The sequence below is a fragment of the Sebastes fasciatus genome, chromosome 4, assembly GCF_043250625.1.
Source record: "Sebastes fasciatus isolate fSebFas1 chromosome 4, fSebFas1.pri, whole genome shotgun sequence".
NCBI lineage: Eukaryota > Metazoa > Chordata > Actinopteri > Perciformes > Sebastidae > Sebastes > Sebastes fasciatus.
In genome coordinates, this window is record NC_133798.1 from 22912430 (window position 1) to 23196185 (window position 283756).

Below are 283756 nucleotides of genomic sequence, written 5' to 3' on the forward strand. Positions count from 1 at the left end.
AGAGCTACCATGAGGTCATCAATAGAAAAGTTCATCTGAAAAATTCGAACATTACAGCTACTACAACAGTAGCAACAACAATTATTCGATATTCAACTTTCCAGAAGACATTATCTCACCCAAAGGTGCTAGGCTTATACAACATTATATTACAAGTTACAACAGTGGTTCTCAATCAAGTAACCAAGGGGTCCCCAGAAAAAATGGAGAATAGTTTATTTTCACTATTTAATTCACTATATAAGTGAGCCCAATGTGAGTAAGAGTCATAAGAGTGACTATTCTGAGTTTCACTTCCTCCACAGTTATCTCATCAACTGTAGTTGGTCTTAATCATATCTAACAATCAGAATCTGTTCAGACAAAGGGCCCTGAAGCGATATCTTATCAAAAGGGAGTCCCACTGAGTTACAATATATGTCATGTGCACATTTCTGTCAGGCATTGATCTTTACCGCTTTACTAACCAAACACTAGTTCAGTGTATGGAATATTGGGATAAAGAAAAGTCAAAGAAATAAATCATATTGTAAACACATTTATTTTATACTGGATGAACAATCTAGAGGCAGTCTATATTTAATGCTAAAATATTTTAATCGACAATTAAATTGTGCCATTAAGTTTTTGATTTGTTTCAAATAGCAAACTGTCTTTATCTAAATTAAATACAACAAAAAATGTAAAGCTTTCGTGCTGTATTGAGGACAATTGTGTTATGTTTTGAACATAAATGAGTATAGCCAAAGCAGTGTTGCTATCATCCTTATCAAACTCATAGCTAGATAAGATTACTTTTTTAAACGTTTTCTTACTGTTTCTATTATTCATCATAAAGGAGTAACTAAACTAGGCTCACACAACCTGTAACTTAGTATTACTACTGTACTGTGCATGGTCGCAGGTCCTTCCTTCCTGCAGCTGTCAAACTCCACAACCAGCACTGCTCCCAGTAGACCACTTACACACCAAAACACTGACAAGAACTGCACTTTGTTGTACATTTAACTGTCTATCAGTACTACTCAGGTTTAATTCATACTGTGCAATATCATTTTCCACTTGTGCAATTTTGTAAATAGTCTGTTAATTGTCAATACTTTTTTTTATACTTCCTTCTATTTAAATGGTTCATATTTTGTTTAGCTCTTTTTTACTGTGTTAGCTGATGCATCTTGTTTTTTGCACTATCTCCTTTGCTGCTGTACACTGCAAATGTCCCCACTGTGGGACTAATAAAGGAATATCTCATCTTATCTACACAGCATCAAGTCAGGTAGAATACACACTACTTCCCGTTTCAACCTTCAAAATAAAAGCTTACGTTATCGCGACGTAGTTATTATTCTTATCATTTTAGCGTTAAATCACGGCAGTTAAATGGGATAGCGTTAAGAAGCAACAACAAAGTATTTATGCTATATTAGTTAGTGGGAAAATAAACATCCAGCCAAGAAGAATGATACAAAAGCGATAGCAAACTAGTTAGGTTAGTCAGAACAGGACATGTATGTGGTTTAGCTAAATTATATATATATATATATATATATATATATTTATATTTATATTTATTATTATATTAAATTATAATATCTATATCTATATAGATAGATATAGATATATTACAATTAAATTATAATATATATATAGTATATTAAATTATATTAAATTATAATATATATTATATTAAATTATAATATATATATATATATATTATTATATTAAATTATAAAAACATAAAACGTTGCGTTAGACTAAAAGAAGCATTTAACATGAACTTCCGGTCACATTAAAACAGCTTGACTGTCAGCTAAGGTTAGCATGTTAGCATGTTAGCATGCTGCAGCTCTCCGGTTTAGTCTTCCCCGGTCATGTTAGAGACTCCTACTTTAAAAATAACTACATCGAATAATAGCTACAAACCAGTAGCATACTTTTCGGTTAAAAGCACTTTTTAGTATATAAGTTAAGTTAACTAACGTTTGGTTAGCATGGCTAACTGACAGCTAGCAGCTAACTAGCCTGTTAGCTAACAGTAGCTAGCACAAAGTTAATGTAGCTAGTTAGTTAAAGTTAAAGTTGAATTGTCACACATCTACCCCTATGACATTCTGCAGATGTTAACAGTGTAATGTGACTTACCATGCCAGCTCCATTACGTCACTATAGCCAGAGGAATGACAACATTGAGCTGCTGTAAGTATATATATCAGTTAGCAGCTAACAGCTAACAGGCGTTTGACACTTCTTCTTCTTCTGGTGGTAAAATGTTTGTTGACGTGAAGCGCTCTGCTGCCGCCCTCCGGACACTGACTGTAATACAGCTGCCTCCTATTGACTGTATTTGAACACAGGTCCCTGAAACAAGAACAGCCAAAGTTTAGTTTATTTATTTATTTTTATCTATTTATTTATTTTTCATTAATTAATTAATTTTATTTTTAATTTTTTTTCTCTCCATTTCGTTTTATCCATATTTCATTTTATTTTGTTATAAGAAAATAATATATATATATATATATATATATATATATATAAAACAAGTAAAAACAACAACAAAACAAAAAGAAAACCTCCTCAACTGGCCTCCGGACACTGACTATAATCGATCTGCCTATTGACTGTATTTGAACACAGGACCCTGAAACAAGAACAGCCAGCGTTTTCTTTATTTATTTTTATCTATCTATTTATTTTTCATTCATTTATTTATTTTATCCAGGTTTTTTTCTTTCCATTTTGTTTTATCCATATTTCATTTATTTTATTTTTGTTATAAGATAATAATAATAATAATAATAATAATAATAATAATAATAATAATAATAATAATAATAGTAATAATACAATATATATATATATATATATAGGCACAATATATAAAAGAAGTAAAAAAAACTAAAAGGAAAAAAAAAAGAAAATTTGTCATGTTTTAAGAGCACTTAGAACAACATTTCCCAGAGAACATTAGTCATCAACTCCGTTCTATCCCTTATGGTCACCTACTTCTACACTCCTCGATTAACTGTACAGCAGCCAAACCATAATTTGGATTTTTGGATGCTCTGGTTATAAAAAATGTCCTATAGAAACTGAATTTTCCAAACTGAATCTAAACAGACAGCCTAAATGCCAAATGTTCTGGTTTGGGTCTGAAGGTTGGGGTGATGTAAGGGAAGGAAAGCACCCGAAAACTGGACTGATGAACCTCTAACTGGTATTTATTAACCAATTGGAAGAAAAATAGGGATTCATGAGGCCTTTTTTCATCCCGGGGCCAGAGATGTGGGACATGGCAAAAAAAAGAAAAAGAAAATAATAATAATAATAATAATAAAAAATAATAATAATAAAAAAAATATATAAGATATATAGATATATAAAAGGAGTAAAAAAGATATAATTAAAATATAATGCTCCAGAAACAATAGCCTCATGAGAATTATCAGGACACAAATAGCTCAAAATCTCCCATTGGTCTTGCTTGAAATGGAAAGAACACCTTTTCTTTTGCATTAGGATTTAATTCTTATATCTTTGCAGATATTTTAAGGAGATGTAAAAGTGGAAAAAAATAGTGTGTTGATCTTTAATTCTTTTTCCACATCTTTATCATATTGCAGTTCATAACTCTTCATCAACATAGCCAAAGTATTACATAGGAAAATTACATAGAAAATGAATATTCCTTGCAGGGAAGTTGAGTAATTAATTGAAATAATAGACCTTTTTCTCCCCAAAAAGCTTAGAAACTACAGAACTGCAACCTGTTGCAAAGTATTTGCCAAGTTTGTGTCATGAATAGAGAAAAATGCTGAAAGTGATCCTTAAGAAATTCTCTGCATTTCCAATCACCAGCAGATTTTACATTTTGAAGTTAACACAGATTATTTTCATAATTAATATTTATTTATACATTTATTTCATAATTGGAGTGTTATTTGTTCATTGATCAACACATTTTGATTGATTAATCTTGTAACAAGAGCATTAATGTCTGAATCTAAATTTGTTATATGTCATGACAATTAAGTTCTCATATTGCTGAAATGGATTTGCAGCTTAATGTGTATATGGCCAGGGATGTATTCACACTGTTATTAGATAAAAATGTCTTTGACTGATATGTTTTCTTAATAATTTTTTAGTATGTAGTTTAAATATTGTCATACCTTTGTTCAGCTTTTCATTAGCAGTGCACAGATTTAGATGTAATTAATGAACTAATTTAATTATATTATTTGTTCATAGTTTCCATTGGAGTTAGGCGACCACCTCTGATTAAATATTGAAAGACCAGTATTGACGGTTCGGCCTGATAAAATTAGTGTGAATCAAAAATATGCAATTTGATCAATTTGGTTAAAAAGAGAGTGAGCTGAAGAGAGAGCAGACAACAGAGACGGATAAACAGTCAGGAAATAAAAGCCCATTACAAGCGGTAAATTTTATTATGGGATAACAGCACATAAAGCACATCTAAAATCGATGTGTCCAATGCACTTTTAATAAAGGTAATATTAAAGGTACAGTTTCTAAGTACAATATAACAACATTCATATTAGAATGAAAAGTATTTAAAAGACAACATTAAATTTCTTATTTTTCTTTACAGCTGTATTTACAAAATGAATCAAAATACTTATTTTCATATTTAAGAATCAGACAAGAAGGAGCAAAACTACGTTTGTGAATAGACTACCTGCTAAAGAGAGTTCAAAAGAGCTGGATAAAAAGGTACATGATCATCTGTCCCCATTTTAACATCAGTAGCAAACGTGTGACTTAGAAATTTGTGACAACCACACACTAGTTCGGCTTTCCCCCATAATTTGCACTGCTTTTTGCATGGAAAAAAGGAATCCACCCACCCTTCATGTTAAGTTACCCTAACTGACTGAGCGCACATTGAACACAGAACATTAAAGAGATCCAGATGTGTTGTATGCCTCCTTTACAAACTACTTGATTTACAATGCATTAGTAGATCTCAGTGAAATAAAAAAAGAAAAGTTGATATAAAACAAAAAGAAAGTGAAGAAATGTGGGTTGCCTGTTTTTGCCTGATCAAAAAAAGGTGAGCTTTTCTGAAATATTGTCTGCGAGCATTTATTTGACCCTTTGAGATCAACGTGAAACAAACTTCCCAGTTATGTTTCCCAAAAAACAAGGTGAGGGGTGACACTCTAAACGGACCATCTATACATCGAAACCCTTTAACAACCCATGTGAAAAATGATTAACATCACATAAAGAAAGAATCTGAAAAAACACTAGAAGCATGTGAGAGTTGAGAATTCATCCTCATGTACAAAATACATTGTCACTTCAGTACACTGTCTGGAAAACCACGAAACAAAAAGACAATCAAAACCATGTATGCATCTTGTTACACCGAGAGGCACTCAGTGTGATACGTTGTGTATTATTGCAAGCATATTCTCACTGATATTTGCTACAGAGTGGAGAGAGAAAAGGTCAACTTTGTCCTCAAATGGCAATTCTTTCATGTAAATAAATTTGTAACACTTCACGTGGTGCAAGAGGTTTTTACGCTAACTGGTCTGAAGGAACCAGTTTCAGGATAAAATGGGGAATAACAAAAGCATAACCGAGGCTCTGTTTAATAAAATCCAAGCACCACTTCCCTGCATCAGGTGAAGAACTATGCAGACACAAGAGAGGTAAATATTTAGTATCTTAAAACCTGACAAACTATAGCCTCAGTGAGTGGTTTTTACAATCAGACAAAGAAAAAAATAACACAATACTGCTGTTTCAGTTTGAATATTTTTCCACAAACCAGAAAAGCAACCTTAAATAGCTTGTTAATTAGCAGATACTAGCTTTGCTATAAGTCAGAAGGAAATAAGTGCCTTATCCCAAGACGAGCACACTGATACAGGTACTGGCTGGGTAATTTTACCATTTTATCATTTTCATTATTATTTATTGAGTCCTAATATCAATAATACATTAATATGCAGTGAAATGAATGGACTAATAGGGCGGCCAGGCTTAGGAATCAATACTTTGTTCACAAAATTAACTTACCTAGCACCACACATCAGGGCAACACAAAATAAATGTCAGCACACCCTATTCTCTATCAAACTAATCCTAAAGGAGGGAAGCAAACTAGAAACAGAGTTATCGTACAATATGGTGTCATCGATAAACAGATAAATAGTTTCACTGGGTAGGCCTTAGTAGCAGTATTTTCCTCTTACCTATACAGACAGAAATTACAAAGCTACCTTTATACATGTGATCAATAATAACATTAAATATGGTGAATAAACAGCCGAGAATGAGGGAGAGAGAAAGAAAATAAGATATACAGCATACAGGCCATGTCAAGTTCTTGGTTCTCCACCTGGGAACAGAACTGGTCAAATATACAGATGGAACATAAAAACATCCACGAAATCAACACAAAATAAAACCAAAAAAAGTGATAAATAAGAGGTGTATTTACATGCAGATGTTCAAAGACTATTATGCACAAAAGAATCAAAAATAATACACAGGACATATATTATTGCTTGACATTCGATTATGGCTAAAAGTTGCTTTTCTTTTTTTTTAAAACTATATTCTTAAACGTATTTTTAATCATAAATCCTTATCAGCTGTGCTTTGGAAAATGTTAAAATGTGACGACTGACTCATAATTCTGGGTAACACACCGACACTCCGGCACAACTTTAAGCGTGACATAACACTGATCTTCACAATTTACGGCCCGAGAAGACTCATTTTCACAATTTACACTCCAGAATTCATTTCAATTCAGCTCAGGCCGTGCATGGCCGCGCTGTTCGAACTGATAGCGAAGCATGTTTTCGCTGTGAAGCCATAGTCAATGTTGCCTCACAGCATTCTGCAGACCTGAATTGTTGAAGGCATTATTATGTCATGCTTTTAAAACCTACACCTATTATGGATGGATCAAGCTCAGCGTTTCCAAAACCTTATATTTTTTAAAAAAGTCAAAAATAAAAATCCTCGTCCACATAACCCTGTTCCTCTGTAATTATTAAAGCCTTGTCTGGGGTTTATTTTATTCACACACTGTGAGAACAAACACACACACACACACACACACACACACACACACGCACACACATACTATTGCTTTTTACAAACAGACAACAGAGCAGAGACAGAAGGACCAGCACATTTTACTGTATACTATACACTGATTGAATAGCACACTTAGCATCAATCCCTTGCTTAAAGCGGGATATCTCAAAGTGAGAATATACAGAAGGACATCACTTTACAGGCCTGTGTGAAGGCTTAGACACAAGTATCCATGTGTTTGATGACCATTTTTCTGCTATCCTGCCAATATTGCAAACATACCACATAAGAAGATGAAAACAGAGTGATGGGGCTTTTTTTGTTCTTTAGACTGAGAGTCATCAGTTTGAGACAGCTGAGTGAATAAAAGGATGATGACTGCACTGTAGAGACCCGTAATTGTAACACAAGGCATATTGCTTGTTTTATATTTGTAGAACACATTACATGCCACTTGAATGAAAAAACAAATTTTCACTTTATGAGAGAGAGAGAGAGAACCGTTTTGGTGGTAGACCTCAGCTGATTTGTTTTATGAGACCATCAAGTAAAACAGAATCATTTTTCAAGAAACAAACCAATTTTTGCAAATAAATAACAGGATATCAGCCAAACCTCCATCTCTTAATAATTGTCTGAACTGCATGTTCAGTGTGCTACGCCACCTCCTCTCATCAATAGAGTGCTTTGAAGAGGTTTTTTAATAAAGACCTCATAGATTCACATAATCAAATGCTCTGCAACTGTCCAGAGGAAAGCGAGCTGCGTCTCCTTCGGTCTACCTGTTACCTCCCTGAGCGTTCACACCTCATCCTCTCTCGCTGCTCTCGCCGGGCCACTGGGCCTCTCAACCTGGATTGTCTAGCAGTGTTCCAGACTGGGTTTCTTTTGCTGGGAGACTGAGGTTTACTAGTCGTAGAGGGCTTGTGCATATCCAAAATAGCATTGGATCATAACAGAGATTATTATTACTTATAGTACAGCATATCTACTACAACCCAAACACAACAGATTTAGTATTGCATAAGAATATTTGGTTTTTCTAACAAAGAGGGTTATCATTTTTAAAGACCCTGATGACACCGTTTTTTTTTTGTGTGTGACTGGAATATGCTGATAAAACTGCGGTTTGTAAAAGTGATGGGGTTGTTGTGTTTTTTTTTTTTTTACAAATGAGATTTTCTTGAACTTGACCGTAGGGGCGTGGTGGTCATTGAGTGGCTAGGGGGCCCCTTAAGGACATCAATAATGTCTGATGAAATGTTAAATCTCAACCACTTCTCATGGAACATCCCTGACAATAAAACACACAAACTAATGAGTACAAACAAACGTCCTCTCAAACAGAAAAGCGCAAAAGAAACTCTTCCCTGAGGGGTGACAGCACAAGGCGTTAACGCCTCGTACAAATTGCACGGCAGAGGAATGATAGTGTGCAAACAGAAAACAAAAGACAAACAACTGGATTCTATGTTACGGTTGGTGACAGATGTATCAACATGCTTTGTTGGGTTTCTAAAGGGATATCATTTTTTTCTTTTTCTTTTTCTTGCTCTTTTTTTTTCTCTTTTTCTAGAAGCCGCTACTGAGATTGCTGGAATGTCTTAGGAATCCATTCTACGTTATAGACAAGTAGACTGGAAAGCGGAAGCAACGACTACTGTTTGGCACATCCAGGGTTTTTTCTACCACTTTTTACTACCACACTGACAAGAAAAGACACACTTAACAAAACAGAAGCACAACAACAAAGCATTCTGAAAATAGCACTTGTCCTACCATTTTTGTTTCTCCCCTAATCATACAAACAACAGCTAGTCTAATTATTGCAGGAATATAGTTAAGTGCTACCTGACATCTTTTTTCTCTCCCTCGTTCTCTGTCGTGAGTTTATTAACCAAAACATGTTACAAAAATAGAAGCTTTACTACCAGACAAGGCTTTGAATATTCACTTTCCCTTCACTGTTTCTTCTGTGTCCTGTTGTGGCGTTTGCTGAGGCCGAGGCTGCGGCGAGAAGGCAGATAAAGTCACTCAAAAACAACGGAAAACATTTTGTCAGAGGCTCATGAATGTGCTTTAAGGTTAGACCGTGTTTCTTTGTCATTAGGCTGTCAGCTTGCTTGCTGTATCTTTACCTTCCACTAGATGGAACAATTGGATTACAGTCTATGTGTGGATCTTCACGGCTATTCAGTGTAGATTTGTAAGTCCTTGCTGGGATGTTTCCTTGTGGCCTTCTTTACACAATACGTGAGGTTTATCAAAGTAAAATTAGTACCAACTATGTTGAAGAATATGAACGCCAGTGTACATCCTGATTTGACTGTTATCAGACCATTAAATAGGCGTTATCAGTCGCTAAGCACCATAGATGTGGGTCAGTAGGGGCCTACTATGTTGTAAAAGTGAAAGTGAAACTTAAAAGCAACATGTTCTAACATGTTGTAAAACTGAATGAAACGTCAAGTTTTGAACACAAACAAAAAGGCTTCTTTAGGTTTAGGCAACAAAACTACAACTTAGGTTTAGGCAAAAAAAAAAAGCACTTAGTTATATTTAGGGAAAAACACAGTGTTTTGGGTTGAAATAACTACAAACACAAAGACAACTACATATTGTTGGTTTCGCACGGGATACGAAATCCAGTCTCCTGGGTGGAAACCCTGTTTATACTACGGCGCCTGATTTCCGCTTCTGCTCCTGTCATTATTATTACTATAATTTCTACGGTCGCTAGAGGTCGCTGCCGTGTTCTTTTACACCTTCTTTCGGTGATCTACCAGGTGAATAGATGATAAAAACCTACTAGCAGGTGTAGTAGGCCCCTACTGACCCACATCTATAGGGTTTATAGCGACTGATAACATCTATTTAATAGCCTGACAACAGTTTAATCGGCTGGTGTTACAATACCGCAGTATTCTTGTACTTTAAAAAAGGTTTAATGGGGACCTATTATGCTTATTTTCAGGTTTTGTATTTTGGGTTTCTACTAGAACATGTTTAAATGCTTTAATGTTAAAAAAACGCTTTATTTCTCTCATACAGGCTGTGCTTCTGCACCTCTTTTCACCCTCTGTCTGAAACACTCTGTTTGAGCTCCTGCCCCGCCCTCTGATTGGTCAGCTGGCCCACTCTGTTGTGATTGGTCAACCGAACCAAACTCTTCGGACTCCGCTCCAACTCCACTCAAACTAGCTTTGTTTGAGGACGTGCCAAAACTAGCCGCTAGGCAGATATTATTCAAATGTGTTACTTGGTGACATCACCACGTTATGGAAGAAAAGGCGGGACTTCAATCAAGGCGTTTCAGGCAGTTCAGGAGCAGTAACTCCCTTTGGCCTGATCTTTGGGCTTTGTAACTTTGCCGAATTTTTAGGTGCACAAAAAAACCGTATATAACACATTAAAGAAAAGAGAAAAAGCACAAAAGCATAATAGGTCCTCTTTAAACGAATGCTGTTCAATCCAGGTCTGTTCATAACAAAGATCTAGAAATCCACGAGACTGTAACGTCACTACAAGGTTTGTTGGCTGTTATTGTATGTGTGCATTCTCGCTAAATGGAGTATCAGAGCTACACTTTGTCAGGTGTCAGGCAGGCGGTTATTGTTGAGGTAACAGGTGATGGAGCTCCTCTAACCTGCCTTCTCATCCGTGCCTCTTTGTTCACCAACCAGCAGCCTCGCCAGCAACCCTACCAGACAGCCCTTAACACTTCCAGACCAGTATCATCTGCAGCTCCAATGGACTAGCCTCCGTGACCATGGTTCAACTTGTATTTCTTGTGCACATGCAACACATCACTAGGTAAATATACAAGTCTTAAATTAAAGAAAGGTGTAAATAAAAGTGCCTTATCAATTCAACAATTAAGAATGGTCTAACTACTAATATCATACATGTTATTTAAAATAGATTCTATAAACATTACTTTTTTTCTGTATAGTAAGTACTTATGACCATATACCCTGTAGTACATTATAAAACAGGTGGAATGGACCCTTTTCATTGTGTTGGTGCCCCGTGCTTCTCCAGGGCACCTGTCCAGAGAAGGATTAATAGCAGATGGCCTTACATGATTTCACTATGCAACAATGGTGGATGGAGTCTTTGACAGCTAAAATCATTGCGTTTTTCATTAGAATTACCAGAATTCTATGTTTCTTTTTTTTCTTTTTTAAACGATTGTCCACAGAGAGGTGTCGATTGCATCACCATGCCGACGGACCCTCCCTCAAAGTCGCTGTGAGTTTTCATTCCAAGAACCGCGTCCAAAAGATACGACTGAACACAAAGAGGAAAAAAGGGGCTGAACTTGACCAAAATGTGCGCATTTGTCAGCAGTTCATTTCGGAGATAGGGATAAGACTATTTGAATGTGGAAATACTTAAAACTGTTTTGGGAATGTAATCTCAAAAATAATACTGATGCAGATGTATCTTCTAATTGAAGACATCTTCAGCTATTTTAATTCCAAAAGTGACTAAATTGTTTATACTGTTACAAATCAGATGCATAAAATCATAATAATAGCGATGCAATAAATACTGCTGAAAATGAGTGAATGAAAATGAATCGTGATAGAAAAATGCGCAAAAGAGGGTCAAGTTCAACCAGACAGAAATTATTTGTCCCTATCTCCTCTTCGCGTCCCATGGGGTGTCGGGTCCCACAAGTCTTCCAAAGAGAACTAAATTCAATAAAGTAAACCTTGAGAATCAACTCCCTAAGCCCTCCCCCTCCGATGTAAAAGAAGAACAGCGTGCCATCTGTCCGCTCCGGTTTGTGCAGGGCACCAATAAAGTGTCTCAGATTCCTCCTCCACATTCCCCTACGGTGGGCACACTGGCACCTGGCAGGGCTGCTACCCGTCAACGGGCATGGACTGCTCAAAGTCTGATCCGAACAGCTCCTTGTATAAGGGGGGGAAGTGGGCACGCACAATGTCTGGGTATATTGCTTTGAAAGCTGTGAGCTTCTCTGTATGCCTACTGCACAGCGCTCGCAGTGTCGACACTTTGCATATCAACTGTGGAGAGAGAGGAGACAGGCTGTTTAGATTCACAGGGAGGCAAGGACACAGAGCAATGGTAGTGAAAAACATTCCTCCCTACAGTGTATTCCCGCTCACACGGGGGCAAACAGACTTGTAAATATTGAGACAAGCGCTCAGGCACGAGGAAAACTTGACACTTCATATTATGGAGCTGGTACAATTGATAAATTGCCACTTCTTTACTGATAAAAAGGCATTTCATGTAACATTATGAATGCTTCCCCTTAATCTAATGCACTAAAGATGGTTGATGGCCTGTGGATAAAGATCCTAAACAGTGGGAGATTACTCTGCTACACGGGGAGAGCACACTTAGCAGACAGGGATAATGGATGGAGTGTGCAGCGCATCGCACTGTACCTTTGTAAGTATACCATCCTCTCTGTGGTTCTTCTGCAGGACGTGCTGGAGGGCCAGTTGGATCTTCTGCTGGAGTTTCTCCACCTTCACCTTCTCCTGGAGCCAAGACCGGTCTGCAAGGTAAATTATCACAACTTGTTAATGTAAAAAACACGTAGGCTCCTTAGCACATGTAAAAAGGAAATGACTAAGGCTGACCCAAATGCTTCGAAGCTTTGATTTTTACCATGGTAATCGACCTCCAAATCACTATTCGAATGCTTTGTTGTTGTTTTTTTATATATAAGTATGTAATAATAACTATAAATCCCCAAATAGCCCATGAAATAAGGAATAATGTTATAATAATGTTTGTTGTGTGTAGAGTAGTGTGTGTGTACAATAGTGTGGCAACGGCACCGAACCGAAGCTTCGAATACCTTGTGATATTTCTCACCGAAGCTTCGAAGACCAAAAAATGGTATTCGGGACAGCCCTAGAAATGACTCAGCTCCGCTAATATAAGACACTAATTGACAGAGAAAAACAGGAGGGCAACAGCGCTCCTTGTCGCGGTGAATGTGCGTCTACCTTTTTTTTTTTTCTCTTTGCACTGTGAGTGACACCTACCAGCAGACATCAACACAAAGGCGGAGAACAGGGCGATCTCATCCTCAGACAGGTGCATAGAACACAAGTTTTTCCCAAACTCGAAGACGGAGCTGATCAAGTCGTCACAGCCTGCCACAGCAAAGGACACAGAGAGAGGGCTCAGGATGAGGAAGACCAAAGAACAACATTCACTCTTGATCTTTATTGGGAGAGAGGCACACGGGGCGGGGAGAGGAAGGGGGAAGGAATGAAAAAGAGCGGCATGCTGACAGCACATGGGAGCGTCTTAAGCAGAACAGGCAATGCTTTTACTGAGTTTTGCCTCCCAGACGAGTCACTTTTGGCAGTTGGGTGGTGTTATGCAAGCCAAAATGAGGTCACTATTGAGGCTTTTAGTTAAATCAATTATCGAGAATACAGAGAGACAGGCGGATGCCACCGCGGCTCGGGAAGCCCATCACTCTGCCTACCCCGCCGCGGACCCCTCTGTACACAACACACAGGACACTCTCAAAGCTGGGACAGATACACATGCTCACTCGCATACACACACAAACAGGGAGTTACAAGGAATGGCAAACTTACACCAAGAAACAGAATTCAGCATTTTTACTGCCACCGTGGGACACATTTACATTTTTTTTTCCCCGTCAAAAGGCAGTCGGAAATGTGAGAAAATGCACGGTGGAGAGCCTCACTAATGTCATGGCAGTCAAACACGAATGCTATTTGCTTTCGCCTGAGATGTTTTATATCAGACTATCATTGATGGTTTTGATAGCGCTCTCCCTACAGACACTCCGTCTGGCTTTATTTATTCCACAGTTACAGGAGCCATAAGCAGCAGAGCCTCACTAACATCTCTGTTCTACCATAAATAACCATTGCAGAGACAGCAATGCCAGGTGAGGCAGGGATGAGTGCTCCGTGTTTGCTTCCAGGCCCTCAGTACTGTGTAGAACAGAGCAGCAGACTCTAATTTTGGCTATTACACCACGGGAAGGAGTAAGAAACACACGGCAGCACACAAATACACACATGCAAACTCATTCAAACGTGCACCCACACACACATACACACCCACTCCACTTACCTAATGACTTGAACACATCAGGTCCAGCATACTTTCCATCAAAATACACGGTGTTGTTTTGCGAGTCAAAGGCACGGCACATTCTGACAAACACAACTTCCAAAGAGCCTGCGGAGACAGACAGGAACAAGATGCTGAATCTGAGCGTTGTTTCTCCCCCCCCCCCCCAACAGTTACACTTCAGTAAAGGATGCAAAACACATGATTGTGCTTTGTGCTATTCCTCTACAATATGAATAACACAACCACTTTGAAATAAAGCAGCCTGCCGTCAGAGGGAGAAGAAAAAAACACCTCTGCAGATGATAATATCATAGACGGAAGGCTATTCTTCCATAATGACATGCCAGATAAAAAATTGCGGTTCATTCAGTAGTGACAGTGTTTATTCATTCAACCTTTATTTAGCAAGATAGGTGGGGAATTTATTCCATCCTGCAATTTTGTACCACTCTGTGGGAGTTGATAAGAGGATCAAGAAAATGTAACAGGAGCCATTACTGCCTCTGAGGGAGATGCTACTGTTTTAAAATGTCATGTCTGACAAGGGATCTCAGTCTTTATTTCATTATTCATATTGGCTGTGCTAATGTAAATAATACTCAAGGAAAGACCCAGGAGAGGTGTTTGTTTGCCGCATGTGCTGGGTGTTTGAGCATCTGTATTTATGCGTAAATATAGGTGACAGTGTGCACAGAGCCATAGCCGTGTTTAATATTCTGTGAGTATGTCTTCATGAGAGCAGTTTGAATAAGCAGACATCGTCGGTGTCTGAGGAAAGAGAGGGGGAATGGCAGCCGTCATGATAGGTATTATCTGAGCTCAGGAACACGTTGCTTATCTAACGCTGTGTCCATCCCTGCTCTGTACGTAAAGAAAATAGAGAGCGACAGAGACGGAGAGAGGAAACAGGCAGGGTGGGGTCTCCTCTCTGTGACACTGTCTGTGCGTGTAAAGAAGAGGGCTTTGTGCAGTCAGGTCAGCTACGCCCTTGTGACAATGCCAGAGGGTGGTGGTGGTGGTGGTGGGTGAGCTTGACGGCAGCGGGCCATGTTGACAGGCTGTCATACCTGCTTTCAGCAGCACTATCTGATCGTTCTGACACAGCTCCATGAAGCCGTCGATGCGCTTGGCGAACTCCACCACATACTGAATGGCCTCTGTTATTTTGATAGCACACAGCTGCCACATGACTTCCCGGGGCTAAGAACAGATAGGACAGAGAATGGGTTATCGGCTTTAAAACAATGGATTTGATTACTGTAACTTCGGCAGAGGCCAGCAAAGGAATCGGCTGCGGTGGAGGTACCTTGCTCTGGTAGCTCTCGACCTCCTCCTGCAGGAAGGCCTGCCAGGTCATCTGCTGCAGCTCCTCCCTCAAGTACTGACATGTCTCCATGTGTGACTTGGAGATGTTCTGGGCCAGGTGCTCTGAGAAACAAGAAGATCACAGTTAAGATCTGAACGTTACCCACAAGGCTATGTGAAAGTGAAGACCTCACTGATGAAATATGCCACAGGAAAAGAAGATTTATTTACTGAGCTTTCAAAAAGGAGGAGAGGCGGATGCGCGTGGGCTTTTTTTGACTGGGAAAAGGCTTGTTGACATTTCCTTTTACCGCCTGCAGGAAGCTCATAACTTAAGGTTGAGGCAAAGCCAATCTAGTTATGACACAAATGCATGGAGAGGAGGAGGGGTGCTACGTTACTCACTCAAACAAAGGTCACATTTTTCTCGGAGAGAAATATTGAGTATAAGAATTTAAATGGTTTTGAAAACACATCTGTTAAAAGGAGTTCCTAGGCACAGGGGAGCCTAAAAAAATGATTTCCCCAGACGCCTGCCCTGCTGGATCCTGATTGGCCCTAATTAATGGAAACTAATTACAAAAAAGAGGCTCTTTTAATGAGTGTTGGAGATGAGTCTCCAACCTCCTGCTATTTTAAGCAACCTTTGTGTCGTTTGCCCCACGGTTGAGTTGTTCTCCCCCCTCCTCCATTTTGCCGTCTCTCCTCTCGTCTCCCCCTGCCTCTCTCCTGCTCCTCACCTAGTTCAGCCATGGACACGGTGGGGGAGGTTTCTCCGTTGGTGAAGGAGCAGTAAGGGAAGAAGCCAGAGCCGGGGGCAAAGTCGCAGATGGGCTCCGGCTTGATGCCGTTGATGTCCAGGCCTGACTGGTCAGGAGACGGCTGGATGTCCAGGTAGAAGCTGCTGACCGCCGAGTCTGGTTTGCTGCCATCAGGGGTGTGACCGTCCATGTAGCCGCTGAGGTCATCATGGAGCTCTGTGAGGCCATTGGCTGACAGGCCATAGCTAGGTGTGAGCGGCTCCGCCTCTCCCGGCTGTTGTTGGTGTTCACGCTGCGCCTGCTGCAGCCGGTGCTTCTGGACCTCAGCGTACAGGCTGTCTCGCTGCTTCTTCGACATGCGGCCAAACTTCACCGCTGCGATTAGCAGGAAAAAACACAAGTTAGACTTGAGTGAAACATCACAATCAACCAAACAGAAATATGTGTTAATAACTTGTACTCAAAATAATATGAAAGTGGATGTGTAACTGTTTAAAATGATACATACTTTTCAATGCGATTGCCATTTTGTAAATTAAATTATTGAGTCTTAACATTTTACTCTCCAGTAAGTAAAATAATCTTACCAGTTGGGTGGATTTACCAACACAAATAGACTTATTTCAATGATTTTCTAGATACTAACAAACTGACAGTCATGTCTATAAAATGCCTGAAACAGTGGAATTGCTCTGAAATCATATTAAATTCTGACTCCTTTAACAAAAACAAAATCATGACTTGTTTAGACATGAGAAAAGGATTGAATTTTTTGGAAAATTGTTTTTTTGGCACATTAATTCCTTACTTGCTATTAGGGCTGGGCAATATGATGATATATACCGTCAAAACGATATTAAAAATGTCTTTCGTATATATTTTTCTATATAGTTTATATCGCGATACAGGCTAGGCCTATATCCATCTCTTCTTTTCTCTATAATTTCACTGTTCACTGTCAACTGTTTTGTTCATTTTGCACTCAAGTTCTGAAAATGAGAAAATACTCACTACTTTTCATTTGTCAAGTAATTAATTAACACAGTAGTATACAAAAATAGGCTTTACCATGTGGTTATTTCATAAAGTGTGGACAACGTTCAGAGATCATCTGTCAGTTTGTGCATCAGCATCATACTCCACTACAGTATATTGATGTACAGTACCGTAAGAGTGATCTACTCTTTTAACAGTTAACACTGATGACAAAAAAAAAGCAAATCTCCATATTTCAGGAGGGATCAGCAATGACAGAGATTATTACGAAGATGAACAGCTTCATAAGTACAGAGGCAGTTAGTGGGAAGTGACTAACAGCTTACCAGCCACTCAAACATGAGACAGGCTAAGTTGCTGCCTCCTGTTTCAAGGTTTCCAGACTAAACAGTGGTGCTGAGAATGAGACTCCTTGGCCAGAGTTCTGGGGGCCTGGCAGTGTGTCAGCCGGTCACTGTGTGTGTGTGTGTGTGTGTGTACGTGTGTCGGTGTGTGTGTGTGTCTACGCACAGTGGAGAGCGAGTGGAGCGGCGAGGAGGAGAGTGCGGGCAGATGGGCTCTGGTGTGTTGAGTGAAGGCAAGAGTCACCTTCGTCTGTCCTGAGTGTGTGTGTATATGTGTGCGTGAGTATGTGTGTGTGTGTGTGTCTGGCTACGCAAAGGCACTCATAAGTGCTAATGTACTTCTGTGTTCATTCACATTCATGAATATGTATGGCACGTGAGTGTAACTGAATTTAAGCAAAGTAGTGTGCATAAAGATAGGCTAGCCTCTGTGCATGTATGTTAAGCTTTTCTCTTCTTTGTGTGGATTCCTGTTTTATAAAAACATCATATATCTGCTTTGTTCTGACATAACCCTCCTCAGCTCAGCCCAGTCTGGACCGGCCCAGTCTGGACCAGTCTGGCACAGCAGGAGCCCTCCAGCAGCACACATCCCCACCTGTGTGCTCCCATTACAGCATCTCAGCTGCAGCAGCACTAATGACAACCTCTAACAACCTCCTATTTCATCAAACCTAGTTTCTATCACAGCAGCAAATTAGTCCCACAGACAAAGCACTCACCTGCTACTGGCAGACAACGAACACAGACTGACGTCTTAGCATGTGTTCATGTCACGATTTTCTTGGGATGTGTCTGTTGTGTCTCTTTGAGAATAATGGCGGTCATTATCTGTGTGTGTGTGTGTGTGTGTGTGTGTGTGTGTGTGTGTGTTCTTTGTCTCTAAACCAAAATATCAGTATTTGCAGTTCCACATCAATACAGGGCCATGAATGAACAACCAAATAACAATAATGATAAACAGAAAGTAAAATGCACAGCTGTTAAAGGCTACTTAAAGTCCCAGCGAAATGGAAGTTGGAGCGTCTTTAGCGACGTATTCCCCAGTGAAACAAAATATTTGAGTGTTGTACAGTTACAAGAGGGATTTAGTTAAAACCTGTCTCATTTGATTGGACCGCTAAAAAGAGGGCGGGCTTATAATGTCACTAATAGTTGCAGATTGACTGAAGGATGGATTTCATGATATCATTGGTTGAAATTGGTCGGTACTAGCTTACGTAAGCACATGTCCTATTTTGTTTTACAGGAAAAAAAGATGATTGGATTTTAATATAAAAATATAAAGAAACAGATTTTTGGTAATTCTTTTTGCATACATTGTTAAATGGAGGCACAGTATGACCAGGGATGTGATCTAAAAATGCATTTCTCGTTTCATCTCGCTATAGAGTAATAGTGTTGTTTTTCTGAGTCTTTCAGGAAGTATACCTCAGACTCATCGTTTTTAATGATTCGAAATGAAAATACCCAGATTTCTACCCGGGAGCAAAGACAGTTTTTGTCCCCACATACCAAAAAGTTGCATTTCCTGCCGCAAGAAGATGCCGACTAGAAGTTTAAAGTAAACAATGTCCTCTATTTTTTTTATCCAATCTTCACGCAGATAAATTCCATGATTGTTTTTTGTAATAAAAAATGAACCCTAAATATACACTTGGTTTGTTTAACGCCCTACAAAAGACCTACAGTGGTTGAAACATGTTTTTTTTTTTAATGATTTAGCCACTATAATAAAGGCTTTTTGATATATTTCCTTCCTCGTTTGCCACTTGTTTTAATATTGTGGAGTGCTTTCCTGACCATACACTACCAATAACTTCTAAAATTGATATTTCGATCCCCTGAGGCGATTCTTTCCTCTCTTGCCCGCCTTCACAGGAAGGTCAGAGTCCACATCAGCATCCCTGCAGCGCTGGTTCAAAGACACTTCAGCAGAGCAGATTCTTGCCCACACAGGGGCTCTTCACCTCCCCCGACTCACCGTGCCACCCTGCTGTATCTGCCCACCTCTCCCATCAAGCACTTACCATCTCGTGACATGCCCACTGCCAGGCACTTCTGCAGCCGGCAGTGCTGGCAGCGGTTGCGGCTGGTGCGGTCGATCAGGCAGTTCTTCTGACGGGGGCAGGAGTAGGCCGCATTGCTCTGCTGACTCCTCCTGAAGAAGCCCTGCACGGGAAAAGGAAACTCTCTGGGTTACTGGATGAACCACCGTGGGTGGAAAAAAATGTTCTGGGACTGAACGATCAATTCATCGTGTTTTAGTGCTGACAAACTTCATTACTGATTGATAGTGATTTACTGTATTCCTAATGGTGATATGTTTTATTCTACTGCTGCCAAACAGATTAGATAATACTGTGATGGTATTTTCCTGGCTGTAATATCTGGCATTCAACGAGCGCTTTATTTCACCAGTGTGTACAGCATGAGGGGTGGTGTGTTTGGGTAGGAATGATAACAGTGGACGGTATTTTTCTTCAGCGGGGTCATTAGTGTTGATTAACGCAGCACTGGCATGTGCAGCGCTTAAGGATTGCGAGTGCACACCGACTGGATTCCTCATCCTTTGACTTAATGAATTGATTCCAGCACATCATTAACATGCCCCACTCTACTGCTCCATACACATATGTCTTAATTAGCTGCTCATTGGCTGTTTAATTACAAGAAAACAGCTGACAGCTGCCAAGTTGCTTTATAATGGAAGCCATTATGGAAACAGGCTATAACTGCCAGTGACAAGCAGCACTCTTTAATAATGCTATGATTTATGGTCCAAACTTTTGTACTCGCACATATCATTAAAGGCCTCTCTTGCCTTGGACTAATTAGCAATCATTAAAGATAGATTTCAGCAGTTTATTCTTTAGTGTTTTGTTCCTTCTGGCTCCTGTGTGTGAGGGAGAGGAGCGCTGGGATGAACAGGAAGCTCTCTCTCTCTCTCTCTCTCTCTCTCCTGCACACACACACACACACACACACACACACACACACACGCACACACACATGCAGGAGCAAACAGCAAAGGTGCAGGCTGGCTGAGGAATGCTAATGATGTGCCTGGTGACAAGCACTGGGACAAGAATACACTCTAAGCACAAAATTCCCCTCACTGTGAATGGCTGGTGCATTTGAAACAGTACAAAAGGCGGCTTCAATGGAAGCAACACTGTAGCAAACAGCCAACAATCTGCTATAATTCAAAGCACTCTCCTTTTGATCATTTTATTTCAAGAAGAGCAGGCTGCAGCAGAAGCAAAAAAAAAAAAAGCTGTGAAAAGACATGTCCCTGGGAGGGAAAAGGCAGAGCAAGGCGGAGGGATGACTTTGTCCTACTAATTGTGGTTTTCTGTGATGTCCTCTGTGGTGCTTGACCACTTTAATGATCACGTTCTGTGTGTTTACACTTCGCAGTCGCCTTTCCAAATCATTGCAAAACTTCAGCAACATTTTCAAACGTTTTTTTCCTGGCAAGCAACTTTCTTTACCTCCTCAATTTCCCCTCCCGTCTTTCCCCCCTCTCAGCTCTCCTGTCCCTCTCACAAACACTACTTCCCATGATGACACAAACAGATCCGGTCTCTTGATGCTTACCTTACAGCCTTCACATGTTATCACGCCGTAATGGATGCCTGATGATTTGTCTCCACAGATCTTGCAGGGAATTATTTCGATTTGAGCTGCGGAGAAGAAAAGGAAATGAAAGAAATAATTTTTTTTTGCTGTCACAAGTCACTGTACAACACCCTCACCATGGATCCATGTTGGTACATGAAAGAGCACTGTGCTTCTAAAAACATCTCATCCGGTGGCTTTTGAATCCTCACTTCCACAGAGCATTAGCTGAATATTTACAGAGTTGGATGTGTGTGTGTGTGTGTGTGTGTGTGTGTGTGAAGGGAAGGAGGACATTTTAAGTCCTCACAAGCAGCCAATGTAAACATGGTGACAACTTGCATCCTAAACACAACTTGCATAAGGAGAGCTCCCCACAAACCCAAATACAGCACAGTAGTATTAAAGTGGCAGGAAGCAGAATATTTTGGCATCATTGGGCAAAAATTCCATAATAACCTTTTAGCATTTTGTAATTCAAGTGCTCTGAGGGAAAACTAGACTTCTGCGCCTCCTCATGGCTAAGTTTTCAGGCTTTAAAAAATCTAGACAAGAGACTTTAGCCAATCACAGGTCATTTCAGAGAGAGAGCGTTCCTATTGACTCGCAAACTTTGATCAAATGGTCAAACTAGGTAGACCTGATCAAATATGAATTCATATTATGTTACGTTAATGCCTATTTCTCACCTCAAATGTTTTCAGAAACATCTTGTAGTGTACTGTTTAGCTGTAAAATGAGAAAGTTTGCTCCGGCTGGTGGGCGGTGTTTCCTCAACTGATCTCAACACGGCTACCGCGTTACAAACTTTCTCATTTTATAGCGAAACAGTACACTACGAGATGTTTCTGAAAACATTTGAGGTGAGAAATAGGCATTACAGTAACATAATATTGATTCATATTTGATCAGAGTTTGTGATTAATTGACAGCTGCTCAGAGACGGCAGGCTCCAACTCGGCTCTGATTGGATGTTTTCCTCCGGTCTGTGAAATCTTACAGATGCTGTTAGGAGCACTGGAGGACACAGAGGCATTTTTTTCAGATTACCTGTCTCATGCACTGCTGTCAGGATATATTGACCGTTTTTTTAAAAATAACTTTTTTTTAATCATATTTCCTCCATTTCTACCCACTGCAGCTTTAATACTAGCCTTGTGCGATGACCAAGTCTCATTTAGCCACATGAGGAGACATATTCGCTGTTGGAAAACTTGACTTCACGAAGCCTCTTAAACTTCAAAACCATAAAAACCTCAGGAGTAAATCCACTGAGGCCACTAAGGCTCATAACATGCCCACTGTGCTGGACGGAGCGGTGGCAGCGACTGCGTACGTCTGTATAAAAAGTGTTCGGTGGCTGTGGTGTTGTGCTGTTGACAGGCCTGTGATTCACCCGGCACAGAGGACAAAAGCACAGAGAGGACAGGCCTCATCCATCGTTGGCCTTCTCTTCAGGAGCGGACCACAGGGCAACACAACAGAACACACAGACATCAGAGACAGCGAACTCCCAGCTCGTCCCACCGCTCTCAGCTTTATCATTGCAGCCACTGATGCTACATCCCCTCTCCACCTCCACCTCACCCCCTCTCTCTCTCTCTCTCTCTCTCCCTCCAGAGATCTCTATCTCACAGCCCTCCTCCACATCTCCAACATCTCAGTCCCACCATCCCAACAGTGCACTGCAGCCAGCGCCAGACGAACGCCGCTATCTGATCTAAATCGAGGAAAGATCACCGCGGGATATTTCCTCACGACGTAATGGTTTTTCTCCAAACCAGCCACCCGGCCAACCAATCAGAGCACGTGGAGCTGTTGCAACACAAGTCTATACCAATTAGGGAAGGAATATTAGGATTTTGCCTTAATAAGATGCAATAAAACTGATAATAATTAAGAAAAAAGTGGTGGTACATTCACTATGTCAAAGCGTTACATCAGCTTCTCGCCTCTAGCCAGGCCTATCTGTCTCTTCCCAAGACTGGAAGCTTCAGATATCCCTCGTACACCTTAACAACCAACCTCTTTAAACTAGTTTGATCACATCAAAAGTGCTTCTGCTAAAGTTCAATCCGGAGATCCCTGCCCATTTTAATCATCTGCCGAGGAGCTTGTAATGTGTCATGTGGATAATGTCCTTGTCCCTGAGGCATGCCCGGGAGAGGCCCTTAACACAGAGCCTCTAATCCACTAACCCCGGAGCCACACTCTATTCATTCAGGAATCTGTGTCTGTTCTCCTCGCGCTGCTGGAGTCAACAAGACCGGCCATGTTTACATGGAATTAGCCCACATTTTAGTAAAATGAACAAAAGGGAGTGGTGGAACACGCACAATTAATTCTCCTCCAGACAACACCTCCTGCGATTTGTGATTCTCACATACAATAGAGGGCACCGCACCTCGTCGGCCCGGATTAGAGTGAAATCCAGGCAGGAGGCGGGCTTTGACAACCTAACTGAGAGGGTTAATTTATAATTAATCTTTTCCTTACTGTGCACAGTTGCTTGTTATTTCGGTTAGGTCTATCTCTGTATGAGTGCACTCTATTGTTTGTTTTTGTGTTCTCCCTGCATGAGCATTAGCGGTGCAGTGTGTTTCGACTCCTTTAGCGTTTTCAGCCTCATTACTTACATAATTTGTTCTGACATGCACTCACAACAACTGAAGCGTGCTGTAATTATGACTAGCCGTGGTTATAGTGAGCTAAAGGTTGCAGTGACAGGCCCCGGCCATTGGGTGGCAGTGCAGGGCTGTAGCTACGGTTGTCTCGCCAAGTTAAGCCAAGCTTTCCACCCACCCTATCCAGCCCACAGGCTTTTGGCTCTGAGCTCCAGCCTCTGATAGCTCCAGGCTTAGGCTGCTGCTAGCTTCCCCCACCCCCACAGCATAGCTGTGAGATGCCTTCATCTCTCCTGAAGAAGCGGAGCTGGCTAGGGCGCTCGCTCAGGCCTGACAGAGGCTGTGCCACATCAGGTGAAAGCAGTGGGAGTAGAGACGCGGGGGTGCCAGGCCGGGCAGGGCATACACATGCCTCACAAAGCCCTATCTGCAGCAGGAAGGCCCTGAGTGCACACAGCCTCACCAGCTAACACCCTCTCACTCCACCGCTGCACAAGCCCCTGGATGCTCAGTGCACTCAGCAGTAAAAAGGGTTTGTCTCTGGACCGGCTGAGGCAGGCTCTGTAGTTTCTTCTTGTATGAGAAAAGTCGGAACATATAGTCATTTCCACAGTAGGATAAGCTGCTTTCAAAAAAGATGTGGAGAGGGAGGTCAAGGAGAATAAATACCCAGCAATGACACAATGGAGATCAAATACACCATGAAGTCACACAATCAGTCAATATTTGTATATGACTGTGCAAGTTGTGCTCTTGTGTGACTGGTCATGGGGCCCCCGAGCTACACTTTAGATACTGAGGATGATTTAGGAGATTTCAGTCAAACAAAAAAAGCCTGCGCGCTTATAAGCACTCCCAATCTGGCAGTCAATATCTATTGACATGAGCTGCGGTGTTAACTGCCTCTTGGTGTGAAACAGGCAGCTGCTGGCTCGCTTGAGCTTGACCAGCACAGTGCCACTGATCCCATTCACCGCGCCTGCCTGCCTGCCTGCCTGCCTCCCTGCCTGCCCGCTTCCCTGCCAGCCGGCTCTGCCTGCACTGTTTACGACATCAAAGCCAGGCACAGTTAGAGGGGCAGCCATGCTAAAGCCCATCCCAGCAGTCTGACGCTCCTCGCAGCACTGTGAGATGGCCTCTGCGCGCAGGCCACTTCAAAGACACCTGCTGAGACGCCAAGATTGTGTGCGAATCACGCTGCAGCACAATCGCACCGCGCGCATAACCGTGAGGGCCGGACCAGAGCGGCTCCAAGACTGATTTCCTGTGTGCAGCATTGCAGCCTGGCGTGGGCGTCGTGGACAATGGGCAATGGCAGAGAGAGGAGACAGTCAAGCCGAATGCTAAAGCTCGTTCTTTGTCTGTCTGTGTGGTTGAGCAGTTCAAGGACACTGATTCACCACACTAGCAGGCCCTTTGAGGGGATGACGTGTCACTCAGAGAGCACATGTACAATAGGGCAGCGAGGCCTCCGCATGTTCACCCAGTGCCCTTCACTGTCTTCACCACAGCCCTGAGATCAACCTACTACTAACTACACTCCACTATCAAGGAGCTGCAAACTGACAGTCAAATGTGAACACCCGGAACAATTTGCCAAAAGTGCACTAACAGCTTACAGGGGCCCTGTCACAGTTTATATTGTTATAAGCGTCGCTGTCAGACAGAACACTTCCGCCCTATACACTGCAAATTCTTCATTCAAGGAAATAAAGAGCCATTCACAAGACATAATGAAATCGTGAAGCTGAGAAATATATTGAAAAAGTGGTGAAATATTTAGAAATGCTGGTCACTATGCAGCGTAAATTCTTGATGAAAAACAAAAATTAAGTGGAGCTGCTATTTGTACCTGCTAAAGTATAGAGTGGTGCAGGAATGAGTCCGAAAACCAAGAAATGAGTTTGCATTTTAGCACTTCTGGTTCCCTCGTCTGGAAGTCAATGGGTTTTAAGTTAGATGCCTGAAATAAGATCTGTGGTTAAGAGCTTAACAGAATTTAACGTTTTGTTCTACGACATAAAATACGTCAGTAAGTATCCCAGCTTTAATATGTCTTTAAAAAGGCGGTTGCTAACAATTGGCTAAATGAAACTACTAAACGTCATCACGCCGACTCGTCCACCTTTACAGCCTCATTGTGTATACTCACGCGACCGTGGTGTAGTTCGTCTATGGCCTAACGTTAGCTTTTTACTTCTGGTGATTGCATTTAGTCTTCAAAAATCATAAAAGTGGTGTTCATTTATGAAGATTATTTTACGGAACAAAACGTGTAAGTATCATAAACGTTTGTTTGCCACAGAGTTTATATTCTGCAATAATCCAAAACCAAAATGAGCCCCTAGCCCCATAAACCGCAACGCACATCAGACATCCCAATGGTTTATTAACATTTTTATTTTCATAAATAACTGTATTTATTATAATATAAATGAAAAATTGGTCCCTGATATTGTTGGTTTTAAAGTGTTTAGTCAGGTTCACTATAATTTACACTTTTATTAACAAATGTGGCCAAGCCGGTGATAAAGTGTGAGAGTTACAGGGGTGAAAAGTGTATTTCTTTCTATATTTATTCATTTGTTCATTTGTTACCTCGATGCAGAAAATGAGGAAGGGCGCCCACCAGCATTTCTTTTTTTTTAATTATTATTATTATCATTTTTTTTTTTACAGGGCGACCAGCGCCCCCAACGAAGGTGGCTCCCTAGGCGACCGTCTGTATGGCTTATGCCTTAAGCCGGCCATAGTCACTCTATAGAGGACTATATTCTCATCAAATATAAACATCCACACAAATATGTAACATATTATTTAGTTGCCTGATTTTATTCATTAATTTGTTTTCCATACCTTTTTAGAAATATATTGTTAAAATGTTCAACATGCAATGCATGCTGGTAACACAAAATAAAAAAAATAAAAAAATGAAAATCCTACGGGCTTGTGCAAACATGGAAAATCACTAGTCAAAATCTCCTGGCTGTTCCCACTGAACCCTTGGACTACTGACATAACGCTGAAGGATTAAGATTATCCCTTACATTACAGACCCATGCCCAGGCCACCATCATAATGCTGAGAGCTTAACCCATTACTCGATTGGACCATTAAATCATTTTCTCATGGCCTGGTGATTCATGATAGATGTGCGCAATAAATGAGGTCTGAAACTGAGGCTTCTATATACTGTTCTGTCTGGGCAGCAGAGCCGGTTTATTTTTTTCATTGGGCTCATTTACAAACGCACGTCATTCTGAAAGAAAGCATGTGAAGCAGTTGGAGGAAAAAACCATTTTGCTTCTCTGTGCGTGGTGGTGTGTGTGAGCAAGTGTGTGTGTTGTGTTGACAGCTGTCAATGGCAGAGTGACGCAAGCCAGCGGGCTCATGTCAGACATTATGTAAGTAACTGGACGGGGCACAACATTATGAGCAGATTAACAATTCTTTTCCCATCAGACAAACTGTGTTATTACATCCTCCATTTAGAATAATTTTGCAACAAAACCAAACAAAAGCTTATGAGGATCACATGACTTCTCTCAGGGACGGTTATACAGAAAATGTACACATGGTCAACAACATGCTTCTCCATCATTATGTGCAGCTATTAATTTTTTTGCTACATGAACTTCCCATTTTGGCGTTGGGAGATCAGCTGTCGTCTTCTCTAAACAGATACCCACGACAGTCAGATCTAGCTGTAGAGAGACGACAGCCTAACAAGAGCTGGAATCACAATTCTGCCTCTTTTCATCTGCCGGGGCTCTCTGCCGTCATGTGAAGTCGCACAACACAATACTTTTTTATTCCCATTTATGCAGCAGAAGAAAGGTTATTTGAATGTCAGCGGCAAAGGACAGTCGTGGCACGCAACACAGGCTGAATAGTATAAATGTGTTATTTGTTTAGGGATCGGAGGCTGCTGGCGCATTACCATAGAGCTGTTCTAATGGCATTTGCTGGTTTGTAGCACAAAGAAAAACACACGGCGCTGTACAGAAATTCACCTGCGGACCAAAACTCTGTATCATCACTTTAAAACAGCTTCCATTCAACCTAAAAACACGCTGAAGTCATCAAAAAAAAAAAAGTCTGACCAGAGGGATTAGAGCAAGGAAAGACATAATTGACACATTTTGATGTCTCTATGCTGCGTTTTACTAATTCCCCCCCCAATCATTTAGCTGCCTAAGCTGTGATCCCCCTTCACTGGAGACCGGCTACATTTGAAGAGATATTTCCGTTTCAAAAGATGGGCTCTTTAAGCCTCTCCCTATTATTCCTTCATAGCAGTGCAGTGACTTTGCTGAAGCTCAGGTCTGGACCATCGCCCTTGGCTGCTTTTTGGATGAACTCATGCGTACATCGCTGTGTTTGTTTGTGTGTGAGGCCTATTAATATTTCAACACTGCCCAACTTCAGATGCCTGTACAACACAGCAGTGCGTCTCTCTTCATGTCTCTCCCTGTATTTACTTGACTGTTTTATTGAAGTGCATTCTGACACCCTCCATGGAGGGGGGGGAAAGATGTATTCCCAAACCGCAGCGCAAGACATCTCTCTCCGTGTCTCTTTCTCCACCGGCGTAACAGTAATTTGGGCACTAATTTATGTGCTGTTGTGGCAAAGATTGACGAGCTTCCTGACTGGGAGTCGGCGCGCCTGCACTCTGGGGGGAACAACAAAAGCCCAGGTTTACCGAGCAGACGAGCACCATGAAGGGTAGCATGTGTGCGGCGCTCCTCTCCCCTCCCCTGTCTGCCCCACCGGAGCTCAAATATCTCTCCCCATCACTCCTCACCATCTCCCCCCACCTATCCCCTTCTTGTCTGTGACTGCGGTGACAAGCGAAGTTGTGCCCGGGTGGGTGCTGGGGACCGGAGGGCACGCCCCCCTCCGTGTGTGCGCGAGCGTGTGCGTGCCAGGAGGGAGAAAGGCTCACACTGTTTACTCTGATGGCAAAATGCAATCTGTAGACAAGTAGCTCACTTATGCATACCACTTAGTTAGTCATAGAGAGCTGAATAAAAATATATATGTTGCAAATATTTACATGCTTTGTCTAACTATTTAGATCATTTGGTTTGGGCCCTTTATAAATTCAAATGTGATATTATAATTTATGAAGGGAAACAGAAGTTTTTTTAAAAGTCTGAGTCAGAGTTGTTTGCGCATTGTTTGCTTTACTCATGCATTGTGCAGCAGCAAGGCATTGGGATGCACCAAAACTCCAAAATCACTGAGGCTGAAATCACACAGGACCGACTGATTGACTGGTGCGAGAGCCGCCGTTTGAATTCTAAGATTTAGCGGAGGATCATGTGATGCTTCCAATCCTTCAGTCTGACCACTTGAACTAAGCAGGCGACGGTTAAAGCTTCGACTGTGGTGCCGCGACTTAGTTAAGCACCTCTCAGCTCCCCGTCTCCCTGCAGGGACAGCAGCCTCGCAGGCTCCTTTAGAAAAACACAGGAATATATAAATAATGAATCCCTCAAAACATCCACTGCAATTACACGCAGAAACCTTTACATAACAACAAAGAGCCTTGTTCCATTGCACCAGGGAATTTGCTACTGCCACACTGTACAACTTCCTTCCTCCTATAATTGCTGTATTAGTATGCATTTCTGTAAGACAACCAGGATTCTGCTGTGGGTTTTTGAATAGGATTGTTCTACTGTTTCGCACAAAGAAATCAAAACTTACATCCATACAACTTCCTGCATGGTCTTTTTTTTGCCAAAGGGGTGACAGAGTATAGGAGCATTTTATGTATTTAAATCTATGTTTTGGTGCTTCAGTCATGGTAGATATTGGGGATGTGAGGGGGGGGGGAAGAGGAGGGAGGCTGGAGGTCCCATCTCATGCTGCTGCTCGAGGTCAGTGGGTCAGCGGCACGCAGCCAGAACACACATGGAGAGCAGGCTGAATAGTTCAGCTGACAGTAATTGTCCCTCTGTGGTCTCCTTAGGAAAACATGTTTCCAGACAACGCAGACCGGCTGCACGGGCCAGATAGTAATCATGATCTTGATTTGCTCCATCGAAGAGGGAAGCTAAGCATAAGCCTGCAGTTATGGGCGCGAGTCAGTATTTCCATCGGAGCTGACATCAGCCGGAGCCAGCTCTGCGCGGGGACGCAGCACATGCGTTAATAGATCAAGTGATGAGCTTTATTCCAAAACATTTGAAATCAATTTGTGGGGGGAGAAAAAAAAAAACCCACCATGACGGCAATTTCATCATCTCTACAAATAAGAAAATAAGGAGGAGCTGCAGTGTAAAAGTGTGAGTCAATAAACAATTATCCTTTAAAAGATGTGCTACTTTAATATTTCCAATACAGGAACTACTGCAGGTACCATTATAACAATACAGATGCCTTAAAGGTACAGTGTGTAGGATTTGGCGGCATCTAGTGGTGTGGTTGCAGATTGCAACCAACTGAGTACCCCTCCGCTCACTGTTCCCTTTTCAAGACTGCGGTTACGTGAGCCGCTGAGTGCAAAACCATGGTAACACCGTTCACCTCGCTCGGAGGCCATCCTTACCATAATAACTCTTTAGGATTAGCACTTTAGGAGCAACGGAAGTCAGACGGCGGCTGGCGGTATCACGGTTTTTCGCTCTGCGGCTCACGTTACCACAGTTTCACAAGCGTGTCAGAGAACTACGGTGGCCTTCAGGTAAAAACGTGAATGCTCTCTATAGAGCCAGTGTTTGATTTGTCCGTTCTGGGCTACTGTAGAAACATGGCGGAGCAACATGGCATACTCCATGGAGAGGACTCCCTATGTAGATATGAAGCGCTCATTCTAAGCTAAAAAAAACACAACTATTCTTAGTTTCAGGTGATTATACACTAATAAAAAAACACAGTTATGTATATATAATATATTCCATTTCTGCAAATAGATCCCCCGAAATGTTACACACTGTTCCTTTAAGCTTCGTCTTCAGTTAGCTCCTGCTTCACACTATATCAGTGCACGTCACCCTGAATTGTTCATTATAATAATGAACATGGAGGAAATTTTAAATTCACGAAAGCTTTAAATCATATGGACATGTACCTTATTATTTGTATGCATTTTAATCTAAAAATTAGAAAGTCAGTCGCCAAAACATGAGCAGGTCTGTCTGCCTTTAATGGAATTTGGAAAGTTATTGTCTTCGAGTTTTTATGAACGCCGCACACAGCAACGCCGCTGTTACTCGACAGTTTTTACGGCTGGGCTGATGACCACTTTTTACAGCACCTCTGACATTCTGCTTGAAGGTCTTGTGTTTTTCATCAGCTGAAAAAGAGCAGGCAAGGACAGGGAAGATGAATGACATCAATGGCCAGCCGATACTACCAGGGACATGTGATTGAGACAAATGAGCCTTGTTACATTAGCTGGTGATACTGAATCCTGCTGCTCACAGATCCAGAGCTTGATAGAGCTGAAACTAGAGGCACCCAACCTTTCCACAGATCACCGGTGTCATGGGGCCCCAGAAGAAGAGCTTTCTCAAAGAGTCTGCTTCACTGGGCTCGCTCTGACTGTTTCTACCTGGACCACTTTTGTTTTGTCCTCATGTGAGGACACACACACTCCCACACACATTACACACACACTCAGCGCTACTATTTGGCCTTCAAAGATTTTCTAGGCCCTCTCTTCCAGGTGCAGACGAGAGAAAATTAAAGTGAGACAGAGCAATTATCTAATCCATACACAGAGCCCGTGGCTATTAGTGTCTTAATAAGTGACTGTGAATACTTCCATCGTGCATCATTTATCCTCAACGCTACTAAATGTTCAAAATGATTAAACTGAAATGTTATGATCGCAAACCATGTAAAATATTTACTTGTGATGAAATTTGCAAGGCATTTTAAAAAAAATCAATCTGTTTATTTCCTTTTGCTCCTGGCAGTATCAGTAGACCGAGGCGATGAATGTCAATGGCTTGCTCAAGTGTCAGCACACTGCAATGTCACTTAATCAGTAACATGTACGGAAGTGGGCATCAAGTGATATTTCATGGGCTTGCAGCAAATTTCACGTTTATATATTATATCGTTTTATCAGGCGGCAACCTCCGGGTCTGAAAAGTGAAGCCAATGTGGAAGTGCCTTAAACTTGAATTCTTTCTAATAGCCAGCAGGGGGCGACTCCTCTGGTTGCAAAAAGAAGTCAGATTGTATAGATGTCTATGAGAAAATGACCCTACTTCTCACTTGATTTATTACCTCAGTAAACATTGTAAACAAGTTATTGTTATTGTTTAATTAAGAATGTATGGCCTCAATCGCTAGTTTCAAGTCTTCTTCAATACAGCATGATTTTTATTTCGTAAATTATGGTCCCATTTAGACTAAAATAGACCATAACGCAGAGCTGTGCAATTAATCAAATTTCAATTTCAATTACGACTTTGGCTTCCAATGATTATGAATAATGATTAAGATAATCAACAAATATATTATTGTTTCACTATGACTCTTGAAACACAGACTGGGTGTCGTCAATATTGACCAAAATAATCACGATTAGGATTTTTGCCATAATTGAGCAGTCCTACATACATACATTATGCTTTACGGCGTGGCTACCTTGTGATTGACAGGTCACCACGGCGTTGTCCAATCTGGGAGTTGTTCGTGTTTTCATTTTACAACTTTAACCCTTTCACAGTGTGTTTTCAGTTCATGAAAGCTAATTGTAACCTTTTTGGTAGTCTGAAAATGCCTTATTCTGTGTTTGGCTATACTTAGCTCCACCCTCTCGTGTCACTTCTGGTTCCAAAAAAACAAGTAGACGACGGACAAATGCCAAGATGGCGACGGCCAAAATGCCGAACTCAAGGCTTCAAAACGGCAGTCCATAAACCAATGGGTGACGTCACGGTGACTACGTTCACTTCTCATATACAGTCTATGAATTATATCTATGTATTGCTGTGCAGTGAAAACAGTGTAAATAGTTTGGTGGTAGCACCATTTTTAAGTAAATTGAAGGATTACCTGTTCCTTTATGCTCCTTCTCCTTGGGGTTATAATACCCTTTTTAAAAATGCAATGTCACCAAACTTAAAACGAGGCCACCTATATTAGTTTCTAAAACGTTGCCTGTTTTCACAAATTTACACTGAATACAAAAATAACTGCAATCTGCTCTCGCCGTGGAGGAGCTGCTGAGCGACTCCACTGTCGTCCTCGCTCTCCTCCAGTTGTAGCAGACCGTATGAAAGGCATTCCTAGACGACAGGGGTGCACGAGGAGTGTCTACTGCCACACAGAGTTCACAGACTGCTTACAGCGTGTGAGGCACATTCCCTCTGCACTGCTGTTTTCATAGTCCTACAAACACTGGCCTGGTTTTGTTTAACATGGCAGGATTAAGCAGCCATGCGCAAAGCATGCTTCCCTCCTTGCACGCTTTCGCTTACAGTGGAAGGCCCGAGCTCTCGCTGCTAACCTTTTGGTGCACCGGCTTCCCTGAGCGCCGGTGAATGCGCCATGGTGCTCTAATCCCAGGCAAATAAACAAGTGCCAAGATTAATGATTGCATAAACACATCCCAAAAGCCCTGGAATAACAATCAGCTCTTCAGCCCTTTCTGCTGCCATTGCAAAGGCTCTTGGAGTCAGCTGACAGTCGGTATATCCCTCTCTCCTTTCCTGCTGCCTCACAACAGCCAGGAATTGTCTGTGCTTTGTTGCTTCATTAACGACAGGAAGCTGTCAATATTTTCCACATGAGAGTGGGTATTTGCAGCGCTGCACTAGGAGGGAACTTCTAAGCCAGAGTGGGACATAAGGTCCTCTACAACTCTTCTCTTCTTCCTGCTAACCAAGGCTACTACAGCATGTGCGCATATCATAACGCACATGTCTGTCTGAGGCCATAATGAAGCAGTACGATTGGAAGTGGACATCTCAATGCAGTTCTGATTAATTCCTCATTATGAGTTCTAAAACAATAGCATCTTTGACTTGTGAAAAAAAGAAAGTCAAGTAGACCTCTAGGAGGACATTAGAAGTGTGTGTATAGCAATAAATCACAACCACAACAGACCGAACAAGGCCATTAAAATAACATTAGGAGCACGGACCGTCCTCTCATCCCTGTCATCCCTGGTCTGCGACTATAAGACGAGCTGCTTTGTGGTGAGGGGGAAGTAGTGGAGACAGGGAGAGAAAAGAGAGAGAGAGAGAGAGGGAGAGGGAGTGCAGTCCACTGGTCCAGGGCAGGGGAGCGTGGGACGTTCAGATGAAGTGGGAGGCCCCTCTCCAGGAGGTTGCTCCTCAGCATGAAGGCAGAGGCAGCACCCCGCCTAATGAGGGGTGAAGTGGAGCCCCCTGTGGGACCCCCTCAGGCACATTCATTAGGAGATGAAAAAGTGTTTCCTGCGGCAGAGCAAGTGCCTGCCTCGGCTCGGACATGTTTAATTTAGGGCCATGTGAAAACACAAGGCCACACTGGCCAGGTCCGCTAGCGTGGGTCAGGGGACTCGACAACACGCCGGGCCAGCGAGCCAGAGCTTGACTAAACGACTGCGTGCGGAATTGAATTATGTTTTCTTGGAAAGGTTTAGGGTGTGATACCCCCCCTTACAACATTCAGATTATTAAAAAGGTCAAGTGCGCTGATACTTCCAACTATGAGTAAAAAGTCTGTTGTAGACAGGCTATTATAGAGAAAATGTGCGGCTTATCACAAGTTTCATTCCCTTCAATGCATTGCATTTTGTTGCATCTTTTCGGCTGCAGGCAAAAATAATAGATTCATTTAGCCAGTGGTGGTTTGTGGAAGGGAACCAAGGATTATGGTAATGCGGCACTGAACGCTGCGAGCGAAATACAGTAAAAGAGAAGTTGCTGCAGTAAGAGACACAGGGAGAATATCCGAGAGGTTAATTTATATGATTGCACAAATCTGCATTCACAAATGCATCTTGAAAATCTCATATCGCACAAGGTGTGCTGTTTGTAAAAGACAATAGAAGAGACAGTGCTTCTTTCCTTTCAGTGTTATGAAGAAGGGCATCACGGGGTATCAATCTATGATTCAAATACACGTCCGCTTATCACAGCCGCTTATCCTTGTTCCTGATGAATCCTCACATTTATTAAGGCTGTCTTCTTGCCTTGTTAGATATGTATAACCAATCTCCTGTAATTAGCAACTGCTAACCTTTGGGGTGCTAATCCTCCATGAATTGTGGATTTGTACATCAAAGCCCGCACTCTCCCATATAGCCGGTGCTTGAAATTACACTCGATTTGAAACCTGCAATTATTTGTATAGCATGGATGCAAACAGTCTCCTCTTTTATGTCTCTGAGAATCCCGTGGGTTTGCAGTAAAGAATCCTTAATCCACTCCAGTGGAATCCAAATATAGAGTTAACACTAGCTCCCGAAAAATGTAGATGCACAGCCAAGTGGGTGCTGTGTGTGCACGTAAAGTGGAGAAAGCTTCCTTCTCTCTTATTTAGATTTCTTTACTGGCTTAGATGCATCATATAAGAAGCAAAAGGGGGATTGCCCCGGGGGTATAACACACAAGCATGCTTCGACAACGCAGCTACGCTTGCAGTTGTGATCTTTTCACAAGCAATAATTGAAAGTTAATTAAATAATCAATGGTCTTGCCCCTTTGTTCAATGTAATCACATGTCCAGGGCTCTGTCGACAGGGTGAATGCCCAGCTGTTTAGAGTCAGCTGCAATTTGTACTCTCCCTCCCATTCAAGGCCGGGCTAAATCCATTGTGCAAGGAGGGAGAGATTATAGAGAGGGAAAACAACTGAGATAGCTTCCCACACATACACACACACACACACACACACACACACACACACACACACACACACACACACACACACACACACATACACACGCACAAACTTGATGCTTTTGCAGGGAGGATGCCTGAAGCATTTATTTTCTTTAATGAGAGACAAGAGTCTCACATGTGTCAGTGATGCACAGCATGGGAACAATAGGGTGGGCTTTAATTCCATCAATCTACTGCATTTATCCTTGTATCACATCAATACCTGTCAGTTAAGCAGGATGAGATAAATCATGTCAAGCAGACTGAGTCAGGGCCACACTGAGCTCACTCGGTAAATATGCAGACTTAAAACTCATCTTAAAACTCAGGAGGGGGTGAATGCGGTTCCACGCAGTCGGTGACAAATTTGGAGCGTGGGTCTTAAGCAAGGAAATACAAGAGATTACCTTGTGAGACAACATGACACAAAGATCATCCTTCCTGCACTCACTCTGGTAAGTGATTAAATAGCTATGAATTAACAATGATGTTGTTAGGTATTTAGAGGGAACGCTACACCCCGGTTGTCACCTAAGCCTCCCATGGAAATCTCTTTACTTACCTTACTGTAACAAGGATCCCACAGTTACACTTCTTTCACCATCTTAAATGGGAACCGACACCCCACCTTCCGACACCTGACATAAAATGCATGCATAAGGTGCGATTGAATGACACGGAAAACTTGACTGTGACAAGCGGAATCGAGATTCATATACAGTAACTCATCCTTGTGTGTTTATATGTTGCAAAAGCATGTATGAATCTGAGAAATACCAGGCAACGGGATCTTGAAACGTCCTCCCCACGTATGTGCAATAACATCAGATTTATCGTCAGATAAAAAACATATAAAACACTTGGAGGATTGGCTTTGAGCGATAGCAATAACCCTGCAGGCGGCCAAATTATGATTTATGTCCTTTGGCTTGAGAGTGCACGGGGCAGTAATGTACATGTCTATGGTAGCTGGGCTCCTCGCTGCAGCATAGGAGCGACTCAGAGAGAATACATTTGGTGTAAAATTGCTTCATCTGTTTACAATTCCATTTGGAGTTTATGAGAAAGACAGGCAAACACAGCCTGATGTATTGCCCCCGTGTCACGGCATGGCAGGAGCATCCACACAAAGATTCATCTCTCACTTAGAAGCCAAATGATACGTCTAATTTGCTGCGAGCACAGTTATTTTTAACCTCTCCAGCTGTCAGATAATGGAGCTTGACTGTCAGCGCCGGTGTGTGCGAGTGTGTTAAAAGGTTGCAAACTCTTTTCAATTTACCATTCCCTTTGAGTGAATTACAAAATGCACATTCCCATTAGTTCACCTGATTGACATTGCTTTTTCTTTTATCGCAACCAAAGGGGGGGGGGGAGATTTAAAAAAAAAAGAAGGGTTGACTGAATTAAGATGGAGACTTCCAACGGCAATCTAAATCTGGTTTTCACATTTTTTCGATGCCTTGAAAACATCTCAGAAATCACACGGGAGTGAAGGTTGTTTTCGCGGTTATTAATTGGACAATGTGATGTCTCTTTTTGACTTTTCCTGAATGATGGAGTCCTTTTGTGCTACAGCACCATCATGTACAAATGTGCTACATCGCCTATCCCCCCACAATTGTTCCTACATTATTCAATCCCCATTTAGGAAGGTGAGTCATTTAGTGTTTAATATTGGCAGCTTTTATTTCATTTAGGCATTTCTCTCTTGACAAGAGAACAATCTCGCTGTGTTCTACAATGGCCCTTCTCGCCACTAACAGGAGAGCAGCACCAGTATTAGCCTAATGCAGAGGGCCGGTTACATAAGGCCATTGGAAACAGTTCTTAATCAATGAGCTGGCAGTGGACTGCAGGCTGGTGTCAGTGGTTTGCCTGATGTAATTTAGATGGACACTAATGGATTCCCCAGCCGCTCTTCATCAAACATAGCTGTGAATCATTGCACCGTCATTGTTAGGGGACGTTAGACGTTTCTAACATGATATGGTAATAGGAAAACATCATGTCCTCAAGGCTAGAAAGATCCACTGAACATAACAAAGGGATGGGTGTGGGCAGCGGCACAGAGACATGGACGTCAGTCCAGTTTTACTTTACATTCAACACACACACTAGCTTGAGATTTTCCAGAATTGTATGGAATATGAGCCAAATAACAAATATTCTTTTTTATTTTTCAACTTTTAACAGGAGGAAAACCAATGTTTGCCTCACACAGCTATCTCGTTTTTTCTACTGTAAATAGAGCTCCAGTGAATGACTACATGTCCACTGTTCCAATGACCAGCTGACCTCTAATGTTTGCTAACTCCAGCTTAACAGCGTGTTATGTAAGAGCAGCGAAGAGGACATGTGGGGTCTGAGCTCAGTTTACTTCCACCGGGCCGGCTGAGGCAGCCGCCTGCCTGCTTTCCTGCCTGCCTTTGTGCATCACGGTGCTCTTACAGTACAAAAGGTATAGCATGCTCTCAGTGGGCAATAACACTTCACATTGACCAGGTCTGACTTCAGCTCTGAGGTAACTCAAAATACAAACCACGCTCGTGGCGCAGCCCCAGCTGCTCTCAGCCCTGTGCTTACATGACCAGACCGGAGCTCAAGTGAACTGTTATAGAATAGTTCCTGACCTCGGTGTTAAACTATAATCTGCGGTTGTTATTGCCTTTAAAGCTCCCTGCGAGGTGTTGTATCACAGCTGAAAACTGCTACAGTATGAGACAATAAAAAAAGAAGAGAAAAGAAATATTGTGTGGCAAAATATCTGGTTTAAAACTCTTCATATGAGCATGCTATTTTAAATCTAAGGTTCACTTCATTTAGTGTGAAATGACAACTTTATGCTATAGTTGAACAGTTGTTATTTTGAGACAGAAATTAAAGAATCATGTGCTGTGCTTGGAAGTTAATGTGCTCCAAAATAAAAAGGGGCATCATCTTTTTTTTTTTTTCCTTTCAAAAGATGCATGCTTATCAAAACAGAATTTTTGCAAATAGGCTGATGCAGTACAATGCTGCTGCTCTTGCTCAAAAAACCTGCTGAAAAAGCCTTTATGTATTCTAACCAAGCACTCACACTTCATGCTGTATAGCAAGTGAGCAGCCACTGTATTGTTAATAATATGCTTCCATATTGGCAGTGTCTCCTGCTTCACTTCACAGGCAGCTAAGCTTCATACTCAGGTGCCAACAGTAGTGCTCTTTAAAGGGTTACATAAGTAGCAGCTAATGGTGCTGGGTCAGTATTTGGGATCTAATCCTCAGAGGCAATATGAGCCACAACAACAACTTTCTACATAGTACAGCATGGCCCGGCAGGAAACACAACACTCTTTATGAATTGAAACAAATTGTGGTGACTAGAAGGAAGAATGATTCCTCTCTCTCTTCCTCTCTCTGCCTTCTTGACACACTAGATCCATTTCTCTGCCTTTTCAGTTGGCACGAACATCGCCCCGTTACAAAAGAACACAAGGCTCGGGGAATTTTCAAGAAAACCCGTTGCAGTTCTCCTCCATGCTAGTTAAATTACAGAAGAGGTCACAGCGGGGGGACTTCGGAACACAGCTACCAATCAACTGCAGCAATTCTCCTGGTGTGTTTGTCAACATCGCTGCCTGGGCGTAATTGGCGTAATTGTCAGGTTAGAGCTCGGCACAAACCGGGGCGTCCTCTTGGTGAGCACGGGCCGTGTCATTAAAGGGACATGTTTCTGGAGGCGCTCCCGGGGACACATAACACGCTAGCATGTTGGAGCGACAGCTCGCCTGATAAAATGGCTGCCTCTTATCTCTGCTATGCATATGAAAGGCTTATGCCTTCTCCATGACAGATTCTACGCCTCATCACCACGGGATTTGCCCAGATACACCAGAACAGAGGCTGGGAGAAAAAACAATGTATCACATGTACAGCCTCATCTTAACACTGGCAACTGATGTTTGTGTGTATATGTGTGTGTTTATATGCTCACTTAAGGAAAACAGAGTGAACATGAACTCACCAAACCGAGTCAGTGATGTGTGTTTCTCTCCTGCACAGTAATTCCCAGTTTATTGGCAGCACAGTGAACTTGGCAATCCTGGAGCAAGCTCCAATTATCTTGATAATCTGTGGTGAACACTTGATATAATAATGATATAGTATCTATAATTACCATGATGTGGTGGGGTAGAGTGTGCTGAAAAATAATCGTTTGTATCATCACCGCTGGGTAGCATCATTATTAATCTGACAGCACTCATAAAGCGCTTTGTTTGTTTTCTCTGATTGCTCTTTTACTACCAAAATAAACAACTCTGCTCCTTTGAGTTACAGCGCTGTAATTTGCTGGAACAGCAAAGGCATTTATCTATAAATTTATTTTCAATTTGAGGTAAGCTGCAGTCATGAAAGCTAAATCACTACCAGGGAGAAGATTATTCTAATTACTAACCAGCTGTCGCGCATGCTGCATGAGCACAGGATGTGTCAGAACACAGAGCAACCAGTAATCAGTTTCACAGAATCATTTGAGCACACATTTTACATCTCGCACTAAATGTTGAACATGAAATTGTCTTCATTTGTATGGTAATGCTGTAAAACTAAAAGAAGCATATGCCGTAACGCGGCGTGACTGAATTTAGAAACACAAATTTTATGGTCAATTTGTGATGCGATCTTAAAAGCTGAGTGTTTATTTGCAGCTGAAATAAGCCTGATGGTATTTTAGTTTCAACTGCAGATTATCCTGAAGGATATGTTGACCAACTGACGGCATGCTGTAGGAACGTACGTTAACTCATGTGGGTGATATTTAAATTTTAAAAAGGGAAAAGTGAGTCTAATATACTGATTCAGCCACACAGTAAGCTAAGAAGGCAAAGTAGAAGAATTTTCTCATGTCTTTTCCGAGCTATATCTGACTTAGACCATACTGCTAGCACGCCTTGGTCCCTGGGGTTTTCTTTGCCATTTGGACTGCTAGCGCTGCAATCCCCCTGACAGGCCTGTTTACGACTGCTCTGCTATCAGAGGGCTGAGCAGAGCCAGGGACGAGCCTTCATTAGAGATTAAAGTGACCGTCACAAAGTCCAAAATCATCACTGCTTCCCACAGCAAGGCGAGGGGGAGACACTGAATGGGATTTAAGCTCATGCATCAACAACAACTCCGTATCAGACGGATCCACTGCTTTAACACACAAGTTCCTTTTAAATTTCAATACGTGAATGACATTTAAAGACGTTTTTTTAAATTGGCTACAATCAATCTCTTCGCTGGCACAAATTGGCTTCGTTGCCGTAAAACAGAGATGCATTTTTGGCGAATACCATGCATGACATTACCTTCTAAAAACAGCAATATTTGAAGCAGGAATATGTGCTTCAGACATTTAAATGATAAAAATAAGGACATACTGCATCATATCAACATCAGATGCAGTTTCGTGCTTGTTAGAGCCATCATATATGATTTCTACTGAGTGGTATCCATCTCCTGATCCAGGGCCGCTGGACATTATTACTGGTAGGAATGAATAAAATGAGACAGAATATGTGCAGCTGGATAGGATTCCTGGCTTTCTGACCATATCCACTCAAGATGTCTTCCCCTCGCAGGCATTGTATGCCATGTACTCATCCGTCTCTCTCCCAAAACCCTCACAGGATCCACACAGAGGAAGATGCTACTCTATTATAACGATGATAGTTTTTCCATGGGGAAAAACTCAACTGATGAGTTTAAATTCGGGAAGTTCTTTCACACCTACACTGTAGGTAACAAAGAGCGATGTAACGCATAACAATACTGCCCGGAAATAATGGCAGACGGAGGTTAAACAAAGCAACAAAGCCTTTATACACATTACGCACTCCTTCCATCAAAATTCTTCCTGTAACTCTAGAACAAAGCAGCTATTCTCAGAGGAACATGAAAGACAGACACCTGTCAATCATGGCTGCTGTGACTCTATATTTCCTGTGTCAGGGGCTGCAGGATGGAGAAATGTGCAATATTCTGATAATATTTCATGCAAACTAATGCAAGTCAGAACACTTCCCTGCTGGCCAGAAGGAGGGGAAATGAGAACAGGTAATTATCGGATTGCCTCAAGGCAAGAAATGATAGAGATTGCAGAGAACGGGGATATTTAGCCCGGCTAATGAAGGCCCATGTTGTGGGAGCACCGGGATGGGGGAGCAGAGGGAAAGCTAGGCTGCGGCTCAGCAGGAGGTAGAGCCCGATAAGACCGTCTTACATAATGGCCACATCCAGGCCTGGCTCGCTGTTTGGACTGAGGCTCCCTGTCCCTCACGTTCTCTCCCATCCACTCAGCATGTCCGGCCAAGGGAGCGTAACATTGCCTGGGTATTGCATTTCCCTAAACATGACCATTTAATATATTAATCCACAACAAGTAGTACTTTTACAGTGTTGAGGACTGGGGGCTGGGTGCACGGATGCAGTAGAGTAACGGTTGCAATGTAAACGACGACTGCGGCATGTTAAATACAGCTCTTTATGTTAAGTATATCAATACTAATTATATTCACAGAAGAGAGACAAAGAATTGAGTGAAGGATCACCCCCATTTAACCCTATTGAAGGGTTTAGGTTCGCCCATCTCGACAGCCTTACTTAAAGTGCTGAAAAATAAAAAGAGATTGCTTATTTTGTATATGCAGCACTTCCCCCGGACGGATATGAAAGTTTAATCATGGCATTAGGATTCACAGGCATTCCCTTGCCAGACCTGCTTGCAGACATCAGAATTGCTAATTTGCTGGTTTGCCCAGGAAGAGCTGGCTGGTGGGTGAGGAGGGGATGAATGGAAACAGGAGTCTGATTTGTCCAGATAACCTTGAACCCCAAACGCTCAGCTTCCTGTGGATGTACGGAGCTCAATCAGTCCCTCTTTATCATGTTGATCTGAGCCGCTGTCCGGCGCGGCGGCCGGCACAGCGCCGCACTCGCTCTTACCTGACTACTTTGAGAGCGTGTCATTAGCCAAAATCATTTCCTGCTCTCTCTCTTTCCTGCCCGTTTCTGACACAGCCATTAACTTGCACTGAAATGTCATGAATGAATAAATACAGCGAAAAATAATCCCTTTCAAAAGGCAATCTTTTTTTTTTTCTCATGCAGTAAATGTCCCAATCAGATATTAACATTACATCAAAACAAAGCCCTTTGACAAAAATCACAGTAATCGTGGCTCGGTTTCTAATCTGAATAATTAATTCCTATTACTTGTGATGAGAAGTTCACCGGAGATGCAGACATGATAAAGAAGAAAGGTCCTGACAGGGTTATGAGTCAGCAGAGATGTGAAATTCAAATTGGCCAGGCTAAGCAGTTCAGAGATGATGGTGATTTGAGCGGACTCACTGGTCAGCCCTACAGTACAGTACAAGAGCCCAGGGCTGGAAGATGGTGGTTACTCATGGGCACAGGTGCTTTATCAGCAGACCACATGTGAGGGGTGAAGCAGTAAAAATTGTTATCGAATGATACGCTGTACTCTCCATGTTACAGTAAATTATGAAATATCTTCATACAAACTAAGCTTTCCATCCCTTTTTTTTTCTCCAAACAAACCAAACACATCTTTATGATTAGCGTCATCTGAGTGATAAAGTGAGAGGAATCGAGAGCCCCAGGGATGATGTATTTTTGTAGGCCAACCAGAAAGTTAGCATCGCCCCGGTTCCCTCGACAAAAAGCCAATGGGATTGTTCCATTGGGTTTTGGATTAATGCAGAAACTAAGCTCTGTGGCAAACACACGTTTATTATACTTACACGTTTTGCTCAGCAATATAATCTTCGCAAATGAACACCACTTTTATGATTTTTGAAGTGTAAATGCAATCGCCAGAAGTAAAAACCTAATGGTAGGCTATAAAGGAACTACACCACGATCGCATGAGTGAGCAACGAGGCTGTAAAGGCGGACGAGTCGGCGTGATGACATTTAGTAGTCTCATTTAGCCACTTATTAGCAACCGCAAAGACTTCAAAATTCACGAGTGGGGTATTTATTGATGTATTTTATATCGTAGAACAAAACTTTAAAATCTCTTAAGCTTGTGTTAACCACAGACCTTATTTCAGACATCTAACTAAAAACCCCTTCAAAAAACCCATTGACTTCCAGACGAGGGAACCGTAAGTCCTAAAATGCTAACTCATTTCCGGGTTTTAGGACTCATTCCTGCAGCCCTCTATAGCTGCTCGTATGCTGCTCCGAGTCCGCGCCGTGTGAGCGCTGGATGGACTCGTGCTATTAACCAAATTAAAGTGGAGATCTATCATTGGCAGGGGAAGATGAAGCAGCAGGAGCAGAGCTCTCACTGTTTTCTGTCACAGCCTCAGCTGTGTGCACACACTCTCCTCACACACTGCCATCTTTCACTCAGCCAGCCACTTGCCTCCTCGCCCACTGCGCCCACCAGGCCCGGGCAGCACACGCCACCGCCAAACATCCATTTACTCCCCGCAGGACTCCCGCGGATCTGAAGTGGGCCTGTCATTGAGACCCGTTTAGATTGTTACTGCGCTGCGTGCACAGGTGAATACTGTATGTGTTATTTGGTCAGCGACACACGCAAACACACACAATGCACGTAATTAAATGATTCGTTTAAAATCAGCTTTGACAATTTCTCCGGTAACACCTTGTCAAGCTGACCGGCCAGACTCGACGGAGGGTGGTAATTGCATCCCTGTAGAGAGGCATAATAGTTACTGTACCACACATGTCCACCGGATTCAGCCAGTGAAAGCTGAAAAACATGGCAGTAATACACAGCAAGTGAGCATCCACAAGCCTTTGTTTGACTATGTGCTCATAGGGTCAAGCTGTGTGAGCAAACATACAAACATTAATTGGCTAATATATGAGCAGCGTGACCCGACGACCAGAGATGTGTTCTCTCAACAAAGAGTCCCACCTCCAACATCTTAGCCCGGAGGCAGGTTTAATGCTTACCTGCAGACGCTGCCTTTGTCTTTGAAGTGGAGCGATGGATGCGGCAGAACAGATGGAGATGTTGGATGCTTTCAGGAATTATTAATGGCACGCTATGATCCCAAATGACCTTCAGCAAATAGTCTCCCAGCACTGGAGTACACAGGCAGCCCTGCACATCCATATTGTATTTAGACAACACACCTGGGTCAATGGAGAAACACCGAGCCATCATTACTGTACAAGGAGCTCTAATCCAGACGGGAAACTTTGCTTCCTGTTTCACTCAAAAGGCAACGCATCCAATCATATTAAAACACAATCGTATGTTTCAGGAATAGATTTGAGATTTATGCAGCAAACACACTAATTCCGTAAAGCCCAATTTGTTTCTCCCACAATGGGAACCATACACTGGAATTAATCTGCAGAAAGCCTTTCCTGTAGTTTTAAAAATAAACCCGTCATCATTGAAGGCTTTTGTGGTTGCTCAAGGGATACGCTATTGTGACATCGAATCTATCTCGCGAACGTACGTCAGTAACAGCCATAAAATATCTGTTGCCTATGGATAACATTCAGTTTACAGTACGAACTGAACAGTCTCTGGATTGCCTTGAAGAGAAACTGAGCTGCTGAAATAAAAAACACCTCTGCTTTTCCCTTTTGTGCGGTAGAACTGACGTCAGAAACTAAACTTGTTTATGTTAATGTATGTATATAGGAAAATAAAAAGGCTGGGAGCTTATGATATTCTGGACCAAAAGAAACACACAGATCTGTATCGAATTTGATCTAATTTAAGAATGTTAAGAAGACATGTTGGATGGTTTGCTGTTCTATACCTCTACATGAAATACCACATTTTTTGTTAGGATCTACAATAAACACATGTTAATAATATGTTTTACAGAGACTTTACGTCCTCTAAAATTGCGCCTTTCGGGACGTTCATTTAATTTGTGCTTGCAAATGCGTGCAGTTAGCATGTGATTTACAGGGCGGCCACTAATTATTCAATCAGAGGCTGAGACTGCCCTCCAGGCACATTCATGTAGTAACAAAATTCATTTACATTGGTTGCAATTAAAGCCTGAAGCTATCTACATATGATCACTGGCAGAATTGTTACCCGCCAGATTGAGCCGTTGTTTTACTTTAGAGAAAAACAATATGCTGGACTTTATTGCAGCACTACTTTGGGTGTCGCATACCATTCACAGCATATGTTACACCCCAGCGCTGCATTTGAAATAGCTAAAAGTGATCTTGGGTAAGTCACTGAACATAAGATTGCTCCCAATTGTCAGGTAAGCACCTTGCATGGTAAAGCTCACTGCTACCTGTGTTGATGAGACAGCACGGTCACAGGAAAAGGTGTGTGAATGCCATTCTTGCTTTTAGGCGTGTCATTTACCATGCCAGTAAATAAAAAAGGAGAGAGACCACTAATGGCAGGCAGGAGGGGGAGGTGGATGAGTCCAACAAACACAGAACTTTCAACCAGGAGACCGCTGTTTTGTTTGTCAGTGAGTTGTAGTGACGTTTGTCACATGTATTCCGTAGTGATGTGACGTTGTTTGCGTATGTATTTCACTTACTTACACTTATTTATTTTAAGGCCAACCATGATGTTTTTCCTAAACCTAGCTAAGTGTTTTTTTCCCAAACCTAAGTGAGTGGTTTTGTTGTCCCCTGCTGTTACTGCACGTTAATACACGGGTGTAATATTCACACCTCGGCGAGGCAAAACGTGACTCTGACGCGCTATCAGCTAGTGGACAGGCGGGACTGTTACACGCTTTGGCGTGATATCGGGTTGGAATGAGAGGCGAACTGTAAAGCGTTTTGGCCTTTCTAATGGAAAAGCAAATATACTTCTTGAAATTATCACATCAGCTGGCAGTACCAGATATTATTTTCATTTTTTTACGGCACACACAACGGGGCACTTTGTATTTAATGGTTATCATTACGATTTCGTTACATGTTGTAATAGTGCAACTTTCCACCATTTCCATTTTTTATCTTCCCTTTAACAAATTTGCCCCCATTTTTACAATGCAAAACTGACCTCCCAAAATCCTGTTATTTGCACGATCATGTTTAAATGCATATACATAAAAGAAAGAGACGTGTGTGTTTTTTCTGCTTTCATGATGTCGTGCCTTAGGTGCCTGGAAACAGAACATTATAAATTATCTGCATATCTCAAGGCACAGAATAGCACAAGGAAGACACACAGAGCTGGCCCTCTATGCTTTAAGCGCAATCACCATGGTCTTTTTTTTGTCAACAGTAAACTGTAATCTCTGAACCCAACTGAAGCTGCAGCGCTGCAACGGGAATGTTTTACACCTGTATGTGTTTAATGGAGGTTATACAGTTCTTATATTTAGGGGGAATTGTGGGCAATTAGGATAAGGCAACAATGCCCTGCAATGTTTGTACAGTAGTGTAAATGCAAGGTCTGCAGCCTTCAGCTTCTGGAGAATAAATACTGTGGTGGTGCTCTCATAAGACACTGCATGTCTTCAAAGAGCTACATCTAAGGGAGGAATTGATCAGACACTTTTTCTCACACTCGGTAAGAGTAGAAAGGAATAAATTATTTGAACGGTGTCTATCTCCTTATATACACCACGGCCTCTGATTAATTACCTTAGGGCTCGCTAATGAGAATGTGTAAATGAATACAATGTTAATCTACTATGTATACCGTGTTTACTCAAGTTTGCTGAGGCTCAAGAAAAAAAAAAAAAAATCCCTTATGTATAAATTATAATAATCCCACATCAAGAGAAAGAAAAAAAAAATCCATGCTGAGATCAAAGCAGAACGGCCCGATGCAATCATGTGTCAAAAGATAAAAAAACCCCGACTTCCTTACCCACTCAAGTGGGAAAGGTGTGTCAAACGTACAGTAGTTTGACTCTGATCATCCTCAATTTGAGGAAAATCTGCTTTACCTATCTCCCATCATGCCTTTGCTTGTTTCAACTCTTACCTTCAGTGTATCCACGGTGACAGCTAATATGATCCACAACAATGAGGCTGATACAGTTCAGAAATATTAAGAGAATGAGTTCTTTATGTAACAAAGAAATTAAAATCTAAGCATGATGATCCTGAGATTTAGCAATTTATTCCCTAAAAAAAATTATGATACTTAAACATAGAGTGGTGCAGGAATGAGTCCTAAAACCTGTAAATGAGTTAGCATTTTATCACTTCAGGTTCCCTCGTCTCAAAGTCAATGTTTTTTGAATGGGTTTTTAGTTAGATACTTGAAATAAGGTCTGTGGTTAACACAAGCTTTAAAGATTTTAACGTTTTGTTCTACAATATAAAATACATCAGTTAATATCTCACTCCTGAACTTGGAAGCTTCTATGCATCTTTAACAAGGCGGTTCCTAACAAGTGACTAAATGAGACTACTAAACGACATCACTCCGACTCGTCCTCCTTTACAGCCTCGTGGTGTATACTAGCACTCATGCAACCGTGGTGTAGTTCATTTATAGCCTAACTTTAGCTTTTTACTTCTGGCGATTACATTCCACTACAAATATCATGACATTGGTGAAGATTATCTTGCTGAACAAAATGAGTAAGTATCATAAACGTTTGTTTGCCACAGAGCTTCTTTTCCTGCAATAATCCAAAACGGAAAAATCCCATTGGCTTTTTGTCGAGGGAACCGGGGCGATGCTAACTTCCTGGTTGGCTTACAAAAATACTAAGGATGCACAATCCGACTTTTTCAGTCCTGATACCGATAGCCATACCTGGGCTTTGGGTATCGGCCGATACCGAGTACCGATCCGATACCAGTGTTTAATTAATAAGCTGTATGCCTCACTGTGTGGAAGTGACTGGGATCATTCTTTTATGTGTAAGGAAACATCAGCCTGATTTAAACAGTGCTTCCCTAAATTTGTAAAACAAAATGTAACAAATAAATACATAGATACAAATTTAGTGAATTGTTATTAATTATTAAAATAATAAATCTAACAACTAAAAATCTTCAAAATTAACAGGAATTACTATTCAGGTGTAAACCTTTTTTAATGCAGCAACAAATTGGTCAAAACTTAAACAGAAATTAAAATTCCAGTATGTAATGTACGTATATAGTATATAAACATAGAATTGTTCTTTGGATAGATCGGCCTCATTGTCACCGATATTTGATTCAGCTATTTGAATCAGTATTGGCCCCGAAATCCGATCTGGTATCGGTGCATCCCTAAAAAATACGTCATCCCTGCAGCACTCTATACTGTTGCATGCAATAAATATTTGCATAAATGTGTAAAATACATACAAATAAAACAATTTCATTTTATATACACGTAATAAAAGACTTGCTTCATAAAAACAAATACCCTCCAACAAACACACACAGTCTGGGAGGACCTTCCCACCCATCACTTCTCAGACACTCTGGTGTCTTTCATCATCACAGCAGCGTAACACCTAAAAACATTTCATTTACACAAGGAAGCAGAGCTCAGACAATAGCCATTTGTTAACTGGGACTGATGGTGTCACATCTGGAACTCCGTTAGCTTTACTGTTGACTGCAGAACCCGGCACGCTAACAGCCTTCAGTTCAAATATAAGAGCACACGAGCAAATGACAGTTTTCTTCTTCAGTTTATTAGACTGTGTGTATCTGTATAAAATCGCTGGTAATATTTTTGTCTTAAGTGGACAGTGTGCAGTATAGTCACTGTATTTTCCATGGGTAACAAAGCATTTAAGCAGTAAAGCTGTGGGTGATTCGTCTGACAGCAGGACGTCATTAGCAGTGGGCTGTACAGCTTTGATAGTAATTGAGAATGCTCTGTTTGGGCAGATTCCTCCCCTGTTGCCCCAAGTCACACATTAAAGAGATTAAAACAGCCATCAGCGCAGTAGGAACAGGACTGTCTTCCTCTCCCCTCCAACTATTGACAAAAACAAAACTTAGAGACGACAGCTGCTGATTTGTAACTAAGCGACAGATCGCTGCAAGCAAATAAAGCAGTCGTGCCAGTCTCTTTGCTAGAAAAACTCCATTTGTTTCCCTGTGACAGAAATCCATTGAACGCCACACAAACCCTTAAAAGTTTACACGAGGACACATTTCTTGAGGAGCTATTTCTTTCAATTTATGTGACGCCTTTGTCCCATGTATTGGATTCTGGGAGCTGTGAAAATGAGCAAAGGGAGAGCTTTTTTACATCAGGGATGAAGATTTTTTTTTTGCCCAAATTAGGCTCCTGTAAGAGGGTGATCATAAGCACATCCGGAGACTTTGAGCGAGGGTCTTTGCTGACGCTGCCGTTGTGGAGGCTGGACTAGGCTGAGCTGAGCAGCCAGGTTGACAAGGACCTGTGCTCAGCACTAGGAAAGCTCTCATCCAGAAACAAGGAGCCCAGGGGAACAAAGACAACAATATGCCAAAACACCCACTTGAAAACAACAAAACAACCCAAAAAGAGTCAGCGGTGGGTGATTGCCAGCTGCACTCCAGATTACCGTGCTCTCTGAGAGTCTTTCAGCAATCGCTGAGAGCTGGAGCATCATCTCCAGCTCCTTAATCAGTTCAGCTGGGGAGGGACGGATCCTGACATGCAAAAGGCTCAGCGCGATGGGGAATAAACTCATAATCAGCAATCAGATATTCCACATTGCTAGAGGGGGCGGGGAGCTCATCTCAGATAGGTCAAGGATCTCTCCACAGCCAGTTAACCCCTTTTGCTCCAGCTGAGAAACAAGCACACTCTCATTGTCTGGGACACACATTGTTTAGTTGGCTCTGCCGCCTGACTCGCTGAATTACGATGTTGAGCCTTTTTCTCTTGTATATAACTGTGTAAATACAGTTTCAATTTTATTCTCTGAGTCCATAAATGGGGGGTTTCATTAAAGCACCATGTCCCTGAATTAAGCCATGTGCTGCGCCTTTAAACAAAGTTCATTGCCTTGCACATTCCACTTCCTTTCATCTTTGTAATTAGCACTGAAACAGCGTTTCTTTTATTTCAAATGAATGCATGTGCATAAAAATCAATCTTAAGCAGACTGTTCTAGCAAGGCTGTTTTTCTTTGTTATTTATGATGATAATGATTTCTTTTTGCATCTTCATTGGGGGTGAGGAGGGCCTAACGCTGCTAACCTTGAGAGGTATAGTTTTCACTCCGGTCTGCACAGAGAGTCGAACATGCTCCGTTACACTCTGCTGCAGCAGTGACGGTGAAGTTAGGAGACTTGTAGCAACTTTGAAAATCTGCAGTACAGATTATTCATATCATTAGTCTTTCCTGAAGAGCACCCCCTAGTGCTCAGGAGGATTCACAATCTTTGTTTTTTCATCAGATGAGTGTAAATGATGCCATCCTACAAGTGGAACCCCTAATGGCCTCTGCTGGGACATGTAATCAAACGCCTCACACACTTCTCTCCCTTTTTATAATCAAGCTGCGGAGCGCATGTTGTGACGATCTTTGTTATAACGCTGCCTGCTCCCTCATCTCATCAAAATTCCACGCACCTCTCATTTTTCATCCCTTTGTTCCCTGCCAGCGTCCCTACAGACGTCGCAGTCGTTCTCCATGGAGCGGCGGGGAGTGTGACTTAGTATGCTGTGACCTCCGACCTCTGACTCTACAGCATACTTCTGCTGCAATTCTGCCAATGCCATCACTATTTACAGTCTCTTAATACAAATTCCACAGACCTCCATACGTGCAACCTAGGAAATCACTTTCAGTAGAGTTCACAGAACATACGTCCAAGTTGCTGAGTAAGGCATAATAGTGACAGCTCCTATCAGTGCTGTCACCGAGAGCTCCTTTTTAGTCACCCGAGGTCACATTAACACCAGAAAAGTACTCCACTCTCATCTCACCTGTGCTGGGCTGACACAGGAGGAGGATAAAGGTGATAAACCGCACAAACAATACTCCTCTTCTTGCCTGCTGCCGGCGTGCTCGCCTAGCAGGGAGATCTGATTACAACTGAGAAGAGAGCAGCTTGGTGTTTCATGGAAAAGCAGGTCAACTGGAGAGTGCTGTCAGAGCTCGGGAGTCACCGGCCTGATGGAGGAGGAGAAGGAGGAGGAGGAAAAAAAGCTATCGCGCACGGCGGGGAAGAGACGGAGGTTTGTCTCCAGCCGTACAGTAATGGGCTTTATTTACTCTGCCATTAAAAACAGAGAGGAGAGGAGACGTGATGGAAGCGAGAGGGCTGAGCATACGACGACTCCAGGGAGAGATGCATTAGTGTTGTCTGGTGTTCCTCCTCACCTTCTACCTCTTTTTCGGTTTCTCCCCCGTCTCCCTCTGGCTCGCACACAAGAGACGGAGCTGCCCCATTGCCAACACCTCACTCCTGATGTGTTTTTCTGTCCTCGGTGTTTGAGTCAGACAAAACGCAAAATCAATAATGCTTTTTCTCCCCCATTTCCTCTTTGATGCAACTTCAAAAAGCCAATGGACAGCCCTCCAGAGGCCCACAGAGGGAAAAAGCCAATGGTACGAAACACGCTCAGAATGAAAGTACAGGGGGAAAAAAACTTCACCCTTCACTCTCTTAAAACACTGTTAACTTCTGAGCCCCAAGTGGCAAAGCCTATGAGGGTAAAACAGGGCACGTGAGGCTGAAGAAATGGTATTTATTTTTTACTATTAAGAGAGAGTATGCACATGAGTACTTTAAATAATACTTATTAGAATGTAAAGCGAAGGGTTTCTGTGAAATATATCCAATCCCTACTCTCTGTACATATTCTACAGTGGAAGAAAGAGGAAAAAAAAGAAAGTAAAAATGTTCTTTAACTTCATTGGCTGTGGTATATGATTATCTAAGGAGTGCTGACAGAGGGAGTATTCTATCAGCAGCTAAATGCTGCATGACAGAGAGACACTTCAAAGGATCTATAAGTGACTCCTGAAATACTGAGTGAAAGTAAAGTAGGAAATTACCCTTAAGTTAGAGGCATTTGACTAAGCCCAGCTCACTGTTTTACCTGACTGGGGAGTCAAATGGAGAACCCTGACTGACTGAACTGAACTCGGCGTGAACGTTTCAGAAGGAACAAAAATCATCTCGTGTAGCAGCGATGGTTATCTTGAGCCGCTGCTGTTTGTTGTACCCCGCTGTGTGATTGGGCGTAGGACAGCAGAGTCATTTAACCTCGCCTGTGATTGGACTAATCTGTCAAAGCCACGAGGTGTGACTGACAAGACACGGTGACTGACAGAGCTGTCTGGCACCCTGGCAATGGTAGATTAATGTTTGTACAGTATGAAAAAACTATGGCTACAGAAAGACTGTATTCATTTTTAAAAAGTCTTATAGTCTCCTCTATATGTACTGTAGAGGAAAATCAATTCCACAGTAATCAATACTTCTATGCTGAGTAGCTATTCATTTTGTATCAATATCTTTTTAAGTATGGTTAGTAATTCAGCACTTCTGTAAAATGATGTACTTTTTTATATATATATTATGCATTTTAAAAAGTTATTACTCATATTATTTTGTTAGTATTAGAGATGCAACGATTAGTCGACTCACCGATTAGTCAATTGACAGAAAGATAATTGCCAACTATTTTGATAAATTGGATCAATTAAAAAATTCTTGTGCAAAAAAGTCAGAAAATGCTGTTTGCAGCCTCTCAAATTTGAAAGATTATCTGCTTTTCTCTGTTTCATATCATATTAAAGTGAATATCTTTGGGTTTGGTAGTAATAAAACAAGACATTTAAAGACATCACCTTGGACTTTGAGAAATTGGGATGGACATTTTTACTATTTGACATTTTATAGACCAAACGATTAATCGATTAATCAAAAAGAATAATCGTCAGATTGATCGATAATGAAAATAATCGTTAGTTGCAGCCCTAGATAGTATTTATATTTATTTTATGATATAATTCTTGTTGTATCCACCATAAACATGATTGATCATGATAATCTATTATGTGATTTATGTTATTAAGAACAGGCTGGCAGCAGGAAGAATTACTAGAATTATCAATAAACAAATCATTACATCATAAAAAATACTAACTATTGGTAACTCAAAACAAAAAAAAATATTAAATTCAGAAATGAGAGCCCATCTCTCCTCTCCTCTCCAGAGTGCAGCTCCCTCTCCTCCCAACTTCCATAGAGCCAAATCAAAAATCCATGCTCTCGATGGGCAGTCAATATCTCATTAACCAGTCCCTCCACACACAGCCAGGCAGCCAGGATGCTCGTCTCAGTGTGCACAGCACAGACTGGCACACCTCACACACTTTAATAACCTGTGGGGACGCCATTCCACTTCCTCAGCCAGCCGAGAGGCGAGAGACAGAGAGGGGGTTAAAGCACGCCACGCCACGCCACGCCACGCCACGCCACGCACCCTCCGTCTGTCTGTCAGAGTCACTCCTGTTTGTCTTCCTTCTGCTCAGATATCATCTTCTCAATGTGACTGTAACATGTAAATGATCCATTGAAGAAGGTGAAATGAAATCACAACCTATTTCAGAAATGTCAATTTTATCATCCCATCACATCATTTTAGTGTATTTAATTCAATATGGGTATTGGAATTATGTTCATATTAAAACTCAAATTATTTTAATCGCAGACTAAAATAAATGTGAACACTTCTTCTTAAAATACTCTCTTTGTAATTAGGGCTTTTATTTTAAATCCTTGACTTGTGCTATATTTGCCTTCACCTTAATCTGTGGCCATTTTTCCTTCAGCTCTTCATGTCCTCAGTCCCTAACTGGATAATAGCCAATCTTGTTAACCTCTGCTTTAATGTGTGAGAGCCTGCAGCTCTGGCTAGTAGTGAGCACCTCAATCGGCCACTGATGGAAAGAGACAAAGAGTACCAAATCTAACCAAATATTTACAGCCTTGTTAACATCGCCTTAAAGCGCCTATCACAAGATATTTGGCTTCACCTTCTCTACGGCCCCAGAACATTTTTTACAGTCTAGTACACACTCGTGTTAAATCACATATTTATGTGCAGTCTGCATGCACTGTAGTGGGCCTTGCTTTCGACAATTTTAAAACATTACATGCTACAGTATGCAGTGGTGGAAGAAGTATTTAGATTCTTAACTAAAAGTACCAACGCTACACTGTAAAAAATACTCTGTTACAAGTAAAAGCACTGCATTGAAAGTGTTACTTAAGTATAAGTACATAAGTATTATCTGGAAAATAAAAGTACCCAATGCAGAGAAATAGCCCCTGTGGGTGCATACTGTATATGTGTTGTATTTTATCATTAGACAATCATTACTATTACTTAATATTATTTTATAGAGGGCTGCAACTAATAATTATGTTTAATATGGATTAATCTGCTGGTTATTTTCTTGATCAATCAGTTTTGAAATGACACCTTCAAATGTCTAGTTTTTTCCCCACAAACCAGTCCAAACTTCAAAATTATTCAATTTACTGTAATTTAATGCAAGGGTTGATTGACTAATCGTTTAAACTTTTACATACTGTTGGGTAGGTACAATTTTTACAACACATTATATTTTTTTCTTCATATGTTTTGCATGTAAAATCTTAATTTTAATGTAACTAGTAACTATAAATGTCAGATAAATGTAGTGCAGTGAAAAGTATAATCTGGGGTACAAGTATAAAATTTCATGAAATGGAAATACTCAAGTAAAGTAGTTGAGTACTTGGATACATTCCACCACCGCTGCTGCAGTACGTATAGATCGCCACAACGATGCTCTCTTTGAAGGGTTAATTATATGTACTGTGTGGATTAGACGCACGTTTTTACCTTCTCTGTCAATCTACACATCAAACAACTTTCTTTAATTATGTAATTGGAATTTTCAGCCTAATTGTGCTGAGTAGGCTGGCTAATTTGCATGGGGTAATGAGAGGGATGTTTCCATTACAGGTAATTAGGTACTTGAGAGGCAGTGGTGTGGTAGAGAGGCAGAACAGAGAGGGAGAGGAGGGTAGAGGAGGGGTGCAGGGTAGAGACAAAGCCACAGAGACACAGAGATGTTTGGTATAATATATTAGCATTATTTTGTGGTGCACAGTATGAAAAACTATTTCTTTTAAAAATCACTAAAAAGGCACGTGCAGTTTATTAGCACAACAATAAAGAAGTGCATAGCAAGGCAGCCAGTCTGTTCATCCATTTCACTGACCATTTTCAGGAAGAAATTACTACTGCCGTTTAAATTAGTTTCCAATTATACAGCTTGTTCACATTTTAATTTAATTTCTGACATTCTCACAGTGTCCTATCATGACGCCAGCAGCTCCTATCAAAGTGAAAGTACCAATAAGCTAAAAGAAGATATAAAGACTGGCAGATAAACAGGCAGAAACTGGATGTTTACTGCTGATAACAAACGCAGAAAATGTCGGTATGGCTCATCTCTAATCATATTACTGAATAAAATGAACTTATGAAAAAAGAAAGAAACACTCTAAGTCAAGTGAAGAATAAAAATACACATTCAAATGTTGTATATATGCCATACTTTATAGAAAAGCTCCACAGCACTCGATTCTGTCCAAAAAAAATTTGATTTCATGAAGCCCTTCACTATAAATTGCATATAAAGGACATCAGGTCAAAGGGCATTTTTCATATGCGTCTCTTTGAAAATGAGATACAGGAGTGCTCTTCCTCTCAATTTCACACAATTTCACAACTGACTGTGAGCCTCACTTCATAAATGAATTCTCACACACTGTGATCGATAGAAAAAAGAAAAAGAAATTAATGCTGTGGTCAGATTTGCCAGTCTCACACAAAGAGCACTTAACTGCATCTAGATGGCAAACTAACACGTCTAAACATCAACTGAAATTAGGATAAGCTGTAAGGGTTACTAAGAATATTTCTAATATTGATAGTAATATATACATTTGATAAAAGCACATTTTTTCATTATAATAATAATAATAAATTGGATTTAAATAGCGCCTTTCAAGAAACCCAAGGGCGCTTGTAGTGTGTATGTATATATTAATATGTGTACACATATACATAATTTGAATATGCTCCACTGCTTTTTTGTCTTGACAATAAATATGATAAAAAAGCACAAGCACATTTATTTCTGGACAGATGGGAAGACAAGTATGAAATGAAATGATCATTACTGACATTTCTCATTCAACACACAATGACAGCTGCCTGTGCCTCATCGAGGGTTATTGCATTTGACTGTATCATGAGTGCATACGAGCATATTTGTTTGGATATGGTTGTTCACATTTCTCTATATGGAAGAATGAGTGTATTCATGTGTGAAAAAGCATGATTATGTGCGCGTGTGCAAGCATGCGTGAGCAGAGAAGTGTGTGCTGTACTGTATGTCTGCCTGCACTTTCGGCGTCTGTCTGCGCGGACGTGTGTGTGCGCATGTATGCCTGTATGATGGAGGGGGTGGAAGAGCTGGGATTAAGCATGCTAGATCAACATCACAGCGACTGGGAGGACCCAGTCCTTGCTCTCATGGCCACACATGTAAACCCGACTACCCCAAAAAATAGGTCAGTGGAGCACAACACACTCTCACACACACATGCACCAGTATCAACTCAAAGAATCACAGTCTGCCAGTCGCGCCAGTGCCTCGTCGCCCGTCTGCGACCCACGTTTCAACACTGCCACGCACATCTTCCCCGCGGAACAGACACTTCCTCTGGACTGGAACAACAGGATTAAGAGCGGGGCAGAAAGGAATAGCGACAAGAACCCACCCGCCCCCTCTCTCCGACCCTTTGCCCCCTTCTCTCTGCATGCTACCTCACATCTATGCCAAAAAAACTTTGAAGCTCAGGAGCTGCTCTTGTCAGAGACGTGCAAAGATGTGGTTTCCACAGCACCCACACAACAGTAGCAGCGAGAAAACACACACACAGAATAATACAAAAAAAAAAAAAATCAAGGTAAAATATCTTTACAGATTTTTAGAAGTTAAATCATTCTGAATAAAATTTTTTTTTAAAAATGTTCATGCATGAAAAGAAATATTAGAAAAGCTTAAATCACTTGCATTCACAAGCACTGTATTACTGTATCCCTCCCTCCCTCCCTCTCACTCTCTCTCTCTGTCACACTCATGCCTTGCAAATGAAATGCAAAGAGTTGGCAGGCTATGAATAGCAGAGCCGTACTTCCCTACTTGTTACTCAGGCTGCAGGATCAGCATGCGTTTTGCTCTTACCTTTCATAGCTGAAATCACAAAATACATCATTAAGCTTCGAGTCCATAAGAGAACAACTATCACCAGCGCAAAGCCCTCCACTGCTGTCTCAGCAGCAGCTGGCCAGCACAGCTCTGTCTCTCAGCCTCCGAGCATGACCACACCAGAATCCATGTGACTGTGACATCAGTGTTCATGTCTGACTGCTCCCCACCCACTAGCCTTTGATTGGCACAGCGTGCAGCCAGTAGGGGCGCTGAGAGCTCAGGCAGGGAAGCTGGCCCTCTTCCCACTGATTGCAGTCAGAGCCTTGTATGCCGGCTTGCTAGACACAGCACACTCTCGCTATCTCCTCTGGCTTATCTTTTCTAGTGCAAGGATAAAGTCAGAACCAGGTCTATAGCAGCTTGTTCTGTCCCTTTTACTCTCTTGTTTTTTTTTTTTGGTATTTTTTCTTTAAATGGTGCAATGTCAAGGATGAGAAAAAAAAGTCAAAGAGGGGATAAAAGGCTAGACAGGGATGAGAGAGAGGTGAAGGAGAAAAATAGGAAACAACAGAGAGAGGAAGTTATTAAAAAAAGGAGTGGAGAGGATGGATAAGAGGGGGATGTGTAATTTCTCTGTGGCTCAAAGATGGAAGCGCACCGCTCCTCTCCTCCTCCCTGTCTGTAGATATGAGTGATCAGTGTGAGGCCAGATGTCTGCGAGCAGCGGTGGGCCAGGCACAGAGAGAAGACGAGTGGAGCCTCAGCTTCTTCCCCTGACCTCTCAGAGGACCCGCATGCCCCCTCTCTCTCTCTCACACTCTTTCTGACAGGTGAAGAAGGGGAGATAGTGACGGAAGGGTTTGGATGATCCCTTCCACCCCACAGCGACCGGGCGATGAGTTTCTCGCTATCATTTCTCCTCCTCTCCCTCCTGTGCCCCCTCGCTCTCGCCCCCTGCTTCCCATTCCAGTCCCTACCTCTCTCTCTCTTCGTCTCTCTCTCCTCCCCCTCTCCTCGCTCATCCTCTCTCATATGATAATCTGTTCTGACTCCTAACCAGCTGCCTCTCTCTGATACAATATTCTGGTTTTAGTGCAATCCAGCCTTGGCCAATAACCACGTTGCATTTGGCATTTCCTATGAATAAGCTGGCGCTCATATCATCTCGTCTCAAGACAAACATCATGCAGCTTCGTTTTCAGGCGCTGCAGCATTTTGAAATCTAAAAATTACAGGAAAAAGTTGTTTTTTACACCACCGATGTTTCAAATTTGGAGGTATTAATAACACTACAGCAGGGTTGTATCTTTGCCAAAGAATTATGACGCTTCCACAGGACAAGAATTTCATATAAGAATTTTCAGTGACATTATGATTATTTATTTATTCTAAATATCTATATTCATTTGATGCCTTCTATTGTGTTCTGCTCATTGAGTAAAAGTACTTCTAACCACATATAAAATGGAAATGAGGACTCAGCAGCTTGCAACATAAATCTTCCCATGACAATGTTTCATTAGGACCTCTATGATCCATTAGAGACACTAAACACATTAACTCACGTTGTGTCAACACTGGTCTCTTATTGCACACCGTCTAATGAACAAAATATCATTCAGAGGCTGATAGCATCAAATGGAGCGTGCTCGGGATACAAACTACACGTAGACAGGCCCTGGCAAACTATTCAGAACAACGTGATGTCAGAGACAGAGCAGTTCGATGTTGTCGTCTCCCCACAAGATGTTCAAAGTTCACCAGATGAGTCAGGGCCGAGGCCCACGCAGGAACATGTTTAACTGCCACTATCTGTGGTCGTCTCTCACAAACCCGGCTGCTCTATCAGTCTAGAGCCAGCCGTGGCTCGACACACTGTGGCTTAACACTGAGCTAAAAACAAAACATGGTACTGTAGGAGGGCTGGTTATCCAAGAACATCTGAGAGGAGGATAACATCCATATTACCGTCTGAGCGTCACGAAAGAGCTGGAAGGAGCGCTTGTTTTGTCTGCTTACAATCTATGTGGTGAAGAAGTGGCGATCTCAGAGAAACCCCTACAGGTTAGTAGAATTATGAAACAACCAACACTACAAAGTACTTTTTAACAGTGAAAAAGTAAAACCTATAAAATGTTGCATCAAAATCAATGTGGCACACAGAAACAATGTCTACTCGACTTGGCTTTTGCATCTAAAGACTTTTCAGTGAAATAACTGGTCTAACAAGATGTCCATCGTCCCCTAACTTGTCTTCTCTATCCATCCACTTTCATGTTTAAAGCATAGATTGTGTATAAGAAGTGGACGTATAGTCACTGTGACTTCACCCATTGGTTTGTGGACTGCAGTTTTGAAGCCTCGAGTTTGGAATTTTGTCCGTTACCAAACCAGAAGTGACATGAGAGGGTGGAGCTAAGTACAACCGAACGCTGAATGAGACATTTTCAGGCGACCAAAATATTACAATTGGAGTGAAAGTGAAAGGGCTCTAAGACGAAAACACGGACAACTCTCAGACCGGACAACGACGTGGTAGCGACCTGTCAATCACAACATGGCCACGCCCTAAAGCATAACCTGCTTTTTGAACATCATGCTGTATTGAAGAAGACCTGAAACTATGATTGAGACCATAAACTCATGTTTACAATGTTTACTGAGGTAATAAATCAAGTGAGAAGTAGGGTCACTTTCTCATAGACTTCTATGCAATCAGACTTCTTTTTTGCAACCAGAGGAGTCGCCCCCTGCTGGCTGTTAGAAAGAATGCAAGTTAAAGGCACTCTGTATTACTTATATACTAAAACTGATTATACAGAGTTACTAGGACACTTTCTGTGGACAGAGAATTTTTCAAATGTCATTTAATTGGGGCAGTCCGATGGCTCAGGGGTTAAGACACTGACCAAAAAACACAATGTCTGTGGTCCAAATCTGGCCGGGGATCTTTGTCGCACACCATTTCCCATCCCTCTGTCTCCTCACTTCCTGTCATCTGTATACTGTTGCTATATAATAAAGGAATAAGATGCCGAAAAAAAAAAAAAGTTTTCCAATACTGTGAGCGCTACGTACACAATTCTATTCACCTCCATTGTACCACAATCATCAATTTTGGTGAACCGAACCTTTAAGGAAAACATAATACTAATAAACCAATCTTGATGTTGTTCTCCGCTTTCAGCTCCACAACAAATATAGTGCCTCCAACTGTATGTAATTGTGCTTAAAAGCCCAGGCCTCCCCAAGGAGAGATGTTTCCAGCAAAGCTGCTTCATTTGCTCTTGATCACACTCTCCCTTGACTGCTCCACATTACCAGTGACATCATGCCAATACCCTGCTGATACTTGTTCATTAGGGCATCGATTAGGCCACAAAGGCTCCTGACGGTCAAACGTCTGTGGGTATTAATGTGGCGATCACTGACGTGTAGTCATCAATAGAATCATTTTCAGTCAATCATTTCTTTATAGAAATCATGATCGTGAAGTTCCTCTGACTCCCGGAGGTTTCAACAGACACAAGGCCGGCCCAATCATGTGTCTCACGCTCCTCTTGGACTAATTCAAGTAAATGTATTTACTGTAAACAAGCCCGGCGGACTGGAATTCAATTGAGATGAGGTGCCGAGCATCCACTGGTGCCCCTGGAGGAGAGGAGAGGACCGGAGCTGATAATGGCCTCATTAGCAGTCTGTCAGTAGCCATTCCACGCACAGACTCTCCATGCAGCTGATCCACGTTAACTCTTACAGCACTGGACCGGCCTCAAAAACCGTAGTCTGTGTGCTGTTGCACTCTGCGACCTTTGACCCCCACCGGATAAACAGTTATGGACTTCCTCCACAATCTCATCGGGAGAGTATTTCAGAGAGTTGAGGCTTATATTCCACCACGAGAGCCACCTGGGTGTTTGCAACCACAACACCAGCCCGAAGCAGCGGTAGAATTAACAAGCTTCAACAGGCACTCCATGAAAACAATACAGATCAATTTAATATAGATGCCAAGGAGAGGAGGGCATAATATTAGAACCATAACAGCACCGGCCCACACCACACAATCATAAACCAATTTAGGGCCATTCCAGGCAATTTCCTGGGGGCTTCCACTTGTGGGAAGACTTCAATAAATCACACAGACAACAAAGGGAATATCTATTTCAGTGAGAATAGAGGACACTATTGGGTTATGTCCAGAGGACTGCGGAGGGTTGCATTCAAAGACAAGTTTAAATAAGAGTTTAAAAACATGCTACATGCCACTGCTGTGCCTGGGTTTTACGTTATAATGTGTAGCTACAGGAGATGCTGTTACCTCATTACGGCTAATGGATTTTCCACGGAGCAAAGCGGTGTGTCTAGGTAGCAGCTGCAGGTAAGTCTTTTACAATCTTTACAGTTACATGACTCTATATTAGTGACTGTATACACTGCCCTTCATCCTTTATATACACAGCAACCCCGGGGCCAGCTCAGCACTATTCTCTCCCTTTCTATCTGTCACTCAATATACACACACACAAGCACAATATTTATAGAACAGCAGGGTCAAAAGGAAGAAATATGAAAGCATATCATTCCTACATAGGTGAAATGTACACCCGTCAACTGTCATGTAATCTGAATCAACAACACAGTACTTATAGTGAATGGTTGACAAGGCTATAGCCTTTTGTTTTACTGCCACGGTTATTTATAGAGCGGGATTTAAATCTTTTTTTTGAACAAACACACAAATAAGAGTCTCTGGTATTTCCAAATCAATTCAGTCAGATGATTTTGTCAGAGAAGACAAAAAAAAATACAGTGTCACCGTGGTAGCAAAGCCAATTTGTCCTCCATGGACTGACCACGCTTCACGTCATTTAAGGCACGCCCGCTCCACATTAAATGACCCCTCGCAGGTACGAGTGAGGTGGTGACAAGAGGCTGCGAACAATATAACAAGCACTGCACTTCAATGAAAAATATCAAACGCTCTCAGCTGCTTTTTAGTCCCTGTTTTGTTTAGTTGCTGCTGTTCTTTCTCTGCTAGATTTAAACTAAGTGAAATGCCAGGCCGTTTCTGTGTGTCTTTGGGCACTTCCGCAGCAACAAAAGTGTTTCTGCCCACTGGAACTGGATGTTCAATTGATTGATACACAGCCTTGGAAAAAAAAAATATGCGGCGCCTCGTAACACTCAACAAAGGTTGTCATTTAAGTGACTGGAATAAATCAGTTTATTTATTTTCTTTATCAGATGAAAAGGCAGTGGTAAGGAGGGATCATCAGGCGCTGCTGGAGAGCTATCATATATCTCACGGAGCAATTTTTCAATAGATCAATAGAAATCAGATTTAACAATGAATTGCACTGCATCTCCTTTGTGCGAAACTGCCCTTGGGGACAGAAAGGGAAAGGGATAGGAGGATAGAGAGAGAGAAGGGAACGAGGAGGGGAGATTATCGCAGGCATGGCAGTCTGTGTGAGAGGCTTAGCCTGGCTAGGCAGGGAGGTGGAACCCTGTGAATTCTAATGAACTGGCAAGACTCCCCCAAAACCAGCTCCATCTCCGCGGCATGAGGACGACAGGAGGGAAGGAGGAGGTGATTAGGAAGGTGCAGCCCACTCCACGGCAAACCAAACAGAGCAGGTCATTTTCCCTGTGATAATTATGGCTATAACCAGGCATGAGGGATTGGTAATGGACCTGCTTATTCTTCATGCCCTGCGAAGGCAACCACTGAGCCTGTCAAGGGGAAAAGCATGATGATGTGTTTTTTTTTTTTCCTTCGGTTGGTCGGGTGACTGTGGTAAGAGTTGCGATAGCTGTTGAAAAGGGCAGCGGGGGAACTTGGCCTTTGAGGGAGAAGTTAACGAATGAACTTCATTATTGAGGAGCATACCAGGGAGACCCCCCGGTGTGTGTGATGTATCACCCAGCGTCAAACTTACACACTCCCCCAACATCACCAATATAGCCCGACATCAGCTCTGGGGGGAGGTAGGCGTGTAAACTAAAATAGTTAACCTTCTGGCTTAAGGCTATACAAGAAAAACAGAGAAACAAACTGTGATGTACAATATTTTTGCGCTAATAAAGTTGTTTTCAATAAAACTAAAAATCTATTTTAAAACTCAATATTTCCTCTGCTTTTAAGGCTGAACAATTCCACCATTATTCTCTCTATTGAAACACCAACGTGAGTAATGAGGCAGAGCCTTTTCCTGAGCGCAGAAACCCTCCGAAGAAAACTGTTTTAGCTTAAACTAACACATATTTAATGTTCTCTCTGTGACTTCAGGTAATGCAGTTGGTCCGGTGAGGCAGTCCAGATCAACGCGACGTAGATTACTCTCATTTATTAAAAACAGCAGCTCTGTTCAAGCATGAAAGTTACTTTTCCTAAGTTGTATGAGCTTTATAAAAACAAGCGACCCACTGGAGGGACTAATGTTTTCCTCAAGATTGAGGGAGATCTTCAGGCTATGCACCACTTAGCCTTCCCCCCCTTCCCCTCTTCCTCCGGGCCTGGATGGAGTTTCTCTACGGTGGACGACGGGACGAAGGAGCTCTTTTACTGTGCGCACTCTCAACACTTTTACTCTTGACTTATGAGGATGCCATGGGTGCAGGGGAGTGATTCATCACTGGGTGTGCTCCTTTCGCACCCTCACACATTAGTAATGTGGTCCGCTGAGGAGGAGTCCTGTCATCAGTCTGTACCTGGACCCTCTGAACAAGGTAGGTCAACAGGAGGCAGCAGCGGCTGGCCCACTTTTAGTCTTTCACAGCACCTTTAAGTTTCCTCCAGCTCTGCCACAGCTGAGCCTGACAGTCACACTGAGACCAGCCTGGTCAAGGGGAGACACTGGAACTGGTGTACTCGCTATATCTGGTGACTCAGTGAAGCTTGTCCTCACAGTACAGCAGGCCGAGTGAAACTTGGTGAGAGGTTAAAGCAAAAGGGGGGGGGGTAGTATCTTCATTCAAAATATTACAGAGTGTAAAAGCAAAAAGGAAAACAAACAAATGACACATAGTTTGGATGAAAAGTTCCCAGACTTCTCCATCTGAAACCGCCTGGGGAAATTTCATCACAAGACTCCCTCGTCTTCTGTAACACAGCCGCAACAAAATAAGTGGCAAACACATGATCGTCTGTTCTTTCACAAAACGTAGAGCCACTTTAAGTCAGCGTAAGCCTTTGACCTTAACATCGCAGGTAATGCACATTTAAATACCTACCTCAGTATTCATGTTTGTCATTTTTACTTGTGAAGATTAGGTGTAAAAAGGCTATTTGAAACCAAAACACAGGATTAAGGGATAATGCTGCTCTGTGTCTTGTGAGTCGACCTTGATTCTGTAATCCAGCACAATACTGGAGAACAGCACATTTCTCTCTCTTGTACGTTCAATACTCTCAGTGTAGAACAGCTCACGCTGATGTAATGGCAAAAGCATAATGGCACCACGCTGGAAGAGAACGTAATCTGAATTAAGGGGGAACTTCATTGTAATATCTGTGTAACAGAACTGGAAATAGTATTATAAGATTTGTACAAATACTATTGACAACACCTTTACATTGATTAGATATAAAAGGAGGCCACATGAAAGTATGAGCTGTAAGAGAGGGGGAAAAAAATACAGACAGTAAAAGTAGGTGAATTGATTTGAATTACGCAGACCTGCACTTTAATGACCACGGTGAGAAATGAACTTGATCTTTAAAGTGAACCAACCTGCAGTCAGCCACGGAGTTATTAAGGACCGTGCCACTTAATCAGAGAGGACGCCAATTTAGCAAGGAGCTAACTATGCAGGAGGGACCCTCTGTGGCAGCAAACACATTACAGAGCATCGTGTCACCTGACTGGCGCAGGTACGTATACATACTCCCCTCTTTTCTCCCCAATCTGCCTTATTTTCCTGACTCCATGTCTCCTTTTTCTTCTTCTTCTGCGGCAGACACAGTAGAATGAAAACCTGCCTTTGATGTCTGGGATCCCATAATGCTGAGCAGTAGAAATCCGCATGCCTGTTATCTGTAGAATCTTAATGATGACGGCTAACTTCACAATGGGTTAACCACATCTCTCTGTTCTCGCGCTGCACACCCACAGAAACACAAATTAATAGCAACGGGGGAAAAAAAAAAAAAACAGCATTTCTCTAATAAAGCAGATTCAACAAAATGTGCACAATAGCGATCAGCACAAATGTCAATGTATAATATCACCGAACGCTTTTGTGAGCACTTCTGCTTTCTTCTCGGTCGATGTAACTTTTTTTTTTTCTACTTTAGTTTCTGAGCAGAATGACATTATTTGTCACAAAGATGTGATCCTCGCTTCAAATGTATTGAATAAAGTTTCAATAAACATTTGTCGCAACCCGTCTATTTTGTTGTGTTTTGTGTATTTCTTTTTCTTTAATGCTCTGTGACACTTATTATTGATCTTGAAATGGTGCGCTTACATGATATTTCAAAATCATTTTATTATAGGGGACGTACTTACTCGTTGCATGGTTTATTCAACAACATTCTTCTGAATAATTCAGGAATGAAATTATAAATGTTAATTTTATCCGCCTTTATTCATGCATGATATTGCATCAGAATTTTCACATCCTAAAAAATCCATAATGGGATATTTCTGACAATACTTTTTTTTTTTTTTTGCTCCACTTCAGTTTAGTATAATTTGTCTCAAAGTGCACTTCAGACCATCAATACCAGATACATGCTGGTCTGAGAGATAAGCTCTCTGTCTGTGTGTACGGCTGCGACCGACGAACTTGATGATGGCACAAGGACATTTAATTATGGCCCCCATCTTAAAGCTTCCCCATCAGCATCAGTCAGGATCATATCTGGAGGAGCTCCGTGACCTCCGCCTCTGTCGCCCTCCATGAATCAAACCTTTCATTACATGCTGACACTCTTGTCCTGCGCTGAATGTGTGTGTACACCACAGGAAAGTGATGAGGCACCGGAAACCTGATGAGTGACGGATAACCTGCGCTCGTGCGAAAGGCTGGCCGACTGTGCGCCGCCGCGAGCGCGAGGCCGGCCGTGCCCTCCCGTCCGTGCCAACTGCTTCGCCTGGCAGACGCCGCCATCTCGGCACAGCCCTCTCGGTCTCTGGCCCCTCTCACCTGAGGTGGCAGACAGCCGGCAGAAGAGAAATCGCCGGCAGCAGATGGGGGCCACTTACTTTGGCTGGCCCAGCCAAGCATTGTGTCCTTGTCACATGTCACTTACTCTTGTTTTCTGGTCTGACAACACTTCAAGACAGGGCCTTTCAGTTCTCAGCGAGACACAAAAGGGAAAAGGGGTGAGGAAAAGCTGACGAGGCCTCTCTCCGCTCCGGCTCAAATTCTCTGAAAGAGCCGGCACCAAGAGAAGAACCAGATTAAGAGCCAACAAAAGCAGAGCTCCCCCACAAAAAGCCGCCGTGCACCCCTACAGTTCCCCTCACCATTCTCCTCCTTATAAAACACCCCGGGCCCCCAGGAGGTGATAAAAAGAAGCGTCCCACACCCACAGAAAAACGTATGCAAAGAAAGTGCATGTACAAAGGCCATTTGCAATTTTACAAAATGGCAGACATAATGCTTTTACTGAAAAATGATGACCTGCCACATTGTGTTGGAGAGGAAGAAAGTATGGCAGCGGAGGAAAAATGGAGAAAAATCATGCTGGCCTGGTTTACGACAAATAGATAGCTCTATTGATTTCCCTTTTACAGTGACTGTCCATCCCTCACTGTTGTGATTACACTGACCTATTTCAGAAAAGAAAAAAAAAATAGCCGTCTATTATAGATTATACCAAAATGTCCAAAAAGAATACTCTTTTCTGTGGAACAAACAAATAGAGTAAGATGAAACACAACCTACAGTACAGCGGGAGGAAAAGATTGTGTCAATTTAAGCGTTCAATGTTGCTCTGGGAGAAGAGGAAACAACGAGTTCTAGCACCACGCTGAGAATCAAATAACGTTCAACACACTGTCCTTAGCGGGGCCCTGCATTGTCAATTTCAATCCTATAACAAAAAGGCAACAACATTAAAATGATTGCAATATTGCTCAACGGCCGTTTAAACATAATAATGCCAATTTTACAAACTTGGAATAATGTTTAGTAAGAACAACAGAGTATAACGGATAATAATGTACTGCATGCGCTACTGTTTTTAATACACTACAGCACAGGTGAGTGTTGTATGCTTTGTGCTGATGATTCCTCTGCGTCTGTGTGTATTGCTGCGTGTGCTAGTCCTGCTCCACTATGTCTGCGGTGCGCCGTGTCTCACTAGACTATCTCTCTCTCTCTCTCTCCGTGTAGCTCAGGGGACTCTGGCTGGCTGATCTTCATTATCAGCCCGAGCTTAACGATGTACTGGATGCACTTCCCACATGAGTGCAACTAACAAATCCCCACAGAGCTGAATCAAGGCAACAATGTGATGAAATACCTTCAAACAGCCACTGAGCATGGAACACTGAGCTATGCAGAGACAACTCACACCGCCCCGGGCGATTCCACAGGAGTGCGCCTGTTGCCAAGCAAAATTAGACAGCAACTGGGACATATTATTCTCCTAAATTGGCAATGTACAGCACTATTAAGCACCATAAATCTCATGTTTGATTAACTAAAAACACCTCAACTCACAGAGCCGATGCATTAGCATTCTACCACTCAGAAATCCAAGCGGGGTTTGATGACACTTAAGGGTAAAGCAGATGCTTTTAAAGCTGTCATATGTGAACACACAGAGCATTATTGGGATTAATAATGCTGTTCGCATATTAATCCAAAACATATACCAAACTACTTTTAGGAGAGGAATCTCAAATGCACAAAGGCATGAAATCTACTGGCTTTTATAACTTTGAGTTGAGTCTGATATCATTTCACTGTAACTCTGCACTCTTGTTTTTCTAAGACGGCGCTGAAGAATCTAAATCATCTGGCTCCTTTAAAACAGATCGGCTGTGCTATTACTGTGTGAGTGCAGATCTCTGACGAGAGAAACTCGATACAAGCTGCTAGCAAATAAATGGAGATGCAAGAGCGAGGCCATGTTTCTCAATCAGTGTAAGGAGTCTGTCACCGCAATGGAGACAAATATAGGGAGAAAAAACTGGCACTCTCTACGACGTATCTGTAAGACTGAAGAGAGGAAGCCTCGTCTGTCTCCTTTTCTCTTTTCCCGGAGTTACATTTGTACTACTGCCTCCCTCTGGCCACTCTATTCCCAATCTAAACTCAGACACACACTACATATGGTGCACATTCATTGGCAGAATAACACCTGTGAAATATAATGAAATCAAATACAATAATAATGCATGAATAATGCTTGAATAAAAGTTAAAAGTGGTTTTGTGATGATTACATTTTTTAAAAGCTTTTTAAGACTGCAAATTTAGCTCTACAGTGATTTCTGAGGACATTCTTTTGGATTTTATTATAATATTAGGTGTTTCTGTTATATGGACATTAGGGGTGGGAAAAAGATATCGATTCACCTATGTATTACGTTTTTTTTAGTTTTTTACGATTTTGAAATTGATTTTTAATGCCAAAATTGATATATTTGCTTGATTTGATTTTATGCAGAGGTATAAGGAAGTTACCGCTTTTATTGTTGTAGTAGGAGTAACGTGAAGTCATATCTGTTCCGTATCCGCTAATCAAAACAAACCGCAGTCGGCCGAAACGAAAAGTAGAAAACGGCGGAGGTTTCACGTGGATACGACCTGCACCCTCACATTTTAAATCCAATGTGGTAAACACTACACGTACAGTAAAGTATGGAAAAACTTTGGGTTTCACACATTGCAGGAAAAGCAGAGCTAGACATCACAATTCTTGTAGTATTGCAATACTTAAAAATTGCAAAACATATCGAATCGGCAATCAAGTATCGTGATAGTATCGAATCGGGAGATGGGTGTATCGTCCCAGCCCTAATGGACATATTAGCAGAGTATCAATTTATCTTATAGGTTTTGTCTAATCTTTTACAAAGCAATCTGTATTAACTGTCTTTGTCTTGTTGTGTATCATAGTCTGTACAGCCAGTCAGACATCAGCATATTGTACATCTACAGCTGCAAGAGAGAGAGAGTGAGGGAGAGGATTAGCTCGAGGTAATCAGGAGATCTGCTCTGTTCGAGGAAGAGCATCCTGGATACACGACCTGTGTGTGTGTGTATGTACGTGTGTGTGTGAGTTAGTTAGCTCTCTGCTATTCGAGCTGTGAGCCCCAGACTGCTGCTGATGGTAGATTAGAGGTGAGACGTCTAATCTCAGCGTAATCAGCTGCTGCATCTGATCCTCCGCTTCCACACCATCTCTCTCAACAGGTCCAAACAGAAACTCATCTAACGGCAACGCAGCCTCGCTGAGGTAGGAGAAGGTGACGGCGTGTGTATCTGGTGTCCGGCATCAGAGTAAGAAAAGAAAAAAAACTACAATATGAAATTTAAGCCCTTGATCTTTTGCTGCCACATCTGTCAGGCAGTTGTAGGGATAAATCAACTGCTGCTAAAAGTCAATATAACAGAGCATATGTAAACCTGTCAGGGAAATGTACAGGAAAACCACAGCTGACTTCTTGCTGAGAATTATAGCCTTGTGGTTAAAGGAAGTGCTTGCGAGGGGCCGCCCCTTATGGGGAACGAAGAAAGAAAGAAGAGGAGTCGGTGAGAGAAAAGAGAGGGTGCTGCCTCGCTCAGTAAATCTACTTATAACAGCCAGAATGGAGAGAGGACATCACAGTGATCGGCACAATGATATAAGCATCTGTTTTCATCTAGAATACTTCAACTTCTGATGGCTCCATGATTAGTCCAGGAGAGGAGAGGAGAGGAGAGGAGAGGAGAGGAGAGGAGAGGAGAGGAGAGGAGGAGAGGAGACGGTAGGGGAGGACAGAGAATGAGAGGAAAGGGGAGAGGAGAGGAGAGGAGAGGAGAGGCGAGGAGAGGGGAGGAGAGGAGAGGAGAGGAGAGGAGAGGAGAGGAGAGGAGAGGAGAGGAGAGGAGAGGAGAGGAGAGGCGAGGAGAGGGGAGGAGAGAGAATGAGAGCAGAGGAGAGGAGAGGAGAGGAGAGGAGAGGAGAGGGGAGGAGAGAGGAGAGGAGAGAGGATGAGAGGAAAGGGGAGAGGAGAGGAGAGGAGAGGAGAGGAGAGGAGAGGAGAGGAGAGGAGAGGAGAGGAGAGGAGAGGATGGGACAGGAGATTAGAGGAGAGGAGAGAGGATGAGAGGAAAGGGGAGAGGAGAGAGGATGAGAGGAAACGGAAGGAGAAGAGAGGATGAGATGAAGGCAAGGCAAGGAGAGGAGAGGAGAAAGGATGAGAGGATGAGAGGATGAGAGGAAAGGGGAGAGGAGAGGAGAGGCGAGGAGAGGAGAGGAGAGGAAAGGGGAGAGGAGAGGAGAGGCGAGGAGAGGAGAGGAGAGTAGAGGAAAGGAAAGGAAAGGAAATGAAAGGAAAGGAAAGGAAAGGAAAGGAAAGGAAAGGAAAGGAAAGGAAAGGAAAGGAAAGGAAAGGAAAGGAAAGGAAAAGAAAGGAAAGTGGAGAGAGGAGTCTGCCAGTGAACAGCTGCCCCTGTAATTTATATTGATGAGGGGACTGGCATGGCGGGGAGCTTCCAGCAGTTTGATCACTCAGGCAGAGTGGGGAGTTAGTCAGAGACACGGCCCATCCCTGTGGTCTGGGTTGGACTAGGAAGACCTCCTTAAACACACACACTTGCACACACACATACAAGCAAGACTGCCAAGCTCACATTTCGAGTGGCGGTGTGGACCGGCGTAGCGGGGAAGCCAATGTTTTCACTACGGGAACAAAAATAGATCTACAGCCCAACTATAACCATGTAGGGCAGAGCGATCTCCCTCATTATTACTCCACCATATAATCACCAGGCGCCTCTGAGAGAGACCTTCCCTCTGTATTTTCAATGACCATTAACCGGCCCTTGAACGTCTTCTTGTGCACACAGCTCCGACGAGGATCTACGAGCCGCTTCCTGTCTGCGAGGCACAGCAATCAACTACTTGTTAAGGGGCTTTACTTTGATTTCCTCACATGGACACGATTTGAATATTTCTCACTGATATGAGACGGCGTAGTCCAGTCTCTGCCCAGGGCTTTGAACCCAAGACTCCTAAATCATGCTCTTTGATTTGAGCCCCCTTCCGGTGTAGAGGTGCTTAGCGCCGCACTAATTAAGATAGCGGGGCGGTGGATGGTGGGTCAAAGCGTTTCTGTTCTACCTTGAAGATATCCTGACACAAACACGCACACATCAAAAAAGAAATACCATAGCCCCCCCCCATTTCCTCCCCTCCAGACAAGCAAATAGCTTAACACACAATCGTGCTGCTGTTTTGACGGGGCTGTTTGAGTAAGGTAGAGCTGTCTAGCGTCGAAGATCATATCCTTTTGCCCTGCTGTCTGATGTAAGAAAGAGCCGAGGTGTTTTACAGGGCGAGATGCAGCCGCTCACAATCTGAAACACTCCGACCGCTCTTACAGAAAAGCCCTCTGGCCTTCCCTCTCCACAAGTTTCATCAGAGTGATCAGAGGGAAAGGATAGCCTTCAGGGCTCGTTTCTTCCGTTCACACAGTGGGGTATGAACACACACACGCACAGATGTACACACATGCACAGACACACTGCAGTACACCGCACAAAAGCGTTTCTACATGCCTTTTCGATTGCACTTCACACGTGTCAAAATAGAGTACAAATCTCTTGGAAATCATTGATTTCTACAGGTTTGACTGTTCATCAATTCTTCATGAGCAGACTGAAATTGAAAAGGCAGTGGTGGTTAGACAAGGCAGAGCCTGTGTACTATTGTTGTAGTGCACAAAGAAGCCTCGCATCTCACATTGTGAGACGTGTCACACACTGAGTCTGTATCTTTCAATTGCAGTGATATGATCTGTACTTGAAGAATACAAACTCTTGGTAGTTAACGCAGCCTCAGAGGTGACAAACCACCACACAACACCACATCCGCGTTGCTCGGCTGCAAGGCCTTGCAGAAAACAAAGAAGTGCTTCAGCACGCTGTTTACTTCAGCTGTGCGTGATTATCAAACAGTCATATGACTGCGTAGCATTTTAATTTCCTCTCTGGGGTTATCATCATATTCTCTCCAGGACGGAGGAATATGAAATATTGAAAGTGGATGGCACTGATCTAATTGAAGGTATTGATTTATTACAATACGAGTCAGGCAACAATATGCATATGGGCACTGATGAAAGAAGAGTCAACAGAGATAGAAACAAGATGATCTTATCATCTCTACTGTATATGAGGCACGGAAAATTTGTTTTTCCCCACATTAAGTCTGCGTAGAATTTGTCTGAAAATTAAATTACATTTTTACAGCAAAAAAAGTAACAATAAAAATCTTTGTACTCACAGGTATGTGTCTTCTTTGTTACTGAGATACCTGCAAAGAGAAAACAAACAAACCATGAAAAAACATTAAAAACTGTAATATACACAGCATAAACATATTTGACTCTACTTATAGCTAACTGATGGTGATGAAGAGGTAGACCCTGTGGTCCAACAGACTGTCACTGTCCAAGGTCACTGAGGTTTCAGGCCCAGGGCCGTTCTGTGTGTAGGCTGGTGTCTGACCTGCGGCCATGCTACATCAACATCCACGACACGGTGGTTGAAACTCTACCGTCTGCGGGCAACGAATGAAAAATTATACTAAAACAAACAACATTAGGAATGCTAATGTGTTGAACTGCCACACTGATTGGGCCGGAGCACATGACTAAGCCTGTGGCCCAGAGCGGGGATGGAGGCACTTTGACCTCAATGTTAGTTAGTTAATCCTCTATTTAAACAGGTACTCTCATTGAGATTGGGACAAAGAACATATATGAAAGCACAAGACAAAAGAATAAATCTAAGCACAAATTATTGTACGCAACACCAATTAAATCAGAATATGAAGAAAACAATTTAATTTAACATTTCAAAGGGTGTTGGATACCAATGCAACGCAAATCAGAGATCTTGAAATAGTGTACACCTTTTTTTATTTATTATCATTTTTACAAGCTAGTGGTTGATGAGAGAATAAAAAACATCAAATAAAATCAAAATAATACAAAAGGTTAAGTTTCTGGTGTCATGTAAAATCATATAAATGTGCATTACAATGTAGAGTGGACCAGATTATATATATATAAATCATAGTGATTTCGATATGAAAATTAAAAACTTTGGAGCTTTTTGAGATTAGAGTTGTTGTTTTGATACACAAATATGTTTTATATTGATTTTTATATATTATTTTATGTATGATTATAATTATTACTGATGCATTATTGTGTTCATCGCTTTAATGTTGCAGCTGGTAAATGAGGAGCTAATTTTAATTTATTTATATATATTTTATATATTATTTTGCATACTGCTGGGTAGCTTGTGGATTTCCCCCTGGGGACAAATAAAAACCTTATTGATATAATAATATTATCATTTAATTATTGATTATATTCTGTATTGTTAATCTGAATCTGCAAAGTTACGTCAGATAAATGTAGTGAAGTAAAAAGTACAATATTTGTATCTTAGATGTAGTAGAGTAGAAGAAGTAGCAGAAAATAGAAATACTCAAGCTAAGTACAAGCACCTCAAATTTGAACTTAAGTACAGTACTTGTGTAAATATACTTAGTTACTTTCCACCATAACTTGGTTGAGGATCGCCTTGAAGTTAGCAAATGCTAGTTTAGCTAACAATATGCCTATACATCAGGAAGGTGACTTTAAACAGTCCGCAATGTTATTTACGTTGCATTTGTTCTGTGGCTACTGTGCTGTTACTGGCACTTTATTTTCTGGATCTACACGATTCACGTGAACGTCCGGGGTTGACGCTAAAAACGGCGATTGCTGCTGAAAGGCGACGAGTTTGCAGGTATGAAAAGAGGCCCCAAAACAGACCCCTGTGGGACACCTTTACTAACTTTAATAGCATTTTAATTTTGCACCATTACAAACAACAGCTTAATTATTTCGAAACAGACCAGTTAATTGAAAACATTTTCAAGAAAATGCCACCATCCACATTGATCTCAAATGCTTTGATAAGTGGATCAAAAGCACAGCGCTGACATGATGGTTTAACCTGATATTGCTGTAATATTACTTGTCTCCAGAAGGCCTGTGGTTGAGTATTATACATTGGGCTTTTTTAGCCAAGCAGGTAGTTTTGAATGTGTACGGTAATTATTTTAATCAGTGAGACACTTCCATACGTGTGGATTTATACTGGATATAAAAGTAAGGTCAAACATATTAGCTAGCGCTGCAGCAATTAAGTGAGCACTGAGGCGTAGAAGATGAAGGATCTAAATTATTCTCATCATTAGACTTCCTGCAATTTACCAGTTTATTGTACACCTCATGCTGAGAGTGAGATCTGAGAGAAAACGTATGGTGGTAAAGGTAGAAAAGATTTTAACCATATAGATGAGATGTGTGTAGTTGCAAACTGCTTATCAAACAAGTGGCCAGGCCGACTAGTGTGAGTCAGACCTGGCTGAGGCTGAGGTGGAGCTGGGCTGCGACTGCTCATGCTGCCCTTCCTCGCCCCTTCGGGTGTCAACTCATCGAGTGAGCCACTCCGGTTCCTGCTGTCTGCAACATTGGACTAATGCCCCAGGAGCCTGACGCGGACGAGCGCACAGACGGCCGTGGTCCCCAGCGGCCTGCCGGATGCTCATGCTTTGCGGGCCGATAGCACACTAATAGATCCCACTTGTCATGCGGAAGCAATGGCTAATTTTTCTACAGCTTGCATTTGAAACTCGGGGGACGGCGAGCTGACATGATTCAATAACTCTCTGTGAAAAAGGCGTCTGGCCGGAGATAACAATGTTTCAGACACGTTTGAGGAGAAACGAGTCAAAGAGCAACGAGGGGGAAAACAAATAAGCCCTTCAGCCTCCTATAGACAGACACACAGAAACACATAACTAATATCAAGTCCACTGAGCAGAAAGAGGGAAAACAGTCACCTAGGGGCCAGCAGTCTGTGATGGAGCTCTAGCATTGTTCCAGTGCTCAGGGCCAAAAGCTTCTGTTCTGTCCAACTGTGACATTACGCAAGGAGAAAATAAACAGTAATCCAGTCTTAATTCTACACTTCAATCAAATGACATGGAAGCCAGCGAGAGCTGATGGTCCATTAAAGAGCAGCGGTCTCAAGGTGCTGCAACACAAGGCAGCTGTAAAAGCCTTTATTAAGCAGTTAACTGGCTCTTTGTTTTGATGGGGAAGACAACCTCTTAGACCATGTAAGGAACATAGCTGGTGTGCGTAGTGGAAACTGTATTAGAGCGAAATGCCAAATAAGCAGCCTTTTTCCTGGCTTTTAGTCAAACCGTACACTACAGTTACAGACACACAAAGCAGACATTCTCAGACTATTTAAAGGGAGTCTGGTGACCATTAAAAAAGGGATATTATTTAATCTAAAGACACTTTATGTCATATAAAATGTCTATAGCGTACATACAGGGTTTCTCGTGCATTTTTGGTGCACCCTAAAGTGGTTTTAGCCAGCGCCAAAGTGATAAGAACCGTGGACTACCTCTGGGTCTGAAAAGTGAAGCCAATGTGGAAGTGCCTTCAACTTGCATTCTTTCTGATAGCCAGCAGGGGGCGACTCCTCTGGTTGCAAGAAGAAGTCAGATTGTATAGAAGTCTATGAGAAAATGACTCTACTTCTCACTTGATTTATTACCTCCCTCAGTAAACATTGTAAACATGAATTTATGGTCTCAATCGGTAGTTTCAAGTCTTCTTCATTACAGCATGATGTTCATTTAGTAAATTATGGTCCCATTTAGAGTCAAATAGACCATAAAGCAGGGTATGCTTTAGGGGTGTGGCCACCTTGTGATTGACAGGTCGCTACCTCGCCGCTGTCCGATCTGGGAGTTGCCCTTATTTTCGTCTTAGAACTTAAACTTAACTCTTTCACAGTGTGTTTTCAGTTCATGGAAGTTAATTGTAACATTTTGGTTGCCTAAAAATGTCTTATTCGGCTTTTGATTGTACTTAGCTCCAACCTCTCGTGTTACTTCTGGTTGCAAAAACACCAAGATGGCGTCAGCCAAAATGCCGAACTCAAGGCTTCAAAACCGCATTCCCCAAGCCAATGTGTGATGTCACGGTGACTACGTCCACTTCTTATGTACAGTCTATGGATAAGAATTGAGGAAAAAAAAGGCATTTCCAATACTCTCCAAATGTGTTTTAAGAAATGTAACCGTCACTTCACTAATAGTTCAAACTATAAACCACCACAAAAATTACAATGACCAACATAAGCCACCATGTCCTGAACAGACACATTAAATATTACAACGGTGAAAAACGTGAGAGACTTCAAAATAGCAGAACGTGTTTGTCTCCAGACTGACCACAGATCTCTAAGTTGTAAACAACCATTTGCTCTGCAAAATGTTTACGACAGAGGAAGTGAGAGCGTATGCGTGTGCATTCGCCCAACGTTAGCCACACAGACCACACTGATAATACTCAGGAGCTGTTCTGCTGTCACTGGCTCCAAGACGTTTATCTGCAGGCTCATCATGTTTCTAATCCTCAGATGTTGAACTCTACACCAAAGATGCAGAAATGAATGATCATTATTCTGTAATCACTACATTTCTTATTTAATAAACTTTAATAAACCTACCATGAATTTCAGTTGATGAATATTTTTTTATGATACTGTAATTCTGATACTAAAAGTAAACTTAAAGCCACACTGTAGTAAACAAGCTAAACCTGAATGCTCTTTGGACTTTTCTCACTACAAAGTATTGCGCGTATCCTTGGGGTATAAAAAATTGACTACCCCATGAAAATTAGCAAATCTGTTTTGCATTTTTTAAATCATCCAGCTGTCGCCTTCTTCCTCTCTTTTTTGTCCACATTGCTACCTGTTGTTAGTGGCACCAGCTGTCAATATGCAATACCCTCTGCACTCAGCATAAACGTGTACCACATCACCACTGTGCTTGTGGCGTGCAAGTGTGTTCTCATGCTACAGGAAACGGATACACAAATACTTTCTCTATAGTGCCCCGAGTGGTCAAAAACTCCACTGAGTACATTTAGCAAAAGTCAATAAAACCAGATGTACAGAAAAAGATAAGATATACCATATGTAAATCGTACATTTCCAGAGCTGTGTGCTGTGATTGTTTGTGTCTAATACGTTGCCCCGACAACTACTGTCCATCTCCCACCCACCACATCCCAAACACATAATAACATGCAAACTATTCTCTTCATTAATTTGTTTTAAGGTACAGATAGAAAACCAATTCTGTCTGTTAAACGCCAAAGGCTTATCTGGCCTGTTGCTATGCAGGTTAGAGGAAGCAGGCGGGGTGGTAAGTGGGCCCACTTCCTCCTCTGTGTGTCATTCAGAGCCCTGTGATTGGAGGTGGCAAGGAGAAGGGGCCATAAAGCCAATGAATGAGTCAGGCGGTGAGAAAGAAGGAGCTAGCTCCGGGCACTGACATTGGCAATGCCTGCCAGCTCATGTCTTCTCCACTGGATGGCAGGTTCAGAGGTCAGTGTGGAGGTGAAGCTCTCCTTGGCTGACAAACAGGCTGCTATAAACACGCTTACAACTTGAGGATCGCCTTTGTGGGGATTATTTATTACAAGTAATAACAGATATTGAAGTTAAAAGGCAAGCCTGTATGAGCAGCTGAATTCTAATTTCAACATTACCATTTTGTCACGATGGAAGGAGGGACAGTTGTCACCGTGTGGCCTTTGATCAGTCATATTTTCACCTGCATTGGTAAACAATTCAGCACAGGTTCTCATGAGACTTCGCCTATGCTGGAGAGGAACTGTGCAGGCGACTGGAGGTTAACCTCCACCACATCTATCTGCGGGGGGGGCACACATCCTGTAAACATGCCACTTAGACAGGAGGAGAGTGAGTCTGGGTTCTGGCAGCCACAGTGCTGCAGCCGGCTGTGGAGCGCCGTGCCATCGCGGGGCGACTCAAAGTGACAGCGCTGTAATGAAGTCTGAGGCGCATGGCAGGCTGTACGTCATAATTTCAGGTTCCTTAAAGCCTGACAGGGAATGATTATCATGGATGGTTATTGTCACCCTGCCTCCCTGGGAGACGAGGCGTGCTCTGGGGTTGTTGCACCGTGACATTCAAAGTTACAGTCTCCTTCATATAATGGAGCTGTCCTCTCAGCGCGCTAATGGGAGCGATCCATTTAACCTGTGCCAGAAACACACAGACGAGGAAGTTCCTAATGCGAGGCCTCTCCCGTGGGGACGTCACACTCCCCCCCTGGCTGCTCCCTTCCTGCTGCTTGATTCATTGACTGGCGCTCCTCACTTATCCTCATTCACTGTTCAGTCTGGGGAGACAGGGAGGCTCGCTTCCTGCCGCCTGCTCCACATGCCACTGCTGCACGCCCGCCGCACACAAGGACACGGCCAGCGCAACAGACCCAGCTGCTGGAGGAGCCAGTGAGGGCCCAGCGAGGGCCCAGCGAGGGACGGGCTGGACACCTACTGGAATAACGGGTCAATAGCACAGGCCTTGGGACTGCTAGCAGTACACACTCTGTACAGTTAATAAGGCCTCTCAGATAGAAAAAAACATCAGCCCATAATGAGGAGGTTTGGTTATTGTCCTGTCTTAATGATGGCAGTTGTATGGGACTGTTAATTTTAGGCTACTCCTGAGGTTGCTGGTTAATGACGGTGCCTGAGCCATGGTCATCTTAAGAATGATAGATGTGGCCACACTCAGTAGTCCATCTTTTGAGTGCTGCCGCCTGCCCAACTGACAAATTGCTGCTACATTCCTGAGAGAAAATAATTAGAAACAATTAATGTGTTTCTCTCCTTAGCCATCACAACGCTCCAAAAACATGTTGTGCTGTGATTTATGGTGCTGCAAATTTAAGAAATTTAACATAGTACAAATTGAAGGAAACTGGAAAAATCAGCAGGTGACATGTTTACAGTATATAGTCTGCTTAGGCCAGTGGTTCCAAACCTATTTTCCTTGAAGCCATCCCTATTTATATCTAAGAAAAGCTGATCCCCGCCGACGTCCTCACCCTAAACAATTTTACAACTCCTCGAATAAATTCCTCAGTTTCAGTAAAGTGATTCAGTGTATTAAATGAGTTACTTTTTTATCAAATGAACTTTCTTTAATGAATATTACTTGTTGGTTTCGTCAACATAAATAAAATGATGACGTCTTGACGGATTCGTCAAATGAATGCAGATCATAATATGACTTAATTAATTTACTATAATAGTGTTAGAGCCGAAATAGATTTTTTGTTACTGTGGTTAAATACATGTAATTTATGGTGCTGTTAAATTACTGTTAGACTGCCCTATTAATACAGGCTGTGTGCAGCAAGCTGGAGGTTTTTTTTCAGTGAAAATATTGTTTTTGAAAGGCTAAACGCCAACAAATGTGGACAAAGCATGAAAGCAGAATATTTAGTTAGATTTTACTACTAAGTAGCAAAAACACAAGTTTTTAAGTACTTTTATATTCAGACTTTTGCATAAATTATCCAGTAAGTGTGTTATTATGATTTTAGTTATATATGTGCACAATCCTGGTGCATTCCCCTTGATCTTTTGCGCCCCCCTAAGGGAGCCCGGACCCCTGGTTGGGAACCACTGGCTTAGGCAACTCATTTATTTAAAACAATCTCTTAAAGTAATGTAGCAGGTCAGCCAGTGTATAGTGCAGCTGAAGTACAAAGATATGATGCAAGGTTATTCTTGCATTCTCATCTCATCAAAAGTCACACAATAAGATGGATGAGCTGATTCAAGGATCTCTGTGCTGTTCTAACTTTGCCAGTCTTTGTGAAGGCCAAGTTTCATACACAAAGTCATTTAAACAATCCTCCCATTTGCAGTGACACACTTAGCCTTATTAGCTATTAGAACTGCTATAAACTATACATGCAAAAATGTAATGATTAAAAGAGCACAATGATTCTAATCAGCTGCCCCCTAATATACTAAAACACTTAATCCATGGAGAGGCCAACTCTCTGGGGAGGCTCAAGAGAAAAATGACTTCTCTGTCTCCAGGCGCTGTTATTTCTGGTCATTTCTAATTGGTTTTAACTAAAAGCAACCACTCCGAGACTCCACAGGTTACTCCAATGCATCGCTATGGAATTGTCTGCAAATAGAAGATATACATCCAAATTAGTTTTAGAGGACACCACAATTGTCTTTCAGAAGACGAAAGGAGAAAGGGCAGAAAAAAATAAAAGCATACATGCCTTACTGAGAAAGGCAAGAAGTTGAAAGATCCCGACGGAGAGGCGATGTTATCAGGGTGACCCTGAGATCATAGAAGCTCTGGCTGACTTGAGGTACCGTGTCACACGCACCTCGCCCCCTACAAATGTCTCCCAGGCTTCATGTACAACGTCCCCTCCCCCTCCCCCCATGCAGTTCTGCATTGCTGGGCCTGCGAGTCTCCAGGTGAGTCCTCAGTGCTGTTTGGTGGCTCGTGAATTATACATTGCAGCAGAGGAATTGACGTGGCCCAGGAGGGCCGAGAAACAGCAGGCATGGCTGGGAGGCAGATTGAAGACTCTGACGGAATTTTAATTGTACCGCAGGGAACGCTGCGATAAGTGCTATTGTTATTGGTAAGAGACTGCTGCACAGGTTCACTTAGCTGAGCGCTTACAAAAAATGACAAGATCCAAAAAACGACTCTGTTGTACAACGTCCAAGGCTCTAACATGCCCTCAACACCCCTATTGTTAATGACTATTCTGTGGAGTATGTGGTTCATATCACTGTTATATTTATCCACTATGCTCAGTATTTATCTGCAACATGCTCAGAGGACCAGTGAAGGTCAGCAACGGCGAAGGAAGAAGAATTCAGGAAACATCTACAAACTAAAAAAGGAGCCGCTCAACCAGAAACTACAGAGGTGTTCCGTTCAGTTGTTTTGTTGTGCGATTCAGTACAGTACTGCAGGTGAAAAGCCAACATGTTAGGGCTTCTGCTGCTCAGATGTTGTTCACTCTGATCCTGGCTCTAGCTGTACTACACAGTAATTCTCCTCCGAGTGCGAACCGGTCCCGGGGGGCCTGACGGATGCAGGAAGGCCCAGGGCACTGGTCAAAGTGAGGCCAGGGGCACAGGCAGGCCTCTGTGTACTCTCTGCGCCGGCGGTTCCCAGCCCAGCGGTAATCTCCCAATGATCCAGCCTCAACCACACATGAAACCCAATAGCCTTTCAGCCCGCACCATAAATAAAGACAAACCACATTCAGCAGACCACCCTGGCTTACTTTACTGTTACTGAGCTTCACTGAACAGCAGCTTGATAGGCCACCACTGGGTGTGTTTACACACTTATATAGAAAGGCTTTAACTACAGATGTAGATATGTTGTCAGAGGGCCGTTTATTTCAAGTGGTGTATTTACATAAAACCATCATCGAGGCCTTTCAGTATTTCCTTATTTACAGAAAAATACACCATTATTACAATACAGAGGTTAGAGGTTGCTCTGCCTCTCTAATAGTCAACAGCAACGCTCCCCAGAGACAAACACTTGTGAATTTCTACTCACATTATAATATATTACCTTACTCTACGTAAGTTAAAATCTAAAGGGGAATACAATTACCTACAGCTCCTGAGGCACACACTCCAGTTATGCACAATAATAGGTTGTAAGAGTATTACAATCGGCTGATAGAGATGAGCCCCTTTGGGCTAACCTATTCAGAATATGCAGCACATTGCAGTTAAATAAAGAGAACGTGAGATCTACAGTTTGCTATAGGGTCGGGTAATATGGAGATGACGTATTTTTGTAGGCCAATGAGGAAGTTAGCATCGCCCTGGTTCCCTCGACAAAAAGCCAATGGGATCTTTCCATTTTTCAGAATGATAATCTCCACAAATGAACACCACTTTTATCATTTTTTAAAGTGTGAATGCAATCGCCAGAAGCTCTGAGTGGAGGCGGATGCGAAAAAATGCAGAAAATCAAAACTGTTCCAAAAGTTTTACTAATAGACGAAAGTTTCGGATCTGGTGTGTAAACATGATCGACACGTCAGGTCATATTTATTTTTAAACCTGTGACAATTTTGGATGAAAAATATGGACTTGGTGTGCAAAGGCCTTTCGTTTGCTTGAAATTGCTTGTTTTCACTTTTCATTTCTGTCTGTGTTCTGTTTCTATGTATGGTTGCAAAGGATGATTCACAGGCCATCTACTTCAGGAAACCACAGCGGTAGGCAGCTTTTTGCCAAAGGTAAATGTCATTGTAACAGATGAAGTGTTGTGTTTATTCAACTCCCCTGTCCGAGCTCGGTGTGCATTTCATATCATCTCAAGAGTAGCGGTTATAAAAGATGGGATTAGAACCGGTGAGTTGATATGTGCTCTGACAGTTAGTGACAATCTGTTACCAGGTCTGTCAATAGACTGTACACACACACATGCCTGCTTGTATAATCACCTGGAGGGGGGAGAAGACTGGAGCTCTGATGACAAACTAATGTCAGCTAATATCAGCTCTATAAAGGCTGACTCAGAAACATATTGGAACCCTTTCATTACCATCACTCATTCAGTCTCAATTCTCATCCAATAAAGTACAGTACAGCAGGCACTTGTCTAATGAACAAGGGTCTGTGGGGAAGGATCACTTCGCGCGAGTGTGTTGGAAGTCGAGGTCCCACAACAGTGGACTCGTGGCTCTGCTGATAAGGACTTGGCTGTAATTGCTCAAAAGGGAGGGAGCTGCAGCCCCATTAGGTCTGGTCTTAGCACTTGCCAATAAGCCAAACTGCCCCTCTGAAGCCTCCCATGTAATGAAAACTTCCTCTGAGATGAATTACATGTCTGTCAATCCACTAATTAATATCATGGTCTTGTCTTTTTGGCTTCTCCGCAGTAACGAACGGAGTCGGAGAGAGAGAGACGGGGATTGAGGTATTTCTGAGCACTGGAAGACATAAAGGAAGGAAAAGCAGAGGCAAACTAGCGAGCGCGCTGCTACTGTGATTCACTGCAGTCATGGTCGGCACTTAGTGCAGCATCTATTTTTCATGTATTTCATAATTAAAACCTGCGAGTTCTGTAAGCCCTCCATGCTCCACGCAGATCAAAGGTAGTCCTATTAGCAGGGAGTTCATCAGTGGAGCCACTCTTCCATTTCCAGGCAGCAGAGCATGCTTAAAGCACAAATACCCTGTAATTACACACATGTGTGATAACGGGACAGCCACAGAGCTGGACTATGATTAATAGAACACAGATCACAGTTTCCTCCTCCTTTTTTCAAAGCTAACACAACAGAGGACTTTACACGTGAGGATAACCCGCGCGTAGCAGATAAAGAGGTTGATGAAAGACTGAATACATATTTCACACATCGCCTCTTGTGGTGCAGGTGGAGTATGATTCAGTTTGTTGCCTTCTCCCTCCCCGCTGCATTCTCTATGTAAATGTAATCGGAGGATAACACTGGATAAAGCTCTGCAGAGTGAAGACATGATAACTCGCTTCTGCTTGGATGGAGAGGGACAAACCTACCTCACTGTGAGCTGTGTTACGTTATTTATTTGTCCCAGGGACTCTTGGGTAACTTGATGCCACAAGGCGCCCTGTCTGGATTCCCAGGCTGTGAGGGATTCTCTCCACCAACACTGTAACTAGAAAGCTGATAAACACTGTCCTTTATATTGAAATAAAATATATATCAGGGGTTCCCAACCTTTTTTTTGGTCTGCTTGCAACACCTCTTCACAGGTTGCATTTCTTTAGCGGTCGTTATCAGCTCATTCCAAGAGTGATCTTTTTTTTTTTCTCTTGTTTTATTTGAATATTTTTTTTTTAAGTTAAATCTTCTACAGTATTAATCTCACAGGGAAAATTTCAAGATTAAAGTCTGAAAAATGAAAGAATTTTGCAAAAAAAAAAAGAAGAAGCAAAAAGCAAAAATATGTTTTCCTGCTTTCCTGTCCTCTTAATCAGCTGGCAATCCCTCAGATTTGTCTTGCGACCCCTTGTGGGCGTCCTGACCCCCAGGTTAGGACCCACGGATACATATGATGGTTACCCTTAATAGTACAATCTAGCAAGGCTTATACCCTATTGAGCATTACCATGATTCTTTTTTGTGTCCTGTGAATTGTAAGTATATGTTTTGCAGTGGTAGAGGAAATATTCAGATTCTTTACTTAAGTATAAGTAGCAATACCACAGTGTAAAAAATACTACATTACATTAAAATATGACTCAAGTAAAAGCATCTTTTAACATTTTAATGCAACTACTTCTACTAAATCTTAAAGGTAAAGTGTGTAGGATGTGGCAGCATCTAGTGGTGTGGTTGCAGATTGCAACCAACTGAGCACCCCTCCTCTCACTCCTCCCTTTCCAAGACTGCGGTAACGTGACCTGCCGAGTGCAAAACTGTGGTAACGCTGTTCGCCTCGCTCAGAGGCCATCCTTACCATAATAACTCTACTTGAGGAGCAACAGAAGTCACATGGCAGCTGGCGGTACCACGGTTTTACTCTCTGTGACTCACGTTACCAGTTACCAAGCAGAGAACTACAGTGGGCTTCAGGTAATGTAAAAACGTGAAAGGCTCTCTCTAGAGCCAGTGTTTGGTTTGTCCATTCTGGGCTACTGTAGAAACATAGCGGAGTAACATGGCGGACTCCGTGAAGAGGACCTCTACCTATGATATGAAGGGCTCATTCTAAGCTAACGAAAACACAACAATTCTTAGTTTCAGGTGATTATACACTAAAGAAAACATAGTTAATAGACCCCTCTAAATGTTACACACTGTTCCTTTAAATACCACTGGGTGGTGTAGTTTTATTGTTAGATTTCTCTCTGAATTGTATCGGAGTACAAGTATAAAGTATCATTGAATTGAAATATTCACGTGAAGTACCTCAGAATGGTGCTTTAAAACAGTACTAGCCTACATCACCACCCACGATGGATATCGATCAACCTCATACAGTGATTTAAAATGTATTAATTTGAGTCTAAAAACTCTGCCGACTGTATCTTGCCGCTACAAAGCTTCCTGCTGTCGATCGGGTTATTCTAATGCCATTGCGTAACAATGTCAGAGGAAGAACTTGGGGTGAAGTCATATGAAAGAGGAACTATAATTAGCCATACTTGCATTTGCACACTCATAGGCATTGCAGTCGAGCTGTTTATGCTTTCTTACCGAAAGCATAACAACTCCCCACTCCAGAGCCAAGTTAACGGCAGGGAGCGAACCGCTGAGCTTCCTCCAGGCTCATGAGGTCAGTTACAGTTCACGGTTACATTTGCCCTACACTAACAACTGGACAAGGTAACAGGAAGGGCTAGTGGTTTATCAAGTAGGAAGATGACAATCCTAATATACGCTCCTAATGTCACACATGAAAATAAAAGTAGGGCATTTGTCCAGGAGGCACAGCAAGATAACACATCCTACAGCCAGGCCAGGTTACAGAGAGGACAGACAGAGGGCAGGAGTTTTGCACTTTACACGAGGGAAACATCCAATCAGCGATCACAATGCTGGCCTACAACAAAGGCAGTTGTAACCTTCCCTGTGGTGTTCAGGAAGGCTCTGTGGCACACTGCCCATTCTATTTAATGTATCTACACTACATTATCTTTAATGCAGCTATCAACACTGTGACGGCCAGACACATAGTATGAAGAGCATGCAGAATACACACAAATGGCCGAACACGCATTATCCGCAACATATGCACAGACAGCCCACTGACACTCAAATGCAATCGTCGAGTCAAGAGGGGTCTGAGGTTGAGAGCGCGTCTATACTGCAACCACAGCCATACATCCTCAGCAATATGAAAGCTTGCAGCCGTGGCCAGCAGTAATAATTAATAGCATAGTCTATAAGCATTCCATTAGGTGCAAGCAGCTGTCATAAACATCTTAATTAATTTACAAAGCAAGCAACTGGGGAATTATGGCGACGTAAAAATCTGCTTCCCTCTGCCGCTCCATAGCACTGGAACAGATCGGGCTTTTAAATTTTTAAACATGCCTTTCATGTTCTCTAGAGCACTAAAAAGCCTTTGAACAGTCAGCTTGTTAGGAGATGCACCTAGCAGCCCAATACCTACGGGTCGTCTTGCTATTCTTTTCATACAGTGACAAGAGGTTTTGGGCTGCTCTTTGCTGCAGCTTGACTCAAGGAATCTCTCTCTTCCTGTACGCCATCTACCCTCCCTCATATTCCCTTTGTCACAGTGACATAACTGCACTGTGGTTTTCTGTCAAACACTCCATCTGAACTCGCCGTCCAGCTTTCTCAGTTTGTTTCTATGATTTTGGTTTTTTTAGGGGGGATTAAGAGGACGAACATTTACAGTGAATCTACTGATTAGATAAACACCTACAATTTCCTTAAAGGTGTAGTGTATAGGATATGGCGACATCTAGCGGTGAGGTTGCAGACTGCAACCAATTTAAATTTCTACGAACTACAGTGGACGACACAAAAACGTGAAAGCGTGAATGGCCCTATCTAGAGCCAGTGTTTAGTTTGTCCATTCTGGGCTACTGAAGAAACATGGCGGCCGGCTCCATGAAGAGGACCTACTCCGTACGTAGATATAAACGGCTCATTCTAACACTGTGTCCTAACTGGATGTGACACGAGCGAGCGTCAGCGACAAAATCAGATCGATTAAATTGTTTTCTACTGGAGTGTCCTATCTGTCCGCGAGTCCGAGCTGAACTTTTGTCGGACGCCCTGTTCCTATTTTTCCTGTCGCTCGCGTTGAGAGCGCTGCAACATGGATGAAGAATGGCTGATCAGTTTAGATAAAATGAGCTGTCAGCGCCGCCGACAGTGGGAGAAAACCGTGTCCTGGATGTAGATGAGGATATTAACTTGATTATTGCCACTTTGAGCACAAGCACTGACGCTCAGTTATATGCGTTCACCAGAGAAAAATTATTACGAGCTACCTGGTGTCAAGAAATGTAACAGCAACCTCTATGATGGTTCAAATAAAACACAAACACACAGTACAAAAGTGACAACCAAAGGAAACTATGGGAAATATGAACCGTCAATACAGTATTTCAGTAGGAGGCTTCGTTTTGATCCGCTTTTGTTTGCTGCTCAATAGAAAAACAATGAGAGAAAGTAGGCCTACAAATCGGGTGCATTAAAACGCAAGGATCAAGAGAGTAACAAAAGCATCATGTTTTCCTCTTCCATCCTACTTTTTCTACCTGTTCAGATTATTTTGTTCAGTAGTGTGGAATACTAATGTTACACTGTGCAGCAGGCTGAGCAGGGACAACAAGTGATGAGTGAAACATCCACAATTAGTCATATTAACTTAAATTGTGGTTATGAAGAAAGCAGTCAGGATGTTAGATTAATCTGCTGTTTCTGTTTATCGTATCTCAGCATCTGTCTGTGTCACTACCTGTGGTGATGTCGCATCTTGTTCTTGCAAACGAGCAAGTTGCACGGCGGGTTATATTGTATGTTGCTATGCGATGCGATAGTCGGACGCTCGCATAGTTAAGACACGGTGTAAGGTAAGAAAAACAAGAATAAAGGAAACTTTCTTATTAATATTATATTCCATTTCTGCCAATAGATCCCTCTAAATGTTACACACTGTTCTTTTAAATCACAGTTACAGATTTAAATCTGAAATATAACAGCAGAAGCATCAACAAAGCTTTCAGATCCAAAAAAAAACCTCCCACAGTGTGTGCCTTATGTAAGAGGGACATCCTCCTGAGGATACTGGATGGTGCAGCTGACAGTGGCAAAAGAACGAGGATGCCACTCTTGCACTGCACTGTAATCTGGACAGCATAGTGCCACAGCGAGGGTCAGAGTGTTGTGGTAAAAACTCTCTTCCTTACCTGCTCTCACTCAGAGAGGGCAAGATTAGACCGGCCACTCCATTATAGGAGAAAGGCTTAAGAGCATTTCCACTTTCAGAGCTAGGATATCAGCAGCTTCTGACACTAAGCAGGGCTGACCCATCATTTTGGAGGGAGTTGGGGAGCGGGTATCGGCTGTCTGCCATGCAGCAATACAGTCTGGGCTAAAAATCTTTTTTTTCCTAACCACTACAGTTTAAAAGGAAGAAATAAACTCAACAGTATATGATTATTCTATTAAGAAACACCTCCTCATGTCATTAATATACATATTCACCATCTGCAATTATGAATCAATTTAACTATGCATAACATCTACAGTATGCCATTTACCAAGCGGACATTGAATTTTAATGTGCCCATTACTCTCTGATGATAGCCAGGCGTCACATATCCCCCCTTTTTTCCCCTCACTCCCAGTCTAACCTGTCTCTTCCCCCCCATCTCTCTCCCCATTCCAGCCCGTGCCGTATTTGCTTAACCCAGCCAGTGTGACAGCACTCAATGCTAAAGCACTCCCAAGGCAGATGATCAAAGTCAGCAGTCAATTCACATTACAATGCATTGATTTGATGTTTCCTAACCTCCCAGGCCTTTCTCTAATGCTGCCAAGGACCTTGAGGATATTTCACAGTGTACCTCCTCTCCCAGCTTTTTTCCCGCTCTCCCTCTCTCTCTCTCTGAAAATATGGTTGACAGAGATGTTTCTCTGGTCATGTTTGCATATGATTTGATATTCCGTCTAGTTTTAAAATAACAGGCCCGATTCAAAGCCCAGCAGTAATTCATACGAGGCCCGACCACTTCACAATGTAATTATTGCCCTCCATTCACCTGCTGTTTCAAATATTGTTTTAGAGTAAATCACCCCCTTGTTCTCATATGCCACACTTCGTTTGCTTCTCATCACTTATTCATTTGCAATTCTTTATTGAGTTGGCTTCTATGCTTTAGTGACTGCCATTTCCCTCTGAGGGGATGTTCGGAGCACTTCCATGTTTTATTCAATTATGAAAACCTAATATGGTGGAAAGGTGTGCACGGCGCTCACTCATAACCATGCATTATTGCACACATATTTATTCTGCCTCTCTGTTGTTGGGGGACAGAGACTTGAAGACTAAACATCAGATACATGCTCTTTTGTTCCTCGGCCCGTGTGCAGGGTTAATAAGGGCCACACACAGAGATATCCATGTAGAACAACTGAATCTATTGCATCTGTGTTGCTTTTGGGGGGAAGAGAGTTACTTCTGCCTCTCTCTCTCTCTCTCTCTCTCTCTCCACTCAGAGGTTGTCAAAATGCATAAGCATCATGGCCATGGCACAGTGACACACTGACCTACAAGCACAAAGGAGAACTTTGTCTGCCTTGATAAACACAAACACAGAAAGAGCAAGAGAGAAGAGGAGGAGAGAGAGAGAGAGAGTGTGTGTGAAAGAGGGAAAGGAGGAGAGAGAAATGAGAACTATTGATTTATGTAAGAGAGGCATTCCTTAAACGGCATTAGTCATCATGGTTGTGTGAAGCAAGCTGGCTCTTTAATTATTCCTCAGGAGCCAGACAAACTCAGCGCGGCGTGAAGAGCGCCTATTGATTTCTGCTTGGCAGATGGGACACACTTACTTATAGCAATTCACAGAGCGTGTGGATGATCAGAAAGACAGAGATGGCACTTACCTCCTATTCAATCTACAGAGCAACAACAGAGCAACTGTTAAAGACTGGCCATTAGACAGGTGAGTGCATCAGGTCAGACTACCAGAAGAGAAGAGAACCTGTTGTTTTGAGGCGACTGCGTCCGACAGGTGAGTGGCACCTGTTGTGGCGCATCACAGCTAGAGGTCCCGCCAACAGAGTGCAAGAGGATTGAGCAACATGTTATTAAGTGTAAAGAGTGGGTTAAAAGAGAGGATGTTGATGGGATAGATGAGTTATATTGCTTGTGTTTTGTGTTCTGATGTATTCGGTGGGGCTGCAACTAACTAATTGTTTTCATTGATTCATGATTGTCTGAAAATGTCAAATGATAACGTCCCAAGATAACGTCTTCAAATTTCTTATATTGTCCCACCGACAGACAAAAACCTATATATATTACATTTTCTATAATAACATGAAAGAAGATAAGCAGCAAATCACATTTCAGAAGCTGGAACCAGATATTTGTTATCATTGCTTGATAATGATAAATAGTTAACTGAATTCTTCATTCATTTTCTGTCATTCAGATAATTGTACAATCTAGGGCTGCAACGAACAATTATTTTCATTGTCGATTATTTTCTTGATTAATCGGTCAGTTGTTTTGTCTATAAAATGTCAGAAAAAGCCCAAGATGATGTTCTCAAATGTCTTTTTTTGCCCACAACTCAAAAATATTCTGTTTACTGTCACAGAGGAGTAAAGAAACCAGAAAATATTCACATTTAAGAAGCTGGAATCTGAGAATTTAGACTTTTTTTCTTAAAAAAATAATCAAACTGATTAATAGATTATTAAAATAGCTGGCGATTTACATTTCTAATATTGTCTGGCCAACAGACACAAATCAAAATATATTAAAGTAAATATTTGCTATCATTGCTTCATAAATTTGAAATTGATTATCACAATTCTACATTTATTTTTTTTATTTATTATCTGTAATTCGGATAATTGTACAATCGACTGATTGTTTCATCACTACTGCAAAGTCTGAGTTTGGCTAGGCTCCCTTATGTGTGTGTGTGTGTGTGTGTGTGTGTGTGTGCGTGTGTGTGTGTGTGTGTGTGTGTATGCATGGATGAGAGAGAAAGAAAGAAAGACAGACAGTATGCCGTTTCTACTCAACACAGTTACATACGGTAAGTTCTTTGCCCAGAAGACCAGCTTTGAAGAACAAGAAGGACGAGTTAGAGGACATAATCAAAAAGAACAGATATTTAACACTGTGGCGTTGGCTCCTTGATACGCTAAAAATCTGCTGTAGGATATTAAACATGTTCTAATTAAGTATCAAATAATCCATAACAAATACCAAAAAACACAGACAGCTTTAGTATAAAAGTCCATCTGTCTTGCTAGCATGCCTTTTTTGGAGCCGACTGCTCATCTTCTGTGAGGTCTGCGTTTTAAAGTGCCACTCTATTGTTATTTTATGAAAGGGGGGCTGAACACAGAGCCAGAGCCTCGTCTGAGCTGTGGAGAAAGAGAGAACGAGAGGGAGAATTCCCCTGCATGGCTACACAATACACAGACAGCACATTTAAAGATGTCAGCCCCTTAACTAGAGAACAGTCAGCGAGGTGAACCCACTAACCCCATGTCTTCACCACGTCTAGCCGGGCTGCTCTGGAAAACCCCGATTTAAAAATGCATTTGGTGTAGCTGATGCGGCGGGCGGACCATGCTCGGGCATGGCAGGCGGGCTAGTGGCGCTCACATGTGCTGCTCACAAGCCTGGTTAGTGAAATGCCACTACTGTATGCCTCATCACCGCTGCTTCGCCTGCACTTACATAATTTACACAAGCAAAGGGAGGGGGAGGACAGCAGTAAGGGGGGGGGGGGGGGGGGGGGGGAGGCTGAGCTACGGGGGAGCTCACGTCCAATTGCGTTTGGCCATGTGGAGAGACAAACACGGCGGTACGAGGGGAGCTCATGCCACAGCGGGCTTTGATGACTACACGCTGAGACGCCCCCTACGACACGCTGATAGACAGCAGAAAAAGACCCCACCCCTCCTCTACGTTTACGAAGCCGAGCGGAATATAGACGCAACAGGAACAAGGCAGAGAGTCTGAGCACATTAGAGGTGCACTGATCCACGACCATGGCATGGTTATTTATTAATCAGCTGAGCTTAGCTAACTGCCTGCTCAGATGAACAGCACAAGCTCGTGGTACATTGCAGCATCAGCCCCCGAGACAGCAAAACTGTTGACATAATGCAACTTAAAATACATGACGCGTTAACTCCAGAGAAAGCTGTGAGGTAGTTGCGTTTCCTTATATTTTCATGTATTGCTTTTCCATTAGTGATCACAGTCAGAGAGTGTGGAAATAATACAATCTAACATGTGGAACAAACAATCTAAAGCTCAGCACTGTAAATCCATTTGTGCTTATTTGGCTGCAAAACAAAACGTTACTATGTGATCCAAAGCAAATACTGTCAGAGTGTACAGCAAACAAAGAATGTTTGCCCATTTGCACATTATTCATCTCCTAGGGTGAAGTCAGTGATGAGTAACAGCATGGCGATGTTGTCAGTAAAATGCACTCTAACATACACAACCCCCTCCTTTTCATGTTGTACTTTTGGAGTTCACTGGCACCACAACACCGTGCGCTAACAATGTTTTTTGCCAATTTCAACACCTCACAGTTGGGGTGTCAGCACATTGAAATGGTGTTGAGAAACATAGCCTTTTAACTGAGAAGAAACATCCCTTGGAGGAAAAAGAAGAGACAAGAAAAACAGAATGGGATGCAATTCTCCAGAGTGTATCCCCCTCATGTCTCTTGCACTGTTTTTTTTTTTTTGGCAGGCCGGGTAATACACAGGAAAGCACTGGCACACAACACTCCTTCTACCTGAACACAAAGGGAAACATCTCAGACTGGAGTTTGGGCTTCAGAGACTAATAGGAGGCTTGCACATCACCACAGGGAAAATGAGTGTTAGGCCCTCCATTGGCTTGTAGTGTTGATGCAAGCTTCATACACTGAAGTGTTTTTGCTAAGTCCTTCATTAGTTCAGCAGCCATTTGAGGAGGTGCCATGAAGGAGTGATGGAGGCTTCTGAAAACAGCGAACAGGAGAGGTAGAAAGTAAATGTGGTCATTACTAGACACTTCCTTTCATCATTTCTGAGACTACCTCACACACTCTTCTCATTCTCCCAGACTTCTGCGGCGCTGAGCTGAGAGAGCCTAAGCCTCTTGGACAGTTCATTTAGGATAATACAATGATGAGAAATGGGGATGGGGGGGGGGGGAGTTGTGCTCGTATGTGTGTGCCATATCACGTCTGATGAATGTATCTTTTCAAAATGTCTCCTCTGACTCAAACGCATTTCGAGCGAGATGCAAAAACACGTCAGCAAAAGACAAGAGTGATTATTTTCATAACCTGCTGAAACATAGAAAGGCAATCTACAGTGCAGACGTATAATTATTTCATGAATTCAAACAACACAAAAAGGATATTTCAAAGAAATTTTCACATAAAAAAAGATGGAACAGAAATTATCTAGGGGCTTTTTCCCCCCCTTTCTTCAGACTTCAGAAAAGAGAAATTTATTTCTGCCTTCATCTCTAAATTGGATGCAATTTATTGCCTCTCCAAAGCTCATTTTTCACTGGCTTGCAGGATCCATGGGCCATGGCAGGCAATGCGTATCTGCCCGCCTCCCCTGGCCTCGGGTGCTAATATGTGGAAACTGGCCTGGGGATATGGAGCCCAACCAATGGAAGAGGAGGCAGAGGGACAGAGGAGAGAATCAATCCCTAATCGCTGAGGAGTAGGGAGTAGGAGGGGTGAAGAGGAAGTGAAAAGAAGAAAAAGAAAAAAAATCAGGAGAGAGAAAAGACAGAAAGCAGTGTGTTTACCAGCAGACATTTGGGTGCTGTCAGCTGACTGCAAGAGCTCTGGGATGTCTGAGAGACAGAAAAGGGAGTTATATAACCAGGCTGTTAAAGCAGGGGGAGAGAGTGAGACAGACAGACAGAGACGGAGACAGAGAGGGACCGGGAAAAAAACTAAAACGCTGCCATTTAAAGTGACAGGGACAACATTATCAAAGCAAAACCAAACACGGTACACGGTGCTGCCTGCACAGACACCACACGGAGGCAGCTGAGTGTCCGACGTCTCTTGTGAGTAGTTAAAAATGCAAGATGGGAACACAGGTCAGAGGTTATTACATCCATCATGTATGCATTATCTTGGCGCAGGGTCTCGTGTAAGCAACGCTTGCGTGCCCCTAGAGCCACATGGTTGCCTGGTTACCTCTGTGCCTTTTTGGGCTTCATCCAGCTCTACAGAAAGGAATCTCAGATAGTCCACAAGCCTATACCCACTAAGGCTACTAATAGCCTCTGAAAGTCCACTCAACCCTGCAGAGCCCACCCATCGACTACCATTAGCTTTGCACTTGAGCTGGACTCCATCAGCAGTTTGGTATGTGGCTGACTGTAACATAATAAATAATCTAATAGTCTCATTTGTGGAGGATGCAAAATATAATGTGAGAAGAATCAGTTCCTGTCGGACGCCGCACACACGCCGCGCAGCGACACACGCGAGCATTAAGTACAGTTAGCTCAAGGTGCATTCTGTCCTGTGACCTTGCTGTTGCACTTGCGCAGAGCAATGAATAACTATCGCATTTCTTTGGCTGACAGCTGACACCAAGAGGCCCAGGTGATATACGAGACATGACAAGTGATTCTAATTAAATGTAGAGCTTGTGGATGTAAAGTGGCAGGAAGGGAACAAATCCTGTCCAGGCAGCGAGCGGCAAAGCGGCATGCCTTGCTCCAAACGAGATGAGCCGGGCTGTCAGGGCTGCCTCAGCTGTCCTGTAAACCTGGGCCCAGCTCCCCAGGGGGGACTGACAGGTTTCAGCTGGAGGGGAGAAGGCACACCGCGAGCCTCCTACTCCCCCTAACCCCCCCCCCCACAACAACAAACACATGACACACAAACAGGCAGTTCTGATGCAAAGCAAAAGCCATGCGGACCATGTGCATTTGTCACACGACGGTGTACTAACAAGGTACAAAGCGTGGTCGTCTGTATCCTGAGCCTAGATGAAGGCTGTCATCCAGGTTCCGGTGTGATTCGGTGACTAAATAAAAAAACAGGCTACAATCACAAAGAATCAATAGATACAGGAAGCAAAGACACCTCTGTTGATGCTGCATCCCGCTTGTGTTTTCACCATGACTGAATTCATCCAGCTCAGGTTGAGAACAAAGGACTAGACACACAGAGTTTTTTCACAGACAGCATGTTTTTTTTTTTCAGGACACGGCAGAGAGGACCCAATGGTACTCAAGGCAAACATGAGTGTGTCAGTGTGTGACACAGGACTGCACTTTGCAGAGGACACTCACAGGGCCGTCAGCTTCCCAATCAGACCCCCGGAGACAAGCCTCACCAAATCAGTTAACCTTTGACCCCTCTGGAACGACTCGGGGCCCAAGAGTCACGGTCAGCCCGCTGAAAGACAATGTGCATCACGCTCCTTTCGACCGACAGGAGCAGTCATGTTGGTTGGCGTCTGTCCACTCCGTAAAATGAAGAAACAGCAGTCTATCATGAGCCCATCTAATGCCGGCCAAGACATATTTCTTTGATAATACAAAGTCATGGCTCAGTGCTTCCTCTTCTCTCCAGCCTGACTTGATACATCTGGCTTACAACCTGTCGATTTTTCCACAACGGCAGTGTAATGTTATGTCTTCGTCATAACACTGAAAATGATTTATACACATTGTGCATTCAAATATGTGCACTTTTTAGGTGTTGGTTGCTGAAATGTGTTTTCCATTTCAGTGTTTCCAGAAAAATATGCTTCTTAAGCCTGGGAATCTCTCCTGCAGGATGTTCACTGTAATGATTGTCATGGACTGAATTTGGCTAATTATCTGCACTGAAGGAGACTGGGAAATATTTAATATAGATTTTAATTTGAGGCAATCATCAAACTCATCAGTCATCAATACTTTAATTTACTAAGTGTAGAATTCTATGTGATTATAATATCACTATCATTATTAACATCATTCTGATGGAATTTGTTTGTACAAAAAATTAAACAGCCCTTTGTAAAGGTTGTTCGAGGTCCCTGAGTCAGGTCTGGGGACAAATCCCTAACTGTGGAGGGAGCACCGGAGGACACCGGAGGACACGAGGACACGAGGACACCGGAGGACACAGAGGCACATGATTTTTCAGCTTTAAAGTGACGTAACTCTCACAACCCCCCCATCTGTGCTTCTACATGGACTGCTCCATGGCAGCTCAATATACAGTTTTCCTCAGGATTAAGTAACTGTCTGCTAATAAGGTTCAGAATGCAATATGTTTGACTGAAAAAACAAAACCCCTTAAATTAAATTTAAATACATCTAATTTGTTTCTTGTTTGTTGAATCCAATTCTAATCTGTTTTTGTGCAGTCTAGTTAGTTCCCCCTTTCATTTGCGACATCTGTCTCTTTCAGACGCTTGCTGCCGGGCCCCAGTCCATTTACTTTCTTTGGCCTTAAGCAACCCAGACCCTTCAGTTTGCCCCGCCTCCTGTCCGGCCCACAATCCCTCTATTTTGGGTGTCTCACAAAGCCACTGATGTGATTAGAGAGGATGATGATTACAGTTACATAACAGAATCAAATTAATTTGTGGCCTGAACACAGCAGTGGCAGCAGGAAATCACTCAAGCTCTCAGATCTCCCTTTCTCTTGGTTGCTCCTGTGTTCCCTATCTCCACTCAACAACCCCCGCTGCCCCCCCTCCTACAACACACAGACACACCCCTCTCTCCTCCCTGCCCCTCCCTCTAGTCAATTAAAGTCACATCGAGGGATTAAAAGGAAGTAGGTCAGTGGAGCATTGCTGGGGGAAAAAAATGCAACAAACCACGTCAGAAGTCACTGTATCGACCTTGTGAAACACAGACCAAACTAGTGGCGGCGTGTGATCTCATCCTGTCTCGACCAATGCCCGGCGCTCCTCACAGCAAGGCAGGTTCAAATCCCACAGACCGAGCTTTGCCCTCAACTTGATTTCTCTGCAGCTCACAGGAAACCCCCCTGGAGGGCAGCCTAGGGAGCTGGGCTTTGGTGGCGGACACTTGATACCCTCTACAGAACGCTTTGTCTCCAGTCCCCCGAACAGATCCTCTTCAAATGCAGGATTATAGCAGTGCTACAGGCAATGAGAGCCCCATAGCTCCACTGTGAGCAGACAATGCCAATAGCCACCATGCAAGGCAGAAACTGTACACATACTGTGACACTTTTATATCCCTTTCATATACAGTATGTGCACGTACAGTGACTGAATGTACGTTTAGACTGCCATTGACCCATTCATCTTGTACAAGACTGCTGTGACAAGTTAATCTCTTGCCTTTACCGTTTACAGTCTCAAATCTGCAACTGTATTTGCATATGTATTACCAATAAATAAAAGCTTAACAGTGACTATGTTTACATGCACACTCATATTCTACTGTTATATTATATTATATCATGTAAACAGCATATTCCATTTGGATATTCTGAATTAGACCTTAATCTGAATGGAGCAACATGTGGGATATGCCGATATTATTCAGGTTTTAGTTTCAGTTGGTGTTTTTAACGGCAGCGTGCGACACACTGCCTCTTGTCTGTTTACGGCCAGCTCTGTGCGTTGGACACAAACCAACTAGCCGACAGTTTGCAAAGATGCATGCCCAAAAGAAAAGCCCATATTTCTGGTCCGAAGGAGAAACACACCTACTTTAAAGCATTATGAAAGACTTGGATATCAACAGGTTTTTCGATGTGCGCAAATGTCGCAAAATCTGAATATTTCGTGCATGTAAACATAGTCGATTACTTACATCACATACTGTAAGTGGTAAATGAAGTTAGAGGACAATAACACTGCGTTTGCAACTTTTAGCTTTGTAACTACAAATTACGTTGATGGACACCAATGGGTGCCTGAAATGGTAGAAAAAGTACATTAAAAGACAGCAGGATGATTGTAAAATGATGACTTTTGATTTTATTAGTAGGAAATGGACTAAAACATGAAAAAACACCGGTATGGTAATTTTCTTTCTTTCATCATGCTTGATCTCTTTCATACAGGTTGTGCACTCTGTCTCTCTCCGTCTTCTTAAAACTCTCTATAAGTGGTTAAATTGGTTAAATATTGTTTAAACATAAATAACATTCATTATAAATGCCAACGTGGGTTTAACCTGCCCAACTGTTGGACTGAAGGTATAGTGTTAGAAGTGGTGTGTGATGAAAACTCAGCAGGGGAGGTGAGCGGGAAACGGCCTCGCTTGTTCAGTGCAGTGACAGAGTGCTGCTGCTGTCAACATATTGTACCCCATTTGTCCAACTTAATCAGCCTCATATTCACCACACACTATAGGGGAGTGAATAATAATGGGAAACAAAGTAACAAGCTTGTCAGCGCTGCACATTAACAAGTGAAAATCATCTTGGCTAGTTCTGCACTCGCCAGCTGTGAACGACTTGACAAATAATGTAAAAAGGTGTTTTCTGTGACAGTCACAGAGACGAGGCGACGCGTCTAATCGCCTCATAGCATTGTGTGTTGTGATGACAGAGAGTTTGAAGTAAAGGGACGCTGCAATAATTTGTTTACTTTCTTGAAAACGGCAGAACGACAAGACTAATAGGCTGGACACTGAGGACAACAGAAAGATGATAACACAATTTATAACGCATTTCAAATGCAATATCGTAAATCAGGTTAATGAAATAATGTATGAATAAAAAGTAGGGCTGGGCGATATGGCCAAAATCTTCTATCTTGGTATAGTTATTCAATTTAGATCATGATGTAGCATGTTTTCTGATAATTCAATAAATAGTCTATATGGAATAACCACATGGTAAAGCCTATTTTCTGTTATATTTCTAGGTGAATTAAATACTTGACAAATGAGTATAGAGTATTTTTTAATTTAATTAACAACAGTTTCAAGTGAAATTATAGAGAAAAAATAAATAAATATTTCCATATATTCCATATGTCCTGTGATAATCTTGCATTGGTTGAATTGTTTTTTTTCATTTTAAAATAAAAATTGTAACTTGCACACTTTGCTAATGTATATAGTATGCTGTTCTATGTTTATATTTCCTATGTTAGTTGTAGTAGTCTGGTATATTTATAGTGTATTGTAATATATTTATTATATTGTGTATTTTATAGATATTTATCTCTAGTATTGATATGTACAGTTTATTTACTGTTCCTGTGCATTGCCTGGGTACTGCTGCTACTGTAACACAATCATTTCCCAATTTATGATCAATAAAGAACATCCATCCATCTATGAACTGAGTGGTAATGTAAAGTGTGATGTAAAAAGAAAAGCGCAATCTTCAAATTATAATCCCTTAAAATATGAGAAATTTCAGTAGTATGTGCTTGTTAGCAATTTAGACGACATAACCGTGTATCATGATATCTCGATATATGATTTAATCCCGATATTATTCCATTGAAGGATGATAAATGATCATATTGAATTATCGCCCAGCCCTATAAAGTATGTTTGAGCATCAAACATTTACGTGGGTCATCTATTGATTGCAGGCAGTAATTTGGAATGTCATTTATTAATACAGTTCATGTGAATAAATTAATTTAATGACTGCATTGATTTATTTCATTTTACTATTTTTCATAAAGTCATCGTGTGTTGAATCAAGTCTACGAGTCGCCGATCCCCACCACAGCCACTCAGTCTGAGAACTCTCTCCCCAACTTTGGTGTGTGTTGTTCCATGAGAAAATGAGAAAGGCTTACTTCATATACATACTGTACATTACGTCATTCAAACTTACTTTTTATATAACATGGGCACACCCATCATATCCTGAACATACATATATTTTAGACCAATGCAGTTTAGCCAGATAACATATTACAACAGTCTCACTAGTCCTGAATATTTGTTATAAAGTACTTTTTACATTGATGTGCAAGAGTTACATTATGTTCATGAGGGAAACCACGCTGTTATATTATGTAAACGTGATAGAATGTAAATATTATGACCGTTTTAATACAGAGCTGCTGAACAGACAAATCCCATTACCACTAAGAGTGATGTATAGATATATAAAGTAAACTCAACATACGTGTACAAACAGATAAAACAGTTCTCGTCATCGATCTGCAGAGCTGATTTAGATCCATGCTGAGATCGACAGAGTTGATTTAAGGTGCGGGCATCAAAAAACAAAGCTGCAGCCGCACCAAAGTCGGAGGGATTTGCAGTGGCACGTGTAATGCTCCCTGATGACCACTAAAGGGCCTCGATGGAGGAAATGAAATAATTCCTTTTGACATCAGATAGTCCGAAAGACTTTCCCAAGCTGAGCTCATAATGCAGCTCCCTTACTGCCCATCCAACTCTTTCCAACATACATCTGCAGTGCTGCAGTACAACTAAACTACTACTACTAAGTATTGCTTAAAACACTATGATAAGTGCTTCAGCGACAGTCATACCTCCTGTTAGAAATTGTTTGAATTGTATTGGGTTTTTATCACTAAAGTCATATTTTACAGTGATGTTTCTGCTTTATCTAACGCTGAGTAACTGGCGCAGTGTTGTGTAATTATCTGTGATGATGAGGCATGAAGGAATCAATGCTTCCTGTGACAACCTGGTTTGAGTAAACAGCAGTGTTTTATTATCATTTCATAATGTGGATACTTGAGGCCTGTTCAATCACTCCCTCTACAGCCGTTAGCATTTCATTATACTATAGAGAGGATAGGTTAATGTAGTCTAGTGTTACACACTGAGTGCTGGAACATATATTAAAAAAATAATAGTACACTTTCACACATTATTTTCTAGAAGGTAAATGTCATAACGTTGGCTAAATAGGCGACTAAGAATTGCATTAGGAATTTGAATTAAGTAATCTTGATGAAGTATGCAATTAAAGTACTTACAGTATGTAAGGATGATTCTTTGATAACTGAATACACACCATAGACTGTATATAAAGATGGACAACATGACATTTCCTCAAAAGTGAAGCCAAAACATCATAATCGCCCCCTGGTGGCTGGCTGCAGTATAGATCATAAATCCCGCCTCCTCCATGTTAGCGGATGGACCAAATTAAAAGTCAAATTACACTCCAAATACATTTTTTTCCCAAAGATGTTTTTTGTCATTTTAGGTAGTTCTTTTCACGCTGATGTATGTTCAAGTGTTAATTTTTCTGATAAGTTTGGTTTTAATTAGTTATTTGATGCTATAAAAAGGGGATAAGACATCATGATTGGCAGCTGTGAGTCTCTCTTACTGACAAGCTGCGTCCGTGTTCGGCTCGCAATTGGTTAGGGCGGGTGACCTCGATAACGCGGCTCCACCGCCCGATCACTAATGCGCAGACTTTGGCTTCCAAATGAAGTCAAAATCTCAAGATAGCAGCTCCCGTATCCGGGATATTTTGGCTTCCCTTCTGTACAGTGGGAAGAAGTGGAGACGTGTCGTCTATCTTTGTATACAGTCTATGATACACACTTACAGTTCAACAGCTGAACAACTGTTAGTCTGGAGATACATTTAACAATGTTATAGGGAAGAATACTGAATTAGCAGAAAAGGTAGAAATCAGAAATAAACATGCTAATTAGAATCCCTATTGTATTATTTAAAATTGTTCTTGACAATGTTACATCTATTGTAGCTGAGCTTTTGATGGTTACAAATGAAAACTTTTTGATTTACATTTAAATAGCTTGCTGATGTAAATTAAAAGTGTAACTGAAAAGCCCCTATGTGAGTCTAAATACATTCAAATGAAACAATTTTGACCTTTTAATCACCAGGTCAGTGGTGATTAAAAAGATATGATTTCTTCTGTTTCGGAAAAAATTCCATAATTTGAAGATCCAGACTTAATGAATGACAATAGGATGACCCTGAGGATCCAATGTACTATAACAACCCACTTGTTAATGGTGCTTAACAGGGCTGTATCTCAGCACAAAGCTTTCATTAAGGCATCAAAATAAAAAGCGAATCGCTCCCCTCCCAAACAGCGGCACACTGGGAACAATGTTGTTGCTGGATGATGATAGGCTAATCAGCTTCAGATGCGACTGGAGACACTCGCACGCTGACTCAACTTCTCCTCTGTCTATGTGTTGTAAGATGAAATACTATCACTGCTGGAGACATTGATTTATGATTAAAAAAAAAGTGGTCAAGCCTGCCACATCAACACTACATCAAGGCGAAGCCCTGGCAGGGATGTTGGCTCGAGTCCATCTCCTCCGACTTCCTCCATAATGAGCATGTTATCGCATCCTGATTTCAATTATAGCAGGACACACATCTAGACAGCCGCATGTTAAAGTGTCTGCACCTCAGGATTCCCCGCCGTTATCAGATGAGGAGATGACGGAGACAAACCTGATTGGTTCCGTGACAAATTGCCGCGGGTCACGGTTTAAAACTGACTTGAGAATCCATTTGTTGCGCCTATCACACGGAGAAATCACTAGATTTGATGATATGAGAATTTTGATTAGATAAACGTTGTCGAGGATAACACGAAACTAATGTCTAGAGTTCTCGCATCTCGCTGTATGTGAGGAAAGGCCCAGCCTGCATAAAGTGGATGCATTCAAAGCTTTAGTTGAAAGAATCATTGTTGATACAAACTCACAAAAGGGATTTGATGCATATAAAAAGAAATAAGACTTACTATGCATCTGTACATAATAGAGCTGGGCAATTAAATGAACTCAATTACAATTATGGAAACAAGATAATCAACACAAAATGATTATTGTGCCGCATTTTGTTTTGCAGTGTCTTGTTTTGTCTTGTTATAAATCCAGTGCGGGGATCCCCATGTGGGAACTCTCCCCGGCGCTGGCTGGCCCAAGCCGGGCGCATTTCCTCCACGGTGGCGCTTTACAACACCCCTTGTCCGGACCTCGCCGCTTAGTGCTCACTATGCCTTCTCTCGTTGCTTCCAGCGCGACTGTCCTCAGTGCGGCAATGTCGGCCACCCACTTGACCCATCTTGAAACACGGACCCCGACTTTTTTGCCGTGTCATCACCATTCGTGTCTATACAACCAATGTGTTTATGATTAACTTAGATCTAGCCTCTTAATTTTGCTCTCAAAAGTGCACCAAATTGATGCATTTAACTTTAATATGTAGGCTACAAATTGCTCTTTCGAAATGCATGATTCAATAGTCAATAAGTAATTGTGTTAAATAATCGTGATCTCAATATCGACCAAAATAATGATTTTTGCCATAATGGAGCAGCCCCTAGTACATAAAACATTTGCATCTGCTATTTTATCAAAGCATCTTCAATGAAAATTCACATATATTTTTAGAGGTAAAAAAGAATGAAGATAGCAATACTGCTAGCAAGATTAGCCCCTCTGACCCTTTGTAGAAATGGCTGTGACAGTGTGAAATTCCACCGACTCGTCACTGTGAGGATGAAAGTCTAAGAAAAGCAAGGGATGAAATCTGCATCCCCGAAAGAGCCTGCTGCTCTAATCTTTGCATTGTGAAGGCTAAAAGACGAGTGAGTCAGATTTACGTCACTATTTGTTTGCTCCTTTTTTCCACCCACAAATGCCTCTTCCTGCTTCCTCTTTCAGACTTGCCTTTAGGAGATGAATCGTTTTACAGTTTAGCTACTCATTTAAATGAAGTGGGCGGGATGTGGGGAGGGTATTTTAATCACTTATATAAATATTTGCATTCACATGGGCTGACCCTTGGAATAGTCTATTACTTCATCTCTTTCACCCGCCGGCCCCCACCTCTCATCCAGACACGCTTATTTACCTCTTCTGCTCACCCATTCAATAAGACTCCAACCAGCCTAGAGACATTAGCATAGCCACACAGTTCCACAGAGCAGACGGCTATGCAGCTTTGTTCTCCGCTTTGTTCTGAAGGGACAAATAAAGCCTGCTATGTGAGACTGGGAGCAGAGGAGGAAAGGAGGGGTTGGACCACTGGGGAGACTGGCAAGTCCTCTGTTTCTACCCTCTAATGCTTTGACAGCGAGTAATAAATTGATCATAGCGTTGGGCATGATGCCGACCTTGAGATTTTCTCTTAAAGTAGTAGCCGGGCAGCGGGAAAGAGATAGGTGGTCATCACCAGACTACAATGTGCGTGTGACTGGGAAGACTCGACGATAGTGATCTGGGATGGATCTCAGAAGAGACAGGGCTCCTGCATCTTTAATTGTTCAGAGGAACAGAGCCTCATCACAATTATAGAGCATTCAGGAAGCCTCCAAACTCATTTAGCTCTCCTCATCTGGGAACAGGAATCCACTAAACACAAATTCCTCTTCTGCAGCCTGCGGCAAAAAAGCCGTCTCTTTTTTTTTTTTTAAAGATTAATAAGATAAGAGATTTAAGAATATCCAAAAGACAGAGGGAAAGACTCATTGTTGAAAATGAAACATCCCAACGTGTCAGCATGTGCAGAGGGGAAGAAAGATGCACAAAAAATCTTGACAATGCTCTTATTGTCCGTTTCGTTACTTTAATTAAAACTTCAGTAAGCTCTAAAAAAAAATACACATATTTTGGTCTTTCAGCATTGTCTGTAGCGATCGCACAGGGACGGCGAGTGAAACGTTAGCTCATGAGAGAAAAACATGCACAAGGCAATACAACTAACATTCATTATAAACCTTCTCATCTCTCTGTGCACTCATAATCTACTTCCCCTTCCAGTGCACAAGGTAAATTACAACTATAATTGAAACATTGCACATGTTTAGCAAATGTGAGCTCGCTCATCCATGAGGAGACGGAGGCAGGAGATGATGCACTAAAACAAATAAACTAATCAAGTCAGTGCTGCGCGACACACATTCAATAAACACACCAACAATTTGCACTAGGGCTGGGACGATACATCTATCTCCTGATTCAATACTATCCCGATACTTGGGTGCCGGTTCGATATGTATTGCGATTTTTAAGTATTGTGATTCGATATTACGATTTATTGCAATTTTTGTTAATTTTTTTAACACTAGACCATGGGAAAAAGTTGAATCATACACTTCTAGGGACTTTTACTTTGAAAAATGTTTGATTTTCAGCAGGTATGTAGTCAGAGATGTCCTGAAGTCAAATATATCAGTAATTATTAATTCAATTTTTTTTTGCAGCAACCCAAAAATCAAAGAATAAAGATATTTCCCTCACAAATTAGTGGTATTTTCAATTTAATTTATAAGGGACATGTAATGTTTTATACTTCTGGTGAATATAATCCAATCAATCTTATTTCCATTTATGTATTTTGTATATACAGTTCCCTTTGTTAACACCTTATTATGAAAACCAGATGTAGTCACACATGTATACTTCCGCCAACTTTGCCAAGCCCTACCGTTAGCTCCGTTCTCTTTATACATCCATGTCAGCTCCATCAGGGACATTTGAATGCATTTAACATAAATGTCAGTATATGGGTGCTCTACAGTTGTAGCGTCGGACGATTTGACCACGGAGATGAGAGTGACGGCTGGCTTGACCGCACGATACCGCAATACGATAACGTTTCCTGTCCCTGACAGAGTTAACATGCAGCTTTAGCCGTGATATCTAACTCTGCTTTTCCTGCAATGTGTGAAACCCAAAGTGTTTCCATACTTTACTGTATGTGTAATGTTTACCACGTTGGATTTAAAATGTGAGGGTGCAGGTTGTATCCACGTGGAACCTCTGCCGTTTTCTGCTCTGTTGCATCTGCTGGTTTCCGCTCGCTATGGCCGGGCCGGCTGCGGTTTGTTTTGGTTGACGGATACGGAACAGATATGACGTCACGTTACTCTAACTACAACAATAAAAGTGGTAACTTCCTTCTACCTCCATATAGACTCAAATGAAGTAAATATATTGATTCTGGTAATAAAAAATCAATTTCAAAATCGTAAAAAAAAAAAAAATGTGATACATAGATGAATTATTTTTTTCCCACCTCTAATTTGCACCAGTGCTGCATGTCAATATAGGCAGGTTATGTTGCAAGAATAGCTATGGGCCTCTTTAGAGCCATATTCTTTCTCATCTTAATGGATATATGGCTGTATACATCGTAGCCATTGTGATGGATGTCCCAAGGCCCCGGCAGTAAGTGCACTCTGGTTCCTTGCATGGCCCCCGCAGTGAGATGCAGCATCACAGGATGAAGCCCAGAGTGATAGAAAGGTGTGACCAGGTATCTCTCCATCTCTCTCTTACACACACACAACTCTATATTTTATCCCTCCAAGCAATCCACGTTGAAGCTTTCAAGGGCCATGGGAGGGAATAAATATTTGAGGTAAAGTAAGCAAGTTGTTCCTTTACCTTTGACAGTGTACATTTTTAATGCCGACCACTTTATCGGTCCTTTTCAGGGTGAACAATGTTTACAAGGAACTCCTAACTCACTGATATTTAGCTGCATATGACTATAAGCACTGAAGACTTCATTGTGTCACTGTAAATCATAGCAGGTTTTTCTAATTAAGACAAGAGCCGTGCATATTTTTTGCTCCGATTTAAGTCAGGAGAAAGAATGTCACCAACATGCACCTGTAGAGGGCATTGTGATGCATGTAAGGAACGGCGCCCCTGCTATGTGCCTCGTGAAGCAGCTAAAGAAAAAAAAAAAAACAGACACAGCACAACTGTCACCACAGTGCTGAGTCTCCCTCTGCGTAATCACATCACCCTGATCACGGCTCTTTAGTCATCACGGTCACATGAGAGAGCGGGGAGGAAAAAGAAGTGACATAATTTCCTCCGTTTCAGCACATCTGTTCCACATCTGACAGCCATCCAGACAGATCTGGTGAGGTTTTCTGCCCCTGCTGTGGAGATTGTAAACAGGCCATTCAGCTTGTGTTGTTAACTCAAACAAGATGTGAGGCCCCGGGCCAAGTCTGCGTTCAACCTGGGGGCCTTCTGATTACGCTGGACTCGGGACAGATTCGGCCCCCCTTTGCCGAGTGTCAGCCTAAGCCACAACACCTGGTCTGAGATCAGCGAGGGAGCGCAGAGAAAGCACTCTGAGAAGACGGGGTTTGTCCATGCTGTAAGCGACTGGGCAGATAACTCGGTTGCGTAACACTGGCCACTTCAACACTCGCCTTAATGAGGAGAGAGCCTTTCAATTCGCCTCACAATGACGACCTGTAACGGAGAGAGTGAGAGAAGAAAAAGCACGGGGCTGCAGGAATCCCATTTGTATTTTCAAGATGAGCTCTCTCAGACAAAAGGTGTCGCTCGTAAGTATCACTGTGTAATGTGGCTAATCTCACAGCGAAGATATTGTAAATGACTGCTTAAGACCTCTCATTCATCTGCTGCACTGCATCCATTTGATGAGCATCATTTAGCACGTAAACATGCTGCCGGTGACAGGTATCAGAGCTGCCTCTCTAATCATACACATACCTCAGCACTGTGGCATGTCCTCATCTATCTCCCTCTCCTCAGAGGCAGCGCAGCCTCCCAATCAGAATGGATAATACCCTGTGGACCAACTACCACGGTCCGCACAGACACGGAAACACTCGGCAGCTGAAAAGAGAAGACAGCCCAGGCCCATTTAGCATCGGCGTGTTGACACTAATGGACACACGGACTACACCCTCATGTTTGAGAATAAGGATATTATGCAGACACCCAGCTATCCCTTCGCTCTCCTCCCTAAAGCATAAGGTGGCGGGGGAACAATTGGTTTCATGGGTGCTGTGGGGTATCATTTGGTAAGGTCTCCCTGTCTCTGCCTCTACTTTGTGAGCTGGAGCTGGTGGAGTTTAAGAGGAAGGGGGTATTATCTCAGACTCTTGCCAGCCCAGTGCACTCTTTGGGATAATGTTCTTATTGGGCGTGATCCTCCAACTGCAGAAGTCATGCTGTCTTTACTCGGAAAAGCAGAGGGGGGACTGGAGGTGGGTGGCTGGCTTCGCCCCAACAGATTTAAAAAATAAAAAAAATGAAATAAAGTTTCCGTTACACTTGCTTGAACCCACATGTTTGCAGAAAATTAGAGAATTAGTAATAACAAGAAAGGGGATTCATACTGCCATAATTGCTCTTATAATCGCATGAGAAATGCAAGAAAAGACACCTATTTATTTGATCTCACTAGTAAAAAACAAACTAAAATTTAGGGTTTATTCTTATATTTTACAGAAATGAAACATTTTAAATTAGATTTTGCTTTAAGAGGAGACAACCCAGGCAAAAATATTGTTTTTCATGTACGAGTCACTTTCGAGATTTTGGGCTATTCTGCTTCCATAACGTGTCTTCTTTCAGACTAGTGGAAAGAAAACACAAAATACATTTTAAGTGTTTATTTTACTTCTTTGTCAATTTTCATCTGTAGATTCACGAAAAGTTAGCATTAGATTATGCCTCATTTGTATATTTCAAAATTACATTTCAGAAAACTTGCAATACAATAACATGTAAGTAATCAACTGGGGAAGTTCCATGGTGATATAAAAACCTTTGACTCTAATGTGGCAACAAAATGTACCGGGGAAGTTTCATCGTGTTATTTAGTTAATTTATTTTACCCTATTCACCTGGGGTTTCTCCCCTTAAAAACCCAGTTTCAGTTTAACTTTGCTAGATATTTTGTGGTAAAAGATTTCTTCATCTTTTGTGCACCTGTTTGACTGCTCTCGCTAAACAAACAAATCACTCAGGAGGTCATGTGGACCAAAGGGAGAACACTTCATCTACTCTCTAAACGGAAAACTTTGAAGGTTTTTTCTCCGGTTGTAACTATAAGCTATGTCAATATTTGAGTCAGAAGCTGACAGGATGTTCGGGGGGAGAAGCCAGAGGGATATACTGTACAGTTCCATAAGTATATTATAACACAGGAATGCAATAACAGTGTCTAATAACGCTGTATGGGCATACTGTAGAGACCGGTACAACCTCAGCAGATCAGAACAGGATCATAGGTCGGTGCCATGATTGTCTCTGGGCTCACAGAATTAAACATAGCATTATGTTAGCGTCTCCCCTCCAGTGTCACATCAGAGAGTCTTTTGAAGAATAAATAAACAATCTACGAGGCTTCAGGTGACAACGTGGCGTGCTGGCAGCTCCTCAGCATCTGATAAGGTCCATCTCCTTGCCCGTGGCTCACAATCGGAGAGATCAATTTCAATCTGGAGACGTGATAAAGAGAGATGACAATGCGCCCCTGCAGCTGTAAATACACAATGTCATGTCTGAAAATAACTGATGAGAAATGATCCGAGCTCAAAATGTGCATTGATTTCATCGCCTCGCCTCCATCCCTTTCCAATAATTTCAGTTCGGTGCAACTCCTAAAAAATGGTAAAAAATCAACAGCAGAGCCCTCAAATGCATAAAAAGATGACCCTTCCTGCTAACATATGAATAAAAGATATTGCATTACAGTAGTTCGTTTTCTTCCACTGTGGTTTCCCAGTTAGCTAATCAAAATGATACAGTGTCATTTCATACAACAAATGTGCTCTTTATTAACCAGCAGACATTCTAGTCAGACTGTGTTGCTCGCCAGACGGAGGTGATTGTGTTATCTGCGAGGCCGGCTGTGCAACTCTCCGCTGGGCTCCTGCAGCTCGAGGATTGTCCCTTACCTCTCCACTACCCCAAGCACTGCTTCTCCCCTGCACTCTAATTGCCTCCATTACTGTATCTGCAGTCAGATAAAATGCTAATTTCACAGCACATTAATTTCTCCAGGCTGAACAATAAGCAACACAAAGCCCAGGCCGCCTGTCTTTGCCTGGGCAAGCACGTCTGCAGCGCTGGGCTCCTTCCCAATGGTAGAGGAGTGAGAGCACCATTATGCACAGGTCAATGAAATGAAGGAAAAATCCATCGATTCTACATTTGAAAAGAAAACACAGGAGAAGGGCCGGGGCAGGGTGATTTATCAGTCTCAGACGGAGTCTGGCAGTCAGGGCTGGAAAATGCTGAGGAGAAATGCTCCATCCTCATTGGCCTGCTTTGGCCAAGCCATAATACAGCAACATCTGTCTATGAATAGATATAGCTCTTCAACCTTCACCTGGAACATGAAAGACTTTCTGAAATGGGATCGGAGTTGTAGAGATAAAACTGTAGGTTAACTAAAAATGATCTGTTGTTGCCATTTTGTGCTTTTTTAGCACAGCTATATCTCTGATCTACTAAAGCTTTATGGGGTGATTTCGCTAATTTTATATCCATCGTTTTTTTTCTCCTTCTTGAGTTCATCGATCATCCCCATTCCTCTTGCTCAGAAGCACCCGTCTGTGTACATCAACCTAATGTTCTCATATTATATGCATGGCTTGATTCCTCCCTCCAGCATCCCCAACTGTCTCTGGATTAGCAAGTCCACACCCCACTTCACAAATCAAACCGTTTAACATAATAGCTCCCATCCTCTAATGGCTACACAACACACTTCATTTATTCAGCCACAGCTTTTAATAAGTCATTATCAAATTCTGCTTAATTCTACTCAGCCCTCCAGGATAGCGAGAACAGTGCTCTTAACCCTATGCAAAATTTGCGTTTTTTGTTTGTGTGTTTGCCAGGAGCAGAGTGAATCCTGACCCAGGGACAGTCTCTCTTCCTGGGAGAGGCAGATTTCCGCCTTGGAGTGGGGCTGGCCTCATCGCTCACTGATAAGCCCTTCACATGAGGAGCACTGGAGGGCTCGCTACACTGTGCACCAACATAAACAAGTCACATCGAGTCACAATTCAGCTCAGTGATTATACAGAATATCAACAAAGGCCGTTGGAATTGTAAGATGTTACAGGTTGTTTGGTGATGAACAACCAGGCTGGGTCAAATGAGGCCCAGGTGTTCCTCCATGAGGCATGTATGCTGCATAACAGATGTGAGAATGTTAAAAGGTAGATGGGAGATATTTGGGCACTTGGTTTTAAACACAATGTGAAACGTATTTCCGAATCACCCAACAGCTGGCCTGATGTGTCAGGGCCTTAACGCCAGCAAGGATTCTTTGCCTGATGACAGCCAATTGATTAAAACTTCTTCAAATTAGTTATAAACATTTTGCTGGTTAGATTTGTTTACCCATTGGCTATTCAAAGTACACCACATGATTTAAATGGTAAATGGTAAATGGACTTGCATTTATATGGCACTTTTCTAGTCTTCTTACCACTCAAAGCGTTTTATACTACAGTACATGCCAACATTCGCCCATTCACACACTGATGGCAGAGGCTGCCATGCAAGATGCCAACCTGTCCATCAGAATCTAATCTAAATACTCATTCACACACCGATGGCACAACCTTCTGGAGGAATTTGGGGTTCAATATCTTGCCCAAGAACACTTCAACATGCGGACTGGAGGAGCCAGAATCGAACCGACGATTTGACCTACGATTAGTGGACGACCTGCTCTACCTCCTGAGCCACAGCTGTAAATTAGTACATTGGATACTCAGCACTTAAGTCATTTTTTCGACCACTAAATTGGCTAATTTACAGCAGCTAGGATGCTCTGCCAAAACAGCAGATACAATCAAATTTCATACCGAGCAAACTGATAGGAATATGATGGTAAGACAAGGTTTTATCTTTATCTAGCACTACTAAGAATGAAGGGTGTAAGCAAAATATCAATGCACTTGAGTATCACAATATTATGTTTTGAGATACTGTATCGATTCTCAAAGACACTGCATTGATTTTAAATTAATGATTTACATGCAAAAGAATTTTAAATATTCAATTGATAGACCAGTGATCTGGCTAGTTAGAAACATGGTGGACCATTGCACCAAGTCATACCTGTTTGAATAAACAGAAGATGGCAAAACAAAAAATAAACCACTTTTCATCATGATGGTCTTATTTTTTAAGGAATTTTACTGCACTATTACAATAAATTTTAGAATATTCAACACACGGGGAGTTTAAAAACATAGATTAAGTTAAACTATTTGGAAATATAAACCATCTAATAATTCTTCTGCATACAGTGTGTGCAGCTTGGTGGTTTAGACCACTGAAATACAAATGAAGGTTCACGTTTCTTTATATAATAACAGAAATCCCTCAACGTCCAACGTAAACCTGCGCAGTGTTACGAGTGTAAACATTATTACTTAACAATTTGCAAAATGTTTACCGTCCGCACAACTGGAATGGAACTGAATATCTATTAAAACACAGCCGGCTAGTGAAAGGCTTAAGTGTGGCAGAGCGAGTTACATCATACTCTAGCTGGTATTAACCCCCTGCTTTCTGAGGCCTGTTCTGGCAAGTCTGCATGGTTTCCTCCTGTTTCCATTCAAACACTGTGAGTGCTGTGGAAGTGTTGACAGACTGAGCACGCCCGCACTGGCTGGCTGGCTGGCTGGCTATAGGGACTGGGTGGGGTGGAGAGAGAGAGAGAGAGAGAGGGAGAGAGAGAGAGAGAGAGAGAGAGAGAGCCTGCTGGAGGAAAAGGAAAAAGGATAGGAGGCTGGGGCCACAAGCTGCACCAGGGACAATGAACAGACAAGCTCTGTTAACTCTGCATCTCAGTATGCATCAGCAGGCACAATGCTAACAGCTTAAAAAGATATCAATCGGATAGTGTTCATCAAAGAGTGTGGAGGACTGCTGGTAGATTGAGAGGTGTCTCTGGTGGAGAAATCACTGGGTGAATGTTTGAGAAGTGATGGCAGGTGGGATGTCATGATGCCTCCTGCCTCCCCTCCCCTAATTAAACCATTACTGCAGGGCGTGGAGACTTGGAGGGGATTACATAATGCACTCCAACGTGCTGGAATGGGCCAGTCCCAGTGGGCAGCAGGCAGTGAGAAAGACAGACAGAGAAAGAGTAGAGGAGAGAGGCATTTGAGGCATTTGAGATTAAGTCCCTTTCATCTTCAACCAGACTCATATTTCCTAAAGTTAAGTACTAGATGAAGACTGTGCGATTACTCTCTACCTCGCCGTCTCTCTCTCTCTTTCATTCTCTCTTTCACACACACACACACACTCGCTTTCTCTTGGTCTCTCTCTCTCTCTTTTTGCCTTTAGTGGAGGACTCACGAAATGTGCATTCAAATGCCTGTGGAAGACTCAGGCTCCCAATCCCCAGTGCTAAATACAGGAATTTCTAAGAATCACGGTTCAAAAAGGAGACACTTCTTCTACACTATCTGCTCTCACATTTCACAAGAGAACCAGAGTCAATGGCTTGGCTAGGACGCGTACAGTAGATGCTTCAACATGGAGTGGATTATCTCTAATGTTTCAGCGACTGCTACAGTGCTGTCTAACCACACAATGAGGGTTCGGTGCAGCAATCCTCATTGTTACTTTCTGGAATTAAAGGGGTCCTATTATGCTTTTGTGCCTTTCCCCTTCCCTTTAGTGTGTTAAATAGCTTATTGTGCATGTAAAAGGTCTGCAAAGTTACAAAGCCCAAAAGTCCACGCCAAAGGGAGTAACCTACAGAAACACTGCTCCTGAACTGCCTGAAACGCCTTGCTTGACGTCCTGCCTTTTCTTCTGTAATGTGGTGATGTCATCAAGTAACACATTTACATAACAGCTAGTTTGGCACGCCTTCAAACAAAGTTACTTAAGGCCCAGACACACCAACCCGACATCAAAGAAAGAACTAGCGGCGACGAAGGCTGCCTGCTGAGTCGCCTCACGTCGTCTTTGTCTTGGCCAAAAAGTTGCACTCGAACACACCGCAAAGACTACAGCCGACGGCAACAACCATGTACGTTCTGCGCCTGCGTGAGATGAAATAACTTTCCAGACCAGCAGGTAGTCTGTATTTGACTGTATTTGATGTGTTCATGAAATAAAGCGCTCTCTGCCGACCATTTTCACACCACTCTCACTCACCGCTTAGCTTCATTTCAGATGTTCGTGTCGTCGCGCTTCTGTGTGACTTTACTCATTGGCTTGCTTTCCTCACTTCCATTTCTCTTCTCGTGCACTAATTTGTTTAAGCTGAACTGCAAATCAGAAGGATTTCTCTCACCGACAGGCGGCGCCGGCGATTCAACATGCTGAATCGGCAGAAAAAACTCAGACACGGGCAGACTAGAGCCGACGGCACACACCGAAAAAACAAGGCCGACGGACGCTCACCGACGGCCCCAAACTGTCTGACAGCCGACCGGCTTGGTGTGTCAGGACCCTTAGAGTGGAGCTGAAGCACAGTCCAAAATGTTAGGTTTGGCTGACCAATCACAACAGTGGGCCAGCTGACCAATCAGAGCCAGACTGGGCTCAAACAGAGCGTTTCAGACAGAGGGTGAAAAGAGGTGCTGCGTCACAGCCGGTATGAGAAACGTAAAATGTTTTTTTGAACATTAAAGCATGATAAACATGTTCTAGTAGAAAAAACCCAAATACAAGTATGCACCTGAAAACAAGCCTAATAGGTCCTCTTTAAAACAGACACATGGAAATAAAGTGTTTGAGCAAGTGAAATCTGGTGTCCACTGAGAAACTACTCTCACTAATGCAATCAAAAGGGGAGGAAAAAAAGACCTGATGGAAAAAACGTGTTGTGGCGAGAGGAAACACAGGCATGTGCTTGCATTTAAGGAACCCATTTTTCTGATTTGCACAGAGCAGATGCACATTACACTTACACAGTCTTTTAAACATTCTTCATGGTGAGCAAACACTTTTTGTTTCCACCCACGCGGGTCATAAGTCACGTTGTAGGGTTACACCTAAAGAGAGGCTCCTTGCAAAAACTTCCCTGAGCAGCTTTGTGTGCCGCTTTCTGCCTGTACTTGTGAGCGAATGGCGATCCCTCCACATCACCGTGCACATCACTAAAACACAGAGATACGCTCTGATAGGAACTCGTAAAACAAACGGCGAAGCTCAGACAGGTCACATGTGCGCGAGCGGATGGATATATTATTCTAAATCTCACGTGTGATGGAATTGTTTCAGAAAGATACGAGGCAGGAGAGTAAATCACTATGATTGCTCACAAACAGCCGGATTCAGCCGAGATACGCTCAGGTTGGGGAGCTATCACTCAAGCCCCGAGAGACAGAACACTCAAATCCGCTCTCTCTGAGCCCTCTCCATGTCAAGTGGATGGGGGGGGGGAGGGGGGGGGATATCATGACATGAAAAATGTCTATTCTCTGGCTCCAATCACACAGGGCCCTCATATGGTTAAGACATTGCGGCAATCAAGCAAATTCCTGGTTGTGTGTTTGTGTGAGAGCTCCACCAGGGCAGGGCTTCTCCACTCAGCAGTGTTTGCTGAAATAAATCCTGCATCTCCAGCGGTGCCAGACAGCAGACGCTGTCTTTGCCAGCTGTCTGCCATGCCGCTCTGCTCCGTTCTACTCGCCGTTTGCTGCCGTGACTGCTGTCCGAAGCTCAGCACTCAGCCCCCTTGTTTTCATAACAGTTCCGGCACGGACGGCTGGCACAGCTGTTCTGTGGGTCCCCACGGCCTTTTAAAAAAGGCAATAAATCAATCTAGGCACTCAATACAGGCGGGAAATTGACCAATTAGAGTGGCCCAAGATGCTTATGTTCAGGCGGACGATTTTACAAATTGGCTATCTATTTATACCAACACAGGCACTCCGCAAGAAAAATTCACTGGCTGCAGTCAGTGCATTAATGTTTTCTTTTTTTCTTCTCAGGCAATAGACACCACGTCTTAGTATTCTGAAGCCCTGCTGCTTAATCACACACCCCTCATTCAACACAGCCTTTGTATAGCTACTACATTCTTTACAACTCCCACGGTTTCTGTTAGCAACACAAAGAAAAGGTCTGATCAAACATCGCATGGTGTAATTTTGTGTTTGTTTTAATACTTAATGTGCACAAATAAAACTGGTCTCGTGCAGACCTTTTAGTAATGAGGTCTTATTAGCATGTAAACTCACTGGCTTTGACAGAGCCTAATGAGGAGAGGCTGCCCACACTAGTACTTAAGTGCTACTAAGCAATTGCTTGACTAGCAATCATTCATAAATACACAGGGGCACATAATGCAGTAGTATAGTATGACATTAAAAAGTGATGCCACTTAATGGATATTATGAAAATTAAATTTGGTTACTTGCTGCTTCTTTTACAGAATATTCAGTAATTAGGGCTGTCAAAGTTAACGCGATAATAACGTGATAATAACGCGTTAACGCAAATCCGTTTTGAAGCCACTGATTTCTTGGATACATTAAGGTAACTTGCGATTTTTAGGTTGTTGTGGACTCAGAGTGAAGATCCTGGTATCATATGAAACTAGAAAACCTAAGGAATCCATCGGTGCCAACCATGTCGTACTAGCTTGTCGTGGAGGAGGCTAAATAACGCTCTAAACTTACGCTAAATTTTGGCCAGGAAAAACTGGCGTGGCCATTTTCAAAGGGGTCCCTTGACCTCTGACCTCAAGATATGTGAATGAAAATGTGTTCTATGGGTACCCACGAGTCTCCCCTTTACAGACATGCCCACTTTATGATAATCACATGCAGTTTTGGGGCAAGTCATAGTCAAGTCAGCACACTGACACACTGACAGCTGTTGTTGCATGTTGGTCTTAATTTTGCCATGTTATGATTTGAGCATATTTTTCTATGCTAAATGCAGTACCTGTGAGGGTTTCTGGACAATTGTCATTGTTTTGTGTTGTTAATTGATTTCCAATAATAAATATATATATATATATATACATTTTCATAAAGCATGTATATTTGCCCACTCCCATGATGATAAGAGTATTAAATACTTGACAAATCTCCCTTTAAGGTATATTTTGAACAGATAAAAAAATGTGTGATTAATGTGTGATTAATAGAGCTGCAACGATTAATCAATTAGTTGTCAACTATTATATTAATCGCTATTTTGATGATCGATTAATTGGTTTGAATATTTTTTTTAGAAAAAAAGTAAATATTCTCTGATTCCAGCTTCTTAAATGTGAATATTTTTTGGTTTCTTTACTCTTCTATGACAGTAAACTGAATATATTTGAGTTGTGGACACAACAAGACATTTGAGGACGTCATCTTGGGCTTTGGGAAACAGTAATCAACTTTTTTCACCATTTTATGACATTTTATAGACCGAACTAAAGAAAATAATCGACAGATTAATCGACAATTAAAATAATTGTTAGTTGCAGCCCTAATGATGTGCCTATGTGCACATGCATCTTGTTTATGATCACAATAAGCTTTCGTCTTTTGCTTGAACACCAATATTATTGTCTCATTTTTTGAACTAAAGGCCTGTTGCCTGTCTAACACCTCTCTTCCCCCATAAACACAAAATGAACTCGATTAGGAGCTACAGGTGCGCTGGCATCTGTTAGCAATCTGTCTGTGTACTAGCACTTTTTTTTTATGCTCCATCTAAAAAGATCCAGACTGAACATCATCCTGATACCTTTGTTGTGTGATTATCAATCTCTAGGTAACAATCAAATAACAGGCTGCTCGCACCTGCACGGCGGTATATCTCCATATGCTCCTCTCATAGCAGGTAACAGTAGAAGAAGTTAGCATTCATCCCCACAGTCACAACTGGCTGATGCAACGCTCGGGCTAAATCATGCACAAGATCCAGAAAGGAGCCACAATGGTGGTTTTTGTAGAGCCGCTGGCTAAACGTGGTGGTAAAGCCTAATTAGTGCTGCTCTGTAACAAAGTCCACTGACTACGTTGTAGAGAATGCCATGAGCACAAGCAGTGGTCCCTTATGTTATGCTAAGTAGAACTCCTGAGCATCATTATCATTCACAGTCTACTTGCCTGCAGACTCATTTATGCTTACATGTCACTTTCCCTCCATACAGTCTAATCAGCTGATTAACACACACACAGATGCACTCACACACACAGTGAAGACCTTAAAGGTTACTGTCCTTTTCTGAGTACTTAATCTACATAACCCTGTGTAGCAGCGTATATTAAAATAAACAGGAAATGGAAACAAATAGGCTTGTGTTGTTTTTCTCTCCTTATTCTGTCTCCAGAAAAGGTTGGCCTGTGGCTCTTTCGCTGCAGCAAGAAGAGAAAAACACGCTGCTTATGCTATGACTCAATCTCCTCCGCTTGGCACGACTCATCAGCCAGTCATTTGTGTCTTTCATGCTCGTCTGTGACCGTGTAACAACTGGGTTCAAGGGTTAGATTTGTACTTTAAAAAAAAAGGAAGGATTGGTTTTAGCTGCATTTTTAGCACATATTGTAGCAGCGGTTCAAACACTTCCAGTTTGATGCTATCAATTACCCTCTTTATTCCTCAATTCCAACCCCTTAAATATTAATATGATTCCATAATGAGGCTGAGTGGTCGGAATCACTCACTGTCCCTCAAGGCGGCTTCGCAGTGGACGAGTGCACAGACCTCGCTTGATGAATAAAACCATCCCATTAGGCTACACTTCACCACTCATACATGCCTCTGTGGAAATTTGGTCTTCCTCTTTTGTCACAGGAACAAAATAAAAAGGCTCCATGCTCGGTCTGCAGGTGCCTCCTCTAATAACTACATCCTTCATGTGGTGTCTTAGAGCCGCACGCTGCCAAGTTAGATTTAATAAATCCTAATGGGTTTATGTGTGTGCATATGTGTGCTATATGTATGTATGTGTATTTCTTTATGTGTTTTGTACGGCTGTCCTCGACCAAAGAAATTCTTAGTCAACTAACACTCATATACAATTTTGTTGACTTGTCGACTAATCGACAGATCTTGTAAATCTGAGTCTCTCAATAAATAATCACAGACAAGCACCACTTTAATTCTTGTGTTCACCAGAGATGTGCTCATAAGTTTCTTGGAAATAAGTAATTCAGCATGAAAAAAGCATGAAAAAGACTCATTGACTTAAGAAGTCTTAGTCGACTAAGACCAAAACGGCCGATTAGTCGACTAATCGACTAAAAGGGGGCAACCTTAGTGTTTTGTGGTCTGTGCTACTCAACTGTGCAACGCGAGGACTCAAGTAATAATACGTAAACAGAAACTCACCAGCATCTTAAACAATCATCCACATGATATTTCTTCATTTCTTTTTCGAGCCTCCCGACGGGTTTGAAAAACTGTTTTTTATGCTTCCAAATGAACTGCATGATGAATCCTATAGGGTCAGTGGTTTACAGGCAAAGGGGGACCTTTCAATTACTGCCTGATGAGGCCTGAACAGAGACAGTCCTCAATGGAGTGCACAGAATGAGAAATGAGACGCTTAAGATCACTGAAATTGTTACATTTCAAAAAGCAATTTCCTTAAATTGCTGAACAAGTTACTAAAATCAGACACCCAATTAGGATCTGATTTTTAAGAGTGGAATTAAAGGAGTGGCTCGACTATCAGCGCCGTCTGGGGTACGAGCAACCGTTGCTCATCTCCACAGCGAGGCTTTTATGTGTGGGACCCCATATCACGCAACTCACACAATCTAATTAGCTCCTCTCGAATGGAAGAAGAACGCTCATTTTTTGAAATGCAGCTAAAAAAAAAACGACATACAAGATAACTTGGGCTTCTGTTATTGTCGCATTTATCGACAGATCCTCCCTTTCATGTGTCACGTGACGCCGACGGGCCGTGCTACTGAATCATCACTATTTAGACAGTCGGCTAATACACTGTGAAATGAGCACCACTTCACCATCACAGAGCAAAATAAATCACGCTCTGAATAGAGCTTCTGACAAGAGCGTTTTATTATTTCTATAATACGAGCAGCTTGATACGTCTTGTAATAGTGCATTAGGAAATGATCCTCTTTTGGAACTGCACTGACCTTTCACTGAGCAACTTAACATAATATCCTTCAGAGAAACCAAGTGACAGCAGAATCGGCTCCTCAAATAGTTACATAAACCACTTCCTTATGCGGAATACATGCACATACATATATATATGTACACTCAGAGGCATACAGACAAAGTGAAACATGTGCGGATACACACACACACACACACGAGGGGAGACGAGGCAACCAGTGAACCACGAAACATCTTCATCCATCTCTGTTCCCATGGCAACAAGTGAAATCATATTCCTTTTACAACTTTGTTCTCGAATCAAAAAATGTAACCATCTGCTAAAAACATATAGTCACACAAGAAAAGTTATGTGATGAATATTTTAGGGGGCTTTGCTAGCGGCTGCAGGCATTATGGTCCCTGGCCAACGTCTTCCTTCGAGGCAGAAAACCGCCACATCCTCCCCCCACTATGGATGATGCTGAGGGGGGACGTCCTTCTTCAGGAGAGCCCAGGCTGCTCGCTCGCGCTCCCGTACGACTATAATTCTTCCACCAGAACGCCACAGAATTATAGCTGACCTGTCTTTTTTGTTCTCATTTTTAAGCCAAACACAATTTGTATCGCGGTGTATATACAGTTAATAGTGTCAGGTTTATCTTTCTATGGGGTGAGTTGTGTTCCCACATACAACTCTGTATGTATTCTGATCACTGAAATTTTAAAATGAATTATTACACATGAACTTCTATCTACTTTTTGGAAATTCAGATTTGCAAAAGTAGGTTATAATTGAGCGAAAGGCTTCAGATTATCACTTAAAACAAAATACTGCTTTGTAATTTCAAACTGTAGTCAACATTTCAGCCTCGACTCTTTTAAAGTTTTAAAAACTGTAACAATATTCAAGGGATTTTTTTGATCGTGTGTTTAGTGTGTGTGTGTGTAAGACAGGGTTTTTTTGGTGGGTTTATAGTTTGATTTGTTTGTTTTTTTTCTCTAGTGTTTAACAAATATATATTGACTTACTAACAGGTGAAAAAAATCACAGAAAAAAACATCTTCACTAAAACATTTCCCCCCATGTGGTAATGCAATATATTTACTACGTTTACTCAGCGTTAACAGTTTTCAAAGCTGATTAACAATCATGCCACCAGGCTGTGAATAAGCCCGACGATAACAGCATTTCTACACCTGAACAGTCTTGATGATGCATATTTCACAGAAGCATAATCAAAGAAAAAAAAAGTGTCTTTTTTCACTCTCTTAATAGCATCTGCATTGGTACTAATTGAAAGCACCGAGTTACTCTCAGTCATCCTCTGAACCATGAAATTATCTATTCTCTGCTGTTAGAGACAACGATTTCATAATGTTTTTTTAGATCCTTTACAGCAGATGTTATAAGCATTGTTCTGTGGACCACAATAGACTGTCAAACACAGTAATTTAGAGCATACTTGATTTCCCTCCACTCTGTTATCCACCAGTTTCCTTGTAAAATGTAACTTCTAAGAAAGAATTAAGCCTATTATTTGTTAATGAAGTCATCATGGTGAGCCTCACCAGTAGCATTAAAACAGAAACGTAGTGCTACTTGTGGTCAATGTAATACTACTAGGCAGTTGCCTAAAGTTAGCATGTAATGTTAATAACTATTGGATATTAATATACTGCCGTTTGACATTAAAGGGATAGTTTGGGTGTTTTGAAGTGGGGCTTCATGAGGTACTTATCCATAGTAGTAGTTACAGTAAATGACAGTCGGCAAGCCCCAAGCATCGAGAAACAGACAGGAGTACCGACACCGGAGCAAAGCAACAGTGCGGTGGACGGCAGCAAAACACGTTTTAGCCACCTAAAAGAAAGGCTCACATAAAAAAATTTATAACCATTTAAGTGCGAGCTATGTTTACAATATTTTCTGACGACAAACTGAACTGAAAGTGAAATTTATCTAGACTGTTTACTATATACTTTGGAGAGAGCATAGATAAGTTTCACTTTCAGTTCAGTTCCCCGTCGGAATGGGCTGACTGACGGCAAGATTAAGCAGTGAAACTACTCTGAATATAGAGTACATTTTTTTAGGTAAGCTTTTCTTTAGGTGGCTAAAAAACGTTTTTTTGCCTTCCCCGCCGTCCACTGTAGTGCTTTGCTCCGGTGCTCCTGACTGTTTCTCAATGCTGGGGGCGTGCCGACCAACATCTACTGTAACTAATACACTGGCTATGGATAAGTACCTCATACAACCCCACTTCAAAACACCCAAACTATCCCTTTAACTTGCTAATGTTGAGCATGATTGTATGATAACTTACATATGCTAAGCACAGTGATAAATAATATTTGAAACATTTAGGAGAAAATCACACTTACGCTATTTCATCTACCTATTTTAATTGAATCCAATGTTGCAAATGTCACAAATATCACATATTACCTTCTTCAGGATAAAAAACACAAGTCATTTATCTTCAGTGTATAGAAAAAGTGTTTCAAAAATTTATGAACTCAAACAGCATTAACTTGAATTACAAAATAATCACAAATCACAACCACAAATAGGCATTTCTTCTTAAAATGGAACAACAATCTGCCCCTTAAAGTCAAATTTGTTTGTTATTTAATTTCTCAAAATTGTATTTGATATTTTTTTAAATAAGCTAGTTTTTTTTTTGACAATTGAAATAGATCCCAAAGTGTAACGCCACCTTAAAAGGAGCCCTATTGATGGCAATGCTACACAGCCGAGAACACGCTCCAGACAACACAGCTCAGACGCTCTCACTCCCAGTCTGGACCAGTGCCAGAGAGCTTCACATGGGTTGAAACCCCATTGTGTACCAGTGGGTTCGCTCCTCGTTGCAATACATCACGGGCGGACAGGACACTGCCGAGGAATAAAAGGGACAACTGAACCGGTATATTAAGTACAACAGCATCCAATCCATAAAAGTCAGCATTAATGGCCGGGCTGGCCATTTAATATTTCATCTACAATGAGGCCAATTTAGAGGAGTTGAAATGAGCTGTTGGAAAGATGCCCATTTTTTAGCACCGTGTCACGAGACACCGCCGCATTATTTATTCCCCCCTCTGCCCCCTTCACCTGCCAGAATTAATGGCTCACAAAAAGCTAATTATCCGGTTTAATCTGGATTATAATGTATGTTCTCCTGACCAACAGCAACAGTTTGTGAAGCATATGTAGCCAGTCTGCGGTGTTCTGCTGACCTCGTGTCGAACATTACTCTGGAGGACTGACACTCTACGCACCAGATGGGGGAGGACCGAGCTCCCTGTGTTCAGGAGAGTAAAGAGACATGGCTAAAACAACTCGCATTAACACCACAGCCAACACATCTGGTTCATCCTGCGGCTACACTTGAATTCCGCTCATTTTTATCCTGACACTTTCTGGTTGTGTGGGAGCAACTTTCACCACGACTGACCAGGACCGAGAAGTCGTCCAGAGGAAATGTTCGCCTTATTTTCTTTCGCTGTAATGACAAGTTCATGTTTAACCACGTATATTGTGAGTTCCTGAGGCTCTTTTTTTTCTTTCTTTATCTGTATTTTGGAGAGTTGGAATTTGCATTCTCCCCCCGAGATTCTCTAAAAACACCGTAACCAAACATAAACTCACACCCTTTTAAAAACCCAATCCAGCTGACTAAAATAAAACGCAAAAATAACAGAGCTTTGTCTGGTGATTTCACAAAATCACGACAGAGCTTCTTCTGGAGATGCACAGAGATGCACTACAGAGCGCCACAGGAAGTCATTCCTGCCTGTGGCCATCAAACTTTACAACTCCTCCCTCTGAGTGTCAGACACTGGACTTGGACTTATTTCACCTGTCAGCTGCTTTATACAATACTGACTTAACTCAACTTGACAATACTCTACCATTGATACTGCATTTATACTGTACATTTCAAGAAATATTCTCATTTAATTCTTATTTATACCATTCTGGTATTTATATCTAACACACTTAATAGATTCCACTTCTCAGCATTTAGTATTTACTTATTTGCACTGTGGTTATATGTTATATATCGCACGTCCTAATGCAAATATTTGTCCATATTTCTTATATTTTCAATTCATATTTTGAATTGTATTACTTACTTATATTTCTTTACATATATTGTGTTTATATTGTAGCATTATGTACAATATTTACATGTTACATACTCCTATATTTCTATTTTCTTACATTTCTTTATGCAACTGTAACGCCTCAATTTCTCCCCGGGGATCAATAAAGTAATTCTGAATTGTAAAGGAAAAGTCTGCCAGTGTTTTTGGCAGAAAAATTAGTTATAAAACAAGTTAATTCACCTGTTTTGGGTGCAACATCAGTGCCACCTGTTGATGAACTACATTTGGAGCTGTTGCCCAAAACAATTAATAACATTTGTAAGGTGTAAGACATTACAGTGCTCTAGAGAGTTGTCTCCCTGTGTGTTTTAACAGTGACATATTGCGTCTCTAGTAGTAACACTGACACCTGCTGGGAGAGGAGTGACTCCTGGCTGGATTTAGGGACAGGTAGAGGAGCCACCTGTACCTGAGAGGAGCCTTTACTTTGTCTTAAACGTGTCTAAACTAATGGCATTTATGCAAACCCACCGACGCACACTCTGTAGACAACAAACTGCGGTGGGATGGGGGTTGTGGTAAGTGGTGGGCGCAGGATTTTAGCTTAAATACAAATACTATATCTATCCTTCCCTTGTTGACTGCATCCCCAGGCTTAGAGACAACTTAAAGTAAATCTTACCCCTTCCCTCCACCCCTCTACCACCGCTCTGGAGAGTGGAGGTGGCAGTGGGGGGAGGAATAAATCATTTGGCACTTGAGGCCCCATGAGGAGACCAACTTTGCCTGTAAAATAATCACAAATACAAGTGAAAATGTTCCATTTTGAACAGCATGCCTCCTAATGTAAAAGTGGCAGGTGGCATATTTCAAGTGGGCTTTGATTGATCCCCAGCTGTTTGTAAAATTGTCTGTCGTCACAGAATTCAGGTCAGAGTGATAAGCATTGTGGGCACTCCCTCTGGGACTGCTGTTCACATGTTCTCATTCAGACGTCTGTGTGGTACGCTGCGCCGCTGTGGCGGTGGCAGGTCGGCGCTACGGTATACTGAACAGAGCCGAAACTGGAGAAAAATAAGTTTAAAAGAAAAAACAAATCATATTTCAGATATGTAACATGGACTAACCCTAAAATGTTTAAGATTATACATTATGGGAAATATTTTTGCTCTTTATTATTAAACAATCTGCGTCCTCTCCAGCGATCAATCTAAAAAAAAGCAACATATAACGTGTGTAACTTTAAAATAATCCAGCAATACCTGTACATTTATATGAAAAAATATCCTTTCCAAAATGAAAGTGAGTTTTCTATAGAGATAACCTGAGGAAAAAGAGCTACTGCCATGAAAAGCATTTTAAAACAAAGTAATATTAGAAAAGATGGCAGCTGTAATTTTTTTCTCTCCACCACTTCTTTTTATTTTTTTCTGCCAACCTGGCGAATAATCAAAGCTTCCAACAAAAGAAGGGGGGGGGACAGAAAAATGAAATAAAAACTACATGAGCAGTCATACATTTCTAATGGGACTCTTTTAATCTTGCAAGGGAGACTTTCAATAGTGAATTAGTCTTTTTTTGTATTCCTTTAATGCTTCCAAGAGAAATATATGCAAATCTCTGGCTAATGCTAACAGCAGTGACAAAGGAGCCAGCTCTTCCCTGCTACACTGCGTTACCCAGCCGGCAGTGCAGCAGTGGCCGGCATAATGCCTCCACATTTCAACAAGGCCCGCTGGATCAAAACCAGTAATGAATACATGCTAGAGAGATTTCTATCTGCTGCCAGACAGCACCTTGGTCAAGGCTCGCTGTGTGTTTTTAAGCCTCACTAGGATATGATTTTAACCACTAGTGCTTTTGGACAGAGACGACATCTCCATCTTCTTTTTTTACCACTTTAAAAAGATCATTTCTAGGGATGTACCGATCCAACTTTTACAGTCCCGATAGCGATACCTGGGCTTTGGGTACCGATCTGATACCAGTGTTTAATTAATAAGCTGTATGCCTCACTCTGTGGAAGTGACTGGGATCATTCTTTTATGTGTAAGGCAACATCAGCCTAACTTAAACATTACTTTCCTAACTTTGTAAAACAAAATGTAACCAATAAATATATAGATATACATTTAATGAATTGTTATATATTATTAAAATAATAAATTGTACACCAGCAGCTTGGCAAAAAAATCTTCAAAATTAAAATGAATTTCAATTCAGGTGTAAACCTTTTTAATGCACAAACAAATTAGTCAAAACTTAAATAGGAATTAAAATTTCAGTATATTAGGTATATAGTATATAAACATAGAATTAAATTTAATAGATCAGCCCCATTGTCACCGATATCCAATCCAGCTAGTTGAGTCAGTATCGGCCCGATATTTGATCCGGCATCGGTGCATCCCTAATAATTTCACATCTTTGGAGTGGCGAAAAGTCATTGTGCCTCAATTACAGGAAAAATACATTGTCAAGAGAGTGACAGGCGGCTTATCTTTAAAAAATATATAGAGCAAATGTCAATTTTTGAGAGTTAAAATTCAAATAATGTTAAATAAAAATGCCACAATAAAAAAAAACATATTCAGCTGCAAAATGTAAAGTTAACTAAACTCTTGTTTTTACTCTGCTATTATAATTATTGATAAATCAATAAATGCATTGCTACACGATACTTGATGACACACAATCAAAACGCATTGATGTAGGCATTTGAAATCCATCTATTTTCATTTTGAGGGCCTGCCTGGCAAAGTCTAAACGTGGTTAACTAGTCGAGGCAGAGTTAATCCTTTTATCTAGATCCCTGCTGCAGGGGATCCCAAACACACTCTGATTAAAAAAGGAAACGTGGGCAATGAACAGTTTAAGAATCATGGGCCCTAAACAGATAAAGGCGGAACATCTTGTTGCTATGGCAGTGCATATGGAATGACTGGCGACAGTTTCTCTCTCTACCCCGTCTAATATATTCACATTATTTATGAAATATTTTATAAGTAGCATAGCAAATGCTAAATATAAATCCCAAGGAGATGCTCTGTGCCTTTCCAGCTGGAGTTGTGGAATGCCAGTGCCCGTGTTACACAGCTTCTTCTTCTTCTTTGGAAAAGGCTGGGTGTTTGTTCACAAGACACACTGCTTTTGATTCCCCCCCCCCCCATCCTCCTATTCTTCAATAAGTTAAAAAAAAAAAAAAAAAAGAAAAGAGAAGAAAAAAAGAAACCTCGATCTTTTTTACATTGGCAGATAGAAACCACGAACAAAAGAGACAATTTGATCTGCTCATGTGGGAAATCAGATTCCCGTCTGAGATTTATCCAATGCACTCCAGGATACAAGTAAAGAACGGCCAAAAAGAAAAGAAATTATAATATCATATAGAGTAGCTTGCATAAGAAACAGTCCATACAGTTATTATTCTAATAAAAAAATCATGAGAAGCAGAGAATAGATTGACTATAGATACACTCTGTATGAGACAGATGTGAACTAGACATCCAGAGTATAGGACACGCTTCCCCCCCCCTCCTCCTCCTCTTCTTCCTCTATATGCTGTGACAGAGCAGGACAACTGCACCGCTATTTCTCCTGTCAATACTCTCCCAGCATCCATTTTCACCTGGCTGACACCTTTTACTGGTCAAGGGATGAATAAATCACACTTAGTGTACTCCCCTGGTAGTTTGACTAAAAAAAGGATATCAACATGAAGGAGGACTGCAGTGTTTTCCTGTCATCGCTGCCCCTGAGGTACGGTGAAAAATTACCGCTGATAAAATATCATTTTTCAAAGAGCCTTATTGCTCTTTTAATCTATCCGCCACAATGGATGGCTTCTGGGATGTGTTTCATTTCATCTGAACACAAACAATCTTTCAAAGGGCTTAATAACAGTTACACAAATGAGAGTCATTAATTACCTGCTAATGGAATAATAGATGTGCCATCTAGTGCAGGAAAGGTGTGGAGGAAAAAAAAAAAAAAAAAAAAAATTATCTAGGACTCCACTTGTCTTTGAGCTTCATTAGTGCCCCCCAACACAAGCACCATAATGCAAATACAGGCACAAAAATATGCTGATCATATTCTCTCTGATTCTGGTGATCTGTTTACATAATGATAGAAAAATCCACGAGTGGGAATCATTTCAGCTGCGTAGAAAAGGGCAAAGAAACAATGCAGAATGTGCTGTGCTCTGAATTTCACTGCGTAGATTCCTAAGAAATGTTTTATGGTTATTTTTGTTTTTTTCCTCCATATTAATGTGGAATCCATGCCATAAGATTTAATTGCAGTTTAAAGGAATTAATCTAAATAAATTAGTCTAAAAAAAAAAAAAGGATAGCAACCGTGTGCCACTTCAAGACGACAACAAACTCTACGACCGCGGGAAGAATCTCGCTCGGATTATCAAATCAGATCTGACTGATGTGACACACTTGCAGTCAAAAATCGCATTAATCTTCCTGCAGAATCAAAAAACTAACGCACGGGTATTTTTCATCCTAACCTTAGTGATAAAACTAACAAATAGAGATGGATTTGGGGGGAGAGAAAAGAGTAGTTAATGAATGATGAATTAGAGACGAGGGGAAACATCATAAATTCTGACACGGCGCTGTTGTCTGCTGGATGATAAACAGCGCCGCTGGATGGAATCTGCCTCTCTGTGTATCTCTCAGACGCCGGCTGCCACTTTATCTCCTCCATCCTGCTAGATTACACCTCCAGGGTTCAGGTGGGAATCAATCATTGCTATTATTACCTGAAGTCACAAGATGCATCTATCACCACTAAGGTTACCATAACCTCAATATTAACAGAGGAAAAGCCCCCTCTAATAAACAGCAGAAAGGATGGGCTGGCTGGTGGGATTTCATCTTCCTTTCACTTTTAATAAGGCACTCAGAGGAATAAAGATTACAGGCCATATTTAGCATGCAGAACAAATCAGGCTCTTCCAGGCTCTTCCTCTCCTCCACTTCTCATTCTGGTTAGTCATTAAGACTGAGGAGGAGGAGGAGGGGGGTTATAGCGTGGAGAGGCGTTCCCTGGTTTCGTGCTCTGTGTTCTCCTACTGCCTCCAGCTGCTGTCAATAAGACTCTTCTAAGGCCCAATACGTGTAAACTTAGTCCTACATGTCTCCACAAGCTGGGCTAGACTACTGGCCTCTGTAGTGCACTAGCAGACAGAACCAGTGGTTAAAGTCCCGGGGACACAACCCTGCTAATGTTCTCTTATAAGCCACCATTACACAATGGTGTCTCTGTAAAACAAGATGCAGAAAAGAGAGTGAGCATCAGGGCAAAACTGGCTAAGCTTCTTTGAGGATTAATGGAATTTAGTCAAGTAGGAGTCTGCGAGTGCATTAGAGCAGCTGACACGGGGTCATGTCACCGCCGAGTGTTTTCACACGCCACCCCTGACATGAATCATTCATCGCCCATTCAAATGAATATCATCAGCCGAATGAAAATATCATTAACCGCCGCTAAGGCCATCCCGCAATAATAATATACCTCCAATTAAACTATGATCAGAGCATCACGCCTGATAATAGATTCATACCAATTAAGTTAGAAATATATTCAAAGGACTTTTCACTTTGAAACCGGTCTTGTTATTCCCCTCGACATCCAACAACAGCACTCATTACAGTGGCTCCAGAGCTAGAAATGGAGAGAGAGACCATGTAAATATTTAAAACCCTCACAAATATATAAATATTCATTCCAGAATGATTTGATGCGCTAAATAAATAATCCCTTGTTAAATAAATGACACCCTAAATAAAACTTTAAAAACAGGATCTGGGGAAATGAAGATGAGATGAATCAGAGGGGAGGATTCTGGAAAGAGAGGGGGGGGGGGGAATGTCAGCTATCACTCCACCCTGTTTGAATTCCTAATGGCAGCCATGCAAACGAGCCGGGCTAATTAAAGCCCGGCAACCAATTAGGCGAGCTTTAGCTGAACCTTTTGGGGAGGTACTGAGGCTGAGCCACAGAGGGGGGATGTCTGTTTGGGAGGTGGAGGAGAAATAACTTCTCCACTTTTTATTCTGCAACATGCTAAAACACAGGTTTTTTATTTCTCTCCAGCCTCTTAGATCAATATACTGTAGGGCTTTTTCTGTGTGTGCCAAGTGCATCATGCAGGATGTGCAGGAAGGAGGTAGGTGGGGAAGGGGACATAAATAAACCAAAATGTTTCGCATTTTCACTCCGATACTTATCAACCTTTGATAAAGAGCCCATTGTGAATAAGCTGTAATATCTCATGAAATGATCATGATGTTCTATAACGTCACACACGTCCTCTGTTACACAACTGTTATCGTTTAACTTTTCCTTGTTCTCATCATATGAAATTATTACTGTTCTATTGCTTCCGCCCCGAGCCTGACCTCCTCTGATGGATGTCTGGTCCTACAGGCCTGCGTTCTCCCCTGCACGACGGAGGAGACATAATCTTGGGTGTCTCCTGGCCTATTCTGTTTCCCATTTGACTGCCTCTTCCAGCCTCCTGGCTCTCTGGAGGGCCAGGCCTTTATGCTGCCGGAGCCTGTCCTATCACACACTGGGCTGCAGGAACAGCCCTTTTGTGATGGCTGTGATTAGTCTTTTGTGTTCCCAGGTAGAATTAAGATGAAATTCTACAGGCAGTCATTGTGTTCCTATCTTCAGGACACTCAAAGAAATATGTTGGGTTTTGAAGGGGTGAAATGAAGCCCGCGGGGCCTTGGCAGACCTTGCTCTGTGGGGAAATACACAGTGGAAACACAATGGGAACAATCTTGTCCTTCAGTTTCCTTTTGTGCTCTGCTGAACCTTACTCAGTGCTGCCCATTTGCTGCAGCCTCTTTTTAACAGAGCAGTATTGTCTCACTCCAGTCTGCCTTTTCCCTTTTTCGCAAGCTTCTGAGAAAGACCCAAAGGCTGATGAGATGACAGCCGCGACTTTGCCAGAGTCTGGGAGACCCTCAGGGTTTATTACCCACATTCCTCCAAGTGTTGGGTATGCAAATAAAGTTTGGGATGGCGGCTTTCAGATGTGATAATTATGGATTTATTTGTAAGCTGTCACTTCCCTTAATGCTCAGGGACATCAAAATAAGTTCAAATGCAACCATCAGAGAGGATCACATTTGCTAGTGTACCAGAGATTCAAACAACATGTGATTCTCACGACACCAAAGGTCTGTCAATAACCACTCATTTAGACAGCAGTGTGCTTTGGAGACCTTCGCGGCATGCAGTCCCGCTCAAAATGTCTGCGAGAAAATATTTACATTTTCTCATTCGGTTAGATATTCAAACATCAAGGCGCTTTTATCAGCGAGTAACACACAAACAAAGACAGAGAGCAAATTTTTATTGCCACCTCATCCCCTGAAACAGACTGGAGCTGTGTACAACGGTTTCAATCAAGCCTCTGATTAAAAACACAAGGAGCTTTTTAGATTCAGACGCTGCAGATCGAGCCAGTTGGCTTACTGTTACAACAGTCCTCAATAAATACCCTTACCCTTTCACATCTGGAGGTTACATCAGCCGGTTTATTGACGGGAGGACGTAAATGAACAAACAGGAAAAAGGATCAAAACTCTAAAATGAGAGTCCTGCCAGATGTCTGAGAGAGACAACAAAGTGCCTCACAATGAATTGCACATCTATTGTCTTGCGTGAAGTGTTGCCTAATGGGGCGAGAGTAGGTGAGGTTTTCCAGCTGCTGTTTCAGCAGGAGTGGAGAGGCAAGGCAGAGCGCTGAGCGCCGTTCCTACCTGAGAAAACAGCCTCGCTGCCAGCCAGGGCTGCCTCACATCACAGACTCTCTGATGGGAGAAAATGGCTGGGCCCGGAGAGCGCTATCTCCTACCAGCTCAATTCTCAAACATTGGTCTGTCGGCCTCTGGGAGAGTTCTCTGTCACTGTATAAGTGCACATTAAGGCCTGATAAAAACTATGGAATCCAGCCATCCGTCTTGATTTGCTGGTGTTAGTGAGCGGAGAGTATGAGCACTGAATACCTGCCACTCAGTGGAAGAATACTGCAACTGTAGGTGGTTCGCTTTAGACAAAGACTCACACCTACCTACATGTATACTACTATTTATAAACCAGTTAAAGGGTAACTTGTGTATTTTTTCAACGTGGATCCTATTTTCCCATGTTTTCGTGTCTAACTGACTAATATGGACAACAATTTCTGAAATTGATCCAGTATTGAGAAAGAGCGCTGTAGATGGCAGCCTCTCAGGGGCTGTAAAGTGGTGCTATTGGGGCAACCTGGCATCGTCATTTACGTCCACTAAAAGTGCTTGTTTTTGCCATGACAAGCTCTGATTGTTATTATAAGTGTCTGACAACATTATGGAAAGAGTCTCACTCAAGGAGAAGTCTCGTTCTGAAATCTGGCGAGATGACGTGTCGCCAGAAGACATCGGTGGAAGAGTGAAATACATCCATGGTGGAAACGCGAGCGCCAGCTCAACAGTTTGAAAAACAGGCACTTATAGTGAACCTAAGGTTACATTGACGCTGCTCACTTGCCCTCACAGCTCGTTTCACGACTGCCGGTTACAGCGTTATCCCTCAATACTGGACCAATTTCAAAAATGTTGTCCCCATTAGTTACTTAAACATGAAAACATGGAAAAATATGGTCCAGATTGAAAAATACTGAACTTATCCTTTAATGGGAAAAAATATTATTGTCTTTTTAATGATTATTGCCTGTTATATAAAGACTAATTTTGAGAAGATGTGCAGGGATAAAACTGATGGTCAACATCTACAGTAACCCCCTTTCCACGCGCAGAAGTTTTTCTCAGGCCCACAAAAATGAATATATCTATGAATATATGTATGAATGACTACATGTCAGATTAAGCATGTAATTTATATAAGAACAGGACAAAGATGGATTTTTATTTCTGAAAATGTAATTACACTGGTTGTTGCTTCCCTTATGGTGATCACTAACTTTGGGTTAAGGACATTTCAAGGTGTTGTGATCATGTTGCAGGACAGCTGTCCACTTACCTTGTTTGTCTTTGTCTTTAGAGGACAGGGAATACATTTCAGGTTTAAAATAAACGGTATTGAAACCGGTCGGCTACAGCTAAAACAAGACAAATACATCAACCATCACAGTGCAAACACGTGCAAAAAACTGTCCTGTTGTTGCACACTGTGTAGCTGATGTATTTCAAAAAGCAGCAGTTTAATGTGTGGTTTGGTAACAGCACTTACCTTTAAAATGTGTTGATGATCAGGTGAAGACAGGAAGGACGCAGCACCGAAAAGAGAAACAGACAATTCATATGTTTATACATCTTTTCAGGACAGCTGACAGCTTACATTAAAAAAGATCATTTTCAAATGATATGTTAAATAAATCAGAAATTTCTGTATGGGAACATAATATTCTGAGTGGCATTGAAATTGCACTTTAACAGCACAGCTCACAGATTGCAATAAATCATGCGAGAGCTCACGGAGGACAAGCGGTTGCCTTGTAGACAAAGGCCTTAAAACACGTCTGTATTAGCCCTCTGCTGGTTACTATCAGGAATTCAGATGATAAACGATGCACAATATTCATCCTCTTATTACAGCACGGTCTGTTCATTTCAAACTAAATGAAATGTAATGATAAGAATCAGCGCAATGACAAACCGAGGTTAAATACTGTACCCTACTGGCAAATACGTGTGTTATACTGATAAATAGAGCTAGTTCCCAGAGTCTGTGTCTCTGTCGGTCTGTTGGTCTCTCTGTTCCTCCAGCTCGCTCCGTCTCTCTTTTACACACACACACTCACACACACACGGATACAGCAACACACATAGACAAACACAGATAGATAGAACTCACACACATGATGCACACACGCTGAGACGGTGGCTCTCCAGGGGCTGTTTCACAGTGGTGCCTCAGAGCACATTCTATCACCAGCGCCAGATAGCATCTGATGACTTGTGCGATGTAATTGAAGTGTAGATTACTATCTTTCATGTGCTTGCCAGATCAAAATAATAAAAATGCAGGGAGGGAGAGATAGAGAGTGGAACGTGAGCGGGCTACTCCGCTGTGGCAGAGTCGTACATGCCTCTCCACTGCTGGAGACAGAGTGAAACCTCGCTATACTTCTCAGGAGGACGATATGCCACTTAGAAAATTGAATCCCTCCCGCCCCCCTCCTAAACTGCGCTCTGGATGAGTGTATGACAGGCCAGGGCTTGTTCCCCTCATACAGAGTGAGGCGGAAGCCGGGGTGTTGGAAGATGGAAGTGTTGGGAGGACATGGGCGTCACTGAGAGCTGACTGACAGCTGTGACAGCGCCGAGATGTCAGACGTGGGCTTTACAGGAGTCGAACCTGGACTAACAGTTCAAGGACACCAAATAGCTTGGCAACTTCCAGACACATGATTACTGATTCGGTGCCTGGTCATCTTTATAGTCTGGGGCAGGCTGAACTCATACATCGTTCATAGCGATACCTACTGTACAAAAAGTAATGCACTGTAATTCGCATATATGCCACTAAATCAATTTGTATGTTATCAACATAAATGTTAAATCAGCAAGTATAAAGGGTGACATGCGCTGCGTATAGGGAGGAGGTCGGAGTGGATGGGTGGGTCAAAAAAACACCATACTTTCACCCAGGGGACCGCTGTTCATACCCCGTGTGAAACCAGATGGATTCATTTGTCACGTAATTTCCGAACTTAAGTTTAGGGCTGAACGATTTTGAAAAAAATATCTAATTGTGATTATTTTGACTGATATTGCAATTGCGATATGATTTGCGATATTAGAGGGAATGATAATTTTTACATCACTATTATCGTTTTCATTGAAAAACATATTAAATGATTATGGTGTGATCTTTGCGGGATTCTTTACCAAACAAAGATGTTTTCTCAAGTCTGTATGATTTGATGTGTAGACCAGAACATCTCTGTAGCACCACAATAATCAATTTAAAATGGTATTTTGACATACATTTCACCTTTAACAAATATTGCGATTTCCTCCACATCCTGCGATTTGAAAATTGCAGTAGGCTTTATTGCGATTTCAATAAAATGATGATTAATTGTGCAGCCCTACTTAAGTTACGCCACTTCCGGTGTTATTTTAACCAAAACCACCATCTTTTCCTAAACCTAACTAAGTAGTTTCCTGTGAACACAGATGTTTATTTTGAAAAGACTGGAGCGGAAATTCGTAGGAAAACACATGAAAAATAAGGAATAACTTTTTGTAAAAGATCATACGGACCGTTGTGTGAGAATATGTTGTTTGGGGACATGTAGACAGAAGAACATAAATGTTAAGAGGGTAAATAATTAAAGATAAATCGCAGCTATGTGATAACCTAGTGCACGACCGAGGAAGAATCTCACATCTCAACTCAGCTGAAATAAAGAGTGGATCAATGAGAGGAAATCTGAGGGGAGAGATGGAGAAGGTGGAAGGAGATGAGAGACGGAAAGAGAGAGAAAAAAGAGTGCTGAGAGAGGAAGCCGGAGAAACAGAGAGAGGCAGAGAGCAGGAGACGGAAAGCAGCGAGCGCAGGCAAAAATGAGAAAATGATCAGGTTCACATGAAGCTAGGCCACCAAATTTGTCGTTGCGTAGAAGAACCCCTCATTACTGCACCTCATGGGCACTCGGCGTGGCCTTTGAAGTGCTTTGAGGTACATCATCCCATGAAACGAGCATAGTTAATCCACTTGTTAATCAAGTGTGCTCATGAGCTTATGTCTGAAGTGGCTCTTTCTCCTCGGAAGACTCGAAGCGTTCAAAGGAAAATTGCGGCGGGGTGAAAAGACGACGAGGTATCGGAAATTTTCAGACAAAATCCGAGTGCAGCTGTGTCAAAACATACACAATATCCCACATGTGTTGCACAATTCGGCTCTGCAACAAGCCCCGACTTCTAAACGGCTGGTGAAGTTACATTTCTTAAAACCAAATCTTAAAATCGCCCTCAACTCTGTTAAATATAAACCAATTTTCTTACTGTCTATTTAAGATGAGCATCTCTCATTTATAACAACAAACAAGCGTTTTCTCTCCTTCGGTTTATTGTATGCAAACCGAACTGTTAAAGAGGTGACTGGGAAGGGTGGCTTCTCATGCTTGTCTTCCTCTTTCACTCCCCATCCATTCCTGATGAATGGCTTGTCTCCCTTTCTCTCCACAGCAAACAGGAAACAGACAGAAGTGAGAGAGGGATGGCTGCCTCCCTCTCCCTCTCCCTCTCTCTCTCTCTCTCCTAAAGCCTGTGGGTCGCTCTGAGGCACAGCCACGGAGGCCTAGCGCTGCCTCCCCCTGCTGCGCCAACAAGTCTCCTTTTCACTTCAATTAATGAGCCATAAATAACCCAATGAAGGTGTCAACAAAGAGCACCATTTATCATGGCTTTCACCAACTCCACTTCGTGTGACGAGGAGAGCTCATTCCCAGCCTACAGCTCGCCCAAACAAAGACAATGCAAAAAGAGAGAGATTTATTCCTGGACGTAACGCTCCCAACCTAGAATTCATCTTGCGCGGGGACTCTCACAGGTGCAGTGATTTGACAAATACACCGGGAACAGTGGGCCCGTGCCTTTGTTAGATTTCCACAGTCAGACTAGCAATAAATTTGGTTAAGAGTGGGGGGACAACACTCTCACAGAGCTCCCAAGAGGCTGCCAGGGAGCCCATGTTAAAGACACTTCTTTCTGTCTCAGTCTACTTCGGGGCTGTGGATCACAAAAAGGCAGCCTGGGTCTCCCAGAAAAAAAAAAGTGAATACAAATGAATGAGAAAATCTGTTGAAAATACCGGCCCGGTCTGAGCAGCAGGAAGAATTGCTTTATCAGGGTGTCCCATAAATGTCACTTTGAGTCAACAATGAGGGAAAAAAATACACAGCAGTGAATCATAGACCCTCCTCTGAACTGCACGGCTCCTAGAATCATGCAGCAAGCGGAGGTACAGTACTATAGCGAAGTGCTTCGGAGAAAAAAGACGAAAACTCCCTGAATAATATATGACAGCTTGGGTTTTGAATCCGACATTAAAAGTGATGACGTGAGTACAAACTCAGCTCTGCTTCATCTTGGATCCACAAATCAAAAAAACCTAAAAGGCATAAAAGTAAATAGTCCATCTTCACAGCGTTTAAAATAAAATAATAACAACGAGCAGGAGCTTTTGAATACAAGCGTTTTTCTGCCTCGCAGCCAAGCCGGAACTAGTGTCTATATGATCCTGCTAAACCAATTAATGGTTCCTGTTAACCCACTCATCTTTGGGGAGGATTGTCTTTCTAAATAATACAACGAGATGTCCCCTATCCACCACGCAGCCCACACACACACACACATGACAAAGACTTGCAGATTGTCACTTGAATCTGGGGCTCCTCTCACACCACAAACAACTCATAGATTCAGCACAATACGGTGGAAGTCTTTGTCTGGGTGTGAGGAGTGAATCCCCGATCTAAACGCCTCCACACGCCAGACACTTTGATGGTGTCTGATACACGCTTCGTAAAATAAACTAGCAAGTACAGCACATGATGTTGAGACTATTCAGACAAGGGAGAAGAAGAAGGTAAGGGAACAAAATCAAATCCATTACGGCAAAAGGGATATTAAGTGCCGTTATCACAGAAAAACATAGCATTTGTACAATTTTCCGAGCCACCCCCAGTGATATAAATGTCCAGCAACCATAATCAGTCTGGGTTACAGACACGGCCAGAAAGCCGCGATAAATGACATTTCCCAAAATCACGCTGACATTTTCTCTTATCAAGCAGCAGGCACTGGCATGGTGAGAGCAGGCTTGTCAGTCAGAGGCAGACAGGCCTCACACCTTATCACAAGGGCACTCAGCCTCTCTGGAGCTAATGCTGAGGCTGGGGATGGAGTTTAGAGATGGGGCTAAGGGGCAAAGAGCAACGCTAAAGCCCAATCTGGAGCCAGTATAGTTACACCAGGTTTTTGGATCTTTGGGTGTTTGGAAACAGTAGGTCGTAAACTGGACTTGAGATGGAGCCGATGTGGAAAAACACTGCTACACTTCTGCTTTGGTTGGAGCCGACTTTAAAGCAGCGGATGCAGATAAGGCTGACGCTACAGCACGACTCTTTCCATCCTCTTCTTCCCCCTCCTCCCCCTCGCCGCCGCTGCTGCTGCTGCTCCTCCAGTCAGCCTCCCTCGGAAGCAGACACAGAGCGGAAAATTAAATATTTAAGGTTGATAATGACGCTCTTCATTAACATGTGATTCCGAATAAAAAGTGGAATACATAAATAAAGAAATAATAGAATGCCTATAAGCGGACATGTTGAATGAATTTCGGTGGCGATAAAAGGGGAGCGAGCGAGAGGGATTTCTTGGTTGGGGAGAAAAATGATTGAGGCAAAAGGGGAAGAGATCAAAAAGAAATGGCAGTCTGGGGGGAAGAAATTGAACATATAGTGTGCATTACTGATTGTCATGGTTTTTCTGTTAACTCCATATAGATTATTTTGCCTCCGTATTTATTTTTTAGCTTATTGTGGCCTCGCCGTTTTATATTTTTTCTCTTATTATCATATATTCCTTCATTTTCAGAGCCCAGATGGCACATTTCTCACTGTCAAAAAACTACGACTGGACTTCCAACTTTTGTTAAAGCAGCTGGCTCAGCTTCACAACGTTAACAACCGTCACCGAGACACCTCTCTCCTGACAACACGCAGTTACCTAACGCAACGCAACGTGGGAGAGAGAGAGAGAGAGAAACCCAAGACGTTCTTCCCGGAAAATTCACCGAGGTGCTCGGATAGCGGTGTGATTGGCCTGTGTTCGTGAGGCAACAGATTCAAGGGACAAGTTATGTTTTCTGTGTGACGATGGGATTCGGTTGGAGATGGCTGTCTGAGGCAGCATTGTGGCAGCGAGACAATAAAAGTGGGGGAGAAAGCCTCTATCCCTGGCAGCACATGTTTGAGTCAGAGCAGTAGATCCTGCTAAGCCTCGGTGACTCACAGCACAGCTCGCAGTGCAAATCATCAGCTGTGTTTCTCTGGTGTGTAGGAGCTTTTTCAAAGTCAAAAGCATTACTTCAGGAATGCAGGGTTAAAATCTGCATGAAATGAAGGGCTGAGCAAACAAACACTAGTGTTTATGAGAAGAGAGCATACAAAACACATGATGTTATGAAGACAATTTCTTTTATACAGTACAAACGAGTGCCATTTAGTTTTTTTTTTCTCCCCCTGTAGCCGAACAGCACTCGGATCTTGTGGTTAACTGTACGCAGGGAGGTGATGGATGGGTTAACAGGGTATCAATTATATAACAGCAGGTAAACGCAATGCACTCATTAGATTCCAATGCTTTATTTTCCCCAGGAGTAGCTGCAGTAATTGATGTCTCGCTCTTCTGTCGGTTTGTCTTACCCCGACAGAATCAGTGAGATAATTCACACTCGACTGCAACACTGGCACTAAATACAAAGCAACAGTGTTTTTCTGGACTGCGTGGAATAAAAGGCGACTATGGAGAGAAGTCGTTTTGGGATATGATGATGGAGCACGCACTCGAAGAAAATAGAGGTCAAACTGGGGGATATTTAAGCTATAAAAATATTCAGTGACATTGACCACATGGATTTACCACTACATCAGTGCATATGGTAAAATATATAACGTGACAATTGTTAAATTTTGTGCACAGGGTGTAAAAATAAAGCCTTTTATGCAGCCACTGTAGATTGAAGACACAAAAACAAACACAACTGAGTGACTTCCTGCCTGAAATCCCCAGCTGAACAGGTCACGCAGGAGTCACCCACAGAGTCCACATCATGTAATGAATCCAGATTCCAGCGGATTGAATTTCTGTAATGACCTACTGTGCTGCAGCTAAAGACCCAGTTATGGTAGAGCATACACACAGGAACATAATTATTTGTTTACTCCTGCCCGTCTCTGGAGTCTGCGAGTTATCTTGGTGTTTATGCTCCCTTTGTGCAACAGTGACTTCACTGCTGTTGTCATCTCTTACAGAGAGACACACAGTGTTATGAATAATTTCTTCTTGTGTGAGTGTCCATGGCCAGCCTCTGCTCTTCTGAGAAGAAACACACATTATATGTAGGATTGTGGTTACCATTGTCCTCTCCTAAAAACCGTCTACGACAACATGGCTTAAAGCTACGGTAGGTAATGTATTGTATTCTATTTTTTTTTTGTTGAAAACATGCCATTAATAAATAAAATGCTCTGATAAAAAAAGAAAACAATTCTGTTATCTGTGGCTGTCGTAGGACTGTAATAAGCCTGTGTAGTCATTTCATTTGGTCTGGATGGGCTACCTGCGTGTCTACCTGCATATCTGTCATGGATGTATAATAAGACCTGTATACGGTGCTGCCGCTCAGCCTAGCTCCCAATTTTTCCAGTGGCCACTCGCGGTATTGCAGCAAAAAAACTCCCTTTGGCCCAAAAAGCATTTTCCTCATAGACCACCATTGTAAAAGAGACCTTTATAAAACGGTTGGTAGGATACCTCGAACTGCAAACAAAGTTGGTTATGACTCTTTCTACTCTGATTTTTTGATCCATGGAGGTTTTATATTTGTAAAACCTTCCTCGAGCTGAGACAAGAGATTTAAAATGTGTTGCGGAACTGGCGACTTTCTTGCTAGATTTAGGGACTTTTGGAGTGATACGATATCATCACGTTACTTAACTCAGAATAGGATCTTATTGCGATTTTAAACATTTTGTGATATGGTGAGAATTGCGATAAGATATATTGCGATTTATTACCTTTTTTCAACTACAAATGATGCAGTTTGTCAACATCTGTTTTATCTTATAAGATAGTTTTCAGTCTGTTCATCTCAACGTCAGTCAACAGACTAACCAACACTGTCATAAAACATAAATGTCAAGCACCTGACAAACTGAACTGTTTGTATTACAGTCTACATACAGTCCAATTTAAAGGATAACTTCTGTATTTTTCAACCTGGATGCATAGTGCAATTTTTATGACAGTGTTGGTTTGTCTGTCTGCTTGACAATCCCTTTTTGTCAAAAATGATTAAAGTGAGATGAAGGGACTGCATCATTTGTTTTGTAAAAGTTGCATCGTTTAAAAACCTGTAATGGTACAGTAGTCCAGTTAACACAAGGTTGCATTCAGTAAAGGACAACTTTGGTATTTTTCAACCTCAACCCTATTTTCCCATGTCTTTGTGTCTAAGTGACTAATGGGGAACACTTTTTGAAATTGGTCCAGTATTGAGGGAGAACACTGCAGCCGCCAGCCGCTAAACGAGCTGCAATGTAATCATTTGGGGCAACCTGGCACCGTCAGTTTACGTCCACTAAAAGTGCTTGTTTTTGCCACTGCCACTGTTTTAAAGCCTCGAAACAACAGAAATGTCTAATTTGGTTGCATTTTACTGATCCAACATTTCAGCAATGGTCAAATATTTATCACAATAAAGAGAACTGAATTAAAAATTAAACAACGCTCTTAGTTTTAATGCATAGCAAGAGAACGCTCGTTGTTTTATGTCAATAAATCTTCCAGCACAGCTCCCGTTGATTTTTGTTTTCCCATCGGTGGTCTTTAATTCACTCTCCTCAGTGAAGTCATCATCTCAGACAGACACAACATGACAACACAACAACAGAAAGGAGTTCTTCATATTGTTTCGGAGCATATGGGCTGCCTCTTTATAATCTTCATGAAAGTTCTCTCTAGCAGTCTATTACGGAGACGGGGCTACTCAGAAACCCCAGCCTCTACGCGGCGAAGCTGCTCGGGACATTGGTCCTATTTGACATTGTTTCTTCATTGTATAGTGTGCTGTGCCTCCAGCCAGTCAGCCGGCTCCCTGTCCACTCTCTCAAGTCTCCAAATGGGACAGCACTATTGAGAAGATTTTGAAAAACAACATTATTGGGACCCTACTGAAGAGTGGGAAAAGACATAAACAAGGCTGATCATAAATGATCACGTCAAAGAGATGAAATTATAGTCAGAGAATCACTACCAAAAAAAAAGTAGACATTTTCTATTAAGAGCGCACAAAACACATGGTTATGACGTTCGCCTCTTTAATAGAAAAAAAAAATAAAATAAAAAAGTACTGATGCTTACCATTTGACATTCATTTTTCAGGGAAGATATCTGACGCCCAGCACACTAGCTGTGATCAATATCTAATCTGGAGAAATAAATTGCCCCTGTTTGTCTTTCATCTTTGAGGAAATGTATAAGCATTCTGACAACACCGTGGAAGCATTAATCAAATAATGAAATAATGATTTGGGGAGGAGGGAGGGAAAAAAAGCAGCATACTGTAGCCTGCTCTGATATTCACTGCGACCCGGCGCTGTTGACATCCTTGCATCTTGTATCACATCTTGTTACTTCAGTGCAGTCGGGGGGGACTTCAGCGGAGATCATCTCCTCTCTTTGTCACAAAGCAAAGCGATGAATTGGATATCTAAGAAAAGGTATCGGTCCCCTGTGTACACTGTGAATAATACACTGTAACATGCATGGATGTCATACACTTGTGCTTCTGACCTTCCTCTATCTGACAGTAAAGAACTCCTTTTTTTCCCATTTATTCTCAGCCCTTGTCTTTGCAATTACCATGTTCCAATCTCGCCTTGTCCCCACAGTCACCCGCAATACCCAGAAGGATCGGCAGTCTTTCTTCTGGTGCAGCAATTACCGCCCCTATCTCTTTGAAACAAAAAGTTTGGTGTAGGATATTAGAAAATGTCAAATTCAGGTTATATTTCACTTAAGTCCAAAGGCGATGCGGTGTGCTCTCAGGAAACACTATTTTCACAGCCTCTGCATTATGCATGAACCTGGAGGTCCATCATTATTTTCTTGAGGAGGCGAAAGAGTGCTGTTTGCTATCATGTAGAGTTCATGACTAAAACAAACAAATAGGTATTGACATTCATAGAAGCATGTCTTAGCAGCTCAATTAGCAACTAAAAAGGGGATCGACTTGTGTTTGACTTTTTTAGCAAGTCTTTATTAAGTATCACTTTCTGAGAGTGGAGTCAAATAGTTCCTCCTTCGCTGATATGCATGAACTGTGGCCTCTTATCACAATCCTGCAGGACGGACTAATCACATTCCAGTCTTTCACCTGCATGCCTGACATGCTTTGCTAGAGCTCATGATGAACCTTCTCAGGCAGGCATGACACCACTCTGTCACTGACGGTGCCAGACTTTCATCTGCAGGAGAAAATACTGCCACTGCTAGTTCTACTTCTACCACTACTGGTACTACCGGTAATAATAACTCTGATAATGAGAACTTTCCCACCACTAGATATATATAAATATGTTGTTTGGCTGTCACACCATGTCCTTAAATTATTTTCTCTATGAAAATACTTGACAAATATAACACTGAGTAAATAGGGACAGCAAGTGTTTCAACAGAAATGTGACATTTTAAGCATATCACTGAAACCACTTGCAGCTCTGATAAAAAAACGGTGTAACTGAAGGGTGCATTTGCTATTCCTAAACTGGATTTTGTATCTGTTGTCCCTTGTCTGTTTGTAACATGTACTTCTGACATGCTTTATTTTATTATTATTACATTGTAATGGGGTGCTATGTTGACCAGGTCTCCTCGAAAAAGAGATTTTAATATCAAGGGACATCCTGGTTAAATAAAGGTTAAAAATACATGAATAAATAAAAAAACATATCGTTAAAACCACTTACAGTCTCTGTGGCAAAGCATTTTTAATCAGTAAGTTAACTAGATAATTTCTACATGTTCTAATGATCTGAAAGCAAGAAGAGTGGCTCAACAAACCTAATAAGTGGTGTTTGTCTGTGTGCTCAGATACACTAAATCACTTTTTTTGTCACCAACCATTTTCAATGCTTTTATCTAATACTCTCCTTGCCTCCCTGTAATTTCTGTAATTATCTAAGTGTAATATTGTGCACCAGACTAGTAATTTGCCTTAATAGAAACAGCCGCTGGACTGATCTGGTTTCATTTTGGATCTTTTTCTCATAGTATTATGTCAGCTCTTTTAACTGTCTAAATTGCTGTGTTGTTTGTGACTGGGAAGACAGAATCACGGTGGTAAAGATGCTTGTATGTCCTGATACTTTCTCTGTAAATATGAAGCATTTTGTCCCAAACAAAATATTTACAAAAAAAAAAGATGGATGGGATAATAAAAACAATTATTAGATTATTCTTTACGCAGATATAAATTTACTGAATTGTTATTTCATATTAAAATAATAAGTCGCGCACCAGCAACTTTGTACTGTATATAGTATATAAACATGAAATTTAACTGAATAGATCAGCCCTATTGTCACCAATATCCTATCCAGCTATTTGTGTCAGTATCGATATGATATCTGATCTGGTATCAGTGCATCCCTCTGCTATTAGTTATAATACAATATATGGTAATTAACTTTCTCTTATAGTGTCTGTGTTATCTAATAGTAGCTCAGTGTCTAGCACTGTCACATCACAGCAGGAGATTGGGTGGTTTACATCTGGATAGCTCAGTTTTCATCCTATACGTGCAGGCCAGATGGATTTCAGATTCTACACACACACAAAACCTATCTACCTATATAATGCATACATGCAAGTATGAGGAATATATAATTTTTAATGAATTTCTGAATATGATGACTTTGCTCCGGGCTTTTTTTCATATTTCTCACCTTGTGGAAAAAAAAAAATTTGTTTAAGCCAAATGTCAACTAAAAGTTTAAGCCAAACTTCTGTTAACGTTTCAGACCAAAATCCTGCGTCTGCTCAGTGACAGAGAGTTTCACTGTGGTGGAGTATGTGTGGCCTGATGGAAAAGTGGAAAAGTGTGGTGATGTAACACCCTCTGAGGCTGAACGCTCCACGCCCTGTTCCTGTCTCTGCTGCCACTGCGACCCTCCATGAGACTTCTTTTCCTCCCGGTTATATCGTTGTGTTTGCAAACACTGACAAAGCAGAAACAGAGCATCGCAGATTTTTGACAAAGTATTCATTGGCAGCATGTGCAGTGTGTGTTATCTAATTAAAGAGCCTCCCTGATGAGGTCACTCCTCGCAGTGAAATCTGAACCAGCTTGGAAAGAAATTGCTCATTGAGTGTTATGAAAAGGAATAAAGCTGTGTAACAAAAATGACTTTGGAGAGGATCTGGCAAACAGTCCACGGACATCTGTTTTCTACTCGTTTAGCAACTTTATACTTGTTCAGGCTCGGTAAGGCCAAGTTAAGAGCTGCAGTTGCTATAGAAACAAAACAGGATGGACAGTATTGTCGGCGCTGTGGTTGAAGGTCTGGGATGAATAGACTTTCATTGTGTCTGGTTGGCGATTTGAGGGAGTTTTAACTAAAAGAAAAAACAGTAATATCCTGTTTTGGCGGTAGCAGAGCTTGTTTAACCTTTAACCCATCACGTAATTTGTCAAGAGGAAAATGAACAATATCCCACCAGCCCACTCCCAGTTCGGGACAGCGCAGATGAACCTGAAAACAGAAAAGGGTCCTGGCCCAGAAAAATGTACTCCAAAGTCAAGGTGGACAGATGGTGGAGCTCCAGTTTGAGCCTCATCATTTTAAGTGAAATCATGCAAAAGAAACAACAGCATTCCCTCAAAGGAGCTCTGTTAAAAACACGAGAGAGACAGGTTGCTCATTTTCTCCAGGTTAGTACAGGAAGGGTTTAAACTAGGGCCGTCAATCGATTAACATATTCATACACAATTAATCGCATGATTGTCCATAATTAATCGGGACTAATCACACATTTTTTATTGGTTCAGAATGTACATTAAAGGGATATTTGTCAAGTATTTAATACTCTTATCAACATGGGAGTGGGCAAATATGCTTGCTTTATGCAAATGTATGTAGTAGGGCTGACCCGAATGCTTCAAAGCTTGGACCGTTGCCATGGTATTCAACCTCCAAATCACTTCTCAAATGCTTAGTTTTATTTATTTATTTATTTTTATAGATAAGTGTGAAATAATAATGTATAAATCCCCAAATAGTCCATGAAATACAGAATAACAACATTATTGATTATTATTAGTTCTACTCAGACAGATATCGCTGTTTGTTGTGTGTAGAGGTGTTTGTGTGTACAGTAGTGCGGCAGCGGCACTGAAACGGGGGGAATTGAAACAGACAGACAGAAGAACATGTCAGCATGCCGCGTCGCGCTGCTCCGTGAAGCTTCGAATATTTCTCACCGAATCTTCAAAGCCCAAAAAATGGTATTCGGGACAGCCTTAGTATGTATATATTTATTATTGGAAATCAATTAAGAACACAAAACAATGACAAATATTGTCCAGAAACCCTCACAGGTACTGCATTTAACATAAAAAATATGCTCAAATCATAACATGACAAACTGCAGCCTAACAGGCAACAACAGCTGTCAGTGTGTCAGTGCGCTGACTTGACTATGACTTACCCAAAACTGCATGTGATTATCATAAAGTGGGCATGTCTGTAAAGGGGAGGCTCGTGGGTACCCATAGAACCCATTTATATTCACATATCTTGAGGTCAGAGGTCAAGGGACCCCTTTGAAAATGGCCATGCCAGTTTTTCCTCGCCAAAATTTAGCTTAAATTTAGACCATTATTTACCCTCCGTTGTGACAAGCTACTATGACACGGTTGGTACTAATGGATTCTTTAGGTTTTTCAGTTTCATGTGATGTCAGTATCTTCACTTTAGCTTTAAAACTGAGCCCGCTACAACCTAAAAATTGCAAGTTGCAACTTTGACAGCCCTTTAAACACAATAAGAATGTCCACAAAGTCATCCAGAGATAGCAACTCATCTGAAAAAACAAAGCCTCCTTATTACTTGACCTCCGAGATGAGCCGTATTCTCCACCACTAGTGAACGCACATTCAATTACACAGGCTGGAAACAGCTCCAGGGTGCCAAATGGGTGAAGAGAGCCAGACAAGACAGAAATTAAGCTTGTTATAGACTGATTTTCAACTTCACTTAATTCAGCTTCTCTTTACGGATCCCTCCCATACCCTACCCCCACCCGCCGCTCCTCAACGTGGAAGCAGGATTTACATATTGCAGGTAAACTGGGGAATAAAGAATGCAGATCCAATTAAACCTCTAGGGAGCTAATTAGTTACAATTAAGTTTCTGCTTCACTTGTTGTGTGGGATTATTTGGTAAACACCTACAGACTGTTGAAAGAATCTTGGCCTTTTCCCTGAACTTGAGAAGCGCTCTATTCATCTAGTGGAAACATATCCTTTTTTTTTTATCGCATTAATTAATCTGTGAGGATCCTGTGGTGAGTTATTGACATCAAAGCTGACAGAGACATGGTGAAGGAGCAGAGCATTCACTCCGTGGCTTTTCAAGAGGTCTAAGAGGTAAACGAGGTGCATAATCCGACACTGTGAACATAAAGAGTGGCCAGTGTTAGTATCAAAGAGGGTGAAGGAGTCATTGCACAACCAGCGCCTGCTTTGAGCTAATTGCATGCTGACTTCATTAACCTTGATGTTCGGTATTAAGCACCACTTCCACCCTCATTATGCCTAAACCGCATCTTACAGAGAGAAATCACAAGCTAACAAATAACAAAGATAACAGAAGCTTTTGTATGCGGCTCGCTGCTCAGTTGAACTGTTAGCAAAGAGCAAAGAGCAGTGTCACATAACATTAAACAACGATGGCTAAGGCATTTCACCTGCCTCTGCACACTAGCCTGCAGCCAGTCATAGGTGTGTTCCGTGGCTTTGTCCTGTCATCACATATCACCGTTCATTTGTGCATTACAAGGTTCCACACGACACGTCCCTTTCTGTTACACTGCCCACTAAGTGACAGACAGAGTTTCAGCGGGCCTGTCAAAGAGTCCCATATGTATCGGAGGTAAAACAGCAGCAGAGCCGTGCATTAAAACAACGCAGGGGGCTTCACGTATTCACGCAGGGCTACTGTTGGTCTCTACGCCGCCTTAGTGCTCGTCCTGCATTACAGGCTATAGCTGGTGTTTGCCATCTCTCTTTCATGGGTGAAGATGTGGAGTAATTTACAGAGTGCTAAAATCGCAGATGGTGCAAAGCAACGGCTATCAACGTCCATCCACATCTGGTTTACTGCCTGCACAGGCCGTTGAAAGTGAACTGAAATTCTGAGCTATTAGTTTAGTGCCTGACAGCACAGACACAACTACCAGTCTGAACCAAATATTTAAATTCAGTTCAACTTGACAAGATTTGGCTGTACTTACTTATTATTGTAATTCTGTCTCCCCATATGATATTAGATAAATATACCAGATATAAAAAAACAAGGAGATGAAGAAAACTGTTAAAAGTGAATATAGTGCAGAAGAGACTGTTAAAAATGAGTATAGTGCATTATTATCTGTCCTGCAGACCGTCCTCCTTTGTCAAAGGAGTATTACCACTGTTGCTACTAATACTAATAATAATAATAATAATAATACATTTATTTTATATAGCGCTTTAAAAAGTGCTCAAAGGCATGTTAAAAACAGCAACAGAAATGGTAAAAGCAATATAAATATTTTAAAAAACAATTGCATTAGAACAGTATAAAGACAATTACATTGAAGATTTAAATAGGTGGGTTTTGAGTGCAGCTTTGAAGGAGGGGAGCAAGGGAGAATGTGTGATGTATTGGGGGGGGGAGAGATCCAGAGGGAGGGGGCAGCAATGGAGAAGGCCCTGTTTATCCAGGTCCAGCGCTTGGACCGGGTGAGAGGGGTGAAGAGGGTGGCGTCTGCGGATCTGAGGTTGCGGGTGGGAGTATGTGCAGGTGCAGGAGGTCAGAAAGGTAGGAGGGGGCGAGGTCGTGGCGGGCTTTGTGGGTGATGAGGAGAATTTTGAACTGGATACTTTGCTGTCTACTCTGTTTATATCACACATACTGGATGTTTTTCTGTCCTGGAAGATGACTCCCTCCTTTTGTTGTTCATCCAGAGGTTTCCCCAATCATTTTTAAGAGCTAAAGATCTTTTTTATATAAATTGATTTCAGTAACAGAATTTGGTGATCAAATTATATATAAAAAAATAGTTCAATAAACAGCTAAGTATCTTTTCAGAATCAGAGTCCCTGTTTCTTTGGAAAATCCCAACATGATGTTAACTGTTTTCATTGGGACTACTTTCTTCCAAAGAAAAAGTCCCAGTGATAACAGCAAGGTCTGGGGATTTTCCAGAGGAACTGGGATTTTTTTTTCTTTTCTGTAATGCAGCAACATGAATAAAATTGTACTCACCTCTAGGGCTACAAGATTATTACCAAAATTATAATCACAATTATTTTTGATCAATATTGAGCTCAAATGCAGCAGAGTTTTTTTATGAACGGAGCACACATTTTAAATGCTAATATTGCGGAGGATGGGTACCGAGGCTCAACCTTATACCACAGCGATCTGGGGTTAGAATCCAACCTATGGCCCTTTGCTGCATGTCATCCCCTCTCTCTCATAACCATCACTGCCACTATCAAATAAAGGCAAAAAGCTAAAAATAAAATAATCTTTTAAAACAAGTAGATCATGGTCATTTAATTGTGGGAAGCCAAAATCGTGATTAATATTTGATTAATTGTGCAGCACTACTCACCTCCATTGAATTGGGATGGAGACAGAAATCTAAAAGACAAACTCATATATAAAACCAAAAGTCTCCATAGCTGGATACCACTAAAGGTGAGTGAGAAAATACGTTTTTTTTTGGAATTTGGGTGAGCCAACCTTTAAGATTCAAGCACTAATAGAGTTTAAAACATCACCTTAATGCCAACTGAGCTTAACAAGCAGCACATTACTGATCCTTTTTTTCCAGGTGGTGCCGGAGGTGTTTAAAGAGGAGGTCTGTGAGCTACATGCCTAAGTTGACATTGGCATTCAGCGCGCTAGCAATGCAAAGTGTTTCATATTATGGCAGAGAGGGAAATGGCACCTGCTGGGCAAACACGCCATATATTGTAATGTAGCTTAGCAGCACTTGCCCAGCTCCTTGCACTACAAAGCAGTCCATCAAAGTGAGATCTGAGAGCGAGAGAGAAGAAGATCATGACTCTTTTCACACCTTGTCAGACTGACTCGCCTCTGCCAGCTCCAGACCGGTCAGTGGTTTTCCTCTGCACTACTAGAGGCTGTGCTGCAGCCAAAAAGTAAACTACAGACAGTAGGATAGTTATAATCAGAGCAGGGGAGGCTTGTGTGACTGGAGTCGGAGATGGGTGTCTATTTCTAACTCAACCAAAATCAACACTAATGCATGCGGTGCTTTTTTCTATGGCAAAACATTTTTAATCTATAATACCAATGCTTTGTTTAATTAATAATCACGTAATTTCAGGTGTGCTTTGCATGTTTTTTTATGTTTATTGCATTAGTGTATGTGTGTGTGCTGTGTTTAAGTTTGGTAGAGGGAGGTAGACGTTATAATACTTAAGTAAAATGGGAATATTTGAATTTACACCTCAGTGATATTTAACAGGATGGAAGGCACAAACATGTATTCTGATTTCATCCTGTGCATGAATTTATATTTTAATTAGAGCTGTAAATCGATTAAAATATTGCGATTAATCGCACATTTTTTATCTGTTCCAAATGTACCTTAAAGGGAGATTTGTCAAGTATTTAATACTCTTATCAACATGGGAGTGAGCAAATATGCTTGCTTTATGCAATGTATGTATCTCTGTATGTAGACTCGTGGGTACCCATAGAACCCATTTTCAATCACATATCTTGAGGTCAGAGGTCATTCGCTACAAGTTACTTTGACATGGCTGGTACCCATGGATTCCTTAGGTTTTCTAGTTTCATATGATACCAGTATCTTCCCTCTAGCTTTAAATCTGAGCCCGCTACAACCTAAAAATCACAAGCTGAGTTAAATAAATTAGTGGCGTTAAAAGAAATTTGCGTAAACGTGTTATTATCGCGTTAACTTTGACAGCCCTAATTTTAGTGAACTGATTTTACAAAGGAGAATAAAAATCTACCCAGTAAACTGAGATATCATTTACACACGTCAGTGTAAACCTACAGTGACATTTGGCTTTTCACTGGGCCTGGAAAGGGTTTGCAATAAAGCCAAAGGAGGGTAATTTCCATATTAATGACCTGTTTGATGAGGCTCATTTAAATGATAAAAAATGCTGTGGAAAACCCCTCTCATTTCCTCTTAATGAACTAAGTGGGGTTGTTCATATAGTTTGGGGCCATTTTCAAAAAGCATTGTGTCACTGTATCCTATGTCTTGATAGAAATGGTATACTAGTTATAAGTTATATTTTACTGCTGTTAAAATATTCTGATAGTACTGGAAATACAATGTAGGTATAATGCAATCTAATACATAGCCCTGTAATAAATATTAACTTTGCAAAACTTGATAATGTGTCAGAGGGGTTTTTATTTTCTCTCTAAGGTGATTCTTGATGCTGTATTTTGTAGTATAGTGTTTTTGTACTGGACTGCACTATATTGCAGGTATTCCTATTATTTTGTCCACTGCTGTGCGTGGATCTTTCCTCAACTCCTTCCATTATGATTTTGACATTAGTCATCCATACAGTATGAATTGTTTTTTATGAGTTAAAACATCAAACTGTGCCACTGGAGAAAACTCACATACAATGTTAAATATCCTCCGCAACAGGCAGATTACAAGCCATACTGAGCACTCCCGCTGTGCAGGGGCCTCGTAAATGTCACAGGAAAAGCTTTGCCACATGCCAAAGGCACTCGTCTCCATTAACACTGCGCCAGGGGAGACTTACTTAGACTGACAGGCGGCAACAATACTGAAAACTCTCCCAACTGTGAGAAGAGAGACACAAAATGAAGAGAAGTGAGAAAAATGAGTTTGGAACTTTCATTGTCCTACGCCTTGCCTCCGCACAGATGCGCAGCTGAGCCGGTGCAGCTGGCCGACTGACAAATGGGAAAAAATAGTCCAATTTGAGCCGGTCGTTAGCAGTCGGAGCGCGGCATTCCAGATAAATGAGCGGCTGCCTCAGGTATGGCAGGAGATCTTCCTGAAGCATTCCTGGGAGACCGGTCCGTACCACTGCAACCCCTTAGCCATGCCTTCGATCCGACAGGCCCGACACCACAGCAGAGGTGACCTTGCAGTGCCGCTCCTGCCGGGCTTCTTATTTTTACACTCCCCCCTCACAGCCCCCTCTTCTCCCTTGGCCTGCACTCCTCTTTTTTTTTCTAATCCCCACTTAAAGAGACAGTGTGGTGGTTTTTATATCATTAAGTTCCCCTTCCCACTACTTTTTTTTTGTCTACAGACAGAGGCAACGATGGAGAGAGAGGTGGTGGTGGCGTTCCATCTGGGCTGGATCCAGACTGAAGGGTGGAGGCAGAGCCAACTCCATTAAAAGTGTCTGTGAGGGGTTGAGCTGAGTCAAACACTTACTACGGATGTTTGGACTCAGACTCCCCCCTTGTTGACGATATGCAAGTCCGCCTCTGTCGCTGCGTGTGTTTGTGTGTGTCGTTGTGCGCCAGCGTACGCCACTGTGCCTAAGTATATATGTTTCAGTGCCAGCTGCCAGAGCGAGGCCACTTTCTTCTGCACACCCACTGTGGCCTGTGGGACCGTAATCTTTGTCAATGCCACGCTGGTTAAGTTTCGCAAGAACCCTGAACGTAGTGGGCCAAACAAACACAGACATGGTTGATTCCGCTTGTTTTTCACTCTATTTTCAGGACACAGCTAGTGAAACCCTGATCCAAAGGCAGTATTTAGACATTACCAGATTAGAAATGAAATCAGGAGCCAATTTAGAAAGTGGTTGAGCGCCCTCAACGAACCGTCTGCAGAAGCGACAGTGAAAACAATGAGACGTGTGCTCACTGTCAAAGGAAATTTTGCCTTTTCACTTACTAGCACTTGATCTTCAAAATATGTTTATATCAGAAGACAATTTACGTCCTGATACGCCTGATATGCCATCAATTATCTGTTCTGATGTACGCCATCTCATTCTGTGCGCTAAAACAAAGTGTGACACATCTTGTGATTGTAATTATCTGTTCGTATTCATTGTTTTTTTTCTGGAAATTTGTACCGTTCCTCACAGCATCGATGCCTGACTTGACAATGATTGCATGAATAAAGGCTTCGGTGAGAATTTCAACCAAATAGTATCATTGTGTCATGCCTATCAACAGAGACGTATTGTAAAGCTCATTTTCTTTTAAGAAACATAAGAGAAGCAATGCAATTATCTCTTTATTAAAAATAAATTGCTAAATCTTCAATTTTGTGTGTAATACTAAGTCAGCCTCTACAAAGTGCACAGAAAATGTTGAAATTGAGAAATAATTTTAATTCTACTAAACACCTCTACACTTCTGTATTAGTGCACAAGATAAATATGTTTTTTTGGGGGGAGGGCTTTTTTCCTTTTTTGATAGTGAGAGTGATAGTTAAGAAAGGGGAGAGAGCGGGGATGACGACAAATATGCTTTTAACATATTTCTGCACACTTTGCAATGTTGATCTGCAAAGAGAAGAGGAGAGGAGGAGAAAGGAGAGGAGAGGAGAGGAGAGGAGAGGAGAGGAGAGGAGAGGAGAGGAGAGGAGAGGAGAGGAGAGGCTCCAAACGTCACAATTTGGAGAGAGGATCCCAGAGACGAGCTGCGCTATGGGACTTGTTCCATCACCTCGGTGCTACAGTGAGTATGTAGATACCGTCAGCCATCCGTAGGAGTCCCTGGTCATCCCAGCCAGTCCCTCCCCTCGCCAACAAATGAGCCACCACCACTCTGTCGGACAGGCAGGCTCATTATAAATGAGGATGTGGAGGGAAATAAGGGAGAACCTAGGCAGGAACACCAGGACTTTCCTCCCACTCTGTCCATCCCTCTCTCTCTCTCGTTCCCTCTTGTGGAAAGCTGAAGACCAGTAGAGGAGGGTGAAAGCATCTGGATCATGACCTTTCCTCAGGCGCGCTGAGACAAATTAAAGCCAGACATCTGATGAGAGGAGACTGAGGAGACCTTCCGAGCTGCTCCAAGAGCAGCCTCGACGCTTCCACACTTTCAAGTCACTGCACATGGAACAGGTTACATTGTCTATTTTAATAACAAAGCTGGGGGGGGCTGCGTTGCATCTCACCATTTTTCAACAGATCGTGTGGATTTCTGGGGGAGATCACAACTACATTTTATGATTTTTTTAATAAATAAAAAGCAGGGTCTTTGAATTCACAATGTCGGAAACACAAGAAGCAAACGTTTAACTCTAAGAAAGTGCATCCTTTCTGCTATAGCTCCCAATGACACAGCAAAAGCCTGAGACTCTGAGGCAGGATCCAGCCACACAACAGACTACCTCAGCTATGGAACTAATTGTTTCCATTTCAAAGCCGATTAGCAGCCTCGGGGAAACTCTGACAGTTGGACACCACAGAACCAAACATCCAGGAAGAGGAGCTGTGGCTGAGGCTCAAGCCGATCACCCAGCACATCTGCTTCTCTGCACTCTGGCAAAGACAGGAGACTCACTTAGCATCATGGTCCATCTCAGTCAAGACCAACAGAAGCATTACAGACGGGCTAGACTAAATAAAGCGTTCTCCCTGAGCTTTAAATGGAAAAAGACTCTTGGAAAGTCCTTTTTTTGCACCATCTTAATTGCTGAGGAAAACCAAGAGACAGAGAGGCTATTGCTTAACACGTCAGAAACAAGTGCTGAGATTGGCTTGACGTCGACGTAATTAACCGTGGATTCAGAGCCGGCGAGAGGAGCTGCTATGCGCAGTAACAGAGCATGCAGATTTCCATTTAACATGCAATTTTCAGCGGAATATGACTGAAGTAATTGAGCTCAGCGCAAAATGAATTAGGCTGATGAAACATCCAGGGAAAGTTTTAGAAATGTGTTAATGTTATTGTGATGGATCGAATTAAAGCTCATGCTCTTTGAAGCCCTTTATTTCATTATGGACCGCTCATGATGTCACATCTTCCAACTTTATGTTTCATTTCATTTGTATGAAATTTGTATAAAAGGAAGAAAAGACACTGTATATGCATTTGGGGATGGAAATGTAGCCACAAACTTATGCAATAACCAGATTCTCGCTATATTGCTTAAAAGGTGCTAAATGTGAGACGGAAGCATTTCTATTGCCTCCGCACGGCTCTCAACAGGCGACAACTGAGCCGGCAGCTCGCAGGTAAAGGTGCTATCAGCTGTAACCACCGTATGAGAGCAGTGCAGAGTGGCAGCCGTGAGCTAGGGATGTCACGGCGTGGTATTTTCCCATCGGTCAATAAACTCTTTTTTAAGCTAAATCCACTATTTGATTTCATATAATTATTATCTCTTTTATTTACTATTTATTAACTTTTTTTAAATAATTTTATTGTATTACTATTATTTTGTTTCTTCTTTTTTTTCTCTTTTTTATTTTTTTTTAAAATGTATTTATTTTTTTTCCCCTTTTGTGTGACCAAGACCAACATGGGGTGGGGTGGGGAGAAGGGGTGGTTCTTTTTCTGCTTTTACTTCATGTCACGGACACTGAGTTATGTTCTACATTTGATAAAATGACCGTTGCCATGTCTACAAAAACCTAATAAAAAAAAAAGATTTTGAAAAAAAAAAGATGATGCTCAATATATGAAAAAAGCCTACTTTGATCTTTACCGTCGGATGGCTGTGTGTCTTGCCTCTCCGGTCGAGCTTTCGCTGCTGGGCCGCAGGTTTCCCCCCCCAGCTCCGCTACGCCGTACTAACCAGCTGTGACCACTGCTTTCTCCGCACGGCGATTGCCTCATATCGTTATGGTTCCCTGATAACATTGGGTTTAATTCAAAAATATTGCCAAATAGGCGCTTTTGCTTTTGACCCCAAATCCTCCACCATCGTCTTGTCTGTCAACTCTCTCTCGTCCCATATGTGAAATCTAACTCCTTCCACTGAGACTCCGTATTGAGCAGACACTTTCACTTTCAGTTTGTAGCATCCGTCGTCCAACTATGTACTGATAACACAGCGTTATTATGTGAATGTGGAATGCAGGTTTTATTTCTATTAAAAAAAAGCTTAACGATAGTGGGTGGGCAAGTAATGTAATTGGTGTAAGAAACACTGTGTAATACCGGTAACACCGACTACTGTGGCAAGACTACCGTGAGCTGGCCAGGCGGGCATGCTCATATGCAAGAGCATGCACTAAAAACATGCAACAACGCATGGAGAAACTTACAACACACACAGAGGGAAAGTGACTTCACTCTCTTCTCAGGTAGACATTACTCCTCTATATCTTTAAATAGCAAATAGTTGTTTGCTGCTATAACAATGCTCTGGATATCGTATAGAGATCCAAAGAGAGGACAAAATTAAAAGCTGAAAAATTAAACTATTAACTGGAATTATTTTGGACACAGTGACCTTTGCCAAGCTTGGTCTCTTAGAGAGTATACAACTGAATGTTTAGTTACATTTCATTAGTTTGTGGATAGACAAAGGATTGAATAAAAACACTTTCTTACCTGAGGTTCAGAAGGAAGAGACCACCATCAATGGGACAGCAACATGGGGAAAGAAAAGAGAACATTTTTAATTAGGAGGGGAGCTGTGGTCTATTTTTTTCTATTAAACGCTGTATATGGTCGTCTTTGATCAGACAGCACGGAGAAAATGTATGGAACAATGAGATGTAAACAATCTTCCAAGAAACTAAATCTGTTACAGATTGTGTGGCATCCACCAGAATGTGTTTTGACCGAATACAGATAAGTGCTCCCATAAGATGAAACCTTCATGATCCCCGGGGGAAAGATGGTAAACACGTTTCATAATTTTTTTGATGCGTGTATAATGTAAAAACGGCACCACAATCGATATTGAAAAAAGGTACAAAACACCAAGGGAATTGAAGGATGACAAAGAAAAAAACAAAAACACAATGAACCAACAGAACCCCCCACCCGTAACAAATATATATATATAAAATGAATAGATAAATACCTTAAAATATATATATATAATAATGAAATATTATAATAACAAATAAAAATGCAAATAAAATACATTTGAACTTTTATTAAATAATAATAAGTAATAATAGTAATCTTTTTTTTAAATAAATAAAAAATATAAATACATAAACCCAAGTGACCATAAGGACTTTGTAAGATCACCAAACTTTACATACTTTTGTGATAGATTCCCAAAGTTATATGTCATACGTTCATAACCGATATTAGACAATTTAGGTCCTAATCTGGTGGGGTTACAGACAAGTTCTGAAAATAAATCAAAAACATGGGATGGGAAACATTTAAACTTTCATATGTCTGGACTACATAGGCCCTATACTGTATAGATAATGTCTCATCTCCTTGACAAGCTTGTAAGACACAAACACTCTCCTGGAAGTCTCTTCGCCTCCCTCTGACTACCATATCCATAAATCTTTACAGACAATCAAAGTGGCACGTTAACACCTTGGAGTAAAAGTCAATGTAGGGGAAAACACTATTGTTTGAAGTAGAGATTATGCAGCGAGAGCAGTTGTTACACTAAAGTCAGGTTTGTAAAGCTGTAATGGAGGGGACGTCTCTGCAGGAGAGCCTTCATCCGGGCCTGAATACTGATGCATCTGACTGATTGCCACGTCTGTGGGATCTAATTTGAAAGGTGGACAGTGATGAATGTCTTTCCTCCACTTACTGGCCGTCTGATGTATTATGCATCCCCATCTGATCAGAGAGGCTGATGAGGCGCGGGGAGATGAGGGGTGTCCATGTCCGACGCACCCTGACATTGGTTATATAAATGACTGCACCTCCACGCCTCTCATTTCCCAGCTCACAGGTCACGGGAGGAGCTAATAGGGCCATCGTTAATAGGGGATGACTGACTTCAGCTGGGGCCGCCCGTGCATTTTGATGGGCTACACATTTGACAAAGTCTCTTAACACAGTGGCTGAACCGTGCTCCCTTGTCAGCCCGGAGTCTAATTGTCAGAGACACAAACGTGGGCAGCAGCAGCCGGAGGATAGTGCTATCGGCTGCCCAACCGCCACTGTGATCATCTGTCTGTGTACATCTTGGCTCTGCATGAGAAAAGGTGTGCTTACTTCAGTTGTTTGGCAGACAGACGTGGAAGGAAAAAGGACCCTTATTGTTACAGCCTGTCAACGCCAAAACCCATGATTTAAGACTATTGCTTTGATCCGTGGCTACCGGATAGCGTATTGTACTGCTGACACCAGCTGTATAACTGAAGGAGTGAAACCCTTCTATTAGCCTGTAGGAAAAAAGCCTGAGCGCCGCACCATGTTTTGTTCTCTCCCCAGGAAAAACAGCATTGGTAATTGTGCCTCTGCTGAGGGAGTGGAGTCGGCTCATTCTTTGTTTAAGTGTCCACCAGGAGAGCACTCTCTGACACAACCCGGGCTCCTGAGCGCCCATCAACCGCACATTTTAATGTGCTGAAGCAATATTAACCGCAGCGGCAAATAAAAAAAGCTCCTGGCCCAGGCGGGCACGACGTGGGCCCTAACGAGTTTATGGCTGCCCTAATTGAGCCATTTTCACATCAGCTGCTGTTTTTTTGTCAGATCAGGAACTAGTCTCCCACTCCCAGCTGTGATTTTCTCTCCGACAGTCAGCTCACGGCCCCCGTATCAACCCGGCACAACGGAAGGTCGCCCGTTGGTGCAGATAAACCCCATTCACAGAGGCCCACACACTGCCACACCCTGAGAAGGATTTGTAGTCGAGTAAACATCTCCTGGAAATATAAAACAGGATGTATGATCGCTCCTAACGCCTGATAAGACGGAGCACAAGTACAAAAGTTGACAGTGATTAAGAGCTGCGAGTGTACGGCGGCATCCACTGTTTTTAACATCTTTCACTTCCAACCATTATCTGAATTTTGAGTTTAACCATGGCACTCATTTGTATAAATCTGTATGCTGATTATGCGGCAAACAGCAGTGTTTACCAGCCAGAGAGCAAGGAAGCCATCTTTAATTCATTAGAAAAACACACTTTGCGGGAAGAAGACTTTCAGCGGAGGCTTTACATTACTCGGGCTGCTTTAATACACGCTTAGTATGCAGAGGGGGCCTATGTTAAAGTAGTGGATAATAGGTGAGAAAGGCTGGGGTGAAATTCAGTCCTCCTCCGATGAGCCATTAATTAGTGCTGAAGGAGGTGAACGACGTGTTCAAAAGCTGAGGATTCTTCATTAGTCATCCCGGGGCTGCACACCAGTCATACAGACACACAATTAGCCCTCCCACCCCGCCAGCGGCAGCATCCTCTCCTCTAAGGAGCGAGCCATAGGGTGGCATTGTCACAACTTGACGGACAAGACGAAGCCAATGTCCACGGCGTCCGTACGCGGCGCCTACTTTCCCCCCACCATCACCCTTCTCTGTCACACAACCGCTTTGATTTAAAATACATGTGTCCCATTACGGCATATCTGGCCGTTATAATTAGACGACAGGAGCAGATTTCATGAGGAGACACTGCATGTGATCTAATTAGCATTGTATTAAAGCGCTAAATCAAAGTTGTAGCGCGTGTGCTTTTGTTTGAACGTTCTTTCATCTTTGGGGGATTGTTGTAGAGATTGTTCGTGTCATTAATCTCTCTTCAAGATGCTAAATGAGCAGGAATATTAAGTACATGATTGACACGTTGTAGCCCAACCGGATTTGGTACACATGGTTTTTGAAGATTCATTGTAGTCTTTCAGGGGAATTGAGTTTTTTTAAGTAATGGCAGCTACTGATAAATGCGATGGATGACATATCTATTACAAAGCTCTTGTGGACTACTACTTACTGCAGAAATGACTCTCAGTGTGTACAGTTAAACATCTGTGGACCGTTTCGTTGACATTAAAATCTCCAATTTACAGCCAGAATGGTTCATTCAGCTGGACAATTTACCACGACCACAAAACACACTTCTATTTCAGCATGTTTTTTTTTTTCCTCTGACCACTCTGAAATAAATGACTAACTGCATTCTACCGTTTTCAATACAACCTGTACTTAATATTTCCTTTACACATCATACAAAATAAACTACATGTGAATCAGGTTTGAATAGAGGTATAGGCCTTGATGGCAATCTTCAGAAGGCAGCGCTCTGGACACGCGTGGCAGCAGCGGAGACAACAGCAGCGTCGTAGAGAGGAACGAGGAGAGGAAAAAAAAAAAAGACGACAGGCCTTACTGTGCCGAGCATTTTCTACCGTGCTCATGTAAAACACAGTGCATGTGCACACAAGCACTCATAAACAGGCTCCCGTCACTGATAGCCCTACAACTTATTTATTTTTCTGTGCGCTTCCTGTCGCGACGCGCTGATAAGTGGCAAAGAGACCAAACAGCGAAAAGTAAGAAAACAACAGCAATATAGTCATTTAAAGGGAGTCTATTTTGAGTCGGGGACAGCTTCTCTCTCCCTCACTGAATTAATCAAATCCAAAGGACATCATCTTCAAACTCGACATCCCCCTAAAGGCGAGCATCTCATTCTGTATGCAGCTGAGGAAGCTTCACAACATCCTAAAAATACAGCGCTCCTGGAAGAGAGGTGCTCTACCAGTCTGAAGGGAAGCATGAAGAACTAGCGGGCCCATGGGAATAGACATTGTGATTAGATGCAAAAACTCTGCTTTCATAAACAGCATTAGTTCTTGTTAGACATCCCACCCCTCCCACAGATGCAAGCCCTCACTGTTTTGCAAAGCAGGGAGAAGGCATCATTGTTTTATTTGCATTTTCCGTTTCCTGAGCTCTTTACCCCCACATGTTTAAACACTAGTGGGCAAAAGCTGTTTGTGTCAGACAGGTGTTTGGACCATTTTCACCCGCTGCCTCTTTGAACTAATCAATTTGCTCCAGGCTATTGCTCTCCTGTGATCATATAATATGAGTCCAATAAAAAGGCCTAATGCAGCGCTTGGACAGAGCATCAGTTTATTTCGCTGTTTCATCATCAATGTTATAGCTTCATGTGCAAACACACACTGATGACATGCTTCACAGCTTAACAGTGCTTAATTCACTTAGTGTACAATCACAACATTTCCTGTGTTCTAAATAATAAAAGCACAAATCATGTATTATTATGCTTGCAATAAAGGTTATGTGATTATAGCTTATTATGTAATTGATATTTGAGGTCTATTAGAAGTTGCATGCCATATATTTTTTATTCAAACCAATTTGAAAACCAATAACTAATGTCACGTAATGTAACAGTTGTTTTTTTTTTATCTTGAAGGGTTGCAGTTGCAATGAATACAAATGACACGAGACGTGTATTTCAATTCAAAGAGGTAATGGGAGCAGATCCATCACTCAGTGTCAGCTCCAGTTATCAACAAATTTGTCTTTCTGCCAGGTTGTCACTCTCTGGACTCTCCTATTACTCTTCTGCCTAAATTCAACAAAAATATATAATTGCAGAAGCAAAGTGACACTTTCTGAAACTTAAACAACAAAGGAAATACGACTGCTGTGCCATGATTATAGTTCATCCAAATAAAAATGGCAATACTGCACAGATGTATCAATGTAAGTCCTGCGTGCTGCATGCTTTACTTAATCAATGACCAACTCTGTCACATGAATTGGCATTTAACTATCAATTTGATTTTGGGCCACCTAACGTTGCACTGCTCTTTTTGAAAAATGTAATGTTGTGTATTGGCCACCAGATGGCGCTATGTAGTTTTGTAGGGGTGGGGGAAAAATCACCTATGTATCGCGATTTCATTTTTCACGATTTTGAAATGCAATGATTGATATATTTGCTTCATTTGAGTCTCTGCATAGGTAGAAGGGAGTTACCGCTTTTATTGTTGTAGTCTGAGTAACGTGACATCATATCCGTTCTGTATCTGTCACCAAAACAAACCGCAGCCGGCCGGCCGTAGCGAGCAGAAACCAGCAAATAAGACAGAGCGGAAAACGGCGGAGGGCCCACGTGGATACGACTTGCACCCTCACATTTTAAACCCAAAGTGGTTTCACACATTGCCAGGAAAAGCAGAGCTAGACATCACGGCTAAAGCTGCATGCTAACTCTGTCAGGGACAGGAAACGTTATTGTAAGTGCGGTCAAGCCAGCCATCACTCGCATCTCCTTGGTCAAAACGGACGATGGTGCAACAGTAGAACCCATATACTGATATTTATGTTAAATGCATTGAAACGGCCCCGATGGAGCTGACCATGGATGTATAAAGATGACGGACCTAACGGGGGAGAGAGGTAGCGACGTACTCTGTGAAGTTAGCGGAAGGATACTGTACATGTGTGACTACGTCCGGTGTTCGAGATAAGGTGTTAACAAAGGGAACTGTATATACAAAATACATACACCGATCAGCCATAACATTAGGTCAGCATGGGCACCCTGAGCGGCTAACGCAGCCCCATACGCAACAAACTGCGATGCACTGTGTGTTCTGACACCTTTCAATCGGAACCAGCGTTAACTTTTTCAACAATTTGAGCTGCAGTAGCTCTTCTATTGGAACGGAAAACACGGGCCAGCCTTCGCTCCCTAAGTGCATCAATAAGCGGACAGTAGCTGAGTCCATTGGGACTTGGCTTGGGAACCGGAGGGTCGCTGGTTCAAGTCCTAGCATGGACCAAGTGCTGAGTGTGAACCGGTGGATGGAATGATGCCAGTTTGACTCTTGGGCAACGGGGCGGAGCTCCTGTTTGTGCATGTGTATATTTCGGGCCTGTGTGTACTGTGTGAAAAAAAATAACAGAGTGAAAAGATTGAATCTAATCACCTGAAACTAAGAATCATTGAGTTTTCGTTAGCTTAAAACGAAGGGAGCTGGTCCTCTTCATAGAGTCCGCCATGTTTCTACAGTAGCACAGAACAGACAAACCAAACACTGGCTCTAGAGAGACACATTCACGCTTTTACGTTACCTGAAGGCCACCGTAATTCTCCGACATGCTTGTGAAACTGCGTCAATGTGAGCCGCAGAGTGCAAAACTGTGGTACCGCCAGCCACCGTCTGACTTCCGTAGCTCCTAAAGTAGTGTTATTATGGTAAGGATGGCCTCTGAGCGAGGCAAATGCGGTTACCGCGGTTTTGCATTTGGCGGCTCATGTTACAGCAGAAGTGTATTCAGTTGGTTGTAATCTGAAACCACATTTAAATCAACAGCAGGTGGCACCAATTCAGGGTGTCAATAAACTATGAAAGAAGACGAGGAGGTTTCATGTATTAATTTGAGGGAGGTTACAGCCTCCTCATCGGGTCCATCCACCATTTTGTCGTCTCTTCGGTGGAGCGGAATCTTTTGTGATGTTTAGGTCACATGCTTCATGTAAATCATGGTTTATTTGCTACAGTTTAACAGTTTGTTTCCATTATCCTTTGTCACATTTTCCTTTTATCGATACACCAACCTTTCCACCACAACGTTTTTGGTGATATTTCATTTTTTATTTTTTTTGTAATTTCCAAGGTTTCCAGTCAGGTTTTTCTATGCTCAAATTGAAAATGTACATAAAAGCGGGGGATATAAATGCACTTAGAGGCTCCACCATTTTCCAGCTTCGAGCTAAGAGGAATTCACTGTGTTAACGATGGGAAAGGCTACTTTCCAACATAAAATAAATTATACATGATATACTTTAAGGCTAGTGCTGTTCTATCTCCTTTGCATTTTGGTGAGTTGAAGTTACTGTACAACAACAATTTATACGTGCATTAAACTGTCTTTTATTTATGCTCACAGGCCAGACCCTTTGGGCTACATCCATACTGTTTCAAGAGACAAATCATAGCTGGACTAAGAGGAATCCTTAGCACTGTTGCAGTTTCAAAACAGCCAGAAGGAAGACATATTAAATTCCCTAATCCATTCTGATTATAATGTCTTTTCATCTAACTTTAACAGCCATCTAAACTAATACTGCTCTGTGCTTTCACATTGAGGCAGCTACATTGGTCTAATGTGTTTTGAATGTGGATACAAACTCATTCCTGTAGCCTGCAGTCAGGACATGTATTGTCTCTTGCATTAAAAGCATTATAATGAGATTTTAAAAAATATATATATCAATTTAAGATAAATGATCTAGGGCTGCTACTAATGATTATTTCCACTGTCGATTAATTCGTTAATTATTTTCTTGATTAATCGATTAGTTGTTTGATCTTTAAATGTGAGAAAATGGTGAAAAATGCCCAGGATGACATCTTGTTTTGTCCATAACTATTATATATATATATATATTCTGTTTACGGTCATAGAATATATTCGAATTTCAGATTATTTGTATTACTAAAATGATTATTATTATTTACTTATTTAGTGCTTTATCAAAATAGTTGGCAATGTATTTAATAGTTGACAATCAATTAATCGCTGCAGCTCTAAAATGATCATCAGTTAAAGGAATTATTGAAATTAAAGAAAATATTTGAAATGGGCATTACCTTTTGGAAAAATTTAATTTTGTTTTCAATTCAGATATCAGAAGAAGGCAACGTTTGCATCAGGGCAACAGGACAAAGGTTAGTTAAAGGTTAGTTAAAGGTCTTATTGATAGCATTTTTATGTAGACATTTTTTTTGTAAATAATACATCCACAGAGCTTTTAGGAAGGTGCCAAATAAAAGTATGGCTTTTCCTGGGGAAAAAAAATGCTTATGATTGTGAATTAATCATTTTCAAAATTTTGCCAGGTCCAAAATGAACGTTTTGTTCATCTCTGTGGAAGATATCTGACGTTTGGTTCCCAATTCTAAAAAGGCTTATGTGCCAATAGTATAACCACATTGGTATCTCTGGCTCATCATTTAGTGTGGACAAAAAACGAATAAATGGCTGAGATAGATTGACGGTAAGTGCCTGGCAATGAGTTGTTGTGAAGTAAATGCAGTGGAACGGGGGAGGTAGCATGAGACATCTAGTGGCTGAAATGTTATCAATGTTATCAATAGCACCATTAAATACAGGACAGATTTCAAAAGGACCTCCGAGGATGATTGAAGTGTCGACTGGACATGAATATTTCAGTGTTGTAGGTTGTTAAATTCTTCCTTCCAGTTTCTGGGAGCAAGTTAACAGCTCTCCTATTACCAAGACATACCTCTCCTCTGAGTGACAGACTCCACTGCACAAAAACCTGCCTCAACTTTTCTCCTACTTTGGTTGTTTTACTGTTTGACCGTTGCAGATGCTCCTAAATGCTCCTAAACACATCTGGTTGCGTGTGCATCCTTTTGTCCGTTAGGTTTGTGAGGCTTCTGTAGGATATGGATGAAGCCATTTTGTGAGCATAGTTCTTGTAAAATGAAGTGTATATAAAGTAATAACATGCAGGAGGGTCTCCTCTCTGCACCATGAATGAGTCGCTCCCGCCGTGGGGAGTTGGTGACATGATTGTGATTGGACGAGACACAGAGAATCCAGATCAAAGCAATCTCTAGTGTTTTGGCCCCCAGCGCAGTGTAGAGCAGGCCCACACACACACACACACACACACACTATACTGTATACAGACAAGTATGTACACATGCGCACACAGCCTTGCACAAACACTGAAACACATGCATCCTCTCTACCTTTTCACTCTCACACATTTACACTCACACTTGGTGTCACACATTCATGCACTTTGCCTCACAAATTCAGTCTGCATCTCTCCTGACACATTCACACGTGTACAGCCGACACTCTAATGCACTCAGTGGCTGTAGAGTGTTGATTTGGATGAGTAAGCTGCAGAAGCTGAAGGACACAACCGTGTCTTTGCAGAGCACGAGATATTTAACCTCATAGAATTCAAATTTGTAGTATTTAGTGTTACGTTCTTATGTGGTAACAGAAGCATCACAAATAAATGTGAATTTTTTTTTAAGTTTTTGCATCCTGTGTTACTTACAGCACAGCATTTGGTCATGTACATACTGTATATTTCCATCTACAGCATGTAAATATACACAATCCAAAGCTTCTCTTATTCTTGAACTGCAACAATGGTACATTAAAACCCATGCCTGCTTGCCCGTCGGCTTTACCAAGTGGAAAAAAAGAATTAAACACATAATTTTTTCCGGAGCAGATGATAGGAAGTAGCTAAGGAGTGAGCCATGTTGCTTCCTTCTCGTTGCACATGTGCAGTACCGATCGGGCACTCGAGAGAAAAAATGGCAGAACGTAAAGACAAAGTTAATGAGCTGAAGCGCAAGCAAGCATTTTAATTATCTTGGAAACAGGAGTTTAGTTGGATGGTGTTAGAGGATGTGGGAGAAACTCCTGATTCATTTACTTAAATAAAGATTAAACATGACAATTAACTGTGGTCTTTAGTGTTATTTGATAACCACTAATAAATAAAACAATTTGTTTAGGGGCAAGTAAAAATGGATTTTGGGGAAGTTAAAAAAAAAACTAGGGCTGTCGATCGATTAAAATATTTAATCACGATTAAATGCATGATCGTCTGTAGTTAATCGCGATTAATCGCAAATTAATCACACATTTTGTATCTGCTAAAAATGTACCTTAAAAGGCAGATTTGTCAAGTATTTAATACTCTTATCAACACGGGAGTGGGCAAATATGCTGCTTTATGCAAATGTATGTATACATTTATTATTGGAAATCCATTAACAACCCAAAACAATGACAAATATTGTTCAGAAACCCTCACAGGTACTGTATTTAGCATTAAAATATGCTCAAATCATAACATGGCAAACTGAAGCCCAACAGGCAACAACAGCTGTCAGTGTGTCAGTGTGCTGACTTGACTATGACTTGCCCCAAACTGCATGTGATTATCATAAAGTGGGCATGTCTGTAAAGGGGAGACTCGTGGGTACCCATATAACCCATTTTCATTCACATATCTTGAGGTCAGAGGTCAAGGGTCCCCTTTGAAAACGGCCATGCCAGTTTTTCCTCGGCAAAATTTAGTGTTACTTAACCTCCTTCAAGCTTCCTTGGGTTGTCTTGTTTCATATGATCCCAGTATCTTCACCTTAGCTTTAAAACTGAGCCCGCTACAACCTCCGAAAGATCAATTAGGTTAATGCGTTAAAGAAATTAGTGGCGTTAAAACAAATTTGCGTTAACATGTTATTATGACGTTACCTTCGACAGTTGAACCCTGATATAAATCAACCTTTCAAGCACTGAATCAAGTCTAACAATTATTGCCAGAATTATTTTAAATGAAGTCACTCTTACTAGTGAAAGATTCCTTTTGTGGGCTTGTAACTTCCCCATGTTACACTTAATACAATTTATCATCTGGTCATTTTGGCACCAGGAGCTGGATTCAATTGTTCAGCCTAAAGCTACAATATTTGTCTTGAGAAAGGATTTCCTTCAGAACATTTGTGACATGTCTTAAAAGATAAGTTTGGTGATGTTCTGTATTTTTTCCTATTGTCAACATATCCCAACAATGAAGTGCACAGATGTTTTGGGAAATAATTAAGCCTTTTGTAAAGCCAAAAAGTATATATTAGTGATCCATTTCCAATCCGAGATTTACACCTTCAGTAGGAACGAATGAGCTCGGGGCTAATCAGGGACAGGGTAGGGAAGTCAGAAAGTATTATTGACACACTGTTGGTTTTGGTCTTTTCAGGGGATATGTTGACACTATAAGAAAAATATAGAAGTTCGCCACAGCTTTTAATAAACTCTCTACATTAAAATAGTATCATACTTTATACTGAGGAAAGCAGAATAACACAAAGGATGATATTATTCACCCTGTGTTTACCGAGCTTTCTCCACTACCTGTTTAGTCTTGTTGTGTTGCCTGCACCCATTGGAAAAAAAAAAAACCTCCCTAAAATGTCCCAATAATGAAAACAACAGTTTTAAGTATAAGGGAATGACACAGAGGATCACACACGTGCCTCAACTGATAATGCTTGGTATTGCACATAACACTGCAGCAGTGGCTCATTTCTTAGTTGAAAGACATACAATTAATCAATATAGAACTTGATAAATCATTAAATATGTTGATCCTATTAATTAAAACTACCATAAATGTGCAGTCCTTAAAATGTTAAGTACAAATTGGACATGTTTAATTGATTAAAATATAATTGTTAAATTAAAAAATTGTTAGTTTCACCCCCCACTATTTACTAGTAACTTAATGTTCATGTGTTGCTTCTTCTACAGGTGCCTCTCATGTTGTTGCCTAAAAGCTGAGGTGAATCTGAGGTGACAATGAGGAAACCCGCTGCCTGTGGCACGCATAGCGCCACACATTTACCATGCTGCCGTTTAGAGTATAAACACAATTATTTTACAAATATATTTAGCATGGTGGGTAATGATCTCACCGTGGCGAGCTGCCACGGCACATAAACACGGTATCACAGTTTGAGACTGAGGTTATGAGCGACATCATCGGATGTAAGTGTGCCCTGGTGTGCATGTAAACAGTCTTTGTCTCGCCTGCACACACACACACACGCTGTCGGTGTGTCACATTTGTTGTGAATACGATCATGCAAATTCAAGTTCTCGTTCTGTCTCTTTCTTTAAAACACACACAAGTAGAGAGAGAGGCATGCACACACAAACAGAAACACTCATCCACTCATTGGCTGTAGCGTGCAGGTCTGGCTGCTCAGGGGTGTGGTGAAACCTGGAGCTGAATGGGAGGATGTAGTGCCTTCTATGTGACCTTGCTGGTGACATCAGAGCAGCGTCTGTGCTGTGTGCAGACACGGCTTCAGACTGACACACACACACTGCTGAAATAGGAGCAGAGCGTGGTTACAAGACTCTCCGTCTTATTTCATACTTTCCAGTGGTAACAGTTAAATTGACATTTTCTGTTCCCGCCATCCCATAAATGGAAGCCTCCGTTTAATTGCTTTCATATGGTTAATCCAAATTAAGCATGCCCACAAAATAAGATATTCCATTTCATTTGGATGGCTGGTGATTCCAGCAAATCTTTCTTTTCCTTCTCCGTTATGTGCTCGCAATACCACGGCACTTCTGAATGAATAACTTCAAACCAGCTGGAAAAGACCCAATTTTGGGGCAAAAACTGTTTGTACAAGACAATCCTCTATATTTGCCATGGCATGAATGCTGAATACAGCAGTATTGAAGAAGTGTTATAGTGGCTTAGAGAAAGTACATTTCAGTCGGAAAAAGTTGCTTAATTGAACCAGATACCCTATTGTGTAACATTCACGTTCCGTCTCCGAAACCAAAAGAGCAGTGATGAACGTGTGAAACAGCCGAAAAGAATGACAGAATTATCTCCGTGTCGTAATTCACGCGCCTCTTTATGCCTGCTGATTTATCTCAGCAGTGGTCGGATACATTTCCTCCTTCATAATCAGTGGCGAAGAGGGAATTAGAGCTGCGTTCATTAAAATCAAACAATTTCTTTATTCTAGCACTACTGCTGTGCGCCTTGTTTGAGATTCACAGAAAAAAAAAAAATGTATAGATACTCCAGAAAGAAAACGTGTATAGATACTCTGTAGAAACGCGATCTGTGTAGTTTTATCCCATTCAGTTATTTTTAACCTGCATATTCCATAACAGTCAGGCTTGCTCGGCTGCATCAGGTGTTTAAGTGTCTCTGCAGTGTCTCATTTTGATCGTTTTGCTGCACAGCTTATGTCACTTAAGTAAACTGAATGCTGGAAAAGAAAAAACTGTGAGCCAGATGTTGGAGTAGCTGAAGACAAGACCGACTATAGTTCACAGATATTCAGAGTTCCAAGCTATAAACTATTAGTATTAGTTCTGCTGTCAGCTCTTGTCTTCGCTCTTACAGGCAGAAAACGGGGAACTTTTTTCTCCTCACAGAGGACTCGTCACACAGGGAGTGCTACCACTACTCAAAAAAAAAGGGACAGGGCATTCAAGTCGGAAAGTACTCCCTCCCTCTCTCTCCCTCCCTCGCCTCTTCTTCTCCCAGCTTCACACTTGATTCCCACAGGCCTCCATTGATTCATGTGCTCCAGTGTTGATGGAGAGCAAACAGATATCCCCTTCTTCAGTGTACTAAAGTCTGTGTTGCCTTTTTAACCTGTCTGCTGATAGAATTCCCTGGTTTGGAGTCCCAGGCATACTCGCTGATAAAATAGAAAAGGCAACCCTTATATTCTCCACAACACTGCTTCTTTCCAACCAACCATAAAATCATCCCTGTAAGCACAAACATTCAGCCAGGACCTGTATTTACACTGAAGTGTAGGGTCGAATGAGAACACGGTAGCAGGGCTAGAGAGGTGCTCTCTTTATAACGTGGACGACAATATCTTTACTTAACAATCTTGGATGTGTTGAATGGTTGAGACGTCCTACCGGCCCGCTGTAATAAAAAGGGATTTTGTGCAGACAAGTCGACGAGAAAGCCGACGAGCCAGTCTCGGGTGACTCAGTTTGCGAGTTCAAATCAGGACACACTTCGACAGCTGGCTCTACGGGAGCTCTTGTGCAATTATCAACAGCAACAGCAGGGAAAGTGGAGAAGGTGCCAAACTTTGTCATCCGATGGGATAGTGCTTCAAATTTATGATGAAGTGCGCTTGAAGGGACCGTTTCAATTGAGGAAAAAAATCAGCTGGAGATGAAATATCTTTGAGGGATTGTTCAAAATCCCCAAAATGAATAACACATGTGACGGGGTATTTTTGATGAACGGTCTCCGCGGTATCTTGATTTTTCCAAAGAGTTCCACCTTTAAAACCGATAAGTGTAATTGCCTCCCATTAACTCATTGCCGATCGAGACAATAAAGCACAAACTTTGGAGGGTTCTTATCTGGCGGGGCTGCGTAGTAGAGTAACAGCAGCTGAAAGCCATCTGCTGTGGAGGAAGAACTGGCTGCCTTAACAAGTAGGCAAACTGTCAGAGAGGATTAATGCTCTACCTTAAACCTGAGTTAATAATAAATGGGCTGTTTACTTGTTCAAGGGGGAGGCCATAGATAACAGCACTCAAAACCCCTCCTCTTACTGCCAAAAAGATAAATTCTGGTTAAGTGGGGACCTGCCTGCATTGTGGCCTCCAGTTCCCCAATCATTATGAACAAAACAAGAGTTTTACTCTCACTTACTAATGGAAAAGGTCAGATTGCATGCATGTGTACGCCACATTTTGAAGAAACTTGGGGCTATTCTGGTCAGTGTCAGTAATCCTCCGGGCTGGACTGGGCCTTCTCAAAGTGAAAAGTTCAAGGAGAGAGCTTTTTCTTTTTTTTAATAATTTTTGTATTTTTTATTTACCATTTGATCGTGATGGATTCATCACATCTGACCACCAACCAGCACATCACCCAGCGCTGTGAAACCCCCACAATAAAAGGGCTTCAATAGAACGCTGAAGGCGGCTTCAAAAACCGGCGACGTGCATCACCTTCTTAGCTGCTGATGCATGCAGGAAAAAATGTGGGAAAGAAACCCCTGAGAAGGAGTCAAAGAAATGTCTTCTTCTCTCCCCCTCTCTCCTTCGCTCCTAGAGGGCTGTATTAGCCCACGGTGGGGATTTAACTAATGAGCCTAGCTGCTCTCCACTGAGGGCATCCCAAGACAGCCTTTCTCCTACAATTGGTTCCAAAGGGTTTAAACGCGCTGGTCGCTGCAAAGCTCCACTCTGTCCAGGAGATTATAAGGTAATAAAATAGATGGAGGAGATGTGGTAGAGGGGTAACTCTTCACATTATTTGCGGTTATGTTGATTGTTGCGCATACAAGAGCATGCTGGAAAGTCAATAAACTTGATCACTGGACAAATTTTACACCTGCGTATCTAATTTATTTCACCCTCATCGTGAAAACAAACCGATGGCAAAACAAATTAAGTTATTCTCTAAAGTACTGTATACTTTATATCAAGCAAGATGGAAGTGTTGAGAAAGTGCACAGGGAGGAAGAGAGAAAGTTAATATTCACTTACGTTGAATAGAAGTGCACTGCTTATTGTTGGACTGAAATTTTACCCTTCAAGCCCCAAAGTCCTTTATCACCTTGTGTGATCACTTCTTGGAGCTACCGCTGCTGCACCGCAATATAGCCAGTGCTTCATTTCCTGGCCGCTAGAATCTGACTGTACTGAGGTCAACTCAAATCCTTCGGCTCCTCAAAACAAAACCATGAATTGAGTATTTCTAGTTGCAATTTTCTGCTACTGTGTGCGTTGAGGGTAATTTCGAGAATCAATGCTGCACTACGAAGATATTAAACCTGCAATAATAAAACATTTTGGGCCACTTGGGGGAAGCAGACCAAGCTGTAAACATAACATTTCCATATACTCACTTTTAAAAGTTGAACAATTCCTTATGCAATTGTTATATTTATTAGCAGTTATCAAATAACAATAAACACCAAAATGAATTGTCATGTTAAATCTTTATTTAACTAAATTAATCTGGAGTTTTGCCCACATTCTCTAACGCCGCTTAAATAACGCCGCACAAGGAAGGGCGATGGCTCACTCCTTAGCTACTTCCAAAATCAGCTCCGAACAAAACATTGTATTTAATTATTTTTTACCACATGCCCAATCGGGCCCAATGGGACAAGTGAGTTGCTTGATATACTAGCCCGACTTGACATTTAACTTGCCCTGAGCAAGCGGGCAATCCTTATTGTTGAGCCCTGCAGCCAACATGGAGCAATATTAGCATTCATTTGGAGTTGCGTTTCTGTCCACCTGGTGAATTTAAATCCAATATTCACCTCCTTTTAGGTCTGTTTTGGTCTCCACTTAGTACTTACTTGTACAGTTAAGTATGAGAGCTTTCTCAGTTTTGTTGTTGAAAACAGCTGCCTGCTGCAGCTGGGAACAAGTTTGATGAGAACGGTGAGAGCTGACCAAAACAGTTAAGTCTGTGTATGGGCCGTAAAACCAAAATCAATTAGCGAAAAGATGCTAAAAATGCTCCATGGAGCTGAGGGGGAAATTGCAGAGTCGGGCGATAATTCACTCCGGGCGACCTCTTTCACATTACAAGTATTCATTTGATCCACTGTTAACATAAAAAAGTCAGTCAGCTATGAAGGCTGTGGCTTGTTTATTCCACCTCAGCTCTAATCAGACTTCCTTCCTTCCTTCCAAATTTGGATTTTTTGGTAACAAACAAACTAGGCATCCATTCTTCAGTTTCATTCAGAAAGCTCTTGAGTGATATCACAGACACTACACCCATTATTTTATACAATCTATGATGTCATTCCATTTCATCAATGCCACAGATGTGGTGATCCAACATCTGGGGCATTACAGAACACACTATAAACTTACTGATGGCCTTTTTTCCTGCAGTGACGTCAGTTTTTTAATTAAATGGTTTTTTTAAAGGCGACCAAATTAAGCATTGTTTCAACTTGACCTCAGGTACACACCACACAGTCACATCTCACTGCACAAACTGTAGATTATTACAGATTCAGGCTGTTTATGGATGATCAAATAGCTGCAAAGGTTGAGACTGGGAAGAGGCAACAATGACAGCTGGCACATAACAAGTGAACAAATGTCAGATTATCATCAGTATCATATTCATGCTGACAAACAGCTACAGCAAGTTGTGATTTGAGTTATTTCCGTGAGAGAGTAAAATGCCTGAGAGCTGTTTAGTGTGATGCTATTTGTCTGCTATTGTAAACATCCTCCTCTCTATCCTGAGCTGCACCGGTGCACTCTGCATGCTGCTGGTGACCAACACAGATGGGTGACACTTTGAATATCTGAACAGGAGCACTCAGTAACAAACACGAACATGGTGTTTGGGTGCAAGCTGCAATTAAAAGGACGTCAAACCAAGAGAGGCTGTTAAATTATACCCATAAGGTCCTGTAATTGTATAATAACACTTCACATTCTGCACGCGATTCCTGAGATCGAGTGGAAGATATTTTCACCAAAGCATCCAATCTTGGCAAAGACCCATTCATTCAGAAGGATCTATTTCAATGTTGTGTCCAATGTGCAAACAAAAACCTGCTATAATCCTGACTATAGCGCGTGTGTGTAAGGATTGGCTTCTCTTGACTGTTCCTGCAACACGAACAGCTGACAAAGAGCTTATCACAGCGGATTAACCGCTGCTTTTCGAGGTGTTTTTCCACATCAAAACTGTAGTTTCGGGCACTCCACCAAAGAGCATGGGTGTGGCACGCAGCAGATCTCTTTCTCTTTCAAAATCCCCCTTGTGATGGTCGAACCCAACATGACACCTTGTCTAGCAGCAAGCAAGGTAAGCTCTTACAATGAGTATTGGCGTAGATGGAAACTGAGCCTCACCTTGATTACTCAGTGTGTACAAATCCAGTGAATATATTACCCTGAAAAAACAGAAAGGAAGTGCACTGATAGTAAGGACAGATGTGAATTCATCTACAGTATATTCATCATCATCGTACAATCACAGCTGAGTGCAGTGTCGTGGGTGTGTCCCTGAGAAAAAGATGTCCATTCAATAGCAACTGCTTTTGTTTTCATGACAACCAATAATAAATAAACCTTGAACACTGACTCACTCTTCATCGCAAGCTTCAGTTTCTCATCTTTGTGGCTGAGGTGATAGCTCAGAAAACCAAAACCGAAGTGTTTAGGCCGTCTCCTCAGCAAACTAGAAACAAAGGAACATAATCCCTTTTCTCAAGACTGGTATCATTTCCCTGACAAAAGGCGGCAAAGGGGCATCTCCTCACTTTTCTCAGCTCCTCTTCCTCCTATTAGGCATCCGAGGGACGCTCATTTGCAACGCTGAAACGACGCCGTGAATATCACCCTCAACTGCTAATTCTCAGAGGTCTTTGTGGTGGTATAAATCATTAAGACAGATACTCCTCAGAGATGCTACGGTGGTCACATACCTCTCGCATTGCAAAATGCATTTGATTTCATTTGTTCTGTGCTCCGTCTTTGGCAGACCGCATAACAAGCCGGGTTAAATTTAACACCTTGTTCGGATCATTTGCATTATTTTTCCAGCTAATTTACACACCATATTTGTAAAATGAGTGTTAGCCAAGGGACGGTACACCAGATTAAATGATACATAACGTGTCACTTGAGCCATTTACAATCCAAAGATTGATGAACAAACAGAGTCAATGCAGTCTAATTCAGATGCTTATAGGTGTGCCTTATCTGCAGCAGATACAGTGATGCTATATGGAGGATGCTCATTGTGAGGGAACCATTGTTCTACCGCTAATCCTGGCTCAGCTTCTCAACCAACCAGCACTGGAGGCTTAAATGCAGCAGCCCTTTTAATTCTCCACTTTGTGCTGCCGTTGTTGTGCTCTCCTCGTAAATAATACCAACAGGCTCAAGAAAACGGGCCCGCAATTGAACATGAAGCATGTCTGTAGAAAAGCATTGTGTGACTTGCAAATTAAGTTCTCTTTTTCCCCTCCTTCCTTTTGGACTGGCTCTTGTCGTCTGCCAGGAGATGTGCGGTGGCAGAGATACGACTCTGGTGTCGAAGAGCACATCAAAGACGGGGGGCCTATGAGAGGTCTGCTTTACCTTTGAACATAGAATAGGATTGGAGGCTGCGCCAGCTCTCTGCAGGCAAGGCTCAGGCTGATCAGAGGCTGCCCAGCGCAGCAAATGCAGCAGCAGTGGGCACAAACACTCGTACTATAGTCGGTTTCAAAGGAGCCCTCTACCCACCACTGATAGCCTACACACAGAGCGAGCGCGAGCTTCGCCACTGAGGGAAACAGAGACTGCATGCCAAAGCACAACACCCTGCAGAGCTGAGGCGGCGTCGTATGGAACAAAGTTACTGATTCAACAGTCTCTCACATAGTTCCTCCTAAATACTGCATTTCCCACTACGCCGAAGCCAGCACGAGGAGGAAAAAGATAAGTGCATGCTTGAATACCGCCTCTCAGAGGGAGGCTCAGAGTGTCCACAACATTATTCAGAAAAACAAATCACACGCATACCTTTATGTCTGCGCCGACCAATTGGGAATGGGATAGCGGAGATAAATTCAGCTTGCTCCTCTGACCTGTTCCCAGGGATTGATTCAATTAAAATTAGCTTTATGTGTTGTTTTTTTCTCCCTCAATTCCTTCTTCCACTTCTTTTGCACAAAATATTAATTACATGAATCATAGTTCACAGTCTCTCAGTTAATTGTTCAGCAGTAGAGCATTTCACACGGAGCCGCAGCTGAAGCCTGGGAGATGAAAACAGGATGGAGATGGGGGGGATGTGAGGGGTTCGGGAAAGGGGGTGGGGGAGCACTAATGCTTTTCCACTGTCACTGGACTGTAAACTGCAGATGGGACCCCCATCATGTGTTTCTTGCTCAGCAGAGACACAACCACCTTCACAACTATTAAAAAGTTCTATTCATAATTATTATTATTCGTGTCACATTGAAATGAGACCAATCAGACTTCCAGCTCGACTCTGATTGGTTGTTTTCCTCCGATCTGGAAAATCTTGCAGATGCCATAAGGAGCACTGGAGGACACAGAGGCGTATGATTTTTGTTTCAGATTACCTGTTTCATGCACTACTGTCAGGATATAGTGACCGTTTTATAAAAATAATTTTTTTTTAAATCATATTTGCTCCATTTCTACCCACTGCTGCTTTAACCGCATTTAGTATTACAGTAAATGCCTCCTCCTAACACTCCGATTAGGGGCTTTATCATGTTACCGAAAATAAAATCATAGCGGATATTCTTGTCACTTCTGAGAAACGTGATTGTTTTAAAATCATTTGGCAAATTATCTCGCAAAAAAAAAAAACAGCGTGGGCGGAAAAGTGTTTATGAGCACAAACGATTATCAGGTTAAGCAGAAGAAAGCCATGAGCTGGCGCTTTGCTAGCTTTGTAATCTCTACCCCCATATCTTTGTAACAAATTTAGTGTGGACTTCCACAGCTCGCAAAAAAAAAAGCAGCGTACTCTGGCAGTAGCCCGCCAATTAAACAGATAATTATGCAAATGTAGCCTTTACTTAGTCAGCGAGTGGGCAGCAGCAGCAGCCAGCGCTTTCTACAGGGCAAAGGCTACCACTGCACTCACACAGGAGAGTCTAGAGTCGAGCAACACGCTCATGATCTAGCCTCCCTTTCATTTACACACACACACACGCACACACACTTCACCTTTAATTATCAGAAACAGGAAGCTTACAAGCTGAAGTCAATGACCACGGGGAGGAAAAAGAGACACCCCTGCTGACTGTGCATGAATAACATTTGAATGCTACAACGCCGTAGCTGTGTACTGAATCAGTAATGTCTGCTCTCCAGAACTGATAAGGCACATTTCTTCCTCTAATGTGTGTTATTACCGGTGTCAGTTTGTCAACAGCGAACCACTTTGCCGTGATTCAAATAAATGAGGTTGGGAAAACAAAGCCGAATTGTAAAAGTGACAAAAGTGCCAATGCAGTTTTAGTATGAAAGCAGCCTCATTAGTATTGGATGTATCGCCCTTTTTTAAGACGCCTGCCAGATTGAGCGGCTCTAGAAGCGCACCGAGCCATTCAAGATGCACACCACAACAAAATGCTAATGGAAGACACAAAGCACTGTGCTGACAGGATTTCGATACGGGGATTGTTAACAGTCAGAGAGAGAGAGAGAAGGCTGGATGCCCGAGTGCTCTAATCCCACCTGCCTCTCTGTACTGTACACTGGCGGGGCGGGAAGAGACGAAAACGCAGCCCCCGGGAAGTTCAATATCTGCATCTGCTTGACCACATCTCAGCCCCCTCGATGAGAAGCGGCGTCTCTGTGGCGAGGTGAAGCAGCATGGCTCAAGGAGCGCAGGATTAGGCCAGACTCTCCGGGCAGACCTCACAGCACTCCGCTGCAACATTCATGAGGGCTTGCCAGCGTGGAGGCACAGAGACGGAGCCCCGGCGTCTGATCCATGGGCAGAGCCCCTTGCCTGAACCGGACCCCCAGCTGCTCCTTCACCGGGGCGAGTGTTGACAAGCCCTCTCACATAGCCCATCAGCCACCGGCTGCGGGGCTCTGCTGGGACTCGGGTGGGCTCGGCAGGTATACTGGCCACTAACCAGGTCCCTCCTGGGAGGGTCTGGTAGCCATGCTGAGGTGCTCTTTAAGCTGAGAGGACTCACACTCCGAAGGGGGGCGGAGGTTGGGGCTTTCCTTTGCTACGCGTGTGTTTGTTCCTCGGTGACTAACAGAGGGCTGCTTGTGCCTGCGGAAAAGACACGGTGAAGCTGACATGTTTAGATTGGAGAGCAGTCAGGCCTGTCTACATAGTCGCGGTGAAGCGACAAAGGGCTGCTATAGAACTAATACTGACAGAGGAAACAGGAAATAAGACTGCAAAGACCAGGATGTTTTTATACTGTAGCTAGGTGGCTCATGGATACTGTTAGAATAACAGAAAGGTCAGTACAGTACAGTAACGCTAATTGTTACTGAAGTTGAAACCGAACCTTTTTCCCAGCTCCACTATTGATTCTTTTGAACTTCGTTTCCCCCCCAAAAGGTCTCCATCAGTGTCGTAACCGGCGATCGCTTGTTACACAATTTGTGGGATGCCAAATCATTTCCTCTAGTTTCCACAGTTTACCTGACCTTGGTGAATAGATGTGCCAGACATGTGTCAATTACAGTAACATGAGTCATTTCTGCCTCCACGCCAGCAGCCAACTCTGAATGTCTGTCTACCGCCAAAGACTGCAGCTCGCCGATGTATTCTTTTCTCCCTTATTACAATCATTCTGTTAAAGGAACTGTGAGTAACGTATCTGGGGATCTATTGGTAGAAATGGAATATAATATTCATAACTATGTTTTCATTAGTGTGTAATCATCTGAAACTAAGAATCGTTGCGTTTTCATTAGTTTAGAATGAGCCCTTTATATCTACATAGAATGTGTGTCCTCTTCAGAGTCCGCCATGTTTCTCCACCATGTTTTTACAGTAGCCTCATAGTATAAAGACACAAAATCTGACTGTTTAGGGACCAGAGTATACAGAAATATTTAAATACACCATTTTAGTATAGGTGAAAATAACACATTTGGACTGCATGCAAAAAAACTGCATGTGATTATCATAAAGTGGGCATGTCTGTTAAAGGGGAGACTCGTGGGTACCCATAGAACCCATTTTCCTTCCCATATCTTGAAGTCAGAGGTCAAGGGACCCCTTTGAAAATGGCCATGTCAGTTTTTCCTCGCCGAAATTTAGCGTAAATTTGGAGCGTTATGTAGGCTCCTTCGCGACATGCAAGTATGCCATAGTTGATAACAATGGATTCCTTAGGTTTTCTAGAATCATATGATGCCAGTACCTTCACTCTAGCTTTAAAAGCCCGCGACAATCTTGGAAAGACATAATAGCGGCCGGGTCCGTCGGCGGGCTGTCGGATTTTTAAGAGGTTAATTAAAGATCGAGACAGCATTTTGGAGAATCAATACAGTATCGCAAAGCATAATATCGCGACACTCTGGTGTATCAATATTTTCTTACGCCCCTATTCTACAGTAGCACGGAACGGATAAACCAAACACTGAATCTAGCGAGAGCCTTTCGCGTTTTTACGTTACCTGAAGGCCACCGTAGTTCTCCGACACGCTTGTAACGTGAGCCGCAGAGTGCAAAACCGTGGCACCGCCGTCAGACTTCCGTTGCTCCTAAAGTAGTGTTATTATGGTAAGGATGGCCTCTGAGCGAGGTAAACCACGGTTTTACACTCTGCGGCTCACGTTACCACAATCTTGGAAAGGGAGGAGTGATCGGAGCGGTACTCAGCAGGTTGCAATCTGCAACCACACCGCTAGATGCCGCCAAATCCTACACACTGCACCTTTAAAGAGGAAGTGCCGCAAAGCAGCAAGTAGTAAAGGCATGCCTGGACTCACACCATGTAGGAAATGCATCTAAAGAAAAAGTAAAGGAAACAGCATTGCTGCAGCTCAAGGATGGATTTGAAGTGTTGTTTTTTACCAATGATTTGGAATTTACTTGACAGAGAAAAAACAGTTGACAGAGACACTTGATAATGAAAATAATTGTTAGCTTCAGCCCAACTAATACAAATTGTTCTTACAGTTAAATCTAAATTCTTTCAAGTAGAGCTGAGCGATAAATCGATTTTAACAATTAATTTGAATTCATGGTTTAAGATGATTTTTAAAAATGAATATCAATTTTCACTTTAACTTGGGTAATAATGGTACGGAACCGCCACCGCTTCCCCGAGCCCCCGTGGTAGTTCATAGTTAACATGTCTGCAAGAGTTATCTTCATACACAGGTTAAATATCAACATGGCAGCATGTGCTAAAAGTGAGGAGTTTGTTTCCAAAACACTGTCCGCTGTCAAGTTTGTCTAAAGTCTTTATAACAGGCCACAGGGCATGAACAATAACATAACATATGCATTTACAAAAGTATTTTTTCTTTACAAAAAAATTCTTGGAATAATAAATTTTTTCAAGAGGCATCTTTTATTTAGATTAACAAAGTGAAGTTTGATGAAAGTTAATCATGTATTTGTTTTTTGTAGGCCTAAATTGATCTAAAGAAAAAAATTAATAAAAATCATTAATCGGATGTGATGTGAAAAAAATCAAGTTTGCTTTTATTTGTAGACGTTTTGGAGTGTTTAACCAACAAATGTTGAACTGATTTCACGTGTTGTATGAACACATAGTATATACTACATACAGTAGACATGTAACATGAGTACAGTTTAACTACGACATCATAGCGCAGGTGCCCGACGGAGCAAAGCACCCACTGAAGTATAAAAATCCCAGCGTCTCCGTTACCTTGCCGCCGCCACACTGCACGACAATCACAGCACCACAGACATAAAGTTGGGCTGTGTTAATTTGAGCACTACACATCCACAGGCAATCTGCAGAAAGACACCAATTACACAGAGTTTTAAAGTGTCTAATTGAGGCCCTTCAGTCTGAATATGTTATTGCCAGTTCTGATTCAAGGATGAAGACAACATGCTCGGCTGCAGCCTGCTGCTTACTCTTCAAGGGATGTGTGGTGTTAATAGGATGGATGCTCAGCCTTTGGTTCAGCGTCCTCCTACTGAACCAGCACGCCACAGGGTGATAATCCTTATTTTGTTGCACTGGCTTATTACAATGCTAGCAGTAAATTTTGCATTTAACCACAGGCCATAGCTGCTTGATGTGAGAGCAACCCTCTGGAGGGAGTGTCGCGTCTACCGCATATCACGAAATGGCCTATTATGCTGTTAAGAAAACTTTTTAAGTTAAAAAAAATTACGCTTGAAAAAACCAAGCATTGCGACTGTTCTCGGAAAACTGTTCTTATTCCTGACATGAATTATCATCCCGTATCCTGATGTTACATTACACTTGAAATAATAATTTATGAGTGTAAAGCCAAAACTTTAAGACAGACAAGACTTAAAAGGACACGAGGCTGTGATGAATGTGAATGATTTCCAGAACTTGAATCAAAACTCGTCTTAAATTGGAGCGCTGATGAACTTGGCTGGCCTTTAATTCCACTTCCACTGCACCGCAGACGCAAAGCTTTGTCCACAGACTCGAGTACGGGTCACACTGATTTCCATGACTCTAACTCCAAAAACAGCCACCAGACTCTCATTAGGAACCCCATGTTGGAGAGCATGAATAATGCAGCGCACTTAGAACACTGGCCAGCGTCTGTACATTCACCAGTGTGTTTGATCTTGTCAAGTTTAGCTCACATTCCTGCATTTATTCTGTGGCGTTTAACTAAGCAAGTTCCCCGAATGCACACAAGGGTGTCGCAGGCAGTCACTGGTATTTGATGGGTATAAATATGGGAACGTTTGAAGATTAACCCAAAAGACTAATGCCGCTGTAACACTTGCAACGGGTAGATCAGCTAATGAGAAGCCAGCCCTGGTCTTTGGCATCATAAACATTTTACCAAATGTATTCCAAAGCCCCCTGGAAAAGCATCTTGAGAGTTCTTCCCCTTATGTACTGTACTTCATCTCATTACTAGAAGGAGTCAAAAACATCGACAGGAACTTTGAAGCTCTGAGCTCTTCTGCGAACCAGAAGGCACAGAGGTGAGAGTGGGCATATTAAAAAAAAAAGATAAAAATAAAAACTCAAAATAGTCCCTCCAGTCCACCCACTGAGGTGTTACAAAATACAAAATGAACTGCAAGTACATACACCCAAAAAGTATTACAGTATAAAAGTTTTAAATAAGATTACACAGTGTGGTCTAGAGTGTATACAAAGGGTCGCACATGTTTTAGTAATCCATCTATCATCTTTGTCTTAGTTTTTAAATCCCACCTAACTGGATCTAAAGACAAAGAATTAAAAAAAAAAAATGACAGTTAAACTTAAAAAACAGAGCCGTGGCTTGCTTTTATGTTTTCTGTTCCCTGCATGTTAAGCCATGCAAAGAAGCCAGAGTATATTTAAGGACACACATCCCTGTAAAACACCGACAGTCTACTCGGAAATATGGTTTACATCTCTACTTGCGTGCTGCTGGTCAGGGTGATAAAAAACAAACAGCCCAAATAAAACTCAGCAGCACACGAAGCAGTGGACGCCTCTGTTCTCTGGAGTTTATACCAGCGTTTCCAAAACTATTTTTCTGGGGACACACTTTTTAAAAATGACAAACCATCGTGACCCAATTCACAAAAGGCCATATCTATAAATCGTGAGAAGAGTGAATTTGTGCGTAAATGAACGTTCCCGACAATTTTTACTGCTATTTCCGCATCACCCTATATCATCTTGAATAGGTAAAACAGCTGTTTTGAAGAGATATACGTTTGATTAATCACAACTTAATTGAAAACCTATACACATGCTAAATTTCATTTAGGGATTGGAATCGTTAAGATTTTAGCGTTACTACTACTCATACCGATACTGCTTATCGATCCGGTACTTAAACGGTATTAACGGTTCTTTTTGTTGTTTTTTTAAGAGAAAAAAATTAAACAAATTAATAATTAACATTGCTTTATTTTGTTATCTATGCTGTACATAAATGAACATTCAAGAAGCAACTGCAACAGCATAGCTTTGAACAAATTTGGATAAAATAAATAAAATATTATTATTTATTCAAATAAATAAAATAAATTATTTATAGAATAAGAAATGGTCATGTTTTAAACAAATCACTATTAAAATATATAATATGATGATGGTAGATGGAGCAATGAGGGATGAACTACAAGCTAGTCTGTCGAAAGCAGTGCATTTCTCCACCTGTATCTGATGTACTTTCACTAGATGTTTGGACAGATTGCTCACGTTTCCGCCCTTACAAGCAAAAGACTTGTTGCACTTTTGGCAATGAGCATTGTCTGCATCGACTCGACTGAAGTATAACCACTCTCTCTGCCATTGTCGCTAAGAGCAGGGTCTCTGGTGCAAGATAACCTAAAGCCTAAATAAATAGGAAATCAATTTTCTTAATTTCTCAAATACCAAAAGCAGAACTGTTAACGTCGGAACTTATCGATATTACGGTCTTGAACATTTTTTCCCCGGGGCTCATTTAGTACTGGGTTTCGGTACCCATCCCTAGTTAACAGACCCTCATTTTTTTTCCTCTGCTCAGTAAAACAAACAGAATATATGCTAGCCTTTCAACTTAAATTCAATGTTATAAGCAGGCTATTTGGCTCAAAGGTATACTGCAGATATAAATCTTAAATAAAAGACATTAAAAGAAATTCTGCAAATTTATTTGGCGACCCTAATATAATCTCCTGCGACCCACCTGTGGGTCCCGAACCCAGTCTTCGGGAATGACTGGTTTATACTGTGCTGTTTCTAACACATTTATCTAAATACAGATCAACTGGAAATGAATGTGGAATGATCGCCAGACATTCAATAGTTCAATAGTTCATTCCAAATAATTTGCCGTGAAATGTTAATATGAAACAGAAAGAATCAAGATGAAACGTTTAAGTGTTTCGTCTCAGGGAAAGTCCTCTGAATTCCAGCAACCTTGGAGAAATGCAGGAAACTGATGGCAGTTAACACCAAGCCGTCGTGTTACAAGCCCCCTGATTTGAAAAGACTTGAGCAAAATAGGGGGGGAAATAGGCATGTCAAGCTTAGCTTTATTGAAGGTCAGAGTAGCCTACTTGCAGTGTGGGCAATCTTCCCCTTAAGTCATTTAGCTTTAATTTCCACATCTGATATCACAAAACGTGCTCCCTGTAAGAGGGATAAGCTTAGCATTGGCCAGAGCTAAAAATAATAAGTCTTAGATGTTAAGAGACCAAGGTTTGTTCTCCCAAGTCATTAGCTGAGATAGCCGTTATACTGACTTTTATTCCCTGAGAGGAGCGCAGGAGGAACGGTGCACTGCCCGTTCTCGCCTTCAAAGTCATTCCAAAGAGTTCGGTCTCCTGGAGAAATCATTTAAAAAAAAAAAAAAAGAATTTCCAAGAAAATAAAATAATAGAAAAGATTATACCGACACGATCAAGATCCATTTTCTCATTTGAGCATGATGCCGAAATAATGCTGTTACAAGTTACTTATTTAGTCACCGAGTCAGAACCTATCAAGTCAATTTAATGATGATTATCCGAGCGCGTTTGCTCCCCGATGGATGACAAGCTGCATCGGCTGCATAAAGATAAGAGCATCTTCAATGCACACTGGGGAGATACTATCAATGCCCCTGTGAAAGCAGAGATGAGAAAGTTCGGCAGAATTACCAAGTGCTCATCGAAGAACTCAATTACAGTAAACAAGAATAGTTAATTTGTTGCCAGCAGATAATCAAACCGGATTAAGCTGATAAAAAGTGATTTTAAGGTGCCGTGGCAGTGAATGCAGAGCGCGAGCCAAAATGTTTCCAGCTTGATAAGACAGCCGGGCTCCTCCTTAAAGCAACACATTGGTGTGTTTGATACACAGTCACTCATCCTGCCCCTTTGACAGCAATGAAGGTAAAAAGTTAGGGGCTATAAAAATGATATACATGACAACGGCATTTCATCATGTGTTGTACCGGCTCCCAGATACTCGCTGTTAGCTCAGGACCCAGAGGAGCTTCTGTATCTCCATGATAAACTCATCTGGCATGATTTATTAACTAGTGAATCCCACTCTCTGCTCTCGCTCCGTAACGCAGACACACACACACACACACACACACACACACACACACACACACACACACGCGCTAACTCTACAACTTCTCTGGAACAGTAAGCCTTTCCACAGGGACAGTCAAAGTCATTAGCACCTCCAAACTTTCTCCATGCTAATTTTTGCTTTGATATACTGGGTAGCTCATTTAAAACATAGTTCAGAAACAGTGTGCTAATGTTTTAAAACTTTCACCACCAATACAACTTCTTACCGCTCTCGCATAACAGAGCGAGCGAGCAAATTGTGCAAACTTTAATAATGCTTCTTGGAAAAGACGTTCCACAGTTCAAAAAAAAAAAAAAAATCATGACTTGTTTCACTTTGAGCTCATCCGTCTTCTTTCTGTGGAATCGGGGTGCCTCCCCTCATCAGCTCCGGCCAAAATGACCTTGTGGAGGTTAGGCTAAGGCAGCTGTCTTATCACATCGGCCCTACCCCGGTCTCAAGCGGTCCATCGAGTGCACTGCTGGCACCAGACTGCACAAAGAATGCTGGCATCATTTCATTCTTTGAGCCTCCATCTGCCACGACTCTGACCAAGGGGCTACTTCTTATTTTAGACCATCTATTCACATCCTCGCGTCCGTGTCCGCTCATACGGACCCCCACCGGCCCATCACCCCCGTCCCATTTACCCCTCTCACATCCACTCTTCAAACGCAAAAAAAAACTTGGGCTCCCAAGGCGGAGCGAGCCTGAACTCTATGAAGTAGACTGGAAACATCCGTGTCCTTTCCCCAAACTTTGTCAGGTGAAGGATAGTGGTTCTGCTCTAATGGACAGAGGAGAAGCTTTGCCCTCACACTTACACAGCAACTTTAAAAAGGAAATCCCAGACAGCCGGTACAAAAGCAACATTCAGTCAAGCTTATCACTTTGTAATGAGTACAATTTATAAATAAAGTCATTTCAATGGCTAAAAACGTGTGTTTAGAGTTTGGGCACAACCGGGCAATTCGATATACTTATGCTATAATCTATACATCTATTTTCCTCATAGTTTTCATTTGGTAAAAACACTGATGAGCAGTTTGAGTATCTTAAATATTCACATACAGCATGCTTTTTTTTTTTTAAAGGGAGAAACCCCAAGCTAAAACATTGTTTTTCATACACTTGTCAAATTTGAGATTTTGGACTATTTTGCATCCATAACATGTCTTCTTTCAGACTAGTGGAAAGAAAACATCCAACATATACATTTAGGTGTTTATTTTACTACTTTGTCTATTTGCGTCTGGAGATTTCTCCTAAATTCACCCAAAGTTAGCATTAGATAATGCCTCATTTGCATGTTTAAAACATAACATTTCAGAAAACTTGTAATACAAAAAATTATTATCTTAATGTAAGTAATGAACTGGGGAAGTTTCATGGTGATATCTATTAGTTAATATGTTTACCCTATTCACCTCTTGTGTCTTGCAAAGGTAATTTTACAATACACATCTTTAAAGGCTGTTTTCTCAAAATGAGTTTTTTCTCAGAAAGCCAGAAATCTCTACTTCAGTAGCACTTACACACACCAGACTTTTCAGTTTCATTCTTATCTATATTCTGACGGTTTTTACAGAGGAGTTTGTTCATACAGTATATCATTCATAGCCTGATTTTATAGAACATTTGCCGAAAATGGATTTGTTTTATTGGCTGTTGACAGTATTTTCTGATTTATGGAGTTATAAAATGAGATATCCAAAATTCCCTCAGCAAAATCCTTTGACTTTAATATGTCAACAAAATGAAACAAGAATTTTGAACCTGGCTTTATCCAACGTTCAGATTTCTGTTCTGGAAATGTATGCAATTTAGCGCATATTTCATAAGATAATGCCTCATTTGCATATAAAACACCAAATTTCAGAAAACTTGTAATACAAAAAATAATTGCCTTAATGTAAGTAATCAACTTGGGAAGTTTCATGATGATATCTATTAGTTAAAATGTTTACCCTATTCACCTGGGGTGTCAAAACTGCTTAAATTCAGATAGAGACATCCTGAACTCGACCCAAAAAAACCCGTTTCTCAGTACTTACTTTCGCTCATTCAACGTTCCTGTTCACTCACACACATACAGTACATACAGCGCCTATGTACACATACACACACGTTTAAAAAAAAAACACACACACTGCACATGTGGTGCTGGCTCTGTTAGGAAATGCATCACATCATTTTTTTTGACTACTGTAACTGCCTGACACACCAGGCAGGAGACCGCAACATCTGTAATGATGGATGGCCATCATATTAAAAGATATCAAAGTAACCCCAAAAGAAATACATTCTAAGTGACATCTGTGTGTTACCGAGGGGGAATGGGTTGCACATAATTGACTTCATATGCAGCCAGAGTGAGATCTGGCGTGCAGCTGACAGCTCGGCGGAGATAGTGAAACTTTATACTGCGCAGAGTGCGCTGTGTGTGGAGGATGATGGACTGCTAGGACCAAACATTTGGTAAATGGCCTTGGAGTGTTTTGAATTCACATTGCACTTTCTATTTCACAGGCTTATCTAGAAATGGGCTTGAGAATATGACTAAAAACTTTTTATGCGAATACATGAGAGTCAGTCATAATGAAAAAAAGCTGTGATTTTTTTTTTCTCGATCCGACACCTTCTGACATGTGTTTGCTTCAACATTGTTGCTCCTGTAACCACCTTGCTGGCTGGGCTGGTGCGCGCAAACACGGAGCCAAGTCAAGTAGTGAAAGATTGCCAAAGAAATGTCTGGCAGGAAAAAAATATTTCTCTCCTGCTGGATGAATCTCCACGGTAGAAAAGTACACCTGAGGCCACTACTGTACCAGAACAGTTGACTTTGACTTTTTTTTTTTTGGTGTTTGTAGTCTCACAGGTGGGACCAAATTAACTGTAATCATACACGACTTCTAAATTAATAAACCTTTGAAAGCATGAGCGACATAAAAACTTGATATTAATCCAAATGACGGCCAAAAAGACAACCGTATGTAGCTCGACTCTACATATAAAGGGCTTCTTGGACACCTGCAGCTTGTTGCTTGCGTACTTCAAAAGTAGTCCACTAGGAAAGATAAACTTCACAGTTTTTAGTCCGTGGCCTCCACTTCTTGAACTTTTGACTCAGGAGCTTTTGTTCCTCATGTCCCATGTCTGCACTGTGCTAGTGTATCGTCTATTCTCCGGCGTTGTTCTGTGTTTTACGATTACTCCCCGGAGTCTGCATCACAGCCCCACGCCGTTAGTTTGGAATTTAAAGGAGTGCGGATTAATAAATCACAATCCCGAACTGAGCACTCCTCAGTCACCTTTTTTGTTGTATCTAACACCCCCAATTCCCGGCAGGCCGGGCACACAAAGGCATGTAAGATCTGTGTTGCTCAGGAAGAGGGAAACAAACAGGTGGTGTAAACCTCGGCGGGCCCAGCATCTCTGCACGAAGCCTCCCCGACTCTGTCCTATCAAAGCGGGTTGTGAGACCTTACTGCGGTTCCCTGGTAGTCCCTCGCTATGCACACTTAGCAGCCTCTGGGAAAAGCACTCCAGGTGCTCATTGACTTGCATGAAGGCTGACTTAAGTTCTCACGCTGGTGCATTGAAAAGACTGATGAGCTGCTATTGATCTCTTGCAGTAGATGCTTTTTCTCATGTACAAAGAAGATTATATAATAAGTAATAGCAAGGAGAGGATTTGACCAATTATCTCCACTGGTTAAGCCTGAAAGAATTAAAGCAAGAGAAACATTTAGCATCCTTTTTTTTTTACCACCAACCCTTGTTAACGCTACCAGCGGAGGAATCCTGCCTGATACAATGTGCACGGAGTTGAAAAAGTAGACTGCTATTACCCATGAGTGCTGCAAGATGCCCAGCGTAAGTGAGATGCCGTTTGCTTTCAAGGACACTTAGGATCCCAAGGTACTTGTTGAAGAGGAGGAATATTATTAACCCCAGTGGCACGGCCTTCCATTTCTTTAGATTTCACCGGCAGAACCGTCAAACCATTATATTGCGACGTTTCTTTGAATGGTGAAAGCTAATTTGACTTGGGGAAAATTGTTCTGCGTAAGGTCAATACAATGCCACAACAATGGCGGAAATGGGGCATTTTAAAAATAACTAGACAGGGGAGGAAACTTCAGCAACACAAGCTGTTCTTTTTTTCTAGGCCAGTGTGCACCAGCTTGCCATGACTAGACACTTGTCTAAGTAAAAAAAACAAAAAAAGGGGGAAGTAACACACTTTTACTTTAGAGAAAAGCCAGATGAGAGTTGATAGATGCGCAACTTGCTTTTAGATTTTCGGCTTCACCGTTCACTTTGGGAAACTTTGTAAAAGACCTTGAAAATTCTCAGATGACAAATTTGTCTCTCTCGCAAAACCAATTTAAGCTACAATAGTGGATCTGGTTGGATCTGGTTGATTAACAGGGAGCATTTGAGTAAATAGAAGCAGTGTCTGAGGTGACCTTTTGACTCATCTAACAAGTGCTGACAAAATAAACAAGGCTAAATGTTTGATGCCCTAAGGAGCTGCAATGTCCGTCACACCCCATAATACAAAAGTGTTAGTGACAAACATACAGATGCTCTTAGAGCCGTGCTGCCAGGGGGCGCTAAAAATGTAAAGTTTGAACTCAGAATGGCACTAGAGAAGAGGTCATTGAATCACAAAGTTCAGATGGGTTTCTTTATGTGGAAGGTTTGAATATGCACGTATAAAACATAACGAGAATCAGCCACAGAAATATAAAATATCTCACGTTCAAGTGCATTTTTTCTGTCTGCAGGAAACACTAACCAAAATCAACTGGAGACCTTACATTTCCACGACAAAATTCAAAGCAATTTGGCCATTATTTATTTTGTGTACAACATTGCTAAGTTGGTTTCAAGGGTTGCACCGGAGAAAAGGTCACACAATGACCAAAATGGACAAAGTTCCTTTGGGGAGTAGGACAGCGTTCAGTAATGTTCATGGTAATCTGCCCTTTACATTTTTGAGAGATGTTATGTACAAGTGGAAACTGTGGCTCGAGGGTGGCGGTAAAGTAAAGGTCAAGGGGTCACCACAGTGAACCGTGAATGTGCTCCCCAGAGGATGGCGGAAGGGTATGACAGTGGAAATCTTGGCCTGATGGTGTGGGTCTGAAATCATTCTCTAAAAAACAACTAGGGATGTCACAAGAACCGATATTTCGGTACCAAGTTGATGCCTAAATTCTGAAAACGTGACGGTATTCGTTTTTCTACAGTAGCACAGGGACTTTAGGTACCATCAGGACTGGAGACTAATGGTCCTCCCGTCGTCCTGGGGACAAAATAATTTTTTTTTGGGAAGCAGTTAACTCACTATCGACGCGTCCAGGGGATGCACACTATTTCTTCCGCGATAATGTTAAATTGCGAACAGCTTTCATTAATTGAAAATGAAATGTAGCGTTAAGTCAAGCTGAACAAGGAGCAATTCAACGACAACTGTAATGATGAAGAGAGCTCGGCCGCAGATTGAATGACATTGTGTTCTAACAGCAAGCGTTACGGTACGTCGTTTAAACAAACCATCAGCTGTGAGCTCGAGATCACACTGGACACGTAACCACTTAAAAGATGGGTGAGTAGTACTTGCTATCATCTGACGTGAGTACTTTTTTAAACAGAAACATGGAGAGGTGAATAGATATTCAAATAGTTTGAAACTTATTTTAGAACATATATTCAATAATACATTTTTGGCCAATTTTGACAGCCCTACAAATTACCCAGCGAATAATAGAGTAACCGATTACTGTATTGGGGTATTACTGATTTATCCACCAAACACACATTTAACAGCCATTTGGCTCTTGCCAGCTGTTCATTCCAGACCTGGAGTGAAACAACCGTGGAAGAGAGAAACGCTGCAGAAACTCTGGCTGAGCAGGTGCGCTCTTACTCTTGTCTTTTTCTGTATAGGACATGGCAGTATGACAATATTCTGTCTACCATCCTTAGTGACACAAGACTCTGGAGCTCCCCTATAATTAACCCTGGCTGAGCTCCAGCCCAGGTAGTGCAGCAGAGAGAGAAGGCCCACCGACTGCCAGCATGTCTGGCAGACACCATCCATTCCCCCAAACCTGGAGATGATCCTGCACAGGAGACGCTTTGACACTCTCTACCGCGTACACGGTGGACTCAGCAGAGCGCCAGCCAACAGACCCATCTGTGGAACTCATTATTAGATCACTGCTAAAGACTCAAACAAGGAGACCCTCCGCACTGAAACTCACTTCTGCAGACATTTTTTTAAGCTGCCTATATGCAATATCACTATTACATCAGCTTATTAAGTGTTATATATTGTCCACTCTATATTCCTCATTCATATTTCTGTATAGAGCAAGTTGATGCTACAGCTCTATGGTGGTCAGTTTGATGGATTTGGAAGGCTGTTTTCTTTGTTTAGATAGTAACGAGTAAATGTAAATAGCAGACAGCGAAACTATGCTCCCCGTAAGATGAAGAAATATGTTAATGATGTATAGCTTGTAGAGTTCCAACCACATACTGTATATAAAGCTTGGAAACACAGCATCCAGGAGTGCCGAGCATTATTGTGCATCAGCATTTCTTAAAAGGGCCCATAAGAGCTCTAACATCCTCGGTATCATCTCAGTCGTTGTTGGATAAAGAGAATCCATAAGCCCCTCATTGTTTGCAGTTTGACCAGGTGCTTGGCACATAAAACCCCTACATTCATCTGCCAAAAACTGCTGGCTCGCACACAAGACAGCAAACATCTCCTCTTGCTCGCTGCTCTGAAAATATTTCTTTTCAAGAAACTGCTCTGTGTGGAAAAACAAACTGTTTATATTCAGATATCGCTTTTAGGAAAAAAGGAAGAAATGAATCTTAGCTGGTGGATGTAGCGTAATGGTTTTATAACAATGAAATCTTCGTCCCATTATCTGTCTTTTGTCATAATCTGTTACTCAGTTCCAGTTTATAAAATGCATATCATCACACATAAATCAAACTAATCATACATGCCATATTTTTAATTCTCCTGTAGGAAAAAAAAAAATACAAGACAGCCCAGTGCAATCTAGTCTTTGTGATGAATATGAACCCGAGGTTAACCTATTCCTTACAAAGACCAGAAATCAATTAATATTTCATTTGTCTGCAAATTAAATATTGAGAAAACAGGAGGGCTGTTCATAATGTCTCTGAAAGTTTTTACTAGATTAATTTGAGTGTTTTTCATCAAAGTATAACATTACACCAAAGCTGCTACATCCCCTAGTATAGCCTTCCCAGTTTTGGCTGCACTTTTCTTTCAAAATGATTGATTCGTGAATGGATGGCTGCACAGGCCTGGTGTGCAATTCACTGTTTCTTTCATGCTGCTAACACAATCTGGTTTTAAACATCTTAAAAGGTTTCTCGTATAATATTTTACATATGACCAGAATAGATAATGCAGACTGTATTAAACATGTACTTTATGAGGAACAGAACCTTTATTGTTTTAACTTATGCTGTGTACACACTACACAAGAATCATGTTAATTGTTGCCCAGCAAAGATATTCCTGTGATGTGAGATATGTTGAAGTGTGTTTTTTATATCCCCCCCGCTCGACTCAGAAGTCCATCCTGGCCTTACCGAATTCAATTCGTAATTATTAAATATGTTTAATATTTATGATGGAATATCTTGTTGTGTGTGGAGAACCCCGAGGACACAGTCACGTGGGAAAGAACGATAGCCAATTGTGAACCAAACTGACTGAAGCGGCCGTGGCTAATTCATGGGCTAATGCAAAACGCAAACCATAAAGTAGTAGTAAGATGGACCACAGAAATGGAGGACCAACTTATTGATTTTTGAAACGTGTCTCCATGACTTCATCCATTATTTTTTTTTTTGTGAATTTTCAGTACAAATTAGTGCAAAAACTAACAATGCTGATTTTTCCTGCCCGTCGTCCGTCGTTACACTAAAGTTGATCGTGAGAGATTTTGCGAGATTTTCGTTTTTTTTAGTCGGGATTCTTGTTGTTCATGAATGGATCTGTTAGTGTGTGGTGTGCTGTTTTGGCCAAATTGTTGCTCTCCACACACTATAGGAACGAAACTGTTCAATTTACCAAAACATGCCGTTATGTGTGGAGTCTCTCACATTTTCAAGATCTTTTATTGTGGGCCAGCCTTTATTGTAAACTCCCATCAGGTGTTATCACATGTTTTTAATCCAAAAGCTTCTTGTCCGTTGTTACTTATTAAATACAAAACACACTTGCAGTAATTTAACATCATTAAATTCTCAATTACGAGCTGTCACTTAATAACGGACAGTGAGCAATTTCATTGATTTTTTTAAGTGAATAGGATCCTCAGAGTGAGTACGACACTAATTACTCCATAAAAAACTCTTCGAGTCGAGCAACAGAAAAACACAGGCGACATCTTGGCATGCATATCCATGCTGCTGCTTCACATTCAAGAAGCTCACAACGTCTGACGGTTTTGATGCACTTCAGTCGCCCTGATATTTCACTTGTTTAGACAACCTGCTCCGGTTTCATCATGTGAATGTCGAAAAATCTTACAAAATAACCTTTACAGTCAAATCCAGGAACCCGGACTCAGCCGTAATAACTTGGCGTTTGAATTCCAGCCAATGCGCCTCAAAAAAAAAGAATATAACAGCATTTAATTACTGGTAAGCTAAATATTCATTTTATCTATGCTGACCTTGCGCCTTCTGCACAAATTTTAAGTTTAATTTCAAATCCCCATTTCTCAACTTCCTATAAAATGGATGTTCAAAGGCACCACAGAGGAAGGGACCGTCTGATTTGTTACGAAACAATCAAAAGCCAGCAATGGCGCTTGTTAAGCTTCAACATGTTCAGCATATCCAGCTGGCAGACCATCATTACACACAATCAGACTCGCTGGCAACATCCTCTCCAAAAGCTTTAAAACGATTGTCATCTCTTGATATTTCAATCCTTATATCTACATTATCGGAAATGTGAAATATAAAACACTATTAGGAGATACCGGATATATCGGTGATTGCATCTAGCTTTCTTCACGTGGTTTTAAAATTAAAATGTAATTTCCATTAAATACAGAGCGGTATAAATCATTTTTATGGAATAGATGGTTGAACCTGAGCCGTCGTTAAGGGTCAAACAATATCCAAATGTATGACACAGGTTGAAAGCGCCCAGCGCTCCGCAAATCAGCTGGGCACAAAATACCCTTCTGTTCCCACTGTCACCTCCTGGTACCTTCACGCTTTGTGGATATATGTGGGAAGGAGGGAGGGAGGGAGGGGGAGAGCCAGGAACCAGGGGCTGAGGCCGAGGAGCCGGGATAAATTAGCCAAACCACTTAGGTGATTTCAACTAAAATTAGCAGTGCTGCCTGTGGGCTCCATCAATTCTGAACTTGCTCAAACTCTGACAAGCATGGGGGGAACTTTTCCCCCTGGCCCCGCTATCTAGGAGCCCCCTCTGTCTGGCTCGCTCGCTCTCTCTCTCTTTCCTCCTTACATCTATCCTCTACATTTTTACTACAGAGAGCTCCAATTAGAGCTTTCAACCACTGCGCATGACCACAACTGTACATCCCGACCTTCCAACGTATTCTTTTTCTTTATTTCTTATCTCATTCATATCAGAGGCAAGACTAGCGATTCAATTTAGGAACATGTTCCGAGGTTTGTCTCTAACGAAGGCTGCGAGGGTTGATGAAAAATTAGAAAATTCAACATTATTTCAATTAGAAAGCACAAACGAAATGTGCTCATTTTCAAGGTTCATCCAGTTCTATGGTCACACAGGTGCTCATAGTGTCCGTCGACACACAACAATGTGGTAGCTGAGAAACCCCCATGATCTGAATAGAGTGGAACACAATGAGCTGCAGTTTCAAAAGGCTCATTCTACCAAAGCTGTAATTCAAATATTAGCGACAGGGCAACAGAGATTTCTCTATTATTCTATATATATGCATGTGTGATACCGTAGAACTATGTACATAAAATTAGAGAGCAATGTTGCAAGCGTTTGTTAGAATGCACACGCGTGATGAATAGACAATTTCCTTTATAATCTGATAGCATATGTGCGACATTTATCTACACCTGGCTCCTCCTGGCACCAGGTTCTCTCTCCTGGCCAAATCTACCTAAACTGACAGGTGGCCACCCTGAAATGTGAAAATTTGAAACACATTTTGTATTTAGTCCGTGTTAATTGTCTCTCTGGAAGGCAGTTCCAAAACACCGTATTCGAAACAGAAGTTAATGTGGAGAAACTGTAAAAAAAAAAAAAAGCAACGCTGAATCCTGACTTCTTTTATGAGCAGTGGGGGGGAAAGCCTCTATTTAGCCACGCAGAAACAGCATCCGTTCAGCCTGAAACATCACACAAACCTCCTGTTTGATGTAGGGAACATTTCTGTTCGCACATATGTTTATGAAATCAACCGCACAAATTTTAAAGGTGATTTTTATTAGCGTAATTAATTGCTCACAGTGGTTCAAGCTGCGGGGTGAACATCGCTTTTCATTGCTAATCAGACAGCAACTCATCAGCACCCAGACGGCGTGCACGCTGAAACAGAGCACAGGACCATGAAAACCCAAACATGTGTGTGTGTGTGTGTGTGTGTGTACGCTGGCACACACACCAATAAAAACAAAATGACAACATTTAAAGGATGCCGCCATGACTCACTGAGACGTTCAATCAGACATGTAAACATGCATAAAATAGTGACGGATCATATTTGCTGCTCGAGTGGCTGCCCAAGCCGACGGAGCCCGGGCAGATGAAGACAAAGACATTTTCATAGGAGGGAGTGCACCGCTCCAGCCAGCCGAGCAGACTAAATTGACCTATTCCTTAATCGTTTTTAATGAAGACAATGTGAGCCCTGAGTGCCGCCGAGACCCCGAGCGCTGGCGCTCTGCGTGCACGCACTGCCGCAAAAAAACTGGCTGCCACACAAACAAAGCCGCTGAGCAGCTGATTTTTAATTCTAAATTGTGAATTCCTAAATCATCGTCTCTCCCAGAGATTACCTTTCCCCCAGCAGACTCTCTCTAATTTGTTCAATTAATGGGAATAGTGTTCCAATTAAAATGTCGTATCCAAATGAATTTAATTTGAGAGGAAACCGCCTGTGACAACTGGTTGGTGAGAGATCTGCGACAATGGAAATGAATAAAGTGGTTATATTAACATCCATCAATCCATTTTAAAATCACGCTTTTTTTCCTAAATGGGGTATTTTTTTTATTACTTCACAAGAAGACACCTCAAGATCCCGTTCCGGAATAAATGAAATGGCATTGACTTGAAAAACATTGCTTGATTCATTGCCATCATGCCCTTATTAGTTGGACTCATTAGTAAACAAAATACACTCAACTGTACTGTTTACTTCCTTCATCCTGACCTGTTTGATGACACTCGGTTTTGTAAGCTCCAACCAAGAGGCAGCTCACAGATACAACTGAGACAAAGAGGTCAGATCATATTAAACTATTTGATCACACCGCTGTACAACACCACAGCCGGTTCGCTTTTTTTCCTTGCCATAATGCAACTGCTAACATCTGTTACTTCTTCATGGACATTATGTGCAGCCTAATAAAGCTGCAATATTATACGTTGGATTCGAGCAAGAGCTTAAATTTACATCAACACAAAGCTGAATAAGATGGAGCCCATTTGTGCATTTAATGACCAAATCAAATATCACAAGGATAAAAGGTTCCATCATGTAAATTGGATGACTTTTTGAATCTCCCAGGTGAAATAACTTATTTGCTCGCATGTTAAATGAATTCATTTTGCTCCAACCTCCATTTTATACTGGGCCAGGGTAAAAAAAAAAATGTATGCAGACAAATGTTCTCATCTCTTTTGGGAATGTCTAGCGAAAGGACATTTCTCTGGGAATATGCGAACAGTCTTTATTCAGCATAACAGCTCCGGCAAACCTATTGTTTTGAGTTGACAAGGTGCTCCATGGAAGCATGTCAGCTCTTATATCAAATTCGCCATTCTGACCTTCACCCTAGTTTCAAGTGGGGCAAAGAGAGAGCACATGAAACGGAGTGGGAGAGAGAGAGAGGGAAAGAGAGAGAGAGTGAAGACTGGAGAAGTTATAAGAGAGGAGATTTCCAAGGACGACTCCAACTTCCTAATGGAGTCTCCAGAAGCTACAGACTGGTGCGCCAGTCAAGAGGAGGGCAACAGGAGCAACGGCTCCCTCTGGGGTGAGAAGACAGGTCAGTGGTCAAGGGTACCAGTAAGACAAGCAAGCACATAACTGGCAGCTTTACTGATCCATCAACTGTACAAGTGAAGCGTTAAGACAGACAGATGGTGTAGATATCTTTATAAAAAATACCAGCCTGCTCCTCACTTTTAAAGGATAACATCAGTATTTTTCAACCTGGACCCTACTTTCTCATGTTTTTGTGTGTAACTGACTAATAGGGACAACAATTTCTGAAATTGGTCCAGTATATTGAGGGAGAGCACTGTAGACGGCAGCTGCTCATGAGCTGCAATGTAATCCTATAGGGGCAAGCTGGCACCGTCATTTACGTCCACTAAAAGTGCTTGTTTTTGCCACGACAGGCTCTGATTGTTATTATAAGTGTCTGACATTATGGAAAGAATCTCACTCAAGGAGAAGTCTCGTTCTGAAATCTAGCGAGGTGACGTGTTGCCGGTGTTAAATCGAAGTCTGTCCCCCTGTCGAATAGGGGTGTAAATCACAAGTTTCATCACGATACAATATTATATTGATTCTTTGGACAACGATGCGATATTTGCTGATATCACAAAGTCTGCCGCATTACGATTTTGATTTGATTCAGGGGCCTGCGATCCGTATGAGATGATATCATATGCCCATTTAACACAATCGGTTACGTTTATATTAACTCACAAAAAGCAGCTCAAATATGATTTGGAAATTCTATTACTGAGCTCTAACAGACATTTAAATGAAAAACAATTGAAAGAATAGAAAGGGGAAATTTCAAAATAAAGGCGCATCTTAATGATGAAGATATGTGTCGATATTTACACTTTGCATATTGATATTGGATCGTTGATCATTGAATTGATATATCAAACCGGAACGATGTATCGTTACACCCTTACCGTCGAATAGTATTTCCCTCCTGTTAAAATGATAGTGCCACCCCTTGATGTTTAGGGTTAGGGATAAGAGTTGATTCAGGTTTAGGTAGGGGGACACATCGACACAACGGTGGAATAGTGGAATACATCCATGGTGGAAACGCGAGTGCCAGCCAGGCAGGGTTTGTTGTGTTGGAGTACAGAAAGTGTAGCTTAGTGTTAGATAAAAGAGTTTCAATGTAATGGCTGAATATTCAGATGATTTTGACAATGTGGATGAAGTCTTTGAATTCAATATACATAAAAACATGGGGCAATACAGTAGGGTCCAGTTTGAAAAATACAGAAGCTATCCTTTAAGGCTGCCGTTGGTTTCCTCTTTTCTTATGCTTTTGTCATCTTGCTTGGTTTGTGAACTATAGAGGATTAACAGCCTGTAAAAAGTATGCAAACTCTCAAGGGGCACAATTTCAAACACAGCTGCTTGTTTTGTTATTACAGACCTCCCAGTTCTGAAGTTGTGTTAAGAATACATCTCCTCCAGACTGCTGCTGGAGTCCTTCTCGTGCAGCCGAACAGTAAAAATACCGTTTCTTAAATAAAACATGAACGAGGGGGATTTCATTGTTTCTGCTTCCTTTCATGACATCATAGTGCATTTTGGCAAGCCATGACATGAACTGATACAGCATCAGCTTGTTGACATTAATGTAACGCAGCCTTCCGTGTGTCCTCAACCGTATTTTGATATCTATCGCGCTTCCTATACTCACTTGTTTCACTTTACACAAAACTATGGCCACGCTATTGTTTATCAGAGGAGGTACAAAAAGACAAATGTCTTTTGTTTGTCTGTTGTTATTTCTAGCCCGACACAGTGCTGAAAATGTCGCTATTGCAACACTTTCTCCATATGCCTCCAGACATCATCAAAAGACTATTTTTACTTTTTTATTGGTAAATCATCAACTTTTATTTGAAAGTAAAACAAATGACAGACGTTCCAGCCCCATGGCGCACCATCATGTGGGCAGGACAGCAAAGCCAGGCAGCCTGACGAATGCCCAGCCAAGGCAAGCTGGAGGGAAGTAAAAGACACTCCTCCTCAAACGGGCCCGTCAGCTTTCAAAGAAGCAGCCATTAGTGAGTGCTCATCAAGCGGGAGCAGGGGCCCGTCCATTCCCCCGGTGGAGCAGACGAACGGCGGGCCACAATGCCTCTACAGGAGGAGGGAGGCGGAGGACTGCAGAGATGAGCCCTGGACCCAGTGGTGTTTCCGAGCGGAGTCAAGCCGCACGTCCCCGGCACACTCAATTCCCAGCCCAACTGTCACTGCTGGCACTCAATTCAGCCCCTTCAAGCACATAATCTGTGCTCGTATGGCTGTTAAACACCACACACTCCAGTCCTTCACTCATCCCGTGCCATGGTATTGTTGTGTCTGCCGTCTTTCTGTCCATTATTGAGCCATTAAAGGATTTGGATGGAGGACCGTTTCTCAGCATATGGTATCTTGATCAGCGACAAGGCGACTTAAGGACAATAGATTTCTTGTGCGTTTAGAAAAATGATCATTTTGTGTAACAGAGGTACATACAGTACAAGAAGTATCACTTTATCTGTTTTGTGCTTTGGAGCGTGGTATAACAACCGGAATCCTGTGCTCATTGGTTCATGCAGTGAGGAGCTGTGCTCGGCGCCATCACCGGGAATAGGTGAGAGAGCCGACTGAGATTGTCGCGAGTTGGAGGGAGAATCATTGCATTAATCTGAGCAAACACAGTGGGGTCTAAGGTGGCACGGTGCCACGCCGGAGATTCCCACTTACGGCCATCTCTACCGATGACAGAGCGATAATGTCACATGGGTCCAGGTGAGCGAAAAATGGCAGCCTGCTTGATGCTCAGCCGGCTGCTTTAATTGGCTAAAACAAAGTAATTTGAGAGCAGTATGGGGGGCACGAGGGGGTAAATGATGGGACAGAAGGTCATTGCTTCTCTTTTACTCTGCTGTGTGCCATCCACCAACACTCCCAGCATGCGCTACAGTTAATATTGAGATCTATTATACACTAGCCTTTCACCATCTGCTTCACACACTGAGAACCCGTGCTGCACACCTTGTTATTGAATTAAAAAAAAGAAGCAGAAAAATTTGTTTTGCTACACTGTATGTCTGTTTGAGGATGTTGCAGCATACTTTGATTCGTGGGGATCATAAGACGCTCAGATGTTACTGATGGTTGGTGAATTATAACAAATGATGTAATAGCATCAAAAGAGCTTTTAAAGCGCAAAAGAGCAGAGTAGCTTTAAAAATGCCCTTTGTATCCATATATGATGAGGTCAGAGCAGGGAACAAGCAAGCATGATGCCAATGTGAAGAGTATTCTTTGTATTATATTCTTCAAATTATACTAGAACTGCAACCAATGATTATTTTTTATAATCAATTGATCTTACGATTGGTTGCAGATTTCAACCAAATGAATAGCCCTCCTCTTTCAAGCATGTAGGAGAATCTACGGTGACCATGGAACTCGCAAAAAACACAAAAGGCCCTCTCTAGAGCCAGTATTTGGTTTGTCCGTTCTGGGCTACTGTAGAAACATGGTTGTGCAATATGGCGCAGGGCTCAACAATAAGGCTTGCTCAGGGCAAGTAAAATGCCATGTTGGGCTAGTAAATCTATATATATTGTATTGTTGTTTTACCACTGTACAGCACTTTGGTCAACTTTTGTTGTTTTTAAATGTGCTCTATAAATGAATTAATTTTGTTGAGAGTTGCACATGTGCAGTACCGAACGGACAGTACCGAACGGACAGTACCGAACGGACAGTACCGAACGGTGAGAAAATGGCAGCAGGTGAAGAAAAATTTTACGAGCTGAAGCTCCCACTATGTTTGCCGCAAGGCGGATAAAACATGGCAATTAACTTTGATCTTTGTGGTTATTTATTAAAAAAAAATTAATAAAACATTTTTTATAGGGGCAAATAAAAATTTACTTTGTGAAAAAAAAACATTAACGTTGAACCCTGTGGTGGCCTCCTTAGAAGGGGACCCTATCCCTATCTAGATATAAAGGGCTCATTCTAAGCTAACGAAAACATAATTCTTATTTTCAGGTGATTATACACTAATTAAAATTACGTACTTATATTCTATTCCATTTCTGCCAAGTCCATTCCACTAGATGCCACTATATTCTACACACTGGACCTTTAATTATTTTGTCTATAAATATCAGAAAATAGTGAAGTGGTAAGACCCTTACAATTTTCACACAGCCTGAGGTGATGTCTTCAAATAGCTTGTTTTGTCCAATAAAAATATTTCATAATTAATCGATTAGCAAATTGTTAGTTGTTTATTTTCTGTTTATTAATCACTGGGAAGAAAAAAGATCTCTGCAACATCAGTTTGAAAGCTTACTCAAAATATGAATCCAGTATGACATGTACTACTTAAAGGTGCAGTGTGTAGGATCTGGCTGCATCTAGCGTTGAGGTTGCAGAGTGCAACCAACTGGAACTTCTCCCGTGTGCCAAGCGTGTAGGAGAACTACTGTGGCCGATGCGAAAATGCGAATAGCCCTATCTAGAACCAGTGTTTGGTTTGTCCGTTCTAAGCTACTGTAGAAACATGGCGGTGGACTCCGTGAAGATGGACCCGCTCCGTATGTACATATAAACAGCTCATTCTAAGCTAACGAAAACACAACGATTCATATTTTCAGGGGATTATACACCAAAGAAAACACACTTATTGATATTATATTCCATTTCTGCAAATAGATCCCTCTAAATGTTACACTTTAATCATTTAATGGTATCAAATACTGATGCAGTATATTCATAATTAATCAAATAACTGCGACTATCTTACATACCACATCACACTCCTTTGAACAGTGTTTCTTAATGAACACAATTTTTAAAGTACTATCTTATTACAGTATATTCTCTAGCGATGCTTCATCAAGACCTCTAACAACTGAAGAAGTGACAAAAACAACAGGTCATAACAAAAGGTGCTGTACTGCAGACATTTTTCCAATATAAAAACACACGCGACGACAGCATTTCATTAACACTTGTGTAGCTCTGTGTGTGTGTGTGTGTGTGTGTGTGTGTGTGTGTGTGTGTGTGTCTGTGTGTGCATTCAGGCATGTGTCTGTCTCTGAGCGTGCATTCAAGCGTGCGGGTACGTGTGTGCATGCGCTTGTTTGAGTGCGTTCAGATACATGATGCACCTGTGTTAAACAAATGACCCCCATGCCTGTGTGGGTTTCTCCCAGGTGTGGCTGATGCATGGATCATGTGGTGCAGAGTGCTCGGGGCCACATTGGCTCAATCGTCCTGGGATCAGCTCTGAATGTGGCCCCGAATTTGCATTGAGTGAAGGAACGGTTCACCTCCTCGGCACTGCCTCCGACGCGTCTGAGGAGCAGGGGAGGAGTGTGCTAGACCAACCCCCTGCAGGCAGAATCAGGTGTTATCTGTCTGACTGGGGACACCACCATCAATCTCTCCTGTCCACTTCCCTTTGCCCAGAATCAAATCAGCACAGGGTAATACATCTGCGCCGACGACGGGCAGACAAGATAAGCAATCGAGTATGCCAAAATTTTGCCAAGTTTGCCTGATGTGTGAAAGGAGTAGTGATAGTGTATTTATCACTGTATGCAACTGGTTTCTACTATCAGAGGATGCTGTGATGAAATGAGATATCGCTGCTCTACCTACGGCTGCTCGATTATGGCAAATATCATAATCAAGATTATTTTGGTCAATACAATTCAAGTGTAAACCCTTTTGATGCAGCAACAAATTGCTGAAAACAGGAATTAAAATGATAGTATATAATATATATATAGTATATACACTTAGACTCGAATTGAATAGATCGGTCCCATTGAGTCAGCATCGGCCCGATATTCGATCCGGTATCTGTATCAGTGCATCCCTACTAGAGGCAAAACAACAACACAACAACAACAACCCAGGTGCAAAGTTGTTATAAGTCAAATAGCTTTTGTGCACAGAAAGAAAATGCACAAAAATCAGGTTTCACGTAGATCTTATGACACTTAACGCAGCTGAAACGGACTAAAAATACTGAACACATAAAGAATACATACAACACTTAGTCTAATTGGCTCAGCTTGTACTATTCTTCAACACACATTACCTGGGCTGCTCTTCAAGGCTCAACTTTATGCCCAATATTATTTTCCATTTACAGGCTAACACTTTTCATGTCAACAGAAAAATAAGATATTTCCTCCTACTGCTGCACTGACAAATGTAGTGCAGCCTTGAAGGCCAGTGACTCAATGTGTCTCATTTGAAGTTTTAGATTCAAATCTGGCCTGGAACATTTTCTCTTTTTAAAAATCCTTGCCGATTGCAGTTTTGTTTTTCAGTGTCCAGAAAAGATGGTAGATTGTTATATTCTTAATCTGTAAAAAATATGAAAGGAAAAGTCTGTTATCTTCTCACATTTAGACTATACCCTTACTTTATTCTTACATCAATCACTAGTCTGTTTCACCTCCCTGGCTCATTCAAAATTCAGCAGTTATGCTTTTAACTGATTCAAACAGACGAAATAACATCTCTCGAGTTCTGCTCTTTTCTCTGGTTACCTGTTATGTAAAGAATTGATCTGACGATTTCACCTATTACTTTTACAAGCACAGTGAGGTCTGGACCGGAGCTATGCTGCAGACCTTAAAGCCCCCTGTGAGCTCGCCTGCAGCCTCACATTCTCCTCCTGGCTGTTTCTGTACTTGAGACAAAAGATGACCACGCTACTGCTTTAAACTTCGGAAAGACCTGCTTGCGGATCTTAGGCAGGCAAATGTAGCTGTTAAAGTCACTTGAAAAACATTTTGATCTCTCCTGGTTTTAGAAAATGTCTTTTTTTCTGAATGTTGCTCTCCAGTACAGAATAAAAACTCCAAAGTCAAAATAACAAGTGCACTTTCTTGTAATTAATCTGCGAGACAAGGCTCGTTGTGCCTTGGGCCACTAGGCGGCAGGGAGTTGAAAAAAGCGAGAATCTGAAAGTCGACCAAAAGATGCACACAAGAGAGCAGGAGGGGATGAGGGAGGTGAGAAACCTCTGTTGACACCTGGTCTGTACGATAATCTGATCTGTGTATGATGGCTCGGAGTTTGAAAGGCACTTTGTCCAATTAGAAGTGTGCAGCAAATTTCCACCTGCCCCTGACAGAGATGAAGTGGCTCTTTCAGAAGACGCTGTGGCACCGAGCCAGCAAAGAGAGCCCAAACACCGCAAGTGGAGCAAGCAGAAATTAATGAGCATCACAAGCCACACTTGTTTAACACAAGATGACATCGAATGAATATTCCCTCAGTTAAACCGCTTCATACTATATTTCAATTACTCAACAAAGGCTGAATGGAAATAGTTTATAAAGGAGAAAATAAGTTGATGAAGTTTCAGCGTCAACTGTGATTCAAAAATTTGATATTTCTGAACTGATAAAGACTTTGATTTGTTTTGGATTTGGACTTTTATTTAACTGCCACTTCCGAATGACAAATATTGTCCAGAAACCCTCGCAGGTACTGCATTTAGCATAAAAATATGCTCAAATCATAACATGGCAAACTCAAACCCAACAGGCAACAACAGCTGTCAGTGTGCCAGTGTGCTGACTTGACTATGACTTGCCCCAAACTGCAGGTGATATCATAAAGTGGGCATGTCTGTAAAGGGGAGACTCGTAGGTACCCATAGAACCCATTTTCACCCCTATAAAAAAGGCAATGACAGTTTTCCCTCGCCAAGATTTAGTGCAAGTTTGGAGCGTTATTTAACCTCCTTCGCAACAAGCTAGTATGACATGGATTCCTTAGGTTTTTATAGTTTCAGATGATACCAGTATCTTAACTCTAGCTTTAAAACTGAACCTCCGAAAGTTTGATTGCGCTAATGCATTAAAGAAATTAGCGGTGTTAAAACTAATTTGCGTTAACGCATTTTTAGCAAGTTAACTTTGACAGCTCTATGCATATTAAACAAACTTGTTAAAAGCAAAAAAAAACACCAGTTTTGTACAATCACATTCGACAACAAAACTTGAAAGCAACAGTAACTGCTACGCACTAAGTTCTTCCGAAGTTCATCAGTGCATAAGAACGTCTGAACGACGTGCCACTATCAACATCAACCTTCATCTTCCTATTTCTGTATGTCTATTTCTGTCTGTCACATAAAAATAGGCTTTTAACAACCCAGCATGGCGTTAATTATTGCCTCTTAAGTACTGCATTAGTAAAATAAAGCTGCAAATATTGATTGATCAGACAGCTGATATTTGTCAGTGAACGAGAGCAGGATTGGTGTAGCATACATGGTGAAGAGTGACTCCGTCTTTCAATCACTGTCAGAAAGCAGCACAGCAGCAGCAGCATGGCTGCATTGATTGAGCCCCATCGTGCCACACTCTGTCTTAGTACGCCTCCTAAAGCAATCAATCCACAGACACGACACAAGAACCAAATATTCATTAGTGACTTATTCATATTCAAAAGCTGCCTTTTGAAAGTAACAAAAGGAGCAGAATTGTGTTTGACAGGCACATTACAATGATTCTCTGACACACTGTGTGAGGCGCGAACAATCGTGATCATCTTCTATTATTTCATTTGTGTGTAAAAATGTGAGCATTATTGTTGCCTGTCAGATGAGAACATCTGTATAAACAACTGGATTATCTACAAAAGACACACTATGAAACATATACAAATGTCTTTTTTTGATTTCACAAACAACCAAGCTTGAATTCTACGCTCAGATTTGTTTTAAATGACACAAAGGTCAGTAAAAAAAGATCCGTTTGGACGACACAGACTAGTGTGAGATGTTTGAATAGGAAGAAGCTAATAGTTTCACACACAGCGATTCAACATGATTAATACTTATGGGTATTGTTTAAGTACTCCAGCCCATTGGCCCTCTGTAACTGGCAAAAAAAAAAGAGAGAGAGATGGGCTGCGATGTTAATAATTAGTTGGTTCTGCGCTCAAAAAAAAATTCTGTCCAACCTCACCAGATTTTAATCAAAGGCTGAAAATAGTAGCTGATTGTAATCGGCACTCAGAAGTCACCAGGGGTGTTTGAAGAGCCCGTCAAGCCTGAGAGTGGAGCTAATTCGATTAAGTGGCGGCAGTACCTGGAGGGGACGGATCTGTATCTCTCCCTTTTTTATTTATGAGATTAAGTCGCGCTTGTTATTCCAATATAAATAATCAAGCCAACAGAAATGACACTGATTTTCAAGTCGTTTTTATCTCCCTTGTCTCCAAAAGTTTTTTGTTTGTTTCAGGTGACAAATAAACTTTGTCGGAGTAATACTCCGGCGGTACTGATGTAACAAAAAAATGACGGCGGAGGATGTGATATGCGTTCTTCTTCGCCTTCCTCAGTATTATTACCTTACCCCGTGTGAGAGGACCAAAGGAAAATCAAAAAATCTGCTCCTGTAACTATATTATTTATAATATTTGTTCAATTTTAAGATGGATTTGTACAAATGAAAAACACCAAGTGTTGAAATAATGATGCAGAGACTAATGATGTTTGTTGTTGATGTTTGAAACAAGACCAAAAGTTTCAGTAATTCCTGAGACCACCTTTCTGGTCTAAGCTTTATATTCAATACATCCTGAGAATACAGGTGCAGACATTATTATCACTCTAACCAAAGGAGAAAGCACCTGGATTCTTCTGCCTTGTTACTGTTCTCCATCTATGCCAGACGGCTACAATGCGCAACACATATTTCCATTTTCATCTCAGCCTGATGATGTCGTAGTCCGCCACTCAACAGTCCTTCAAACGGAGCTGCCGCGAGGGCCATTTAGCCTTCAGAAAGCAAGATAAATAATGGTTAAGAGGCTCTTGAGGTGTCCTGTTTGACTAACATACTTTAGATTTTACAACGTTACCTCTTCCTGTTTAAAAGCGTGCACATGCACATAACGTCTGGCAGAAACCTCCGTAGCCGGGAGATTTTTTTCTCTCAAGTGTTCAACACATGTCAGCGCTCTGCAGCCGGCATGAAGGAAGCCGTAAAGGCTCTGTGGTAAAACAGTGTGCAGACACTCACGGCGTTATGTTCACATGACTTGACATGAAGCAGCACGAGTGTGTGTGTGTCCAGTAAGAGTTTGTTCGCAAGAATGATGGTTTTCAGAGATACAGCTGGTCAAAGAGTGCCGGGGTTTTCGGCTTACCTACCTGCTCGGGAGCTTTGCACCCTCCACATTGGTAGAGATGTGAAAGGTTTGGCCCCAGATGCGACATAAAGATTCCTCTGAGCGATCCTTTAGACCCCTCTCACCACCTCCTTCCCTCCAGGCCTCCTCTAAAGGGGCCCGTTTCATATCAGAGAGCCACAGAGCAGCACGGAGCCAAGCGGCACCAGCACTCAGGTCACAGTGTACCACATTAAATTTAGACTCCTTTAACGCCCTCCAATAATGCATCTGGAGTATTTCCGGTCATTACTATTCAGACTTTTCTATCTAAAGATAAAAACTTCTGTAAATGGGCCATAGATCTGAGCCGTCATTCACCACTGGAGATTTCACATCAAATCTGGTGTCTGTCACCAGTTGAAACTTCCTCGCCAGCCCCAGTTAAGCCACTGGTGACTCAAACTCCAAAATAAACTGTCCCACAAGGGTAAAACTTTCAGATTTGGTCTAGGGTAAGTTTGACATTTCTAAACTTTTTTTTAATTAATATAGCCTATTAGGGCTCGCATTGCGTTGCCTTCCCGATAAATCTAAAAACTGACTTGCAGGTTACCAAAAAAAATGCAGCTACACCAGAACAGTTGTGCTCTGCATTCTTGTAGTAGTGTTTTACTTTGTGTATCCTGAGCTGTGTAATGAACTGTTTTGTAATATGCCAGCACCAATTAACAACTTGTACAACCACTGCACTTTGTACTGATTGAAAGCACATGGGCTCAAATAACTTGAACCTTGGTAAACCGAGTTTTCTGCATCATATTAGGTACCACAAGATAGATGGTGGAAATTTGATATACACATACTGTAGATTTCAGCATGGGCAACTTTGAAGCTATTGGCCCAGATGTTTAGGCTTATAGAGAGAATCAGGGCTCAAGTGTCAAACTCAAGCGATGGTATGCCAATGACATGACAATGAACAATGACAATGTGTCTACGAAGTACTCACAATAAAATCCACAAGAGTCTTTTCATGCGTACCAAATACAGAAAACGATCCACTCTACATCATCCCGGGTTATTGCATGGTTTATAATTCCTTCATATATCATAGATACTGAGAATTAAATGCTCAAATGATAATTACAAAAAATAGATGCAGCACTGATACACCAAACAAAGCCAAAGTGGTTAACCACCTGATCATAAAAGGGGCAAAAAAGTCGCCTTTCAGCCTTGCACTCTCGCTATCGGAGCTCAAAACATTCAAATGTGTGCTATTTAAACATACAAAGCACTAAATATATTTATTTTTAAAGGTCCCATAAAATGCCTTTATGTTTGTGTAATTTTCTCGCAAAGTTTGACCTGTTTCCTAAAATCAGGACAGGGGTTTTTCCTGCATAGAGGATTTTTTGGCGCACCCCTCAAAGAGGTTTCAACCCGCGCGCCAAAGGAAAATCAACAGTGCCAATATGGTAACAATTGAGAATAAAAATAGCAATTCCAATCCTCTACGAATGTGTTTAATAGCAGTTTAACAAACAACTGTTGAACAAGCAGAACATCAATTTAAAGGGATAGTTCAGGTGTTTTGAAGCGGGGTTGTATGAGGTACTTATCCGTAGTAGGTGTATTACCTACAATAGATGACGGTCGGCGTGCCCCCAGTTTGGAGAAGCAGAAAGAGTTACCGCACGGAAGCAAAGTGATGTACCGCTGTGGACGGGGCTGGCAGCAAAACGTATTTTAAATAAGTTTCACTTTCAGTTTAGTTCCCCGTTGGAAAATATTCTCAACATAGCTCCTATATTTTACATTTTGCAGTGTCTTGACAGGGCCTGAACGCTCCGCTGTGAAGCTATAGCGCCAATGGGATCTCAGTTTTACCGTTCAGAGTCAGGCTTGTCCAGCTCTTTGGACTCCTCCAGCATCTCCACGTAGCAGGATGTGACCTCTGCAATTGACTGCCCTGCCCTCCCCACCCTTTCCAATTTTGTAATAAGATAGTTTTTTTTGGCCATTTTTGTTAATTGGGGCTTAATTTATTCAAGCATAATATTTGTGTTTATCAAATGGTCAGAAATAACAGGAAAATGCATAGATTTCTGTCAAATAGGGTAACAGACTCAGTGTCTTTACTGCAGGCTATGTGAACCGATGATGCTCACCGTCGTGCGTATAGTCACCCCCCAAAGGCCCATTCTGAGCCAGGAAAAACCCTGCAGGAGGGACTTCATTTAAATATTTGTATATAATGAGTTTAAAAGTAAATTCGAGCCATTTATATCACGACTAAGACACTTTGGGAAATGGAAGCAAAGTTTCTGTAAAGAGACACCCAAACACACTTGTCTGATCTGTATTATTCTAGTTAATGCTAGTTAGCTTTATTACAAAGGTAAACGTTGAATTCAAAGATCCCGTTTTATTGTACAGAGTTGCTATATAGACACATGGAACTTTGGAAACTTTACAGGAAAATAATGAGTTTACGATATAACAAGATAGATAGCAAAACAATCCACCAAGGGAAACAAGGTTAGGATAAGAGAAAGGGGATTTTTCATTTCATGGGACCTAAAAAGTAAAGAGCAATTTACGGCACTTTACAAGGACAATTTGAGCCCTTTCATTATTTTACACATTTTGTTATTTTCAACCGAGAGCGAGAAAGAAAGAGCCTCGCACCTGACGTGATAAAATCAGTGCTTATTTAACTCCTAATCCTGATGTAATGTTGACATTCACAGGTACATCCTCCTTAGATAAGCATGCTGCCGCTCAAATGTAATTTGACCTTTGAAGCTCATAAAAACAAAGGACAGTTTTTTTGTTTTTTTAAAAGGTAGTGGTGCCAAAGTCTAAACTGAGAGCAGATGTCACCGTCTATGATGTAACAGCTCAGCGTAAGAAATACTGTTTATCTTTTTCAGTTTAACTGTTTCATACTCTCGGCCTAAGGAGAACTTCATGTGAACAGATCAAAAACTGAGCTTTGACTTCAAATAGGCGGATTATTAACATTTAACCACGTTAACTCCCTGACAGGTACCAATAAAAGAGTTCATAATATTATCACCTCGCCCACATTTAAGATTTGAAAACGCAGGAGGACTGAAACTCGATATTATGTTACAGGCAGCCAGCCAGAAAAAGAGAGACACCTAATGGAGTTCCTCTCCCGGGTCTGTCCGAGCTGAAGGCTCAGCTATAAGCCCATACCTGCGTCTCCGCGCTCTGCAGCGGGCACAGAGCCCTAATTCATTGAATTTGAGAATGCCACAGCCTCAATAATGTTGCTGTCCACTCGAGTGGCGTGCGAGCCCCATGCCAACTCCCCGGCTTTCTGAGATTTTGTGTAAAAAAAAAAGAAAAAGCTTTTTTAAAAAAGCCTCCGCACCTCATCCGTCTTGTGTCAACAACAACTGAATAAATGCTGCCACTCGAGCCGAGAGCTCTCATTCCGCCGCCCAAGAATAAAAACTGCTGGATGAAAGTCTGGTTGCGTGTTCATTAGGAGAAGAATGTTTTTATACTCTGCCTTTTTTGTTTGGATCAGCGACTAAAACGGCAGTGTCAAGTACGATTTGCATCCCACAATGAAATTATCTTAAGACAAGGGTAACAAAAAGTTGTGAGGGGACAAATGTTGTGACATAATAGGTTGAAAACTGGTATTTAATATGAAAAGATCAAAAGAGATTCAATCTAACATATGACACTGAGGAAACCAGGACGCACTGTAATATGTTCCACTGTAACAAACCACATCGCACTTTCACAATGTTAAAAACAACATAATGTCTTTTCTAAGTAGCAATCAATTCCACATCTTGCGCCCTAACGAAGGAAACAAGATGACTCACTGTTACTGTAAATGACAATAACAAGCACTTGTGCAGCAGAAGAAGACGAGCGCAGCAGTCAGTGTCATTCAGTGCACTATACTGTAGTACTACAACACACACTAAACAAACTCCTGTTAACAGAGGATCCAGGACGCCGGAGCTCATATGAGATCTGCGGCTTCAGAGCTTCCCTGTGCGATTGTGAGGTTTCAAGGCACTGCAGAGACCATGACCTTACATAACCAAGCCATTAATATTGATTGTTTCCAAATTTGCAAAACCGAGGGAGGGATCTTGCAATATGAAAATAACACTCTTTCTTTCTTTTTTTTTTTTTTTTCCAGTAATGATATCCACAGCCCTCCAAGGCCTGTTCTCTGACCCACTCCAGTCTTACAGCGGTGCTTCTGCTGAAGTAAGCCCTTTCTACTTAAAAGGTATTAGCACTCAGGGTTAAAACAGTAAATGCTCAGCATGCAGGATAAGAAATGTGCATCCTCAGAAAGTCTAATACAGCTGGTGTAAAGAGGGGAAACTGCGCTTGAGCAAGTGTCTGCCGCCTCTCAGATGTTGGTTTCTGTGGCCAGCCTGAAAAGCCCCATTAGTGTAGAGCTGTGCTCCTAAAAAAAAATGTCTTACAAGACTGTAACACTATTGTAAAATGTTTTTTATTGTTTTATTTTTTGAGCAATCCTGAACTGAACTGTGCCGACGCAATAAACCAACTGCAGTTTTAATAGAACTACTTGTACTTTTGCATTAATGCTTTATTAAATTAAGCAATTAAGCCGTCATTTCTTTATCAAAGCAAACTTTTCTTCTGCTCTTCTGCATGCGGTCAATGTTCTGAATATTTCTACATGATCACATTATAAATAAACTGCATCGTGGGACCAGTTAAGTGTCTTAAAAGAAATATAAGCCAACTGTTGCAGTGTTATAATGCCGTGTAAACATGTGTAAGAGTCCATGGCAGACCACAATATAGATTTCCATATGTAACTGTACATAAAAGCAACAGATGGTAGCATTAATGATTCTGCAAGATAAAAAATTGCCTGTTGTTACCACAGTTTTCAGGCTTCCTGTAGGACGGAATACACCGAGTGATATGAGATACACACACTGAGCTACAATAGACTCGTTTTTGTCGTTTTTAACGGGGTACGGGGGATCTTTAGGGAGAGATAGCAGGTCAACAGTAGATGTCACATAGAAGTGGTGTACATCATCTGAAAGCTGGGAACCTGGAGATTAATTTGAGATGCAGCTCAGCTCTGTGTGTCAAATTGTTTTGGTCATAAATCAGAAATAAACATTAATTAATGAATTAGTTAAAATAAATTGCGAAAGTGTTTAAGGAGAACATTATGATGGAAGTATATGATGGCCATTCTCATGCTCCATTATGTCTCATAAGTTGTTGCACAATTTTGGGGTTGCAAAAAAGCTGCATGTGATTATCATACAGTGGGCATGTAAAGGGGAGACTCGTGGGTAGTACGCAGAGCATTATTTAGCCTCTTTCCTGGCAAGCTATATTTTTTTATGGGTGCTGAGATGAAATGTAGGTGTGTTTGCGTACCTCTAAAAAGAGTCTGTGAGAGTTTTAACACAATCAATACCTTCACTCTAACTCTAAAACTGAACCTGCTACAGCCTCTGAAAGACAGTAAAGTCACCCGTGATCCTGCGGGTCTCAGAGGGGTTAAACATAACAGTATACATTAATTTGGGAATTTAATCAGAACTCATTTCAGATAAATGTTGACTTTACACAGTTTTTAAAAAGTTCTCCAAACTTTTCCTCAAGCCTCCTATACTGCTGACGCTCTCTAACAATCATTCTTATTCTTTGCCACAAAGGTCAAAATAAAGTTGCAGTGCAGGGAAACTCCTTTAAAGCTGCAGAGGTTGTCCCACTGAACATGTGTTTTCTTTTCTTTTTTTTTTCTTTCACCCATTCAGCATTACATAACAGACTGAAGGCGTTCTTTTTTTTTTCCTGTCTTTCTCTTTTCCCAGACAGCACTTTAATCCTGTGCATAAAAAGGGGTGGGGTGAATATGGGTCAGCAGGTTAGGAGTGTCTTAAAAAGTCAGACTTTGTGCAAAGAAAATAAATAAATCCAACGAAAGCCTCCAAAACTATACCTGTCTTCTTTAACCCCCGCTATTACATAAGTGCTCAGGCTGGTGCCAACCCACAAAGTCACACAGTTCTTCATTGATATATATATATATATATATAAATACACTGAAGTGCAGTGATTTTTTTATATATATTTTTTTAATTAAACACATGCTTTTTCATGTGGGAGGAACTCTTCACTACAAAGTGAAAAAAGATCTGCGGTGATGATGATTCCTGCTCTCTCAGTTGCGCGCCTCTCTGTTTATGGCTAAACCTGTTACATAACCAGCTTACATTCCACATTCACCATATCACACTCTAAATATACCCTTGCGCACAGGAAGAGTGCGCACACACACACGCACACACACACAGACACACACACAAGACAAACCACCACCGTGCAATGAATTAATTGTCACATGTGCATCGCCTCGCTATAGACATCCACCAAGAATCAGCAGAGAAATCAGGATTTCTTTGAACTTGGATGAGGAGCCTGGTTGTGTGCTGTATGAGACAGCCGAGAGAGAGAGAGGGGGGTGTGGTTAAATACTGTCTGTACTGTACAACATGGACGGGACGTGGTGGGTAAAATCATGTAAAAAAGGAAGCAAATGCACGCAGACTTTTGTATAATAACTGACAATAATACAGTCCTGTTTTATTGTCTGATCATGTGGAGTCGCATAAAATAAAGGCGTGCATGCTTGCAACAGTGTTGGAGAGCTAAAACAAAAATCCAGCTGCTGACTGGGGCGTCTTTTTTTGCACACACACAAGGAATAGACTGAAAATCTGTTAGCTGGAGATGTAAAACGCCAGCTGTAGCAGGGATAGTGGAGGACACGTCCTCCTACAAAGGGAGAACTGGGACTGATCGATAAACTAGCCACACAGTTTGCAAAAAAAGTTCACTTTTGACACTTTGACAATATCGCGTTTGAGCCGGACAGGTTGGCTTCTTATTTCGGCGTGGAGAGAAGAAGTTGCTGTGGTAATTGATTTCTCTTGCAGTCGGAGTAAAAAATGTGACATCTGTGACCGTATCACCCCCCCTATGATTTGAGCTGTCAGTGGAGCCTGAAAAGCAGCAACACACACACAACCAACCGAGCCACTCTTTATTCTAAGCGAACGCGTAAAAGACGCGCTGCTGTGGATGGATGGGTGAATTCTTATTTATAGGGATTTAATTCATTTTGAAGTTTGATTTTGAAAAAAAAAAAAAAAAAAAAAAAAATCCGCCATCGGTGTTTTTTATTTCTCACACTGTGTAAAAAAACAATCCGCTTACCTCTGTTGGTGCTGGAGCAGGTCTGCCTTCGAACCGGCGCTGGATGCTCCGCTTTCCGGAGCGTCTCCAGGTTTACCGGGGTTTCCCTGACCGGGGTAGCCGGCTCCGAGGCGCTGTTGCCCGGGTCGCTCGCTGGATCTGGAGGGGACTCCATGTTGAATTTCAGATTTGCTTGCTTTTAACTAACTAACCTGCTGGCGCTTCAAACTAATTCTGTTGCTGAGATGTGTTGTGTGAGCTCCGACACTGCGTCTTTGCTATCTAATTTAGACTAGAAGTAAGAAATGAGAAATGCGAGAGAGTGTGTCTGGAGGTGGGTGTGTAGGTCTGATTGTCCACTAGCAGCGCTAGTGAGAGCTCCAGTCAGGCACACTGTGGAAAGGGAGAGGTTGTCAATAGCCGAAGAATGGATGTAGGCCTGAAAGTAATCCATGCTGATCGACCCTGCGCACTTTTACATGGGAATGGCAAGATTTTATTAGGCTGCTATCTGCACCTTGCTCAGCTGTTTCCTGCATCTGTGTATTATCTTACTTACAAGTTGAGTGATAACACTATAAGCTGAAAACTGGCCCAAAAATATATCACCATAATGACATGCACTTGCATCATCTCATGATCTGAACCATTTTATTAGCCTATACTATCTCACCTTGCTCAGCAGTTTTCTACATTTATGCAATATTTGACTTACACGTTGGACAAATAGTGATAATAATAATAGGCTGGCCAAAATATCACCATAATGACATGTACTTGCATCATCTCATGATCTAAATCACTTTATTAGCTATACTATCTCACCTTGCTCAGCAGTTTTTGTACACATTATTTTACTTACAAGTTGAACAAATAGTGATAATAATAGTCTGGGCCAAAAAAATGCCAAAATACACCTATAATGACATTGGCATCATCTCATGATCTAATAATCACTTTATTATAGGCTATTAAACTGAGAATAATGAATATCATTCATATGAAAATTGCAGCTCTCCAGCTTGTTGTTCTGGCTTTAATCACAATCTCCAGCTGAACATGAACCACTATCTTTCACATCATCATATTCCATTCCCACATTACGCACAATAGCCTCTCTGTTTGCAGAGGTATACAGACATTATATACTGTGTGGATGCCATGTTCCTGGCTGCAGCATACAGTATAAATAAACCATAAAACAACTTCCATGTCTCAGGATTCAATCAAGGATAGCGCTCCTCATTATTTTCATCATCACCATTATCAGCATCATCATCATCATCAGCATCATCTCCACCGTCTTGTGGGAGGAGCAGACTGTATATCTGAGTAGAGGACTCTTCCCTTTACTCTCACAATAATAACCTGCCTCTGATCTGATTAAAAGTTATAGGATTGACAGCAGTTTGGAGAGAATATAAAGATGCAGTGCGGAGTGCAGCTGGCATCAAACGTCAGTCTGGCACATCGGCGTGCATGCAGCGCTTGTTGCGCAGCAGTTACAAACAGCACCATGCTTTGTGCATGTGATCAGCTGAACCACGCCTCTTAAAGCGGTGCACGTGGACTTTGACATGGTCCTGCCCTCTCAGTGCAGAGCCAGACTGCTCGTAGACAAGTCAGTGATTATAAAAAATAAATAAAATAAGCACTCTGCTTGAAACTACCAGCTTATAACATGATTATCACACTATATCTAAACATGTGCTTGTATATTAAAGCTGCAGTGGGTAGAATTGGAGCAAATATGATTTTAAAAAGTTATTTTTAACAAAACGGTCACTATGTCCTGACAGTAGTGCATGACACAGGTAACCTGAAAAAAAATCATGTGCCTCTGTGTCCTCCGGTGTCCTCCGGTGTCCTCCTGTGTCCTCCGGTGTCCTTCGGTGCTCCCATAAGGGCATCTGCAAGATTTCACATACTGGAGGAAAACAACCAGTCAGAGCCGAGCTGGAGCCTGCCGTCTCTGAGCAGCTGTCAATCACTCGTGAACTCCGATCAAACGGTCAAAATAGGCAGACCTGATCAAATATGAATTAATATTCTGTTACTGTAATGGCTGTTTCTCGCATAAAATGTTTTTGTCAAGAAACATCTTGTAGTGTGTAGTGTTTTTGTTTCCTGGTCACGTACGATGTCACGGACGCGCCAGGCGGCACCAGAAGCAGGGTTAGTAAACAGTAAAAATGTTACAGTGGTTACTTCTTTTTTTATATATCTGTTATTTATTCAGTCTCTCTCTTTCAAACTCGGTTAAAAGTCTGTAGCTGTAACTCACTCGCAAACTTCGATCAAACAGTCAAACTAGGCATCGCTGATCAAATATGAATCAATATTCTGTTACTGCAATGCCTATTTCTCTCCTCAAATGTTTTCAGAAACATCTTGTAGTGTACTGTTTAGCTGTAAAATGAATTTTTGTCCAATGATGCCAAAAATATTCTGCCTATACTGCAGGGTCAAATTAAACCTGCAGTCAGGAGATTTGGGGCCAATCACAGGTCATTTCAGAGAGAGCGTTCCTATTGGTGCTTGGTATTTCCTCAACTTGTCTCAACATAGCTGCCGGGTTACAAACTTTATAATTTTACAGCTAAACAGTACACTACAAGATGATTCTGAGAACATTTGAGGTGAGAAATAGTCATTACAGTAACAGAATATTGATTCATATTCGATCAGCGCTGCCTAGTTTGACCGTTTGGTCAGAGTTTGCGAGTGATTGACAGCTGCTCAGAGACGTCAGGCTCCAGCTCTGCTCTGATTGGTTGTTGTCCTCCAGTTTCTGAAATCTTGCAGATGCTATTAGGAGCACCGGAGGACACCAGAGGACACAGAGGCACATGATTTCTTTCAGATTACGTGTCTCATGCACTACTGTCAGGATTCAGTGACCGTTTAAAATCATATTTGCTCCAATTCTACCCACTGCAGCTTTTATATGTTTTAAAATTCAGAAAGTATACACTATCCTTTTCAGTTACCTATTTCAAAACTCATGTTGTGTCTGCAACTAATATGATACATTAATTAAAATGGACAGCGCCTTTTTAGCAAGTTAGAAAGCAACCATGCTCATACTCATCCACACCTTCTTCACTTTTGTGTTCAGTTTATTTTTCTTCTACCATACTGTTTTAAGTTATGCCATATACAAAAAAAAACAGATTGCTGGAAAGCTTATTAGTTGTCTGACTTTTTGTTGGTAGCTCAAATCAGATGAGTTCAAAGTGTGTCTGCTCTCCCTGGGGCAGTTCGGACAGTATGATGTATTTCCTACCTTGTTACAAATCAACAAAAAGCAGACAAAAACAGCACCCACTGAGTGAATGTTTTAAGTGGCAGCCAGTCAGAAACCCCTTTTTGCCAAATTCCATATCTCAGTAATTTTTGAAAAATATAATCATTTTAACAAATGTTTTCTTTTACCCAAATAAATGTGTGAACAAGTGATATTGTACATATTAGGTGTTCAAATTTAGACTGCAATTTTTCGAATTTAAATTATATTGTTTAGCCCAGAACAAAGTGTTTTTCATTTTGGGAAAATGCCTTGTACATTTAACAAAACTGTGTCTTCTCTATTTGGGTTTGACTCTTCAAAAAATGACTGATCAAGTAGTCTGTGAGTAATGGAAGGTTATTTGGTGTCGATGCAAAAGTGCTCCAACCGACCCCGCTCTCCCCTACTATTCAATCCTATATTACCACACTGCTATTTTCTTTCATAAATAAAAGATCACTGATATGAATAGCATAACAATGATAAATGTTAGAGTGATGTCATGAACTAAACTTGGCGAAAACAATACACATAAAGAACACTGTTTTTGACTGCATCCACATCCACATCCAATCCAATCCAAATTTATTTATAAAGCACATTTAAAAACAACAAAAGTTGACCAAAGTGCTGTACAGTTAAACATAAAAACAACACAATAGAACACTAAGACCAACTTAAAACCAACAGGACATTAAAATAATAAAAGCGTTAAGACCAATAAGAAAGGAAAAGGATTAAAAAAGGCAACTCTCATGCCGAGCCAAAAGCCAAGGAATAAAAGTGCCATCCAACAGCTATACGACCACAACATGCTGTTAATTGGTGGAAATGAAAGTAATGTACTTTTAGCAGAGACTAGCTGATGTATTCTCATTTTTTCTCGTCCTCTATTTGGATTTAATGCCTTCGATTTCTCTGCTCGGTGTCGGATTTTTGTGCAGCTTTTGTAATTGCTGTTGACCTTTCATTTATTTGTTTGTTTTCAAGCTGGATAAACACTTCATTAGTCAAGCGACATAATTTACATGAAGGTAAATAGTGTCAAACATGGCAGTGAAACACAAGGTGAGAGACGCAGAACACGGCGGCTTACAATGCTATCGTCTCGTAATTAAGTCAAGAAATGTCAAATTCCCTGAGCATGTGCAGGTGCGGAAACATAAAGATAATAAAGTTAATCCATATAAAAAAAACGTAAAAAAGTAAATATTGAAGATTGGATTTGTTTCCAGTGCAGCGCTCCTTGCATGCAACTCACCAACAAGAGTTTGATATAACTTTTGGAGCTGTGCAGCACCGAAGGCCGACTTTTTGACAGAGAGCCAGAAGGAATCTCTCACTGCCAAGCGAAGAGGCCAAGTTCCATTCCTTCTGCTCAGCTTCAGCTCCTCCAAATTTCCCTGACCTCCTGACCCACTGCAATTTGACCGTGTGAACCCCACGCTCACATTCCACGCCTGTTGCATGTTCAGCATCGAAGCAGAGAAACTTGAACTTGAGAGGGACGTGTATAAGCACACTCTCAGAATTTTCCTCTGAAAAACACAAAAACAGCACGTCTGCATAACCGGTATGAAAAGCTTATTCGTGCACACCCACACTTGTAATTTAAAATGTACGTTGCAGACATCTAACACCCTTTACATGTGTCTGCATGCATTTAATAAGATAAGGATTAAAAAGAATGATTTATTTTGCACCTACAGAATATTGGTAGTTCAGTTTTAAAGCTAGAGTGAAGATACGGTTATCATATGAAACTAGAACACATAAAGAATCCATTGGTACCAACATATTAGCTTGTCTCGAAGGAGGTTAAATAATGCTCCAAACGCGCTAAATGTTGGCGAGGAAAAACTGTCAAAGCCATTTTTTGAAAGGGGTCCCTTGAACTGAAAATTGGTTCTATGGGTACGCACGAGTCTCCCCTTTAAGTGGCAGTAGGCAGTATATTTTTGGCAACATTGGGCAAAAATTCCATAATAATCTTTCAGCATATTTAATTAAAATGCTCTGAGAGAAAACTAGACTTCTGCTCCTCCTCATGGCTCTGTTTTCAGGCTTTAAAAAATCTAGCCTGTGATGGGAGACTTTGACCAATCACAGGTTATTTCATTGAGAGAACGTTCCTATTGGCTGTGCTCCGAACATGTGACCTGAACTTGGCGTTCCTTCAACAGATTTCAACAAACTTTCTCATTTTACAGCTAAACAGTACACTACAAGATGATTCTGAAAACATTTGAGGCGAGAAATAGGCAGTAACGTAACATAATATCGATTCATATTTGATCAGCGCGGCCTAGTTTGACCGTTTGGTCGGAGTTCGTGAGTGATTGACAGCCGGCTCTCATAGACGGCAGCTGGACAGCAGACCTCAGATCAGCTCTTACTGGTTGTTTTCCTGCGGTCTGTGAAATCTTGCAGATGCCGTTAGGAGCACCGGAGGACACAGAGGACACCGGAGGACACAGAGGCACATGATTTTTTCCCCCCACTTGTTTCATGTATTACTGTCACGATATAGCGACTGTTTTATAAAAATAACTTATTTTTTTTAAATTATATTTGCTCCAATCTCGCCTACTTCAGCTTTTACAGACATGCCCACTTTATGATAATCACATGCAGTTTTGGGCAAGTCTTAGTCAAGTCAGCACACTGACACACTGACAGCTGTTGTTGCTTGTTGGGCTGCAGTTTGCCATTTTTTGATTTGAGCATAATTTCTTATGCTAAATGCAGTACCCGTGAGTGTTTCGTCAAGTCTTAAATACTTGACGAATCTCCCTTTAAGGTACATTTTGAACTGATGTGTGATTAATTGCGATTAATCATGGACAATCACGCGATTAATCTCGATTAAATATTTTAATCGACTGACAGCCCTGGTACAGACAAAAGCAACATAAAAACACATTCAGGCCAACGCACTGCGCTGTGTTTAAACCAAAAAGGATGCAAGGACAAGTTTGATGCTGCCTGTTTAATTTTTGAGTTAAAATGAATTATGCTGCTGTCACATTGTCGAGCAGGGGAAGGATGTGGCGGATGTGAAGCGAGTAGAGTAAGCATGCCTGCCTGTGTTTAAAAATGATTGATTAAGCTGACACCGGCTCAGGGGTGCAACACCGCTCTATTTTTCTCCCTCATTATGTAAGGCTATATTTCAAATCAGGAGTGCACTGGAGGAAGACACCAGAGACACCACACAGGACACCCTTCAAATAAAAAGTTTATCAGACAACAGCCAAGGAGACTGATGAGTTTCCCCTCTAATCATGTCTTGGGAGTGGCCGGCGATAGAAAAGAGAAAAAACGTGTTTGTCGAAGCACGCGAAAAATACGTTTGACCAGTTAGGCCACAAGAGCAGTATTCATAATGTTTGTACAGTTCATGTTTGTTTAAATCTAAATTCACAATCAGGCAGAGTACAGAAGGTTACATGTAGGCTATGAATTTTTAATAATGCATTAATTTTCTTCTGAAAAGATAGTGTTTACAGCAAAGTAATTAATTCAGATGAAATGTTTAATGCAGTTTAAAGCAGATTAAATATACTGTTCTTCTTGTACTGCACTATTCAAACAGCAGGAACAAAACACAACATCTCAGAATGACACATTTTTTTTCATGCGGACATGGTGACATCGCTTTGTTGCCTTACAAATCGGACATCAGAACCCGAAGCCCGACAAACACACACAGTTCTTTGCGTGCTCACGCAGTGCAGAGTGCCAGAGTGTAATGAAAGAGACATATTAATGGCCTTTCACTTATTCATGCATCGGAAATGAAGAGGCACAGTCACATTTCCAAACGGTTGACAGAATAAAGAGCCAACATTGGGGAAATGATTGTATTTATGATTTCACTGTGACAGATGAAGGTATCAAGAGAGAGACGGAGTGACACGTTTCTGACAGTTCAAAGTGTTAAATGATGTGATGTATGGCAACATGCTCGAGCACGGGGGCACACACTCTTATATATGTGTTCGCTTTAAGAAAAGCAGCGCCTCACAAGTGCAGACCTAGGAGGCAGCTGAGAAGTCATTGCTGCTATTTCAGCAAACGTGTGGAGTACTGAATATTGTACACTATAAGCAGATAATACAGAGGGATATCAGAATTGAACTGCAGGAGAGCTACTTACTAGATGGATTTACACTTTTATCATTTTGGCAAATACAGATAAATCTACAGTGTTGCTTCACTCTCCCCAACAGCACCACCTAGCAGCAGCTTGACCACAGTAAATCACTGTGTCCACACTCTGCCTCAGGTTGCTAACACATCATGTCTACACTTCTGTATGAAGAGGAATTCCTTTGCATACTAAATCATGAGTGCTTCACGATTTAAATCAACCATTTCTGCAAGTATTTTCAGGGTCATGTCAGCAAAGATGTGAGAAATAGAGAGTGTTAATGGTGCCTCATCTGTTCTGCCTTAACCACATCAAAAGAAGCAAAGACAATTGAGATTTACATTGATTCTTGATAACAATGAGGGCTGTCCTCGACCAAAGAAAGTCTTAGTGGACTAACATTCATACGAAGTTGTTCACTAGCTATTAGTTGATTTAATCAACAGATATGCAAAACAGAGTTTCTCCACAAAGAATCACACAAAAACACCACTTTAAATCTTGTCTTTATACCAGAGGTGTGCTCATAAGTTTCTTGGAAACAAGTTATTCTGCATGAAATAATCTTAAAAAACTACTAATCGACTATAGAAATCATAATCGACTAAGGTCAAAACGGTGGATTATTCGATTAATCAACTGAGAGGGGGCAGCTTTAAAAACAATTATGCATTTCATGCAGTTAAATAATGTTAGTACTATCTGCAACCTGAGGATTAAATAGGGATATTTATTAGGCAATAGAAAATGTATATTTATTTTTCATAAATGGTTGTCTTGCTGCATGCTGTAGCATGAAATCAAGACAGCCAGAGTTGTCACACTGCACTCATCCATGCTCAGTGATACAATAGTTAAAGAGGAATGCATTCATTCACTCTATAGTTTAAGATGGGTATATTACACATAATATTCCAACATATTGACTGGACTAGGGCTGCAACTAAAGATTATTTTCATTGTTGATTATTTTCTCGATTAATCGATTAGTTGTTTGGTCTATAAAATGTCAGAAAATAATGAAAAAATGTTGATCAGTGTTCCCCAAAGCCCAAGATGACGTCCTCAGATGTCTTGTTTTGTCCACAACTCAAAGATATTCAGTTTATTGTCATAGAGGAGTAAAGAAACCAGAAAATATTCACATTTAAGAAGCTGGAATCAGAGGATGACTTGACTTATTTTTCTTAAAAAATTACTCAAACCGGTTAATTGATTATCAAAATAGTTGGTGATTAATTTAATAATTGACAACTAATCGTTTAATCGTTGTAAAAAAGACGAAGAAATAAAGATTTGCAGGTTAGAGTGAACTCCTTCCTGTCAGAGGCAGAAGTGACTCATGGTGTGTGCGTATAGAGTTCATATGACTGGGGACCGGAGTGATTTTCTCAGTTAAAAATCAGGAGGTGAAAAATGGCGTGGTTATTTGTGCCTGACAGAAGTTAAGAGCTTTTCCCTGAGGCCCGCTGCCTCCCTGCTGACCGCAAGGCAGCCTTCTCCTCCAGCATCCACTCACCTTGTAAGATCACACCTCGACACCGGCTGGATGGCACATCCCGCGACTCCACGGCAACTCTACTGTCTGTATATACTGTATGTAGCATAAGGACTCTTTTGTTCTTTTCGTTTTATTTGAGCTTACAAGTTTGTGTATCACCGTGTCTGTTTTTTGCTTGTGTGCTACAGAAGTTGAATTCTGAGGCGAAGCACAGAGGCAGGTAAATCAAGTGCAAGGTCAAGGTTTTGTACTTGTGTAATTAGCAGTGTAATTGCTGCCTGGCTCTTCTAAGGCTTATCAGAGAATCCTGTGTGGCACAAACAGGTCCCACAGGAAGAGATCAAAGCAGTGTGTCTGGGGAAGGAGGATCGCGATTAGAGTTTATGTTTTAAAGGTTCAGAGGATAGAAAAATATCCCACATTATCCAGGACGGAAGAATTCATATAGACCCATATCTGTATATACATGGATTTAGATGACAGTAGCCAAACATCAAGCGAGTTCGCCTAACACTACTGACGAGTGGCGGTTAGGTGTGGGAATCACTACAGGCCATGATACGATGTTATTGTGATTTTAAACATTTTAGTATTGAGTATTGTGATAAGATATATTTCAATGTATTGTGATTTATTACCCTTTTTCAACTGCAAATTATGCAGTTTGTCAACATCTGTTTGAGACAATTTTCACTCTGTTCATCTCAGAGTTTTCATTCACATATCTTGAGGTCAAAGGTCAAGGGACCTCTTTGAAAATGGCCATGGCAGTTTTTCCTTGCCAAAATGTTTTGTAACTTTAAGCGTTATTTCGCCTTCTTGCCGACAAGCTAACATGACATGTTTGGTACGGATTGATTCCTTAGCTTTAAGACAGAGCCTGCTACAACATCTGAAAAACACAATAGCAACCGTTAAGAGGTTAATGTTTTATATAAGAAAAGATTGTTACTTGACATCCGTGTATCGATACAATATTGCCACGCAAAATATACTATATATATATACTATGCTGTATCGTGTTTTTCCCCCACCCCTAGTGGCGGTCCATCCACTGTCCACTCTGCTCATTACAGAAATGGACCAGAATAACACACTGAAAATTGTTGTGCATGTATAATCAATTGAAATATTCTTATTGTATATCTAATTTCAGAATTATGACACTGAAGTTGAAAGAAATAATGGCAACATGATGCAGTAATGTGTTATTTTAATGCCATGTACTGTAACATGGCAGACGTACGTACTGCTCAAATATGTTTTGCTTTCTGTTTGGTTTTGGTGTCGATTAACACGCTGTTAACATAGAAATCACACAGAATGTAATTTGCAGATCTGGCATTACAGCGAATATTGTTTTGACTCGTCAGTCAACAAAGCGCCATGGTCGCCAGCCTATACTGTTGCATGTGATGATGAAAACAAGACAGCGGCGCGCTGCCGCCTGCCTCATCCTATCTGACAATCCTCGCCCATCCGACGTTACTGTGCGGTCTCTGATGTTGGGCGGCTGCTAATTTAGCCTTTAGCTCCATGGTACCGTAAATCACAACACTCAGGAAGACAAATGTCAGAACACATGTTGCCAGACTGTGTCTTTGAGCAGAAGATTCCTTTAATTGGGTGTGCAGGGACCGGGTCCAATCCCCAGCACCCTCCTCCTCTTCTTCCTCCTTCCTCACTCTCCCTCTCTCTTTGCCTCTCTCAACATACTAACAAAAGACAGGGAGATGAAAAAGACAGCGCCAACCCATCCCTACTTTGTGCCATTATAGAATAGACACACTAGGGGTAAAGAGGTACGATGCTGAACATCAAGGAGAGCTTTATATAACTCTCTTTTTATTCGCCTTGTTTCATGTTTATTTTACTTCTTCAAGCTATCATGTCTGATTGACACTGCTCCCTGTCATAACAACCATTATTCATCGAACCAGCTTATGGAATACAGTGATAGCTTCTGGATATATTTGTCTGAGTTTAGGAAAATGTGTAAAGAATCAAAAATGCTCTCCAAAGTATGTTCGGTGTCATCTCATCATCAGTGTTATGATTCCACCCTTCCCCTTCCTCCGCTCACACACACTCTGAACTTCAGCAGAGGGAATAGAGATCATAAAGAATAGATATTCAAAGGCTTTAACACAAAAAGACTTTCCTCAAAGCCCTGCCTCTCACTGGATCCGCTGGGCGAAGGGAGGGTGAAATGTCCACACAGAGAAATCACAGGGCTCAAGTCAAAAGAAGTCATTTTAATTCTGTTAAAATGTATTGTTCAAGATTTAGATATCATTAGTGTTAGAGCAGCGGATGTTTATTTCATCGTTCACGAGATCTTAAAGTGTGTACAAATGTAAAAGTTACAATTTTGCCAAGATTGGAGTTCAAATGCTTAAACTCTGTAGTTAGTCATTAAAAAAAAACGTATACAAGGGTAGGACCATATTCCCTCATTAGCTGTAACACCAACCAATACAGCAGAGTCAAAGGTTGATGGCAAACTAAAGAAAACTCAGACCAAACTGAAATCACTTGAGATGGTATCTATTTACCACAAAACTAACTCTGAACTAAGAATTGTGACCATATTATGTACCAGGGCTCAACAATACAGCTTGCAATGAAACCAATTAACTAAAGGGTAAGGGAAAACGTCATGGTTGGGCTTAAAATAAGTGCGTAAACTAAGTAAAATACGTATGGAAACAGTGTAACCCACTTTGGAAAACACGTTGCAAACATCAATAAAAAAACGTGACAAACGTCAGTAACGTAACTTATAAAACAAAACACCAGTCAACAACGTTCTTGAACATGGGTCTCTAGGTTAAAAGTCTGTAGCTGTAACTCAGTCGCGAACTCCGATCAAACAATCAAACTAGGCAGCGCTGATTAAATATGAATCAATATTCTGTTATTGTAATGCCTATTTCTATCCTCAAATGTTTTCAGAAACATTTTGTAGTGTACTGTTTAGCTGTAAAATGAGAAAGTTTGCTTCAGCTGGTGGGCGGTGCTTGGTATTTCCTCAACTGTTCTTGACATGGCTGCCGGGTCACAAACTTTCACATGATGATCCTAGTTGATTTACCTTAAAAAAAAATTATCTGCTGAGCTACGGGCGTCTCTTTCCCAATGTAAGTCAATACAAATCTTTTTGGGCCCAATGGCATCACGTGACGGACACAGAAGTTGCAGTACCGCTATTTGGCCACTATGAAAGTTGGGATCAATGACCGGCGCTCTTCCTGGGGGCTTGGTGAAATCTTGCAAATGCCATTAGAAGCACCGGAGGACTCAGAGGCACATGATTTTCTTTTCAGATTACCTGTACTACTGTCAGAATATAGTGACCGTTTAATAAAAATAACTTTATTTAATCATATTTGATCCACTTTTACCTACTGCTGCTTTAAATACAGATTAAATATGACAATTAACTTTGTTTTTTATTGTTATTTGATAAAAATTTGTGATGGTGCAAGTAAAAACTGACTTCGGACAAGTACATTTCTGACCCATTTGGTCAGATAAAAAAACATTGACGTTGAACCCCTCTCTACTAGGTGGGACATTTTACGGTTTAAAAATAAACTTAGCAGTGCAAATTATGTAATGCATCACTATTTCTAAATGAACTCAAGTAAAATCTTTGGTACTTCTGTACTGCAATATCTTGTCACTTATCGGCCCACATACAGCAGAGTATATGCTGATACTAGTACATCTGGAAAAAGCCTATATCGGCATGGGTAGCTCTCGGTAACTCTCTGTCGGTCTCTGGTTAAATAATATTACATTTATGGCAGTAGTTAAGGCATCACAGCAGGTTTAGTTTAAGCTAGTGTAACTGACCGTGTGAACTACAGTATGATGACTAGTCCAGTGCATGGTCTTAGTGGTAAAAAGTGAAATCTGTACTAAATGAAACACTCAAAATGAATCCTACAAAATCTGAAACTAATCGGGTTAGTTTTGAACGTGCAACGGGTCTCAGTGCTGATAAGAAATTGTAATAAATATGAATAACCTAGGTCATAACTCACATGTGTATTGTGTTTGCAAACCCTGAGCACTACAGAAACTCTTATTTCCTGCAATCATCTGACATGTGATTCACATCATCTCTGTTTGTTTAGGCAAGGCCCAGTGTAGCAGTGGGGAGCGATGGGCCATGAGCTGCACAGCACCACTCTAATGAGCAGAGCTGGACACAGACAAAGAGAGTCTGGACCCTGTTCAGCATCTCTGCCCATTATCTGGCTCCGGTCCAATACACACTTATTCATTCCTGTTCCTTTTAGCGACTCAGGTTTCAAGTGCATCACTCCGTCCACAAAAGGCTGCGCAGACTTTAATTAACACACTTTAAATCAATATGTCATTTTCTGTGTAAAGCTGATGCAATCAAGAGATAGCAGTGATTTACTTTAGTAAATTAATTTCGGAATAACTATCTATCTAGACTTGTACTCTTGATACGTGTGAGCATTGGGATTCATTTGCATTCCATTTGACCACAGACTGAGTAAAAACACCTGAGATGTAAAAAAACAATTTGATTTTCAAGTTGTGATTCATTGAAAATCATCCAAACATTGTCCACTACCTATCAACACCATCATATCATTATACAGTGACACACTTACCTACACTATTACCTGCACTAGATCTGCAACAATTAATTGATTAATCAATTACTTGTCAACTATTAAATTAATCACAAACAATTTTGATAAATCGATTAATCGGTTTGAGTAATTTTTTAAAGACTAAAAAGTCCAAATTCTCTGATTCCAGCTTCTTAAATGTGAATATGTTCTGGTTTCTTTACTCCTCTATGACAGTAAATTGAATATCTTTGAGTTGTGGACAAAACAAGACATTTGAGGATGTCATCTTGGACTTTGGGAAACATTGATCAACATTTTTCACCATTTTCTGACATTTTATAGACCAAGCAACTAATCGAGAAAATAATCAACAATGAAAATAATCGTTAGTCGCAGCCCTAATATAAAAATTACAAAACTAGCTATTTTAATAATTTTATAGACAAAATAACTAATCGATTAATCAAGAAAATAATCAACAGATTAATCAACAATGAAAATAATCATTAGTTGCGGCCCTAGTCAAAGGTCAAGGTCACTGTGACCTAGAGCTGACACAATTAATCAATTCGTTTTCAAGTATTAAATTAATCGTCAACCATTTTAATGATCGATTAATCGATTTGAGTAATTTTTTTAAGAAAAAAGTCAATATTCTCTGATTCCAGCTTCTTAAATGTGAATATTTTCTGGTATCGTTACTCCTCTATGACAGTAAACTGAATATCTTTGAGTTGTGGACAAACAACTAATCGATTAATCGAGAAAATAATCGATAGATTAATTGACAATGAATATAATTGTTAGTTGCAGCCCTATAATGCACCCATAAACTATTTTCTTTACATCTTTACAAGCTACATGAATGGATCAGTGTCTTCATTTTCTTTAAATTGTGTTTCTTTAGCTTAAAGTGTGACCAAACTTGTAGTTTTTGAAACTATGTTTTTGAAACGGTGTGGGCTTGCTAAATGTCAGTCTAAAATTCACCAAGACCAAAATAGACAGCCTGTAAAGAAAATTACACAGAGACAACAGCCAAAGCTGTCGTTTTCCCCAAGGTTTTCTAAAGCCTGAATTGTTCACAGTAATGTTTGTCTTCAACAACAAAACAAGCCTCTTCTCTTTTTCCTAGGTGGGTTTTTTTCCCCAGCCAGACCCCGTAGTGAGCAGCAGGCACCTTTTATTGATCAACACAAAGTCCCAAATAAATGAGCGCAGAATGAGAGCTATGCTCCAGGGAGTTCAGGGGAGCTGGAGCTCCATAGGTTCCCATCAATTTTAATCACTCCACTAATGAAGAGGCTCCTCTCTGTTGGGTGTCCATAACTCACCGTGCCAGAGTTACCTCCACTACCTCAATCAAATCATTTCTACACAGCCCCCGCTTCTCTTCACAACTCTAATGACCTTTTCAAAATAAACAATGCCTGCATTAACAGAGCTGAAAAATGGTTAGATATGAATAGAAAAGTTAAGTGTTTTACAGAAAAGAGTGCACGCAGGACAGAGCGAGTTAATCAAGCTCACTTCAACTTGCGTGCCAAGACACAAAGCTTTTCCGTTATGCATTCACAATTAGAGAATCAGAACATTACAATATATTTAAATTGGGAATATTCTCAGGTGATCAGGTTGTTAAAACAACCGGTTTGATTATCACTAACAAGAACTAATTAGACAGATTTTTCCTTGCAAAACATGTATCATTTGTAACAGAAAAAGTCTTTGACTGGAGAAAAACACAGTTTGAATTGATAAGAAATGATACAAGGTTGTAATTTTATTATGTGATTCGGATGTTTTTCCTCAAGATCAAAACAATATTTCACCTGAGCAACACCGTCTACTGCCAGTTTTAAATATAATACGTTGCAAATTCCTCTCGTCTCCAATGTGTCGATAAATACGAGTTCAAGCCCTCAGCTGTAACCTGAGAGATCTGGGCCTTCCCGGGGAGAAGCTCCTCGTGCCACGACGGTGTGTAATCTCCTCCGTCTCATCCTTTTTTTTTTCTTACCCTCCAAGTGTTTCAGAAGTTATTGAAACTCCAGAACTCTGTGAACTAGTGCTCCATGTATACACACACAACATACACACACGCCCGCGCTCATATTTTACTTCTCGTGACGTCCAGAATCTTTCTCCAGCATCTGCTCCGCTCACTGTAGGTAAGGGGAAAAATCCATCACCTTCCCCCTGGGTTTGCATAAGCCTCTCAAAGAGGTGAGTCACTGCCATTGGGCTATTTGTTGCCACGTTCAGGGATTTGCCCCGTCTTTTTGGATTTGATATCTGAACTCTCCGTCGTGGGCATCTTGGAGAATGCTCAAGTTTGACCCAGGCTGATGAGAGGCATTAAAACTTACTCTTTTACTTGAAAATGTAATGATATTTCTGTATTGTACGACAGTATAAGTGCACTGGGACTTGTTTTATTAACCAAAATGTACACTGTGTGACTTCAATATAATGCAGGGGAGAGTCACACAACAGCCATTATATGCTATTTCGTCCAATTGTACTGTGGCAGCGCAATAACGCGTGCACTATTATGTGGACATGTTTAAAATAAAAACAACATCTCTTGAGTGAAAACACACAGTTTAACTGGCGTACTCATGGGGTGATCTCTCAACTGGAACACATTAAATTCAGTGTGATTAACAGCTTGCTCTGAGAGCCTATGGTGAACATTGATGTTTGATCTTTCATTTGTGATGTAGCACATGGGGCACTCTTTGTGTGTGTTGTTGTTGTAGCCCGTGGGCACACTGCGCTGTGTGCGCAGGAAGGGGCAGTGGGCCAAGTGGACAGAGACATTGCTCTCGTCTCCGCAGCTGGCCTGACCTGACCATACATCCACATTAAGAGCGGATGTGTCCGGCTCCAGTGTTGCTCTTTAGACATCGGGCTGGGAATACCGTGACACATTGTTGCATTGGAGAAAAACTCTTCGAGAGTATTACTGTAGATTCAAACACCAAAATAAAAATAGCTTTACGGTTGTAAAAGTTACACTAACATGTAATGTATTTAAAGCTAGTTTTGTCATTTTATATTAGGGCTGCAACGATTATAATGATTATTTTCATTGTTAATTATTTTCTCGATTAGTTGTTTCGTCTATAAAATGACATAAAATGGTGAAAAATGTTGATCAGTGTTTTCCAAAGCCCAAGATGACGTCCTCAAATGTCTTGTTTTGTCCACAACTCAAAGATATTCAGTTTTTATTGTCACAGAGGAGTAAAGAAACCAGAAAATATTCACATTTAAGAAGCTGCAATCAGAGAATATTGAGTTTTTTCTTTAAAAAAACGATTAATCGATAATTAAAATAGTTGATTTACTGCTTGAAAACAAATCGATTAATTGTGGCAGCTGAAGCTCACAGTGACCTTGAACGATTATTTTCATTGTTGATTATTTTCTTGATTAATCAATTTGTTATTTGGTCTATAAAATGATGAAAAATGTCAATCAGTGTTTCCCAAAATCCAAGATGATGTCCTCAAATGTCTTGTTTTGTCCACAACTCAAAGATATCCAGTTTACTGTCATAGATGAGTATTTAGACTTATTTTTCTTAAAACATTACTCAAATGAATTAATCAATTATCAAAATAGTTGTTGATTAATTTAATACTTGACAACTAATCGATTAATCTAAGCAGCAGTCACAGTGACCTTTAACCACCAAAATCTAAGCAGTTCATCCTTGAATCCAAATGGAAGTTTGCGCCAAGAAGAAATTCTCTCCAGACATTCTTGAAATATCACGTTCGCGAGAATGGGACGGACGGACAACCCAAAAACCAGTGTTACTGTTTCAAACACTAAAATAAAAAATAGCTTTACGGTTGTAAAAGTTACAATGAGAGATCTAATGTACTCAGAGCTAGTTCTAGTTATTCTATATGGCTCTCGCCGATATGTCACGTTACTGTACTTGCCTTTGACAGACAAGGATGAAATATTTCTCTCTGTTAAACTATAATTAAAAGAGTAAGATAATGACTACAAGCTGATGAATGAGTTTGTGTGGCAGGCATGTCTATGTTAAGATGCGTCGGTTTATTATCGATCAAACTAAACAACCTGATGGAGCTGACTGAAAGTCACCTTGATATAATTCTGGCTATCAATCATCTGGAGTGCACTCTTAGTCATGGTTGGCAGTGCCATTAGCATCACCATGGCATTGTTTGGTGAAGACGACAGGGCTGTTCCGCTGTGATTAACACAATGAAGAATCATATCCTCCTGTCCCGCTGCAGCGTCTATTGTTTCCCATTTAGCTCGCTAATCTCCTCTGGATGCTTCATCTCTGCATTAGAACCGTCCCAAAATGTCTCAAATGTCACTCGCAAAGTGTTTGTGTGCGAGATATATAGTACACTTGCCTCTGCATTTGTGTTTTTAAGCCTTGCATTGTCAAGCAGTTGTATCACAATGAGGAAATCTACCATGGATAATTAGTTGACAATAAGGTGCGGAGCAGCCAGGAGATTTCTTAAGGTTTTTTTTTTTTTTTTTCAAACAGACCTTTTAAGCCTTTCTTTTTGCTTTTTGTAAACAACACTGGATGTTTAAAAGGCACTTAGATTAACTGAAATTAGCCGAGACCAGAACTACTGCCCGGATCAATGTCCATGACTTTGTGCTTCATCTAAACAATTACAGTAACAGACCTGAGCTACTGTAGATCCTCAGTAGGAGTAGGAACGATACCATATTATCACAATACATAAGTCATGATACAATCTTTTTTGCATAATGAGATAAGATATATTGCGATATATTGCAATTTATTACCTTATTTCAACTGCAAATTTTGCAGTTTGTCAACATCTGTTTTATCTAATAAGATACAAATACAGAGTTTTCATTCACATATCTTGAGGTGAGATGTCAATGAATCCCTTTGGAAATGGCCATGCCAGTTTTTCCTCACCAAATGTTAGCGCAACGTTTGAGCATTATTTTAGCTTCCTTCACTACAAGGTAACATGACGGCTATTACTACGGATGCACCGATACCAATATCGGATTGGATATCGGGCCGATACTGACTCAAATAGATGGATCGGGTATCGGTGACAATGAAGTCAATCTATTCAATAAAATTCGATGTGTATAAACTATATGCATTATACAGTGGAATTTTAATTCCTGTTTAAGTTTGGACCAGTTTGTTGCATTAAAACGGTTTACACCTGAATTGTAATTCCTGTTAATTTTGAAGAATCTTTTGCCAAGTTGTTGGTGTACAATTGATTATTTTAATAATATATAACAATTCCCTAAATTGATGTTATGTTATCTATACATTTATACGTTACATTTTGTTTGACAAAGTTAGGTAAGCAATGTTTAAGTCAAGCCTGATGTTGCCTTACACATAAAAGAATGATCCCAGTCACTTCCTCACAATGAGGCAGACAGATTATTAATTTAACACTGGTATCGGATCGGTACTCGGTATCGGCCGATACCCAAAGCCCAGGTATCGCCATCGGTATCGAGACTGAAAACGTTGGATCGGTGCATCTCTAGTTGGTACCAATTGATTCCTTAGGTTTTTCTAGTTTCATACGATACCAGTATCTTCACTCTTCACTCTTTTAAGACTGAACCATAATAGTGTCCGGGCCCGCCGATGGGTAGTCAGATTAAGAGGTTAATAGTTTATATAATAAAAGATTGATACTTGACTTCCGTGTATCGATACAATATTTCCATGCGAAATATGGCGATGCAATGCTGTATCGAATTTTTCCCGAACTCCTAATCCTCAGCAATATGTAATCAAGCTGTCCACTAAACCACTATTTACAATGCTATAGTCCTCTGGACATAAGACCTGGCAATGTCTTTCACTCACGATCATTACCTTTATTATACACCAACATCCAACCATTAGCCGTTTTGCTGCCAATGTTCACAACAGAGGCGCAGAGAAGCAACTCGCTCAACACCTGGTCTGGGATCAGGGAGCAGAACACATTTGCCCTCTGGTCTCACATGGACCGCATTCGGAGACGAACTATGGGCTTCCTAAAGGTTCGGTGTGGTTGGGAGACATATGGCTTAGCCTGGTGTTATGTAACCCTCAACCCTCACCATCTGCCTGGAGGCCCAGGTGTGCGGAGCTTGCCAGCCACCAACTGAATCCAACACCACTGGAGCTCTGTCATTCATGGGTTTTTAATCTCGCTACCATCCCCTTCCCTTGTTCCAATTACCAGACATGCACGTGTACAAATAAGCTGTATTAATAACTAACTGTGGAAGCCCTTTCCCAATTTGGCTCGACAAGAGGAACCGGAGAAGCTTCTGCTGTGGATGTGAGACGGAAGGTGTAGGGGGATAGTCGTGCCCAGCGATTGTTGACAGGAGGGCCCAGTGCACAGAGCAGGCTGGGAGTTATTGGAAAATAAATCATAAATCATCTCACCTCGGTGACAAGGAAAGGCCCTCACAGAGCACATCTCCTGTGTGGCCGGTCTGACTCCGTCTGATCGCCTGCTCCTGTAATACTCATGTTAATACAGCTCTAACGAGTATGCACGCACCGCACCACGGACGACGCATCATTAAGGAGAAGAACTGAGACATGGAAGATGAGGAAGGAAAACTTGAGTCCCACTAGCAGGATGACCTCTCTATGAGCACCACTAAGAGTTCATCCCGCAAACCCTCTCTGCTCCCATGAGGCATCGCGGCTCGTTTCTACCCGGAGGTGATTTAGCCAGCAACTCATCCCTTCAGAATATTGGGGGGGTAAAAAATCTATAGTGGGTCTAGAAACGTTGTGGGTGGCTTTATATCCAAAGCACTGACAGGTTTGTAGTCAGAGAGTGCAAATGCTGCAAAACCAACAAATGTATTTGCCTTTACAAACGCAGTGCATCCAGTCAGGTGATCGAGCCTTTAGTAAATATTGAGTGGAGGGGTGTCCCAGCAGCGTGGTCTGCAGGTTTATGTGTAGAGAGAGGAGTACAAAGATGAGCCCCCGTGAGGATTCAGGGAGAGATGGCTCGTGTTTGATCACCCATCAGGTGTCAGCAATGTTTCGGCTGTTAAAAACACAGGAGAGGCTGCCGCTCTTGTTTGTGCCAAGCACATCTCTTCAAAGAGCCTCGGAAGCTCTGTAGCTCCTCATTTAAATGGGAAAGTTTCTTTCAGCTGATAGCGGAGCGCTGGTGGATCTCCTGTTGACACAGGACATTTTTTCCCTGTGAAAACACATCACTGTTGTTTTCCTGCCTCGTGGTGAGAAGGTGATTAATGACCAATTTTGAGATTCTATCAAAGCAACTGCGCTGCTCTGCAAATCCACCCTAATTACTACACCATTGTTACAAGCGTAGGAGAAAGAGAATATCACATGAATGCTGAGACCAGAGGAAAGAAACAACTTCTTGCATTTGATATATATATTTAAAGATACTTTAAACAATGCTGAATCATTTCCACCTTGATAACCACTTAATTTTTCTCTTAAGTGATTCTTTTTTTTTACCACCATCTCTGTAAAAAGCCAATGTAAGCATGCTCTCAGCACATACTTGATCAATTTTAATTGCCACAGTTCTCACCCCTCCAATATAAACAGAAAGTTGAAAGTAAAAAGTAAGAAAAAAAGAAAGAATGAAATGTATTCCCGCGTACTATGATATGGTAAATGTTAGCGCCTGCTGCATCGCACTCCATATCACTTCGCTCCATATGAAAAATAGTTTGCTATTTTGGAACCCCCTGGCAGCCATAGTGGATCACCACAGACCCAGAGCTCATTTATCTTTTGTCAGAGATGAAGCCAAACTAACGCCATCTCCTGAAGCTGCTAAAGAATGAGGAGGGACGTAGGGAGGGTAAAAATAAACCCGGAGCCCAGGTAGCTACACAAAGAAGTCACTCTACAAGTAATGGGTGGCTTCTGAAAGTGGAACTCTGTTTGGAGCCGTCTCTCCGCTCGGAAATGATATTATTTAGTGTCCAAGTTTACTCAATTACCTTTGCTGAGATCGGAGACGTAATGAGAATGGGTGGATGTAACGGCAACGTTACTTGACTAAATAACTGACCAATTAATTTATGACTTTGTAAGGTTCCAAGCCAAAATTAAGAAAGCTCCAGAAAGCGTCATAATAAATTGCTGCCAGACAAGCTCCAGATCAAATTAATCATCCTAGAGGAAATACTTTAAGGCTGGTGTATGGCAGCACTAATGCTTTATAAATTATGTCATCAGTTATGAAAGACAAATACTGTTTGAGTCTAGAATCATTATATTATGATTATATAAGTACTTCATTATAAGTATTTGAATTATAATATGTAGAAACATATGTAGTACACAGATAGAGTAAGACCAGGATTTCTGTAGATGACTTTTGCTTCAGTCTGTTACTCTGTTTCTTAGCAGTATAACACATGTTGAGTCATAACATGCTACCACAACCCCTTTAGCTCAATAATACCGGGATAGTCGGAGCAATCGCCCACAGTACATAGAATAAAAATCATTCAAATACAAGGTAATACAAATTATTTTTAGCATCCAATAATGTCAATTCAATACACTTCCATTATAATAAACCCCAAATGCAATTTTCCCAACTTAGCAGGCTCACATTAGGGTTTTGAGCTAGCAGACAACATCTGTGTCTCTCCCTCATCTCTGCTCTTCCTCTTATAGCACCAGGTAATATACAGGGAACACACCTGTACAGCACAGTCAACACACCGAATACATAAAAACAACCTTGGCCATGCTCTGCTAAAACTACTACTAGTACTCTAAAATAAAAAACTCTTACTTGGCTTTAGCTGTTTAAAAAAAACCTTTGATACCCTGCAAACGTATATATCCCTGTTGCCATGAATAAGCCAGTTAAAAGAATATTCCTTTACACCTGTGGTGCCCCAGATAGATCGGTCTGCCAGCAAAAAGACGTAGCCGTCGGCTACAGCCTCCCTCTTTGACTCAGCTCTAGTAGAGTTCTTCTCTTGCAGGGAAAATAAATGATAAACCTTGTGGTAATAGTAATAGCAAAAACTCCTCACCACAGAATGTACTGGCATACACTACACATTTGAGTTCTCGTAGATGATAAAGTATCAAGAGACCATGACTTTATATCAGTGTTAACCTCTTAGCTATTTTTCTCACGATTGACTGATGAGCTTAACTAGATTAGTTTAACATAGTTATAGCATTTATGCTAATTAATCATAGAACTATATTTAAGAAGTGGACGTAGTCACTGTGACGTCACCCATTGGTTTGTGGACTGTCGTGTTTGGCATCTTGGTTTTTGGCCATTGCCATGTTGTTTTTTTTGCAACCAGAAGTGACATGAGAGGGTGGAGCTAAGTACAACTGAATGCTGAATAAGATATTTTTCAGGTGACCAAAATGTTATAATTAACTTTCATGAACTGAAAACACACTGTGAAAGGGTTAAAGTTCTACGACAAAAACACGGACAACTCCCAGACGAGGCAACGCTGTGGTAGCGACCTGTCAATCACTCATTGAACTCATGTTTACAATGTTTACTGAGGTAATAAATCAAGTGAGAAGTAGGCTCATTTTCTCATAGGCTTCTACACAATTTGCAACCAGAGGAGTCGCCCCCTGCTGGCTATTAGACAGAATGCAATTTTAAGGCACTTCCTCATTGGCTTCACTTTTCAGGCCCTGGATGTAGCCCACTGTAATTAATACTGGTGTACTTGTATTCAGTATTAATTAACTTTAAAAGGCACATTCACAGCAACACTATAGCTTTTTTTGATAATCTCTTCCAAGCCTCTAAGTTCAGACAGCAGCAGGCTTATATCTTTTTTCTTTGTGGACATACACAGTGCAGCTATACACGCACACACACAAATACATTGTCAGGTCTCAACTGGAATTGACAGTTCAACATTAAAAATCAGTGCCCCGAACCTTTCCAACTGTCCTTCCTAACAGCTCTATTACCGCATTTCTTCCTACTCTCTCTACAGGTTGTGAACATAAAAAGGAATGGCTTTCATGTGATAACAGTTATCTGGAAATAGCAAATGCACTTGGAGGAGAAAATGCCAACAGAAATAGTGTATAAATCATGCATGCCACACATCCACATATGATTAGCCCCCCTCTGCATCTTTTCAGCTCTCTACATGATGGACCAGATCTGCGGCGCAATAAACTGTAGCTGCCAGTAGCATATCTCTCTGACAAGGCAATGATAGACCAGTCTGTGTCTACTCAGAATGAGCCATCTGTGGGTCCCGGTGCCGGGGCTGCTTTGCGGACAGTATGACAGTCCTCAGGTATATCTCTCAGCATGGCGCTGGGCTGATAGTGTAGTGGACTGGTGTGTTACACCGCTTGGTTACTGTTACAGATGAATGACCCTGATGCGTCTGACTCTCCCGTCTGTCTCCACCCCTGTCCCTATCTGTGTACCTCGGAGAAGTTCCACAGTGGAGGTAGGCAGACAAACGCACCCGGAACCAACACACAGCCAGTGGGCTTGTCATTGGGAGAACACACCATGACTAAAAAAGCCAAGCTGTGATTGCCTCTCCATGCCTGATGTGGTCTGATGATGGCTCATCCCTGGCCCGGAGATGAGAACCTGATGAACTGTCAGGAGCCAAACAGCTTTAAATGAGAAATCGACAGACAAGAGCTGCATATAGGGAACATAATAGACGCATCGGGATGCTTGGACATCTCCTTGCAGGTGGTAATATGATGGCTTCTCTTGAATATACAGTACAATGCCATACAACACCAACAATGTATCCAGATAGTGTCTCGCACACTCTCTCTACTTAAATACAAAAAAAACTGCCCATATTTCCATTGCAGTGTCTCCTTGTTAATTATAAAACTGCTGAAACAGACGATGCATTGTTTCATGTTGCACAGCTATTATCAAAGAAATTTATTATTCGTCCTCGCGGTAAAAGATTTCATCACATCTGCGGAGCTCGCGAGCCGTTTGACTTTGATCTTAACGTGTCTTTTTAATCAAGTTCCAAAAGGAGACGTCTTCATTGTTGCAGGCCCTGGCCAGACAGCACTGGGAGACATATGCTAAGTTTATCTTCAGCAAATAGATCAGCAGTGCTTTAATATTTCTGCTCTATAATGGTCTTCTTTCCCATTGCACTGGGCCCATTTGGCATTATTTGCTGCTGGGCATGACTTCTTAATAGAATCGGGATTCCAATTTGACTCTCCCGCTTAGCAGCCTAAATTTGAAGACAGGCTGTCCGCGGCCTTGGAAAGTGGAAGCCAGTAATTTGAGCAGACCCCCCCTAGCATTACAACTGCTGCATAAGGCATAATTCCTGGTTACGTTTTTTTTTCTTTGATGGCTACAAATGAAATCGCAGTGTTTTTACATCTATTCAGTAAGATTAAACTGTATTGTCTTGCGATATAGGGAGTCAATCTGTTTGCTTGCCTGCCCCCCTGCAGAGTGGTCGAGGCACAGGGTCAGCGCCAGACCAGCGGGGCCCGGGTTTGGTAAAGATTCACATGTTTGCTCAAGGACACTTCAAAACGATGGATGTATCCTGTCACGGGGGCCTGAACTCAGACCTTCTGGATGAAGGACAGTCTACCACATCACCAAACTAGTGTTTTAATTCACTCAGCACAAATAAGATTGTGCACCTAAGCTGTAATAGAAAGGGCATCAATAATACAATATTAGCTTAAAGGCAACAGACACAAAGAGGCTGCTAATTGAGTGTATAATTACCAGAACATGAAGGGAGGCAAAGTGGCTCATCAGAGCACTAACAAGCATGTGACCAGTGGTTTCTTGAGAAGCTCTTTGAGAGTTCATTTCTTACACTACGCCCTGGAAGTGACTGCCTCCTAATGGTGCGTGTGACAGGGAGGGAAAAGGAACTCAAAACATTTACATTTTATGCGCCCTCATAAAAATAGTATGTGGATGTCTTACGAGAAGAGATAATGAATTCGTGGTTTCGGAGACATGGCTGCTGCTGCGACTGCCACATTTTCAGGGGAAGTAGAATATTGTTATCTTATTTTTTCCTCCTCACTAACTGATCATTTAAAGAGGATATCCATCATACACGTATATTTACACGTAAATTAATATGCTCTAATGTGAATGTTGGAAAACAAGGCAGCTCAGTGTGTGTAAAGTGGATGGATAAAGAGGGAGAGAGATGAAGAGAGAGATGGCTGCCCAGTCTGCTGGCACTCAGACCCAGCTGGGTTATGGGGAGGCAGTGGCTGCCTAATGAGCCCCTCTTACCCCAGAGAGCTCACCCCGCTCCTCCCCCTAGAGTCCCTAATATAAGGATGAAGGACTGCACACACTCCATCACTATCACATGTGTTGCTTCTCCAACGCACAGCAGGGGAGCTGATGAAAACACAATCTTCGTCTATGAAACGGTCACTTGCTCGCCCACCAGTTAGCGGCGCGCTCATATTGTCTCAAACCACAGGAGGAACGACGATACCCATCAGCACAAATACTCGCACGTTACGACTGAGAAATTTTTTTTTTAATCACCTCTCTTGTTTTCTTCCGTGTCAGCTTTCACCAGGACTCATGAAACGTACTCCGGGGATCTCTTTTCCAATAAAAAGCACCATAATGTCATTACTAATGACCACCGGCGCTACCGTGGCAAAGGTGGATGCTGCTTTGTGTTTAACAACGCCGTGAACAAATTTTTTCCTTTGGCAGTTTTAAAATTCTCGTCCATGAAGTCCATCTAGCGTTCTTGGGCTTGTAAAAACCCTGCTTAATGGCCTTTGCTTTGTAAGGCCAAAGCCATAGTTCAACCTCTGCAGAGGAATACTCCCCAGACAGTTGTAAATTCCAATAAAAGGTTAATGCCAAAGTGAGCGTGAGTGAGTTATTCTGTGGAGGAGGGCGGTGGGCAGAACTCCAGTGGGCCCTCTTTCCATTACCACAGCTCCCCAGCGCCTAATGGTCAAGGCCTGTCTCCGCTGGGTAAATGTTTACCCTGCAATAAGAAGAGAAGAGGCTCACCACAAACAGGAACACAGAGGCCAGCATGGGCAGGGAGATAATGAGCTGCTATCAGCCTCCCTGCCTCGGCCACAGCCAATGCTCATTAGAGCCTCGGTGATGGGCAGGAGAGTTGAATGCACTCAGTCAAGTGGTTCGCCGCTCTTCCACGGAGAAAACTGCCTTCATATTCAAAAAACGAGAGAAGAGAGAAAGAATCAACAGTAAAAAAAATATTTGAACAATCTATTCAAACACCTTGTGGATTGTACTGGAGGCAGGCGGCCAGAGAGCAGTTGTTGAGAATGGGCAATGAAGACATGGCGAAGACTCGCAGGCAGTTCAGTGGGTTTTTTTTTGTCATGGGCTGCCAAAATGGCTTTGATTTACTGAGGGACCTATTGATAATTAATTGTATCATCTGTTTCCTCCTCCGCTCAAGCCAAGAAAAGCGAACCCCAACTCTTCCATCAAGAGGCCTGGGCACAATTCATACCATCAGAGAGGGTGGTTGGACCGAAGCTGGCTGTGCAAGCTGTCAGCAGATGGCAGCTGAAACTAAACAACTCTCAGCCCCAAAGAGAACACAGACTCAGGAGCCCACAACTTTGCCAAGGTGTGGAGGAAACAATTAATAGTCTACTTATGAATCTACCACTCTGGAAAGAAACTGCTTACCTAATTAAATAAACTGGAAGGTGGGGTGCTTCCTCATGCCTGCCCATTAAAATGTAATGGTTGACACTGCAAACAGTCTTCTTGATTTCATCATCCCTTAAATATGGCATTTCAGGTTTAGGCCATCATCTACACTTTTAACTGTCCGGAGCTTTAATAGTTCCTGTCCGTTTCACCCAAACACAGATCTCTCACACATCTACGAAAGTGGGCGCCGTCTACAGCACAGCTACAGCACATGGCCGTATATGGAACATACTTTTAGCTCAATAATTCATAATCTTGGAGGGATGCTGAATAATTGAAGTGAACTTGGAGGCCTTTCAGCTCAGCGGAGCTTTGCATGTAGCTGATGGATCTGTGGGATTCAATGCACATTACAGGGGGAGAGGGGAAATATAGTGCTAAGCTGTGTTTCTGTTTTCACTGCACATTCATTGATCAATTATTCAGCCGGGCCCTCTGACTGTGACCTGCAGTTCTGAGAGGAGGCCCGAGTCTTCTCCGCCTTAAGACGGGTCTGTGACAGCGTTTGCTTCTCTTATTGTGCTGCATTTCATGCTTCAGCCAGCGTGCTCTTATACAGTGTATCTCATAAAAAAACACACTCAAACTTCTCTCTGAAATGCTCTCGTGTTGTTCAGCTGCGGTGGCCACCGCTTCAAATATTACAGTAACCGTCTTTCATCTTCTTAAATGAGTCAAAGTGGCGAGGCTGCTTATGAAATGAGCAGCATGGCCACTTCAGGCAACTTTGTTCTTTCCTTGTTCTCCGCTAGTCTGGGGAAAGAGGTGAAAAGAAGGGGGGGTTGCTTTTAGAGAGCTGGGGGGTCCCCCGACTGAGCGTGGCTTTATCACACAGGCCTTCTCATGAGTGCTGGATCTTTTAATCAAAGACATTATTTCACAGCAAAACCAGCCTCGCAGCCAACATGACTGGGAGTGTCTAATTAACACAAAAGAAAAAAATGCTGCGCCTCGGCAAAGTCCCTCAAAAACAGCGACCTCCATCACTGCATCCTTGCGTTCCCCAAGAATGCTGTTTTTTACAGTCTGATGAATTCATCCACTGTGGCTATTTTAGCATAACTCAGAGCTTTCTATGCAGACATCAAATATTGCAGTCAATGCTTTATTTAAGGTAAATCAGTCGTGAGCTCATTTAAATACGAGGGCTGTGTATTGGCAAGAATCTGGCAATATAATATGTATCATAATACAAGGGGTTACGATTCAATATATTGCAATACTTCATATCGTGATACTATAAGCAAGGCAATATATTGAGATATTTTAAAAATCTAATTTTAGGAAAACTGTCAGAGTATAAAGAACACACCAGAATTGCACCACTTTTAGGATAGGCAAAAATAATACATTTATGCTGAATGGAAAAACTGCATGGTTTTTGCCCAAAACAGCATGTAAGTAGTATAAAGTGGGAATATCTGTCTCGTGGCCATAGAATCTAGAGGTCAGAGGTCAAGGGACCACTTTGAAAATGGCCATGACAGTTTTTCCCCGTCAAAATGTAGCATAACTTTGGAGTGTTATTTAGCCTCCTTCAAGCGACAAGCTATTGTGACATGGTACCACTGGATTTTTCTAGGTTTCTAGTTTAATATGATGCCAGTATCTTCACTCTAGCTTTAAAACTGAGCCAGCTACAACCTCCCAAAGATCGTTTTTGACAATCGATACAGTATCACAACACATAATATCACGATACTTAGTAAGGCTGGGAGGATTCACCTATCTCTCTATTAGATACTATGACCACGATACTTGGGTGCCGAGTCTATATGTATTGTGATTTTGGAATATTGCGATTATACAAGTATTGCCTTTCTACAAGTATTGCGTTTTGATATTACGATTTATTGCTATTTTTGTTAACTTTTTTAACACTAGGTCATTGGAAAAAGTTAAATCATACACTTGTAGGGACTTTTACTTTGGAAAATATCTAAATTGATAGAGTAAAAATGTTTGATTTTCAGCATGTATGTAGCATGTAAAAAAATGTGATACATAGGTGAATTGATTTTTTCCCCCACCCCTAATGTCTGTAACGAGGAGACTCATGGCCGTAGAACCCATTTTCATTCACATATCTTGAGGTCAGAGGACAAGGGACCCCTTTGGAAATGGCCATGACAGTTTTTCCTCGCCAAAATTTAGCATGACTTTGGAGCGTTATTTAGCCTCCTTCAAGCGACAAGCAAGTGTGACATGGTTGGTCCCAATGGATTTCATAGGTTTTTCTAGTTTAATAGGATACCAGTATTTTCACTCTAGCTTTAAAACTGAGCCCGCTACAACCTCGCAAAGATCGAATGGCCGTTGGATTTTTAAGAGGTTAATTAAAAATCTATACAGCTTTCTTGAGAATCGTAAACAGTATCACATTACATAATATCGCAGCACTCATGTTTACCAGTATTTTCTTACACCTCTATTAGATACAAACTATTATGTTGTCTATAGGACTTAAGAAGTGGTGCAGCACACTCTCACTTCTCAGGTCTATCTGAAAAAGTACAGAAAGAGCCGTTGGACAGAACCAGAGATTGTTTGTTATGCAGAATCAGCCCTCTGGGATTAAGCCGGCATTGTTCAAAGCTCGAATAAAGTAAGTATACCTATTGAGGCCAAAAGACATCCTCACTGAATCAGAATAGCCTGATATACAACCGTTTAGAGGTCAAGCTGAGCTTTGTCTGCTATGATTTATGATCCACTTGCTCACCTACAGCTGTAGGGGAGAATACATGTCATATAACATTGCTTTGTTAGAAAAACACAGTTTGATACCGTTTTGATAGATGGATTTGAAGTTGCCCGGGCTTTCTGACATGAGCCGAGTGTGTTTTAGACAGAGGTGTTTAATCTTCATCCTGACTGGTAGGCTCCTCACGTCCCCTGAGCTCCTTGTTTTCCTGTATTGATTAAAATCTGCCCTATCCACCTTCCTGGTGTAAGAACTCCTTCAAAGAAGGCTCAGTGGGATTATTCACTGAGAAAAACTTACCCCAGTCTTTGTTCTACTGGTTGCTCTAGCTTGTTCAATGAGGCAAGTCTGTGGGCCAATATTGGTACAGAAAAAAAAACTTAGTTATGAACAGACGAGCACCTCTGTGACTGGAGATCAGGTAATTTATCATAATGCTATATCATAAAGCTTATTGGGAGGATCTAAACTTCAAAGAGAGGAAGCCAAAGGTGACCTTGGTACGGCGTGGACAGCTTCCCTGTTATTTCAGTTTGACCCTTGAAGCAGCGGTCTGCACCGAGCGAATGAAGCAGGGATTGAGACAAGGGATTAGTTTGGAAATGAGCCCTGCCCTATCTTTAAACACGGACTGGCTGAGGACTGAGTAGCTTACCTCTTATCTTTTTTTCATTGTTGCCGGAGCTGAAGAAATAATTTGAACACACACATTCACGGGTCTGTGTCTGTGGGTATGTTCTACAAAGGTATGATGGCAACAACCACTTAATTCGTGATTAGGGCTTTATTCAAAGGCGTGTTTATTCTCCCAGGAATTCATTAGATCCAGAAGCTGCTTCATTTTTCCCCCTTTCCTGCGACTCATTCCCCCAGTGAGGTGATTTAATGCTCGTCTCTAGGTGATAAAAAACTGAAGAGCATGACCACAAATACACTGAATACATTAGCTCTTTTTTTCCCTACCAAACACAAGGAAGGTTATTCTATCATGCAAATTATCCAGTGTACCAACACATTTCTCTTGCGTCTCATTCCACAGACATCAAATTATTTTAGGTTTAGTGCCAGGTGACTTACCTGTACTGTTTTAATGTTACCATTGGAATAAAAAAAACAATAGTGCTGTTGTTGTGGCAGCTAAAACTATTTGAAAAACATTCTGTGCCATGAACTTTTCAGCCAGGATTAATGTCATTTACAGGAGAGAAAGTAAACACTTTAAAATAAAGAAAAATACAGATTCTAACTGAAAGTATTAAAACTTCCCAGTTGCAGCTAAAAATAAATTCACTTAAACAAATTTCTTTTATCTTGTTTACTGCAGCAACTTAACTTTTCATTTGACAAATGTTAACCTAAGATTAATCTATTTACAATTTGTATTTAAATAATTAATAATAATTAATATATTCATGTTAATAACATCATATTAGAAATAATAATTTATTATTTTTATTATCTTATTTCTCTAAAAAAATATTTTGTTTTATAACTCTCATATCTTAAAAAAAACACTTGACTGGCAGATATATAACGAGAATTAACCTGAATCACTATAAAAGTAAAAACTGTGAGGAGATGAGGACTGAGCCTAAGTTTATGGGCGGCTTCAGGTAACGAAGAAACTAAATCTGCAATTTGGAAGTTTATTTAAAGCTGAGCCGACCGTCACAACAGATTTCATAACACCTGCCTAACTTTGTGTGGCTTACAAAGTCAACAAGAGTTGAGACGACAATAAGGGCTGAAATCATCACTTCACATTCATAGGCATTTTTCTGTAGTTAAAAATAATTTCAAAATGTGAGTTTCAAAATGCAAAATGCTTCAATTCAAAGGGCAGAAGATATTGTAAATTTGTTCACATCTTTAACAACAACAAAAATGTATCAAATGCAACAACTACTTTCAAAGCTCTTAGACACAATTGAAACCCTTTTTAGCGAAGCCTTTAGTCTACTGTATTGGGCCTCAACAGAGCCCCAAAAACTTGTTCATGGAGCTTAAACACAACTCCATTTCTGCTGTTCTCATACACCATTTGTAGCTATGCCTACGAAAAGTGTGTAATCAACATATTTGTGAACTAGGAAGTATAAAGAGTGACAAACGGCGCATACGAAAGAGATAGATGTGTGGGTCTAAAAACACCAGACTTTCGCCCAGGAGAACGCTGTTCGTACCAGACGTCAATGTTGTTTTATTTGTCACGTAACTTCTTACTTAAGTTAAGCTACTTCCGGTGTTATTTTAACCCAAACCATGATCTTTTCCCAAACCTTACTCAGTAGTTTTGTTGCCTAAACCTAAGCAAGTTGTTTCCTGTGAAGACAGAAGTTTATTTTGAAAAGACTGGATCGGAAATTGACACATGCATCACGTGTTGTTGGACATTCGTAGGAAAATGCACAAAAAAGAGGGACAACTTCGGGGAGTTTTTTGTCTCTAAACTATGGTGTACGTTCTAAGACCTGCTCTATATATAAGGCGTCTTGAGATAACTTCTGTTGTGATTTGACGCTATACAAAAATAAATTTAATTGAATTGAATTGAATTGAACTTTTCGTAAGATATCATGTTGTATGAAGATATGTTGTATCAAGGCACTTTAACTGAGCTTGAATAGCAACAAAAAAGGTGCCAGGACTCTGAACCAGCAGCTGCAAGGCATGCAGCTTTTATCTTAGATAACATATATCCTGGTAGGACTAGTGAACATCCCATGTGAAATCTATTTCTGTATGAAAATACACATACATCCAAGAGGAGCATATGGGAAAGTAATTATTTCTCACATACAGTAAATTTCTTTGGTGTATTTACAAAGTGGGAAAGACTGCCACTAAAGTCAAGGGCAGAATGTTTGGGACCATGTTTGTGACTGGGGACCATGAAGCACCACGGCTGCTGAATTCAATGAAGAACTTTCATCAGTTTTTCACTCCTCCCTCCTTTTGATGAGCGTCATTATAAACTCAAACTATAAGCTGTTATGTGGACAAGCAATTTTGAAATCCACCAGAACTTCATTTTCGATTCCAGCCAAGATCAAAAAGTCACCAGATGTGTCACGTTGAATCAAAGGCAAACGTATATGAAACGATACTCGAGGCATAGTTTCATAAGTGTTTGAACCCACATAGATACAGAATATACTCTGTGATATTGGCCGCCCTTTTTTCTTTCTTTATAGCTACATATACAGCTTGGATGACTGAGAGCTTATGGGTGAAGTTGAGATTAATATTGATAACATCAACAATCCAATCAGGATGATATGAAAGGCTTTTTTTGTTGTTGTTCTGGACAAAAAGAAATCAATTTATAAATATTGATTTGTTAAATTAAATGTGACTCTTATTTTAGTTCAAAACCAATGTGGAGTCTTTGCACCTGTACAGTGTTAGAGCCTGCCTATGTTAGAGGATGATGTGTGTGCTGTGAAGGCTATGTTTCCAGACGGCTTTGAGCTGAGCTGCGGTGCACCATCTGTAGCGGCCAAGGGGACAACTGTTGCTCATTAAATTAGCCAGTTCCATCATCCTGATGCATCAGAGGAAGACCTGGGATCTCTGTGACCTTTCTCTCCCCCACAACCAAGCCCTTTCCTTCACTAATATAGATGCAAACTCAAGTAGGTCAAACACCAGGTATAAATCTTCCTTGGCAAGCCGCTGCGGCGTTTGCCAGATATGCACTGCAGGCTGGCGTGACGGACTGTGAGTGGAGGTGTGGCTCAAGCATGAAGTGGGCACGCTGTTGCTGCTGCCAGCAGGCTGGGACCAGCTTGCCGCTGGCCGAAGGGTTTGCCTCCTACATGGGGACCAGTTGGCTGCTACAATGTGTTTCTGAAAACAGATATTTGTTATCAGGATCAAGCTGACGGTGCATTTATGTGAACAGTTGGGAATACAGTGTTGCTGTAACGGCTCTAGTGAGGACAGATTCTACGGTTTTAGGATATTATAACTCCTAAAAAAGGGAATAAATGCATTGTTCTATGCAGCATTAGCAGGCGTAATATCAAGGTTATGACTCATTTCTTTTTTATAGACGGCCCTTGATATGAGAAAATGAATAACGGGCATGGCCATAAAGCTTTTACACTAGTTAGACAGTCTATTTAATACAACAGCGATCGATTTCAACCTTTGACATTTTACTGCAGACAGAGAGGTCCTGCCCTAACTGGGTTATAATATAACAATGAGGTGAATCTCTTGTGTGATTTAAAATCCTACAGAACGCACTACAGAATAGGAAGTGAGGATACTCATTTACCTCAGTAAAACCTCTAAAAAATGTTGCTTAAATGCCTTTTCTAGGGACCATTTCATCAAACCTTCAGTGATTTGCAAATTGTACCTGCTGATTGAGTCAGACAACAAGCTGATCAGCAAAACACTTTGATGACACCAGCTAATTAAAATGGAAAAAATGGTAAATGGTACAATGCTGAAGGTGTAGTGCACTGCATCCAGTGTGACTGTGCATGGCAGTTGCACGAAAAGGCGTAAGAATGACACAATAATGCACAGGGTAAAAGTGTGCAATAAGAACATGGCGTGTCATTTATACGCCATATAGTCTGTATGTAAATGCATCCGCATAATTATGCTACACTCAGAGCTAGTGACTTAAAAGGTAAGAAAGACTGCTTATGATGGGTGGGAGCTGAGGGTGGATGGGTCCAACAAACATAGAACTGTTAACCAGGAGACCGGTGTTTTGTTTTGTAAGTTACGTTAGGATGATTTCATGTTTTTTCTGTACTTGGTTGCGTTGTTTCCGTACGTATCGTACTTAGTTTCCGTACGTATTTTAAGGCCAACCATGACGTTTTTCCTAAACCTAACAAAGTAGTTTTGTTGCCTAAACCTAAGTGAGTGGTTCTGATGCACCCTGGTACTGCACCTTCGTACACGCGTGTAATATTCACGCCTCAGCAAGGCAAAACGTGATACTGAAACGCTATCCTCTGGTAGACAGGCAGGTCTATTACACGCTTTGGCGTGATACCGGGTTGGACTGTGACATTAGCAGTAAAGGTTTTACTATAATCATATTCAACAATACAAATTGCTGTACGAATGTTCAAAATGTTTTGAGATTACTATACAGACTAATTTTTGACCACAATATCACAGGTGATGACGAAATGACAAATGAAAAGGATTGAAAAGGATGGAAAGACAGTCTTTCTTGGGAAAGCATTTCAAAAGAATAACTGCCTTTCTGTCAATTTCTTGTTGTCTTGTGTCACTTCTTGTTGAAAAACCTGCATTATATTAGCCTCAAAGTGGTCTGTGCTCACTGGCCTTTCTTGCACACACACACCGTCTATGTAGTCTTGAATTTCCAAACCTCTCTGGGAAAACTCACACCTGTGGCAAATTCATTCTCCCCTCTCCTCTGTTACACTTACACTAAGGCACACAACAGGGCCCTCAGTGGTATATGGTAATGCAATGCTTGCTGAAAAAGTAGTGAGCTGTCTTCACTTCAAACTTGCAGGCTTTTCCTCAGTACAGACATTGTGTAAAAACTGAAAATCTAAGCTACTAATGTGGAAATGCATTTATTTATATTTTACTTACAGTAGTAAAATTCTTGTATATGAACAAAATGATAAAGACATTGTTACTCATGTTGCATGTCTGTCTTGATCCACCCAGATCTGAAAGCAGCAGACAGCACAAGCTTGTGTGTTGTCTAACGTCAGGACAAGTGCAACAGGCTGCAGCGTTGCTATTGTGTCACACTGCCACATAAAGCAGCTGGTTACTCACAAATACTTAGGTCATGGAAGAAACATGCTGATACCTAGCCAATTACTACATGTGGTCACCGTTAAGGATTAGTTGAGGCAAAATTATTAATTGCTGGTGATACTGGCAGTCTTGGTGCTGCTGTTCTGCGTAGTACTGGAAACCAAATTGAATACTTGTCACATGCCAACCTGCAGATTTGGTGAAACAGGCATTTATAGCTTTTTTTTGTAGTTAACCATAGACTGTATATAAGAAGTGGACGTAGTCACAGTAACGTCACCAATTGGTTTGTTGACTGCCGTTTTGAAGCCTCAAATTCGCCATCTTTGGGCGTTGCCATCTTAATTATTTGCGACCAGAAGTGACACAAGAGGGTGGAGCTAAGTACAACCTAATGCTAAAATAAGGCATTTTAAGGCAACCAAAAAGGTTATAATGAACTTTCATGAACTGAAAACACACTGTGAAAGGGTTAAAGTTGTAAAATGAAAACACATACAACTCCCAGACCGGTGAGGTAATAAATCAAGTGAGAAGTAGGGTCATTTTCTCATAGACTTCTATACAATCAGACTTCTTTTTGCAACCAGAGGAGTCGCCCCCTGCTGGCTATTAGAAAGAATGCAAGTTTAAGATACTTCTGAATTGGCTTCACTTTTCAGACCCCGGAGTTGCCCACTGTAGTTAACTTAATTTTGCCTATTCAGTTACATAAAGAATGTTTTAATTGTCCTCATTTATTTCTTATTTGTGCAACTTTCCTGATAGGAAATACACAAGGGTTGGTTGGTTTATTGTAACTTATACACTGGAAATGTAATAAATATTACCTAAAAATACACAAGTGGAATCCATACAAGTATAAACTCTAAAAAGAACATTTGACAAGCTATTAGTCTCTAAAACTGTGAAAACAATAATAAGATAATACATAATAATAACCATTAATGTAACTGCTTCACCTTCTCACAACAGCGGCAACAATATTTAGCCGCTACATGTGTCATTCCCTCTAGTGCCTTATAGTGTGAACAACACTTTATAAGGCAAGAACCTCAAAAATTCAAAAGGCTGATTGATTATGTTGTACAGCTCTTTAAAGCAAACAGGCTCAGACAAGCTGAGTGTATAGTACTAAATGGTGGCTGCTGCACAAAGAATAATTTGGAGCAAAAGAGACTACACATTTTCTTTACAGTAGGTGTTGGTGGACAAAATCAGAACCAAGAGATTGAGTGTTAGACTAACAATACTAATAATATAGAGGCCAGTGTATTTTATTCTGAAACAACCTGCTCAGGTTATTCATTTACATGTATGTGTTGAATCTGCCTTGTTAGTTTGACCAGCAGGAATAAACTACATTCATTGTAAAATTGTAAAAAAAAATGCAATGATATAGTTATTTTTTGTTTTTTTACTTAATTTAAGTTCTTCCTTTTTACAATTTAAAGATGGTTTTATTTATCTCTGATAAGAAAGGAATCTCCATTATGTATCACCAGTGGACGAAACTGACTGGCCAGAATCTAATATTTCATAAAAGGAAAAAAGTCTGTCAAATGTATTCACAACTCAAACACTTTAACCATATGCACAGTAATAAAATAACAGATATATATAAGCCCAATAAACAAGGATTTATTCCCTTTTAAGTTTCTGAACTACTTCAAAATGGAACAGTGACACAAATAAAACATGTCTGGAGGAGTGCTCCCTGAGTTTCAGAGGTTGAGGAGAGTTAGCAGAGGTTGCTGTGCTTAGCCAGTATAAAAAATGGAGGCCTGTATTGAGTTTGTAGGCCTGCAGCTCCAGGCAACGGTGATAAATCCACCTGTGAGAGAGCTTGTATCAGACAGGCCCAGGCCACTGGCAGATAAATCGACTGGCCCGTGCCCTGACTGGGAGACGCACCCCTGTGGGCTTCCCTGCCGCTGAGAGTTATATTTCCAGCTCTGTCCCTCGTAGGTTGGAGCAGCGCTTCAGGATACGAGCAAGCTAAATGAAACACTAATGCACCAAGTTTCCCATCAGAAATTTCCATAATTCATTTCCACACATTTCCTTGAGAGCACACTGTGGGATTTGAGGGAGGAGCTGGGAATCTAAATGCACCAGCTGTGTGAAAAGAGGTGTCTGATCAACAGCTCAGTGGCTGGGGCCTTATGGTGAAAGCCAACCACATGACCTTACAGGTGTATTCCCCATCTTTCCAACAAGGAGGAGTTTTTTTTCAGTGCAGGCAGAGTAAGTATAGTCAAAAATGTGCTCTGCCTCCTCCCTCATTCTCTTTGGATTTAGAGTTTATACAGTTGCAAAAATCTATTATTTTATGTTGCGCATTTCAAAGAAATCCCCTTTCTCAGACATTTCATTTCCATCAATAAATAAGCCAGATTTTGCTCTTTCATTCAGTGCTTCAATCTATGTTGAATGATTTGAGGGGCTTAAAACTGCCTCAGCAGTTCTCTTTGTGTTCCTGGTTAAATGTTTCCCTCCAGTTTGTTTTTGTTGCTGTTAAACTAAAACCATTTGTTCTCTGGAAAAATAACTCTCTCTTAGATTGCAGATATTACTTTTGATGTTGTTCTCTCAGACTAAAGGCTGTTTGTGTCTGTCGGTGTATTGAACCATAGCCTGGGATGTCCAATAGTACACTCAAAAACTTCAGAAAATATTTCATAAAAGGACATTTTCAAGCTCCATTTGGAGCTGTAGCTGTCCCTCTTTGTTCATGGATTATTACTTTTCCATCCAGCATCCAGTCAGAAATAATGTTAAATAATGGTGAAAGTGAATTACCCTTTTTGGACGTCCAAACAGAATGCAAATTGAAAATAATGTGTTCTGTAACAGCAATATTTAAGATGGGTGCAAAATCCTCCAAGAATAATGGAGCAGTAATGAGGCTTTGCAAGCTTTGTTGGATGGAGAACAAATGGTTTGTACCAACAGTGTTTAGAACACAGAAATAGTCTGAACACCAGGTGCTGTAGAACAATATTCCCTGCAGTGTGATGAATTGGTTGACTAAAGAGGGTATTCATCCAAAAGCACCGTAGTCTGCAATATGTAATTGCTAAACCTGACACAGTCTAAGAGAAATGGCATGTTCTAACAACTTGCAATACATCAACCTTATTCTGAAAGATTATAATGACACATCTATTTCACACTGTCAAGAGCAAACTAAATAATATTTTCTATATCGAATCTCAAAAATTCTCATGATTGTCATCATAAATGTTCAGTATCAAAACTGAAAAAGTGTTATGGATGATGGGGATGTCACTAAAAATGACATCGCAACATTGTGCCAAAGCCAGAAACAGACAGAAGGCTTTGGTGGTAAAATTAAGTGTCCTATTGTCTAGAAAACAATCCTAATAGTCTTTTTTTTCCTGGGTTAGTAACAAAAAAAAGAAAAACAATCCTCCGGGGGAGCTTTTGCCCGAGGTAAGACACAGGTGGATGGAGCCCAGAGCAGGGTCACAGTAAAGATTTATATTATGTACAAAGTAAAGAACAGAAGAAAAATGGCTGTTCATGTAGCGTCTCAGTGAAGCGAGTGAAACAGCTGTTCACGGAGTGAGGAAGTGGTCAGGTAAGACAGGCCTGGAAATAATAATCACAGGCCCATCTGCTGACCTGGGACTGCATGGCCCTCGGGCTCCCAGCACAGGCCCTCCGTATGGAGCACAGCACAGCCCTCGCCCCAGGAAACCTGGCCGCGGCGCACTAGGCTGCTGACACTGCCACATGCTCTCTTTCTGTGGCCGAGCTCGCCTGCAAGCCTGCGTACTCCGTCTATATGATACGCTCACGTTAAGGTGCCACTGCAGAGACTATCTATAACCAACTGACTGCTCTGGGATCCTATTTATACTGCACCTCAGGGAGGATGTTTTAAACTTAAAGGAACAAAAGATCCCAAAAACAAACCTCTGTTATGGGTGATGATGATGAATCGTTTTTTTATCATGAGTTCCATTTAAAGAAATGGGTTCGTTAGATATGAGGACAAAGTTTTACAGCGAAATGACCAACAACAGGAGATCAGGGGCCAGTCTCGTTCCAACTGCCAAACTAGTTAATTCTGATCATTAATTTAGTGACTAATAGCAGCGTGAGATGGCGTTTTAATGTAACGTCGGATTAAAACACATTTATCATATTAGAGAGCATATCAGTGATTTCCTGGCCGTGCATCCTTGATGGTTTCTCCAGGAACAAATCAATATGGTGCTGTAATTGAGCGATGAGGAGGGTGAGAAGTGTGAACAGCCTAATCATAATTAAAGAGCGGGCTGCTGAACGTGAGGGTGAACTAAGGCTCTGAAAGATAAACAGTGTCAGCGAGAGACGCTGCACCAAAACGCGAGCTTTGTCACAACTTTTCCTGTGTTGTCTGAACTTACATCAGAGACTGAATTAAAAAAAGAGCCAGGCTACAATTACCAACCTTGGAAACACTGCTCTGAAGTAGAGAGCAAGTTAAAGGGATTGTTTGGGTGTTTTGAAGTGGGGTTGTATGAGGTACTTATCCATAGTAGGTGTATTACTTACTGGGGGTGTCACGATTCTCCAAATCCACGATTCGATTTGACTTTCGATTTCAACATGCCATTGCTAGACTATGGAGTCTTGATTCGTAAAGATCAACAGATCATTGGTTTTATGCACCCTTTGTGCCACTGTCATTTACACACTAAAATTCTTCTTTAAAAATGGAACTGAACTCCCTTTTTATTTAGAAACCGTTTCAAAATTTAGACTAAAATAATCTACAATATAAAAAGCTGCATCTTTTCAATATCAGTATCTGTGTGACCCACCTCAGAACATAATAATTACAAAAACAAAACATAAATCCTTCTGCAGTGCATTACAACAGTGGAGCTTTGAACACCGTCCACCGAGCAGAGAGACAGCACTCGGCAGTTTGCTCTCGGACCAACATCAGCTGCTCTGATTAGAAAAAACATGCATATAGGCTGAAATTCAACCGTGGTGTTGATCTGTCGGGAGATGTAGTGACTTAACGTTAAACCAAGTAAGAGTTATGATGCCATGATGAGTAAGGAAACTAACTAACTAACTTACTGAAGTCAGCTAGGGTAATTCATGCAGTGTAAAATGCCATAGGCATGCAGGAAGTGCCCTGAGTATCGTAGCGACAGGGACGGCCCACGTTTCCTATTAGCCTGCCTAGTCCGGATTGCTGGAATGAGTAGTTTAAGTTTGCAGTTCTATGTTCCAAAATGCAAATGTTACTTTTGTTAGTGTTTGTAATGTAATTAATCTGTTCAGAACAGAGGTGCTGATTTATTGTTCAAACCTTGAGTGAGTTGGCTGTTACATCTCTTGAGTACAGCTGTATTTTCTCTCAAATGCGTTCAAGTAGGCGAGGACGGAGAAAAAATATTGTTGATCCTGCTTTTGATTTTGATGGCCGATTTAGAATCGAAACTGTGACACCCCTATTACTCACAGTAGATGACGGTCGGCACGCCCACAGCATCGAGAAAAAGACAGGAGTACCGACATCGGAGCAAAACAATATAGTGCCGTGGACAGGGACTGCAGAAAAATCGATTTCAGCCACCTAAAAAAATGTCTCACGTAAAAGAAAAAAAGAAGAAAAAAAACATAAATATACATATACATATGCATATATCCGTTTAAGTGTATGCTATGTTTAGAACATTTTCACCGCTTTATCTTGCCGTCAGAAACAGCCCTTTCTTTTTCTGCCGTCCACTGCACTTGCTCCGGTGTCGCTACTCCTGTCTGTTTGTTGATGCTGGGGGCACGCCAGCTGTCATCTACTGTAAGTAATACACCTACTATGGATAAGTACCTCATACAACCCCACTTCAACACACCTGAACTATCCCTTTAAGGCTGCAACAGTGACAAACTCAACCTCAATTGATGGAGCATTTATAATGGGTGAAGACATGGAATCAAAAGGGTGATGATATTCTTGTTATCCTGTACACACAATATTAAGACTAATCATAATTAGTCTCCATATTCACTTCACGGTCTGAAATGTGATGCAGGTAAACTTCAAAAACCACTTAAAGAAAGCAGATGCTTCCTCAAAATCCACCTGCTCGCACTTAAAGCAAAAAACGCATATAAACAAGCTCCCACTTAATCACCCTCTCTTCCTTTCTGTCTCCCTCACACACACATCACACACACATATTCTTTGCTCTATGACATGCCGTCAAAGCACGCAACACAAAAGCACCTTTAATGTATTGGAAGAAAAGTGGTAAACAGATTTGCATCACTACCCCACATTATCTGCTGACACCCACAAATGATTTGTTTTATGCACACTTGGCCTTGAAGTTTGCGAGCAGGTTGTCAGTGATGATAGAATTGAGGTAAATGGTGTAGACTGAGAAAACAACAACTTTGCTGAGGTCCCCACTTTGGAGTTGGAAGGCGAACTGCTTAACGCAAAAAGGCAATTTTAATTGTATCGATTCAGCCATACAAATGTAGAATTCTCTTCAGAAGTGTGCGAGTCAGCACACTTTCTGTCTTCTAATGCAGCCAAAAGGAGCTAGTTTATTCTGTAAAGCCCCTCAACCCAAGTAGACAGCACACAATGATAGGATGGGGTTTTAGTTTCGCATGATCCAACACAATGCTCAAAAGTTATTTGACAGGGAAAAAAGTGCAAATTGTTCAAAGCCCTGTTTAAATATGATCAGCATTGCAAAATGCAAACAGCAAGATAAATATGAATTTTTTGCACTTGCAACTTTATGTCATTTGTCAGGTGGGGAATAGCAAAGTGGCCTTTGTTGCTCTTTTAATAGCTGAAAAACATTCCTTTGTTGTGGAACAGATGAAGAAGTTTCAAAAGATGTGCCATCAGAAAATAAACCGTGCCAGAAAGAAAATGACAAAAGCCGGACAAATAACCTACAATTATGACTTCAAGCTAAACAACTCCTAGTGCGTTACAGAAAATAGCTTTTCTAGTTTTCAGCTGTAAATTATTCCAACATTCAGCAGCTGTTTGAGAGTGATTCAAATGCCAATAATCTGTGCCTTATTTCTATTCCATATTGTGTGTCAAATGGTTCTTCGACCTGCGAATAGTTTATTGTTCAGATACAATCATGACAAATTAATGCCCCGGGCCGTGTGGCTGAGGCTGGTAATTGACATAATCAACAAACACTCAACAGGAGTCACATATTACAAACTGCTCTTACATTTAGCTATTAGACTTTGATAACAGATAAGAAATTGTCCATTTTACCTTTTTTCTGATTGTGAGTTTGCTTAATAATTTAGTTTCTGATTAATAGATATTAAAAATAAACATTTGATTAAGATACACTAGAAACAGTCCAAAGTACCAGCAAGCTCCTGAGATACTATTTAAATTAAATTGTGCAAAATAACAATTAAATAAGGACAAGTGAGAATTTAAACTTCTCTTAAGTTCATTGCTTGTACAAATGCAAATGAACACAGACACTGTAAAACGTAGTTATTTATTAATGATCATATTAAACTCTGAAAATGAACCACCATTAACGCTAACTGCATGGGAGTTTCAAAATTCATTAACAAATCTGTTATGTCACTAAGAAACAGTGGTTTCAGTTAGCAGTGACATTTGATTTTATAAGGCATTTTTCTTATTATTTATTAAAATCTATTTATTTAACGGCTATCAGTAAAAGCTGTGGAAAGGGGGCATTTCCAGGGTAAAGATTACTGTTCCACAGGGATGCACATTCATACGGTACTGTACAGCTTTGATTATATTATATACCATTTTTACATTTAGTCCATTGTTATACGAGCAATGGATATTTATATAATTATGGTTCATTATTAAAGGTATTATTGATAACATTTTTACGTAGACAATTTTTATTTTTTTAAACAATACATCCACAGAGCTTTAGTAGGGATGCATCGATACCGATACCAGATCAGATATCAGGCTGATACTGACTCAAAAAGTTGAATTGGATATCGGTGACAATGGGACCGATCTATTAAATTCAATTCTATGTTCATATACTAAATACATTATATACTGAAATTTTGATTTCTGTTTTAGTTTTGACCAATTTGTTGCTGCATTAAAAATGTTTACACCTGAATTGTAATTCCTGTTCATTTTGAGGATTTTTCTGCAAAGTTGCTGGTGCACAATTTTATATTTTAGTAATAAATAATAATTCAGTAAATTTATATCTATGCATTTATTTGTTACATTTTGTTTTACAAAGTTAGAAAGGCAATGTTTTAAGTCAAGCCTGATGTTTCCTTACACATAAAAGAATGATCCCAGTCAGGTCTACACAGTGAGGCATACAGCTTATGGCAGCGGATCGGTACTCGGTATCGGCCTATACCCAAAGCCAAGGTATCGCTTTTCCATAAAAAAGTATTATGATTGTGAAATAATCATTTTAAAAATGTTGGTGGGTCCAAAATTAATTCTAAGTTTATCTCTGTGGAAGATATCTGGAGTTTGGTTCTCACTTCTAACAAGGCTTGTGAGCCAATAGTATAACAACATTGGTATCAGGTGGTATCTCATGTTGTCAGTTAGTGTGGAAAAAATGGATAAATGGCTGAGATTGACGGTAAGTGCCTGGCAACGACATGTTGTGAAGTAAATGCAATGGAACGGGGAGGGAGAATGCGACATCTAGTGGCTGAATGGGTGCCTTCAAATGGGGTCGTGTTTACCGTGTTCATGTGAAGAGTCCATTTGAACTCCCCCCTGTTGTGGTTTTCACGACCTCGTAAGTGGAAAGGTTCTGAAAGCTCAGAGTTCACGAGTTGTGACATGTTTGTTGACAATCTCAGAAATGGCAGAGGCCATGGAAGTTCATTTTCTCAGTGCATAATAAGTTAATATATTGTATATATTGTTTTTCATTGTAATTAATTTGTCTGAGGAAAATGTTGATATTCCCAACTGCCTCATCTTTTTCCTCTGTCACTATGCCTTTGCATTTCGTGCATTATGTTACCCACTTGCTAGCTTGCTAAATTGTTAAGCTCGGTGGCTTCTAGCACGTTCAGTAACGTTAATATTACCGTTGCTTAGCAGCGATGTTCTCACGACTTAACCACTTGAACGCCAAGCATATTGTGTACATGACTTCCCGCGTTGTAAACAGGAGCTCACGAGTTTCATTTAAAGGCACAATACGATATCAATGTTATCAATAACATCTTTAAATATGGACATTCATACTATGAAATCAAACCTGTGCAACACTTTACATTTTTTAGACTTCCTTTGAGCATTTGTGCATGTGTTTATAAGTGCACATTTCATGTGTAGAGGCCCAGGAATATCTGTGTCTTTGTTTACGCACACAGCCTATCTGACCGTATGAGGCTGCCTTACACTGACATGTAGATGACAGGCCCGGTCTGATGGGGATGGTCATTTCCCAGGTAGATCTGGGCACACCGTGAGGGATGGGGTTCTGTGTGGCTGTCACAAGATATTACCAGACAGCACATACGGTACTGTACCGCTCAACACACACACACCACAAGCCCATGAAGATGATCACATTTGATACACAGATGACATTCTTTCCCTGCTGCGACAACACGGGCTCATTTTTCTGCTCTGACATCCGTTGCTGTGTGGGTGTTATTCAAGTCAAATCTATCATTTTAATGGAGAAGTAGTCAGACCTGAGGATTATTTGAGGGATAAATATATCATCGTCTGTTCGTTCGGTATCGACCGAATGTCATTGTGCCCCGACTAACTCTTTCAAGACGAATGCTTTAAGATATCGTTAACCATACGTAGACGCAGCAGGCTCCATACCATAAAAACATCAAGTGAACAAGAGTAGCGAGCTGCGGAGCCATTTGGCTCTGATAACAGGCTCTTTAACATAACCACAGAGGGATAATGAACAGGGTAATTATGTTATCCTTAGCGAGTACAAAGAAACAATAGACCCATCAATTAAAAAATCCTCAGGACTGCTCTTGTTTAGCGCCATGAGTGCAACAAAGTGAATTGTCCACCATGATATCAGCTTTTTGTAAATGTCTTTAGCACAGTAGATCTGATGATACTCCAATTTGCCAGTAACCAGTGCACAGGGGCACAATGGAGTATTCCAGCATATTGCTTAAACCACGGCCTCTGAAAGCACCACTAATTGCATCTGGGATTTGGTTATCCAATCCCACAGTGCATTGCAGCCGGGGCGAGGAGCAGGGGGGTGAATTAGAGGCTGGCAGGGTGAAGCTTCTGCTTGCTGAAGCCTTGACAGTGCTTTGTACTGAATGATTGTTCTCCAGACAGCTGACGGAGGTAGCGGCGCACGCAGAGTTGTTTGAAAGCCCAAAAGGATATGCGGCTGCATCATCAAAGTCCAGCAAGTCTTCCATGTGTCAGGGTGAGATTAAGCTCTTCCAGAGAGGGCAACGCCTCTGATCATTCTATTCAATCGATGGGATTTGAATAAAGGAATAAAAGATCAGGCATTGTGTATCCGGGTGCTGTGCAACCGCTGGATAGGATTAAGGCATGTTGGAGCTGCAGTGACAGACGCCATCAATCACAAGTTCCCTACACTAGTTAGCTAAAGTTGATATTAGCCCTAAATAGGACACATCTGTTTGTTGCTGCACACTCTCTGACTTTAATTAATTCTCAAGTCATTTTATTTTTAGGCTCGGGTTTTTTTATTTGTTGCTGCTCCTGTACATGTGCACAAAAAATGTAAATTGCATCCTTCCTTTGCTCACAGTGAGGGGTTCTCACATATACACTGTGATACTGCAAATTAGACACGCACACACACAAGTTCACATGCACGGCAGAGCAGCGCACACAAACACAAACAATATGAAAGTCACTGTGCAAACAAACTTTGGTCTGGTGGTCTGCTTCGGCCTCATTTTCCTGGCTGAGTTCTCTATCATCGCCCAGCGCCTCCTCCACAGGCTGTGTCAGATAATAGCTTCCTTTCTCCACTTTTCAAGAGAGAATGAGTCTATTCCCTGGGAACTGAGTTCAAGGGCAGGTCTGTGCAACCCAGAGAGACAGACTCTTGCCAAGACCTTGGCTTCAGATCCTGGAAATGGCCTAGTCCGTTTTATGCCTGATTTGAACGTGTCTACGCCGCGCTGACCAGGAGCCCCCAACTCTCCCACATCAGGCTGATGTGTGTTGATCCAGTTCAGGTACTTGGACCGTCCTTGCCATCTTAACCTCTAAGTCTAACCTACCACTAATTGTTCTGGCTGTCATCCTCTTGCATCAGAAAAAGTGCTAGTTTCTTGACTCAACTTGCTCCGACTTGCGCTGTTTCTTTCCTCAATATTGTCTTCTCTCTCTTCTTTTCACCCATCATGTCCCACAGTGGGGCATAATTACTAGAATCCTTTGCCTGGCTATGCGCTCCTATTATTAGCCCAGCGTTTAAGCCCTCTCCCTGGTCAGATGGTCAATGCTTGAGGGCAATATGTCACACTACATGGGCACAAAAGGTAGCCAAACAATGCCTATCGAGGACCAGGTGCCATTGCAGTAATACCATTTGGCTACCATTCACTATTGTGGTGCACAGCGCTTGTTGATACAGTACATTAATTGCTAGTGGTTTCAAGCAACCATCTTAATTAATGCACCCGTGGACAAGGTGTGTGCACTCAACTGTCCATAGAAGCTATTATGACTGTTGCCTGGATTAGCTAGCTGGCATCCTTGAATGACTCACATAAAGACACAATGACAGAGAGGAGCAAATATGACTGCAACCCAACATAAAAGATCATGCAGTGCCATAGTTGTAGCATCATTACGATGGCTTTTCATCATTATGCTGCACGAGAGAAATGGTCTTTTTTTTGCAAAGATATTCTTGGCGATTAAGCCAGCCTCTTTAATGATGTTTTGGAGCTTAGTGTTCAGTGAAAAGAATGAATTTGATTGGTATTTTTTGACGTTCTGTCTCTCTTTCATTTTTTAAATGGGTCCTCTTATTTTCCACATAGTACGACGTAAAGCATTGAAATGTTCTGCACTTTATGCTGCAACAACAGAACAATTGTTTCTCTTGTTTGTATCCAATTTAAATGAGAACCCAGTGATACTGCAGACATATGAAACATGTCTATTGGTTTATTTGTAACAAGTGAATAATGTGTTTTTATTTAAAAGAAAAATACCACATAAAGCAGAGAAAAGAAGTTGAAACCAGATTATGTTAGCCTTGTTTGTTTATTTTTGCTTGATAAATGACTTGCACAATTAACCAACCATCAAAATTGTAATTGCTCTATCAATCTAAGTGATCCACTAATCATGCTAGAATAAATATACATTCATAAGAAATAGGGCAGCAACTAACGATTACATTCATTGTCAATCTGTTAGTTGTTTGGTCTATAAAATGTCAGAACATGGTGAAAAATGTCGATCAGTATTTCCCAAAGCCCAAGATGACGTCATAAAAATGTCTTGTTTTGTCCATAACTCAAAGTTATATTGGGTTTATTGTCATAGAGGAGTAAAGAAACCAGAAAATATCCACATTTGAGAAGCTGGAATCAGAGAATTTAGAATTTTTTTCTTTAAAAAATTAATCAAAGCGATTAATCGATTATCAAAAGAGTCGATTAATTCAATAGTTGACAACTAATCAATTAATCGTTGCAGCTCTAATAAGAGTAATTAAAGGGAAACAAATTGTTAACCAATTAACAATATTGTAAATATATTCAAATAAAAATATATAATATTTTATCTTAAGTCACCCATAGCTAGTAACCTTTAGTGATAGTGTTAGATTTTTACAAGCACTGCCAATTCATTTATTGGTTTGTTTTATGATTCTGAAGTTTGGTGGTGACTCTGGGTTTTCCGAACCCTCCACAGGCTCTAAAGGTGGAGGTGGAGGTGGGATGAAGAGGCCTCTCTAGGTTCGGGTCAGGCCTCCTGCAGCAGCAGCTTGCCTCATGGATAAGAGCGGCAGACCCCGCTCTCTTTACTTACAGCCCGCTGGAGCAAGAGGTCGACGCACACCTGAACCCTCCCCAGCACACAGTGGGCCGCGGGGCCCGGCAACACACACAGGACGGCCGACCTGCTTTGACCTCTCCTCTGCTCTGGGGCCCCCTTGGGACCCCGGCCAATAAGCTCAGGGACCACTCACAACCTCTCTGTTAGCACACTCTGCCCCCTCAGCACCTCAGCCGGAGAGCGCTGCACTGTTCACAAACACACACCCACTCAGGCACGTACACTGTACACATAAACAAAGAGAGACACTCAAACATTATACAGGCATCACATACTGCCTCATGCAAACACAATCTGTCACACACAGCCATGTAGTGCATCTCTCTCTCTCTCCTCTCTGTCTGTCTGTTTCATGTGGAGCCAGGTGGTGGAGCTCAGTATTAAACTGGTGAATATCTCCATCTTGTGGACAATGTTTGTTTCATTTTATAGTGGGGCATTGTCTGTTTAAGTACTGGTCAGACAGGGTCAGATCACTGATTCTCTTTATGTCGTCGACTCCTCTTTATATAGGCTATACAGCAACACATATGGTTGAGGTATATCAGAGCATCTTTATGGTAAACAGCAATTATTTTTTTCGAAATTAGCATGTGAGCCAATTGTCTCTGTTGTAAACAAGGCATGTTCATGTGTGAAATAATTTGTCCACATCCACAGCCTCCCAGGGTCAAAGAGGCGGCAGGGTGACTTTATCTTGAATGTCACTTTGTTTTTGGTTGGTTAGACAGTACCCTCTCTTGGATTGGCTTCTCGGATGAAGGCACAGGTGAGGCCCGCAGAGGAGCAGCCCCCTCTCTCCACAGCGTTTTCCTCTGCTAAAACAGCCCTACATTTTAATATGCAACATCTGTGCCGGGAGAGCCTTCCAAAATGGCTGCTCCTTGGAGGATGACGGTAGAGTCTGCTCAAACTTGGGGTTGGGGCATTTGGTACTGCGAGGTTCTGCACAGATGTTAGCATTCACAATGTCACTCTGTCCTTTGCTTCAGTACCCAGGGAGGTCTATTTTAAGGGAGGGTGGTGTGTTTTCTTCCTTAGTTCCCTGAGATCACTTTATCTGTAACTGTCATTGTAACAATTCTACATAGACTTGTTCAACTGAACTGGGACTGCTGTCTCTGATCAGTAAGGTATGAAGGAGCTTTGTGCCTGTTAATTTATCATTCCGTCTCGTCCTACTATGTGGCACTAGCAGTGCTACCAAGATAGACTTGTTGGATGTAATAGCGAACCGCTATAGAGTACAATACAATACATCGGGCAATCACATTAAGAGCCTTTTCGAAGAGATAAAGAGAGCGGTAAAGGACGCCAGTACAAAGCCACCGTTGTCTCCCAAGTAATTTCAGCTGCATTCGTAGGGGAACATTAGCTCGGTCGCACATCGCCGTGTTTGCGCTGGGCTTTCACAAAGAATCGAGAATATTTTCTGAACAGAGATGCCATGACCTAAAGGCTGCTTGTCAGTCGGATTATTCAACTGATTCTCAAACAAGACCCTGGACAAGGCTGTGAAGAATCAGGGAGGGAAAAGAAGGGACCAAAAAGAAGAGAAAAAGCGAAAGCAAGGAGAGGGACATGTAGGGCGCCTAATGCATCGCTTACACAAAGAAGATGTTCATATTTAATGCTCATCATTAAGGCAGGGTTTGAGCATGGAAGACGCTTCTGCTATTTTCCCACACCCCTTGAGCCAAGTCCTTGTGACAGCCCTCCACTGCATCCCGGCAAATTATCCGCATGAGCTGCGGCGAACAAAAACAGCCCAGTGCGGGGGAAGTGAGGCCCAGCCTCAGCTCCGCTCCTGTGATGGGGAGACACGTCACTTTGCATCAGCTCCAGCCCTCCAAACCATCATCTGCAAGTGAGGAGAACAAGACCACTCCGTGGGGAGAGGACAGTTGAAGAGAACAAGGCAGATAAGAATAAAAGGAGATAAGAAGTAGGAATGCTGTAGAGGAGAGAGGAGGGTGAGAAGAGAGGAGTGTGGAGGCTTTAGGAGAACACTTTAGTGCTCCCTAGGTGAAGTCAATGCTAATCAGTGGAATTGAAACATCAACTAGCAGAGCCGTGATACTGATTTCTGTAAAATGTTTTGGCAAAATGATTTACCATAGCCTTGGGCTTTAAACTGCATGACAAATGAATCATTTAGATTTGCTAAGTGAATACTGTATTCCCCTAAGCATACAATGTATGAAAAAAATATTTACACACACAAGTACTTGCAGTATTTCAATGTATATGCTCATAATACAAATAACCATTCCACTAACTTGTGAAATGTAGGATGTGCCTTGCTAGTTTCAGCCAGTGGTTGGTGCTAAGCAATCCAGTGTTAAACAGAGTCAGGGCACTCTCTGCTGGACATTGCTAAACTTGCAGGACATGTATTCTACTAGAGGTAGACACTGTGGGTTTTTTTGCTAACTTCATTTTACATGTTTAGAAAAGTACAGAAGCCTATGGCCTCTTTCTCAAGGATATATCCCGATGGCCAAGGAGACTAGAGAAAAATTGAGTTACACCAAAATAAACCTGTCTTCCAAGATGCATGTGCTCCAAGTCTAAATTGGCCTATTTAAAGGCATAACCATAGACAGCCTTTGAATAATATTGACTTGCAAACTATGCTGAGGTCAAGGACAGGAAGCTAGACCACGTTAGTTGGCACAAGAGTGATGGAAAGTAAACCAGATACATTTAGGACCGGCGCAAAGTAAAAAGTCAAGTGCTATTTTTACAAATAATGAATGATTGGGTTCTCTGGCAAGAAGAAAATAAGCTCACAGGGAAAACAAACAACTACGTGGTAGTATTTTGTAGTCAAAATCAATTAAGATTTTAATAATTACTGCCCATGTTTAAGAACTAATTAAATTCAAAATTCAAAGCTAATTAGTGTTACATTTTTTTATTTTTTTAACAGTACATTTCTGCATCATTAATCTATTAATTTTACTGTGTGGTGGTGCTATTTTTGCTCTAATGATCACAAGAATTATGTGCTTTAGACAAAGGTAAAAATATTGCAGCAAGCTGTGAAACCTTATTATGCCACCAACTGAGGAATCTGCCTGTTTTATGTGGTCGTCTTTTGTGATACTAAATGTCATCGTCATATCTTTAAGAATATAAGAATTAAGTGAGTTCATAATCTTTGATTGGTTATTGGTGCAAGAAAACTAGTAACTTAAACCACCAGTAAAACAAGTGTATTTTTTTAACAGAAATAAAGCAATATCACAACATTATTTCAATAATATGCTGTAAAAGTATGAAATAAATCCCAAGTTCTACACCGCAGTAATATCACGAAACATCACTTTAAATAAAGACATGTTTAGTGTCCAATAATCCCTGTGTTTCTTATTCCTTGAAAGCCCAATGATACTCCAGCACTGGTCCAGTATTTATTGAACACACACAGAGTACGTGCAGGCTGTCTGTCTGAATCATTGCTCTCTTGCTGCAAACCACTCTGTACAGCCGAGCACACTATCCATATTCATGTGATTTTTGCCGGAAGGCATTGGTGTCTACTAAAAATAGCATGGTGAGAGAAAGGGTCTCACACTGCTGTGTATCCTAACATTCATGAGCCCAGTCCCTGTGATTGGGTGTAAACAAGTGTCTCTTTGCCGAGACCATGCTTCATGTTATTGAGTAAACACTTGTAAATAATTGCTGTGGGCCAGAATAAAGAGATATTCGAGGTGCGTGGCGTAAATCAACAGAGTCATGCATTCCTCAATTTTCTTTTATGTGTTTGTACACCTCAATAAAGAGATCTCCGGGTGGTCGATGAATTGGTGTGAAGGGGTTATGCTGGGCATGTCCATTACTGTCTGTGAGCATGTGTTTGTGCCTTTGTATGTAGTATATGTGTTGGTCCGCGAACAGACGTGCCTTAACAAAAGCTTGGTTTTGTGTAGAGGTGAAATTAGCAAGTCTAGCTGAGGGAAATTGGTAACATTCAAGCCTTTTTAAATATGTTTGGTGGGCTGTGAGAGTACATTTAAAATCCTATCACATGTGCTTCGTGCTGCTTTCCACAAAGACAAATTGGTTGTGGTTCAGACTGGGTTGAGGTAGTATCACCAGCAGATGGCGCCACACGTCAAGCTGCTGTTGAAGTGCAAACTATACTGTTAACAACATCATACTGGTGTTCACGGGTTCTCCTAAGAGAAAAGAATTGCCATTAGTTATAGTTAAACGTCCTCATTATTGGGATCAATAGGCCATCAGCTCAATCTACAGCAATAGAGTAATTCAATTCCTCACATTAAGTGCCAAATACTAAGTAGACCAGTCCATTTCAAAAACATTTAAATCCAATCAATCACTGTGTCTCTTCAGCAGTCAGAGCAATGACGTTTCTCATCAATAAACATCAGTATTCTACTTTTAGCTTGGTTCTTGATCAGTCAAATGTACTCAAACGTAACCAACAACAGGTAATTACGTGTGTAATTATGTGTAAAAGGAAACATTCAGAGCCAAGTTGGTGCTAATTTGCTATTCTGGGCCAAATACTACTTTCTTGGACTAAAAGGAAGTGTGTTCAATTGTATGCAGGCCCACACTAATGTGGCAAATATGCCATATGCCAGGGTCATTTCCTTTTTTGAAGAAAGAGAATGTGCCCGAGGCTGATACTCTGACTTCACTAGAACCGGACATGGAAACTGTGACAATGTGTATGTGAGCCTGGGAGAATAAGGAGTCGGCTGTGTGGGTGTGTATTGTAACTGAAAAGGACCAATCAGACCCGAGAAGGAACAGATTCAGTATTGAACTCTTTCAAGTTAAGGACCATATTCACCTACAGCATAGAACACTAATGAAATGAAAATGATATCATCATCACATAAGGCCAGCTAGGAGGTTTAACCCTACTATGATGACTTATATCAGATAATACCTGATCTTTATTACAGTCAATCAGACAGCTGGGGATTTACTGATGCTAATGATGTCACTGTGACTTAGGTTGTAAATTTCATTTGTCTCTTTCAACAACAGTTGTAGGTCACAGACATTTGATTTCTGTCCATAATAGTGTCTTTTGCTTCTCAGCAGCAAAATCATTACACACTGACGTTAATCCAAACAATGGGGTCTAGGGGTGTAAATCACAAGTTTCATCACGATACGATATTATAACGATTCTTTGGACAACAATACGATATTTGCTGATATCACAAAGTCTGCCACGAGACGATTTCAATTCAATTCAATTCAATTCAGGGGCCTGCGATCGATATGAGACGATATCATATGCCCATTTCACAACACAATCAGTGTCACAATCACATTTACATCAAGTCATAAAAAGCCACTAAAATATGATTTGACAATTTTCTTTACTGGGCGCTGTAGGAATGAGGTGCGCTTCGACGGAAATGGTGACACAGACTAGCCATTTTCACTTTGCATTGATGTGGAGGCAATTTCTGTTTAATAAGGACTCAAAAACAAGAGAGCGTCTTTTAGAGTTTTGATACACACTTGCAAGTGGGCACACAACCATCAACATAAAATGTTCAGGGCTGAGAGCCCCGAGTTTCTTCGTTTGGCGACATTTATACCCTTGCATGAATGCTCACAGTCGTATATCTCACATGGTCCTCTCTGTCTGACACTTCTGTCCATTTAAGGTACTTGTCCTCAAATAGGCACTACATGTTTGTTGACTAGGTATGCAACACAGAAACTGAAATAGACTTCAAGGGCAATGAGTGTCACCTGTCAGGACCTTAAGAATGTGCTGCATGTCTGTATTTTTCCAGCATAATTGATGATATTGGATCATTGAATCTATTCCATATTGATGTATCATTACATCCCTAATGGGGTCAACACCACAATGCATGCTATTTGTATGTGGACAATCCTAAGAAATGAAGAGATTTACACCACAGTGTATCCATATTAGTCCTCATATAAATCCTAAATAATGGACATTAAATAAGGTACAGGTGCAGCACTTCAACAACAGTAAGATTCCCTGTTGTTCTGTCAAGTTACTTTCAGAATTAACACCAATCAGCCACAGCTGATATGACCTGCTGTCGGCGACGTCTGTCATTATAACCGGTGAAAGTGACGGTCTATGCTGGCTCAAAATTATGTTTTATACACTGTTCTTTGCATATAAGAAAGAGAGAGGAGAGATAACAGATTTGTTAGCTTTCTAATTTAGTGAATCCATGTATTTTCCAAACCTCTGTGTCTGAACTCCTTCACCGGAGCGCCCAAATACATTCACAATAACGCACACTATAATTTGAAAAGCTCGAACACAGTTGTAAATGAGAGCAGCGCTGCAACACTAGTGGAAAGAACACAGAAGAGTACAGTTAAGAAAGGATTGGGATTTAATCTGCGTTTATCCATTAAAATATTGTCCCCATCGGCTCAGGACATCTCTATGTTAAAGGAGTCTCCCTAATTGCCCCGTCTCAGCTCCTTTTGACTCTGAAAGTGTGTTCAGTGTTCAAGGGAGTGATCCTTTCACCACACCTCAAAGGACAGATCAGGCACAGTACAGAGAAAGTTATGCATGCATAAACACAGACCGCACCACCACACAAACACACAAACACACACACACACACACACACTCACCCTCGCTCTGAACTCTACCACTGACATGTGTACCAACACATGCAGCCTCACATGGTGAGAAACATGTGCCCTGCTGAGATCTGAGCTTTGTGGCCTTTGAAAACCCTCGCTTTCAATTCGCTGCATGAAGCAAAGGATGCCCAGCTGTGGTAAACATGCAGTATTGTAGCTCTCTGAGACAAACTAGGAGCAATAACCCACCAATTGAATCAATTATGGTTTTCGATCGGTGGGGCAAATTAGTGATTCACTAAGCTTCCAGCAGATTAGGATGCCTGCATTGCTAATCAAAACACAATTTTTTCCATTGTGCATTGTGACAGTGGGGCAGAACAGCAAATGAAGCGAATAATTATCCAACACTTTACAGATATACAGTGGTGTGAGAGGCGATGTGGTGTGGAGGCTTTGTTCAATGCCAAATAACTGTCAAAAAACAATATACATATAATTAGGTAACCATAATAACCTTTTCTTTTCGCCCAGCTCAAAACACTAATATATTGGTCAGGTTTTCACATAAGAATGACTCCATAACCAAGGAAAAATATATATATTAAGCCTAGATATTAAATCAGACTACAAAACAGCTCAGTCAGTTAGCCAACCAACTCATAGAGAATGGATTTCTAATTAAGTGAATAAAGACTATGTACAGACTAGAGTTTATGAGTGGCCTCTAGGCTCTGACCTCATCACTTCCAATAAGCACACCAGGCCCACACAGCAGAGACATTAAATACAGAGATGACGCCAGCTGCTATTATGTGGATTCTACTAAGTGTGGGCCATGAGCGGAATAAGGAACACTTTGAATGTATGGACTGGGCATTAGAAACCATATAGCAAACTATTCCTCAACAACCCACCATAATTGCAGGGAATCTAGTGAATTGAAATGGATAAAATCAAACACAGTCCACCTAAAATGCATTAGCAGACTTGGACACATCAAGTAGTTCTGAAACAGTTGATTAATTGTTATGTTGTTCATTAGTTAATTGATAGAAAATTAACCGTCTCCAATTTTCATAATTGATTATATCATTTAGAGATGACAACCATTCCTTGGTTGTAGCATTTGCTGTTTTTCTCAGTTAAATCATTGTATATTGAATACAATAAGGTTTAAGACTGTTGGTCAGACTAATAGTAAGGTGTCACTTTGAGAAATTTTGATGGATATTTTCCACATAATTTTCAAATGATTAACCAATTAATACATCACAGAGGCTCAGCTATTTAGTTAGATGTTATTTTGAAATGGAGAATAGTACAGCAAAGTGACCCAAAAAAATATAAAGTTTGCTACCCACCTTCCCGCGCGTCGGTGGGTACTGGCGGGACGCCGATTGACGCGGCCAGGCACACTGAACCCGGAACTCCCCTGCCACAAGACTCTATGACAAACGGTTAATGAGTTATTAAAGGGGGCGTGGCTAACGTCTTGGGGCGGGGCTATGAGTCTATATTTGCATGCAGATGTCCTCAGGACTGGACCCTTATCTTGCCTGAGAAATTTGGGGCAGATCAGACTATGTACAGTGGAGTTACAACAACTTCCTGTTTCATGGCGAATGGCTCAAATGGCCGCCACGCCACGGTCAGGTCGTTCAGTGAAAACTCACCATTTGAATAACTTTTCATCCTTAAGGTCTTAAAATGGTACTGACCAAATATCAAGTCGATCGGATTAAATCTGTAGGAGGAGTTTGTTAAAGTACAAGTCCTATAAAACGTTAAAAATGGGTCTAAATCACACATTAAATTCAAAATGACTGACTTCCTGTTGAGTTTTGGGCATACCTCCAAAAGGCTTTTTTGTGCATCTCCACATGTTACATCTGTCTGCCAAATTTCCTACATGTAGGTGAAACCGGAGCGAGAGGCTCAATTTTTCCAACTTTCTAGGGGGGTCAGCGTGTCATTTTGCAACACTCAAGCCCGAGACCCTTAAAATATCAAATTTTTCACCTCGTCTGATATAGTAGAGCCAGTAGGTAAAAACACAAAACAGCCTATACACAAAACTACAGCAACAACCTAAGATAGTCAAAGATGAGTATATTTCACCACTACATAACTCAACAACCTAAAAGCATCATAATGCATGTGTCAAACAATAGACAAACCACAACCACAGGAAAAACCAAGCTCAACAACAAGCTAATATTTCACACTAAAGACAGCCAGCATAAATGGGCGGTTAGCAAACACCACGACATTTCCCGCTAGCGGATCACTAATGTAACCAGCAGCATTAGCTTAGCAGCATTAAACGCCCACAGAGCACAGCTCAGACATTAACTTAAGATATTCGAGTTAACACAAAAAGCAACTGTTTAGCCCACCTTGGTCAAGAGAAGCAGTGATATCCAGCGGAGACTCTTCGGGAAGGGTTGCGATGGTTCCAAATATCCCAGAAGGTAACGTTGCTCCTTGTTGGTCTTGAAGTGTGCCTTTAAGCTAACGTTACACCTGGTGCAACAAGGTAGGCTATGACAATATCACATTTTTTACCGGGTCTGATAAGTGTGCCAAGTTTAACAACCTTTTGAGCATGTTAAGGTCGTCAAAAGGGCGATTCATTTTTGGAAAAAATAAAAAGAAGAGTTTCAATAGGGCCCTTAACCATCTCGCTTGTGGTTTGTGTAAGAAGGTTTTTACATTCAATAAAAACAAAATACATAGGAGGATGAAAAAGTAGATAAATAGATTAAGGAGCAGAGATTACTTACATTAGTCGATCATTTTATAAGTTTCAAATATTGTTTGTTTTTTGGTTGCTTTTCTGTTTTTCAGCTTGACTAGAGAATTGTAATAGAGGTTAATTGCCAATAGAAATAAGGTGAAGTTTGTTTTACTATTGGTCCATTTCATTTTATGTAAGTGGAATTTGCCAGTTGGATATAAAAAAACTAATATTTTTGTCCAATGAGCAGTCTCCGATCACTACTGCACAGACTCTATTTCCAAATGACATAAAAATCTCAAGATGGCAACTCTCATATCCGGAATATTTTGGGGTCGTGTCTAGAAGGTAAGGGAGACACGTCGCCCATCTAGTCTATGGTACAGTATATACCGGTAGGCCTATATATAGTTTCTAAACAAATTGCATCAGGGCTAGTAATGTCTTTAAGCTCCAGTTGACATGATTAGAAAAAACATGATTAGAAAAAAACTCATTAAAAAACATATGAATATAATTAATTTGCAGTTTTGATAATAGATTTGGAGTCAGGTTTTGTAATTAAACTAAGCTGATAAAATGTCTTTCTTCATTCTTGCATGGCTGCCACCTATCACTCTCATTAGTTTGGGCTACCCACACTTTAAACTCTCTCCCATCTTTCACAAAGCACTGAGTACATAAAACAGGGCCTTGTTTATCAGACAAACTGCACACTCTCTGTGTGCATCCTGGACTTTGAAGATTAGATCACAGAATAATGGGGGTTGCACAGTTTTGACAGCACTTGTCGATCCAAGATTACTTTTGATACAGCAATTCTACTCCTCCGGAGATGAAAAGCTAAACTTTGATCGTAGTCTGTACATGGTGTTATACTATCACCGGTTTGACAAAGCGATCTGAGATAGTTTTATCTTCAGTATAGAGAAAATATATCGTAAATAACACGTTGAAGCCCTGAACTATTCATATTGTGACTGTATATAGGCAAAAGCAAAAAATTCTGTTCAAAATGGCATACGTATTTTGAAAAAGAAACCATTATTTTAGATTCATAATACAGTAAAAAGGATACAGGTGTTAATCATTTTATCAGTCAATGCAAGACATAATTCTGACACTCGGTGACAAGAATACATATCTAAAGATACCTAATTGAAACAGAACTTGGATTGTGGTGAAAGCTGCACCCACAAGCTCTCAGCTGTCATTTTTATAACCCCAAGACACCTCAGTCTGTGCAGTCTTGACATCAACAACCAGAGCAACACCTTGCTTACAACCAAAGTTGAGACATTTATTAAAGCAGTATCAGTGCTTCAAAAGCAGCCAATTCTTCCCGAATCAGATTTATTGCAGCAGTTAAATTCTAAGACGTTGACTACCATGGCAAATGAGGCTTATGCTCACTTGAAAGTAAAGTCTCAGAGCTTGAAGCGTGAATTTTTCATTGTTAAACTCAGCTGTCTTTAAGGCAAACTCTCTCTTCAGTGCCACAGGTTGTGTAACATCAGTCGGTTGCCCAGTAAACCAAATTGGCAAACAAAGACCCATCACCTAGCTTCCATGTTTACCAGTTAAATAACGTGACTAGAGGCTGTGGACCATTTGTTATCTATCGTCCCTGATGCATTGTTTACAACCCTTTTATGAATCATATGACAATACACATGTACCGGTGGGAATTGATTTTCCATTTTTTGATTGTCAGTGTGCTTCAAATTACACAAAACTGAAAATGTGAACATCTGATCATATAGCCTAGTAGTTAAGGCATTGCCTGGGTTAAAACTTTAAAATAAAAGGTATTTCTATGCTTAACAAGGGGGCGGCACGATGGTGCAGGGGTTAGCACTGCCGCCTCACAGCAAGAGGGTTGCAGTGTGGAGTTTGCATGTTCTCCCCACGTGTCTAGCAGTCTAAAGACAAGCAGGCTAGGTTAATTGTTGACTTAAGCCTGTAATTGTGAATGCAAGCGTGAATGGTTGTCTGTCTCTATGTGTCAGCCCTGTGATAGTCTGGCGACCTGTCCAGGGTGTACCTCGCCTTCGCCCAATGTCAGCTGGGATCGGCTCCAGCCCCCCCGCGACCCCAAATGGAATAAGCGGTTACAGATAATGGATGGATGCTTAACAAGACATAACTAAGGAATGGTTTAATTAGCTTACTAATACATTTATGATCTTCTAATAAGTATAATAGTATAATAATATACTGTATAAGTATAATAATATACTATACTATACAATATACTATACCCCTAAACTTGGTCTTATGTTAGCAGATTATTTAGCCCTCTGAGACCCTTTTTTGTCTTTAGGGGGAGATAGAGGGTCAACAGTATATGTCACATAGAACTGCATTCAAAAAATTGCATGGCTTTTGCCCAAAACTGCATGTGATTATCATAAAGTGGGCATGTCTGTAAAGGGGAGACTTGTGGGTACCCAGAGAACCCATTTTCATTCACATATCTTGAGGTCAGAGGTCAAGGGACCCCTTTGAAAATGGCCATGCCAGTTTTTCCTCGCCAAGATTTAGCCTAAATTTCTGCCATTATTTAGCTCAACAAGCTAGCATGACATGAAACCAATGGGTTCCTTAGGTAGTTTCATATGATATCTGTATCTTCACTCTAGCTTTAAAACTGAACCTGCTACAACCTCTGAAAGAAAGTAAAGTTTGTCTTAGAGGATTAAATAAAAACACATTGAATTCAACAGTCCGTAACAGCGTAATAGTGTGAGTGGTGATGTTGATGAATGGGAATAAACTCTCTTATTGGAAGAAGTTCATATTTTCTTTTAATACTTTCATATTTATAAATCATTAAAGGGCCAGTTTGAGGTTGTTAAAAGGCCAATTGAATAGGCCTGATGTATGCTACAGTAAGAGACATGTCTCTCCCCCGCCCCATTGCTGAAGACCGCCCACCACATCTAAACATTAATAAATCAGCATACCAGTGACAGAGGTTTGGGTTGCGTAATAGTACTGGTAGAAGATAAGCTGAAGAAATCCTTATTGCACTTCAAATCTGTGAATTAGGAAGAGGGTTTCCTTTTTTATAGAGTAGTTTTTAAGGCACTACAGTGCTTTGAAATCATAATTAAGCCTTAATGGATTGGTTAGTTCTTCAGAATGCAAGCAGAAGGGCCTGTGCGTCATCTAAAAGAGACCTTTATCTGTCTCCCTGGTTCATTATAATGAAAATGGCAATTCAATGAAGTTGGTGTTCGTGGACCTACTGTCGTGACATTGGATTTCTCCTCTAAAATATGATAATTGCGTGGACAAATGATATAGGATGAGATCATAAATCGACTCTCCGCAAATAAAGATTTTGCTCTACAGTTCACAACTTTTATGATATCTCAAAGCCAAGGACGAACAAAGTCGAGGTAATCGGGACTGTGAGGCCCCTCTGTGGTTTGGATGTTGGTCGGGGAAGTGGATCACAGGAAGTAGGACAGTTAAAATGACACAGACAGACCTAGATGTGTCTCATCGCCGCTCCCTCTCAGGGAAACTGATCAAGCACCAGACTGTGGGTGGACACTGGGCAGACAAAACATAATGGCTAAGGAACATAATTATACAAAGCAAAGAGCTTTGATCTAAAGCGAGATTTCATTCATTTGAAATGTCACAAAAAATCATTAAAAAGTGTCATTTAAGGACTGTGTTCTATCCAGTTAGACAAAGTAGTTATGATTCTATGTATATGCATGTTTGTCTCAGAATGGCGTGGAGTATTCACAACGTGTAATCCAGATTTTGCCCTCCACTTCATTTCGAATGCACAGGAAGGATCTATTGACAGCTGGCTCTGGATGCAAGCAGCAGCATGACTGAAGCCGAGATGCATCCGAAATCAAACAGACAGGGACAGCCTCTATCAACTTATGTGTCGAAATAAAAGCATCTCACACATGAAAGGCAGGATCTCCATGGTTTCCCCTGGAGCTGGGCCCCCGTTGCCATGGGAGTGGAAGGCGCTATTGCAAGAGGTAAAAAACACAGAAAGACAGACAGGAAGACAGTGTCATCTTTCCATGTTCAGTGCCTAATCATGCACAGTTTATTATGTTTTGAGTTTAAATATGCTCGTCATTGTGATGTTATCACAATTTTGAAAGAAACTCTAGTTATTATTTTGTATATGTTAGTATTTAATCACCATAATTGTGTTAAAGGAACAGTGTGTAACATTTTGGGGATCCATTAGCAGAAATGGAATATAATATTCAGAACTATATTTCATTAACGTACCTGAAAATAAGAATCGTTGTGTTTTCATTAGCTTAGAATGAGCCCTCCTCTTCACGGAGTCCGCCATGTTGCTCCGCAATGTTTCTACAGTAGCCCAGAACGGACAAACCAAACACTGACTCTAAGAGAGCCTTTCGAGTTTTTAACGTTATCTGAAGGCCACCATCTGACACGCTTATGAAACTGTGGTAACGTGAGCCGCAGAGTGCAAAAACCGTGGTACTGCTAGCCGCCGTCTGACTTCTGTTGCTCCTAAAGTAGTGTTATTTATAAGGATGTTCTCTGAGCAAGCCGAACGGCGTTACCGCGTTTTTGCACTCGTTACCACAGTCTTGGAAAGGGAGGAGTGAGCGGAGGGGTACTCAGTTGGTTGCAATCTGCAACCACGCCACTAGATGCCTCCAAATCCTACACACCGTGCCTTTTAACATTTGTGAAAATGGTTTAAAGTTAGCAATAATCAAACAAATCTATCTTTTCCTGAGTCCAGCCGACCTGTCACATGTCCTGTGTCGTGGCAGACTGTTTACCTAACTGTTTAATGGCTATTCAGACAACATTGCGCAAGCAGCCCTGTACTGATTGTCCTAATGCATTTAACCATCTCATCTGTTCACAAGTGCGATCAGACATATCACTGGGGGCAACTGAGAAATTAACACACACAACTGGTGCTTTACACAAGGCCTCATGATGAGTTATTATTAGCCCCCACTTTTTACTGACGTATACTGGCGAGAAACCCAATAATCAAACAGCCATGCTCGTGAGTGATTACTTTATGTGGAGTCTCAGCAGCACCTACGAAGCAGAGCAGGGTTGAGCGAGTTCAAACACCTCGGTTCTGTTTATATAAGTCTGATCAAATGTGAGGAAGTCCAACCTACTGCGTGGACGGTTGTTATGTACTGAACAGGTCACGCTTGGACTCGGCTGCATGCACTGCCTGAGGTGATTGAGTGGGTGATGTAACACAGGGCAGGTGCACAGGCTAAGTGATGAGTCTGCTACGTGCAGATGCAGCATGATTTGTTCTCAGCCTTATCGTAAACTGGGAATATCTATACAGATAACAAAATGTTAGGCTGTTGCTTCAGGTTGATTTTGTGCCGTTGTTAAATAGATGTTGTAACTGACTAGACAGAGGCAGAATGAATGACCTGGATGGTCACAGTGACACTGGAAATGTCAACAAGGTGGGATATATTTAGTCAAATCATAATTCTGAGTAATGAAACCATAAAGTCGCTTTTGTTGGTTCTACCAATCTCAGCACACAAGTACTGAGTCATTCAATAATTTCAGGCGAAGCAGACTATGTTGTTAAAAATAACATTTTATAAACAAATGAAATTCATTCCCACATGACTTTTTAGTGTCCTACCTTAATTAAATACTGCAGACTCCAGTGAGGTTGGAGCATCATCAGGCATTGGCAGCGCACGTGTCAGTCAGGTCTGGTTTCATCTTGCCGGATGTGTCCTCACACAGCCTAATGACGCAGCTCAAATATAGCGTACAGCCTGCTTATGACTTCCACTGATCTGGTGCGAAGCTGAACACTGAAGGCGGTGTTTACCAATTTGAAGAGTGGGGCCATAAACAGTGATGTCATGACCCACAAAAAACAAATCACTCACCGCATCACTACTGACATCATGGAATATTTAGATCTCTCTTTTAATCAGGTAATTTGATTAAAGCTGTTTAATATTGTAACCAAAGATCAAATCTGGCTTTTGAAAGGATTTATCTCTCTCGTATCAAGTAAATATGACGTGTATGTATACATTATGCTCAGCTATTAGAAGACAAGGGGGGGAGACACCTCAGGTGAATGGGGTAAAAAAATAACTCATAGATATGAAACTTCCCCAGTTGATTACTTAGCTTAAGACAATTATTTTTTGTATTACAAGTTTTCTGAAATTGTATGTTTAAATATACAAATGAGGTATTATCTAATGCTAACTTTGGGTGAATTTAGGAGAAATCTACAGACGCAAATAGACAAAGTAAAACCTCAAAATTGACAATGCATGAAAAACTGTTTTTTTGCCTTGGGTGTCAGTCAATAAGCTCAACTCCTCTCCTTATCAACTTACAAAAGAACTTCCTTACTGCTCTATCACTGTTAGACATCAGAATACTTTGTCCTGACTACGTCATGCCTGTGACATCTGAAGGCCACTTTCACAGGACATTTGATTGATTGCAGTGAGAGGCGGATAACAAATGACAAAAAGGGCCCACTCGCCTTCGTCACTCCAATTCTAAAGCACTTGTTACCCTGAGAACATAAGTAGGTGGGGTGTAGTACCTACCGGTGACTACATTAGTCAAACATGTTTACAGTGACGTTTTACTGTGTATGTTATATGTTTTGGCACAATATAAGAGCCTGGTAAAACAAAAAATGAGATAAGGAAACTGGTTTGAACTGACTGAAGCCCTAAAACAGACAAGTGAGATATGGTAGGGGAAGGGGTTAGTTTGTATTTCTTGGTATGAAAACATGTTCTTTCCAATTCAAGAAACCAGAGAGCACTGAATAGGTTTTGCAGCAAATAGAGAGCTGAATAGAAGTAGGAGGTACAACATATCCAGGTGATCATTTCTAGATGTAGTTGTTGTCGATTCCAGCTCATTACTTTGAAATTGTAAAAGGCATCCCTGTGAACGAAGGTAACCAGGCAACTGTCTTCAGACACTTGAGATTAAGCCAGTGCACTTCCCCTATTGCGCAGTTTGCATTCATGATGCACAGCTCTGAGGGAGACAGATGTTTCCTACAGATAATATGAAATCATTTCTAGCAATCAGCAGTACGTACAAAACACTGCGAATTCTGTACACAGTCACAATCTCATATTTCCAGTGTTGCAGCATGTTTTTTGTGCTCAAATGGCAAATGTAAAAATGTATTAAAAATATATTACAGCATGTTCTAATCAAAATGTCCAGATAGATAGATAGATAGATAGATAGATGTACTTTATTAATTCCAGATTGGGAAATTCTTGTTTTACAGCAGCAGGTTATCCAGGCATTGCAGAAGAACAGTAACTACACAGTAAATATACAAATCAACACTAGAGGTATATCTCTATAATATAGACAATATAAAACGTAGAATACACTATAAATATACCAGACTACTACAACTAACATATAAAATATACACATAGGATAACATACTATATACATTAGCAAAGTGTGCAAATGTGTTGCTGTTTTTGTTTTAAATAGAAATTAGATAAGGTAGTATGATGATGTGCAAATTCATCATGTGCAAGGTTATTGAAGGAGTATGTTTGAGACAGAACCTATAAAGCTGGGAGTTCTCTGTTAGACAGAGGTGAGGTGTTGAGATGTTTCTAATTGATGTACTTCCTACTAAAACAGGTCAGTGAGAGATCATACTTATGTTTATACCAACGACTATTAATTAATTATAACTAGTAATGGAGAGAATGGCATTTTGGTTTCATAGAAAGGATAGGAAGATGGAATATTTAAAAAAAAAAAATCAATGTGATGACTTTATTGGTTGGATTTACACATGTTGCAGCCAGGGTTATTATACTAATACGGAAACAAGCAGTGAAAAATATTTAAAAAACTGAAACTAAATAAAAACTAAATATTTTAAGAAAAACTAAACTGAAACGATATTTTTCGAATTTCCGTCAACTCTCGTGACATTGAACCACAGAAATTGAATGGACTTGACCTTTCAAGAGATGGCGCTGTGCCGCACTTGCTTCACTAAAGAAGCGCGAAGATTAAACATTAAACATTATGGCCGTTCTTACACAGTCCTCCATGTTTTGTATTTATACGTAGCTAGCTAAATACTTCTGAGAAATTATACCTGGCCCTAACAAAAACAGACTAAAACTACTGTAAAATTAAATATATAAAAACTAAAACTAAACCATTCTGAAAAATGTAACCTAAACTAAAACTTGCAAACGCAATCTGAAAACTAACTAAAACTTAACTAACATGAAATCAAAAAGTCAAATCTAAAATGAAATGATTGAAAAATCCAAACTATTCTAGCCTTGGTCGCAGCATGCAATCAATTTTGACTGTTTTTTAGGAAGTAGCAGTTTTCCAGGAGTAATATGAATTGCTAACAAGGCGTTATTTGAAGCTTTTATTCAGTGCCCATTGATGGATAACATGGGCGGCACCGGCTTGGATCGCGGCTCTAATGCTGCTGTAACCAATGTGCTATATAAAACCTGCTCTTTTCAACGATGATAGATCAGTGGAAATCCCTCCGAATCCTATCAGTGGTTGACCAGCAAGGGGAATCACGGGTAATTCTCATTTATTACAGGGTATTTCACAGCTGAGTCAACACTCGATACAAAAGTGTCCAACAGTATATCAGCCTCCTCACAGGGTCTGGAAACACATCCTTTTCAGAGACGTATTGTTGAAAAATGTAGGTCGTCTGTGTGGGATGTTTATGTGTTTCTTTGTCAGAAATGAGATGCTCCTATGTATTACAGTAACACAAGAGCCTGCGTATTAGGCCTCGTATTGTAGAGACACAAAACCCTTATTTCCATCGAAACAATTGAGAGGGGATTGCAGGTCTTTGTGGCGACGCTGAATCTGTAGTTCAAACTGAAAGTGGATCAGGAGCTATATTTGTCCAAAGGCTTTTCTCAGTGGCGCAAACCAAACTGCAAAATCTAGTAACATATTTGCATCGTTACAGACATTGAGCTTTAAAACCAATCTCCCAGCAGGTTATTATTATTATAGCTTGGGTGGAAATAGTTATTTATATGCACTTCCTCACAATACTGTATGTTGTTTTGTCATATACTGTACAAGCAGCAGTTGTCAGTCCCCTATCAGAGCTTTCCTGAGCCCTGAGAAACCTATTAATCTTTAACTAGGCGCTATAGTGGCAGCCGGTGCTTTTAAGCCTGATCTTTATTGCTGAAAGCAGCAGGATATACGCGCCTGGAGTCTACATTAAGAGCTCCTGCTCTGCTCAGTTGAGTAAACATGTATGTATATTGCATAGAAATAAGCTGTTTTTGACTTCAACACAAATAGAGTATGTTTTGTTCTGTAGCTTTCTGAAAAAAAGGCATGTTTGAGTTCAGATTTTTAATGTTTTATTCAGCCTTTTAGCTGCCTTCATTATTTCCAAATTCTAGGCCTAATTGATATTTTAATTTAAAGCTGATGTCATGCTTAGTTGAGGTGTTTTGTAAAAATAGTCTAAGTATGAAAAATTCTTGGCACCTGAATGGAAGACTATCAAAAAATAAATAAAAAGGGAAACACTTTTTTATGTTATTATCATTATTATTATTATTATTCTAATTATTATTATAATTATTATAATAATTATTATTATTATTATTATTATTATTATTATTATTATTATTATTATTATTATTATTATTATTATTACTTTTTCCTTTTATTATTACTTTTTTACTTGTAATATTATTTTTTATTTTATTTTTTATTTGTTTTAACTTTTTTTTATTTTACTGATAAATATCATAACTTAATGCTTGGCCTTGTATTTGAAATCTGATAAAAAATGCATTCAACTTGTAGAATGTGGGTATCTCTAACAGCTTCACTTGTTGTTCTTTCTTCATGTAATATAACAGTAAAGTCTTCTGTATCATAGTGGAGAAAGAGCAGATAGAGCTTCTTTTGTGCACTGATTAAAATTATGCATACTCAACGGTGAAAACTCCCCTCTAAGGTTTCTGGTTTCTAGTGATATTTTTAATCATCGGAAAGGTCAGGAAGAGAACAACAGGCTTAGGAGAAATACGACACG

The 283756-nt window shown here is 41.2% G+C and overlaps 2 protein-coding genes across 5 annotated transcripts in view; both read right to left on the bottom strand.

Moving 5' to 3' along the window:
- Positions 1–2292, bottom strand: part of ice2 (interactor of little elongator complex ELL subunit 2) — an 11936-nt gene extending 9644 nt beyond the window's left edge. For all 3 annotated transcript variants that reach the window (XM_074632898.1, XM_074632899.1, XM_074632897.1), the window contains exon 1: positions 2143–2292. In XM_074632898.1, the coding sequence (XP_074488999.1) occupies positions 2143–2156 (14 nt within the window). In that variant the 5' untranslated portion in view covers positions 2157–2292. The remainder of the gene's footprint in view (positions 1–2142) is intronic.
- A 5972-nt stretch (positions 2293–8264) lies between these two features.
- roraa (RAR-related orphan receptor A, paralog a) lies at positions 8265–215855 on the bottom strand. Of its 2 annotated transcripts, XM_074632908.1 has the most exons (11): positions 215505–215855; positions 73303–73332; positions 21203–21288; positions 19633–19774; positions 16242–16637; positions 15503–15624; positions 15264–15396; positions 14194–14301; positions 13119–13229; positions 12510–12622; positions 8265–12122 (listed from the first exon to the last, which is right to left on the bottom strand). In XM_074632908.1, the coding sequence occupies exons 1-11, from the start codon at positions 215656–215658 to the stop codon at positions 11958–11960; spliced, it is 1560 nt and encodes a 519-aa protein (XP_074489009.1). In that variant the 5' UTR covers positions 215659–215855; the 3' UTR covers positions 8265–11957. The 2 variants fall into 2 exon arrangements, with proteins under 2 accessions (XP_074489009.1, XP_074489010.1); XM_074632909.1 differs by lacking the exons at positions 73303–73332; positions 215505–215855 and adding an exon at positions 57883–58058.
- Between the last annotated feature and the right edge of the window lie 67901 nt (positions 215856–283756).

What these genes read in the sequence shown, in the direction of transcription:
- roraa (XM_074632908.1), bottom strand. Translation starts at nt 215,658, where the DNA reads ATGGAGTCCCCTCCAGATCCAGCGAGCGACCCGGGCAACAGCGCCTCG. An exon ending in AACAAAGAAGACACATACCT is followed by an intron (nt 21,289 to 73,302) that starts GTGAGTACAAAG and finishes TCTTCTCCGCAG; the next exon opens with CTCAAATCGAAATAATTCCC. An exon ending in GATAGTGCTGCTGAAAGCAG is followed by an intron (nt 14,302 to 15,263) that starts GTATGACAGCCT and finishes CTGTCTCCGCAG; the next exon opens with GCTCTTTGGAAGTTGTGTTT.